Source organism: Equus quagga, chromosome 17 (assembly GCF_021613505.1).
Source record: "Equus quagga isolate Etosha38 chromosome 17, UCLA_HA_Equagga_1.0, whole genome shotgun sequence".
In the NCBI taxonomy this organism is placed as follows: Eukaryota; Metazoa; Chordata; class Mammalia; order Perissodactyla; family Equidae; genus Equus; species Equus quagga.
The window spans coordinates 22,092,758-22,381,115 of NC_060283.1; positions in this window are offsets into that span (position 1 = coordinate 22,092,758).

A 288,358-nucleotide genomic window follows, 5' to 3' on the forward strand; every position below is an offset into this window, starting at 1 on the left:
AAAGCGTCCCATTTGCAACAACATGGATAGACCTTGAGGATACTATGTTAAGTGAAATAAACCAGACAAAGAAAGACAAATACTGCATGATTTCATTCACACATGGAAGAGAAACAAACAGATGGACAAAGATAACAGATTAGTCATTATCAGAGGGAAATGTGATGGGCATAGGGGGTAGCAGCACATATATATGGTGACTAAGAATTAATAATGCACAACTGAAATTTCACAACTATTATGATCTCAATAAAATAAAAGAATTAAAAAAAAACCTCTAGTCTAACTTTAATGGAAAGTTCAGAGTCGAAGTGGTTACGTAGCTGTGAAATGTCCCTTTATTTATATACAAGAAAAACAAGAAGAATTCTAATTTGTGTTCAATTCTGCTTTTTTGTATAGAAAGATAATACATGATTAAACAATGTAAGGCACAATAAGATTAATGAAGTGATGTTTGTAGTGCTGCTTCCTTACCTGTTCATCATTATACAAACAGAATACTATTAAAAGGAGGGAAAAAGGAAAGGGTGGAGCAGGGTGTGGGGAGTAGCAAAAAAACAGAAAAAGTGTAAGGGAAAATAAGAGGGAAAAAAGGAGGAGGAAGAAAAGGAAGAGTTGTTTTTCTTTGAGTAGAGAGAAGGGTTGTTTTATAGGCTTACACACTTTGAGAGTGATTGAGATAATCCCGGCATTTAACTAATTAGGAGGTAAAACATGTAATTTTAGGCAAACACCAACTTTAACAGGCAAACAAGGCACAAACAAGTCCTGTCTGGTTTATGACGACTATGAGCACATGTTTCAGTCAAGCCTGGAGATGAGCTGAGTCTAAATTAAGCAGTGATTGATAATAGTCAATAATCAGGGGACAAGGGCTTGAATTGTCCTCCAATGTTGATATTTCTTTTTTTCTGATTTTGCTATATTTTGGTTGACATTGTATGTTTTAGAAATTAATCTTACCAGTTTAATGAAAAGATTGAACCTTTAAAGAATAATTGCGTAACAAATTTATCTGATATTTAAATTCTTAGTTATTTATATTTTTATATTTCAGAACTTCAGTGAGAGGCTTGCAAAATCAAAAATCTACAAAGAAATAAATAACAGACCAAACTCCTTAGTCAAGCTCATGACCTCTAACTCATGTCTGACACTTCAATTCATTTAGTCATTTAAGTAATCATATCATATAACTCTTCCTAAAATCCTCATCTCCATCCAGGCTGGGCTGTGGTCTAATATCTTAGATAATTCTTCATATACACCATAAGGGTTACAGAGTGTGGCAGTGAAGCGTGAAGACCTGGAAAATAGACCCTGATAGTTTTTGACTGCATAATCTTGTACAATAATCTCTCTGGGCCTGTTTCCCCAATTGAAAATTAGAGATATTAATAACCCTTATATCATGCGGCTGTTCTGAGGATTAAATTAAGCAATATACGTCAAGCGCTTTGGCTAGTATGTATAATATTATTAAAAATAATAGCTAACATTTATTGAGCAATTACAATGTCCCAAAGCCAGACAAAGACAACACAAAGAAGTGTTGGAAGAAAATCCACTTGATTTGAAAAAAGTGGAAGAAATCCCACTTGATAATGGTATGTGATTCTTTTAATGTATTGCTGTATTTGGTTTGTCAAAATTTTGTTGAGGATTTTTTGTGTCTATGTTCATCAGCGATATTGGCGTGTAATTTTCCTTCTTTGTGTTGTCTTTGTCTGGCTTTGGGACATTGTAATTGCTCAATAAATGTTAGCTATTATTTTTAATAATAATATTATACATACTTCTCCCCAGGGAACTGCACTATTTTAAGAACTGAAAATATCTAATTCTTTCTATATGTATATAAAGTATACACACATAAGTATAAATATACACACATATATACATTATGTATAATCATTCCATCATTATATTTTAAAAACCGTTAACTTTTAGAGTATACCTATAAGTGATTCATATATTTCATCATGATAGGTTCTGAACGAATATTTATCGTCAAGTGCTAAGACATAGAATCCCTTCTCTAGGAATTTAAGTATTTTACCGAAGAGAAAATGGGCGTTAAAAATTAAATAATTCTAAATATTTGATATGAATATTGTTTTATGAGTTCAGAAGAATATTCATATAAAAAACATACATACATAAAGAAATAATGAACTTCCTTTACACACATACATATCATATGACTTAATCCTCATAATAATCCAGTTTGATAAGTACTCCTGTTTCACTGATGAGAAAGTCAAGATAATTTGCCCACGACTATTCAGTTGATCTCAAGTTTGAGCTTCAGATTTGTTTAATATCCAAGACTTTAATTTGTATTTACTTATACCAGAAACAGAAAGTATCATGTCTCCCACAGTTACTGATCAAATTTTGGTATACTAAAGTATTTTGAAACTGTAAATTAACTATTAAAATAATACAGTAGGTTATAGCAGAGACACTGTTTTATAGAGGCAGCAGTCTTAGCATTATGAGGAATAGGTAGAATTTTTATAAACAGAGAATACAAGATTGCAGTTAAGTGTTATCTTACGGACATAAAAGAGAATGTTTTGCAGGACTTTTTACTTTTGAATTCATTTGGTTGATACCATATAGATATGACTTGAATAAAGAACCAGGGAAATCTCTGACCGGGAAAGAAAATACAATTTGTGGACATAGAATTAAAAAAAAAAATAATCACTTGGAGATTTTTATCACGGAGAGTAACTGAAACGTTCTCCCCTTTGAGTAAAATTATGAAAGAAAGATTCAAACTCAATGTTTTTTAATTTATAAGTTAGAAACCTAAATGCACGTCCTAATCAGAAGCTGAAAATAGAATAACAAATTAATCACAAGAGGAGAACCTTGCCCTTTGCATTTCCTTGCTCCTGGGAACTTAAATGCTGAATTTTAATGTTGCATTAACATTTGCAATAAAAGTTAAAACCCTAAAACTAAAATGCAAACTCCTTTGCAGGGTAATGTGGTAATTGTACAAAATAACTACATCTAATAACTCAGGAGGGCTAAAGGGGAGGATAAATTGCTGCCACTTGAAATTATGAAGGAATTTCCAAGGAGGTTTGATGAAGTTACTGACTTAATTAAAGTTTGCCACAATATCACAGACTAATGCTCCACATTTGTCTTGCTTTATTTAATAAACATCTTCTGAAAAGGCATATATCTCAAGCCATTGCAAATATTTCATTAGTTGCTAACATTATTATCTTGGATATATTATATTTTCATTTTGTTTTTTTTTTTACTTAAAACACTTTGATTTTCACTTACTGGATTTCTCCAGTGCCCCATAGCTAACACATTTGTGTAATCCATATGTAAAAGGCTTTAAAGAGCTAAAAGTCAAAAATAGGTGCTTCAAAATATTTTGAAAAAAGTATTAAACTTCATCTTCTGTAGCCAAAGTTACTTGTGAGGATAAGGATAGAAAACAATCATAAAGAAAAAGAACTTTTGAATAACTGGAATGACTCTTTTAGGTACCACTTAGCCTAAAAGATATTGTCTTCCTGCTGAACCCAGAACCAACTCCATGGCAGCAGGAAAACAATTTTCACACAAAGCTATTTCTAGAAAAAAATTCACAAATAGACAACATTTACAGGAACGTTTCATTTCATCAGTATTATTCCACCTGTGTAATAAATATATCCACCTTAATCAAAAGAATTTAGCAATCCAGTATGGTATGCAATACAGTGTTGATCAGTATGGAAAATAAAAACAAAATTATCAAGAAGAAAGTGGGAGCATGGCAAGACTAGGACCCCATCTCATGGTTCCCTTGAAAGAGAGATTCTAGTTGCACCATGAACTCACTATACTTGAGTGATATATATTGTGACTATTTGATATATATGACTTGTGTAATCAGTAAGATATTGTGGAAGTGACAGAGTGTAACTTCATGGCTTGCTCATAAAAGACATTCAAGCGTTCACCTTTCTCTCTCTTGGATTCATTGCTCCAAAGCCAGATGCCACGTTGTGAGGACAGTTATGTAGTCCTATGGAAAGAGCTACATGATGCAGAACTCAAGTGGCCAACAGCCAGCACCCCCTTGTGAGTAAGCCACCTTGGAAGGAGACCTTGAAGCTCCATTCAGGCATTAAGATGACTACACTCTGGCAACACCTTGACTGTAACAACGTTGAAAGACTTGAGCCAGAACCACCTGCCTAAGCCACTCCCCAATTCCTGACCATAAATTATGTGAGAAAGTAAATGTGTATTACTATTAAGTCTAAGTTTTGGGGCAGTTTCTTACACAGTAATAATATCAGAAACAAATTTAAACCTATGGTTAAATAAAATCTGTATTGTTATGTCTTAATTATCTAACAGAAGCCAACTCTGGCTCAGACCAGAAAGACCATCCAACTGAGCCCGGTCCACTTTGGCAAACCACAGAATTGGTAGCTAAATAAATGGTTGTTTAACTCAATAGTCTAGGGTTGTTAGTTACACAATAAAAGCTAAGTGATGTATATAATCTTTACTATTTTGTCTTGGGGGACCTGCCAAACTGATCCTCAAGTTTTATAGAAGAGTAGCTGATCAAAAATGACCAAACACTCCCCCAAAATAAAAAATTCATGGGTGGAGGGGCTGAGATCAATAATTATTATAAAACTATAGTGAGTAAGAAGGCGTAGTATTCAGTAGGAGAATACAACAATGTAATCATTGAACAGAATAGAGAGACCAGAAATTGACGCACCCCACACACACATATAAGCGTATATATAAGGAAACGATGTAGTATGACTGAATTGATATTTTTCAGTGGAAAAGTTAGAATTTTCAATAGAGGTTTCTGGGAAAATTATTTATTCATAAGGAAATAATGATACTCTGTCAGTATCGTACACTATAGATAAAATCAATTCCACATGGCTTAAAGATTGGCATTTAAAGGACAAACTTTAAAATGTTTAGAGGATGTTATAGGAGAATACCTTGATGACCGTGGGCAGGATAACATTTCTTAACAATACACACATGCATATACAAAGCCCAAACCATAAAAAAGAAAGTGGATAAATTCAACTATATTAAAATAATGATAATTTATTTATCAAAAACATCAAAATATAGTGAAAAGAATGAGCCACACATCGAGACAAGGAACATATATTACTCTCAAAAATTGTTTCCGAAAGGGGCTGGCCCCGTGGCCGAGTGGTTGGGTTCGCGCGCTCCGCTGCAGCGGCCCAGGGTTTCACTGGTTTGAATCCTGGGCGCGGACATGGCGCCGCTCGTCAGGCCACGTTGAGGCGGCATCCCACATGCCACAACTAGAAGGACCCACAACTAAAAATACACAACTGTGTACCGGGGGACTTTGGGGGAAGAAGGAAAAGAAAAATTGTTTCCAAAATATATAAACAGTTCTACAATTGAATATGAAATGAACTCCAAGTAGAAAAATGGGCAAAAGTATTGAATAGGCTCGTCACAGATAAGGGAAATCAAATCATCAATATGCTTAAAAAATGGTGTTCACTCATTAGTCATCAGGGAATTATCATTCATAATCTCAATAAGGTGCCATTTCAATTCAGCAGGTTGGCAAACTATTTTTTAAAAAGCCAGATGATCCCAAATACTGGCAGGCACATACATAAAGAAACAGCAGTAATTGCCACTGTGGTTGGGATGAAAAATAGTACCACCACTTTGGAAAGACATTTGATATTATCTAGAAATATTGAATGAACACCTACCACAGGACTCAGCAATTTCACTCCTAAATCCATAATCTAGAAAACTCTTCTGCATGAGCACTAGGTATCATTGACAAGAATATTCATGAGTACAATTTATAGGAGCAAGAACTGGAAATGCCACAAACCCATCAAGAGAAGAATGAAAAAATATAAAGCAGGGAAGATAAGTGAATCGAAACAGTACACACATATTTCAGAAACATTATAACGAATTAAAAAAATAAGTCCTGGAAGAAATTATATAGTATGGATCTATTTTTATAAATTGCAGAAACATGCAAAAATTTCAAACTACACCCAAATATATGCAGTGACACATTAAAAAAGAAGAAAGGGAATGAGAAACACAAAATTTAGCACAGCACGTATTTATGTGGAGGAAGGATGTGAACGGGCCCATGGACAAGGTCCCTGTGGGAATGGGTGATAGATGCATGAGCTTTTACAGGAGCATTATTCTTACACACGCTATGAATATTCTTTTATGTCTCCTTGATGTTAAAAATAATGATTAATTTAGAAAAGAAAACCTTATGTCATCAGTTTTCTTATTGGAATTGATCATCAAGGAAGCAATTTTCCATGCCAGTAATTCTTACTGCAGGTCCTATAAAAGCACTCTGCTTCACATTTGGGCCTCTGGGCAGGGGGTCATAGCAGATGTTTGCTATGAGCTGAAAGGAAGCTGGATGGATGCCAGTAGCAGTGCTTATGACATTGCTCCCACCCTGGCAGAGATATTAAAGTCAGCATATAAAGAAAAGCAGTAATGTGCTATATCCAAGAGGTCATGAATTCCTGAAAGTCTTAACACCACACTTCATAACTGCCTTAAAACCATATTGAAAAAGCATCTCTCCTCTGCTTACCTCTTCCTGAGAATTTGCCAAACCCATTGACCTTTTTATTCTAAAGAGAATGATTCCCCTATAGGTCCAGGAGCCAGGAAGGAGATCGTGACAGGTGGTGGCAGAGAGCTGATGTTTACAGAGTTGTAGAAAGTGACCAAGAGAATAAGAATGAGGATTTAAATGCTTGGCTGTGCCTACCTACAGGGAAGTAGGGACCCGCTGGAGCAACTCAATCTTGAAGCATGCTGCCAATCACACTGAAAAATGAATCATTATCTTGCCCGTTTTCTGCAGGGCTGACCCTTTTAGCAGCTTTGTTCCGACACTGGGAAGATTCCAACTCATTCAACAGCCTCTGTATTTTGGTTACAGGCATCACCACCTTCTCTGTTGTCCTCCATAAGCGTACAAGTTTATAAATTACTTGGCATTTGTGAGAATGCGATACTCAGTGGGGACAAATCCTGCTGTTTGTCTTTCTGGATTACTGACCAATTATAAAAGCAGAACCATGCATGTCTGCCATGCTTCAGAACTTATGAGTATTGTCAAATTTATGTTTTTTTCATCTTTTTCAAGAAAACTGAGGCTTTAAGAAGTTAACAATTGTTCAGATTTTTTATAACAAATAAGAATTAGAGTTAGGAGTCATTGCCAGCTCTTCTGAAGTCTTTTCAAGTCTCCGAGCTTCAAGCCTTTTCCATTGCATCCCCAAAACTCTGCGAAATATGTGCCTGATGAAGAGGTTTGAGGAGTGGGAAAATTATACCTTCTTTTGACACGGACGACACTTCATAATTTAAATGGTTGAAAGTAATGTATTTTTGAGTACAGATTAGATGCCAATTGCTGGGCTGTATACTTCCACAGAAGTTTATCCGTTTTGTCTTTTCAACCATCTCATCATCATCATCATCATCATCATCATTATTATTACTTTGCTGTTGTTATTATTACTGCCTCAGTTTTACAGATGAAACTCTGTAATAGATCTGCAACAGCTAAATAGCAGAGGAAATTTCAAACAAAATTCTGTCTAAATCCAGTACCTAATTTCTGTGAAAACACCTGGCTTCCAAGTTATGTAAGGTATGGAAATATGCACAATATTTCTGAAAATGCAAGAATCACTTAAGTATCTAGTAATACATACAAAAATCACTACACTGTTTACTGTAACTGACATGGAACAGATATTGTGATTGAAAAATCTGGATGTATATGTGCAAATGTTTGTGAGTGCCAGTGTGTGTGTGTTAAACGTACAACAGCTGGGCAACTCATATGTTCAGTTTAGACAAACGAGGATCTGTATACAGATCCATGCCTTCACAATTTCCTTTATTCTTCAGATATCACGGAAGACATGAGGATGCCTGTGCAATCGTTTCTGAAGAATTTCAAGTACATTGGTATCTATGCATGGGCTAGGGCGGTGGTTCTCACTCAGGAGTGATTTTGTTCTCAAGGGGACATTTCACAATATTTGGACACATTCTTAGTCATCACAAATGAGGGGGCTGCTACAGGCATCTTATGTGTCAGAGCCAGGGATGCTGCTAAGCATGCTACAGTGTACAAGACAGCTCTCCACAACAATGATCCATCCCAAAACGTCAATGGTGCTGAGGTTGAGAAACCCTGGGGCCCTGGGCAAATGAGATATAGAAGCAAAATGCCAGGTTTTGCCCATTAGTAAAACCATTGCAGACTTTTAACGACTGCTTGCTAGTTGACTAGTTGGATCTCCAAAGAAACTTGCTATATGCAAGGGTATAACCATTATTGAGATTAGAGGACATGTAAGTCACCTGTCAACTATGTAGTTCCAAGAGATGAGTGAATCTAAGTAAACTACAAGTAAAATAGCACCAAAAATAATATTGCTGTGTAAACTTAACGACAGTTTATTTTTATTATTTAACTTAATAAAAGGCATGTTCAGAAAGTTCTGGAAGAAGTCACCCTAGCAATGGAATGTTGTTATTTTTAAATCAGGAGGAGTTTTCTGGTGCTGGTGGTAGGTGTTCATCAACATGGCTGCAGCCATCTCTTACTTTCTTTTATTCCCATGAGGATAAGAAAACTGACTGGGTACTGAGCAGTTATTGGAGAGAGAAAAGAAATATTCGTTTCCTGCCCCCTCATTTATTTTCTTTCCCTTGCTCCAAGCTTTGCATTAATAAAGCATAGAAGGAAGAAGAAACCAGGCCTAAAGATACTGGAATGCATCCTCCTTCCCATATAAAACCTATAATTTTCCGAAATTTTCACAAATGTGTTACTTCTCTTCCCTTTTGACTGCCTCTATTGAAATTTGCAGAAACCAACAAAAGACATCATGAAGTCTCCAGCATGAATCATTTATTCGGACAAAATAGGGAGGCTATTTAAAAAAGGGTAGTAATTCCTTCTTGCTGTCAAAAGATAAAGGCTTACAGTTTCCTGCTGAAATGTGTACAATACCTTGTAAACTGTGAACATGTAATCATCTTTCGAAAAAGGAGAAAAACACCAATTGGCAACATTTTGCCACAGAAGTGAAGCATTACTGCAAACCGTAAATATTTTTAATTCTAGTCTTCTAATGGAAGAAGAGAAAGGTCAACTATTCAGTACCCGACAGTAGTTAAAATCAACTAAAAAGGTGGTTAAAGTTAGAAAAGTGACCAAATAAAACTAATCTTGTCTCAAGTAAACCTTTGCTCCCATTAGATCTTGGAGTTATACCTAACTCCATCAATGGGAGGTCTGCAATATTCCAAAGAGGCACAGAATGAGCAGTTCAATTCCATCTGTCCTGAATATTACTTAGGAAAGCAAAGATTCTTTTGGATGGAGAAAATTCTACTACTGAGAATATGCCAAGCCTGGCTGCAGTAATTACAACGAGCAAACTTATGTTTGTCCATGCAAACCGCCATGTTTTTATATGGCTCCCCATCTTCCAGACAGAATTATAAAGGAACATTTGCAGTAAGAAATTAAGTTTGTACATTGTCATTTGGGAATCATTATCACCCTTTAAACCACAATTATTGGTGTCATGGTTCAGCTTTGTGGATACTGGTGGCCTTTAAAATCTTTCCCTGTGACAATGAAGACAATCGTATTCAAACTGGCTAGTGAGAACATATTTAGATTGGAGTGGGAATCAAAATTTCTTCTTGAAAACTCCCTTCCTTTAATTAAAATGATAAACAACTTTAATCTGATTGATTTCTGGTGTTCTAAGGCAATATTGGGAAATGGGTCCTTTGCTCTTGGTGAATCCCCACCTCTCATTTCAGCCGTGCCTTTTCTACTCTCTGCCGTGCTTATCCTTCTGCTTTGATGCTTAGATTGGGACCCATACTCACACGACTCACACTTCTTTTCACCCTCTCTCATTTTCTCCCTTTCATCTCTCTCTCATTAGTTGTAGAGCTATTTTATCATTTAATGTCACAAAAGATCATATATCTAAATTATGAAATCCAGGCTCTCTTCATTATGCTCCAGACTTATAAAGATAACCTCCACTTGGTCTTTTCAAATACAGACCTGTTTCCTTTATTTCATTCTCAGGAAACCAAGTCCAACTTTCAGAAAGGATGGTGGATCCCTATGACTTGCCAGAGCTATCAAGGAGATCAAAGAACGACAAAACTAAAACAGCTCTTGTTTGATTCATACTGTATATCATCATTATCTTCTGGAAAAAATATTTGAAAAATTAATAGACTTGATTTTTGCCTTCTGGTTTCTTAGGAAACCTAAGTTCATAAAAAGTTGGTTAGCAGTATAAAAGAATGCCTAAGGGGCCAAGTGAATCACAGAGATCATGTAAACCTAAGGGTTCAGACAAGAGAGAGGGCGTAGCACTGGGAGGTCAGGGATCATTCTCTCTTTATCATCCAGGTAAGTGAAATTTGCTTATGACCTTTGTTTAGCGTAAAGGAAGTGATAATCTTATATCAATTGATCGAGATCTCGGAACAGTATAGAATTAATTAGAATCTTCCCATTTCCCCCCCCAAAGGAATAGCTTAATCATGAAGGATAAGCCTTGTGTTTAATTCATAAAATCAAATCACTGTGATTTATAGTATGATGGATAGGTGCTATTGATGAGCAAAGAAGCATAATCATATTTTCATGGGTGATATCTCAAGTGTTGCAAGCAGGATTCTTTTCAGTTTAAATGAAAGAATTTAAATCTGCAGCTCCTGCTGCTTGAAAGAAACTGTTGGCCACAGGAGATGAGACCATTAATTGTAGCATGAGAGGGATGTGACCCTCTATAAAGGGAATTCATTTCTCTCTATAGTCATATTCAGTGAAGAAGCCACAGGATGCTGTTTTCCATAGAGATCTTTAGGGTGTGATTCAGAAATGTGTAAGAACATTCACTTGGTCAGGGTTGCAAGAGGAGTTGATATTACCTGTCTCTTGCCAACCTGCTTCAATAACTTCATTTTTTCTCTTTTCATCATTAGTGCCTTGTGGCCACATAGGGAGCATGGTTGGGCAGATACCCAATAGTGGCAGACTGGGTCACTTGTGGACATCAGCAAAATAGGACCATATAAGCAAGTAAGGCAGCTTTAAACACTGATAACATCGTTGCTCAAACTGAGCTCTCAGGGGAGAATGATAGAAGAGATGAGGAAACTCTGGCTAAATTAATGTGTGTGTTTCTATATATGTTTTTACATCTACAGAAGATTCCCAGACGAATATATTTAAACATCCTGCTAACAGCAGCTATTTCTAGGGAGCATATACACGTATGTGTGGGTGGGGAAGGATTCTGAATTAGAGACTTTTGCTTTTTTATTTTGTGCCTTTGTACTATTTGGTAATCGTGTACGTATATTACTTCTGAAATAAAAAGATTAGTTTTAAAAGCATGTTCAGTTGATCCTAAAGTAAATATTCTTGACAGATTTTGGTCTAAGTAAATGTGTTTTAATGCAAACTAGCGTTTGTTGCAATATCTAATGCTGTATAAGTATTTTAGACTCATTAGGCCAAAATACAAGGACTAAGGAAGCTCTTTACCTGGCCTTCTGGTGTCAAGACAGGACTAACACGTATATGATGCATTTTATTCCTTCCTACTTTTCTGTAAAAAAAAAAAAGAGAAAGTTTCTGATGCCTCTTCTGGCCTAGTAATCATTACCTCAGCTTCAGAGTCCTGATGTTACACAAACTTTGTGTTTTCTGTTTCTGGCCTTGCCTTACCTAGCACGATGTTCCAGAATGAGCATTCCATAAAGCCTATACTCAAACAATCTGCATTCTGTCCCTCACTCACTACTTCCCTGGTCTCTGGTCAATGCTTCATTGTGCAAATTCACTGATGGTACCTCCTGGACTCTTCACAACTCACCTCCTCTGGAGGTTCTGCCTGACCCTCTCATCTCTCAGCAACTACATCTCCATTTGTGACCTTGTAGCGGGAGATAAATCCATGCTCTCAACCATCCTATGACAAATTCTTCCTGTGATGAACATGACACATTACGGAGAGGCAGGGAAGCAAGTAGAAAGGGCACCAGCTTCTGAGTCAAACCAAACAAGTTAATTTCTTGGCTTCTGTCCCTTTCCAATTGTGGAAATTTTGGACTGACTATTTAACTCCCTTGAACTCTAGCTTCCTTATCAATAAAATGGGCAAATCTATATGGCAAATTGGAAGACTGGCCCAAGCACCATAGTACAGATTTGCTTTTTGCTGTCTTCCAAAAGGGCAAGATCAGATCATTTTTCTACTTATTATCCTTCACCAAATTGCCAATGTGCTTTGAAAAAAAAAATGAAACTTTCCACAGTCTTCAAAGTCCTGTCACTGTCATTTCACTGTTTTCCAACCTCATCTTAGGCCACTCTTCCAGTCAGATCACATGCTTTAATTAATGTCTTTAGATTCCTCTATCTTTCCCTTTGCCCTTCCCATGCCTGATTCTATCTCATGCTTCAGATCTCTGTTTTAATATCACCAATCTAGTGGTTCTACCTAAATAGTTTCTTGTTGTCATTTATATAATTGTACCACTTTGTTTGTTTACATCAACAAAATTTGAATTATCAACTAACTTTTTGTTTTCCTGTTATTTTCTGTCTTCCTAATCAGACTGTAAGTAACTTCAAGGTATTTTTTTTTAGCAATATATATTCAGCATTTTGCACAATGTTTATCTTATGAACTGTTCATTAAAGACTTAGTGAGTGAATCAATGAATAATAGGAATACTTTACGTGGGGTTATCTTGCACAATTCAAGCAATATGTGGATAAGGCAACACAATGAGATGGGAAGCCCACATTATGGATAATTCAGTACAGTCATGCTCTACATAATAACAGACAATGTATATGATGATAGTCCCATAAGATTAGTACCATGTAGCCTAGGTGTGTAGTAGGCTATACCATCTAGTTTTGTGTCACTACATTCTATGATGTTTGCACAAACCGAAATTGTCTAACGACACCTTTCTCAGAAAATCCCCATCATGAAGTGATGCATAACTGTAATGATCCTTCAGTTTTCTGTGGACTTGATTGTGAAATAGAGAGAAAGAGAAGTGGCTGGTATAAAGAGATGCCAAAAATGACTTTAATCTTAGGGAATTCTGCCAACTGTAGGTCCCATAATTTCCAAAAAATAAGAAGTGTCTCTTTCACCACTTTGTTTTCTATTTACCCACCATGAAACCCCAAATATTATGCAAAAAGATAGTATCACACTATATTATTGAGAAAGAAAGAAACGATGAATATATTTCCATTGAAATATAGGTTTAGATGAATTTTGAAATAGAAGAGACTATTGGAGCGTTATAAACCAGTTCTCATCATTTTTTAGGTAATTAAACAGACCTAGAGAAAATACATAAATACTTAATACTTAAATAAATTCACCCAGAAAATTAATTAAAAAAACAGTACAAGCACCCAGGTATTTGATGTCTAGTCCAACATTTCCTTTGTGTATCCTAGCAGACTTATACAGACTTTGTTATTTGATTTCAGACTTTGTTATAATATTTAGAAAATGAAATTAATCTGACATAGACTATGAATTATCATAAGCATTTGTAATGCCTGGGGACAGCTGAGCATTGGTTTCACTTAAAAGGCCACTCTAATTCAGACTTGTCACCACCTCTACCTGAAATGAATCCAATAATTTTCTGCTTAATATTATTTTTATTTTTCACTTCCCTTACCATATTATTCTGTCTTTATCTCTTTGCCTTCTATGCATTTCTCTTTCAACTACTTTTACATGTGGAAAATATATTGGTTAAAAATTGAAAACAAGCAAACAGCAAATCTCTTCCACTGTAATGTGCTAGACACAGACGCCAGGCTTGGAAGCTCAAAATCAAAGTGTGTTATGAGGAACCACAGTGCTTGGGAAGAGAACATCTGGTTAATGGGCCACAGTTAACCAAAGTAAACAGATTTTTTTTTTTAATTGAACGAAAGGAGCTTCATTAATCCTTGAATGGATCTTTCTTCTGACAACTACAACTCAACCCTTCATATTGTTAGTTGTTTCCATTGACCTTTTATGAAGAAGTGCTTCTAAAAATCAAGCAATCAATCTTCTACCCTAGGAACACCTCCTTTCTATGGAAAGCAAAATAATAAAATATAATAAGAAACATTTAATGCTTACTTTCAATAGAAGTTCCTATAATTGGGCTTCTTTTGTTAATTTTGTGTGTGTATATGTGAGGAAAATTGGCCCTGAGCTAACATCTATTGCCAATCTTCCTCTTTTCGCTTGAGGATGATTGTTGCTGAGCTAACATCTGTGCTATTCCTCGTCTGCTTTATGTGGGAAAACTGCCAGTGGTGTGTAGGTCCACACCTGGGATCTGAACCTGTGAACCCTGGGACGCTGAAGTGGAGAGTGTGAACTTCCCAACTACACCACCGGGCTGGCCCCGCTCTGTTAAACTTTAAAAAAAGTGTTCTTACAGATAACGTCTGAGTAAAGGTCATTCAGGGTCAAAATACTAAACAGTTTACTCAACCAGTTTCAAAAGAGAAGTATGGCCTTCACACTCTGCCGGCAGAAAAGAAATGTTTTTTTCAGCTAACTCAAATTGTAGCTTTCTCAAAGAGGTAAAATATTTGGATGAAAATTCTCCTGAAGAGTAAATACTTGCCTCTGAAATGCAGGCCTCTGCCAAAAAGTCTCAATGGTGTAAGTCCTGGATTTCTTTCTGAATGATGATCTCTCTAGCTCCTCTTCTGCTATTGTCTTTTCTGATTCAGCTTCAGTCTCCCACAAGTTAAAGTGACACCAACTGCTAATTGAACCAGCTGTTATGGTGTTTGCTCCTTCTTGTGCAGAGACTAGGATCAATGGGAGATCGTACATCCACAGAAGGCATGCCAGGAGAAAGAGTTCACACATAATGAAGAATTTGGTCTGACTTCTGTCCTAAACACAATCTGAGTCCACCACCACCTTCACCATCAGTTACCGCCAGCACCTTTAGCATCACCATCACTTCCACCATGGTGACTATTGTGTTTCAAATACGAGCAGGTTACTTTTCTCTTTGAAGTTAACAATATGTAAACTTAAAATGGGCATTTAAGACACTTAACTCCCAGGGTTATTTTGAATATGCAATGAGGTCATGCAAAGTACCTACCACGTTGTCTAGTTCTAATACCACAGTTTATGGATTGTTTTAACCATTTGTTGAGCATTTATTAGGTTAAGACCTTCTTACCCAATATAACACACCAACCACCCTGGGGTAAAATTTTGGTTCCTACTTTTAAGGTGGGAACCCTAAAGGGAATATATACCTTGCCCAAAGCTCCACAGTTAGCGACCATTGGCACAAAGATTTGAACGTAGGTCTTTATGGCTCCAAAACCAGCTACGGGGACAGAATATGTTATAACCTTACATCACTCTCAAAACTATTAAAAAAACATACTTATTAAATCTGTCTGATTTTTCTATGTTAAAGTTGATTTTGGACCCAGTTGATTGAATCCACTTATCCTGCATCTCTGCCCAATGAGATATTTAGACTTGGCTTATTGAGTGTGAGTTTCCTGAATCACTCTCTCTCCTCACTTATGAAGTCAATAGTTATAGATAAGACTTATATATCTCAGGTACAGAGTATTAAAGCCCAAATTGTTTATGTCTGACTTTATAAATCTCAGTTCTAACACTAGGCATTGCCTTTGCCCATTAACCCAGTAGTAAAAAATTTTAAAGTACATCTGAATTTATACAGCTATTTAGCTATTGAGAAGTTAAGACCTAGCCCCTTCAAATGTCCATTCCCCATTGATATTGTGAACCTAAGCCCCCAAAATGTATCCAAATTCATTCAGCAAGTGGTAAAATCCACTCTTATTGGGATTTACTAGAAGGAAGAATCAAGAATTACATTAGGATCTGGAATCCTTAACAAATTTTGAAGGAAATAAGTTAATATGGGGGTTTTGGAGGAATGTTGTCACATGGGAAACAGGCACTGTTATCAGTTTAGGTCGTAAGAAGAGGCTCATACATTTCCATGCCATGGTATTCCTGAAAATATTATTAGAATGGATTTATTGCAATTGTAGGAATACTAAATCCTTTACAATAAGAAACTGCCAATGGAAAGGAAGTCAGAGAATTAGTTACACCATCATCAAAAATGATACTTTTAAAAAATATAGGAAGCTGGGTAAAATTAATGAAATTTCTGATTCTACCCTAGAACCTGAAGGATTGAAGATTCTATCATTCTTAAATCCCCTGTGAGCCAAAAAAAAAAAAAAAAAATCACTGTCACATTTGGCAGTGACAATATGCTATAGAATGCTAAAAGACATTGAGGTAGTATCATTCCTAGAATATATCACCCACATATTCTTCAAGTATTTTGCAGAGATTAAGAGGTACAGGTTAAGAGGTCAAAGCTTTTCTCTTCCTTCTTTTTCTTCCCCAATATTAATCCACAAGAGAAACAGCAATGATACACATTTACCTTCAAGGAAAGAAATATACTTTACTATCAGCTACAGGAGTTGGTAAATTCACCTGCAGAAGAGATTTCACAGAAATACCATTTCGATTGGAGAAGAGATTAAACGCTCATTGCTCCACCTAATGTCATTGTATGAGAGAATGGCACCACATGATTAAATATGACTAACAATTAGGGAGGCAAAATACTCTTGGAGTTAGAAAAAAAACTCTGCTTTTTCTACAATCCACAAATATCCCAAAGTCAATTTGATCATCCCTGAGGACAATCCTGAACAGACAGTTTGGGTCAGTCACCTTGTAGCTAAAGCTTAGCTTGGAAAGATTAAGGAAAAAGGTTCAGGAAACACTGATAGGCTATAATAGAGGCAAGGGATATGCAATCTGAAGATACAGAATCATGGAAAATTATAAGACAACTAGTAAGTGTTCTCTCCCAAAAGTCCTTAAAAAAATTAAGATAAATTTGTCTTCATAGGTAAAGAATGAATGCCACCCTGGGTGTTAAGTGGACACTAGGGGACATTTTTCTTAAGGCCATCACCATCAGCACCCTCTGTCACTAATCTTTTCACTCTAATTTAACAGCCATGTAAATGGATTTTCCTGCTGACCTTTCTAGCTGATAAAATAAAGTCAGAGCCAAGAGCTCTGATAGGTTGTCCATACAATCTTAACAGTAATAAAACAACCCAGTGCATTGAATTCCAAGCAATTAGGGGAAGGGAGAGAAGCCAAGAATGTATATTAACACATTTGGAAAGCTGAGTAGTGATGTGTCCACACAAAACCATCAATCCTTTGTCATCCTAATTGAATGAATATGCAGGGAATATGTTTGCATCCCCCACCTCATTCACACCAACTCATCAATGCTCCAGTTTGGGGTTTGATTTTTTTTAACACACCAAAACTTGAAGCCCTCTGGATTCCACAGTATTACCCTAGAAATACACTGGATAGCTGCATAGCAGCATTTTACAAGGGTCAATTATGTTACAATGCAGGACATTAGCATAAATCTAAACTGGATACAAGCCCCAACCTGCAATGGTCTTTGCGCACAGCCCGTTGAGGATGGTGGAGTAGACACATAGCTCCCCAATTTTCTTGCTTATGCAAAACCAGCAGTCGCCCTCTTATAGAGCTACTCATTAATCCATGCCTTTATATTCGGCACAGAGCAAATATTGACTTATAAACTTTGCAATATTTTATGATATGCACAGAAATAAAAATTTGGGGTGCCCCCTAACAAAGATTTTTCAAAAGGATTTTGTTAATAAAATAATATGGTTTTGTTATCTAAACACAGTTTAGAATGATCTCATTATCACCCTCTTAAAAACTCCATTGATTACCAAATCAAATAAGAAGAATCTCTGCTCTGCATTACAAACCTTGTTTTTATTAGCTTTCCTGATAGCCAAAGATAGAATTTCAGCTGGAATAAAAAAGGCTCTTCTCATCTAGGAATACGGAATCTTTGCAGTTTAGAATTCCATCTGCTTGTGTTCTTCCTAGCTGGAATCACCATATTTTATTCCTGACAATACATTTTGCTAAAACAGAAAAAGACTAAAGTCATAACGGGGCATTTTCACTTCATAAGGAAGGGATAAGCAGCAGGAGCAGATGAAATTTAAATCAGCGAAGATCCTGTTTCCATGATAATGTATCTCTCTAGCTTTGAAATCACATCAGAATAGCTACTATACTGAATGGTTTTCAAAGTTGTCTTTGAGGCATCATAGAGACTTTTTAAATAGTGTCTAGTGGAGTTAGACTGCTAAGAAAGGAGACTTTTGCATCTGAGAATAGGATTAGCTCTTGCCATTTCCAGAGGCATGAAAAACACAAGTAGGATGTCTTGAAGTATTTTTTTCTTCAAATCCATTACAATTTTCTAATTAAGGCTTGATTTCCTAAGTATGCAAGGCAGGTTCCTTTGTCAAAAGCTACCAATGGTTCTTCATTCTATCAGATTTTGCACTTGGATCTGTTAAATAATGGTTAGAGATGTAAGCTACTGTCATCAACAAGAAAGAAGAGCAAGTAGCTGGCATATCCTAATATATTGGGCAGCTTAAAGGCTCCAGAGAATCTAAGAAAACAATTATTTACCATCACATGTGCCTAATTATCTTTACAGCTGGTGGCTATAATGCTTGGAGTAAAGAGAAAGTGCAGTTGTTGATCTATTCAGGATTTTCATGTTCTAGTACTCGGGATCCGTGATTTTCTGTTCCATCCTGTGGTGGTTGTCTCTCCACTGACTAGTGCTACATTGCTGTACATATGAGGGAACATCGTTTGTTTTAATTTGGGTCTCTTTGCAATGAGGTCATATAAAAACTATCATAATTCTGAATTTTCATAATGTGTGAGTTCAGAGTAGCCTGGTCCCTTGATCAGGGCCTCCTGTATGTTGGCAGCAGGGTTGGCGGCACAAATATCACATCAGCATCGGGATGGGGGTTGCAAAATAGCTCTTAAACATTTTGTATTTTGTGCTGCTTGTCTGAATCTATAACTTGTGAAAGGTGGAAGGAGTCAAGGTCCTTAAAGCCAATTAAAGTCCATTATGTTCTTTGACTAGAACTCATAAACATTAAAATATTGTTTGAGTACAGTTTTCAGTAGAGGAAAAGGTACCTTAGGGTCAGCTCCTTGTATTCAATAAACATGTAATTCTCAGTGATATCAACAACTTTAAAAATGATGTCAACAACTAAAACAACAACAGAATTTTACATTTAAAGAATGCTTATTAGGACAAGTGCTTTATGTGTGTAATCTACACATGCTACCAAGTGCTTTATGTGTGTAATCTCATGTAATTCTTAGAACAATTACTCCTGTAAACCCCTCCGTATTAGTTCCCTATTGCTTTTGTAACAAATGATTGAAAGGTATTGGCTTAAAACAAACCAGATTTATTATCTTATAGTTCTCCATGTTAGCAGTATAAAACGGATCTTGCTGGACTAAAATCAAGGTGTCAGCAGAACTGTGTTCCTGTCTGGAGGTCCAAGAGAGAATCCATTTCCTTGCCTATTTCTGCTTCTAGAGGCCTATAGCATTCCTTGGCTTTCAGCCTCTTTCCATGTGTCCCGATATATTTACAGGTTCCAAGGATTAAGACCTGGACATCTTTGGAGCGTCATTACTGTAACTACTGCCTCCTGCAATTGCAGTGAAAGTGAAATTTTCAAATAAAAAATCTGATCACATCTTTCCCCATCAGCATCCTTTCCCTCTTTCAAACCTTTCAAGTCTCCTTGCATGGACCTGAAAACAAAATCCTCTAACATGACCTTCAAAGTCCAGCAGGTTCTAGCTCCTGTCTCTCTCATTTATCTAGGAGTCCCCTTCACTCTCTTTGCTCCAGCTACACTAGCCTTGCTCTGGACCTGTGACCTAAGGTGCACACTCCTATTTCCAGCCTTGGTAACTGCTGCCTTCTATCTGGAATGCCCATCCAACGCAGCTTTGTATAATTCACTTCTCTTTATTCTTCTGCCTCTGCCAAGCATCACTTCCTCAGGGAAGCCTGCACTAACTCCAAATTTTCCTACTGTTAATTAGTTAACTTATTTATTCATTTATTTATATTTATATATATATATATATATATATATTTTTTTTTTTTTTGCTTTTGGGCTCACCTTGTGCCAGACCCTTCTCTCAGTGCTGGAGATATCACAGGGAACAAAACAGACAAAGCCATGGCTTTTGAGAAACTTATGTTCTGATGATGGGACAGAAATGATATATAATAAACAAATAGTCGATATGTCACATGGAATAAATGCTGTGAAGAAAAATAAGGCAGGGTAAGAAGATGAGAGAAATGAGTGTGGGGGCTACTTTAGCCAGACATCAGGGAAGGCTTCTGTAATGAGGGGGCACGCGAGGAGAGAAGGCAATGAAGAGGCAATGGTGATCCCTGTGGATTTTTGAGAAAGAGCATTCAGGCAGAGGCAACAACAAGCACAAAGACCCAGAGATGGAGTGTGTTTGACACTCTGGCACCATTACTCTACTTCATTGTAATCATGGTGGTGTTAATTTTACATATCAGTGTTATCATTTGAACAATCTCTGTCTCTTCAGCCAGATTTTAAACTCCATGAGAGGAGATTTTCTTTCTGCTTTTACTTACCATAGTAACCATACTGCTTGTCACACTGTTGACCTTCATAAACATTTGTTGGATAAACAAATGAACAGCCCTTTGCCCTAAGTGTTATTCTGATCTCCAACATATTTGTGAGGAAACTGAGGATGACGTTAGTTAGTAACTTTCCAAGGTCATAGAACTAATCAATGGCAAAGCCATGCCCTAAATCCAAGACTATTTGACACCACAGTCTATGTCCTTAACCACCCTGCTCTATTATCTACTAACTTTCTTGGAGGTGCTTAATGTCAAATTTCTCTCTTAAGAGGAAAATGACAAAATAGCTAGACAAATATTGGTTACCAACTATAGTGTTCTCTTACATGAACAGAGGCATGGCTGCTCAGAGTCCTCATCTTCTCATAAAATGATGAGGTTAACAACCACTTCAATGTTTGTTTAAAGAAGTAAGACATTGCAGAAAATGGTAAACAAGAAAACAATAAGAAAATGATCATACATTTCTGTAGCCAACACCATATTGCACATGGAATAAATAAGGAGTAAAACTGCTAAGTTGTTTATGGTCCCGATGAAAGTTTAATGGCGTGACAGAGGAAGCATTATGGTGTTCATATGTATGCAAGGTAGGTTATTCTTTTTCAGCTCATCTCCCCATCAGTAAGTGACTCTTCCCTCTAAAAAGGGTGGATTATCTTTTGTTCCCATAGCACAGGTAAGAACAGAGAGATAAATAGTGGACCACCTCCCCAAAAATGGAGATTGGGTGATTTTCAGAATAGAATAAGAGAGAGGGAGAGAGGAATTCAAAGAATATTTTGGAAGGCAAATGTGCAAAGTGTACAAGTATGAGTATACTATGAATAACTTTGCTAGACGCTGTGACTTAAAGTGAACCTTAAAAGAAATTGAACACTGTTTTAAACATACTAATAAGGGCCATGACTCAAATAAAGACTGAATTAGCATGAAACAACTTCCGGTTGGAACAGACAGCAGATGGTAATTTGGACAATGTAGGCTGAAAGAATCCAGCCTAGAAGAGACAATTTCTGAATATATTTTTACTAAGAGGTTTCCACAATTCTTTACCAGGGAGGAAATTTATGTTTCCAGAAGAAATACAATGAATATCATTTATTTTTTATTGTATATAATTTTGCTTACATTAACCCCATTTAAATTATATGTGGTTCTTATTCCATTGCGTGGGTTGAGTCATTCTCAATTAAACTTACTGTTGTTCCTAGGAGGAAAGTTTAATTCAGAATATTATGAACAGTGATGCTGTTAACCAAAAGAAATGATATTTTAAAATATATTTTAGTTATACAATTTAAAAAGGCAGTATATGCCCATGGTGCAATACTTAAAATTGCAGAGTGGTGTAAAATGAAAAGTAAGTACCCTTCTGCTACCCTGAGTTATTCAGTTCACATCCCCAGAGGCAGTATTTTAGTATGTTGCTTTACAAAAGTTTATAATATATATATATTACATGTATTATTATATGTATTTTATACATATATGTATTATATGTTTTTCTATAAATATGTACATATGTATATATATTCCTGATATTTCACTTTGATTTTAAAATATTTCTCCTATTTGCTATTGTAAAATTGTACATATATATCATATTTTGTGATTTTTTGTGAATATATAAACATTTGTCTATTCCACATATTAATTTTAAATAATTCAATTCTTCAATTATCATTTGCAAGAGTTTTTCTGTTTATTTTTTTGGGATTTCCACATAACCTTATCATTTGCAAAAAGTTATTTGCATGTTTCTTTTCAATACTCTTAATTCACGTACCTTTCTCTAATTTTGTTGGTTAATATTCCAAGACTATGTTAAGCACCATTGGTGGTAAAGGGCATATCGGCTTCATCCTAGATCTAATATTTTAATGGGGATGCTTCTAGTGAGCTCTACTAAGCGTGAAACCATCCTTAATTGATACAGCAGAGCTATTTGTCTAAGAAGGAACAAGCAAATTGCTTTCCTTTAAACACACAGTCTTTATAGATACATGATAGCCAGACATACAGACAGATGCTTTAGATAAACAGCTACTAAGACACCACAGCCCAGACTAATTGTCCTCAAGGAATTACAGGCTATTTGGGTCCTTGTGCTGGGACGCAAGGCCTTTCAGGATGGGGAGAGGGTTCCAGTCAGTGAGCCGTCAAGGGGTCCAGGCTAGAGCCACAGGCCAAGAGGCCATCTGGCTTTACAAGGCTACACACTGTCAGAGGACGAGGACAAGGAGAGGCCAGGAATCAGCGCTTAAGCATCATACACCTTATAATTAACATTAATAATATCAATATATAATGACTATTCATTTATTAGCATAGAAATGAACAAAGTAGTCTCTTAGGAGTTATTCTTCAATTTCCTCTGATTTGACATTAATTTTTTCTGTTTTTATTTCTTATTTTGAGTATTTGTGTTTCACTTTCTTTTTTTCATGCCTAGGTTAGTGAATGGTTTATCATGTTCACAATTTGTCCCAAAAAGACCAGCTTTTGAATTTTATATTTGATTCATTAATATCAATGAAGCAGCACTTCTCTACATTTTTGTGGTATTATGGGTCTCCTGGTGAACATGATTAAAAATTACAGTCCTTTCTTTGGGAAAATACACATGTTCGCACATTCTTTAACAGTTGCATGCAGAGTTTAGGGAGCTTGTTTAACAGACTGACATTCATTCACTCATCTCCAATTAGAAGTCCTAGTCTCAAGTATGGTCGAATAGCATATCCATCAAGTTTGCAAGGTCAAGTTCAGCTCAGCCCTGGATCAGTGCACGTTTTAGAACTAAAGCCACTCTGTTAACCATTTTAGGATTCTGCCATTACTGCTTCCAGCACTTCTACTGGTGCTCCTACAATTAAAGACTTCCATTATGGTTATGTGCCAGGCACTGTGCAAGCTCATTATTTATTATCACAGAAATTCTAGGAGGTCAGTACTATTATCATTACCATTTTACAGACAGTAAAACTAAGACACAGAGAGGTCTTAGTTTTAGGAGAAATGTAAAACCACACAGCTAGCATTTATTAGAGCCAGAATGCAAACCTCAGCCAGTCTAGCACTAAAGGTGACAGATATTTATTATTATTAGAAGAAAAGTCCTAATAAACTCCATTCGTTCTCAACACTCATGACCAGTTTTTCATTTCTTTCGCTTTAGGGCAATGGTTCTCAGTTGGGGGAGATTTTGCACGGCAGAGAACATTTGGCAATGTTTGGAAATATTTAAGTTGTCATAATTGCTGGGGGTGCTACAAGTACCTGGTAGGTAGAGGCCAGGAATGCTGCTAAACATCTTACAATGCAGAGAAGAACTCTGGACAACAAAGAATTATCCAGCCCAAATGTCGATAGTGCGGAGGCTGAGAAATGGCTTTAGATGAACTGATCATACTAATTTCAGAACCCTTTATTTGGCAGCAATACGGAAAAACACCCCCAAAAAACAAAAAACAGAAAACAAGATTCTAGGAAGCATCTTTAAATTGCTTGTTATGGGCTGAATTGTCTCCCCTCCTCAAATTCATATATCGAAGCAATAATCCCCAATATCACAGAATGTGACTGTATTTAAAGGATCTTTAAAGAGATAATTAAGTTAAAATGAGACCCTTAGGGTGGCCCCAATTCAGTGTGACTTACAAGAAGAGGAAATTTGGACACACAGAGAGACACCAGGGGTGAGAGGGGTGCACAGAGGCACAAGCATGTGAAGACACAGCAAGAGGGTAGCCACCTGCAAGACAATGAGAGATCTTTCCCTTAATGGCCCTCAGCAGAAATCCAGCTTGCTGGCACCCTGATCTTGGAATTCCAGACTCTAGAGCTGCAACAAAGTAAATTTCTGTGGTTTAAGCCATCGAGGCTGTGGTACTTTGTTGCAGCCCTAGCAAACTAATACATCACTTAAGACTATACATTATTTTCAAGAACCTTTAGGACCACTAAAGCAGTTTTTACACTGTCTATTGCTGTGCTAATTAAAAATGACTCACCTCTTTGGTAAACCTGGGGTTTAACTTCATCTACTATGTATCACTTTGTTAGCTTAATTTCCTTTTTAGAGCAAAATCCACTTTTGCTTCCCATTTCAGGCTGCAGGGACTTCAGAGGAGTTCAAAGCTTACCTCCAATGTCCTGCTCCAGTGAGCCTGCTGTGTGGACTGGTGAAGCTGGGGCTGGGCATTTTCTTCATATGCAAAAGACTCATTAGTATTTGGATAATTTTTCAAAGCCATTGTCTTTCAAAAGTTGACAAATCACCTACCTCAAAAGTTGAACCAGTCAAATGAAACCTCCTCAAAATGCAAACTGTTGTCTTTGTTAATATGAGATATATTGAAGCACCCTTAGCAATGCATTTTCTTTTTACATTTTCTCCAACATCATTTAGAAGTTGATTTTTAAAATTAGCATTTCAGTTCTGCAGAAAGCCTCCTGCAGCAAAGAGAGGCAGTGGCACAAGGTGGAAAGAGAACGGACCCAGAAGTTAGAGCATTTGGATTCCTGTTTCTGTCTGGTTTTCCTTGTTGGCTTTGTGACTTCAAGTGACTTGAGTCTCTGCTCCTGCCTTGGGACAAGATGGATAATAATACTTACCCTGTGTGTCTCAGAGGCTTGTTTTCAAAACAAAATATTAAAAGCTCACCAAAAAAAATCAGCAATTCTCATTCCAACCATTTGAAAACCAATAGATGGATGGATCATATAAGAGGAAGGCGTGGGCTTTTCCTTTATGACCATTTCCTTCTATTAGGTTTTTTTCATGCTTTCCTAGAGGGGTTCATCTTGGTTGGGGAGCAAAAGTGCACATCCCACAAGAGCACTTCCTTATCATCCTTCTTTATAGACGTAGTAGCATCCTTTGCTTATAGGATGGAATAAACAAATTTTACACACACACACACACACACACACACACACGCACGCACACAGCATTGTTCTTGAAACTCTTCTTTCCCATGACAACCTAACAACATGACTTCTGCAAACTTTTCATTCTACTTGCTTCATGTTGAGACTGTAGGGACCTGAAATTGGCCACCCCAAGATATGCCTCTTTGGCATCAGGATTATTTGAGGCTGATTGCTTTTGATAAACTGGGACCGGGAAGGAGGCTCTGAGGAATGGAACTTGCCCTTTGTTAGGACACTTACATTTGTAAGGTAAATCTCTATCTGTAAAAGGTGCCTCCCTCTCTGTACCAGGAAGAAGAAAGGAGATGACCTTCTCTCTAGAAACTCTTAATCAATACCAAAAGCAAGGACTTAAAATCTACATTTTATTGTGCTTCTCTGGTAACCTCCTGTAGCTGACTTCCCTCCCCCTCCTAACTTTGGCATTTCTTTAAGGATTAAGCATCTTTCCTTAGGCTAGGAACTGATTGCTGCGCTCACCTGTGACCACCCAGCTCCAGACAATAGACTTGCCTCCTGCTATGCCCTCCGAGATAGCAGACCCACTACCTGCTGTGTCTGTCAAGCACTGTGCCAACAGGGCAATCTTGTGACTATTGTGGGAGGGACATTTCAATCACATGTGAAACACCCTGTTTGGGGATATATAACCACTATGTGCACCCCACTTCTTCGGCGTCCTTTCTTCCTTCGGGAAGAAAGGCCCCGGGCCATGGTTCCTCATAAAGCTTTGTTTAATTTTCTCTTGTTATTCTGTATCATGTGAATTTAATCGTTCTCCGGCCAGACGAACCCACATTTGGGAAGAGGAAATGTCTTCCTCCCCTACAAGAGTAATCATAAGACTATGAAACAGTCTAGAAATCAATCTGTGCCTTAACTCCTCTAAAGTCTATCTTCTGGCTAAGAAAAGTTTAGGAATGTGGGCGAGCAGGATGTGGGTGGCATTTCTGTGTTATCTCATACTTACTACATTTTGACACTCGCACCTGTCTCCGTGGCTTTCTCGCAGTATCCATTGCCTGAAAGTTTGTGTGTTACTAGAAAAATTATTGCATTGCTCAGAGAATCCACTGCTGTTCCTGTACTTTTTCCCCAGAAAACAAATTACATCTCATCGTTTTGGCTAGTCACATCCCCCATCCTCTATCTGCTCCCTAAGTTAGCTAACAAATCAAAGCAAGCACTTTGAGCTTAATTTTTGCTACTGCTTTCTTTACAGCCTACTGTCTTCTGCTAGAAGTTTTCCTTTGGTTCCAGGGAAATTTTTTGTTCTTTACAATGACTAGGGCAGCAAGTACTATGGGCATAATACGGCAGGGTCAAGCCATGCTAAACACCCTGCAATCTACAGAGCAGTTCCCACACAAAGAATTGTCCTGCCCCAAATGGTAATAGCACACCTGTTGAAAATCACTGACACACAGTAACGCTCCAGGTGTTACAGTCTAGGTCAAGGAGCTAGACACAGAAATATTGGCTTCCTCAAAGCCTCAAAGATAAAACATTCCTTGACAAGATACTTTTGTTATTTTGTGCCTCTGAAACCTTAAGTGTTTTACATCTAAGGCCTCTGAGAATAAGGATGCATTATGTGCTGATGATGGCACCTGGAGAATGACATTGAAAGTTGCTTCAATGCAGTGCTATTGTTGGAGGTTTATGTTGGGGAATATATCTCCCGCAAAGTGCAAGTCTGAGCCAAGAGAGCAAACATCATTCACCATTTCTTCAGCAAACATTTCTTGGGCATATTTTCTATTCTATACTACGCTAAGGCGCTCTCTAGCTGGAGATAAATTTTAAAGGATTTTTCCTCCAAGGAGCTATGTTTCATTGAGTAAGTGACTTAAAAAATTATGCCTGCTCCAATGGTTGACCTTATCAATGACTCTGAGTCTTTAGGAGTCTTTGGCTTTACATATTAATTGTATGTGGGATGACTTAGGATCACGTTCCACTGCCTTTTGGATGGCAATTAGGGCCTGGAGAAATAAGATTCCTGGTTTAGGGATTTTAGGAATTTAAATGTCCTCACTGACTGGAGAAATAGATTATATGATTTCAGATATAGGTGAATTAAGGGCCAAAGGAGCCTAGAGGAAGTTTATTTTTCTTCCAGCTTGGATCAATATATTAATAACCAGTATTCTACAGATAGGACGAGTCTCTGTGAGACACTGGAGTGAAAAGTTTTACAAATTTCTCAGTCTCTGGGAATAGTAAGAGGCAAAGGGTGTACTCATACTTGAGATGAGTGAAAAAGTTGAGACTCAGGAACATACGGTGTAATAGAAACTAGAATCAGCCTGGTTCTTCTGTACCTTTTCTGGTCTTGCTTATTTCTCATCTTCCCACTTTCATTATCTAAATCTGGAACTCAAAAGTATAGAACAAGTTCCCTTGGTCCTCTTCTGACTCCAACACTCATCCACATAATCATCCAAACCACAGATCACGTAATAAAATTCAGGATCATGAGAAGAAAGTGCAGGCTCAGTAACCACTGATAATCAACATCTCTCGTTATATGTTCAGTCTCTCCCTTTTAATTGCATCATATCACTTGTTATTTAAATATGTCCAAGTTTCACCATCAGAAATCTATCAAAGAAACTCAACTCTATCTTTACTTCACATCCTTGCCTTATCTCTTACTTCCTCTTCACAACTAAACCTCTCAAGAATTATACATTTTTTGCTAATTTATATCTGCTTCCCAATTTCCTGTATCTGGGTCTATGCCTATCATGCATCAAGATAATTTTCATTAAGGTCATCAATGACCTCCATAGCATCACTAAATCCTATGGATTTTCTTTTTTTGGTTTGTTTGGCCTTTATCTTATTTGACTTCTCAGTAGGACCACAATGCTGCTGACTACTCTCTCTTCTTGAAACATTCACTTCATTAAGCTTCCGATTAACTCTGGCTAAAACTTCTTTCTCTCTTTTCCAGGCGCATCTTCATCTTATAGGTTGTTAAATATCAGCATTTCTCAAGGTTAAGCCTCATGCTATTCCATTTTACTTATTTTTTGTTAAATATTCTCTCTGTAGGCAATCTCATTACAGCATAACAATTAATCACTTATTTGTCAATGACTCTTAAAACTGTATCTCTATACTATACCCTGAACTTATTCATGAGCTTCAAACCCATGTGTAGCCAACTACCTATCTACATTATATTTGGAAACCTAAACATCTATTTTTCTTAATATCAATGACACTTTAAATTCAACCGGTTCATAATGACTGCATGATCTGATTACCCTTTCCTACAGAAAACTCAATCTATACCTGTATTCACCATCTTGGCAAGTATATAACATCCATCCACTTTTGTAAACCATAAAGCCAGGAACCATCCTCAACATCAGCCCTTTCTTTAACCCACTACCTACCCCATCTAATTCATCTATTAATGTTCATATTTTAATATCTATATACTTAATGACTATGTCTACTGTCTTCTATATCAGTTGATAATGTCCATGTCCAAATTACCATCATCTCTTGTTTAGATTTTTATAATGAACTACTAATTGAATTCCCCATATTTGCTCTTTGTACTAGTCAGGGTTCTTCAGAGAAACAAGACTAATAGGATAGAAAAATACACATATATGAAGAGAAATATAGAGAGATACAAAGATTTATTTATTATAAGGATTTGGTTTATGCGTTTTTGGAAGCTGAGAAGTCCCAAGATCTCAGTTGGCAAGCTGGAGACCAAGGAGAGCCAGTGATGAAGTTCTAGTCACACCCAAAGGCCTCAGAACAAGGAGAGTCAATGGTCTAGGTTCCAATTCCACGGCAGGAGAAGAGCAACATCTCAGCTCAATAAGGCAGAGCAAGTTCCTGCTTACTCAACATTTTTGTTTTATTCAGGTCTTCAATTTATCGGTGGAGGGTCCCCCACATTAGGGAGGGCAATCTGCTTCACTTAGTCGATTCAAATGCTAATCTCATCTGAAAACACCCTCACAGACACATCTAGAATAATCTTTGACCCAATATCTAGGCATCCTGTGGCCCAGTCAAGCCAACATGTAAAATTAATCATCACATTCTCATATATCCCACTCTCCATGCATACCAATGACCAAAGTTATTATCCCTCCAAATGCATGAGCCTTAATAGAACTTACAAAGCTTTCCCTGATTTGGTTTCTACATACATCTTTACCCTTACCTCACCTCACTTTTCCCCTTGATCTCTACACTTAACCTCCATTGTTTGCTTTGAGTTCCTCAAACATGCCTTGCCCATGATGCTGTGTCCTGCTGAAGTAATTGCTTGCTTTCTTCTTTGCCAATCTATTCCTCTGCATCCTTCAGATCTCAGCTCAAGTGCCACTTCCACAGGGAAGACTTCAATGCATACTCAGAAGAGGTTGTATATGCCTGTTACATACTCTTACAACACCATTTACTTTCTCTTCATACATTTTACCTTTACATTTTGCTAGTCCAAGAGACAATAAGCCATGTTGAATTTTGCTCAGTATTGTACCTTCAGGGCCTAGGCCAGTTCTTGGTACACAGGAGGTAGTCAGTAAATATTTGAGTGGATGGTTTATCCCACATTGTACCTATAGTCTACCAAATCAGTAAGGAAATTAGAGTCAGATGGTCTGGAGTTCCACTTCTTGTCCTAATTATCACCTATTCTGTTTATCCACTCCTTGTTGATATCATTAACATCTTTATAGATTTCTTTCCTTTCTTTGTCAGCCAATTACCCAAAAGCAATTAGACTAGGGGGCCTTCTAATCTTCCTTGAAAATTGGAAAAAGGAAAACACACACACGCTCAGAGAAAAGAAGGAAGAAAGGCAGTTAAGTGGAACAAAGGATAAAAAAGAAACTGAAGGAAAAAGGAGCAATCATTCTTGACCAACCCTTAGCATTCATCTGAGATTAGATGGAGAGCAGATAGAACACAATTGGCAGTGCATTTGAGCAGGGTTGGCAAATTATGGCTCCTGAGTCAAATCCAGTCTGCCACCACTTTTTGTATAGCTTGTGAAGTAAGAATGCTTTTTATATTTTTACATAGTTGAAAAAATCAAAAGAAGAATTATATTTAGTGATGTGAAAATGTTGTGAAATTCAAATGTGTCTATAAATAATAAAGTTTTATTGGAAAATAGCTCCACTCATCACTTCCGTATTGTCTGTGGCTGCTGCTGTCTATGGTTGTCTATGCCTACCAAGGCAGAACTGAGAAGTTGTGACAGACAGCATATGGCTCACAAAGTCTAAAATATTTACTATCTGGTCCCTTACCAAAAAAGTTTGCTGACCACTGGAAAAACCTAAACTGTTCATTTGTGCCAAAATAAATTCTTTGCAGACTCACTTGGTTGGAGCATCACGTGCACAAGTGCTTATGTTACAGATAAAAGTGCATTTCAAGGCTAACTTATTTTTGGATAATTAATCATTTGGGATTATCCATCTCATGTACTTCCCCCTGAGGTAGCACAGATAATCAAGACATGATGGAATATTTCCTGACGTGAAACTCATCCAACTCCACAGGCCACTTAGGCAATACGTTTATGATTATGTTTAATCACAGTTTCTGCTCTGCCACTAACTAACATGAGCTATAGTGGAGGACACGTTATAGTGTTTCCAGCACATGGTGTTGGGTCTGGGTTCAGATAAACCTTGCACCGAATTTGGGCCTTGCCATTTGCTAGCTACACATCCTTGGGCAGTTTATGCCACATTTTGAAGCCTGTCTCTTTATCTTTGAAATTGGAATGGTAACGGTAACATACTTATAGAGAATGGAATGAGAAAATGGATGGGAATCATTTAGCACACTACCTACAACATGGCAAAAGCTTGTGATTAGCTGTTTCACCTTAAGCAAGATACTTAATCAGTTTCCCCATCTAATATATGAGGGGGAGGGAGGTTTGAGCTGAGTGGAGCCTCCGATGCAGAATCAGCTTTCCTGCTATTGAAGCTGGGTGTTTAAACTGATGTTTAAATTGGTTACACATGGATTTCTACAAAATACAACATGGTCTGAGATCTCTTTGTGAAGATAACAAGCTGACCACTTTTTCAAGACTGCTGAAGTTATATCACATTGTATCAGGCACTCGGCAAAACACGCTTGTTAGTTTTCACAAGAAAAACTGAGTTACACTTTCATACAGCATCAGACTAGTGAGCACTGCCAAGTACACATTTTCAAGGTACAAGAAAGGACAAGTCTTTGGTCATTGGTCATGTACCATAGTTTAAGACAAGGCATCAGGAAAAAGTGCTACTATTCTGTATTCTTTCACACTGAAGTGGTTCCGTAATGAAACAACACTCTTTCTGGGGTAAGAGTTGGGGTGATTTGTAGAGAAACTCCCATCCTTGGTATTGAAGAATGCTCTTAGAAACTGGAATGTGTTACCATTTTACTGATTTCTGGCACTTGACAACGTTGTTAAATTTTTACCAACACGGTGCTCCCAAGTGTCCAGTGATTAAACTAATTGTGATGAGTCATTGTCATTGTAGCACTTCTCTAGAGCAAATGGGGACATGTTCCAAGAGATGATTGTTCTTGGGGTTGCCTACACTTTCTGCAGTTTTGGGGAGTGGAGTAGGAGAGAACCATGGAAGTCTATCCCTCTTAGGAATTCCTGCTGACACTGGCTCATGATTTGCCCTGTGGAGAAATGTAGCCATCACCTTGCATGGCTTGGCTTGTCATGTCTTGCAGCACACACACAATGACTAAAGCAGGTAAAAAACTTCCACGAGAATCGAACTGTAGCTTAATCACTTAGTGTGAAATATTTCTTTCTTTCCATTAAGGTTTCGGGCAGAATCAATCCCTCAGTCACATTCATCTGGAAAACTAGAGAGAGTCTGACTCAAAACACTATCCAGTTTCCGACATAGTCAACAAAACTATATTGACTTAGGGCACCTTATGTGATTGCTGTGGTTCATTAAGATCTAAAAGACTGATGATGTAGACTAGGCATTTATGTAGTACAACAGAGTCAGCACTGGTTCCTTCTTCCTCTTTGTGCTCTCTTTTATGAGCAATGTAGAATTAACTAAGATGTGGTTTACATGAAAATTATACACTTTCTCCTACTCTTTCGCATCCTAGAATTGTTCTCTAGCGAAGGATAAGATTAACAGTATTAACCTATGTTTGCAGAGCAGAATGTTATCTCAAGACTGACATATTCTACGCCACTCATAATAGTCCAAGAATCATTTCCCTAGTTTGGAACAAAAAGTAATGAAAGTATGGGATTACCAAAGATGAGTCATTTCTTCTTTCTTACAGGCAAAATTATTTCAGTGGGGAAAGCAACATTTTTTTTCTTTTTTTTTCGCCTGACTTTAAATAGATTTTATATACTTTAAATCAAGTTTATTGAGGCATCATTTTAAATCATTAAAATGCGCCATGTATGTATTTTTGTGTACAGTTTGATGAGTTTTGGTAATGTATGCATCCATGTAACTGCCACCACAATCAAGATATAGCGCATGTTCTTCACTCCAAACGTTCTCTCACGTGCCTTTGCAGATAATTACCCACTCCAATCCTAGCCCCTTTTGTGTCTGGTTTCTTTCCTTCTGCATGATAATTGTGAAATGTATTCATATTGCTGCATGCAGAAACAGTTTGTTCCTTTTATTGATGAACAATATTCCATTGTAAGAATGTATAGTAATTTGTTTATCCATTTGCCTGTTGATGGATATTTGGGTTGTTCTCAGTTTAAAGCTATTAGGAAGTTGCTATGAACATTTATGTGAGTTTTTGTGTGGACATAAGGTTTCATTTTTTAAATCTAGGTTTGACATTTCTGGGTCATATGGTAAGTAGAAGTTTAACTTTACAAGAAACTGCCTTACTTTTTCCACAATAGGAGAAGCATTTTATATTTATGTTGACATTGCTACATATCCTCACGAACACTTGATATCACCAGTATTTATCTTTTAATTTTTGCAATCATATGGGGTGTGTAGCAGCATCACTTTGTGGTTTTAATTTGCATATTCCTGATGATTAATTACGCTGAGTGTCTTTTCATAGGCTTCTTGGCCATCTTCTTTAGTGAAGTGTCCATATTCTTTGCCAACTTTTTTATTGGGCTTTTTGCCACCTTCTTTTTTGGGTTGAAGAATTCTTTATAGATGGTAAATATAAGTCCATTTGAGGCTTGTTTTTAAGAGTTATTAGGGTAAATTTAGAATATTCCTTATTTTGAATTAATTTAGCCCTACAACTAAGATGCAACATTCTAATGTCTATACACCCTCTCTGGGTGGTCTTGGGTGGTCAGAATGCACAAGGCTTCTAACCCTATTTATGCTCAGGAATTCTTCAGTCTACAGCCCCTGGTCATTCTCCACCTGGTTTTATGCAGTTTCAATCTGCTCATGCTGGCTTAATATTCCGCAGCAGATGCAAGGCTACTCCACAGCAGATTTCTGGCACTCTCTCTTTGCATAGCTCCCTCCCCTCCAGTTCCATACTCTTCAAAATCAAGTCACCTCACCCTCCACAAATACCCGTCTTTGCTCAACTCAGTAAGACTAATGTGCTCTATTTATATTGCCATCTAGAAAGTGAATCCAACTTGCTCATAGGGATCTTGTTTCTCCCGTCTCATGAACCACAGTCTTGCATTTTCTGCTTTCCACTGTCTATAAACAGTTGTCTTAAAATTTCTGTCCAATTTTCCAGTTGTTTGTGGTAGGAAGATAAGTCTGTTCCAATTATTTCATAGGGTCAGATGCAGAAATCTCAGTATTCTTTTTAAAATCAGCTTAGCCACATAAATAGAATGGAGGACACGTGCATTCAACTGCACATTTCATTTGGAAATTTCAAAGTTATTTTATTTTAGGATAACACAGTTAAAGAAAAGAAGATGAAGAGGTAAATGTGTCAGTGTGAATATGTGTACATAGATATATTCTGCTCCATGTTCTGGGTCTAACAATTACTAAAATATCAAAAATATAAGAAACTAAACATGTTTGTTGAGCAATTAAGAGTTTGAACCTATGATTTCCTATAACAGAAAAGGAAAGAACATTGTAGTGTAAACTTGCTCCCTTGAACAAATGCAGCTCATGAGAATATTCTTGGTCAGTTTTGGGAATTCAGATATGGCACACCCCACTCTGGCCTGCTCCTCTGCTGTAGTATATACCCACAGGGGTGAAAACAAGCCTAACGTATTTTGAAGAAACAGGAGATATTTGTTTGAATTAGATATATAATTCAGGACTCATCAAACTTCACCAAATAGGGCATATGAGAGGTAGATTTGCTAGGGTAGCCTGGCTATCTGCTGCATACCTATAGATTAAAATATAGGTTTTTTTAGTCTGTTTAGCCTATTTCATTTTGTTGTTCTTTTTTCTCCTTACCTCCTCTCATTGCTGCATCTTCTAAACTAACCTCTTTTGAGGGTCACTCTTGATCCCCTACTAGAATCCTTCATTTTTGAGATGAGATGATGAACTTGTTTCCATGGAGAATTAAGTGCCAGGTAAGTGGTATTTAATTTCACAAATTTTTGCATATTAACAGAGCAAAAGCTTGCTCAAAAACAGGGAAAGATATTTAAGTATAGACATCTGAAAACTCTCTCTTTAAATACATATATATGTATACATGCATATATACACACATACTACATACTACCAAGTATATATATACTATTTAATAATGTATACATATAGTATATATAACATATATAGTACATATATAGTATAATATACAATATATTAATATATATGTTAATTCATATATAATTCATATACTCTATATTAATATATAATATATATTAATAATATAATATACTATATATGTACTATATAGTATACTGCACTATATACTATACTGTAGTATGCTATATATTACATATGTATATATACATAACACATATACACTAAATACTATAATGTGTATGTATATTAATTCATATATACACCATATACTATACTATAGTTTATATATACTAAGTATATATATACTATTTAGTTATATATAGTTAAAATATATGTATATACATATATACTATATACTATATTATATAATAATACATATACTACACTATTTAATAATATGTGTATGTGTATACTATGTGTACTTAGATGTTGACTTATGTTGGGTTCCTCTCAAATGCCTCTACAAGAGGTGAGAGTCCTGCTTATATTGACATCCATTCCATCTGTTCTGTGGCTCCTAGAATGAGTTGTGCAAATCATGATACATTTAGAGCCAATCTAACAAAATATATGTACAAGAACAACCATTTAGGAAATAACAATGAAAGAAAAATATCTAATTCAAAATATCCAAAAGAATACAGTTCCTAGTAAGAAATGTATATCAAAATAAATGTACAAAATCCACATGAAGAAATTATAATATCTTTTAAACTAGATAAGAGATGTCAATAAAGACTTAATTTGTAGGAAACATTATTGTTATTACTTTACTCAGGAACTCAGTAATTTACTGAAAACAGAATAATTTTTTAACTTGATAAAATGATTCAGAGTTACTTTGTAAAGATGGACAATGCAGCATGGATTTGCTCAACAATAATTCACTTGCATTATACATTTCATTTGCATTACTTGCATAGTGAATAAATTAATTAATCAAAAAGTAAATTAGAGAGAACAAAATAAAAAGTATCAATATAAAATTTGTTATTGTATTTGCTCAACTTTTAGTCTAATTACCTAGTCTTGAAAATATTTTCTTCAAGGCTATGGTGTTTAAAAGTCTGTTGCTAAATACAAGAGATTTCAAACATTTCCATTTATCTTGGTCGCATTAAAACAAAACTTCATGGAGAGAATTATGACACAGAGTTCTGGATCTAAAAAGGGAAAAACTTTTTGGAACTAAGGCTGAGTAGAGCTCAAAGCATTGAAACACTTCCTCGTACAGTTAAGCTATACTATTTTCTGGTGGCGTAAGGCACTTTTTAAAAATATCATGGATATTTACATGGAGGCAATTATAAAGGTGTGAGTGTAACGAAAGTACTCCATTGTAGAGTCGTTACCCATGGATGGCCATGGCTAAACTTGGGAGTGTCTGAAATGATAATCGTTTAGGAATCATTCCAAGCATGAATTGTACCCTTTTGAATATCATATATGAATCACGATTTTCAACTGAACATAAATTTGGGGTTACCTAATACGTATAATTTGAATTAAGGTTGCATCAAAAGAAGTCAAAGAGAGATAATATCGTACAGCAGAAGACCCAGGCAGGGGAGGCAAGGTGCATGGATTCTAGATATATCTGAGCTATTTTCTAACATTGTGACATTTGGTAAGTCACCAACATGTCTCAAAGCTTGTATCCTTTTCTCAAAAATGAAGTAGTTGGTTTTAATTATTTTCCTACGTGTTTAGGTTATGGTGAAAAGAAAATCAGGTCATATATATATACATACATGTATATACACATGTATGTATATAAATGCTATATAAGTTGAAAGTGTCATTATGATTATCATCTTTATTACTCAATTATTTCCAAAGATTCAAGCTCTTAGAACTAAAGATTCTCAAAGTTTTAAGATTGAATCAGAGGTGTCAATCAAATAGAATCCTGTGATCAAATGGAATGTATTAATCAGAAGAGAGTCAAGATGATAGAGTGGCCAACTTATAGTTAGAAAGCAAAAGGTTGTTATACTTTCTTTCTACCACCACCTCCCACCTAGCACATTAAAACTATAATGGTGTCAGTTGCTTACGTAAGACCTGACTGAGAAAATAATCCATTTTAAATTATAAATGGTTAAATGAATCTATCATAGCAATACCACAGGCATCAACAGGATGCAATGAAAACAGTATAGGCCTAAGAGTTAGGCATTCCAACATTGATCTTTATTAGCGGAGTGGCTTACTTAGTCTTTCATCTTTAAAATAAGCCTTGGATAAAAATCCCTTCCTTAGGTCTATATCCAGTTCTAAAATCCTGACTCTGAGAAAATTCAAACGATATACATCCATCAAACAAAATGTACCTTGAGTATTCTTTGGCAAGAGATGCGGTATTTGCTTACATAAAAATTATTCTCCACCTCTTGGTAACTACTCCTATAACATACTTTTTTATTATCATCCTGGAAATGTCAATGTTTTGAATGCATTTATGGCACTGAAGACTTCTTTGTGGACCCACATACGTAGGAATGAAGAGAAAATTCAGAAACGTATAATGGTAAATGGATGCCCTCATTTTACACACCATATTCCATTTTTCTCATCTAATTCCTAAGATGACAAAGCAGAAGTAGAGAAGATCTTGAGAAGGGTGAGAGATGTGATTATGTAAAGCAATTTTCTAACAGGAGAGTTTTAGATGATAAGGGCTATTTAATATGAAAAGGTGAAAATACCAAAGAAGATAATAGAGCTGCATTAATGATGAATGGCATACAGGAGGGTGTTTCTGTTTGACCTATTTTAAATATATAAAATAGATAAAAAGGGTCATCACCAAGGCCCTGTTCCTAAACACCATTATAACAAATGGCCTTGACAAATTGTTCTTTGAAATTGACCCTTATATAGAGTTCTTGTAAAGTGTAACAGGGTAAAAGAACACTCAATAAAGTTATAGTGCTAGCAAATTGAAAATTGATTAGGGGCTTGTTAAAAAAGTATATAAGGAAGGCTAACGAACATGCAGATTGCCCATAAACTTCACACAGGAAGAAAGGGTCTAGAGAGTGGAAAGGGAGGGAAGAAGGAAAAAAAGAGAGACAGTGAAAGATGCAGAGAGATTATAAAATGAAAACACACACACACACACATATATATATAAAATACAAAAGTATACACCAAATAATATCAATCAATTGCCAATTCGCTATCAAATCATTATGATGGGCTCAAGAAACACCCCAAGTCCTCACTTTAGGGCAGTCGGTTAAAGCATGACATTCTGTATTCTCTAATTCAGTTTGGGGATGTCTTCCTGGCCTTTATCAGAAGATTTAGGAAGCTTTCCAAACAGTAGGCCCTCACCTTTAACATAAAGATGCATGTCAGATTTGGTATAATATTCTTTATACTTCGAAACACAAAGGATAACGACTAATGGGTCCGAATTTCCAGCATAGCAAAATATTTTAGAACAGCTTGGTCTTTAACTGCCTCTTGCCAATATTCCCATCTATTAGCTTCATCCTTTATGTCTTTCTCCTTCGTCTATTGGACCCTAATCACCAAAGGTGAAAATCCCGTCTTGAGAAACTGTTTCTCCCTATGCCAGAATAGCTCCAGCTCCCAGTTCCCACCTAAATGTAGAGTAAACAAAGTCCAGGCTTAGTAAAGTAGAGAAAAGTGAAATGGCAGGCTTTCTATGCTGTAATTAACAAAGCCATCGCAAGGTTTACAGTGGAATACAAAATGTCATTTACAATTTGAAACAAGAGCTACTAGCTTTCTGCCCCCTCTATTTTATTATTGATCTACAATCTTTTACTTTATTTTATTCCAGCCAAAAGCCTGCATGTCTAACCATTTTTTCTTCTTCTTTAAAATGGGCATTACTGATTTTGCTTCCAAACAGCAGCCTCTCAACCCACTTTTCTTGCTGTCAGCTTCTCAATTTATTTCATTGACAATGACTTTCATTTCCCTTAATTATGTTTTTGGCATGTTTACTTGTAGACACATTTTACCACACCACAACACTTTGTCAGGTCCCCTGTTTTGAGATTGAATCACTGGGAATAGTGTCTACTGCTCTCTGACACAGCTCTGACAGTCTGTCGCTACATTTATTCTGATTTCTTCCTCAAGCTCTATCTTGGTTGCTCTCACTTGCAGATAGATGAGAATAAATATGACATGACTTCCTTCTCCTCTCTGGCCCACACTTCACCCCACCAAACCACGCACATTTTTTCTTAAATCATAGCGTCTTTACTAGCAGTGGCAAAATGACTTGAATGAGACTAAAACACCCAGGTGAATCTAAATTTACCAGCTTCAGGCTCATGCTATCTTTCTTCCCCAAGTGTGTCCTATTGCAATTACTAGGGCACAAGAATCAGTTCAGGAAGAATGAGTTTGGGAAAATAATTAAATTGATAATACCAGGTTCTATTTTTTTTTTAAAGATTGGCACTTGAGCTAACAGCTGTGGCCAATCTTCTTCTTTTTTCCCTGCTTTTTCTCCTCCAAATACCCCAGTACATAGTTGTATATTTTTTAGTTGTGGGTCCTTCTAGTTGTGGCATGTGGGACGCCACCTCACCGTGGCCTGATGAGTGGTGCCATGTCTGTGCCCAGGATCCAAACCAGTGAAATCCTGGGCTGCTGAAGCGGAGCGCGGGAACTTAACCACTCGGCCACGGGGCCAGCCCCAGTAATGCCAGTTTCTTTAGAGCCTTTTCTACTTGTATTCCTTGTGACAAAGATTGCTAATAGAATTTGTGCATCTTTTATAAACCTAGGGGGTATTATTCCTATTCATTAGATATGCTTCAAAATAGCAGATAGGATTTCAGTGTTGTCAATTATTGTAAAGACTTTATACTCACACACACACAGACATACACACCCATACATATTCATAGACACACATACGCACACACGTACATACGTATCCATGCAGCTGGTTTTGACCACCAGTTGGCTTTTACCAGGAATTATTTTTAGATATAACAGCAATTTGTTTACAAAGGTCGTTATCCTCAAATGACCTATTATTGTTTCAAAGTCATAAACAGGAGTATTGATTAATCACCACTCCTTAAAACTCCTGAGATTAAGAATTATCTTTCCTTGAAGGGCATTCAAGTTAAAATAACTGGACAAAATGCTCCAGCACAGGAACAAAGTTGCATGAATCTGTACAGAAGAAGTGAATTTCCAAGTTGCTCAATAATCATATTAGATTTCACTTTTCCCAATGAGCCCTGCCTTATTTTTCTTTTCTTAACATAATTACTTGTGGAAATTATATCCTTTCTGCAGAAATTCTACTCGCTGTAACATTTTTGGAATTCCACGTGAAAAGGAAATTCAGCATTTGATGTCAACATCTTTAATCTCATAATAAGGGAAGATTTAAGTTTGGAGAATCACCCCAACAACCTAAGGCTGATGAATAAGGAAGGTAAGCATTCAAGTTGGGGAAATTCATCTGAGTTCAGAATATGTTCCAATGTTTAAAGTAATAACATATGTCTTCATATGTCTTGCAAATCACTTATAAAGGTAATTCTGAAAGATGACTCCGAAAATTATTTTGTAAAATGAGAAAAGACCATGTTCTCAAAAGAAGTGTATTACAAGCAAGTCACTAGCATAACATTCATTGGACAGATATGTTATTTTAACAAAGCTGATTTGCATATTTTGTCAGAGGATTCATTTTGAATGATCTTTTAGTTCAAAGGAGAAACATTTATCAAGATTCTAATCAGTTAAAGATAAACCCAAACATATCTATGTTCAATAAAGCCTAATCCTATGCATTATATTCATTGAATTCTTCATTGTCTTGGATTTCTACCTCGCTCATTCACAATTTCTACCTTCACATCTTACAGAGAATTTAGAAACAGTGAAGCATCACCTTCAGATCTCATCTAAACCCTTTGAGGAGCTGGCAAGCAGCTGGCAACTGCCCAGGTGGACCCTAGTGAAGGTTGAAGAGTTGAACCTTGTTATGAAATAGGTCAAGGGACCAAGCCAACATACGTCTTCTCTAATAAAAATCTGCCCTACCTCTCATCGGATTGCTGGGGTGTTCAACCATGATAACGTATTGAGAAATAGCTTGGAAAAGCAAAAATAGAATAATCAATATGAGTTAGTGAAAAAATAACTTAGATCTCATCTTTTCTGCTATAATTAATCAAGCAGTAATAGTAACATTTATGGGCATCATTTTCAGTGTGCTTCATATAATAGCTCATTGATGTCTCACAACCACTCCCATTTTGCCTGTCCCTTGTTCTTGTTTTGATTGCTTGAAGATTACTTTTGTTACAGAAATATATGCCCTGATTTTAAACAGTGAATTAATTTGAAAAGGTCAGTCTATAATAGCGCATACTGCATTCTATGTCATGTGATAGTTATAGTGAATATTCCATAACTAATGAGGACCCTTGGACAGTGTCTAAAATATCACTGATCTTTAGGCTAAAGAGGGAATGAAAGAGTGTACAGTTTTTAAGATTCAATAAATTAGAAGAAACCAAGGAAGGGAGAGAGAGAAACAGCAAGGAAGGAACAAGAACAAAGATGGAAAGGCGGGAGGAAGGGATGAAAAAGTTTGACTGAGATGAAAAAAATGAGGGTTACCTTCAGCTTGCAGGAAAAGAACATTTTAAAAATACCTGCCAAGTTTCAAAATGGTAAGAGTCTGCCCAATAACTGCAATAATACATTTGTAGATTTAGAATTTAGTGAAATCAGCTACAATTTTATAATTATCCCACAGTTATATAATCTATGTTGTTATGCTAATTAACACATTTCTGTCTGGATAAGATAAGAGATGGTGCCCAGGAATGAATACAAGTCTATGATTCACAGGCTGAATTCTGCTAAGGTCAGACGAGATTTATGAATAATGACAAAAACTGGGTGTAAATTCAGCTTCATCATGTTCCTGTAGTTACAGCATGTCCTTCAACTTTTAAACTTCCAGTCTCATAGTTTGCAAGATCTTTTCACTAGTTTCTAACTATCATAAATTATTTAACAGTTAATTTGACTTTAAGAGAAGTGATATCATTAAAGAGTATTACTAGAGATCTTACTGGTGTCTCCAAAATGGTATCTCTTGGTACAATTTATGAGAGAAATAATCCATAATCACCATTTCCTCTTATTCATAATATGAGATTTAAAATGTTTTCTTGTAACAATTTTTTTTTGAGGAAGATTAGCCCTGAGCTAACATCCGCCAACAATCCTCCTCTTTTTTTGCTGAGGAAGATTGGTCCTGAGCTAAAATCTGTGCCCATCTTCCTCTATTTTATATGTGGGATGCCTGCCACAGCATGGCTTGATGAGCAGTGCATAGGTCTGCACGCAGGATCTGAACCAGCAAACCTCGCACCGAAGTGGAGTGCACGAACTTAACCACTACACTACAGGGCTGGCCCCTCTTGTCACAATTTCTTAAAAAATGGATTTGCACACTGGACACATGTATGATCAAGCAGTCTTCACTTGAGAGGGAAAGCAACTGCTTCTCTGGGAGCTCCAAGAATATATCCATTACCTTCTGGTGGAATGGCAGAAGGTGCTATCCTCTCAAAAGACAAGAGACAATAAAATTTCAACTATTCCTGGGAAAACAGCCTCAAATTCTACTCATATATTTGTCATTCAATTCCAATGACTTACCTGGTTCTGTCCAAAAGTGACTGGTACCTCTAGAACAATTTGCAAATTTCACCTCAACTTTTATGCAAATGCCTCCATCATGCATTACTATCCTATTCCACACTGCCCTGTATAGAGTAAATGAGAAGGGGATATTTTTGGAAAGAATGTAGTTAAGAAGAAAAGAACTTCCACTGGAAATCAGCATTGGTTTTTGTTTTGATTCTTACAGAATCCAGTCACTCTTTACCAAATTATATATAGAAGATGGTGTTCTTTCTTCTTTCTATTAATTTTTCTAAGATAGTTGTTGACGTCTGGATATAGACTTACATGAAGGATGAATGACCCAACTGATTGGTTCTGGAAGCTGGTATGGTTTCAGTTGTGAGTTTTGGTCTCGTTCTCTGTGATAAATTGAATTATTGGCCACAAATATTAATTCTCCTAGATTTATTTTACACATTTACACCCTTGTTATGGCCTCAAGATGTACAAAGTAAACTTTTCCAATCATTGACTTTGGGTTTGTCCTTGTGACGTGCTGTGGAAAATAAGATGTTGGTGGATGTGACTTGAGCAGATACTTGGAATATGCTTGTGCAGCTGGGCTTGCCACCTTTGGTTCTGTCATCATAATGAGAAGAAAATACTGCAAGTTGCCATAGTCCTTGGGCTCCATAAAGAGACTTGAAGTCCAGAGTCATCAGAGCTGATGTTCATAAACACTGAACCTGAATCAGAGATACCCATCCAATGTACAGATATGTAAGAGAGATATAAATGTATATTACATGCCTCTGAGATATTTTTGGATTGTTAGCAGCAAAAGCTGATACCTACCCCAGTAGGCTTCTGCCTTGAATAGAAGAACTGACAAAATCTCCGTGAAAGTGGAGTAAAGCGTAGTTATATGGCAGCATTTCTGTAGGTAGCAGGGATCAACAAGGGGAAATTTGGGGTTATTTTACTTCCCCTACCTTCTAACCTTCATTAACCTCTTTTTAGCCACCCCGCGTGAAGAGACAAGACAAAGCATACTTGCTATGGGGATGTAACTATAGGACAAGTTCCCAAGTCTCTATTAGCATCCCCAAAAAACCATCTGTAATAAGCTATCTATGTCAAAACTGGTGCACTCATTAAGCAAAAGTAGCTGTGACTCAAGGTTGCTTGTTTCCTCCCTTAAACTGGAATGACCCCCTTTATGTTTCTCTCATATACGAATTTTGGTATTGTCGTTGCTTGCAGGGGGCCTGGCAGGAAACATGAGGCTCTCACTTCCATGTCAAAATAAAGCAGCTTTTGCTTAGCATTGAAGGGCCTCAGAGTATTTCCCTCCATGTGACAGTCTCTCTTGGGCTTCTCTTTCGAGTGCAAGCATGAACAGTAAGAAATACACCCCAATCTCTCCAGATTTCTGAATTTCTTTAGAGAAATTAAAATATTCTCCTGAATGGTAAAATCCTTTGCTACACATTGTTCTGCCAATTGTTGAGTGGGGGCAAGGAGAAGCACAGAGGGAAAAAGGGAGCGAGGAAGAGATCTGACTAGTCTTGCTGTTGGGTGTGCAGTCCTTTTGTTAATTGCCCAAATGACTATCCTCATTGCCCACTCCTGCCCATTGTACTTGCTGACATCAAGCTGGAAGACTCTCTGCAATTGTGTGGGAAAGAACCATTCCTACCTCCATGGCAACCTCCTCCGCATCAGCAGTTTTCTCTCTTCTGGTTTAACCATCAATGTGATGGCTTCTGCTTTCCAATTTATAGAATTATTCAAAATGGCCAGACTGTTAATGGCACACCCTCTGATACTGATTACTGTTGTAGATTTATTCCTCTTTTACTGTCATGCTGTCATTTCAATGCAAACAGAAAGGATGTAAAAGCATATGCTCAACCTGCCACCTTGATCCAGAAATCAATTTGGCAGCATGCAAACATTTGATTAGAGGTACATAATTTAAACATTTACTTAAAAAAACAGAAACAAAATAATACCCTGCAACATGGTTTGGAACTAGTTGAGCATGAAATCAAAACACTTTTTTCCAAATGATCACATGATGATTTCTTTACATTTGGGATTTCAAAGAAGGGATAAGTGGAGTGAAGGCAGGGTGAGTTACAGTAACCGGCCTGATACACAAAACTCTTCCCACAAAAGGAAAGGGAAGGGTATTTTTTTTAGCATCTCATAATGTGTAAAACACTGCACCTTTACACCTGTTCTCTCATTTACTCCTCACAGTCTAGTGAGGAAGGTAATCCTACTTCCATTTTACAAATGGCACAATTAATTAGAGATGTTACATAACTTGCATAAGTTCACACAGCTATTTAATGACAGAGCTTAGTTTGAATCTGAGGTCTGTGTTCTCCACTGAGGGATTTCATCCCAGAGTTCTCAGGTTATTCCAAAAGAGTATTTCTTCATGAACATCCCTCAGAGGTGTGGAGATATACTTTTCCCCGAAATACAGTCAAAGCATCTGGATAAGCACTCAGCTTTAATCAAGCAACTGAACGTTCTTTTCTCTTCTTTTCTCCCTTATGAATTTTTTTTTGCTTCCAACTTGGTGAGTCATTGGGGTATACTTGGATGTGCTAAGATTTGCAGTCTTGTCTATCTCTGAGGTAAAAGACATCTCAATACTTGCTGTAAATGTTGAAGTTCTCAACATTCTCATGAAATAAAAACATAATCACCATCAAATATGAGCAAATCTACTCAGGATACCATACTTATTAACAGTTAGCTTAAGTACTACTGTTGTTGGAAATTGAATTAATAAGCAAACATATAATTTTTCCCTTTATTTTACTTTATGTTTTGCCCCGAATTTTGCTCCATGACTTGTAAGGCCCATTTCATTTGCCTTCAACTGGAGCTTCTGTAACAGTTTTAAAAAATACTTCGTGAACTTACAATGTTCCTCTCTTCAAATCTCCAAGAAAACCATGAATGTAAGATACCTATTTAGGAGAATGATGTCAGCATCATGGTGGAGTGAGTTGTTCTCTTTGTCTCCCCACCTAAGTTGCAACCAGTAGGTCATCCATTGACCAATGAAGGACATCCTGCACGGCACATCAGAATACTTGAGAGATCCATATGTCTATACATCTGGACCTCCAGATGACTGGACCTCCATGAGGCAGTGGAACTAGAGAAGCAGCTCTCCCCCTCCCCTGGTGGGGGTTATCCTAAATGCAGATACCCCAGGCAGTGGGAGTGGTGCCCTGACCTGAGGGTTCAAAACACGCACTGGCATCTGAGTCCAGAGGCTGCAGCAACAGCATGGGCACTCACAGCCCAGTGGTGGCAAGTGGCCAATATGACCTGATGCTTAAGGAAACACAGTGGTGCCTACAGTCCCGCCCCCTCTCCCTACCTGAGCATGATGACTGTGATGCCTGTCTTTCCAGAAGCAAGAGCTTATTCAAAATGCAGATACCTCCCACAGGGGAAGTGGTGCCCTGACCTGAAGTTTCAAAAAGTGCAGTGGAGTTAGAGACCAGAGGCTACAGGAGCAGCAGTGATGCTGACAGGTCAACTCCAGCAGTGGCAGGTGGCCTAAAGATTCAGAAGCCTTGACAGCACCTGACCCAGCCTCCAGTGACGGCACCCTCAGCAGTTGGCCCTACCAGAAGTGGGGGCTGCACACAAGATCCCAGTGCTCTGCCATCAGCAGTGACAGCCATCAACTCCACACCCCTTGCTGTGGTGCTGCTAGCACCCCCAGATAACCCAGGAGCAGCAGCATAAGTGGTGCATGGGACAGCTATTCACAAGCCTGTAGAAAGTACACAGAAAGCCAGTGGGGAAACAGCAGACCCAGACAATTCCAGAAGCGGCAGATGTGTTTGCAGGCTGGTGACCCTGGTGGTGATACCCATGATTGCAGCAAAATTGTACTCATCCAGCAATAACAATCACAGGGGCACAAGCAGCACAAGGTGGGAACTGATGATGCCTCTGACAGAGACAGTGGAAGGTGGAAAGAGCAGGCTCTCAAATACAACCAGAAGCAGCTGAGAATGAAAGCAACCAAAACCCACAAAAGAGAGAGACGGCTATTACCACAAATTCACCAGCAGAGGATCAACTCATCAAGCACCATGAAGAACTACAGTAACACTATAGAACAGAAGGAAAATGACAAATCTCCAGAAACCAAACTTGAAGTCACATAAGATTACATTCTAACTGAGAGAGAAATCAAAATAGCTGTCATGAAGAAACTGAGTAGGTTACAAGAAAACTCACAAAGACAGTTTAATGAGCTCAGGAATAAAATTAATGAACAGAAGGAGTACTTCACCAAAGAGATTGAATCACTAAAAACAAACAAACAAACAACAACAACAACAACAACCAAAAAAGAGAAATCTGGAGCTGAAGAACACAATTAATGAGATGAAAAGTAAAGTAGCAAGCACGGGAAATAGAACAGACTATATGGAAGAAAGAATTAGCTATCTTGAGGATAAAAACCTAGAAATGATTCAGGTGGAAGAAGAGAAACAACTAAGATTTTTTTTAAAAATGAAGAAATTCTACAAGAAATATCTGACTCAATTAGGAAAAGCAACATAACGATAATGGGTATCCCAGAAGGAAAAGAGAGGGAGACAGGAGCACAGAGCTTATTTGAATAAATAACAGCTGAGAACTTCCCAAACCTGGGGAAGAAATCAGTTAGGCAATTATATGACACTAATAGAACTCCTAATTCTCTCAAAACAAAAGACCCTCTCCAAGGGACATTATACTAAAACTATCCAAACTCAATAACAAAGCAAGAATTTCATGGGTGGCCACAGAGAAGAAAATACCTTACAGAGGAACCTCCATCAGGCTATCAGCAGATTTCTCCACAGAAACTGTACAGGTTGAGAGAGAGTGGAATGATATATTAAAAATATTGAAAGACAAAAACTGTATGCCAAGAATACTCTATCCAGAAGTTATTCTTCAGATATGAAGGAGATTAAAGGCTTTTCCAGACAAACAAAAGCTGAAGGAGTTCACCACTAGATTTGCCTTACAAGAAATGTTTAAAGGAGCCCTCCTATCTGAAACAAAAAAGCAAAGGTATCCCAAGCTTTTAGTAAGATGTTAAATAAACAGACAGAATCAGAAAATTGCAACTCTATATCAGAATAGGTTAGTAAATACTTAAGTATAACATAAAGGCTAAAGTGAAAGAAAGCATCAAAAATAACTCAAACCACTTAAATTTAGCAATACACTCACAATACAAACAAGGATAATTTGTGACGATAAAAACATAGAAGGGGAAGAGGAAAAGAACAGAATCTGCATTGGCTAAGGGAGATAAGATGCTATCAGCAGAAAAAGGACTATGAAAATCTATGACATCATTTATGTAAACCTCATGGTAACCATAAAATAAAAAATCAGAGCAGAGTCTCAAAACATTAAAAAAAGAGGAAACTGAGAAAAAATCACAGAAAACACCAAACTGACATGGCAAGTCAGAAATGAAAGGAAAATGAAACAATGGAAATATAGAAGAACCAGAAAACAAAAGAAAAAATGGCAATATTGACCCCTCATATATCAATAATCACTCCAAAGATAAATGGATTTACTACACCAGTCAAAAGACACAGAGTGGCTGGATGGATTAAAAAACAAGATCCTACAATATGCTACCTTCAGGAAACCCATCACAGCTGTAAAGACCAACAAAGGCTCAGGGAGAAGGGATGGAAGATGATACTCCAAGCAAATGGTAAACTAAAGAAAGCAGGTGTAGCCATAGTTATATCAGACAAAATAGACTTCAAGGCAAAAAAGATAACAAGGCAAAGATTAACCTTATATAATGATAAAAGTGACATCCCACGAAGAATACATAACATTTAATATATATGCATCTAATATAGCAGCACCAAAGTATATAAAGCATCTATTAACAGAACTAAAGGGAGAAATTGACAGCAACACAATAATAGTAGGGGACTTTAACACTCCATTTACATAAATGGATATAACATGCAGACAGAAAGTCAACAAGGAAAGATTGGTCTTAAATAAAACAATAGACCAGATGAACTTAATACAAATATAGAAAACATTCCATCCAAAAGCAGTAGCATACACATTCTTCTGAAGTGCACATGGAACAATCTCAAAGATGGACCATATATTGGAAAACAAAACAATCGTCAATAAATTTAAGATTGAAATCATATCAAGCATCTTTTCCAAGCATAATGGTATGAAATTAGAAATCAACTTCAAGAAGAAAGATGGAAAAGTCACAAATATGTGGAGACTAAACAACATGCGACTGAGCATCTATCGGATCAATGAAGAAATCAAAGAAGAAATGAAAAAATAGCTGAAGACAAGTGAAAAGGAAAACCCAACAGAGAAAACTTATGGAATGCAGCAAAAGCAGTACTAAGAGAGAATTTTATAGCACTAAAGGACTATCTTAAGAATGAAAACAACTCAAATCAACAAACTTACACTATGCCTAAAAGAACTAGAAAAAGACGAACAAAGCCAAAAGTCAGTAGGAGAGAGAAATAATAAAAATCAGGTCAGAAATAAGTGAAATAGAGACCAAAGAAAAAAATAGAAAAAAATCACTGAAACTAACAGTTGGGTTTTTGAAAAGATAACCAAAATTGACAAACCAGACTTACTAAGAGAAAGAGAGAGAAGGCTAAAATAAACAAAATCAGAAATGAAAGAGGACAAATTACAATGGACACCACAGAAATACAAAAGCTTATAAGAGAATACTGTGAAAAGCTATACACCAACAAATTGGATAACCTAGAATAAATAGATAAATTCTTCAAATCATACAACCTCCAAAAACTGAATCAAGAAGAAATAGAGAATCTGAATAGACAAATCATAAGAAAAGAGATTGAAATAGTAATCAAAAACCTCCTAAAAAATGAAAGTCCAGTACTATACGGCTTCTCCGGAGAATTCTACCAAACACTCAAAGAAGATTTAATACCTATCCTTCTCAAACTCTTGCAAAAACTAAAGAAGAGGGGATGTTCCATAACTCATTCTGTGAAGCCAACACTCTGATACCAAACCCAACAAGGACAACACAAAAAAAGGAAAATTACAGACCAATATTGTTGATGAACATAAATGCAAAAATCCTCAACAAAATATTAGTAAAAAGAATACATTAAAGGGATCATAAACCACGATCAAATGGGATTTAGTCCAGGGATGCAGGGATGGTTCAACATGTGCAAATCAATCAATATGATGCACTACACTGACAAACCGAGGGGAAAAAATCACATGATCATCTCTCTAGATGCAGAGAAAGCATTTAAAAAAACTCAACATCCATTTATGATAAAAACTCTCAATAAAATAAATATAGAAGCAAAGTACTTCAACATAATAAATGTCATATATTACACACCCACAGCTAACATCACATTCAATGGTGAAAAACTGAAAGCTATTCCTCTGAGAACAGTAACAAGGCAGGATGCCCACTTTTACCATTCCTATTCAACATAGTATTAGAAGTCCTGGCTCAAGCAATTAAGCAAGAAAAAAAACAAAAGTGATCTAGATTGGAAAGGAAGAAGTAAAACTGTCACTATTTTCAGATGGCATGATTCTATATATAGAAAACCCTAAAGAATCCACCAATAAATTATTGAAAGTAATTAACAAATATAGTAAAGCTGCGTGGTACAAAATCAACACTCAAAAGTCCGTTGCATTTCTATACTCTTACAACAAACTAGCAGAAAGAGAAATTAAGAATGCAATCTCACTTCCAATTACCACAAAAAGAATAAAATACCTAGGAATAAATTTAACCAGGGAGGTAAAAGATCTGTAAGACATTATTGAAAGAAATTGAATAAGACATAAAGAAATGGAAAATATTTTGTGCACATGGATTGGAAGAATAAACATAGTTGAACTGTCTATATTACCCAAAGCAATCTACAGATTCAATGCAATCCCAGTCAGAATCCCAATGATTTTTCTGGTGGAACTAGAACAAAGAATTCTAAAATTTAAATGGAACAACAAAAGACCCCGAATAGTCAAAGCAATCCTGAGAAAAACAACACAACTGGAGATGTCACACTCCCTGAATTCACAATATACTACAAAGCTATGGTAATCAAACAGCATGCTACTGGCACAAAAATAGAGAAACAGATCAATGGAAGAGAACTGAGAACCCAGAAATAAACCGACACATCTATGGACAGCTAATTTTAGACAAAGGTGCCAAGAACATACAATGGAGAAAAAGTCTCCTGAATAAATGGTGTTAGGAAAACTGGACAGCCACATGGAAAAGAGTGAAAGTAGACCATTGTCTTATACCATATGCAAACATTAACTCGAATGGATTAAAGACTTGCATGTAAGACCTGAAACCATAAAACTCCTAGAAGAAAATATAGGCAGGATGCTCTTCAACATTGGTCTTAGCAGTATCTTTTGTGTGTGTGTGTGTGTGTGTGTGTGTGTGTGTGTGAGGAAGACTTGTCCTGAGCTAACATCTGTTGCCAGTCTTCTTCTTTTAGCTGAGGAAGATTGGCCCTGAGCTAACATCTGTGCCAACACCCTCTGTTTTATATATGGGATGCTGTCAAAGCATGGCTTGACGAGCAGTGTGTAGGTCTGTGCCAGGGATCTGAAACTGTGAACTCCAAGCCACTGAAGTGGAGCGTGGTAACTTAATCACTACACCACTGGGTTGATCCCATCAGCAGTATCATTTTGAACATAATGTATCCTCAGGCCAGGGAAACAAACAAACAAAAATAAACAAATGGGACTACATCAAAGCAAAAACCTTCTGCAAGGCTAAGGAAACCATTAAAAAAATGAAAAGGCAATCAACAAAAGGCAGAAAATATTTGCAAATCATATATCTGATAAAGGGTTAACATCCAAAATGTTTAAAGAACTCATCCAATGCAATAACAAAAATAGGAACAACCAATCAAAAGGCAGGCAGATGGTACGAACATACATTTTTCCAAAGAAGAAATACAGATGGCCAAGAGACACATGAAAAGATGCTCACCATCACTAATTATTATGGAAATGCAAATCAAAACTACAATGAGATATCACCTCACACACTTCTCAATGGCCATAATTAAGAAGATGAGAGATAACAAGTATCAGAGAGGATGTGGAGAAAAAGGAACCCTCATACACTGCTGGTGGGAATGTAAATTGGTGAAACCACTGTGGAAAACAGTGTGGAAATTTTCAAAAAAATTAAAAAAAAAAATGCCATATGATCCAGCTATTCCATTTGCAATTATTTACCCAAATAACATGAAAAGGCTAATTCAAAAGATACATGCAGACCTATGTTCATTGCAGCATTATTCACAATAGCCAAGACTTGGAAGAAACCTAAGTGCCTGTTAATGGAAGAATGGATAAAGAAATGGCATAGGGGTAGGCCCCCTGGCCTAGTAGTTAAGTGCAGCATGCTTTGCTTCAGCCACCCAAGTTTGGTTCCCAGGCACGGACCTACACCAGTTGTCAGCAGCCATGCTGTGGCAGCGTCCCACATACAAAAAACAGATGTTAGCTCAGGATGAATCTTCCTCATAAAAAAACACAAGAAGTGGTGCATATACATATATACACACCCACAATATAATACTACTGAACCATTAAAAGATGAAAGAGTATCATTTGCAACAACATAGATGCAGCTTGAAGATATTATTCTAAGTAAGATAAGTTAGACAGAGAAAAGCAATTACCATATGACTTCACTCATATATGGAAGATAAGGAAACAAACACGTACATACTGAGAACAGATCGGTAGTTACCAGAGGGGAAGTGGGTGCAGGGAGGACAAGAGGGGTAAAGGGGTACATGTGTATGGTGATGGATGGAAACTAGACTTTTGGTGGCGAGCACAATGCAGTCTAAACAGAAGTTGAAATATAATGATGTACACCTGAAATTTACATAATGTTATAAATCAATGTGGTCTCAATAAAATACAAAAAAATAAGATACCTATTTAGGTATAAAAAGGGTCATCTGAGAGGAACTAATATTTTTTAAGCAATGCAAATTATAAGCTCATAATTTAGTCAGGTTCACGGGTAAGAAAACGAAAGAAAGCAAGTTTGCAATCTTCAACCAATCTCTTACATTATTCAACATCTCTAGCTATAAATAATTTGGGCTAGTAAGGGGACTAAAAAAAGGTAAAATTCTGTTGTAACAAATATTATGTTTATTTCAAGTGAAGTATGAGCCAGCAAAAATTAATCTCTCTTCATTGATAACTGTGCCATCCAAAATGTACATGGTCCATTACACACCAAGATCTAAAGTGCTTTGGGCTTCTCCCACTTCTAATTTGCATGCTTTCCAAGCTTGGTACAATAAAAATGCAAGGTCATAATTTAAGTTTAATAACTTCTTAAACATGTCTTTCGTCTCTCTCTCTTTTTTTTAATTGGCATACCCAGGAAGTCAATGAGATTTTTCAAATAAGGTTACTATACTCGTCTATACTTCAGATCTATTTCTGGAACATAGCTGCCACTTGTCAGTCCATGTTTCAACTCAGAAAACCCTCATCCTTTGTTGAGTCCGTGTTAAATATAAGCATAGAAACACACAATTGTTTTTGCAAGATGAAATAAAGAAGTATGCTAAGTAGTACACTGACAAGTCTTTTCATTCCACATTTATTGACTTAAGTGTTCTCGAAGGTGATGAAGTATATGGGAGAGGCATTCTCTAGATGCTGGGGATGCACAATCCATGTCCACCAAGTGTTACAATACAAAGTGATGGCCATGATAACAGAGTCACACACAAGATGCCATATTAGCGCTAACATGGGATACATTATTAACCCAAGAGGCAGCAACAGGAAAGGATGGGCCAAAAAAGATTCAAATAAGACTTATATATGTGCCTGAAGTTTTAAAATTTTTAAATATTGAGCAGGAGTTTTTCAGATTGAGAAGAACAAAGACAGGAAGATTGGAAAGCACATGGTGCGTGAGGTCCTGAAATTTTAAGAAACTTGTAAGACTGGAGCAACATCAGAAAATGTAAGGGATTAATACCATATCTATAAGCAGTAGCTAGATTACCATAGTTCTCACTACTTAGTAAAGAGTGGCTGTCATTGAAGGAGTCTGTGATGTAGAGTGACAATACTAGATTTTTACCTAGAAAGAATATTCCAGAAGTGGTCAGGAGAAGGTTAGAGGCAGAGACAAAGGTATTACATTAGAAGTTTTTGCCCAATAATTTCTCTTTTGAAGTTACTATTTAAAAATTAGGATTGTTGAAAAATATGATTTTGATTTCTTATAGTACTAGATAGACATTAACACCATGATGTCAGCTCAAATATATTAATGATCTATATGATAAGTACGTAATTCCATTCACACAAATTTGAGGTCCTCTGTCAATTTTGATTGGCTGGGGTGATCACAGAATTCCAAATACAAACACCTTGGAAACTGGACTCCAACACTTAACTGAAGAGCTAATTCCTTCCTGCTGTGTCTGCACTGGTTGCACAATTCTCTCCAAGGCAAGTGTGTAGTCCAAGTCCTCGCACGTGCTGCATTAGCCAAAAGAAGACAAGTGGAATTTCCCTTATCACTACTTCAGATAGAGCGATGACAAGAACATCTCATCAGGAGAATATACTGCATTGTACTAAAATCTCTGTAAAACACATCTTTCAGAGACTCAAGCCTATATATTCAAGTCCCACATCAACAAAGGTTTCCATTTAAATAGTCCCTGTTGGGAAAATGCATTAGTGTTTGCAATCTGTTAATTATAAATAGGCAGACTACTAATGCCTCCTGTAAGGTTTCTAAGACATCCTGTGAAAATTAATCATAATGGATTTTTGTAAATTTTTGTTTCTCTCCAATGGTTAATTATAGGTCCAATGAGTCTAATAAGACTGTGCCACAATACTTCTATTTCTAGTCCTTAAAATTGCAAGAAGCCAGAATCTCAAGTTATTTAATCAGAGGTCCTGATTTGTTTGGAAAATCACCACAATATGAGCTGTATTTTGTCACTCAGGGCCTACTTGATGGAAGGCTGTGAGCCCTTTCATTTTCCTTGTTTGAGATGAGGATTATTCAAACATTGTCCCGTACTCATTCCAGAGTTTCTTGTTGCATGAACATTCTGGTATAAGGGAATAAATGTATATGGCTACTACTTTTGGTTACTGAGGCAAAATCGCTTGGTCTGTGAGAGCATCATGTGGTGTTAGTAATAAACTACAATGATTTTACAACAATCTTCCATAGTAAGTACTTTGTTTGAGTCTTTCACATTTAAAAAATTATGAAGTTATTTTGTCGAATCAGTTAATTCCTCCCACCTGTTTCTATGTCCTGGCGTCCAAGAAGTGTTGCTTCTGAAAATGTAGGGAAAGTGATGAACACGGGATAGGGCTGCTAAAAATGGATAATCCCACACAAATGGGCTTTTCATCCACTCTAGATACAACTTGGCTGTGATTTCCATAAAGTTTTATAATCACTATCAGAAACACTTAGGAGAAGATATATTATTTCTGCAATAGTTTGTTGACCAACAGAAGGCTTATGTTCTGGCTGAAAGATTATTTAGAAAGTTTCTATCCAGGTAATTTCCCTTGTGTATATGAAGCACATCTGAATTTCATGAAGATCATCTGCTAATTCATTGAGATCCAGAGGTGAGGAGTGGAAGAGGGGAAAAAAAGCTGCCTCGTGAAGAGAGATATCCTTTTTTTTTTTTTTTTAAAGATTGGCACCTGAGCTAACAACGCTTGCCAATCTTTTTTTTTTTTTCTTGCTTTATCTCCCCAAACCCCCCTGAACATTGTTGTATATCTTAGTTGCAGGTCCTTCTAGTTGTGGAATGTGGGACGACGCCTCAACGTGACCTGACAAGGGGTGCCATGTCCACGCCCAGGATCCGAACCCTGGGCCGCCGCAGCAGAGCGCACGGACTTAACCACTTGGCCACGGGGCTGGCCCCGGAGAGATGATCTTTTCATGCTAGACTCCCTTCTCTTCTTTTTGGGACAGAAGATTCAGTAAGGTCTCTTGGATATCCCATGTTTGCTATAATATTCAAGTGAAATGCGATGGTTCCATTCATGGAGATAAGTCTATATATCCTTATGAGTTTTGTTCTATGTGGTGGAAAGGCACTGGCTCTTTTTCCCTTTGGTGGTTTTGGTGAACTAATTTTTTTCCCTTACTCCACCAAGCAGCTCTAAAGCTCAAAACATGTTAGATTTTGCACTTAAGCAGCTATAAGAATCAAGCATTCAGCAATAAATTGCAAATTTTTGTTTCTTCTCCAACATGTGGCCAAAGATAATCCAGCCTTAGCCCTACTCTGGCATTTGTTGATTTGATTATTGAAAAAAATGTGACCTGTATTATTATTTTTATTCTTTCTTTCTTTCTTTATTTTTTGATGAGGAAGATTGTTGCTGAGCTAACATCCATACCAGTCTCACTCTATTTTGTGTGTGTGATGCCACCACAGCATGGCTTGATGAGCAGTGTGTAGGTCTGTGCCTGGGATCTGAACCGGCAAGCCCTGGGCCACCAAAGAGGAGTGAGCGAACTTAACCATTATACCACAGGGCCGGCCATTATTTTTATCCATTTAAACAATTATAAAATCAGTGATGCTTCCGAGAAGAAATCAAAGAATGAACATAATAAGACTTTCCTTTATTGTTGAAGTTTATTTCTCAACAATGATATTAGGTTTGTAAGGCAAGCAGATGTGGGCTGATGGGAAAAGACGTTTAATGGTTAAAGAAATAAATAAGCTATTTTGTTTTTTAAGTCTAAAAGAGAAGGTTTAAGGATATTTGAATTATTAGATATCTTACCTCACTCAAATTCGAATGCATCAACCAAATATGCCCAAGAGCAATGTATTTCTCAAAAACACCTAAGAAATAATGTACTTGTTATTGTTATTTAAAAGTTTGAGGGGCTCAAAAAAGCAATCAGGAAATATCCTCAACAAACTTCGTTAGTTTCTACCAATAAAACTACTCAGTTAAAAAATGGACTACAAGTTGTTAAAAGTAGTTTATTTAGGCAATTGGAAGAAAAATAGCACAGAATTTTCAAATCCATTAATCTATTATGTAGCAACATCATCATTATCAACAACAAACTACATTAACGTAACCAGTCATGATTTGAAAAGCTGAATGTACTAACAAATTTAATCCTTACAAGAAGCCAAACAAGTAGGTCAGTATTACTACTGAATTTATTTTACAAACAAGGAAACTGAGACACAGAGTGGTTAAGTAGATTGCTCAAAGTTATTCTTAGGGAGTGGGATAGCTGCAATTTGAACCCAGACTGACTGGAAACAGAGTCCATGATCTTAATGAGGATGTGTGGTGTATATTTAAAAGGGTATATACCAAAATGTTATAGTATTGGATATATTTGAATGGTGGGAATATAGGTCATTTTCAACTTCTTTGTGCTTTTATATACTTTTCACATTGTCTATTATGAACACAAATAATTCTGTAATTAGGAATAAAGTATCTTGACTATACTTTTAAGGTACTCTTACTAGCTACCATCCTTCTCTCTTAATTTCATATATCACACATGGGTGGCAACGCTTCTTTTCCTAAATGAGATCACTAATGTGAAAAAAACAATCTTTTAAAATTAAACTCTTTCCAGATATGCATCCTTTCTGTATTAGTTCCCTGTGTTATTAAACCAAGAGAGCCTTGGAATAGCCTTTATCAGGGAAACGGGTCACAAGACAGTCCCCTATAAACAGCATAATTATGATTCAGAAGTCTTGTAGAGTTGAATGCAGAAAAAAAGGAACCAATACATTTCAAGAACCTCAATGAACAAATTAGAGTCTTCAGTGAATAAACATGAAGAAAGACAAGGAAATATATTCAACACACATAAAGTACAAAGACACTTTTGAAGTTAAAAGCTAGAGAGATTCTCAGAAAAGCCAGCAGGGAAAGTGGCCAACAGGGACCAGGGGATGAAAGAATGGTCAGGCACATCTTATTTGTCCAGAGGGACTTACTAGTCATCACATCTCTGGTTCTCCATCAGAGAGCTCACAACTCTGTAGCAGCTTTGCCTATAAGAAAAGTCCTTCCTTTGCAAAGAATGGAAGGAAGAGACTAGAAACTGCAGCAGTCTGTTCAATAGGGAATTTCAAATAAGTAGGCTTCTATACTACAAGTGTTACAAGTACTAATTTCCAAGGGCTCTTGGGAAGTGTTAGGCAAATTTGTGACACCTGTTCCTATGAGTAATGCCGTTAGAACCTCCAAGTGAGTTCTATTAGGACATTAGAGGAACTGGTCAAATAATCCAGGGAGGCCAGAGCTATAGGAAAACCAGATCCTGACCCAAAGTCTGTAACCATGGTTTAAGGCTAAGGTCACCATAGATCCTGATATTAGTAAATAAGATTTGGTATCTGTCCTGGGACCAAATACTGGGCAAGTGACACAAGAACAACATGCTCAGTGCTTCTAATTCATTTTCTCTCAAAATGACTCCCATTTGTTTCCTCCTACTTCCTCAATCCTTGAGTAAATATAATATCTTTCACTACAGAGAATTTCTCCACCCCAACCGTTACCACTTCATTTCAGATTGTCGTTATTCATCTGTGTTTTTCATAATGGTTTCACACCCTCTGAAACATATACATATATAAAAGAACATTGCAACAGATAATGAAAAATACAGCATAAATTGCCAAGCACAGAATCTTTACTTCTCCATACCCATATCTTTACCATCAGAAAGGTAAGAAAAAGTAGAAATAGTAATTATGCAAAAGTCCCAGCAGAGTTTTTGTGTCAGGTGGAAATTTTGACATAAACAGTTTAAAAAATAAATCCATCTGTCCAATTATAAAACATGCATGTTTATTTTGGAGGAGTATTTATAAAATACCCTTAATCTTCAAAAGAGAGATAATGAAATTGTCAAAATATCTCAAAAGAGAGGTAATAACTTTCTTCTTGGGTTATGAAAGACCAACTTCTATATATAATATAAATTACAGAAAAATATTTAAAATCTTCCAATTAGTCCCAGAGTACTTTAAGAAATAATTGTGCCACTTTCATTTAGGAGGAAGGTAAGAGAGTAAAAGAAGTATAAATTGCCAAAGAGAATTCATAGTTGAAAGAAAAATGTATTTTTTGTTGTATATTCATAAAATAATAGTATGCCAATATATTATCTTTAAAATTTAATATGATCATAGGATGAGATTATGTAGCTCCCAAAAATGATGTTTTTCTTCAAATATTTATGGAACTGGAGAATAAGGGTCCTTTGGTATTATACTCAGGCTTTGGGGAGCTATTTTATAGAAAATGTGTAAATTCCTCTAGTCACTCTGCATGCCCTGGGTAAGGGGTTATGCAAGGGTGGGGGAAAAAAACATTACAATAGAAAACAGTAAAGAGAATCACAACGGATAGCACAGAAATACAAAAGATTATAAGAGAATACTATGAAAAACTATACACCAACAAATTGGACAACCTAGAAGAAACGGATAAATTCTTAGACTCCTGCAACCTCCCAACACTGAAGCAGGAAGAAATAGAAAATCAGAATAGACCAATCACAAGTAAAGAAATTGAAACAGTAATCAACCCCCCCCCCACCCCCCAAAATAAAAGTCCAGGACCAGACAGCTTCTCTGGAGAATTCTATGAAACATTCAAAGGAGATTTAATACTTATCCTTCTCAAACTATTCCAGAAAACTGAGGAATATGGAGCACTTCCTAACACATTCTATGAAGGCAACATCACCCTAATCCCCAAATCAGACAAGCACAACACAAAGAGGGAAAACTACAGGCCAATATCACTGATGAAAATAGATGCAAAAATCCTCAACAAAATTCTGGCAAACCCAATGCACCAATACATGAAAAAGATCACACATCATGATCAAGTGGGATTTATACCAGGGACACAGAGATGGTTAAAGATCTGCAAGTCAATCAATGTGATACACTACATTAACAAAATGAGAAACAAAAACCACATGATCATCTCAATAGATGCAGAGAAAGCTTTTGACAAAATCCAACATCCATTTATGATAAAAACTCTCAATAAAATGAGTACAGAAGGAAAGTACCTCAACATAATAAAGGCCACATATGACAAACCCACAGCCAACATCATACTCAATGAGCAAAAACTGAAATCCATCCCTCTGAGAACAGGAAGAAGACAAGAGTGTCCACTCTAACCACGCTTATTCAACATAGTACTGGAGGTTTTGGCCAGAGCAAGTAGGCAGGAAAAAGAAATAAAAGGAATCCAAATAGGCAACAAAGAAGTGAAACTCTGGCTGTTTGCAGACAACACGGTCTTATATATAGAAAACACCAAAGAATCCATTGGAAAAGTATTAGAAATAATCAACAGCTATAGCAAAGTTGCAGGGTATAAAATCAACCTACATAAATCAGTGGCATTTCTATACTCTAACAACGAACTAACAGAAAAAGAACTCAAGAACACAATCCCATTCACAATCGCAACAAAAAGAATAAAATACCTTGGGGTAAATTTAACGAAGGAAGTGAAAGACCTATACAACGAAAACTGCGAGACATCCCTGAAAGAAACTGATGACGATATAAAGAGATGGAAAGACATTCCATGCACATAGATTGGAAGAATAAACATAGTTAAAATTTCCATACTACCTAAAGCAATCTACAAAGTCAACGCAATCCCAATCACAATCCCAATGACATTCCTTACAAAAGTAGAAAAAAAATCCTAAAATTCATATGGGGCAACAAAAGACCCCAAATCACTAAAGCAATCCTGAGAAAAAAGAACAAAGCTGAAGGCATCACAATCCCTGACTTCAAAACATACTACAAAGCTACAGTAATAAAAAAAAAAGCATGGTCCTGGTACAAGAATAGGTGCACAGATCAATGGAACAGAATTGAAAGCCCAGAAATAAAACCACACATATATGGACAGCTAATCTTTGATGAAGGAGCTGAGGACATACAATTGAGAAAGTAAAGCCTCTTCAACAAATGATGCTGGGAAAACTGGACAGCCACATGTAAAAGAATGAAAATTGACTGTTCTTTTACACCATTCACAAAAATTAACTCAAAATGGATCAAAGACCTAAAGAAACCATAAGGCTTCTAGAAGAAAATATAGGCAGTACACTCTTCGACATCAGTATCTAAAGGATCTTTTTGGACACTATGTCTTCTCAGACAAGGGAAACAATAGAAAGAATAAACAAATGGGACTTCATCAGACTAAAGAGCTTCTTCAGGGCAAGGGAAAACAGGATTGAAACAAAAAGCAACCCCCCAATTGGGAAAAAATATTTGCAAGTCATATATCCAACAAAGGGTTAATCTCTATACTATATAAAGAATTCACACAATTCAACAACAAAAAATCAAACAACCTGATGAAAAAATATGCAGGGGACATGAACAGACATTTCTCCAAAGAAGATATACAGATGGCCAATAGACACATGAAAAGATGCTCATCATCACTAATCATCAGGGAAATGCAAATCAAAACTACAGTAAGATATCACCTTACACCCGTTAGAAGGGAACAAATAAACAAAAAACGAAAAGTGACAAATGTTGGAGAGGTTGTGGAGAAAAAGGAACCCTCATACACTGTTGGTGGGAATGCAAACTGGTGCAGCCACTATGGAAAACAGTATGGAGATTTCTCAAAAACTTAAAAACAGAAATACTGTATGACCCAGCCATCCCACTATGGGCTATCTATCCAAAGAACTTGAAATCAGCCATTCCAAAAGTCCCATGCACTCCTATGTTCATTGCAGCATTATTTACAATAGGCAAGACATGGAAGCAACCTAAGTGCCCATTAACTGATGACTGGATAAAGAAGATATGGTGTGTGTATATATACATACACACACACACACACACACACACACACACACACACACGCACACAATGGAATATTACTCAGACATAAAGAAGGATAAAATTGTCCCATACACAACAACATGGATGGACCTTGAGGGTAGTATGTTATGTGAAATAAGCCAGATAGAGAAAGACAATCTCCATATGACTCCACTCATAAGTGGAAGTTAAACATGTAGACAAGGAGAAGAGATTAGTGGTTACCAGGGGAAAGAGGGGGCAGAGGGTGGGCACAAAGGGTGAAAGGGTGCACCTACAACATGACTGACAAACAATAATGTACAACTGAAATTTCACAAGGTTGTAAACTATCATAATATTAATTTAAAAAAAGAAAACAGTAAAGAGATAGAAGAATGACTATCTCATCATCAAAGGAGCTTAGAGTTGAGAAGACAGCTGAACCAGATGTTCAAATTAGCAGAGCCATGCATTTTGTTAAGTTACATGTCAATGTATACAGTGCACACTACATTCTTAAGTTCATGCAAGTTTACCTAAGGACATGCCGATGTTAGAATAATGAGTGGGTATGGGATGAAAAGTAAAAACAATATGTTAAGGTAAAAGAGATCACTGTAGTCATGTTTTGAAAGAGATAAAACATTTGATCCATGGGATCAATGAGTTTGGCTAGTCAAACAGTGAGATTCATGAGTGCAAAAGCCCAGGGCCTTTAGAAAACTTATATTAACAAATAACTTATATTTTTGGAGTTGGCATAAAAGGGAGTAATGAGAATTAAATGTGATAGCTGGCTTTGAGAAAGCAGAGGAGGAATAAGGATGAATTTGGATGGACCACCATAGATATCACATGCTGTTGGACTTGGGCGTTTTCTTTGGGCAGGATGGATCAATGGGGTGGACAGTGGAGAATAATTCGGATATAGTGATTCCAGGTTTCTTTTAAGAAAATGAGAATTTAAATAATGGTAACAACCATGGAAGGAAATCTTAAGAGAGATAATTAGCAGATCTTGGAGAAAACCAAAAATTATAGAGAAAATCTGGTGAAAAATGACTCCAAAACTCTAAATTAAGAAAGAAAAAGGTATCTCTGATTGAGATATGGAAATGGAAATGCAGAGGATGAGGTGGGCTAGGGTATGCAATGAGCTGAAATGAGTTTCGTTTTGAAAAAGCTATGTTTCTGATTACTACGAGACATCTGAGAGAGATATTCTATGGAAAATTAGTCTGGAGAGATGGTGGGAAATGTAGAGTGCAAATCATAGGGATTGTTGGCCATAAATGAAATCATTAAAGTAAAGAGATACATAGAACAGATCTGTGAGTCTTAGAGATTATCCACAGTTAGCAGGTTAGGAAAAAAGGAACAAAAAGAGACTATCTTGTTATAAACACTAAAATGATAACTTTGATGTGGAAGCAAAATATATTTCCAATTTTCCAGTACTCACCCATAAAAGATAAGTAAAGGGGGAAAAGAGGATGAAAAATTACCTCATACCACTCTAAGAGGCTATTATGTATTTTTTTCAGGATATTGAGACTTTCTCCTCATCCTTTAGCTAATATTAACCTTACCTGTAAATACAATTTTGGAGCTTGGTTGCCATTTAGCTTGACCATAAAGAATAATGTGTTTGGATGATGATAAGCTTCTTAGGGACAGAGGCTCAGTATTTGCCAGCCACAGACAAAGTATTATACACCACCATACTCAATCCAAATGACAAACAACAAATTAGAACATTACCATTTATATTTAGCTAAATCCCTTCAAGTGTGTAGGAGTCAAGCTCGGACTTAGAAATAGTATTATTGATTACAATGTCTTTTTCCAAAAATCGCAACTTAAGGCTGACCAATCGGATGCCTATTGGGTCTATAATCTGTACTGATAGCTCTGCACCCCAACACACGCAGTTTTCAAGTTCCGTATTTAAAAGGATCTTTGTCCTTTAAACAAAGGGCTGGATCATAGGTCTGCCAGTACAAGACTCTGACTTTCAATACACATCAACTGCAAAAGTTTAATGAGTCCTTTTCTTGCCTGCCCTTGACCTTGCCAAGAATGCTATGTGTGTGGGAATCAAAAAACCTGTGAGGCCATATGCTGTGGGCCAGACTTTGACCAGTTTCCCGCATCCAGCTGTCACTCTGAAAGTAACATTGCATGCACGTGCATTTTTTATACACATTCAGTTGCCCTGAATTTTGGCCACAGGGGAACCTTGTTGAGAAACAATGTATTGGAATTGTTCAAAGCAAGTTAGTTTTCTGGTTTTAAACATGGAATTTGGAAGCTGTGAGTGATCTTAAACGTTATCTTTCTTGATTTATATCATCTAATTTTAATCCTTAAAAATTATAAGTAATATCATGCATGTAATAAAATCAATAAAAAGACAATAGATGCACAATAAAAATAAAACTCTCTTTCTTCATCCCTAGATGTTACCAGTATTCGCAGTTTCTTAAACATCCTTCCAGAATTTTTTTATGCTTATAAACAAATACAGTACTATATCATTTCTGTAACAGAAAATCACATTGTTCGCATTATTCAGCTTTAGTTATAGTTAGCAATGAATCCTAGAAATCTTTGCCTGTCAACATATATGTCTTTACTTCACTGTTTTTAAGGGCTATGTAGTATTTTACATTATAGAATTACTAGAATTCATCATTCCCCTATTAATGGACATTTTTAATTATGTTCTTTTCTGATTATTTTCTCTTATCACAAGCAGTTCCGTAACAGTTAGTTTTGCACACCGGGACATCGTTTTGTGATTATAAATGTGGATTAAAATACTAGTGAGGGAAGTCTTATATTATCCATTGTGCTAAATATAAGCAGCAGCATGGTAGACTTAAAAGATGATTGACTTCATAGTGAGACTGACCTAGATTTCAATCCTACTGTAGCCACTTCTCTGAGCGTCTTTGGGCAAAACACTTAACTCCTCTGAGTTTCAGAGTTCCTCTTTGTAAAATGACAACTCCTGTATAATTAACATTTTGAGGCAACCTTCCCTATAAGTAAGAATTCCAAAACTTGCTGGTAAGAGAGGAGATAAGAGGAGGAAAATGAACAAAGTCGAAGGGAATTTTAAGTCAGAACTGGACTAAGTATCAAGTTCTCTAGATTCCTAGATGAGTGTTTTTCCAATTAATTGCACTGAAATTTTCTAGGCCCCATTTCTCCATCTCTCTTTGCCCATTGACTGTGGGAGTGTCTTTACCTTGTCTTTCCCACATGGTGTAATGACTGAGAAACTGTTAGCAAAGTCCATATAAACAACCAAGAGAAGTCTCAGCAGAGAATGACTGTTCTGTTGCTCTGCCTGTGGTCCCCTCCTATTGCACAAGTTTTGGGGACAATATTCAGCCATGACAGCATTTATGCCTTGAGGGAGAGATTCAACTGTGGCCATAGATGACACAGCTTTGATCAATACCCATACTCTGCGAACCTGGGTGGTGACTGGCTCTTTACTTAGAGACATTCACTCCAATGGCATTCATCCTTGTCTAAATTCACTTCTTTAAACTGCCACCTCACAATCAGGCTTTCACATTTGTCTGAGACAGATGATCATCGTTATCTCATATGTATTCTTCACAATGGCCTTGTTAAACAGACAAACTCGGGAATCATTAACTCACTTCTTTGGGGTTTGAAGAAATTAAGCTTTAGAGGCATTAATCAAATTGCCCATACCTTATAAGTCCAAGTTCACTTTTCTTTACACTATGTCATACTGAATGCCATTTTATTATAATACAAGAAAAGAATGATTTGGCCAATATGTCTTCCTCTAGTTCTGTGTCTTGGCTCTTTCAGGAAAAAGTAAACTTCTTTCAGATATTTTCAGTGATCCACTGAGTATAACACAAACTGCTGTACACAGCTATCAAACCTCTCCTTTATTTAGCCCTGTGTTTGTGAACAGCCTCATCTTGGTCATCTATGAGCTCCAGGCCCATCAGGCCATGATCTTGTCTCTTAAGTACACCATGCTCGTCTTTACTGCTAGGCCTTCTCTATTGGTTTTCCTTAAACTTGGAGATCTTTTCCTCCTTTATCCACCTATGTAAGTTTTATTCTTCTTTATAAGCAGGCCATATGAAGCCTTGGCTGCGAAGCCCTTCCTGATTTCTGCAGTCACAATGAATTATTCCTCTTGCACAGAGAAAAACAAATGTGTGTATACTTACAGTCAACTCACATATTCTTCTTCCTTGTATTAAAATTAATTGTTATATTTTGCCTCCCTGACCAATTGGAAGCAATCTATGTGCAAGATCGCTATGTTCATAACTGTGTTCACAAGAATTGAACACCTACCTAAGTACATTAACAGTTCCCTCTAACTAGTGTGCCCTTCCTCACTAAATCTTACCCAATATTTAAGGACCAGCTTAATACCAACTTCTCCATAAAATCTCTTTTGAATTACTTTAGAAGGACTCATCATTCTCTTTTGAGTACCAATACCACTTTATTGCAATAATCTCTTTCTTGTACTACAGTAGTTCAAGTATATTTTAATTTTCCAAAAGATTTGAACCTCCATGTAGGCATGGATTTCACTTATTTTGTTTACCACTGTATCCTCAGAGACCAAGGCATAGTAGGCACTCAACAGAGATTTGTTATATATGTGGAAAAACATATCACCTCCTTGTTTATACCATATATTCTTATGCCTAATAAATTTTTAATCTATCAGTTACTTTTAGCTAGAAATCAAAAAGTTTTATTTTGAATCATATGAAATGACCATTCCTTATGTCACAAACAGTTGAGTATATGCAATTTCATTTGGTTCAATCTAAAAGCTATGGAATGAATGGAATGATGGCTAGATAAATGAATGGAAACTCACCACAGTTGTAAATCATGGCATGCCTGCATTAAACACACGCGTAAATATTTCATTTGATGGAAAGTCATTGGGAAGTCAAGAAGGGGGAACCTGCATTAAAATGTTTCACTCCCCCACGTGGAGGAAAATGCATTTCAAATACATCATTAGCCACAGGGAGGACTCGTACAGACTATACATCCACTAGGCATTTTTACCACCACATTCATTTTCCTGTGTGCTCACTGAAATAAAAAATCTCTGTACCTGAGTTAAACAACAAACTTGCATCTTCTTTTGTCCTTCCCTGCTGAGAATTCCAGCTAGGAGGAGTCATCTTGCTACATTCTATTGTCAGAGATGTGCTGGTAAAGCCAGGGACATCATACAAGCTTGGAAATCAGGCCAAATGCACACACCAGGAGCCTTTGCTATGGGACATGTACACAGCAGTTGCTCAAAGGATGCGCATTGCCCAAACTTCCTAGCTGGCATTAGCTTACCATGTCTCAAATAACCACCAATGATCTGGGTTTCCCTCTGCAGTACTGTCAGCCCTTTCTGGAATTCATTTTGGTGTCTTAGCAGTATTGTGTAGAAATTAAGGCATGGGTTTTAGAGGCTGAAATACCAGGGTTCAAATCTCATTTTGTAATTTTTGCTAAATTTTGCAATCTCCCTGGAACTCTATGTCATTATGTGTAAAATTATATAGGATTAAAATTGTCTTATAAGGCTATTGTGACTATCTCAGTGCTTCAGAGGAAGCCAATATAACAGACTGTTATCAGTGGGTCATTAATAAATGATAGTTTAAAAAAGAACTGTGTGGTTCACTTCTAGGTTGTTTATTATTTTCTTGGACTGAGAACAGAGGTTCACATATACTAGATGTAGAGAGAAGCTACTGAAACCACAGGATTTAATCAAAAATCCAGAAACTGAACATATTGCTTGGGAGGCAGTAATAATAAAATAGAAGGAAAGAAGAAAGAAGAGAGGGAAAAGGAAAAAGAGGAAGAGAAAGAAAAAGAAGAGGAGAATGAAGAGGAGAAATCCTCTTTCATTAGCACTTAATTTATACGGAATTCTCTAAGTCCCTTGCATGTATTAAGGATCATATAATAAAGTTGAATAAACAATTCAGAATAGAGAGTAAATAGAAAAGACATAGCAAACGGGAGAGGAAAGATGAGAAATTTAAGAAGCAGTCCTGGAAGATTAATATTCAAATAATAGAAGTTGCAGGTAGAGCTCATCAAGATGGCAGCATAGGCACACTCTGAACTCACCTCCTCCTGCAAACACAACCAGGTTACAACTATTCTGGGAAAAATTACCCTGGAGAGAAAACAGAAAACTGGATAAAGAGAACCCCTACAACAAGGGACAGTCCTGACTGAGGTGGAACAAGCAGAAATTCCTTCTGGAAAGAAAGAAAGCCACCTTCACGAGTGGCAGAGCTTCACAGCTGGCCAGGTGGGAGCCACCCTAAGGTACACAGCCTTCTCTGGAGAAGTGGAGATGTTAGTAGGGGCCCATTACCGCTATCAGCATCCTTTAGACTCAGCACAACTGAGATGAGTGTCTTACTATTGGGCTTCATTGGCTATTAACTGCAGAGGGGATACCCCCAGAAAAGCTATAGGAGGAAAGCCTAAAAAGCCCAAGTCTTAAAGGGCCCATGCACAAATTCAACCATCTCACATAGCAACCTAAAATCACCAGAAAGAGAGTTGTACAGTCCTTAAGTGAAAAGAGACTCACCTGGTAGGCGCTGGGTGAATCTTGGTGAGAGGTTAGACCTCTCCAGAGACTGAGACATTGGTGGCAACCATTGTTGTGACCTAGTACAGGTATGCTGACACAGACTCTGGCTTATTCCACTGAAGTTCTTCCCCTAGCCTGATAGCCCAGGGGTCCACCACATCCACTAGAGTGCAGATTTAATCCAGTGTAGCCAGGGCAGGCAGCCCACCCTAGGGACAAGCCCCACCCAACAGAAAGCCCTCGGGTTACTTGTTGGCCTGCATAGACTGGGTGCCTTGATCCTCCACAGGCAGGCAAGTGTGTCTACTCTGTGGGGCAGAGCCTGTGTGAGGACCAGGTGAACTGTAGGGGGCATTGGTGGAGAGGAAGGGGCTTCTGCAGTGGGGCAACAGGGTACACTGCAAGAGGTCAGGAAGTGTGCACAGACCAGGGCTGTGTCGTGTGTTGATAGTGTGTGTGGACCTGTGTGGGGTGGCGCTTATCAGTTGCAGAAGATCTGTGCTTCACAAACAGCCATAAAGAGGATTGGCCTCACCTTCCAAAGCCTGAAAGAATTGGGTGCACCCAAGCCTAGTGCCAGCCCCACTCAGCTGCAATCCTAAGAGAGCTGACAACAGCCATGCAGGCCTGAGGACTACAGCAATTGTAAGCCCCTGACCCTAGCAACCAGCTACACTGAGTACCTACCCAATTATCAGGGAAACTGGGTAGCAGTGTGCTATTAGATCTTGTAGCCAATGGTGGTGGGCCTCCTCAAACCTGACATATAAACAGCCTACCAGGGAAGGGAAAGACTAGACTCCCTGGTTACCTGCAGTAAGAGCAACCCTGCCACAGCATAAGGACACAAGTAGCACACAGAAGGGTCACTCTTGGATCATTTGGAATGGTGACAAGAGGGAAGCACACTGCTGGGCCTCAAAAGGCATCTCTTACATAAGGCCATTTCTCTAAGATCAGGAGACACAGCTGACTCACCAAATACAGAGATATAAGCACAGAGAAAAAGCCATAATGAGGAGGCAAAGGAATACATTCCAAACAAGGGAACAGGACAAAATCAAAGAAAAAGAACTAAATGAAACAGAAATAAGCAACCTACCTGACAAAGAGTTCAAAAAAGAACTCATAAGGATGCTCACTGATATTTGGAGAAGACTGGATGAGCACAGTAAGAATGCCAACAAAGAACTGGAAAATATAAAAAAGAACCAATCAGAAATAAAGATTACAATACTGGAAATGAAAAATTCACTAATGGGACACAATAGCAGAATAGATGATACAGAAGAACGGATCAGAGAGCTGGAAGAAAGTCTAGAGGAAATCACCTAAGCTGAACAGATAAAATAAAAAAGAATCACACAGAAGGAGAACAGTCTAAGGGAAATCCAGGACAATATCAAGTGCACTAACGTTCGTACTATAGGTGTCCCAGAAGGAGAAGAGAGAGACAAAAGGGCAGAGAATCTATTTGAAGAAATAATAGCTGAAAACTTTCCTAACCTAAGGAAGGAAACAGACATCCAAGTACAGGAACATGGAGAGCACCAAACAAGATGAACACCAACAGGCCCACACAGAGACACACTATAATTAAAATGCCCAAAGTTAAAGATAAAGAGAGAATCCTAAAAGGGGCAAGAGAAAGACAATAAGTGACATACAAAGGAGAGCCCATAAGGCTATCAGTGGACTTCTCAGCTGAAACTGTACAGGCTAGAAGAGAGTGGCATGACATATTTCAACTGCTGAAAGGAAAAAAACCTACAGCCAAGGATACTTTATCCAGTAAGGTTATCATTCAAAATAGAAGGAGAGGTAAAGAGCTTCCCACACGAGAAAAAATTAAAGGAGTTTATCACCAAGAAACCAGTTCTACAAGAAATGCTGAAAGGAATTATTTAAGAGGGAAAGAGAAGACCACAAATAGGGATAAGAAAATTATATATAAAAAAAGTGCCACCAGGCAATAAAATCACTGGTAAAGGCAAAAATACAGTAACGGTAACAGATTAACCACCTATGAAGGTAATATTTTGGTTAAAAGACAAAAGTACTAAAATTACCTATTTTAATGATAAGAGGGTAATGGATAGACACACAAAAAAACAAGAGATTAGTTATGATTTCAGAAACATAAAATATGGGAGGAAGGGAGTAAAAGAGTAGAGCTTTTAGAAAGAAGTTAAGCTAGAGAGACTATCAACTCAATATAGATTGCTATATATGTAAAATATCATATAGTAACCTCATGGTAATCACAAACCAGAAACCTATAATAAGTAAACAAATAAGTATGAGGAAAGAAATCAAACATATTACTAAAGAAAGCCATCAAACCACAAAGGAAGAGAGCAAGAGGGGAAGGGAGGTAGAGAGAAGAACTAATGAAACACCCAGAAAAAAACCCTAACAAAATGGCAATAAATACATTTTTATCAATATCTACTTTAAATGTCAGTGGACTAAATGCTCCAATCAAAAGACATAGGGTGGCCAATTGGATAAAAATAAAAGCAAGACCCATATATATGCTGCATACAAGACACACACTTCAGACCTAAAGACACTCACAAAATAAAAGTGAAAGGATGGAAAAAGATACTCCATGCAAATGACAAAGAAAAGAATGCAGAAGTAGCAACACTTATATCAGACAAAGTGGACTTTAAAACAAAAACTGTAGTAAGAGACAAAGAAGGGCACTACATAACGATAAAGGGAAAAATTCAACAAGAGCATATAACACTTGTAACTATCTATGCACAAAACATACGATCACCTAAATATACGAAACAATTATTAGCAGACATAAGAGGAGAAATAGACAGTAACACAATAATAGTAGGGGACTTTAACACTCCGCTTACACCAATGAATAGATCATGCAAACAGAAGATCAATAAGGAAACATTGCCCTTAAATGACACATTAGATCAGATGTACTTAGTAGGTATATAAAGAACACTCCATCCAAAAAACCACAGAATACCCATTCTTTTCAAATGCACATGGAACATTCTCCAGAATTGATCATACATTAGGTCAGAAAACAAGTCCCAATAAATTTAAGAAGATTGAAATAATACCAAGAATCTTTTCTGACCACAAAGATATGAAACTAGAAATCAACTACAGGAAGAAAATCAGAAAAGCCACGAAAATGCGGAGATTAAACAAAATGCTACTGAACAACAATTGGGTCAATGAAGAAATCAAAGGAGAAATCAAAACATACCTGGAGACAAATAAAAATGAAAATATGACATGCCAAAATCTATGGAATATGGCAAAAGCAGTTCTAAAAGGGAATTTTATAGCAATTCTGGCCTACCTCAACAAACAAGAAAAATCCCAAATAAACAATCTAACAGTGCCCCTAAAGGAACTGGAAAAGAAGAACAAACAAGCCCAAAATCAACAGAAGGAAAGAATCAAAATCAAAGCAGAAATAAATGAAATAGAGGTTAAAAAAATTAAAAAATTAATGAAACCAAGAGCTGGTTCTTTGAAATGATAAACAAAATCAACAAACCTTTAGTTAGACTCACCAAGAAAAAAAGAGAGAAGGCTGAAATATATAAAATCATAAATGAAAGAGGAGAAATTACAAAGGACACCTGAGAAATGCAAAAGATAATAAGAGAATACTATGAAAAGCTATATTCCAACAAATTAGATAATATAGAAGAAATGAATAAATTCTTAGAATCATGCAACTTTCCAAAACTGGATCAAGAAGAAATAGAGAAGATGAATAGACCAAACACCAGTAAGGAGATAGAAACAGCAATCAAAAACCTCCCAAAAAATAAAAGTTCATGACAAGGTGGCTTTCCTGGTGAATTTTACAAAACATTCAAAGAGGACTTAACACCTATCCTTCTCAAACTCTTCCAAAAAATGGAAGTGGAGGGGAGGCTTCCTAACTCATTCTACCAAGCCAACATTATCTTGATACCAAAACCAGACAAGAAAATTACAGGCCAATATCACTTATAAACATTGATGCCAAAATCCTCAACAAAACACTAGCAAATTTAATACAACAATGCGTTAAAAAGATCATATATCATGATCAAGTGGGTCTTATTCCAGGGATGCAAAGGTGGTTAAACATATACAAATTCATCAACGTGGTACACCACATTAACAAAATGAAGAATAAAAATCACAATCATCTCAATAGACACAGAGAAAGCATTTGACAAGATACAATATCCATTTATGATAAAAACTCTAAATAAAATGTGTATGGAAGGAAAATACCTCAACATAATAAAGGCCATATATGGCAAACCAACAGCTAATATCATTCTCAATGGAGAAAAACTGAAAGCTATCCCTGTAAGAACAGGAACCAGACAAGGATGCCACTTTCACCACTCTTATTTAACAGAGTATTGGAAGTCCTAGAGCAAGGACAAGAGCAAACAGGCAAGAAAAAGAAATAAAAGGGATCCAAATTGGAAGAGAAGAAGTGAAACTCTTACTATTTGCAGATGACATAATTTTATATATGGAAAACCCTAAAGAATCCACTAAAAATCTTTTAGATATAATGAATGAGTACAGTCAAGTCATAGGATATAAAATCAACATAAAAAATTGGTTGCATTTCTGTACAATAATAACGTAGTAGCAGAAAGAGAAATTAAGAATACAATCCCATTTACAATTGCAACAAAAAGAATAAAATACCTAGGAATAAACTTAACCAAAGGGGTGAAAGTTCTGTACGCCAGAATCTACAAAACATTTTTGAAAGAAATTGAGGAGGACAAAGAAATGGAAAGATATTCCATGCTCTTGGATTGGAAGAATTAGCATTGTTACAATGTCCATACTTCCTAAAACAATCTATAGACTCAATGCAATCCCAATCAAAGTTCCAACAACATTTTTCACAGAAATAGAACAAAGAATCCTAAAATTTATATAGAACAACAAAAGACCTCCAATAGCCAAAGCAATCCAAAGGAAAAAGAACAAAGCTGGAGGCATCACACTCCCTGATTTCAAAATACACTACACAGCTATGGTAACCAAAACAGCATGGTACTGGCAGAAAACCAGACACACATATCAATGGAACAGAAGAGAGAGCCCAGAAATAAATGCACACACACGGACAGCTAATTTTTGACAAGGGATCCAAGAGCATACAATGGAGAAAGGAGAGTCATTTCAATAAATGGTGTCGGGAAAACTCGACAGCCACATGTAAAGGAATGAAAGTAGACCATTATCTTATACCATGCACAAAAATAAACTCAAAATGGGTTAAAGACTTGGATATAAGACCTGAAACCATGAAACTTCTAGAGGAAAACACAGGCAGCACTTTGACATCGGTCTTAGCAGCATATTTTCAAGTAACATGTCTGACCACACAAGGGAAACAAAAGAAAAAATGAATAAATGGGACTACATCAAACTAAAAAGCTTCTGTACAGTAAAGGAAACCATCCACAAAATGAAAAGACACCTTAACAATTGGGAGAATTTATTTGCAAACCATATATCGGATAAGGGGTTAATATCCAAAATATACAAAGAACTCATACGTCTCAAAAACAACAAAAAACAACAACTCAACTAAAAAATGGTCAAAACATCTGAACAGGTATTTCTCCAAAGAAGATATATAGATGACCAACAGTCACATGAAAATATGTTCAACATCATTAACAGGGAAATTCAAATCAAAACTACCATAAGATATCACCACACTCCTGTCAGAATGGCTGTAATTAACAAGACAGGAAACAATAAGTGTTGGAGAGGATGTTGAAAGAAGGGAACCCTCGTACACTGCTGGTGGGAGTGTAAACTGATGCAGCCACCATGGGAAACAGCATGGAGTTTTCTCAGAAAATTAAGAATAGATCTACCATATGATCCAGCTATTCCACTGCTGGGTATTTATCCACAGAACTTGAAAACGCAAATGCATAAAGATACATGCACCCCTATGTTCATCACAGCCTGATTCACAATAGCCAAGACTTGGAAGCAACCTAGATGCCCATCGAGGGATGAATCAATAAAGAAGATGTGGTATATATACACAATGGAATACTACTCAGTCATAAGAAATGATGAAATCCAGCCATTTATGACAACATGGATGGACCTTGATGCTATTATGCTAAGCGAAATAAGTCAGTGGAAGAAAGCCAAATACCATATGATCTCACTCATATGTGGAAGATAAAAATGACAATGAACATAGCAACAGAGATTGTATTGGTGCTTACCAGAGGGGAAGGAGGCAGGGGGAACAGCAAAAGGGGTGATTAGGCACACACGTGTGGTGATGGATTATAATTACTCTTTGGGTGGTGAACACGACGTAATCTACACAGAATTTGAAATATATTATGATGCATATCTGAAAGTTCTATATTGTTATAATCCAATGTTACTGAAATAAAAATAAATAAATACATTTTTATAGGAATGGCTAAGTAGTTAGCGCAGTATAGTTGTTAGTCCTTGGAAGAATGCAGATTTTACCACTAGAACATTAGGTAAATAAATGAGATTTCTCCAAAGAAGAAATACAGATGGCCAACAGGCATATGAAAAGAAGCTGAACATCATTAGCTATCAGGGAAATGCAAATCAAAACTACAATGAGGTATCACCTCACTCCGGTCAGAATGGCTATAATTAACAAGACAGGAAACAACAAATGTTGGAGAGGGTGTGGAGAGAAGGGAACCCTTGTTCACTGCTGGTGGCAGTGCAAATTGGTGCAGCCACTATGGAAAGCAGTTTGGAGTATCCTCAGAAAATTAAGGATGGATCTACCATATGATCCAGCTATTCCACTGCTGGGTATTTATCCAAAGAACTTGAAAACACAAAGGCATAAAGATGCTTGCACCCCTATGTTCATTGCGGCATTGTACACAATAGCCAAGACTTGGTAGCAACCTAGGCACCCATCAAGGGACGAATGGATAAAGAAGATGTGGTATTCAGACACGATGGACTACTACTCAGCCATAAGAAATGAGGAAATCCAGCCATTTGTGACAACAGGGATGGACCTTGAGGGTATTATGCTGAGTGAAATAAGTCAGTGGGAGAAAATCAAATACCATATGATCTCATTCATAAGTAGAAGATAAAAACGACAAAAAAAACCACACACACATAGCATTGGAGTTTGAACTGGTGGTTACCATTGGGGAAAGGGGGAGGGGAGAGGGCAAAAGGGGTGATTAGGGTCACATGTGAGGGGATGCACTATAATTAGCGTTCGGGTGGTGAACATGACGTAATGTATCCAGAATTTGAAATATGATGTACATCTGAAAAAAATAAAAATTAAAAAAAATGTGATTTATCTATACAATGAAATATGCAGTCATTAAAATGATGTCACAGAAGACCATTAAGTAATGGAAAGATGATATTTATGAAATAGCGTTACAGCAAGTTAGAAAACAATAAAAAAAAGAAGTTACAGAAAGTATGAATAAGCATTGAGGGAAGAAATTATCAAAGTAATAATACAATTTCTCAAAACTAAAGCATATTACTTTCCCAATTCAATGGACTCTCACAGTGCCCATTACAATGGTTGAAGAAAGGCTCACAACAAGGGACATCTTTGTGAATTTCAAAATATTGAGGGGAAAAGAGAAAACTCTTTAAAATCTTTGAAAGAGAAAAGGTAATGGACTCGAAAAGGATTCAGAATTATAATAGCATGGGAATTAAATAAAACACTAAAATCTAGGTTAAAAATGGATCACTGTCTCCAAAATTCTGAAGAAAGAGGAAGATGATTTCCAACCTAAAATTCTTTAACCAGCCAAACCATACTTAAGTATCTAATATTTCTGTGATATTTACTATATGGCAGGCACTGTTGAAAACTCACCATATATATGAACACATTTAATTCTTCAACAATCCTAAAGATAGATACTGTTGTTATCCTCATTCTACATATGAGGAAACGGAGTCACAGAAACCTTTAAATAACGTGTCCTTCAGTCACACTACTGTTATAAGGAGGACCAGGATTTAAAACCCACCATCTTGTTCCAAACATGACATCTTCTCTCTTAACCAAAAAGAAAGAAAAATCACTACCTTGATCAGGTGTGGTTTTATCGTGCTAGATATAAAACCTTTTCATAATTAAAAGCAAGGGACTGTCTCCCTATCTCTAAATATTTACTTTTGAAATAATTATAGATTGCTTCTATGGTTGTCCTTATTATTTTTTTGCTGCTACCTAAAAACATCAGGTAATAAATCAAAACAATTTTAATTATTATGTGGACTTCCTTCTATTTCCCCTCTCCTCTGGTCCTTTTCTTAATTTTACTAAAAATATTAACCTTATAGCTCCATTTGCTGTAAATCTGATAAACGTGTCTATACACTGAGCTCACCTTTACCCTCAATGAAAACAAAAACATATTCATAGAATAAGAAATATGTCAGTAGACTAAGAATATTTCTAAAGCTTTGGCTTAAAGACATGATTCCATGAAATTTGACTTTTCCAGTGACCCAAATATCCTTTAAGTGCCTCACTTTCCGGGGATATGCCCCACCTAATTGAAGCAGTTTCATTGTCACCCTTGTTCTTCACATGTTCAATGAGACAATTCAAAGTAGCACATCAGTCATGTGGTTAATAAACATTCCCTGAAGCCCACGGAAATGGAAGGCAATGCTCCCTTTATTCTTCCCCTGTGTGTTCTGTTCCCCAAGAATGTATTATTATTATTCTTATTATCCAGTGAACTAGTCTAATTTGCAGTCAGATAAATCATAAGCCCATTGATTCTCAAGCCTATCGCTTTACTTCATGCAAAGGGAACACTGGGGCGATTCCAGATAATTCAAAGTTATTTTTCTCTCTCTCTCTAAAGGCTATAAAATTACAAAAACTCTTATGCAGTGGAAAACTCCCATACATAATTGGCACTGCATTGCACTGGTCAAAAAAAAATACTTCAAGTAATCCATGAAAATATAAATTTAACTTACTAGATAGTGCTACTTTTTCTAGATATTAGAATAGTCTGGTTCTAAATGGCTTTTGGAGGTAGACGTTTCTAGGTTTGGCCACCCAGGATCCAACTCCGCTTCTTAGAACAATAATACCCTAATGGAGTGGGGAGTATGGAATCTATCCTCAGTTCAGACAATGCTGCAGGGAACACTTCCCTCATTTCATATCCAAGGTTAGGGCCTGAGCTAAACTAATCTTTAATCCCATTACTCTGCTCCCAGAAATGTTTTAGTAAAATGTGCATCCTCTACCCTGATGTAGCAAAAACAAGAGCTTTTGTTTCATGCTTGGGAGAGGAGAATGACTAGGAATCATGCAGATTTAAGATTCTCTGGTAGCCATCTCAGGACAGCTGAGGGAAAATTCTGCTGAGAATAAAAGCAAACCCACAGACTAAAACCCAGAAGGAAAGAGAGGGAGAGGAAAACCAGGTCTGCTAACATCATCTGAGCTACTGAATCAATGATCACTTATAGTCGGATCACCTTCTGGAATTTTCAGTTGCGAGAGCCATTCATTTTTTAAACCAGGTTGACTTGGTTTTTCAGTTTTTGTAAATAAAAATATCTTAAATAATACTCTACTTGTGTTTAATTCTGAGACTATGTAAATATTTGAGTAAAAGATGTGTCCATACATGAAACTATTAATCCTGGGTGTGCTAAATACTAGTTTTCAGGAGCATGAAGATATAAGGCTTTATTTCTACCCTCAACCTACAGGCCCGTTCTCTTCCCAGGCTCCTTGTTGATACATGAGCTAAATAATCTTGCTCTTCACTTCCTCATAGCAGCTCCATAAAAAGCATGGATAATGGTTGTCATGATTCTAATTCTCAGGCAAACAGTATTTAATTTCAGTTTAGTAACACTACTGCTCAGTCAGTACAGAGATGTGAAATGTACGGGGTTCATCGATTGTCAGATTCATTCTCTTTACTTAGAGATGGATCTTTCAACAAACGCATGGAGTTTCATGATGTTCACCAGGAAAGAGCATGGTCCTAGGAGTCAGCAGATTTCTGGTTGTTCTATCCTTTCTTCTTGACTATGATAACTGAACTGCTGGGCAAGTCCGCACCCCACAAAGCCCCTAACGTCCTACCACTCACCTTCAGTACTGTATAGTGATAATTTCTAAATGCATAGAGTTCCTCTTACTTTTATTGATGATAGATAAAAATGTTTACCACTGTTCTTGTTATCTAGTGCTGTGTAACAAGCCACCCTAAAGTTTAGTAGTCTAAAAAAAAAAACGCTTATTTTGCTCATGAGGCGGCCTTTTAAGAAGGGCTCCTTTGTTCCACTTGGTATCATTTGGGGCGGCTCAAAGACTGGAGTTGGAATCATCTGAAGAGTCACATGCTTGTATGTCTGAAACCTAGGATGGGAAGATTCAAAGAGCAGAGGGTGCAAAACAGGGTTCCTTGGGCCTCTCTCTCTCCTTCTCCATTTCCATCTCTGTTTCTATCTGCATCTCTCTCCATTTATCTAGCTCTATCAGCTAGCTCTATCATCTCTATCATTGATCTCTCTTGCATGTCAGCCTAGGGCTCTCATGTCACATGTCCCAAGAGAGAGATAAGCAGAAGCTATATCACCTTTTTTGACTTAGTTTCAGAAATTACACTGGATTTCACTGCAATCTACATATTGAGGCAGTCACAAAGACCTGCTCCTTTTCAAGGATGGTGAACATACCAACTGTCTCTTGATGGAAGAGTTACAAGGTTCTGGAAAAGCAAATGAGATCATGAATGTTGCAGCTATTTTTTAAAATTTACCAAAATCACAATATGTTCTTATGCGTGAGTCATATATCTGCGTGTATTTTGACATGTCATTCTACTTCATTTCAGTCCAAGAAATGTGTGCATCTGATTGCAATCTTTAACACTGGAATTGATCATCATGTCTCAAAAACACTGCTCTATACAGGTAGGGAAAAAGGCATATTCCAGATGTGTGCTGGGAGACAGTCTGAAGCCAGCCTTAAACTGAAAATTTCCTTCAGTAGTCTACATTACTGAAAATTAAGAAGAGAGAGCTTGTGTGTTTGTTTGAATTGGGTAGGATAAAAAACTTCTCTGCTTTTTTTTTTTCTTGAGTTCATCAAAGATAGCTATATTTTATATTACATTTTTAATGACCCAAGTGTATGCTTTCTTTTGATTTTCTTTACACCCCTTTAGGAAAACTGGATGTGGGTTGTTATCAAAATATCCAGTTAACTTTCTGGGCACCTCCCTCAACTTTGTTCAAATACTCCCCATCCCCACACCAGACTTTCTCCAGTACACTGATGCCATTGTCAATAATTACAAGAGTCAATTTCACAGGCTGTCAGAGATACACTTCAACAGGTCTCGAAGACAACAGGACATTTCATTTTCACACTGTGCCCTGCTGCTGCTATTTGCCCCATGACAGACCACAAGGGCTGACTCTCACCTCCCGGTTTTTATCATTGCCCCAGACCCTGCAATCATGTCTATCTGTTAAGACAGAGGGACACAAACAAACTTCGAACACACCATTTGTTTCTTTATTTCAGCTTCTCTGATCCCTCTCTTGGTATTGATGGGACTGACTGAGAGAGAACTCCACCATTGACTTTGTTGTGTAAGGCACAAATAAGCTGTATACTCCCAACCTCTCTCTGACAGGACAGAAGCCTTGAAGACTATGCCATCTCTTTCTGCGACGCAATTAAAATCTCTGCTCAGAAGAGCAAACACAGCTGTCTTCTGAAGTTGTGAGTACTATCAACCTAGTCAGAATTGCAGGCCTCTGCCCTGAGTTTTATTCCTCCTTTGGAATCTCTAGTTTTCAGATACAATATCACATGTTCACGGTAATTCAACATTCAAATCTCAACTTTGAAGAACACGCATATGGCAAGAAATACAAAATATCATTCTGTTTGTATAGGACCTTAAGGGAAAGCTGTAATTCAGGTATTATCATATTATTGGATATCACATTCAAAGGTACCGATAAAAACCTTTGCTCTTGATTCTGGCCTGGTGCAAGCAGCTTCTAACACCACACCTTGTAGCATTGTTTCTGATTATCTGGAAGAACATGGGCGTCAGACACATCTGGGTCTGAATTCTGTTTCTGCTAATTACTAGCTCTATTATCATGGGCAAGTGACAATAGCCTGTGTCTTGGTTTCCTTATTTCTAAAGGGGGAAAATAAAAATAGCTGCCATGCAAAATTGTTTGTGAGAATGAGAGGTGTTAGCTAATAAAAACAAATCACACACTAAGTAATAACAGTTGAAATAAGGATACTAAAAGTAATAAAAATTATAAATTATATTGCATATCATATCATTATAATGTAAAATAAAATTTTAATTTTAAAATACTAAAATTTTGCATTATAATATTATATATGTCATTATTATTACTATTTCCACACTACTAAAGATTCTACTATCTATCTTGGTTTTGATAAAGCTGATGAGATGATTAATCTATCAGCATTTTCAGGAAAATATGTTCCCTATCCTTGCTTAATTATTAATGTTTCAAGCATTGCTTTCTACGTGTAATCTTCCCTCACCCATTACCCGAGTCAGCCAGATTTCTTGCTCCCACATCTGAACACCCACTGCATCTAGTAATTTGATTGCAGCACTAAGTACATTTTCTGTAATGTTTGTTTTACCGTTTATACTTTCTTTTCCTCTGTCTCCTGCACTATTTTGAAGAAAGGATACTCTCTGTCCCCCCTTCCCCTTCCCCTGCACAACTGAGTAGAGCTGGAAAAATTCCTAGAACCTCCCTGACTTCTGCCACTTAAAATGCATGACCACCAACCTCAAGGGGACCCAGTGCTCCCTGGCAGTCCTGTATTTCTTGTCCTTTCACTTTTCAGATGATGGTTTCTTCTTCATACCTTCTCTTCTCTTATCAAAGTTCCCAAATCTCCTTCACCCACTCAGTTGATAACTTGCTTTCTCTTTCATTAAACAAGATCAAGCAGAAAGAACTTCCCCAAGCTCCCACCACATACCCACAGGCATCTGAGCCCCCACACACTACCTTTCTTCCTATGGCTGTGCTTGACCTGCCTTTGTCTCTACCACCAAACCTGGTATCACCAATTTTATATCACTTCCCAGTCCCGCTCGCCTCCTCAGGGCCATTGCTTTAGCAATTCTCTTTCCTCCGCATCAATTCTACTCTTTCTGCTGGATAATGCCCATCAGTACGCAAACATATTGTTATGGATCTATCTTTAAAAAATCCCTCTCTGCACCCCTTTGCCCTCCAGCTACAATCCCACTTCTCTGCTTCCCTTTACAGGAAAACTCCTGAAAAGAATTTTCTGTATCCTCTATTTCCAATTAATTCCCTCTCCTTCTTTCTTGTACTCACTCCAACCAGGCCTTCTTGTCCATCACACCACTGAAGCACTCTTGTCAAAATCAAGAATGACCTCACACCACACAGCTAACCTACTGGAAGAGTCTGACACAGTTTCTCTCTCCCTCATCCTTGAAATACTTTCTAAACATGATCTAGAAAGATCCTACCTCAAGGCCTTTGGACTCACAGTTTCCTCTGCTGGTTCTAATTTTCACACAATATCTGAGTTTCTTAATATTGCTTCTCCTTCATATTTTTGTTCAAATGTTATTTTCTTAGTGTGGTTTTCTGCTCAATACTTTTGAAAATCTCTTCATCTTCCCATCATCTATTTCTGCTTATATTCCTCCCATGCTGTATTTTTCTCCATAGCACTTTTTGATGTAAACTATATATTTTACTCATTTATTTGTTTGCTATCTCTCTCCCTGCTCCCCATTAGAATAATAGCACTATAATGAAAGGCATATTTTCTATTTGTTTGTTTGTTTCCCTGTTGAAACTCCAGCACCTAGGATAGAACGTGACATATGGTAGATGCTTATTAAGCATACTTTGAAATAATGAATGCATTTATCTCCATATCCCCAAATCTTGACATCACACCATGCAAAGTGTAGACCCTCAGTAAATGGTGGCTGTTATTAAATTTGTTCAGATTTGTTCATACCATACTCCCTAAAATAGAAAGACCACACATTTCCTTCCATGTTTTTCAAACTTATATCACTTTTAGTATTGTGAGAGATTAAAATGCAAAAAAGTAATCATTTGAGGGTGTAAGACCGCTCACAATGAAGATTTAAACAGCTCCTCCTTTAATCTACCTCCTTTGTAGCTTCATGTCATTTCCCTTCACAGAAAACTTCTTTGAAAACGTTGTCACTATTCATTACTTCCATTTCCTTACTTCCTGTTTATTCTGTATGAGACTCAGCATTGATTTCCATTTCAACTAGTCCATTAAAATCGCTGTTGTCCAGATTGCTAGTGACCATTACGTGGACAAGCCCAATGTTCACTTATCTGCCTTCATCTTACTTGACCTTTCAGCAGCAATTAACATAGGTGAATACTCTCTCCTTTTGGAAATATCATCTTCTCTTGGTTTCTGTGTCCTGTGAGTTTCCCGTCTATTTCAACAGCAGTCTCTCAGTCTCCTTTGTTAGCACCTTCTCTATTTGAGCTATGAATGTGGGAGCATTCCAGGATTGGTTCTCATCAGTTCTTTATCTACACTCTCTCCCTATACGATCTCATTTTGTCCCGTGGTTTTAAATAATATCTGTATGCTAATGATTCTCAAATTTCTATCTCCAGCCCTGATCTCTCTCTTGAGATTACTCATTTATTAAACACAATATCTTCTATTAATATCTAACAAGCATTTCAAAATAAGTACATGCCAAATTGAACTCCTGCTTCTCACCTCCCATTTCTGCAATCTGCTGCTTCCCTTGCCTCCTTCATCTCAGTAAATGGCACCAACATCTATCTGGTGGCTGACACCAAACACTTATAAGTAATTCTTCATTCTTCCACTTCCCTTATCCCCACACCCAATCAAACAGCATGTCTTTTTAGTTATGTGTCCAAAAGATATCCACCCAGCTCTCTTCAATTTCATTGTAACCACTCTAGTTCAAGTCACCATCATGCTTTGTTTGGATTGCTGACATGGCCACCTAAATGATGTCTCTGTATCCATACACATGTCCTTATAATCCAGAGTAATTTTTCTAAAAATTTATATCAGATAATAATATTTTCTTGCTTAAATCCTCCAATGTCTTCCAATTCCCCTAGAATGAAATCCAAACTCTATAAGAGGCCTTTCCCAACTCCATTGTCTAAAGAAGAAAACCATCTTTTTCCTTCAGGTACCCTAGCTCTAGTTACTATTATAAGTACTTACTTCATTTCCATCATAACTGCCAAGATTATCTGCAATAGTCATTCTGATTATATCTCAAGCTTATTATATTCAGTAACTGCTAAACTGTCCTCTCCTATAGGAATGTAAGTTCCTTGAGGACAGAAGCCTTGACTATCTTGTTCTCAGCTTTTTCCTCAGAGCCCAGAACAGTACATGTCATATGGAAGTTATCAAATATATTTCAAATTAATACACTAATGGCCATCTGCTTTGAGCAGGCTGCATCACCCTTGGATTTCAATGTCCTTGTGTGTAAGATGAGGAGGATAATACTCACTTTACTAGGATGCCAAGAAGATCAAACATATAGCAGCCATTTTAAATGCTATGGCCCCTTCAGAATATAGAAACACTTATTAATGACTTAGTTTAATTCCAACCTTCGTGTACCTTTTCACTTTTGTTTCACTTATCATCCATCTCTCTTGCTATCGCATTTGTAAGTATTGCCCAGTTTAACATATAATTGTTTGTATTTCTTGTTAGCTTATGTTACAATCTCCTAAAGATTATTAAATTCAATAAATGTCAAATGTAGTGGAAAAAGAGATGCTCATTTCTATTATTAATACCAATTTGTAGCAATAAAATGTAGTGGGGAGTGCATGGGTTTTTAAATCACATATAACCATGTTTCTGTTCTGGTTTTGCAAACTTTACTAGTTATATGACTTAGGTCTCTGACGTAAACTCTGACTCATTTATAGAATGGAGAAGTTGTTTACATTTTTAAATACATCAATAGATGATGTATAGATAATCTACTACTTAATAAATACTATTGCTTAATAAATAGCAGCAGCAGTGTTAATAATAATAATGTGTATCATAATAATAAAATAATAATAATGTCTTATGAGTGAGGCTTCAGCAAAGAAACTTAGCCTTCAAAGTTCCTTTTGGTTCTGTATGTTAAAGCGTTATACGATTCTGAGGCCATCCCCAGAGCCGAGTGGTTAAGTTTATGCGCTCTGCTTCTGCGGCCCAGGGTTTCACTGGTTCAGATTCTGGGCGCGGAGATGGCACCACTCATCAGGCCATGCTGAGGCAGTGTCTCACATAGCACAACCAGAGTCACTCACGACTAGAATATACAACTATACCCTGGGGGGCTTTGGAGAGAAGAAGAAGAAGAAGAAAGAGAAGGAGAATGAGAAGAAAAACGAAGATTGTCAACAGATGTTAGCTCAGGTGCCAATCTTTAAGAAAAAAAGAAAAGTGCTGTCAGATTCTTAGTGCTTTCAGAAGGCTGGTTCGAGAGCGTCCAAACAGAAAAAGAAAATAAATACATTTGCTCTATGATCTAAGTCACAAAAATATGTAGGTGATAAAGTATTGTATAGGAAGAATAAGACTCTAGAGGCAAACATCCCAGCACGCAATTTAATTTTCACTCATCATAAAAGCAGCTTCTCTGGATAACAGGAATCTGTAATTGCCAACATTAGAATAATCGAAGATTAAGGCGCCAAAGAGCAAGAGAAGCTTTCAATTACCAATTTGTTTGCAACACATTTGTGGAGGCTGTTCTCTACAAAATGTTTGGGTTGAAAAAAGAGAAGGAAATGAAGTGGGAAAGGAAATAAAGTGAGAAGAAGCTCCCAAATTCTACAGAGAGAGATGATATATATTGCATTATACATAATCTATAATAAAGTTTATATTATAGATTATTACACATGTATATTGCATTTCTTTATGCAAACTTCTTGAAATACATTATTTGAATTTAAAAATTCCATAAAATTTCCCAAAGATATCATCATTTCATTCAGGGTTAAGTTTGGTCAACTCGGATGGGTAGAAGACCATGTCAGGATATGATCTAACTGGCTGGGTCACCTCATTCAATTTTAGAATCCATAGCATAACTCCTTTATTTTGTTTCTATTATTCTACGTACCCTTCACTCAGACCCTATTTCCCTAATCACATTTGATAGATACTCAGTTCTGATTGTCTTTGGGGGTCAATAATTCATGTCCTTGCAGTTCTCCGATGTTGTTCTGGAAAAGCCCTGATTTCTCTCCATGGACAACCACTTTATTCTGTCCTCCATAATACTTTTATTTCCTTTGAGGCTTCCTTTTTGCCTCTTATTCCCAGAGCTGATAATTTATGGCCCATGTCCTTCCCAAGGAGTGCCAGTCTCATTAAAATTGACTCCTGTTGCTACTGTTCTGTCAACTTCTGTGGGAATGCCATCAGCTCTGTGCACTGGTTGACCTGAATCTTCCTCTTTAACTCCAGTCCAACTGTTTGTCAGATAAACATCAAGAAAAGGAGCTTGTTATAAAAGCAAGACTTTTATCAGCGCTATTTGATTATGTCTTCTAATAGAGAAATGACCTACATTTCTACTTCCCAGCTGTGAAACTAATAATTAAATATATTCGTTATTAGAATATAGCCTGCTTTCCACACAAGTAGTCAAACCTATTTAATCCAATTTCACAGTGAAAGTGAAAACCTAAGAAAACAAAACCCTTTTTGACCTCCTATTACAAAGAGAAAAAAGTCGCCCACTTGGACTAGATGAGAGACTTGTGTCCATCTGGTGAAGAAATAAGTAAAGCTTGAAGAGATCAAAGTTGAGGCTTGCTTTCACTTTAAAAGTTTTACACATTTTGACTGTCATTTGCTTCTTTTTGGAATGCAAATGGTAGGTCCCTCTCTCTAGGCTACTAGGGGCAACGAGGATAAACTGGAATGTAAAAGCAGGAATATTACAGTCCCTCTGCATCTGTGTGCCAACAGATTGCCTGGGTTTTGCTCTCAGCGCTTCATTGAGATCAGAGAGCAGCAAACACAGTAGAAGTTACCCAAAGGCAAATGTGAAATCCAAAACCAGATGTCCTATTCTGTCACAGATCCACAACAGATAACAGGAGGCTCTTTACAAACTACTCTGTCTGAAGTTTTTGCCTTTTTTTTTTTCTCATTTGAGGGGTGGCTATCATGTTGCATGCTAGGCAAGAGTTCAGAATGGTTGCCATTGGATCCACATCCTGATTCATTTGTAAGGCATGTTAATTAAATTGTTACTATGTTTTTCAGCCACATTTGTAGATAGTCACCATTATTAGCATCACATTCATGGAGTTAAAGGGGCTATCTGGACAATATCCATTGATGGAAAATTTCCATTGTGAAGGCAAGTTCTATAAGACTAATTGCAAAGAGCTGGGAGATTTCTAGGCTTAGAAAACAACTTTGAAATGACTTTAAAGTTGAAAAGTCCATCAGAGTTAGTTTCCATAGGGAAATTTGATGTTTTTTCATCGTGAAACTTCTTGCAAAATATATTATATCCAGAGTTGATTGTAAAGGTCTTTAAACATCTCTCTATATGTAGGTGGAAGACTCATGGTTCCTTCATGATAACATCTGCGAGGAAAAGCCAGGGAATACTGGATGGTCTACACTGCAGAAGCTGATAGACTGCTGTTTCTTTTTTCCTTTGAGCCTTATCTACAACAGTTAGCTTAATCCATGACTAGCATAACGACAGCTGCCTCTGTTCTAGGCTAGACTGTAGCGGTATAATAAATGACAATCCAGAGCTAGAAGAGCCCACCTGATCAAGCCTTTGCCTCATTCAGAAAATTTGCCTGCCAGTGTGTCTGTACTAGGCAGAAAACTGACACAATATTTATCTAGCTGAAGGGAAATCCAGGTGGCAGCTCTCTGAAATATCCCTCCCTTCAATTACTCTTTTTTACAGTAATGAAAGAAAAAAATAAATGACTTTCTGAGACCATGATTCCCCAAGGACTGGTTCTTTATATAAGGAAAGCTGACAGTAATTTTTCAGATCCTTCCAACTCCTGAGGCTACCTGGATCTCAATGACCCTGATAGATAGATGCACTGCTTCTTTAGGGTTATTTTGGGAGGACCCAATCTCCTTGTCTTAGTAGAATTATACTGTGACATGAGAATTGCATGTTTAGTGAGGCTTTTAGTATTTTATTGAGGAGATCCAGTTTCTGGTCCCTGATATCACCCTACCCCTACCCAAATTCTCCTCCTTCTACTGAACCCTTTTATGCAGTGAATGACAAGCATCATCCACTAATTTGCCTAAGTCAGAAATTTGGGAATCCTTGTTGATTCTTTACCTTATATTGCAAATTCAGTTTAACTCTCCAATTTTTACTAATGCTAACTCTAAAATGCTATATTATTCTCTCTATTCCCACCACCAGTGTCTTAGGTGAGGCCTTTAATTTTTCTCATTTATTATAACAATATTCATAATATCCTTATTATTGGATCTAGTCTTTACTTCTATGCCCTTCTCACAGCATACTGCACGTTGTTTTCTGTAACACACGTACACATATACGATCATGTCAGGAACTCATTCAAGTTAATTATGCCACATGGGCCTCAGGATTTGGTTTATTCCTTTTTCCTTAAGACTATGAAAATGCCTACATGAAGTATCTTCATCAATGCCTAACTTACAGGAAATACAAAATAGATGTTACTTTTCTCATTTCACTTATTTCACCCATCTTACCTATGTGGGTTATATCCTGGCACCATCTTCCTTAAGAAGCCAAGGTTAAGATGATCCCCCTTTGCTATATCTGTAGTATGTGTGAAAACCTCTCTCATGGTCTTCAACTCACTGAGATGTAATTTAGTGTTTGATTCTCCCCAAGGATTATAACTTCCTGGATACTAAGGGTTTTTCCTTCCATCTTTATACACACGATGCTTGGCTCAATGTGTGAGTAGTTGCTTAATAAATCATACTTGATATATTGTATCTTACTATACTAAATTACTGAATATATAAAGTAAGCTCAGGTATATAAAAGTTAGTTCAATTTTTTTAACTGTCAGATGCTTAATAGTGTAAAAAACTACTGTCATTATCACCACTATTATTAAGAAGAATTAGCTTAACTCCCTTTTTCTATTTTTGTTCAAGTTCTATGAGAAGAAAAAAAACAACAGAGAATTTACTTTCTAGAAAAAAATGCAAGGGAATTGTTTAAATTAACTTTTTAGTATTAATATTCTATACCTTCTTCCTTTTTTCTTCATTATTTTATATTGCAATTTCATATTTGAAATGATTACCTAAAATTTTATAACAGTTATCAGTTACCAAAGTTAGACTTGAATCAATAGGTTGCAGACTAGATTAGGAAGGCAGATTCACAATTTCTAAAGGAGCTCAAATCACCTGTCCTTGATCAATCCCAAGTTAATTAAAAAATACAGCTTCACCCATTTCCACAGCATTTCAGTTCATTGAAGTCTAACTCTACAGGAATAATTGTCTCAGTTTTATACTGTGAAAGATCATAAAATAGAGTAGGTAGATAAAATACATACAGATGATGCCCATATATATCTTGAACAAATGCATGGAAATATCCAATTTTAAGAAAGACTGATGATTCATTTCCCATGAAACTTTCAAAGAAAATCTAAAATGAAGGGGATATCCAATGCTCCAGTGCGGTCAGACAAAATAAGTAAATAAAAGACATCCATACTGGAAAGGAAGAAATACAATCACTTTTTTTGTAGGAAAAAAATAACCTTGTATGTAGAAAATCCCAAGAAACCTAGCAACAAAATCCATTAGAACCATCAAACAATTAAGCAACTTCACAAAATATACGATCAATAAATAAAAACAATTTGTATTTCTACACACTAGCAACAAAAAACTTCTAAAATGGAATAAGAAAATAATATTTCACAATATCTTTTAAAATAATAAAACAGTTGTGAACAACTCTAACAAAAGAAACGCCAGAACTTGTACAATGAAAACTAAAAAATATCACTGAGAGAAATAAAAAAGATCTTAAATAAATGGAGAAATATTCCATGTTCATAAATTGGAGTAATCAATAATTTAAAAAATGGCAATTCTCTCCAGATTTATCCATAAATGTAATAAAATACCTATCAAAACACTAAATTTTTTTTTCAGAGAAACTGACATACAGCTCTCAAAATTTATATGGAAATACAAAGGACCTAGACTAGTTTAACAATTTTGAAAAAGAAAAAAGTTGGAGGACTTACAGTATCAGATTTCAAAGCTTAACGTGTAAAACCATGACAATCGAGGGAGGGATGTCGCCAAGATAGGCATAAAAATCAATCATTACAGAATTGAGCATTCAGAAATAAACTCTTATTTTTATGGTGAATTAATTTTTGAGAAAAGTACCAGGACCATTGAATGGAGAAATATTAGTCTTTTCTTGATGAGGAAGATTCATCCTGAGCTAACATCTGTGCCAATCTTCCTCTATTTTGTTTGTGGGTCACTGCCACAGCATGGCCACTGATGAGAGGTAGAAATACGCACCCAGGAATTGAACCCAGGCCACTGAAGCAGAGCATGCTGAATTTAACAACTAGGCCATGGGGCTGTCCCCAAAATCTTAGTCTTTTTGAGAGAGAATTCTGTGATAATTGCATGTCCACATGACAAACATAAACTTAGACCATTATCTCACTATATACAGAAATCAACATAAATATATCACAGACCTAAATATAAGAACTAAAACTATTAAAATTTTCTCGAAGAAAATTTATGAGGAAATCTTCATCACCTTGGGTTGGGCAAGTCTTAGACACAAAACCAAAAACCCAATCAATAAGAGAAACAAAAATGACAAATGGATTTCATCAAAATTTAAAACTTTTGCACTTCAAAAGACATCAATCAGAAAACACAAAGGCAAGTAATAACATAGGAGAACATATTTTCATAATAATGTATCTGATAAAAGAATTTGGATAAAGAACCCTTAGAACTCAATAATAAGACGATGAACAAACAATTTAAAAATTAGCAAGGGATTTGAATAGAAATTTTACTAAATAAGATATATGAATAGCTAACAGGGATATAAAATAAAGATGTTCAACATCTTTAGTCATTAGAGAAATATGAATTAAAACCACAAGGACATATCACAGTACACCTTGTAATAAGACAGATAATGCCAAGTGTTGATAAGCATAGGGAGAAACTGGAAAGCTCATAGATCGCTGGTAGGAATGTAGCATGGTACAGCTACTTTAGAAAACAGTTTGTCAGTTACATTGTTAAGTATAAACTCACACCATGTGACCTAGCATCTCCATTCTTCAGAATCCAAAACAAATGAAAATGTGTTCATACAAAGATATGTACCCAATACGCATAGCAGCATCATTCAAAATAGCCCAAACCAGAGACAATCCAAAGCCCTTGCTGAAAAATTGATAAATAAAATGTGATATGATCATAAAATTAAAGGATATTCAGCAATAAAAATGAATGGACTACTGATCCGTGCTACAACTGGGATGGACTTCAAAAATATTAAACTAAGTGAAAGAAGCCAGGTGCAAAAGATTACCTATTGTATGATTCCATCCATATGAAATGGACAGAAAGGCAAACTTATTGACACAAAATAGATGAGTGTTTACTCAGGGTTCTGGGTGGGGAATGGGGAATAAATGCAAAAGGCATGAAGGAAATTTTGGGGGTGACTGAAATCTTTTAAAACTGGACTGTAGTAATGGTTGTATAACTCTATAAATTTATTTAAAATCATAGAATTGTATAGTTCCAATTTGTGAATTTTATGGCATGATACCTCACTAAAACTGTTAAAAATGTGTTATGTTTTTGTACAAAATTAAAAATAAAGTTGATTATCACATCAACAGATGAATGGATAAAGGTGCACTGTGTATATGCATTGCATGTACATAAATACATATACATATGCAGACACACGATGGAATACTACTCAGCCATGAAAAGATGAAATCTTGCAATTTGCAACCGATGGACCTTGAGGATATTTTGCTAAGTGAAATAGGTCAGATGGAGAGAGGAAAGTACAGTATGATTTAACTCATATGTGGAAGATAAAAACAACATCAACAACAAATAAACACATAGATACAGAGAAGAGAATGATAGTTACCAGAGGGGAAGGGGGCTGGGGGGAGGTTGAAAGGGGTAAAGGGGCACATATGTACAGTGATAGATCACAGCTAGACTTTTGGTGGTGAATACAACGTAGGCTATACAGAAGATGAAATATAATGATGTACACTTGAAATTTACATAATGTAATAAACCAAGGTCACCTCGGTAAAAAAGCAGATTAAAATGAAAAATAAAATAATTAAATATGAAAATTAAAAATTAAATACAGAGTAGAAAGACCCCTTGACTACTTCCTACATGGAGTTTGCTTCATAGAGAAAATAGGTAGCAAAATAAGGCAGCTTACAAAAATCCATCATCCCAAGTCTTTGGATTCACAATTCCACTACTAAAAATCTCCAGGTTACATATTCACTCTGACGAGGCTTTGTTTTTCTAACCATTCTACTAGCACACATCTAAATTCATGAATCTCTGAGACATTATTCATCATGCTAATAGTCTTCTTAATCGAAGTATCTAATACATATTTCCAAGCAGGCCTGAAAGTCAAAGGGCTACATTATTAGAAATGACAACATGTCTCCATAGGTGGAGACCCAGAGTAAACTGCTACCAGTCAGAACGTGAACTGTATTTACCGTTTCTTGCAAATGCTATCTGTCGACTCATTTGCCCATTGTATTGCACTCTAGGACACATAGAAAACTAATAAAGACAAGCATGCCCTTTCACAACTTATGGACTAATATAAATACCACCTCCACTTCTGCCACACTGCTTCTGTCAGGTCACTGCCCTTTTACGGTCTGCTGGGCCTTGTTTTCAGTGGCTATTACAGAGATGACAATGGCATTTAAGGCTGAAAGAGAGGGAGACACACTTATCGGCCACCTGCTAAGGACTAGATATTATGTAGATGCTTCTACATACATTAGCTCACTTAATCTTAATAAGGTTCAAATGTCCTTTTTATACCTGGAAAAAATGATACTCAGAGAAGTTAACTGAATTATTCAAGTTTGCCCAGTAGTTTGTTGGAGAGCTCAGGTGGAAATCTCGGTTTATAAAAACAAAGGCTTTCACCATGCAAAGCCATGAAGATAGGGATGATCAATATATGATCAAAAAGAATCTCCATCACCTCATCTCTGAAAGGAGATTGTCCAAACTCATGCTTTTTTAGAATTACCCACTGAGTCTGTGGTAGGCCAAGAATAAAATAAAATGAAATACTATTCAGCAATAAAAGGGAATGGCTCTCGCTAGGCCAAACTAAGATAGGAGTGATTAATATATTCCCATTTCCCTCTGCCTTTCAAATTACATTCTGCCATCTCAAATTGACATCTACACTCACTCCTTCCTCTCTGAAACAGAATAAATTGGCTTTCACAGCAAGAACTCCATCATATACTGGCTATAACAATAAGGCAAAAGTTGCTTTAAATAATTAAGTGCTATTCAGTGTAATGTATAATTATCTTGGAGTGCACAAAAGCTGAAGCATATGTCACAACACCGGGCCTTCATTTTTCCCACCTCTATTTCCTTTAAAGAATAGTAGAGTAGTTCAGGGGAGTGTTTCCTTTCCTCTCCTGACAAAAGACACGCCATGTCCCCATTAAAGAGTCTGCCAGAGTCCACTTAGTGATGACACATGTTGAATGGATGCCATGGAGCCAGGAAAGGCTAAAAGGTTCCTGGAAGGAAAGAAGTCAGTTGTATATTGTTTTTGCAAGAAAAAATTTAAAACAGCACCTTTTTCTCTTCGACCTCATGTATCTCCTTCATATTATCTTACATTCTTTGGGCCTCACATATATTCAGTGTGTACAGGAGGATGAAATAAGTTAATTTCTGGTTTTTTAAATTTTTTTTTGAGGAAGATTAGCCCTGAGCTAACATCTGTTCCTAATCCTCTTCTTTCTGCTGAGGAAGACTGTCCCTGAGCTAACATCCGTGCCCATCTTCCTCTACTTTATATGTGGGACCCTACCACAGCATGGCTTTTTGCCAAGCAGTGCCATGTCCACACCCGGGATCCGAACCGGGAAACGCCGCCGAAGTGAACCATGCGACCTTAACCACTGCACCACCGGGCCAGCCCCAGGAAATGTCTGGCTTTTTGAGGATTCCTTTTTGTGTGGCACACCCTTACCTACTCCACAACGTACAAAACCAGACGCAGATTTATAAAGGGGAGAGGGACAGTTATTTTCCCTTCCAGGTAGAACTAACTGCTTGTTAAAGAGCAAATCATTCCTTTCTATTTAGCCAGATTGCTCTCTCTCAATTACTTACTAAATCATGAAAATTGAGCTTTCTTCTTGCAGAGACAGTTTTTCCTTGCAGTCAATACGTAGTCAATACATGCTAATATAGTCAAACCATTCCTTCCTCCTCCCTCTCTACCCAAAGTCCCATTAATAAAGGCAATAACAGCAAGATTTGACATTTATACAGCCTGGAGGATTCCAAAAGGATTTCACCAATTACTGTGAATAGAGCTCTGATGAGCTGCCATTACTTTTGAGGCTGAAGGGGAATAAGCCACACCACGACGTCACAATGAGAGAGGTTCTGCCCGACGTTATGTGCCAGGCGCCCCCTCTTTTAAAAAATTCCAAAATATTGCTCACGCTCACACAGAAATCTCAGGCTTTTTACTTTTAAAACCTCTAAAATGTGTCATTGGAAGTGAAATGATATTGAGCTGGCCAACTAAAATGAAACTTTGATGTCCACATCAGGCTAATTTCCAGTGGATTACATTTTTGAGATAATTACTAGCCACCTGAACGATTTTCATACCAAACTGGAAGAATGGATATATGGCAGGAAACTCCAGTTTTGCTGATATTTTAAAATTTCCCATGTATTCTCAGATTCTGTAAGGGACTGGCTAGGATTCTGGAAAATATTTGAACTTGGAGGATTTCAATTCAGTAACTAAAATGTTCTCCTGTGGGCAGAGAGCAAGAGTTTCAAGAAGATTTAAATACCTACTTTTTAATCATCTTTTATAGGAAACATAACGATAATACTAACGGTAGAAACAAAAACTTTTATTAGATCTGAGAAATGACACTTTCTTTAGAAGACCCTAAAAACTGTATTATATTAAAAATTTGTGTACCATCTTTAGATAACCAGATCATTCAGGGATAATTCACTAATAACACAATATGCAACGAAGGTCATATCTCTTGATTAACTTAAAAGCAATATCGTAAAAGCGTGGACTCACCCAAACCAAGCCCCACCAAAAACTCAATTCTGTTATAACGAAAGTATTTAAAGGCTGCTGAAATTTGAATATCCAATTGAGTATGTCTAGGAGACTGGTTGCTGAATCTACTTGCTTAAATCCATTCTACACTAATGGATGAATTTTTTCTTCTTCTTGGATTGCAAAACTGTGGGCCTCAGTGATTTCTACTCCCTAAGGAAGCCAGAGGCCTTCACTGCTGAGGGAATATCACATACAGAGTTCCCAGACAGGTACTGTTGTCCATTATTACACACATCTGTGAAAATCAGACAAGGTATGTCCGTTAAATAGGGCAGAAGACGATAAGGGCAAGATAAGAAGAAAAATTCTTCTTGAGCCTGAAGCAAAGACAAAAATCTTTGTAATCATCTTCCAGATAGACATACATCGACTCTTTAAAGTTAACTAAAATCTAATAATACCAAAATCTGCATAACAGTCATAAATATGAATCTACGTGTAATACACATATATTAGTATTGCATAATTTTCTTGATTTGACTATTTCAATTGTACCATTTAAATTATCTTTCCCCAGTGTAGTGAAAATAAGTGAATTTACATTAGGATTATGCAACTATAATGGAAAACACTATCTTAAATATTTTACTGATTTCTATAAAGAATATGTTATAATTTGTTAATATCAGGAATATTCTTAAGTCTCCAGGGTAATGAAAATGTGCAATGACATGTTATAGGAACAAATTCTTTATATATATTTAAGCAATGTAAAGTTTTGAGCTGTGCTTTAATTTCAGATTTATAGTTTCCACCTTTATACTGAATGGAAACATTCAGGCTTTTAGCATTAAATGGTGTGTATATGGAAAAAATTTATGCAGCTACACATTGCCATATTTTTAACTCAGAAAACAGATAGGAAAAAATGCCCTAAAATCCTTAGTTCTTGTTCTGGCTCTGCCACTACCTACTTGTCTAGCCTACAGTAAAGTTATCTATACCCTGCAGGGTTTCATTTTTTCATTTGAAAAATGGATGGTTTGGACTAGACAATTGTCTTCACACTATGCTTCTGAAATATTACTAAATATCTTAGGATGACAAAGCCTCCATTCTTCCTATTTTCCAATGCTGTCTACCATAAAAACTACCTAAGCTATAGATCGAAATATTTATGAAACTATACTAAATATTAAAATTATTTATTTTTTTAGCTTGTCAGCAATTTTTTACTCAACACATTTGCTGAATTTTTCTATCCTTATTCTGGTTTCTAAATATAAGAATGCACAAACAAAAATCTTGGTCGGAATTCAACACTCTCTGCCGTTATTTCTCCTACCTGAAGTCTCAGTTCTGTCTCCATCATAATTGGTTTCTATGGAAATGATTATTTCACCATAAACAAGATATCTGCATTCTGCTTTGATGCAAATATCATTTGATTGGGAAATGAAAAGTAGGATAAAAAATAGAGCATATTTAGGCATGATATTGGGGCAGCAAAAAGAAATAAGATAGTTTTGAAAACTCCTTCAGATCATCAAGTTATACAAATACTTAAGCAGTATGGACAGATGCCCATAAAGCAATCTGAAACTTTGGATGAATTTTTATTCTTGCCTCAGAGATGTAAAGATTTGAAACCCCTGGAACTGTAGAGGAGAAACACTCTGGAATGCTTGCACAGAGTAACATATGGTTACAGAGATGCCTAGGAATATTAGTAGTTTCTTTGGCAATACAGTAACTCAAAGACTATTGCTACAGATTCATTCGTGAATATAGCGAAAAGCTGCTCAAATTATTTTATTGGATGATATTTAACACCAAGCATTTTAGAATATTTGGAAAATTATGTAACAATTTTGAAGAATATTCATTTTGCCAAAACTAAGGCCATTTGAACAATATTGTCCAAATTAAGATCTGTGCTATAGAAAGAGAAAAACAAAAGACTCTATTCTATCCATTGATGCTATTCATTCATCAGATCATTAATCATTCGCCAAATAATCAAGGAAACATATATTGATACTAAGCCCAAGATCTATCAACCACTGACCACTGTGCCAGATGCTGGAGGTATAAATATAAAAATAACGTAGTCTCTACGCTCAGGATATTACTTTAGATTGCAAGGAGACATACAAACTAATAAACCAGACACAGTGAGATACTTTCAGAGGTGCTCTGAAATCAAATATTATTGCCTCTGGAAAGGTGTGGGGTCAAATCTAGTTCAAAGAAGATTAACAGAAGAGGTAAGAGTTAAGCAGGGTCTTGAGGGATGAATAGGTGTTTGCCAGCAAGACAAGCAGCAGAATAAATTGCACATGTAGGGACATTAAGGGATGAGAACAAGCATGGGCTGTTCAGAACTACGGTGTTACTGGAACATTAAGAGGGAAACTGGCATAGATGCTTTTGTTAAGTCTGAAAGTGGCTTTTCATGGAAAGTTAAGTATAAGAATTTGTTCAATAACAGAGTTGAACGTGGATGAATACTCCCTAATAAAATATGGGATAATGCGTCAAAAATGTTAAGGACAGTTACGTAGAGTGCTTTCCAACTTTTCGTTGCTTTGTTGATACATGTAATGCCAACAGGTATCTCACTGTGTCTTCATACCTGCTTTAGATGCTCCACAAATCTGCAGTGGAAGCAATTAACCCCAACTCTCCCTGATGTTCAAAGTCCAGCCAATGGCAGACTTCTCTCCTGTCACTGTTCCAAGATTTCTTGAAAGATAAATTGCACACACTGAACCAAGAATGAGCGGCGAGGCCAATTTTGAATGGCAGCACTCTAGAGCTATACAGATTATATACTGAGCACTTTACTAAAAAACACAAAGAAAACAAATCAAATTGGTATAAAATAAAAAGGAGATTATGAGAGCCCATGTCAGAAGGAGATCTTACTCAAGCAGGGTTCAGAAGTGATTGATGTAGGAGTCTTCCTCCACTCTTCATGGTGATATTCACAATATTAGGCTTGCTGTGGACTGAATCGTGTTTCCTTGAAATTCGTATATTGAAACCTAAACCTCTATGTGACAGTATTTGGAAATGAGCCCTTTCGGAAGTAATTAGGTTTAGAGAAGGTCATGAGGGCAGTCCCTCTTGATGAGATTAGTGTCCTCATAAGAAGAGACACCAGATCTTGCTCCTGCTTCCTCCCTGCCTCGTAAGGACATAGGTAGAAGGTAGTGATCTGCGACCCAAGAAGAGAGCTCTTCCCAGAAATCAACCGTGCTGGCACCTTGATTCTGGACTTCCAGCCTCCTGCATTGTGAGAAAACAAAGTTCTGTTGTTGAACCCACTCAGTCTATGGCATTTTACTATGGCAGCCCGAGCTAAGACAACACTGAATGGTTTTGGTTTGTAAGCTGGTCACCAACAGCAATTTGATCCATATTTTTCTTAGTTAAATGAGTAACTTTACATGGATCCCAAGAACAAGATGTTTCTTTCCCTGAACCTCTGAACCAGTCTATGGCAAAGAGGATGAAATCATCATGGTTGAGTCAATTTATCTGCTGCAGTGAAATGCCTGTTGAGAAATGATTGCAGTGTTCAGTCTGAACACCAGACGAAAGTTATTGGAAGCACCAATATGGACACAGTGTCTCCATGTCACTCTATTAGCAGAGCCTCAAACACTGCTTCTCTTTCCTGGCTGCTCTCCAGGGGTCAGATATGAGATCCTAGGCAACCGGCAGCAGTGACAGAAATGCATGACTCAGCAAGCTTGCATCTGGAACCTTGCATCTCACTCACAGAGACTCTTTGCTGTTTTCTAACAATTTCTAATCATAAGATGAATATAACTTTACTTTTGCTTTTTGATAAATGCCTAAAGGCTAAAATTGAATCTCACAATCCTCTGGTAGGAAAGAAAAAGGATTCAAATATTTGTATTCTGACCTAATCTCTTAATAACCAGGTAGGAATTAGATGAAATTTTGAAATAAACCCACTCAAAGGTGTCCAGGCAGACACATATGGGGCTGCGATCTTGCTGCTCCCTCATCCACAGGTCACAGAGGTTGAAGCAGTTCTTCGTTATTAAAATAAAATAAAAATAAGTAGTTAGATTTTAAATTCACATTTAAAAATTAAATGAATAGTAAAATTATAAATAGTATATAACTAAAATTAAAAATATATAGTCATAAGATATATAAAGATTTTCAAATTATTAAAAATATAATTTTAAAATATGAAAAATAACAGGTTAGTCATCTAGAATTGATGCAGTATACCTGCTTTGGCATTATAACTAAGCAAATTTAAAAACTCTTTTTAATATGTCAGACTCTGTTCTAGGCTGGAAACATAACGTTACTACTACAAATGAAAAAGAACATAGAACCAGGGCTGGCCCCACGATGTAGTGGTTAAGTCTGATGCTCCATTTCAGCAGCCCAGGTTGCCAGGTTCTGATCCTGGGTGCAGACGTATACTACTCATCCGCCATGCTGTGGCAGCAACCCGGAGATAAAGTGGAGGAAAATTGGTACAGATGTTAGCTCAGAGCTAATCTTCCTCAGGAAAAAAAATAAAAGAACATAGAACCATCTTGTTTCATTAAGAAATCCTACAGCTGGGATCTCAAAATACTAGATGGAATTGGGAGGGCCTTGAAGACACCTACTCCAATCTCACTTAATGATGCAGGGCACTCTCAAATCAAAAGGCAAGTTAGTAAAAACTAAGGTTGGAATCTGGTTCTTCTGTTTCCCTATTAATTATTTTTCACTTCTGGCACAACATATTGAAAGAAAAAGATTTTTTGATTAGGCACATTTATCATTTATAAAATATTCATAAAGCTTTACCCCCAATATTGAAAATATCCAAACAGAAACTTAAATTTGATTTAAATACGACTTCCAAAGGACGTAGAATGATGCAGCACATTAGGAAGTAGAACAACTTGTCACACTGAAAAAAGCTAATAATGTCCATAATTATTAAGATGATGCAAATTCATTTATTTTGAGCATTTTTCAAGGCAGTCTATTTTGGCTATGATTGTGATAAGACATGATTCAATATGAGCATGTGACAGTTTCACAAAAGTGTGGCATATTTTGTATCCTTGTAAAATGTTAATATATAACATTCATCTTTAAAATTTTATTGACCTTTTTTCTTCAAGTAAAGATGTTTAAAACTCACTTCACGGGTGCTGTTGTAATGTAGGATGATATTGAGAAAGGCATAGTGGATCATGGCTTGACACTCAGCTAAAATTCACTGTGAAGGAAAGTTCCCAATCTCAGACTCAGAATTTTTCTCTGACTTAACTTGTCTTCTCAGATAAAGTCTCTCCTGGGCATTATTAGTAGAATGGGAATTATTTACACATACTGGGGAGAAACATAGGTTCCAGATCAGTGCTATCCAATGAAAATTTAAAGAGATACGGACGAATTTTAAATTTTCTGGTAGTAACACTGAAGAAAATAGAAAGAAACAGGTGAAACTAATTCTAATCATATATTTTATTTAGACAGATATAGCCAAAATATTATCAACATGAAAACCAGTATAAAAAGTATCAAAGAGATAGTCTACATTATTTTTTCGTATTAGAACTTGGATCTCTGGAGTACATTCTATCTTTACAACATATCCCAAATTGGACAACCTCATTTTAATCACTCAATGGCCATATATAAGTAGTGGCTTCCGTATTGATTGGCAAAATAATAAACTGTATATATCCTTTATAGTTCCTGAAAATAGAACAATTTTTAAATGAGGATTTTTCTTCCAAATAATAAGAATGTTTAAAAGAATTTTTAACCTCAAGATTTGTGATCCTGCACTTGAAAACTTGAGTTGAAAAATAAATGTATATATATATAAAAAATTTCTAGAAAAAATTATTGAACTGTGCATGAATGGTTTTTTGTGTGTGTATGTATGTGTGTGTGTGTGTGTGTGTGTGTGTGTCTGTGTCTGTGTCTGAGAGACTACTAATAATCAAGAAAGGTAAGAAATAACATAGGTTATTTTACATAGACTACAGTATAAATGACCTTATGCAAATCATTTCATTTCTGTAAGTACTTGATTTTTTTTATCTGTCACATAAGGGAGTTGATCCAGTTAAAACTGTAAGATCACTCTTTAACATACAGCCTTTTATTAAAAATCTGCTTGTTATATATGTACACATCAAACCTGTGTGTCTTTCTGTCAGTGCATGTGCTTGAGATTTAACTAGCAGGCCATAACTGCAATGTTGAGACAGATTGGTCCATCACAGTAATTTGTGAAATGAAATATAATCTATTACAAAATTATGAAATAATATATTTTAAAATAATAATTGACAAACTATAAATATCTAAAGCTAGGAAATGATGTATTTAAAACTAATCTAAAATGTAATATATTTTATATCCTCTTGAAATCCAATATACTTCCTGGAGTAGAAGAGAAGGAAGGGGAGTTATAACCAGCACACTAGAAATTAGGTACACTGTAGGGTCCATCCATAGGCATCCATGGGCAAATGTCTCATGTGTGAATGTCATTTATCACAAATGCCACGTATTCAAAGGATAAATGGAAGTGGTTACATATATGCTTCTTTGTTACTACGACAGCTTAATAATGGATGCAGGCTAACCACTATGTGACGCTGTCACTCCTGATCTGTCCTTCACATCCCCTGGGGATCATTCAAATGAACAAGGTTCCTGGAAATAAGAATCAAGTGAACTTAGGCATTTAGTGAACCCAATACTATAAATTTAAATTTGGCGCTGAAGATGTGACTATCTTAATATTGATATGCCATCTTGAGTGTTGTGGACTTTGGATCAGACTGAGAACAAGGTTCAACGAAACACATGCAAAGAAAACTAAAAAAAAAATACAGAAAAATGTAAAGCGGAGCAACACAGTCTAGGATTCTGGAATCTGAATATGTATAACGCCCTTTCTAACTCTATCCTCAAAACTTTCATTACTTGATTAGAATGCCATGGAGAGTATCTCAAAATGATAGAACTATCATTTCCAGTAGGAATATTCATGTACACAAAATATTGAAACTTAAAGGAAGCATAACATAGAATTCATCTAACTCAACGACCATCTCAATACTTCTCAAACCATGAAAGCCAATTAATTTTTCCCATTATTGCCGACTGACACTGTAACAAAATATTAGAAAAATGAATTACTAAAAGGATAAGACAAAAATCCAACACATACACATTTTAAGACCACATGTGTTATTATTAGATTCAAAAGACATGATTGTTCTATCAAATTACTATAAAATTTCAAACCACCTGCACTCAATTTTTATACTTATGTTTTTAAGGACTGATGTTAACTTCACAGACCATCAATGGTCTGTGGTCTGTACTTCTTTGACTAACACATATCTAGACTATTTCTCTAAATATATACTGTGTTTTTACTGCCATACATGACCCTTACAAAGACGGGGTACTTACTAAGGACAAAGAACACTTGACATTAGAAGTCTGCTTGTTAGAAAACAAATCAGATTATCATTGTATTATCTCTATACTTTATCATTGCCTGGAAGTTCCAGGCAATGCAAAATACGACATGAAACATAAATGAAATTTGTAGATATCATAAAGGAAGACATAAAAATATTAGTACTTGGAGATTATCCTGTTGTATGTTGATAAAACACCAAAGAATTCACTAAAAAGTTTAGAATTAGGAGAAATACCAGTATGTTGGCCAGATTAAATCATAAAAACGTCAATAGCTTTCCCTTATAGCATCAATATGAGGTAAAAATATAATGGCAATTTAATTTACCAGTGTGCATTCTTATTACAGTTCATCTTGTCAGATTTGGTCCGTTACTCTCTTTGGTGAAGACATTTTTGGATCTTAAATTTGTCATCCAATGTATTTCATATTCGTAACACACCATTTGCAACATTAGTAAGTAAGTCTCTACAACTTAATCTAAGTCATTGTACATTCAAAAAGAAAAATGGAACAATCTAAAAAGGAAGCATTATTTACCACAAAAATAGCACATTTAGAAACCTAGAGTCATATGACTAGCTGGCTGGTCTTTAATGATTACTACTCCCAGCCTGACCAAACTTCTCTCAAATGGAGGTCTCCTACTACATGAGGGTATATGAATCCATGCCATCATGGCTTTATCACTAAGAAAAAGGATTCAATCTCATGCCCCACGAAGGGCAAACCTTTGCATGAAAGAGCTGGTGGTCCATTTTTATAGTATAGATTGTATTTATCCTAAGGACTAACTCATTATAGGAGAGGAGGTTACGCACTCATAGAGAGGTATTAGGTACATCATATGCTCTGAAGTTATTTTATATGCCAATAATAAAATAAGTATGGGAAGAAAGTTCTAGAATTGATTCTTTGCACTACTTGGGGTGGGACATCAAAGATTTTTAACATACTATTTCATGTTTTCCTCTGTAGGCCAATTTTTCCTAATACAATAGAAATCCATTTCAGGTTTCTAGGAAACCTTATTTTATAATACAACCCTCAAGTAAGACAAGGATATGGCTCATAGAGGTTAAAAATAATAATAAAAATTTTTTTAAAGAGCATTGACTTTGGATTTAGACAAAAATTTGACTCTCAAATCCAATATTTACTAGGGACATTTCCTAGAACAAATTAGTTATTTTCTCTGAGCTTTACCTCCCTCTGTTCTAAAATAGGTAGAAAGATACTTACCTTATACGATAGTTCTAAGAATTAAATGAGATAAACTATTGAAAGAGCTCCATAAATGGCCATTATTGTTACTATTATCTCATCCACCAACATTACTTGACCATCATGCCGTCTACAGCTTGGTATTTATACTTTTAGTATAAGAGTGAGATCCCCTGTTTAACTGTCATCGTATATTTAGTCATACTTAATCGATACACTTCACCTGTGCACTTAGGTATTCACAGTCCTCTTTTTCAATGACTACTCACCTGTCTAGGCAGGTGCAACCTGAAGTTTGACAACCTCTGTACTAGTTATTTCAAAGACTTATTTCAGGTCCCAAATTTTGATCTCATAGTTTTATAAAATCAATCTTTGCTATATTAAATAAGAAAAAACTTTGTTTATGATGTTCATGAAATTCTATAATGCTTAGTTACTACTGATTATATTTTATATCTAGTATAAATCATAGTGGAATTGCTCCTTCTATAGACACAGTAATAATTCATTTCCTATTCTAGGAAGGATAACAGCCAAAACTGAAGAAAAATTTTTACCGATTTGATAGACAAACAGACTGGCATATTGTGAAGATAATCAAAACTAATGAAATTCTTTACATTTAAAAGGGGAAAATGACCAATCATTGTTAAACATCAAATTTACATCTGTTGACCCATACACACACTCACATGCACACAGCTGCTCTTTTGCTGTTTTGGAAAGAATATATTTGTAAACAAAAAAATGATAATACTAAAAATGACACATTTAGTTAAACACATCTATTAGTGCCAAAATACCCTCAAACATTGGCTGCTTTTAGGATTTCTTGTGAGAAGGATACTACAGCAATAGATATCCCTGCTGGCATTTTCTATATCATATTTCTGAGGCTTCCAAATGAACTAGGAACTCTACCTCCTTTTGACATTCAAATCTTTCTCAATAAGTAGTAGTTCTAGAATTCTAAAATGGAATCAAGAAAGAGGAGTATTTCCACATGTTTTTACTTTCTCGTCTTCAAAAAGGTTTTCAGATGGCTTTGGCTAATTGAAACAACTGTTGAAAATTTACTTGGCATTTTTAATTCTTCTTCAATATTTTCAACTCTGATGAAAATGTGTTGTCTCTCAGCATATCTCCTTCTGGGATCTGGTCACTCAACTCATGAAAAAAGTATACGCAAAATTTCATCTGCACTATTCATCCATCTAGGTCGTTACCACCTGGACTCTGCTAATCCAAACATTCCCAGTGTTCCCATTTTTTTCCTTTCTGTAAACTAGCTTGCCAATGAACATGAATTGCTTTTGTAGAATTTCTATTCATATAAAGTCTGCTTTGTTTGTCCATGAGGTTTGTTTGTTTATATAAGATAAATACACAGTTGGAGACATAAGAGTAACAGTAACTGACCCAAACACTTACAGGATCTTTCGTTTTTGTTTTGGTAATTTCCCATTTCAAGTGCTTGACTCTGGGCATATAGTAAGAATGTAATGTGAGTGAAAACTCTCAGAAGTCATTCATGTTTATAAATCTTTTATTATACTTATTACAAATGAATAAGTTCCTCTTCCTTAATTCAATCAACTTCATTCTTACATGATGATCAGAAGAAATTCTATCTTTCTTCAATATTTTGAAAGAGGAAATAGCAATGAAGATTAATTGTAAAAGTTGACTTAAATATTCCCCCAAAAATATATTCCTAGGAAAGGACAAATGAGTAGGAGGGACCATCAACTTTGCTACATTTGCTACATTAATAGAACTTTTCCATTTTCTTTGTCAAATATACAAATGCAGCATTGCCTCTAAGCTTTGCCATGTTTTTCACATATTTTCCACCGAAGTTTCCCTATTGTGCGTTCAACTTCCAGTTATAAGATATTATTTTCTATAACCATTCATCACCTATTTCAAACTTCTCTCAGCCTAGAGTTAAGAAATGGCATCATTTAAGATGAAGTGAATTGGCTGAGAGGCAGAAAGCAACTGAATTTCCCAAGAAGGGTATTCAATATTCTTGACTCTCTTATGGCTATTAGTTATCTAGAGGCAGGAAGGATCCTTGTTGTTAACTGATCTCCAAAACTGACAAAGGCTAAAGCAGTGCCTTATTCAGAGAGTTACTGCCTTACCAAGTGGAATAAGAGAAGCATGGGCATATATCTACTGCTGAAGAGGAAGAAATTCTGTTGATGGTATCTATTCTCTAATCCTCTTAAAAATGATTTCAGTCCAGAATGAAAAAGTTTGGAACATCTAGAAAAAAAACCATGACTGCTTCTGACACAGTTGATGGACTAGGTAGACAAATATCCTATATGCTGTTGTTAGTGCTGCCCAGTCGATTCTGACTCTTAGCAATCCTTTGTACAGCAGAGTGAAACTCTGGCTGTTCTTTTTGTGCCATCCTCTCACCTTCTGGCACTGTATCAGACAATGCTCCACTGCTATTCATAGAGTTTTCATGGCCAATATTTTTGGAAGTGGGTAGCCAGGTCCTTCTTCCTAGTCTGCATTAGTCTAGAAGCTCTGCTGAAACCTGTCCACCATGGGTGATCCTGCTGGTATCTCAAATCCTGGTGGCATAGCTTTCAGCATCACAGCAACACGCAGCCACCAGAGGATGACAACCTGCAGATAATGGTGTGGTCCCCTGATTGGGAAATGAACCCAGGTCTTGGAAGTGAGAATGCCAATTCTTAATCACTAGACCACCAGGGAGGCTTATCCTAGGATATCTGAAGCCAATTTAGTATGATTCATTTATCTCTCTGCCAAACTGATAGTCTCCATTTCAATAAATGGCAAGTTTATTCTCTCAAGGAGCTTAGGCAAAACAAAAACAACAAACAACAATCAGAAAAGCTTTTCTTCTCCTTCTTTTACATTCCATGTCAATTCCATGAGCAAATCCAATCATCTCTATATTCAAAGCATATTGAGAGACGTATTGAAATATAACAATTCCATACTGATTTCAAACAACTGAAAATGAATTAGTATTTAAGCTAAAGATAGCTAAAAAGTGATATAAAATTGTTAAAACTTACTATTTAGTATAAGTCACTGGTAGCCACAAAAGCCAATTTGACATTTTTCTGTAATAGGCATAAAACAAGAATGAAAAGTCACTGACTACAGGGAAAAAATAAAAAAGAAAAATATAAAACAACTAACACAGAAACTAAATTCAGTTTCCAAAGAATGCCGAAAACCTAAAACATATGTACCCGTATCACCTCTATCAACATTTAAAGTGAAGAAAGGGTCTCTAACACTCCATGATAGAACTCCAGATTTAATATTGCAGTGGCAACAATCAACACAATAGTATTAAGACAGCAAGCTCTCTTGTAAGAGCAAAACAAATTCAAACATATGTCAAAAGTTAGATGCACAGTGATATTGTGTTTCCATTTACTACTCAGCATATATCCCAAACCTCCAGCCTTCATCCTACCAACGTTATTTCTATTTCTTTATTTTACTACCAGGCATTTGATTATATAATCTACTCCAACACCCCCTCCTTGAAGTACAAAACTGACTTTTCAGCACTCTTGTAAGTCTGCATTGAAAGGAATAGAATATAAAAAGCAGATTTTAGAGTTGTGCCGAAAGAATTTTTGCAATAAATGAAAGAGTTGGAAATCCAAATAACATAAAAATTGCAAATAACATTGAGTTGAAAATAGTAAACACCATTAGAGGTAACACTAATCCATTTACCATCTGGTGATATATCACTGCTTCTGATTTCCTTGAACTGGTGAATACATTTTGATCGGTTGCTATTTCTCTTTGTAGTCAAATCAAATTTCTATTTATTTGAGCTCTGACTTAAAAAAAGATTTTAGAAAGTTTTAGAAAAGAATTCACTTTCAAGTTCCAAGGATTTATAAATAAAAAGCAATGAAGGAAGGGGCTGGCCCCGTGGCCGAGTGGTTAAGTTTGCGCGCTCCGCTGCAGGCGGCCCAGTGTTTCATCGGTTCGAATCCTGGGCGCGGACATGGCACTGCTCGTCAGACCACGCTGAGGCAGCGTCCCACATGCCACAACTAGAGGAACCCACAACGAAGAATACACAACTATGTACCGGGGGGCTTTGGGGAGAAAAAGGAAAAAATAAAATCTTTAAAAAAAAAAAAAAAAAAAAAAGCAATGAAGGAAAAGGAAAAAAATGAGATACTATGTCTCGCTGAGATTTCTTAACATTGGTGACTTTGTTTTACATTCATGCTCTGGGAAGCAAATATTCTTTTTCATCTCTTCTCTTTATTTACCATTTGTCAATCAAATTCTCTCTTTATTATTAGAATTATTGGACATAAAAAAGCCACAAACAACATTCCCAACTTCTCAGAAACAGATAAACATTTTGTTCATTTCCACTGAATACATATGAGAGTTATGAGAACTTAGAAAATATGACAAGACATATTCATGATCAAGATGGTTTTAAAATAAGTAGCCATTGTATCTACATCACCCTATATATTTAAAATATCATTACTAAATTTTTAAAAGTTCTTTTGTTGAATTTCGAACTGAGTGTGACTGATTTAAGAGAAAGAAATAGAGTGATCTGCCTAATCTCTAAGTCAAAATCGGTATACTTCATTGCTAAAAATAAGGATTTGCATTATGGTTTATATTGTTTTTAGCCTTGATCCTAGTTCTCATGTGACAAGACTTTTCTTATGTTGATCCATGGTCTGTGTTACGGACTGAATGTTTGTGTCAAAATTGACGTTGAATCCCTAACCCCTAGCATGGTTACATTTGGAGATAGGGCCTCTAAGGAAGTAACTAAAGTTAAATGAGGTCAGAAAGGTAGGACCCTGATTCAATAGTATTAACGTCCTTATAAGAAGAGACACCAGAAAGCTTGCTTTCTCTCTTTCCCCACTGGCACCAAAGAGGAGTTCATGTGAGCAAACAGCAAGATGGCAGCCAAGAGAAGAGACCTCAAAAGGAAACCAACCATACTAGCACCTTGATCTTAGACTGCCAGCCTCCAAGAACCATAAGAAATAAATGTCTGTTGGTTAAGCCATCCAGTCTGTGGTATTTTGTTAGGGGGGCCCAAGCAGAGAGCAGGCTGATATAATCTAGGAAGCCATAAAACACTGGAGATAATAAAGTTCTCAGAAAACATGCTTTTCTCTCTCAGTATAAGCCAACCAAGATTGCTAAACAGAGGGCACTTTTGTAGTAAACACTGATTTAGCCATATTAGAGGATAGCTGTGGACAATTCAGTCAGTCCTCCAGCACCTACACTCTAGCATCTCATTTCTTGTTTGCACAGTGTAAGATACAAGCATATCATCTTCTCATACTGGTGCATGTCTTTTCCTGCTCCATTTCCCCTGTCTGGCATTGCACATACATTGTTGTCAAGTGAGTAGCCATATCTTTTGTACTTGTTCAGACTTGTTTTGTAAATCACTACCCCTTCTTGCGCTTCACCATGTAAGATTATTATGTGGTTGGACTACAATGCCTGATGTTGTTACTTTGTTATCAGTTATCATTCTTTGTCTCTGGGGACATTGAAGATCATTCCATGCTGAACTTCGAACACTACAACTCTGTCCCAGTTAGCTCAGCCCGGTGCATCTTTGGCCTCCCACATCTGAATGTGGATGTCCTCATGTCCCAGAACTGCCCTTAATATTCTGTAGAATGTTCTTGTAGATAGCAATAAAGTCCCAACTATCTTCAGCTCTTGCATCACTGATTTGTTTAGATCAAAATTTTTGATCATGCAACCCCACAGCCAGCCAAGTGGTAGAGTGGTTCTCAATCAGAAACATTGGAATCACCACAGAACTTGTTAGAAACTTACATTCTTGGGGCCCACGCAGACCTTCTGAGTCTGTACCTCTATGGGTGGGGCCCAGTAGCCAGTTTTAACATGCCTTACTGGTGATTCTAATCTACACTGAAGTTTGAAAACAACTTACCTAGGGCACACTGACCCCTGGGCAGTGCAGGAAGAATACTTCCAATATTTACCCTCATTAAGAGGACAACTGGACTTTCTGGCCTACATTATTCTGCTCAGTTTCCTTGGAAGTGTGGACTTTCTCTTCGCCCTTTGATCTCAAGAACTAAGAAGAAACCAATCCTATACCCCAGATAGGAGTCCTAAGATCCCCTTCTTTGGAATAATTCTTCTTCTTCCTATAATATTTGCCCCCCAAGAGGTTGACATTCTCTAATAGCATCCTATTTTCACCTGACTGTAGGCATCCTTATTTATCAACAATTTTCAAAATATTCAAGCTAATTAATAAATTCTAGAGTTTGGATTCTTCCTGGCTGAATTGCGATCTTTCTAATCAATTAAAGGTCAGAGAGCTTTTTTCTATTATCTACCTTGAACTACTTTAAGTAGTAAACCTGAGGAATCTGTTATCTTGACATTGGTAAGGCTACAAGCAATGGTTCAAAACAAGTTTATGCAAAATCTTAAACCGCTCACTCCATAAGAGTTGTTTGCCAAGCGCTACAATAAAAAATTTGGAAGTATTTATGTCATTTAAACATTGGTGCTCCCATAGTAGCTGCTTGAAATTACTGTATTTGCAAGTTCAGTGTGGTGAAATAGTGTCAATTACACATGGTTCAATCTAAATACCATTTTTATGTCCCTTTGACAGCTGAGACAACTGAATGTTTAGAGAATATGAGGGAGTTTAAATAAGTAGTAGAAGTGAATAACAGAGCAAAGCATAATAATTTTTGGAGCCATAAATTTGTAAGACACAAGATAAATACTGAGACTTATCATTGGCACTCAAGACTTTTTGGTTTTTTTTTTTTTTTTTTTGGCCAATAAGTGAACGGCACTGGAGTCTGCAGAGATGAAAATGGCCCTTGTAAAATCTATACGGGGCATGGAGAAAGCTGTGTCTTTGCAAACGTAGTAGTTGATTCTGCAATGTTTATTTGTTTAAACCTTAAATGCTTGCTCTAAAGCAAACATAATAATCTAATTTCTATTTCAATGATTGGTAGAGGAATAGAAATGTGACCTATTTTGCTAATGAGGCAAGCGGGATTATCTGTTAGGGATCTTTCACATTCCTAAAAAAGGAGTCACAAAAAGAAATGGTCCTTCTCCTTTCCATTGGACATTGGTAGCTCTGTAGGTGTTGCAGCCATCTTCCTACTGATCTGAGTATAAAAGGCAACCAGAAGAAAAACAGATCAGACAGATAGAAGGAATTCTGGATCTTGATATTATTGAACCATTGGATCAACCAAACCTAATGCCATGTAATTCTACACCTAGAATTTCAGTTACTAATCAGAAGTGCTCTGTCACCTGCTTCTGCAAACAGACTGGTACAAAAGAGAGATTCATTTTATCTATTAGTATTTCTTAGGAAACTTCCCATTTCTAAATGGTACTTAAATAACATGACTGAGTATTAGATGTCACACAACCTGAGGACCCTAGAGAGTTGAAACTGAATATTCTACGGTCTGTTCTTATTGATTTGTTCTTTGGAGAAAGTCAGGTCTCAATTCCAAACCACTCCCTTTGTATACCGGTTTTGTGACATTGGGCACACCATTTAAAATTCCTTAAGCCATCAGTTATTTATCTGCAAACAGGGATAACAATGACTCCACAAATGTTTAAAGTGAAAGTTAGATGAGATGATATATGACACATTAATATCTTTAGCATTATGACTGGCATAAAATAGAAATGCAATAAATGTGATTTCCTTCATGTTCCTTTTCTTTGTTTTATTTTTCATGGTATGTGTCAACACTTTGAGATTTAGATATGATCTAAATGAAGAGAGGATTCAGAAGGGTAGAGAAAAGAATTTGACTTAAAAAGAATAAAAATACTTTATCAGAAAAATCAAAGGATAGACATCTTCCTGAGCCATCAATCAGGAGCATCAACATAATAGCATAATTAACAAGAGTAAAACTGCTCCACATTCTCAAACATCATCTTTCACCTTGCATCCTCAATTAAAGATAGTGAAATCAGAATGCAAATGTTTTGATACAAATTGAGAGCTCAGGTCATAGTGAATGGAAAGTATTTAGAAAAATATGTTCAATATATTTCTATTTTGGATAGTTTAAAGAGATATACGTGTCTTAAATGTGATGGATTTTGAATAAGAGCTGGCATAAACTAATATATCAAGTATACAAATATACTATACACCCTTATGTTGATCAAAAGGGATGGAGAAGTGGACAATTCATTCAAAGGCCCGTTTCATAACATTTCTTTCTGCCTCAGTCATAGATCAGTATCCACTCTGTCCTATTTCCTCCTGGAAACAGTATCCTAAAATTCAAACCATATCTATATGCCTTAGTTTTAAAAACATCTCCATGATGGAGCTGATTTAGCAGTCGGTTTTAATATTTAGTCCTAATTAAAGGAAAAAGTGAGTGGGTACACATAGATACATTTCTTTGCCTCAATCACTCAACTGCACACACACACACACATACCCCACTATAAACTGAGGTGACAGCTTCTGACGATTCATTAGTGGTTGCCTAGAAGGCCGAGTTGGAAAGGATTCTAAAGCCTCTCGTTTGAATTCAGAGAGAATGAGTGGTGAGCTGAATAAAGGAAATCTGACATGGGATTGTAAGGGTATGACAGTTGCATATGTACCAAGTTTTTGCAATCTTTGCTTTAGACAGATTGAGCAATTACCATGTTCTTTGACTTGAACTGTAGAAAAAAAGAAAGGCAAAAATAAACCTTAGTCCACCCCTAAATTTCCCCCCAAAGATTTACTGTCATTTAAATGTATCTAGAAAGTTCCAAATGTCAAGAACAAGAAAAACAAATGCAAGGATAGTTTGGATTGCCTCCTGACCTATTTTAAATTATGAACACCCATGGGATCATTAAGCAATTAGGAAGTGGATAACATTCAAAATTCATGTAGAATTAGTTGATTAAACCAGCTTCGTGCTCTTAGCAATGATCAGCGGATTGAGCAGGGTGAGTTGTGATATGGAGGAAAGGAAAGCTAACTGTAGAGCACCGAATGGAGTCAGTTGTCACGATAGAAAGTTTAAGGGCACCACATCAGCCGTATATAGGAGATAGGTGATAGCTGGGTAGGAAAAGACAAGTGGTGAGAGGGTATGAAAGAGCATTTTATTGATTTGACTGTTATGGCCAAGGCTGGTTAGTTCAGTGCATGCCTGCAACCGCCAGCCCAACATTAACCGGAGGAGAGACAATCAAGAAGAGAAAAAATTAAGCAAAACCAGTTAAGGTGATTTTGTGCAGCAATAAGATGTACCTTCCTCTTTGTTGCTAATTGTCCCCTGCTCGTCACTCTGCTGTTTTTCTCATTTCTCAGGAGCAATCTCCTGACTCAGTGTCTCAAAATACCATCTCCCACCACCAAACTACTCTGTTTCTCAAACTATACCCTCTGGGAACCCGCTGGCTTAAAAGAAAGAAGAATGTGCCCAGGCAGTAGCAGCTTTTATCCTCTCATCAGTATCAAATTACAGGACAGCCCATTGTTATAATTCTTTTTTTGCTGGAGCCCAGAAGCACCAGCATTTTGAAATCACTACACTAATGCTTCACCTCAGCTCACTGACAAGGAAGGGCTGTAGAATGGATTCCAACAGGAGTGGGAGTTTTGTTTCCCCATCACTCCATATTCTTACAACATTTTGCCAAAAATAGCCACATTTCAATGTGGCAGTGTCAGGGCTGCTGCACTGGTTGAAAAGAGAAGGGCCACGTGTGCAGACCAGAGCTGCATTTCTATATTCTCATGGGGGGACCCACTATTGATCTAATTACTGAGCCCAGCTGGATAAGTAAGTTTGACTCAGGTCTTCAGTGAGTCTTAATCCATGTTATTCATAATAATGGAGAATTGTGTGTATATAAAATATATCACTGTCCATATTCCATTCCCATTAGCTGTGGACAATTTTAGTAGGAAATAGTTGTAATACTCTTTTCACATAATGTTGTTTTTCCAGTGTAGCTTTGCTGCTAAACTTGGCAAGCCTGTAAAATTGTAAATATTTTTGTGTGACCAAACATAGAACCAGTTAATGAAAAAGTATGATCAACTGGAAATTGTTTGTATATTTTCTAGGTTTTTAGGTTGACTGGTCAGTCACATGACTTTATCAGCCTTGCTAAAAACAACGAGCGATCACTTTCACATTTGAAGGCAAGAGCTGAATTGGCCGAACGGAAAAGAGACACATCCTAAGACAAATATTTAGAAAATGATTTTTCCCTATTGATATACTAACTAAAGTTAATGTTGCAATTGCAATTTTGGAGTTAATTTCCTTTTAATAGCTGATACTTCCATTTCTCTGTTCAAAATGATTGTCAGAATGAAACTCATCATCCAAAATGTCTGGAAATAAAGACAATTTTCTGTGTCCTCCAACTGTATTATGAAAGTAAAGTGTTTCTTTTTTTCCTTGTGCTCAGATTTCAAAAAAGAGATTAGCGCACAATGAATTATAAAGTACCTAAACTGTTCCAACAATCACATCTCCATTCTAGCAAATTTAGTAAATGCACTTTATCTCTCCACTGAGATATCTTACTATAATGAAAAACCCAATGAAATGGTTCTTTATTACATCTATTATTCATCCCTTATGTCTTCCCTACCTTTAAAATAGTAACCAAAAGGGCACAGTGAAGATCCAGTTTTTGTTTTTCATTATAAAATAGTGTTAATTAACTCACCATCCAGATGTGACGGGTCGCAGAGGCCTGGCACACTTATTATGCGTAGTCTTGCTTGAGGCCTTTCCGGGATGTGTGTTTTCAGGATTATTTCACAGTATTAAACCCACCAATGAGAAAGAAGTAAGGTTTCAAAATCTCCATGGGACCGTAATTAACCCAACCTTTTTTTTTATGTATTTTGGCATGGAATGGCACCATGGAAAATAATGTCAGCCTGTATGTTTTTCAAAAAGCCTTTTACAATGAACTGTCTATTTTTGAAACTGAGGCTGTGAATTTGGTGTGGCTACTATAGTAATGCCTTCCTGCTCTGGCTGCAGAACTCTTGGAATGAATTGATTTTTTTTTTTTTTTAAATTTAACTTATGGGTAAAGAAAGTAAATTGATGACAGAATCTATAACTATGACTCTCATTTCACAAATGTAAGCACTCAGGCTCAGGATAGTTTTACGTGACTTATCTTGGTTTTATAATACTATGTTATTATAGACTATTTTACGTTATAGTAATATTGTATTTTATATTATTATTTATTTACTTTTTTTTCTTAGGTGGGCAAAGGTGCAGAAACAAAGACAGTTTTCTCTTTATTTTTTCACTTTTTCTTTCTCTGGTAAATATTCCAGTCACATAGAATTTCATGTCTCCACTTTATACTGAAACCGCTATTCTAAAATATCTGGGAGCCATCCATTTCTGAATATTACAACTTGGTTTAAAAGGAACTTCATAAAGTCTGTAGGGTATGAATTCTTAACATTCTGTGAAAATGCAAGTATCCTAGAAATCAATCTGTTTCTGAAAGAGTGTGGATATACAGTTACATGAAAGAAAGCTCTTTTGTAGAAATTATTCTGTTAACTAGACACAGTTTTGTTGTCCCTCTCAAAGCCTTACCTTCGACTTCATGAAGGAAATCTAACATGTTGTGCAGGTCTTGGGTGTGTTGTAATATGCATTGTTGAGCAAGAGAGAGAGTTGGCTACATTTCCTTTGTCCAGAAGAAACATTTCTAAAATACATTTTATCCTGTGCTTCCGGAATTGGCATAGATTGTTTAATACATTTATATATTTTAATACTTAATTCTCTCTATGGAAGACATTCTGCTTACAGCCTTGCTTAAACATGTGTCTCCTAACAGAATTAAAATGCATAAGATGGAATATTCCTGGCATTGACATAACAAAAGCAACATATTTTCTGCTTTTGATTATGGGAGTAAACAAAACAAAACACAAACAATTTTTCCTAATTGATTCAGATGTTTCAAATGAAACTGTTTCATACTACAATATTCAGCATACTATGTGATCAAGACAAACTTATCTCCCTTTATTCAGCAGAGGAACTGAGTGCAGAGAACATCTGTCCCATTAACCAAAGCTGAGAGCCACATTCTAGTGTTTGTGTTGTCCCAGAAAGACCATAGATTTAAGGAATGGGAGTTTCCTAGGATGAGGATCAAAGGTGTACATCATATGATGACTGTAAAGGAGACAAAAAAGAAAAAAATGTTGCTCAAATTGGAGAGGTCTAATTAAGTAACCAAATGAAACCAAACACACGAGGCTTGAAAAGAAGGGTTGAAAGAATGTTTTTCCTGCAAATCACAGCTAAAACTCAGGTTTCCCATTATTCAAGTTATCCATCAAATTTATGTATTTGTTCAAATGTTACAAGACACAGAGGCTTACAATGTAATGAAAAATTTTATGTTAGTATTATTTGTTTAGAATAACACATTTTTACCTAAATGCAGGTTATGGCACCACGCTGAAGGAAAGCGGAAGACCTAAGATGTTACTATCCATAAAACCAAGATATGGATGTTATTTTAGGAGTACACAAAGTTAACTATTAAGGGAGCTTGAAGAGGCCAGCTTACAAAAACAAATGAGTCTTAGTAGGAATGGGAAAATTCTAAAGATTTTAAACATTGTCCAATATGATAGCTATTAGCCAAATGTGGCTATTTAAATTTACATTAAGTTAAATTAAATTAAATTAAAAATTTAGTTCCTCAGTTACATTAGCCACATTCCAACTGCTCAATAGTCACATGTGGCTAATAGATACTATATTAGATAGTGCAAAATTAAACAACATTCCCATCATTTCAGAAAATTCTATTGGATAGAATTTGTCTAAAGCATGTGGTACTGGAGAAGGGTTTGTCCACTAGGGATAGTCTTGAAAATAGGAGCAATAAAAACCTTGGTTGCCTTTTTAGAAATAGTATGATTTTGTCTTAACCCGCTAATATAATTGTATTCTATTTCATAGGATCAATAACATAAATAGTTTGGGATGGCATATATTCTTTGTGAAAAAACATGCTTTAATGGACCAAACCGATGGCCTTACTAGTACCAAACTTTAACCAAGAAGCTATTATCCTGGGATAAGAATAATGTAATCAAACAAAGTAAATAGGACAGATCCATTTCCATTGAAAAAGTTCAAGCCACATAGATGAGAACTATTAAATCTTTTAAATTCTTCTAGGGAGCAATGAGGCAAGACACCTAAGAATCCACAAGCCCCCTGACCCAGTAATTTCATTGTTCATAATTTATCCAAAGAGGCCAAAAGATCTAGAGCAGCAAAACGAATTCCAAAAGAGCCTAGTCCCTGCAGTGACACAGAATGTAGCAAACCACCAGAAACAAGTTAGGTAGGGAATTGTTTATTAAGCCATGATGCATCAACAAGGTGGGGGTGCAAAGTGTGGGGCAGTAGGCAAGAGCACAGGATCAAGAGCCCGAGACAGAAGCTTTCTAGTTCTGCCACTGAGTAGTTGAGAATCCTAGATCAGTTAGTGTATACTTTCTAACCCTCAGAATGTATCTGTCAAATGGAGATAAGAATAGTGACTGATTTATAGAACTGCTACAATGATAAAATGAGATTGATGTCTGAAAAGCTCCTAGTTTTATATATAGCATATCTAGCATAAAGTAGAAACTCAATAAGTATTAGTTATTCATTATTTTATGGATATTTAATAAAATTATGGAAAAAATTCTCATGAAGGCAATGTAAACGAAGTGTGAAAACTTTTTATAAAATAAGGTTAAAAGAAAGTTACAAATAAAATACTGTGCATCCCCAGAATGATGAGCATAAAATTACCATATGACTCAGCAGTTTCTTTCCTAGATGTGTACTTCAAATAATTGAAAATAGGTACTGAAAAACAAAAACTATACACAAATATTCACAAAAGAACTATTCACAATAGCCAAAAGATGGGAACAATCCAAATATCCATCAGTAGCTGAATGAAGAAACAAATCGTGATATTGCAATATATCCATACAGTGGAATATTATAAGCCATAAAAAGAATGAAGTGCTGATACATGTACAATGTGAATGAACCTCAAATCATTTTGCTAAGTGAAAGAAGTCAGATACATAGGGTTACATATTGTATATTTCCTTTCACATGAAATATCCAGAATAGACATACCCATATAGACAGAAAGAAGATTGGTGGTCGCCAGGGGATGGGAGCAGGGAAGAAAATGAGTGTATTAGTTGCTTAGGGCTGCCGTAATAAAAGAGCACAAACTGGGTGACTGAAAACAACAAAAATTTATTGCCTCACAATTTTAAAGTTGAGAATTCTGAAATCAAGTTGTCGGTGGGGCCACCGCATTCCCTCTGAAACCTTTCTTCCTTTGTCTTAGCCTCTGCTGGTTTGCCCACCATCTTTAGCGTTCCTTGGCTAGCAGCAACATAATTGAACTCTCTGTCTCTGTAGTCACAGGGCATTCTCCAGTGTGTCTCTAACTTCACATGGCTGTCTTCTTATAACTCCAGTCATACTGGATTAGAAACCTTGCCCACTCCAGTATGACCTCTCATCTTAACTCATCACATCTACTAAAACTCTATATAGTACGAGATGTGTGGCGTTTATTATTCCTCTCTTTATTATGCAAAACTCCAATGTTCAGTTAAACTCTGCTATAGAAACCTGCATTGTGACAGAGGTTTAAGGAAAATCTGAGAATAGGACCAGGAACAAAGAAGAGAGGAGGCCCAAGGGAGAAAGATCCGGGAGTGTGGTCAAGAGCTCAGCATGAATATGGAAAAGCAAGAAGAGAAGCCTTGAGAAACCATGTCCCTAAGAAGGCAGGACAGTCTTGGGAAGTGCTATGTACTTCCCAAAGGACATGGGATGGTGGCATAAGGTAGTACTATTTTCTTACACAAGTCCATGGCTTCAAGTCTCATGTAAGTTACATAGGAATGCTGTCAAATATAAACAGAAAATGGTTTTTAAGTTATTTATTCACACTTTTCTATATCACATTACTAAGTTATATTTACTATAAGAAAAATAAGAAAGAAGTAGGGCTATGAATTTCCTTTTGTAAGTAAAACAAAGTGATTAAAGAAGGTTTAGGCTCTTATTTTAAAAAAATGGGATTTCACAAATACGTGAAGTCTGAATGTCATGGACCCTGCTATTTGTAAGATGCAAAGAGTCATTTATTCAGGATATTTTCAGGAAAATAGAAACCCGTTGGTAAATGAACAAATTTAAATATAAATTTCTTTTTGTTGTTTCTAAAATCTCTGATTATGTTAAACATTAACCTTTATATATTTTCTTCTGAGAGAGAGCTCCCCACACCGTAAACCGCATGGGAATAGAAGGATATCATAGAAGATTAATAATGATCTTGAACATTGATATCATGATGCTGTCACCTAGAAAATAGTTCATGTCTCCTGTGGGTCGAGTGCTGCTTCTGGAGAAGCATGCAGAGAAAAGCCACAGAAACCCCCTTAGCACTTCCATTTTGAGCCAACGTTTTCATCCAAAAATGCAGTACGTTGCTAACGGGCAGTTATTAAGCAGCCGTTCAGCTTCACACATAGAGGAAATTGTAATTTGGCTACGGAACAAGTGATTTCTTTTGAGATAAGGTCATTCATGCTTTGGGGTCCTTCAAAAAAGAACACTATCTTGGATTATCATTGTTACTTTCAATAGATTCTGAGATGCAGGCACTGAAGGTTATCATCACAGTGCAGGGAAGAAGATGGAATTTTTATGTAGCTTAAACAGAGCACAAAAAGGCAAGCAGAGCTAATAGGATCCTTTGCATTCAATTCCACTGTCCTCACTTGAGTATCCTTTCAGCCTAAGGCTCATCAGCCCAAGAACAAAGCACAGACTAATTAATTTCCACCCATGGTCTGCTTACCAGGAATGTCACATGATGTTTCCAAACTCTCAGAAGCCTGCTGCCTTAGAAGTACCCAACTGTCATGAAGTTTTCCAAGAAAATGGTGAGGTTAATTTGCTGTGCCAAATAGGAATTTAAAAGACTAGAAATTCTCTCTCTAAGCTGTAAATAAAACATGTGTTTCTTACTCAAACGCATCTTCCTGTGCGAAACCTCTTTCCTGAGAACCTGTCTTGTAACCTCACGGACTGTCCAGATGCAACCATTTGTATAACTCTGCAACCTGTCCTTACTATCTGACTCAAGGTTGTTCCCCAAACTACACCATCACAGTCCTTTTCTCAGACCCACCTCTGTCAGTTGATCTGTCCATGGATAGGTATTTGATCCAAGAGTTTTTTTCCCGGAACTTAGAGTCAAGGAAGAGTCAATCTTTCCCTGAGGCTGAAACTATAAATTCAGACTTTGGGCAGCCATATTTCTCTTCAAGTGGATTAGAGATAAGAAAGAAATTAGCCTGGCAAATAAGAGAATACAAGCAGAGATTAAAGATGGTGTAGGGTGATGTGGATTAAGGCTGCCCCAGCTAGAGAAGCCCAAGGTGACCTGGCCTACATGTCAAACTATACGACCCAGTGGACGTTTTTTATGGTATGAATTAGGACCGCCCCAGGGAGAGAAGCCCAGGGCATCCTCACCTACATGCCGATCTATATGGCCAGATTCGTATCTAAAGTTATATGACCGCACAATAACCAGACCCCATCTGCACTGAAATCATTTAATGACTTTTTACATCATCTTTTCTTTTCTCCAGTAAAAATAAGTCACATACCCAAGCCTTATAAAATGAGCCCTAACCCTCAACTCAGGGCAGCAGCAGGAGCTCTGACTGCCCGTGGGTCCTGTCCCCACGCACCAGCTCTGCCTGCCCATGGGTCCTGTCCCCATGCCAGCGGGGGCAGCAGCAGCTGCTCTGCCTGCCCATGGGCCCTGTCCCCATGCCAGCGGGGGCAGCAGAAGCTCTGACTGCCCATGGGCCCTGTCCCCATGCTATTCCACACTATTCTCTAAATAAAAGAGCACTACTGCCAGATCTTGAGAGTCTAAGAAATCTTTCTTTTGACTCCTCGGCTCACTGACCCCGCATCATAGGGGAGCAAAATTTGCCACCAGAAAATTTGTCTCTTTGGCATGAGGATTATTTAGGCTGATTATTTTTAAGAAACAGAAGACTCAAGAAGTTTCTTTTTACCTCCCCCTTGACTGCCTAAAAGAATTTAGACAGAGGTCCTGTTCCGAGAAGAGAGTAATCACCAGAGATAACTATAAAGAATATGAGCTCAGTGCATAGACTGGGGGGAACTTAGAAAGGCTGCTTATTCAATGTCCTCTCTGCAGGGCAGGGCAGACATTTGTTCACCAAACATTTGTTCTTCCTGTCTTCTTATAAATTGTCTTCCTCCCCTTTGAAGTTGTAGGGGAGGAAGACATTTCCTCTACCTAAATGTGGGTTCGTCTGGCCGGAGAACAAATTAAATTCACATGAGACAGAATAGCAAGAGAAAAATTAAACAAAGCTTTATGAGCAACCACGGCCCGGGGCCTCTCTTCCTGAAGGAAGAAAGGGCACCGAAGAAGTGGGGTGCACAGAATGGTTATATACCCCCAAACAGGATATTGCACATATGATTGAAATGTCCCTCCCACAATAGTCACAAGATTGCCCTGCGGGCACAGCGCTCAATGGACACAGCAGATAGTGGGTCTGCTATCTCAGTGGGCATAGCAGGAGGCAATTCTATTGTCTCCAGCTGGGTGGTCACAGGTGAGCACAGAAATCAGTTCCTAGCCTAAGGAAAGATGCTTAATCCTTAAGGGAATGCCAAAGTTGGGAGGGGGAGGGAAGTCAGTTACAGGAGGTTACCAGACTAGCACAATAAACAAATGCAGATTTAAGTCCTTGCCTTCCCCATTGATTAAGAGTTTCTAGAGATATCTTTACAGATAGAGAGTTCCTTTACAATGTAAATGTCTCTTACAAAGGATAAGTAAATTCTACTTTTCAGTTTCTTTCCTGTCTGCAAAGTAACTAGCCTCAAATAATCATCATGCCAAAGAGACATATCTTGGGGTGGCCAATTCCAGTCCCCACAAAGTTCTACTCGCTTCTCCTTAGCTCAGGATGGCATATAAGCCAGGATTGCCTGACTGTCAGGGAGCCTCATGTCTTTGTGGAGCTCCTGTACATATGTAATTGAATTTGTTTTTCTCCTGCTAATCTATCTTGTGTCAAGTTAAGTATTAGATCAACTAAAATAACTTCGAAGGGTAGAACTAAACCTTTTTCCTCTTCTACAATGGAAATGAGTCCAATTGCTATTTATGAAATCTCTGGTTAAAATTAGTCATAAAGTCCAGATATAACTTTTAATTTTTCAAAACACATTATGATATCATGATAGTTTTTCCTCTTTGCTTAGCTTATTTGAGTTCTGCTCAAGTCACATGTAACCAAAAGATTTTCTACCAATACAGCCTCATGTTTCGCATGTCCTCATTCTCCTATCAAAAATGGAATTTATACTTGACTTAGATTATGTAGAAATGCAAAATTATTCAATTTAAGAAAAAATAATTATAATAATGAGAAAAAATACGAAAACAATGAATGTGACAGGTACTAACTTATACCATTATATGTAATAGTGCTGCCCAATTCACTTATCTAAATATGCACAAATGAGAAAAGCACACCTTTTATCAACTCTCTTTTCTCCAGGTGATGCAGAGACAGACAAGATTGCCACCAAATATCTGATGAGGAAAATAGTCTCATGTTCTCAGAAATCATGACATGCATTTCATGTAAATGAAGTCATATGATATACCATTCAAACCAGGGGTCAGCAAATTACATATAGCCTATGGGCAAAATCTGGACTGCCACCTATTTTTGTAAGTAAAATTTTATCAGAACACAGAATGCTTGTTTGCTTGTGTATTGTATTTGGCTGCTCTGGCACTACAATGGCAGAGCTGAGTAGTTTGCACAGAGACTGTATGGCCTACACACCTAAAATATTTACTATCTCGTCCTTTATAGAAAAAACTTGCTGATCCTCAATTCAGACTAACCTCATGCAGCTAATGCAAGATTGAAGAACGTGGCTCACCTTGTCCTATTTTGTGCCCAAGACAGCTATTCTTAATGGTTCATGATATTCTTACAACAGAAGCAAAGACATGGCTAAAAACTCTAGAAGCTAGTATTCTAGCAAAATACTAATAATTAATCACTACTGTAAAGGATATATGTTTATTCTCCCTGGAATAAGATATTTCACAGATTCATATTTCCAGATTCTTGGCTTTTCAACAAGACTGCCATAATCTCTACGCTCAGCGTAGGTCCTTTTTCATGTATAAAAGATACTTTATACAGTTTTATACAAGAAGACAGGTGATATATAGCTATTTAAACCACCATCTGGTTCAAACAACGTTTTAAGGTAAAAAAATAATTAAAACTAAAAGTCATTCCTAAAACCCCAATAGGTAGGCTACCTTTGAGAAAAGTGAAGCCAGGTACCTAAGGGTTCCTATAAATATTCAATAAGAACATGATTGCTCTTTGACCTCGTTCCCAACACAGACACAGATGAAAAGAAGTTAATCTTGTCAATTTTCTGTTTTCTTGTTTAACCAGAAGGGTGACTCAAGGGTCAGGAGAATTTATCAGCTGGTTTTACAGAAGAAAAAGAACACCTTTAAGGAAGTTATGACTACCAGATAACCAGCCCCTAGCTGCCATGGATGCACAAAGGCTGATTACCCAAGGGCTTATCTGGAGTGAAAGGGTCAGGGACTTCCCCTTTGTTTCTCCAAAACACCACCTTCCAAGCCCCTTACCTCTATAAAAACCCCAGATTTGAGAGAATCTATTTTCCTACTTTCTCATTTTGATCAATTTGAATAGACTTTTCTCCATCTTCAAGCATTGATGTCTCAGTGATTAGCTTACTTTTCATTGGCACAGAAACTTGAGATTAAGAGTTTCAGTATGGAGCCAGCCCTGGTGGCCTAGTGGTTAAAATTCGGCACCCTTGACTTCAGTGGCACAGGCTCTCAGATTCACTGGCCAGTGGTTCCCAGGCATGGAACCACATCACTTGTCTGTCATTAGCCATGCTGTGGTGGTGGCTCACATAGAAAAACTAGAAAGACTTGCAACTACAATATACAACTATGTACTCAGGCTTTGGGGAGGAAAGTAAAAAGAGGGAGATTGGCAACAGATGTTAGCTCAGGTTGAATATCTTTCCTGGCAAAAAAAAAGATCCTTGTGCTTATTAAAAAGGCTAGTTCCTGAATTAAAAAAAAGAGATTTGGGATCAAAAGCACATATGTTGGTTCTAATCAAAAGAAATAGAACTCAAAGGATATCAAAATGGCAATATAAAAAAATTTCACCTTTGGGTTAAGGTATATATTTTTTCTATATAAAATACAAAGTGTAAATAAAAGATTAAAATGCAAGATAATAGGAAGGAAAATTAAGAAAGTAATTGTAATTTTGTGATTTATAATAAGAAATATATATTTGGTCTTGAAGGGGAGCATAATTTGCCACCCAAAAATATGACTCTTTGTTATAAGGATTATTGCGCTGGTTATTTTCAAGAAATGGCAGACACAGGAAAAGGTCTGAAAACCAAGTAGAAGTTAACCTTTTGTAAGAGAAATTTACATTTATAAGATAAGTCTCCATTTGTAGGGTGTCTCCCTCACTGTAGCAAGAGGAGCATGAATCTAAATCTCTAGAAACTCTTACCAATGGAGAAGGCAACAACTGAAACTGGCATCACCACCTTACTCTGTTTAAATCTGCATTACAACCTATTTATTGTGCTTTTCCTGTTAATCTCCCATAACTGACTTTCTTCACAATCCTCAACATCTTTTTTTTGTCTTTACCTGGAGATGATATTTAAGATGATGGCTTGGGCCATTTTGGGGAGTTACTCAGTTTTCCTGTGTCTCTAGAATGTATATAGGACATATACATGCTACTAAAGCTTCTGTTTACTTTTCTTCTGTTAATCTGTATTTTATTAAAGGGGATGGCTCATCCAAGAACTTAGAAGGTGTAGACGAAAATAATCCATAACCAATCTATAAATGAAAATTTGGGTGAGTTTATTCTGAGCTGAAATCTGAGGACCATGGCCCAGGGCCTTTCTTCCCAAAGGAAGAAAGGTCACCAGAGAAGTGAGGTATACAGAATGGTTATATACCCCCATACAGGACGTTTCACATATGATTGAAATGTCCCTCCCACAATAGTCAGGAGACTGCTCTGTTGGCACAGCACTTGATGGACACAGCAGGTAGTGGGTCTGCTATCTCAGAGGGCATAGCAGGAGGCAAGCCTATTGTCTGGAGCTGGGTGGTCACAGGTGAGTGCAGCAATCAATTCCTAGCCTAAGGAAAGATGCTTAATCCTTAAGGGAATGCCAACTTTTGGAGGGGGAGGGAAGTTGCACCTTTATCTCAAGGGCCTTTGTTCTTGCCATGGGGAATATCTAAAGCAGATATACAATGCATGCTCAACAGCCATGGTCAGGCCCTTTCAGAAAGACAAGGTCAGGCAGAATTAGGTTTACACCAAATGGCTTCCTCATTTTCTCCAATATATCCTATTACTTGCCATTTTTATTTGTCAATGGGTAGAGGAAAAATTATTTTCTCTCCCCTACCATCTTCCTCCCCTTTACTGGCAGAGAGATCCTAAACCACTTGGGAAATCCCAAGGGAAGAGAGTAATAAAGACGTCTTTTGTTATGTTAATGAGGCAACTTTTGGACCGCCCCTAGGAAAGCGGAGGATAGGTGCTGGTTGCCTTGGGAGCCAACCATGTGATTAGACGTTTGGAACTTTCAGTCTAACCCCTAACCTCCTGGGAGAGGAGAGGGGCTGGAGATTGAGTTCAATCACCAGTGGCCAATGATTTAATCAATCATTCTTATGTAATGAAGCCTTCATAGAAACCTGAAAGGACAGAGTTAGGAGAGCTTCCAGGTTGGTGAACACCTAGAGATTTGGACAGAGTGGACCTTGGAGAGGACATGGAAGCTCCAGGCCCTTTGCCCATACCTTGCCCTATGCATCTCTTCCATCTGGCTATTCCTGAGTTATATCCTTTTATAATAAACCAGTGGTCTAGTAAGTAAAATCTTTCTGAGTTCTGTGAGCCATTCTAGCAAATCAACCAAACCCAAAGAAGCAGTTGTTGGAACTTCAGATCTATAGCTGTTTGGTCAGAAGCCCAGGTGACAATCTGGGCTTGCTTGCGATTGGCATGTGAAGTCGGGGTAGGGGGGCAGTTTTGTGGGACTGAGCCTTGACTTGTGGAATCTGATGCTATCTCCAGGTTGATAGGGTCAGAATTGAGTTGAATTGTAAGACACCCAGCAGGTGTCCAGTAATTTCTTGGTGGTGTGAGGAAACGACCCTTCCACACATAGACAGACACAGACACAAACACACATATTGTAACTGCTTCCAAAATCTGAGTAATTCATAGGGTTAATTTAAAATACATGATTAGGGGCAGAACTGCTTTTCCAGAGAAGTGAAACCTATCTAGAGAGATCATAAGATAATTACATTATGTTAAATATGGGTTTGGAAAATCTAGGTTTTTTTAATCTATTGAATGAAATATGGAGATTTATTCTACTAAATGATCCGTGTGAGACTGCTGCAGTAAGCAATAAATAAAAGTATGCAAGGCAAAGAATATAAATGAAACCTTGCCAATTTGGACAGATGCATAAGGTCTGATCCTTATATAGAACAGACAGATCAATAACAGCGCAGCCCAAAGTGTCTGGTTGAAAGCTCAGGATCATTCTACTTTAAAAGAAAAAAATATAGTAAGAAATGCGGTCTTTATCTTTTTCCCCTTCATTTTTTTCTATAAATAATAATACAGTTGGCTTTCTTTCCCTCTAACAGAAGAAAAGGAATAGAGAAGATATTTCCTTTTAACAGCCCAAAAAGGTCAGCAAAATATAAAATGTCAAATCTACAAAGTTGGATAAATGTGAGTAAAGCATTAAATGTTAATGATGTCCTTGGCTGCAAAGTTTCACAGAAATCATGTATGTTTTCAATTATGTTATAATTAAGACTGCACGCTCCCACTTGTTATCACAAAATGAATTGACTCGACATGTGGTCAGGGTCATCTTTCACATTGGCAGTAAAGACTAAGCAGGAAGATAAGTTGACTCCCTGTCCCCATCCACTGGTGTAGCTAAGTGAAAAGTTATGTGAATAGTGTGGGGTACCATCATAACCAAGGGCTTTGGAGTCAAGCCAATAGGGCTTTGGCTACCTTAGTTCTATGAGCCCGAGCTTCTCTATTGGTAAGATGGTGTGATGATATCTAACTTGTAGGATTGTTGTAAAGGTCAGAATAATAATTATTATTATTTTTAGCACAGCATTTAGCACAATGATAGTCTTATAAAGAACTCTACAATATGACCCTTACTTCTCTCTAAAGCTTTATATCCTGGCAACATCTTCATCCTGTAGCCTCACAGGCCATCTTTCACTTTCTTTAGTAACCTGTGTGTTTTTTTTAATCCTGATTCTTTGCCATTCCTTTTGCTCAGACGCCCTCCCTTCCCACCTCATGTCCCCTTCCCCAATTTTGCCCGGATTCTACTATTCAACTTTCAGTCTTGACTGTACAAATTCCCTCACAGAACATGTGCGATTCTTCTGCTCGATGATGCCACAGTACCCTATTCTTTCTCTTTCAAAACTTAAATGGAACTTTAATCACTTGTTTTGGTTTACGTGCAGTTGGACTACAAGGCAGCTGAGGCCGGAGATTGCATTTTTCTTGTTCACCAACACAACTTTGTTTTTGAGATGCTATAAATATCAAATAAATTACAGCCATTTTAATCACTGTACTCCGTATATGTCTGAAATGTAAAACAGATGGATGTGGTTTTGGAGTTAGAAAGATGAGAGTTCAGATCCTTGACCTCCTGCTCACTAGCCTTGAAACTTTGGCCAAGTTACTCAAGCCAGACCAGGTCTCATTTCCTTATCTATGAACTTGCTATAATATTGCCTCTGGGTGTGACCATGAGGGTTGAATGAGAAATTTATAAGAACCATTATCTTTTATTGTTATTAGTATCAATACTACTGTCCTATGAGTTAAAGGACAAGTTCAATTTTCTGATTAGTAGTATGGACTACTCAAAGGTTCAAATAAACCAATTTTGAAAGAGCAGAGGCAAGATCTATTGCTAAGGCCATGCATTTAGTGTATGGTTCATTTTGCCCTACCAAAGTTTCTTCCAAGCATTATGCTAACAGAAAATTTTCTGGGACTAAAATTTTACTCAGGGCCTTCTGTCAGAATGCATATGACTCGAAGACAGAAATGACAACAGCTGAATTTAAATTGGAGGCTAATCCAAAATGAAGGGCATATCCAATTTGCAAGGCGGACTTGAAAGCCAGTCTTTCAGAGGTCTGCATCTGTGCCAAGCACACCTGATGCACACCTCAGCGTGCTTCACCCTTCAAGCATGCTCATTAGCTAATGTCACTCTGGCAATGCACCAGGGAAATGGTTTGGGAAAACCCACATGACTTCAGCATTTGCATGATCTGGGGAGAGAAACTCATGCTAGCTCATGAAATGCACATCCTTTGGACTGTTTTTCAACCTCCAGAGAGAAGCGATCTAGGGAAGGCTCCAGAATTTTGGTATAGGAAGCACTTGGGAATAGTCATCTGGTTTTAAGGAAGCCTATGAGGCTTGTCTCAAGAGCATTTGCATTGGAAGTACATTGCTTTTACTTAAGTTGTGTGTGCGTTGGGGTGGCTGTGGATGTTTTATGAGAATTATGGGGTAGGGGGAGAAGAGTAGATAGAGTCCCACTAAGCTACTCCTTAGCACAATAACTCTGGAAAAAGAACAGTGAAGCTGGTTTCAATCACTGTGATTACTGGGCTCAGGCTTCAACTGTTAAAAAAGGCATATTTAAAATTTCACTATGACCAACTTGTTGGGAGAGGCAAATCAGAGCATCAAAACTTTACCTTCAGAGGAAGCATGTGGAGAGCCCTTTTTATCCTGGTCCTATGGCAGAAACTCCTGCAATGCACACACTGTTAACACACTATTTTAAGACGAGTCACCATGAAAACTCTGATGGGAATTATCATTATAAACTTTAGAAGATTTAGCTCTGCAGCCTTAAATCCAAATCTGCACTGCAGAGGAGAATTTCTTCTCATTTCTTCATATTTTCCAACCTCTAAGGACCACCCACAAGCACCAAATTTCAAGGAGAACAGTACTGCCTACTTCCCAGGCCGAGTCAGCACTTGAAATATTAACTGCTTGATCATCTCTTGAGAGATGTGTTTCCTTATGTATAATCAAAGCTGCAATTAAAAAGGCTAGAAATGATTTCTTTTATAGCTTTTTAAAGACAAAAATCAAAACTGTGTTTCATAATCCTAATAATGACGTTTCACAGACTATGTTTTTCTGGGCCATCCTGTCCCCTTCTCCCTGTACAGAATTATGTAAGTGATACAGAATAACGTTTTGTTATTCTCTAAGAAAGTATTCTGGTCTCAGAGCATGACATCTGTTTTGTCTCTTATATTACTTTAGCTTACGGAGGGTCAATAAAAATATTTGAACAGAATCTTGAGAGCTTAAGACCACTTTCAAACACATTATTTCATTCAGCCATGAAGACAAATCTGTATGGGGTAGACTATCTCCATTTTAGAATTAAGGAAACTGAGATGGAAAGAAGTTAGACTTACCTCTGAGCACACACTGAGACAACCTGAAGCAAACACAACCCAATGTTTTCCAGGAAATAAAAAGGTAAGATAAATTGATTACAGATTCACAAATTGTGCATTGAAATCTCTATCAGTTTTCAACAACAATAATGACATTTACTACTGTTATCATTGAACACCTGTCATGTACCAGGCACTGTTATAATGAAAAACAAGATGAGGCCCCATCCTCAATGAGCTCTTATCCTCAAATATGCATAAGGCCAAATAAAGAAAACAGTAAGGCATGTAGAGAAGGTTAATGTTGTACAAAAATATAATTAATAGCCCTTTAATTGCAAAGTGTTTTATAGCTTTCAAAATAATTCCAAATCTAATCTCTCATTTGGTTCTCACTACAAGTTGGCAATTAACAATCTTAACCAGACATAGTCACCATTTTGAGGGTGCTATGTGGTAAGTGGATTGGTGGCATGGGGGTATTATGGTACAGGATGGGGTGTCTCTGGCATATGCACCATTAGCTGAAAATTACAAAAGCCCAGAATTTTTTTTCTTGCTTATCTAAGAATCTAGAGTATATATTCTAGCACAAACAATTTAATTCCATGATTGGAAGAAAATTTTGCAAGCTCATTATTGGTCCACTTATAAAGTCAAAGCAAATTTTTGAATGATGGCAGGAAGTTCCTACTATTCCCCCTTCTTTTTTTTTTTTGAGATTCTACTACATTCCAGACATTTTTCTACAATTTCCTTTTGTAATGGGAGTAATTTTGGACCTCTGCTATTAAAATGGCTCTTCTTATGGACTATCACTTCAATATTTTAGTGTATACTCATACCTATACCAGATCCGGGAAATCCTATACTTTTATTTACTCCAAAATAAATACTGAAACTACACAAAATGCCAGCTACTCTATCAGCTTTGAAGACAGAGCGGGGATTGAGAGAGGCCTATATACTCTCTCATAAAGTTTATACTCTAGTTGTCTATATGGACACATAAAAAGGCAAAACACATTTTCTGTATGCTCCAGGAAAAAAAATATATATATATTTGGCTAAAATATCTCACTTTGATTTCACTGCGCATCTCACTTTGAGAGTCAGAATCACATTTTTCATTATTTTCTTCAGTCTACTAGACATTCAAAACCAGAATTGAATCCCTAAATTTAAAACAGAAATTTATCTTCAGGTTTACTATTTGCTATAGGTTAAACTTTTGATTTGTGATAATGATGCATATGAGAAGAAAAACATCTCTGTGTGATTCTCCAGAAAATATAGCGTTAAGAATAAAAGTGAATGAGAGTTTCGGAGCCTAGTGAAATCCTCCTGTTCAGGTTTAGAAAGACCTGTATTCAAATTCTACCCCCTATTAGCAGTGTCTTTGGGCAAGTTGCTTACTCCAAATAACTCTCAGTTTCTACAACTGCAAAATGGCTATAATAACAATAAATAATTACCATAACCTGGTATTGGGCTAATTACATGAAATAAGGCATGCAACCTACCAGGGCAGTACCTCCGTGATGGCCAGCACTCTATACACTAGCTTGGAAGAATAGTGTGAAATCTGGATGTTCAGACTTTCTAGATCCAAAATTGCCATCCCACCAGATGGAGTCTCTCACGTGGTAGCTTTAGAAGCTTTAAGATGGTTCTGTGTTACAGAACAGAATAGCTGTGCCTACAATTTGCAAATAAACTCCGTTTCCCTCCTCATTATTGCACACAAGAGAGAACCAGTTACTGCTAGGAATAAAGCATCTGGTATACCTGGGGAAATGAGAGCCACCAAGCATAGCCGCTTTCTGAAAAAGAAAACTTTTTTCAGAATAAAACAAACAGGTATTTTAAAAAGATACTACGTTCTACACCCAAATTTCTGGGGTTGTCTTTCCTACTTTCTAGCACATTGATTCATTCTTGGTCTGCTACACAGCATGAACCAGACAATGAAGATACCATTATCGGTTCAAGTTTCTAGCGAACTTTCTTTTTCTCCTCTCTCTGCCTCGTATATTTCCCGTACAGCTGTAAGGAGAATTTAAATCTCAATCCTTTCACCATTTTTGCATTCATTGAAGTCTCATTTAGAGTTATGCACTTGAATAAACATATTTCATGCTTCATGTTTCTTATGGTAAGAATCCAAGAGCATAGATTTCCCATCACTGAATAGAATATTTGTGAAAATCATATATTAATAACCAGTTTTGCACCAATGACATGACAGGGCAGAATGCGATGTACATAATGTGATGTATATTTAGTGGACTATTTAAATTACCTCCGGAAGGAACAACACTAGTTATGGGACAGGCCAGTTGGCCATTACTGAAGACCAGGAAGTAAAAGGATAGAGAAAATGCACAATATAAGAACATGTGTCTTCTCGGGGAATTAAAAGTGTCTCCTGACAGCTCTGTGCAAGTTGATGAACATTTACTTACTGTGCTGGGGTTTTCTGCTCATGCCCCCACACTTAAAAAACAAAATGAATCTCATGGCTTAGAATCAAGCTACACAGGCCTTCTTCGGAAGATCGTTTGCCACAGCTTCATGAAACGAACATGTAAGATTTTCATGCAGTTTTCCAATAACACTCCACATCCCACCATTCATTAGTTTAGGTGAGGAAAGATTATTCTCTGCCTAGCTGGTCCAGGCACTGTGAGCTGTGCTGTCTGGATGGCTTGTGAAGAATGAGAACACACATTCCCTACTCTGGGAAGAATAAAGCTCAGGGATTATTTCCTCAGCTTCGACATCTCATCAGGCCTCCCATAACTTGGTTTTGTTTTTTTTTTTTTTTTGGAGGAAGATTAGCCCTCAGCTAACTACTGCCAGTCCTCCTCTTTTTGCTGAGGAAGCCTGGCTCTGAGCTAACATCCGTGCCCATCTTCCTCTAGTTTATACGTGGGACGCCTACCACAGCATGGCTGCCAAGCAGTGCCATGTCCGCACCCGGGATCCGAACCAGCGAACCCCGGGCCGTCAAGAAGCGGAACGTGCGAACTTAACTGCTGCGCCACCGGGCCGGCCCCAGGCCTCCTGTAATTTGGGAAATGATGTCCTTCATGTTATTTTTACTTTCCTCATCAGAAGATCACCTACCCCAAATGCTGCAATTGTGTATAAAGTGCTAAAACTCCAAAATAAGAGCCTGTGCATGCTTTCCAGGGTTCTCTGACCCAGCTGCACATTAGAATCACTTGGGAAGCTTTTGAAAGTATAAAGGCACAGATCTCATCTCTAGACATTCAGGTTCACTGGGTTTGTGGTAGGGACAGGGTATCCGTTTCCTCCAGGAACTTGGCTCTATATCTGGTGAAAGGATTGGGGCATGGACTGCTAGTGGAGACTGGAGGGAGAAACTGCTGTCATTCTCTAAGTGGGCAGTCAGTGAATAAAGATGCAGAGAGTAAAACCATGGTTCAGTTTACCCTCAGAACTAATTTATTTATTAAGTAAATAACGAGAAGTCAATTGAATCATATTTCTACAAAAGGTAATCAGCTTAGAAGTCCTTTTACATCCCAATAAATAACACAACAAAGATAGTCTTGTTAGTACAAAGTGATAGAATTTATACAAAGCTTATGCTTTTGTTAGTTCACAAAAATACAATTAAGTGATAAAGAAATCTACTCAAAAATTTATCAGAACCAGGAAAAATATTTACACAAAATAAATATTTTCAAGATCACATCTTTTATTCAAAAATATTTCCACCCCTACCAGTTTAATTCTAAAAAGACAAAGTCAATACATCATTTCTTACTCAAGCTTATGAACGAGGTCACTTTGGTATCTGAAATTCACATTTCTGATCTGTAGGGAGCATTGGGTCAAGGCTCAAAAGTTCCCAAATAATGGAGCAAAATGCACATTGTGATCAGCTTTTCAGCCAAAATGATCACTGCTTGTAAAAGCCCTCATTTGGTGAATTAAATAAGAGGGACTACATACACTGACATTTTCTCTGGGATAGTCGTGCAGTACATCTAGGTTTCATGAATAATATGTTGTTTGTTTAAGCCAAACCTTTCTTTCCAAACTGACCTTTTCTGCCAGTTTTGTGACCATGTCTTTCTCAGTTGGGAGGTGCATCGTGGGTTCCATCTAACCATAGATGCTTGTTGCATTTCAATTCCTAATAGGCGAACTTATAAAATAGCTTACCTCTACCTGAGTCTCTTCATGATGGAGGTCCCTTTTTGGTTCTTGTTAGTAACATAGCAAATGCTATGAATTTCCTGGTTTTTACTTTATCAATGGGTCAGCCCACCTTTTTTGCTATGTATTTAAAAAATAGCTTCTGTAATGTCCAGAGTTTCATATTTCATGTGAGTCTCGAAGATTATACAATTTTTCCCTTTTAACATTAACGTGAACGAGTCTGATTCTCTCCAAGGTCAATTCTTCCTGCTTCACCAGGATTTGAAATGAATCTCTCATGAACTTTATGGTCTCTTCTAACATGTCCTTTGATGCTCTGTCAGAAAGCCACACATCCTAAGTACTTGTGTCTTAAAATAATTGCACATAATCGATCACTTAACCCATGGCTCAACATTTTCATGTCCTTTATCCAAGCACCTTGATCTCTTTTAGAGAAATCATGTTCCCAGGTTTTTGGTCATGTTGTGCGGTGCCTCTAGCTTTGGTTTTGAGGTGAGGATGATGTTATTCATATAGAGTCTGTAAGAATCGGTGTTGCCATTTGGTTACGTTAAGCTAGGGTTGTCTCCTTGAAGTCATTTTTCAGCTGTGAATGGAAAGAACCAGCCAAAGGAGCTGTTGCTACGCCATGACTGTGAGCCTCACATCTTTTCATACAGTGGATATTGACTCTTTTGATGGCAGCTGACTCATTCTAATAGGCAGCCATAGAACGAATTTGAAAGAGCAGTTGTTCACTCCACAAACATTAGTTGAGTATTAGTGAGTAACCAATAACTTTCGTGTGGATATAAAGAGGGAAAATCTCTGACCTTGTCCTCAAAGAATTCAAAATCAAGTAAGAGGAAAGACCTGTAAACAAATAAGTACTAGAATTTGTTAAATAAACTCACAAATAAAGGAAAGTTTAAGGTAAAATAATAGTACACACACATACTCCCGTTCAAAGAAATTAACTATGTCTGTATGTTGGGGGGTGGTATTCAGGAAAGGTTTGCATTGGAATTTGTGCTTTACTTTGGATTTGAGGGAAAAACAAGAGTATAAGATTAAAGAAATAATGCAAAGGTGTTTAGAGCAGAAGTTACATTATTGAAAGACTCAGAAGCATGGAAAATCTTGGAACATTATGGTGTATTGTCTTTTTCAAAGAAGGCCACCCAAATATATCCTATACCACTTATAATGTGGCATTACCACTCCTCTTACTGAGAGTTGACGTCTATGTCATCTCTCCTTATATCTGGCCAAGGCTGTGACTATGGAGGAAGTGATGCTATGTGACTTCTGAGGCTAGGTCCTAAAAGGCAATATGGCTTCTGTCTGGACCTCTTGGGATGCTCACTCTTAGAACCAGCTACTATACTTTGAGAAAGCCAAACAGCCACTTGCAGGTGTAACTGCCAACAAGCCCAGTTTAGGTCCTAGCCAGCTGCCTGTGTCAACTGTCTGACCTGAGAACGGGGAAGCCTTTGAGATGAATGCAACTCCAGCCAACATTTGGATTCAACAAGATGACAGATCCCGTGTAATTACCACCTAGCTGAATCCCAGTGAAACCCTAGATTCATGAGAAAGAAGAATAAAATTATTGCTGTTGTTTTAAGCTATTAAAATCTGAGGTGATTCATTATGTAGCAACAGCCAACTGAACAGATATTACGGACCCTAAGCACAGTTTGATTTTTTATGCTACTGTTTTCTTTGGAAATCTGGTGACACCTATGAGCCCCTTCTCAGATTAATGTATTTAAATTAAAAAGTCCAATACGTAGCATTACAGAGAAAATAAATTATATTGCTATACCATTATCAATACGTCAATTTTTTGTTATGAGAATATGTGTGCATCTTTATTATTCCATTAAATGGCATCTAGTAGTAATTCTAATAACTATAATAATTTCAAAGTAGTGATGAGTATAAATGATATTTTGCGGTATTTGACACAACTCTAACATGATATGAAAACTGCTTTTTTTTTTATGAAAAAGTGACAGGAACTGGTAATGCGACTATGGTCTGTTGCCTACATTCATAATCGACAGAAATGATAATTTTACTTAGGCATTAGTACAAATAAAGTATATATATTTTTCCTATTTCAAGATCAGGGATTTTAGAATCCCTGAATTCTAAAAGTATTAAGGAAAAGAGGAAGAAGAAGGATATTGAGAGAATCTTGTTCAAGGGCCAAAAAATCAGCAACATTCTTGCATTATGAAAACCGGAGTTCATGCACTTGCTCCAGTTAGGTGGATTTAGAAAAATCATACCATCCTCTGAGACTCAGTCTTCTTATCTGTAAATAACATTGTAACCTCTTGATACAAAGAATCTTATCCGGTAAATGTTATATCACAGTTGTTTTTTTTTTTTTAAGATTGGCACCTGTGCTAACATCTGTTGCCAAACTTTTTTTTTCTTCTTCTTCTCCCCAAAGCATCCTCGTACATAGTTATATATTCCAGTTGTTAGTGCCTCTTGTTGTGCTATGTGGGATGCTGCCTCAGCATGGCCTGATGAGCGATGCCATGTCCATGCGCAGGATCTGATCCTGTGAAACCCTGGGACCCTGAAGCAGAGTGCATGAACTTAACCACTCAGCCACAGGGCCGGCCCCTAGCACATGGTTTGATAGAATCAAAAATAAAATTCTATCTCAGTGCTTTATAATAGGTACAGGGTTCTTACAAATGTAAGGGAATACTGTTCTTTCTCTCATTTTATAATATTACAAAATTCAGTCCAACAGAATACATCTCTTGTCAATTATTGTGTATCCTAGATAAGTAAAATCTAGGATACACACCTCACTCAATTCTGAGGTCATTAGAAACTCATACACAAATACATTTTCTTTGAAGGTTATTTAAGAGCAAGACATATGGGGTTTTGGTGCTTTGGGTTAGAGCAACAAAAACAAATGAAAATTGGCACATCTTCTTTCTTCCCCCAAAAAATGTTAGGGTGGGGTTGTTATTTACTGTCCCTGTGATTTATGTTATTGGGCCATTTCAGTCTGAACTGTTTATACTCATTTTGTGTGACCTTCTATGTAATTAGTTTCACACCTGAGGTTTATTATTTTGAATTTTTTAACAGTAGCTGTAGTCTTTTTACTGGCCAGGACATTTGGAACAGAAAGATCTCAAAATAAATTCCTATTATGTTCTAGATGTAAGAGTTTAAGCACTTACATAAAGTTTTGCTAAGGCTTCCAGTAGAACACCTCTGTCCATATGAAGAAGAATGTCTCATAACAAAATGTCACTATGCAAATGTTTGTATTTTTAAAAACCTACTACTTGTTACCAAAATTCAAATAGTTCTGGAGATGAAAAGGGGAAATATTCATATTAAACAGAGACGTTATCCTTCAATAAACCCGGCTGCTCCTGGCCTTACTTCCTTCATCTTTGCTATAGACCAGGGGTCAGAAGACTTTGTAAAAAGGCAGATAGTAAATATTTTCAGCTTTGCAGACCACATGATCTCTATCACAACCATTCAACTCTCTCTTTGAGGCATGAAAAAAGCCATAGAGAATGAGTAAAAGTGGGGAATGACTGTGTTTCAACAGAACTTTACTTACAAAAACAGTCCACAAGCTGGATTTGACTAACCTGGAGCTTAACTGGCTGCTCTACACAATTCCAAGAGTGACAGTCGAAATAAAGATTTACTTATGCTGTTTTTCACCAAAAATCCTTTAGTAGCTCCCTACAGGTATAGTGACCAAATACTATATTGCCTAAATGGTGACACTCTTGAAAATGAAAAAAAGTGATGCTGTTAATAATTATGCCAAGGTGGTCATTATAAATTAAAACAGTTCCCGACAAACTGGGACATATGAGCACATTACCTCTGGCCTGTGAAATAAAATCCAAGTACATTAGGCTAGAATTCAAGGTCTTTCCATTCTAATATTATTCTCTCTACATTCTGATGTTGTTCCCTCTTTCCAGCCTTATGTCCCCATATGCATCCCAATTTCCTGTCCATTTCCGTATCTTTTTTCGTGCTATTCCCTCTATTCTTGGAACCTCCTACTCCTCTTTCTCTGCCTAGTGATGTCCTACTTATCTAAGAATTTTCAGATTCCATCTTTCCTGTGAAGTGCATCCCAATGTCCCAAACTCTGTCCTTGCTTATAAAATTTAACATGTACTGTTCTTCCTGTACTTAACACAGTGTAATACAATGATTTATTATCCATACTGACCTCTACTTCCTTTTCCTCCTCTTCTCCCTCCTTCTTCTATAAACAGGATGGAGTTGGAGTGAGAGTGGGAGCTACTCTTTTTCTCTGAATTCTTAGCCTAGAATCTAGTAGGTATGCAATATTTAATGAATATACAGTTCTGAGAAAATACTCTTTTGGTTGCATATTATGGAACGCCTCCAAAACTTGCCTAATGAAATGGAGATTATTATATGAGAGGTATTTCCTTATCTGTAAGCCATGCCTCTGAGGTATAAGAAAGGACTTGAAAGCCTTTGGAACTAAGGAGGTACTTTCTTAATCTCAGTCTCACTGTGTGTGTCATCTTGGTTTCTTTTGGGGGTCACTTTCATTCCCATATCCTCTCATTAGCTGTCTGTTCTGCCTTGGACATTGCTAATGATAAATCAGATTTACTGTTTTTTTCTTTTAGCACTTTTCAGTTCAACTACTTAGAAGTGGTTAATAAAAGTCACTGTGATGCAACTATAAATTTTCAAAAGAGAAATGTAACTTTCTAGTCGTAAATCAATGTATGTCATCCTCTAATCAATTGTGACAAGGGGAGGGGCAGTGTTTTATAGAATGAACGTGATTTCAGTGGCTCACACCTATATGTAGCTGGTCAAGATCATATTGAGAAAAATGTGGATGCAAACTGGACTGACATCCTAAAAGATTTCTATCATCATATATCTATAAATCTTTCTAATCTCACTTAGAAGCAAAATTATTATAGACAATTTGATAGAGAACGATTCTAAATTCATGAATGCGTTGCCATTCCAATCCAAAACCAGCTTATTAACTCAAATGACCTCACCCCGGTCAATGGAGAAGATTTATATTCTGAGTTACAAGCATATACAAGCATATCAACATAACATTACATAACAACATCAATATAGAGATATATATTATACGCTTTTATATATATATTATACTTTTTTTAGATATTTCTTTCTTTCTTTCTTTTTTTAAATACTCTTAAAAAAATGTCTCTTTCCTGGTAGGAAATAGTGCAAGAACACGTGGTAGTCATGGAATTATTAACTCATATTAGCTGCTAGAGGATCTCTATAGAAACTGGCTCTGTTATGCTATTCAAACTATTGCCCGTAAAAATTATGTTTGTTTCTAAAATAATGAGACTGATATTTATATATAGACCATAAACTAGCCCCATGAAAGAAATGTTGTAAAATGGAGCAGTGGAGAGTGTGTTAGAAATAGTTATTATTATATAGATAATTTTATACCTTTGGACGTGTTGAGTTCTGAAAGGCATTTTGCAATTCTGTTTGGAGGCACAATTTTATTCTGAGACTATGTATGTGGAAAATGTATACACTACTATGCAATTTTTAGTTTCATGGAAATAACTGTAGATGTTGATTGAATTACTTCCGAATTTTTAGATTTAAGAAACCCCGTTAAAATATATCCCAAAGTATTTGTATCTTGGCTTACTCTTATGTCATAAATAAATTTATTGCCAGACACTACTTTAAACACACAAATGCACTGTTGAGCAGTGAATAATGTAATTGCTAAGTTTAAAATTACTGCACAGCACTTATTTAGCTAAAATATGGACAGTGACGCTTTTTAGGATTTCTAGTCTTCTTCTTAGAGAAAGTAAATCTGGGCTTGACAAAAAGCAAGGAGTGAAAGATCTAAGTTACAAGATGTGGGTGGCTTATGGAGGCATTGTTGCATGCCCACCAGGGCATGCCCAGTGTGATAAGTAGCAGCCCTCTGTCTATTATCCAAAGCCAAGCTGAGCATCAGAGGCCAAGGATCCCGTGGCTTATATTTGGGATATGTATAAAAGATGCCTTATCTATTTGCACCCACTGATGTATGAGGTTTATAATGATTTTAGAACTACATTAAAGTGGAATTGTAAACAATTTCACTACCAAACAGGCAGCATCATCAGAAAGCACTCCAGATTTTATATTATTATCTGGTATCTTGCTGAAGAGAAAGATCCCTCAAATGCTGAAAGGTAGATTCTTGAAGTATATGCAGTCCCCAAAAGGTGAGTAATTCTAAAAGACTGACTCTACTTGGTCAGAGCGCATATTATTCAACAATACATTCATTCAACAAATATGTTTTAGCATCTACCATGTACTAGCTGCCATGTTAAGTACTTTATCAAAGTTCTTATTGACTTCCCATCAACTTGAAATTCCCCAAGGGTATCACTGCTCTCAGAATGACTCTATATTTTGGATGGCTGCACAATGCAGAATGCATAGGCCTTTGGCTAGGAAGAAGTCCTCACACATACCTATTACTGAAGGATTGATGATGTCTGGATCTAAACTGTGCTACCCAAGAATGTGGGCAGAAAATGAAAGAAATTGTGAATGGCACATTGCTCTCTCTACAAACTTGAAGACTGTCTCAGGAGGCATAGTCATTAATAAATCAACAATAAATATTGTACTTACATTTATTTATCTAAATTATATCAATTATTGAGACATGAAATAAATGAGGTACATATTGGTTTTACTTCATTTGCAATCCAAAATGCTGCCAGAGAGTTCAGTGGTGAACTTCATGTTTGCAATATGTCTTAGCCCTAGAATAATCCTGTTGAGGTAGATTTGGCTACACTCAGAAACCCACAACCATAATTTTTAATACACTCATTAGCATGTTCACATTTCTTTGTTGTCCCAGAAGACCAGAGAGCAGGGAAGTTCCTTAAAAAATTAAGGAGCAAAGATATAGTGATTTCTTGGACACACCCTGCTTATTAAATAATGCAAAGAGTCTTAACATCTGTCTGCCTCTCACCACTCCCATCTTTGAAGCCAGCAACTAAATCCATATATTTACTTCCTTTACTCAGTTTTATCACTCACACCTGACTCGACTGCAAAGTGGAGGAGTGATTTCATTAAACATTTGATGTGGTAAATAAACAGGTGACCAAATTCCATTTGAATGCCCACATCTCAATTCTAGAGAAATGTTTAAATAGAGCTATGAAAGATAACTGCTAGAAAGATCCACTTTTATGCATAATGTTAGCTTTCATTATCCCTTTGGCGGCTATACTGTGGAGGTAAATGATAGATACAATGATGGTATGTAGAAACTGACAAGCAAATGTTAGAGACATAAAAACAATTTGCAAAGCACCCCTATATCTTTGTGTTAGGCTGATAAGTATGGCCTTTGTTTTGAAAAGAGATTGCTTTGGTTTAAAAGCAACATGCTATGTGACAGGTGGTGGCTGGGATTGTTATTTCTGATTCTTGCAAACCTATAAAGACGAATGTTAATTCACATAAAGGAGATGGAGCGGATCAAATGTGGAAACCAGTTTAATTTTGCAAGCCTCATAATTTATTATACATTAATTTTTAAACATATTGAAATAACACCTACAGAGTCCTATAGACTCTCCAGAGAGCACAATCTTGAAAACCCTATCAGCTTCTAGAACTTCTGTACATCTGTTCTGTGGATTTATAGAAGGCAGATTCTGAAATAAATATACATTTTAAATGTAAATTTGATTTGATAGTAATAAATAGATTAGAAATATGGCTTATTCATATATTATTTTTATTCATTGACCTATAAAAATATGCCTTTCTAGCTTATCCTCAATTGCTAATTTTGTAAATGTGTTCTGACTCAAGTTAATTACCAAAGGTGCTCGGCATCTTTTGTCATCAAATTTATGTCAATACAAATCGCTCCTTAAATATGTACAGAAAACTTCTGAAAGTTAGAAAGAAATCAAGAATATTAGAGTGCCATAAACTCTACACTAAGCAAAGACGTGATCAACAATAACACAAAATCTACATAAATAGATTTATCCATGCACTTTATTCTTCTTTTCTCTCTCCTCTGACTCTCCTGTCCAAAGTACACATATAGAAACAAAAAAAAGTTATTACGTTTCGAGGTAACAAGTACACAAAGTCTTTACTCTGAAAACCGTCAATAAAAGGGATGGAATTAAGGAACCATCCTTCCTTGACTTGTATGAACTGACTCTTTTGTTAAAGCTCTAGCTAAGTTAACACCTCCATCACCTCATGTAATTACCCATTTTGTGTGTGGGTGGTGAGAACATTTAAGATCCACTCTCTAGCAAGTTTCAAGTACATAGTATGGTATTGCTACGTATAGTCACCAGGCCATACATTAGATCCCCAGAACTTATTTATCTTATAGCTGGACATTTGTACCCTTTGATCAACACCTTCCTATTTCCCCCTCTCCCCAGCCTCTGGCAACCACCATTCCACTCTCTGTTTCCAAGAATTGGCTTTTTTATATTCCGCATGTAAGTGAAATCATACAGTATTTGTCCTTCTCTGACGTATTTCACTTAGCATAATGCCTTCATGGTCCACCCATGTTGTTGCAAATGACACAATTTCCTTCTTTCTCATAGCTGGATAATATTCCATTGTATATGTATGTCTGTGTGTATATATATCACATCTTCTTTATCAGTTCATACATACATATATCAAGCCATCACATTGTATACCTTAAACTTACATAATGTTATATGTCACTTATACCTCAATAAAGCAGGAGAAAAAAAGAGCCCTACTTCTTGAGAAGTCTTTCTTTACAAAAGTCTTCCAGCCAATAAATACAGAAAAACAGAATTAGAAAATTTACCATCTTGCAAACTACAATGAGATAATTGATTCAGACAAGAGTAATCAGTAGATTCTAGAACCATTTGGAAAAATAAAATGTTAGACTTTCCATTGACCCTGCTGATCAAACTTAGCTCAACCTAAAGTAAGATGATCAGGTGTGCTTCCTGAATTGCTGAAATATGAATTATACGGCATCATCTACAACATGTTTTTGCTAAGCTTCAAACCTGAATATAATCAAGTCTTTAGATCTAACTTCCAGTTTATGAGAATTAATGAGTATTTGAACAAGGCATGGAGCAGAGACCTTAATGACCCATTTTCAACTGTAGCAGGAAGGAAAAATAAATTTAGTTTTGTTAAAAACACTTGGATATTGGAATTGCTTATTATCCAAAGATTAACCCAGCCTAGAGTGACTAAAAGATGGCTAAGCTTATAGAGTTTGGTTCTTAGTTGAAACAGGCATTAAAATGTAGGTCTGTTGCCTCCTTAGAGTATGCTTTAACATAATATCCATTTTCTACATGAAAGCATTATCAGAGTACAGGCAAAGTTTGAATCAATAGTGGCACCTTTACCAGTTCTCTGGGAACGTAAATGAACTTGTGTCCATTTTTATAGCTTTGTTTGGATCCTATTTCCTTGTGATTCTTTATTAAAATGCTGCCTAGAAAACTGATTATCAATATAATGAAAATTATTCATTATACTTGCTTTCCCATGTTTCTCCTTCACTATAACATTTTAAACACCAAACATGTAAAATTTGGATGTTATCATCAAAGGAAATATACCTTTTCACAAAGAATTAGACCTTGGTACTAGTAATCAGAACTTACTTCAACGAGTCTCCACTGGATTTCAAACCAATATAAATGTCATTTCTAGTTTTTGCTAGTAAACTAACTAAAAGGACTGACATTTCATGAAAATTCCATAGTTCTGAAACATTACAAATACATGTATTTGCGTACTCTGAAAATAGATGTGATCATGAGTTTTAAGGTTTGTTTTCTCACACACAGATACATACATACATGAAGGGTATCAAATCTACAATAAAACTTATACTTTATGTTGGATTGTATGGTCTTCACTAATTTTTGTTTTATCTTCTAAATACTTGTTTATTTGTTTTCCTAAGTAGAAAGTGTATTTATTTAAAGTATCTAAATTTTACATCTAAAGGGCAATATTCAATCTATTGCATGTGGGTGTCCATAGATTACCCATGAAAATATATTTTTTCCACACTTGCGTTTAATGTAAGATCAAAGCAGAATGTTAAATCAGTTTTAATCAACTTTGAAGTAGTTTTTTGCTGAAAAACAATTCTCATTTATTTGGAAATGTTGCTCCCTCAAGGAGACTAAATGGTGCCTCCACAATGTCAACTTTCTCATGAAGAGAATTGAAAAGTGCTCTTTTATTTTGTGATGATAAAAACCATATGCTAATTTCTTCATTAAAATATGGAAATTTCTCTGATTAACCAAATTTCAACTTTTAGGTCATGCTATGATGAATGTTTATAACGAAATATCTTCTTCAGATACTTGAAGGCTCTTGTGTGTACATTTATGACTTTTGAGGTAAATGTTTATCAAGTAGCAACGGTCTCATAGGGCACGTGCAATTTTTAACACCAAAATGCTTATCTGCCTTTACTTTTTCTCCTTCAGGAATGTTGGACTAAATTAACATGTTAAATATCTTTATTTAAGACAATGAGCCATTATTAATAAAACTACAAAATATCCTCTTATATAATCAGGACTGCCTCACTGGAGGGCAATTTGGTAATACCTATCAAAAGCTGTAAAATTTAGTGTACCACATAACCCAGCTACGCTACTTGTAGGAACTTATGCTAGTGAAATAATTTAGAAGGTGCACAAAGATTTCATTAAAAGCATGTTCATTCCAGCATTAAATGTAAATGCTCAAGAAAATGGTAAATACGTTCCAGATCATCCATACACATACCACACGGTCATTAAAACAAAAGCTCAGTTTTGTGAAAGCAAATTTCTTGGCAAGGAAAGATTCTCATGATATATTGTTTAATGTGAATGAAATGTTGCAAAACAGCATTATGGTATGCTTCTATTTTTGTGAATAACAAATCTATTTGTGTGTGCATCTGTGTGCAAGTATTTATCTGCAAGTGTATACAGAAAAATAAGAACAATCATTTCCTTTGTTGGGTGAGTTTATGTGACTTTGTGCTTTTTGTTTGTTTTGTTTATACATATTTTTAATACCATTAAATGTACTGTTATGAAAATCAGCTTCAAAAGAACAAAATCCAGAGCACTTTATGATTTAAGAAAAATGGACACAAACAAAATACATTGTTTTGAATCATACGTTTTTTGAAGAAGAAAAATTGCTACATAGTGCACAGCGACTATTTGTACTTAAAGCTAATAAAATTAAAAATCTATCTATTATCTTTTTTGGGTGTTCTGCATTCAGGCATTCCCATAATAATATTCCAGAAGCAACACTGGGTCAGAGAATCTGCGATTTGACATCACCACTTTCTATCTGTTTACCCTTACACGAGTTACTATGGCTCTCGATGTCAGCAAATTAGTTTGTTCACAAAAAGAGAATAATAATAATATGTATTTCAGAGAGCTGTTGCACACATTAAATGAGAAAATAAATACAGCGTTTACATAGTATCTCGCTTATAATTAGTGTATATTAAAAAGTCTAGGGGCTGCCCCCATGGTGTAGTGGTTAAGTTTGCATGCTCTGCTTCAGCAGCCCAAGGTTTGCAGGTTGGATCCTGGGCACAGACCTAGCACTGCTCGTCAAGCCACACTGTGGTGGCATCCCACATAAAATAGAGGAGGGTTAGGACAGATGTTAGATCAGTAACAAGCTTCCTCAAGCAAAGAGAGGAAGATTGGCAACAGCTGTGAGCTCAGGGCCAATCTTCCTTACAAAAAGAAAAAAAAAAAGTAAAACATCTAGTAGAGCCTAGTAAATGCTGTGTGCCCCATAATTCCTCAATTTATGACCAGTAGAAAGTTCACATATTATTCTAAAGATCACAGAACAAACAATCCTTGCACTGTTAAGTAATCAAAATCACAGCTCTCCTAAGGATTTAGATTTCAAGAAAGCACTGAACAAAGAACTTAATACGAAGTATTGAAATTTGTGTCAAAATGAAATAAGAAAAATAAAACACACACACAGCTGCATATATTCTTTGAGCAATTAATTTGTTCTGGTAACTTTGCTCAGAAATTTAGAATGGTGCCTCCACTGGAAAGGAGCCCATCTGCCTAATGAAGTGGGATAGCATGGCAAGAAGAGGAAACACAGAATGGAATGTCCAACACCTGCCAAGCTCTTAAGTATCAAGGATTGCAAGCTAGACTCTTTTCTTATTACCACATTCTTAATCCTCAAAATTACCCAGAAAATCAGGTATCTTAGTCTCAATTTTTTAAAAAAAGGACAAGAAGGTTCAGAAACATACTCAAGGTGAAAAAGCTACAAGGAGGGGAGGGATCAGGATTTGAACCTACGTCAGTCCAAATCTACAGCAAGCTTTCTTCTTAAGGTCTCAAGTTGCCAAAACAAAAAGGAATAAAGTGGGAGGAAATTTAAGGGAACATTTCAGTAGAATCCTGGCGGCATTACTCTCATTACTTAAAGAGATATTTTCCTGAAGTTAACTAGATTAGTTATTCTCAGGGGCACAATTAGGGGTTAATAATACCCCTAATTTTACACAGTCTTTCAGCTGAGTCCTCATAAAGTTTACCAACTTACAGCCAAGGAACTGAGACAGCGTTCAAAGACTATAATCTGCATGATTTCAGATTTGAAGGTACTGCCTTGATTCTGAAAGAACGACCAAAAGAATGTATTTTAGTTAAATATTGTAACACATACACACATACATACACAGAGGCGTATGATTTTTCTGCCTACCGACTTGAATATTTCTAAGCTACCCTGACTCTTGATAATAACATCAAAACATTCACAGCGAATTTTTCAGGGAATATACATGTGGTTTGGTGTCTAACCACAAGATCACAAATTTGCACATTATCTGAATCATTAATATCCATGAAATCATTTGTAAATTATAGCTCATTAATTCATTAATTGAATTCAAAGATTCTTGCCAAATCAATGTTTTCCTTACCAATTTCTCTAGTGGTAAAATTGTTAGAGATGTTCTATTCAAAATCCACAATTTCATCTCAAGCTCACTTTATAGTCTTTCTGTCCCAAGATGGAAAACTTTATGATAAATATGGAAATTTGGAAATCAATATTTCCACAACTCTTTGATAACTAATGAATTGACCTAATCAAATTATAAATGGCCTCTCAAATCAGTAGCTTATTGTTACAGATTCAGCAATTAAAAAGAGACAGCTAAGTAAACACTCCGTTTCCCCAGTTTCTGAGGGACCTTATGGTCTAGGTCTTAAGAGTCTCATTAGAACTGAGCTGTTTACACTCTGGATAAATAAATCTATTACAGATGCTACACGATCATTTTCCAGAGATATTAGTGGCCATGTCTTATTTGCTCTTCCTGAATAGAGAAAAGAAGAAATAAACATAAAATATTAACAAATACTTTGATTATGGGATTTTGTTATAAACTTTCTAGTGTCCAGCTCTAATCCAGGCACTTCCTACATCCCAGAATTTTAGTATTTTCCAACAATAGAACTATGTGAACACTCTTTACCTTACTGCCATTCAAGCCCTCCACCCAACCAATAGAGCAAATATGTTCACTTCCTTTCCAATTTCTGCCAATGGCTATTTCTTTTTCTTTTTTTCCTGGGAAAGATTCCCCCTGAGCTAACATCTGTTGCCAACCTTCCTCTCTTTTTCTCTCCCCTCCCCAAAGCCCCAGTATATAGCTGTACATTCTAGTCATTAGTCCTTCTGATTCTTCTATGTGAGCTGCCACCACAGCATGGCAACTGACAGATGGGTGGTGTGGTTCCACCCCCAGGAACCAAACCCAGGCCTCTGAAGCAGAGTGTGCCAAACGTTAACCACTAGGCCATCAGGGCTGTCTCCAATGGCTATTTCTTGAAACTCTATCCCCTCTCTGACCACATCTTCAGCCCACCCATATTTCATGATCCAGCACCCCTTTACAACTTTTCTGTGTACTTCCATTGAGATAAGATATGATCCTCTTTTGACCTTTGTAACTCTGGCATGTATTATACTCTGCCTTGCATAATCATCACTTCTGTTATTATCTGAGACATTTATTAGAAAATAAGCTTCATCAGAGTAAGGATCTTGTCCATCTTGTTCCCATGGTCTCTCTACGTCATATTAGCTTCTTTTGCAGTGTGAACCTGAATTAATATTTGTTGACTGACCAGATGATGGTTTCTAATATTCTTGGTGCAGGATTTGTGTCTTGATCGCCTTCCTCCCTCCTGAAGCACTTAGTAGAGTTTTTAGTGGAAAGGAAATAATTATTCAAGAAAAAAATGTTGAATTTAAAACTTGAGAGTGAGAATTGCTAAAACTATTTTTAATTAAACAATAAAATGTAACTCTAAGAATAATTACACCTTAGAATTGGGTATGTTAGTCAGCATCTCTAACCAAATTTGAGTAATGAAGACATCCATAATTCACATATTTTAATGCAATATAATAGATTAAAAAACTCACCCTCCCTCAATTTTGTGAAGACTATGTAAAATACAAAAAAACAAAGAAAACAACAAAAGATTTACGTTTAATTGATCATCACAGAGATGTCATGATAATAATGAGTATTAATCATCCTCATTCATATATGAATACCATCCTAGGAGAACCTGAAAACTAGTGCTTGCAGCAGACCAAGTGCTTCCGAATGCCAGGGACACCATCTCCTGTGATTTGCGAAGTCAATGCTTGATTTTCCTGTTTTTTTTAAAGATATTTAGAAATGAAAATACACAAAACACACAGTTCTGCCTAACTTTTTTTGTGAACCCCCAAACCACTAAAAACCATGTTTTTCATCTCTTTTATTCTTTTCTATGTTCTGTAAAAGTGAAATTCATCAGGCCATTGGATACCCTCTGTAGCCTTCTCTGTTATAATTACACATAACTGAGTTTATAGCTTACAAAATTATTTTTACATATTGCTATCCACTAATAATTAGGTCCAAATAGTCCTGTAGACTTTGAAGTGGTCCTGACATCTGAACCCTCCTCTCCAATCCTAGAGGCTGTGTCTGCAATTTCAATCATATTTCCCTTGGTGCTTTTGAACCAGCAAACTGCTCTCTCGGCTCATTTGACCTGACTAAAATGAGAAAAGGCATTAATCTCCCAAGAAGGTGTGTCCTAACAAGATTTCAGACCCAATTCCAGCCACCAAGGGGGTTGAGATAAGGCTTAGATACACAGTTCATCCTTTGGATTCTTTCATCCAACTCCAACCTTGGAACCTTTTGTGATTCCTTCACCTCTATTCACTTCACAGGATTGGGTCCATCACTAATCATAATATAGGATTTTGCTTAGAAGTTTGATCAGCTTTAAAGTTTGCTCTAACTCAGCACAGACCATACCCTTAGCTCTATAGGATGACAGGATAAAGGGATTCTTTGCCCTGCACACTCTAGGAATTAATTGAATCAACTATAAATAGCCACTCTAAGCAAAAAAGAAACACTCATGGCATTACTGTGAAATACATCATTTCAAGATTTCTTTGAGTTCTTTTTGAGGGAGAAAAAATCACATCTTCTCACGCATGAATCTTAGTTCCAATTAGAATAAATTAACCTCAAATCCAGTGGACTATACATTAACATTTTTAAGGTCTTTTACAAATTTCAGGTAACTTGAGTCTATGACAAATGATAGGAGGTAGAGTTTGTATGAATAATTAGAAAATACCCATACTTTTTAAAATTGTATTTTAAAACACACTGGAACCTAAACAGACCTGATGTCTGGGGACTCTAAATCATGGTATTTTTTTCCCCCTTCATTCACATATACATAGAGCAAATTTATATGTGTATGTGTGTATATGTGTGTATATAATATGTACATATCCAGATAGTAAAACAAGAAAGTATATGTAGTGAAAGAAGAAAATATTATTTTAAAGTATCAAAAAATTATCAATAGCATACTTAAGGAGGTTTTACATGTGTATGCTCATCCACTTACAGTGAATAAGACATTGTGCTAGGACCTGTGAGGGAGATGTGTATAAAGCACACCGTGACTTCATTGACGTCACAGAGATGGAACAGATGCATCTAATCACAAAGAGAAATTCTTAAGGGTATAATGAAGGAAAAGCCAACATATAAAATCCTAAGAGAGTTACAAAGAAGAGAAATCATGATTATGGACTCAGAAAGTTAAGAGGAAATTTTTAATATGGAAAATTTTTAACAGTCTGAAATATGTGTATTAACGATAAAAGAAGAATTTGTGGAGACTATCGAGTGCTCAGATTTAAAAATGCATTTAAAATTTTGTTCAATCAATATTTCCCCTCCACCTAGGCTTTTCAGAAGGATGTTGAGGAATAATGCTCAGTATTCTGACAAGAGTGTTTGAGTTCAGAAGAAAAAAATAAAGTAATGCTATGGGCCATGTATATTTTTATTTATAAACTTGTTTAAAAACAGGAAGAGCAAACATTTGACTTTGTCAAGCACAGTGAATGTTTGCCCTGGAATTCAGAAGCTCTGGGCAAAATCTAGGAGCAGTAATTGAACCACGAATTGAAGAATGCAAGCTATGACGTGCATAATAATGGCTCAGCCCAATAATTAATTTATCCTGAGTTATTAGCTCTAACATAAACCAAATAATAGCAGCGATTCAGTGATTAAACAGTAAATGTCCCAATCTACCACTGCAGGGAGAAAATTTAAAATTAACAGAAAGTGCCAAGGAATTGTACAAACGAAGGATTTATTTCTATATTTTTCTAAGAAGTGATTTTTCCAATCCAATAGGACTGAAATGTCAGTTCAGAGATTATCCCATGTTCAGAGATTACACAATAAAGCTTACCTTTGAGCGAGAACACTTCTAGAGATGAAAAGATAGCAGTATGCAGATATGACTGCTGGTAAAGAGCCAAAGTACATGAATTACAACCTAAGCTCTCTTAAGTGACCTGCATTTAACTGACTGATCAAAGTTCCCTGATTTCTCTGTAAAACATACTCATTGATGTCCACAGCGCGGTGACCGGTCGTGGCTAACAGGCACGTCTAGGGCATTCGTTGCACTTCTATTCCCACAGTTGAGTTGCATGTTGAGCAATAATACGTTTTGCCTGCTTCCAAAACCTTTTATGCAGTTTTGTTTTTATTATTGTAATTAAAGAATTTAATTAAATATTTCATAAGCTTATCAAATATGTCTGCAAAGAGAAAGAGTTGTCATTTATGATATATGAGTTGTTTTCTTTGGAAATTTTCAATAAAGAAGAATTAGTAAAATTTTTTGCTGAAGATTAGTTGTGTGTGATACTAATAAAGATGGGAAAAATCATACGAATATAAAAGGAATCTAATTTCAGATTGCATATCAAGTGGCTCTGAGTTCGTGCTTCACACAAAAAAGCAAAAACAAAGTAGAAACTATAGATACATTTTGAGGTCTGGTTTATACATGATGGAAAATTTAGAATTCCATTAGGCAGATCTTGGCCATAGGCTGAAGAATCAGCAAGATAATGTTTATTAGTGTGTTCAAAATCAACATAAAATGCTTAAGATATGAATTTTATCAGTTTTAATACTTCTGTTCATTTGATTTTTAAAAAAATATTTGACCAACTATTGATCCTAATTGCACCAGATTTTTTTTAATCAATAATAAGGGCCCTTAAACAAATTATGATTTTTTTTCATATATGAACTATAGTTCATATATGAGCTATGCAGCTATGAAATTTGGCCATCATAAGCACAGATCTGTCCTTGCTGCATAAGAGCCATGTAGCACTCACAGGAGAGATTTCAGAACCAGTGTATTCTGTTTCCTTAAATTTATGTATTAAGAATCAGATCTTTTTAAGACGTTCCTGAAGATGCAAACTAGAACACACTGTATTCTCTATGGTTTATTGTGTTTTACTACATAAAATCAAATATATAGAATTCTCATTACAGAATATCAATGTAGTCATTTCAAAAGCCAAAACAATCTTTCTTCTTTTATTTTGTGAAAAATTCATTCCACATATTGTCACATATAGAAGCCTGGATTGGAGCTGTGTGCCATATTTCAGAGACGGTTACATGTGCCCTCCAGTCAGTTCTCTTTGTCGTTGGCTGCACACTTACCTTACATTTGTCAGCCACCCTTACACTAGAAATGGCCACATGACTAAGTTTTCTCCAATGGAATGCAAGTTAGAATGAGGCCTGGGCCATGAAAACCTTCATACCATGATCCTTGATGCCCTTCTTCACGATACCAGCTAAAAGTAGATGCAATCACATCCCTAGGAGTTCTCAGCATAAGTATCTATGATAGACTGTTTCTTGAGAGAGAAGTAAACTTGTGTCTTGTTGAGCCATGAAATTTGGATCTATTTTTTAAAACAGCTAGCATGATTCTAATTCAGACCCCTTCTGATTATCAGACAAAACTGAGCTCTTCCCAACATAGACTTGTGTTCTTCATAAAACTGTGTCTTAATGAAGAGTATTTCTGAGTAAGAGAGCTATATGTAACAGAGGCACGAGAAGACTGCACAGTGATTGCACACATGGCAGTTTTGTAGAGAGGCTCAAATGATTAATTAGTGAAGTCTTATTCTCGGAAATAAACATACGGCTATAGGAAAAAGATGCAAACAAAATTTAGGATGAGAAATTAGTAGAATAAAGAAGATGTCTGCTTGTCACATTACTGGTGATGTTTGATTAATTGGTTGAAGTAATGGTTCCTAGATTTTTTCTATTTTAAAGATTTTTCCCTTTATAGACAAAAATTAAATTGCATGTGTGTGGAGTGAATACTTAGAGACTGTGTGAATATCCTGTACCCCAATAGTCCCTGGTTTTTTTGTCCATTAATGATTCTTGCCTGAATTATTACTATTGTGGATGTGAAATGTTGACTTTCTATTTTTTTCATTTCTTTCTATTTCACATTTTGTCTATAAAGTTTCAGTTGCCATTCTTCTCTTAATGGCAGCTTTCCCCTTTTCATACTTAAAAAAATTTATGATCCAAATAGACTCATGGATTCTTCATTAAATTATTGTACAAGATTTTATTATTCGTTGTGAAGTATAAATTGTCCTAAATCTGGCCCGTAGGAACACCCTCAGGTCAGTTTGCGTGTTGTTTTGAAATGTGCCTATCAGTTTTGAGCACTACTTCGTGGATCAAGATTTCTGGGCTCAACTTGTAGTTTCCCAATTAAACCAGAAAATGAAACATTTCTCTGAAGACCAACGGTTCCTTCTAGTGGGAAGCAGTATTGAGAAACCAAGATCCTGGTGCTAAATGTGCTTATTGCTACTGGGTATCATTGATTTTAAGATTTATACACAGATGAAGTTAAGGAAAAAACTAAATGGATAGATGAAAGATTGATATTTTAAATCACGAGCTCATGCCAATTCTGGTATTTCTTCTCTATCTTACCTCATTTATATTTCTACTTTTTTTTTCCTAAAAATAATATCACAACTATTTACCAATCCTACAATATACACAAAATATTTTGGAATAGCTACTCCAGGATCAAGAACAAGCCTGCTAAATAAAGTGCATTTGTTTTTATCCTTAGAGTATAATCCCATTGGAAGTTTATAACAGAATACTGTAATCAGAATTTATTTAGACTAAATCTTTTGCTATACAATTTGACTTTAAAAAGTTAGACTTTGGTTCTTTGGTTTTTACTTGTTCAGTTTTAACATTTTTTTTTTACCCCATTATTGTTTATTTATTTTTTTGAATGTGGAATGTATTATTACACAGCAGCCAGCCCAATCACGTAGTGGTTAAGTTTGTGCACTCTGCTTCAGTGGCCTGGGGTTTGCTGATTCAGGTGGGGATCCCAGGTGTGGACCTACACACTGCTCATCAAGCCATGCTGTGGTGGTATCCTATGTACAAAATAGAGGAAGACTGGCCCAGATGTGAGCTCAGTGACAATCCTCCTCAAGCAAAAAGAGGAAGATTGGCAACAGATGTTAGCTCAGGGCCAATCTTCCCCACACACACACACACACAAAAGAACTACACAGCAAAATGCAAAATTATATAAAAAGATATAATCAGAGAAGTCTTATCTTCTTCTCTAACGCCTGTACCTCATAAAAACCTATGCAAATACAAATGAATATTCTTATTTTTTACACAAAGATTATGCATGCACATATATATAAAGACAGTGTACTATATAGGTATGTGTGTATATATGCGTTATATATAAATACATATGATTATATATGTGTGTGTACAAAGCATGATGCCTTTTATATATAAGCTCTTGAACTTTGCTTTGTCACTTAACAAGATATACCAGAAATTGCTATTTATCACTTTATAGAGGTTTATCCATACTTTTGGAGAGGCAGAGATCAGGTAAACAGGACTCCACTGAATGTGCATTTATGTTGTTTCAATATTTTGCTATTGTACAAGATATTTCAATAAATAAACTCATGCATATATTTTCTCACATTTTGAGTTATATATTCTGGGTAAATTCCTAGAAGTAGGACTGCTGGGTCAAATACTAACTAAATACACAGTGTGGTAAGTTTGGCAAATCTTTCCTGTATGGATATTATTATCTTAGATTCTCACTAGAAATATACGAATGCCTTATTTTATCACAACCATACTAGAGAGTGTGTTGTCAAGCTTTCAAATTTTTGCCTATCAGAGAGGTAAGAAATATACTTCAGTATATTTTTAATTTACATTTCTCTTATCATGAATGAAGTTGACTATTTTTTCACCCAAGAGCCTTTTGTATATTTTTTATTGTGTCAAAGGACTATATCCTTTGCCTATTTATGAGCTTTCAGTCTTCCTCATTTCTTAAAAAAAGTCATCAAAATTAGAGATTTTCGCTCTTTATTTGTGATATAATTTGCAAATAGCTTCTTCGTGTTCATCATTGGTCCTTTAACTGTGATTCGTTAATATTTGTCATGCAAAATTTCTTTATACTAGGCAGTCAAATTAATTTAAAATATTTTGGGTCTAAGTCCTACGCATCCCAATGTTCATTGCAGCATTATTTACAACAGCCAAGACGTGGAAGCAACCTAAGTGTCCAGCAACAGACGAATGGATAAAGAAGATGTGGGACATATATACAATGGAATACTACTCAGCTGCAAAACAGAACAAAATCATTCCATTTGCAATAACATGGATGGACCTTGAGAGAATTATGTTAAGTGAAATAAGCCAGCGAGAGAAGGACAATCTGTGTATGACTCCACTCATATGAGGAATTTAAAATTATGGACTAAGAACAGTTTAGTGGATACCAGGGGAAAGGTGGGGTGGGGGGTGGGCACAAAGGGTGAAATGGTGCACCTACAACATGACTGACAAACATTAACGTACAACTGAAATTTCACAAGATTGTAACCTATCAATAACTCAATAAAAAAAAAGAAAAAAAAAGAAAAAAAATATTTTGAGTCTAGATTTTGAATCAGAATTAAAAAGTCTTTCTCTGCAGCCAAATGACAAATGAATTCAAATATCTTTGCTGCTAGCAATTGTGTGATAGATTTTTAAAAAATTAGTACATCATATCAGAAACATTTGATGTTAATCCTTTTTTTTTTTTTTCCTGCAGGGGAAGATTTGCCCCAAACTAACATCTGTTGCAATCTTCCTCCTTTTTTCTTCCTTTCTCCCCCACCAAAGCCCTGCTACATTGTTTGATATACTTGCAAGTTCTTCCATGTTAGCCACCACCACAGCAAGGCTACTGACAGACAAGTGATTTGGTGACATACGTGGGAACCGAACCTGGGAAGCTGAAAATGGGCATGCTGTACTTTAACTGCTGGGTCATCAGGGCTGCCTCTGATGTTAATTTTCATGCACAAGAAAGGGTATAAATCCAAATTTATCTTTTAATTTAAATTTCCCCCTCAGAGATCTGAGATGCCAATTTACCTATAAAAAAATCAAATCAAATTTATTACATCTATTTCTGTTTTTTTTCTATTGTGTCTTCCAAGTCTATTCACGTTGCCGTAATCTCTCTTCTTTTCTAATTTTTTGTGAGTTACGTGTGCATATTTATTTTTCTATGTGAGATTTAGCACCAATTCATCTGGCACCAGTAAAATAATTGTTGGTATTTTTATTGAGATCAGCTAATTTATACATTAACTTAGGGAGAACAGACGTCCTTGTGATGTTGAGAAATCCTATCCAATGATAATAGATGTCTGTTTATTTGCTCAAGTCTACTTGTTTTTTGGATGGTTTCTTATGCAGCAATAGCCAATTGATACAGAAAGCTATTGACTTTGTACATTAATTTTTTATCTTTCTATCTAATTATTATATTATTTGAATTGTTTTTAACATTTATTCTCCAGGATTTTCTAGATATACTATTATTCTCATGTGCCACGTAATGACATTTTGTTCAACAATAAACTGGATATATGACAGTGGTCCGTAAGATAAGACCATATCGCCTGAGTGTGTAGTAGGCTATACCATCTAGGTTTGTCTAAGTATTGCAGGGAAGGAAGAAATTTTGCTCTGCCCTTCTAGGTTCTTCTGATTTGTCTAAGAATTAAATTGACATGAGACAAATTAACAAGAGAAAAACAAACAAAAGTTTAATAACAAGTACACATGGGAGAAATCCAGGAAAATCAAGTAACTTGTTAAACCGGTTGAAGCTTTTGCCTTAAATACTGTCCTCAACTAAAGACAAAGGAAGATGTTGGGGGTGGAGAGAGTCAGGGACTTCAAAGAGAAGAAGGCAATTCACAGGTAGATGAAAAGGAGCAAACAGTTTGGAAAACAACTGTTCAGACACATAGAAACAAAAGAGACAGAGGGGAGCCCAACAAACAGCTTTTCTAGGTTCCTCCCTGTCTACCACCTAGTTCATGTTATACTAAGGGAGAGCTTGCTTCCTGAGAAAGAATTGTTCATCTGAATTCCTATAGGCTGTTAAGAAGGATGTAAGAAGGAAAACTTTCTGAGTTTTTTGTTTTTTAAAAATAATCAGTCTAAAATAATCCTCATGTTGGTGCCAGCCTGGTGGCACAGCAGTTGTTTACACGTTCCACTTTGGTGCCCCGGAATTCGCTGCTTTGGATGCTGAGGGTGGAGCTACCTACTGCTTGTCAAGCCATGCTGTGGCTGGTGTCCCACATATAAAAAAGTAGAGGAAAATGGGCATAGATGTTAGCTAAGGGCCAGTCTTCCACAGGAAATAAAGGAGGATTGGCAGCAGACGTTAGCTCAGGGCTAATCTTCTTCAAAAAATCCTGATGTTAAAGAGACACATTTTGGGGTGGCAAATTTTGCACCCCTCCGGTACACTCTATGATGTTCTCACAATGAAGAAATCACCTAATGACACATTTCTCAGAACGTATCCCTATCACTGTGTCCCATGACTATATATCACTTGCAAGCAGTGTTACTCCTTTCTCCACTCTACAGTTTTACTTGTGTTATCTTAATTCCAATGGCTAATACCTCCTATAAAGTGTCAAATAGCTGTGGAGATAGCAGGAATCTCTGCCTAATTCCTGAGTGTAGTGGGAATGCCTCTAGAATTTTCCCAGTCAGTAAGTTGATGGCTTTAGGATTGAGTTATTCATATCTCATTGAAATATGAAAGTATCCATCTATTATTTTATTAGTGTGTTTGTGAGAAATAGGTGTTAAATTTTGTTGGAGAATTTTTTGATATTTATGGAAATATTCATGTGAGTTTTTCCTTAGATCCAATAATGTGGTGAATTATGTTAATAGATGTTCTGAGATTGAACACCTTATATTCCTGCAATAAATCCTAGTAGGTCATTTTGTACAATTATCTTAATATGGTATTGAATTCTGTTGCTAGTATTTAGGATTTTTACATAAATATTTGTAAGTGAGGTTAATTTGCAGTTATTTTTTCTATTTTTATCAGGCTTTAGTATCAATGTTACTGTTGCATCATAAAAAGAAAGTTAGGAAGTTCTGCATTTTCTATATTCTGTAAAAAGTTTGTAGCCTTGGTATGGTACGGTATTTGAAGATTCTGTGAAATTCGCCTGTGAAACTATCTGAGCTTGTTGTTTTGTGTGGGGTAGTTCTTTGATGACATTTTCTATTTCTTTTATGAAAGATGGTCTCTTTAAGCAAAACATCTTCTCCAAGACATTGAAATACAGTACAAATTTCACAAACTGCCTAAATCTTTCCTTCTCATGAGAACAGTCTGATGACACCTTTATACGAATAAGACACAAATAGTGTAAATGCACTAATGACAATGAGACGCACACTTGTCTAATTCATACTCTTGAGTATGTTTAATTGTGAATATAAGCTATGCAATAAAGTACACTTAAAGTGTAATGGAATCCACAGAACAAACTATAACTCCAAAGGCCAACAGTAAAATATCAGGGCCATGCAGCCTGTGTGTTGGCAAAAACAAATTGGCACTCCAGCTTTCCATCCTCTTTAGGAAGCGTGAACTTTCAAATGTGATATTTCTAAACATCCATGAAGGTCGTACAAGAATGTTTTGATACACTGAAAGTAAAATTGTGCAATTACTTGATACGGCATTTTTCAAAAGATTTTGCTATAGTTGTAGCACACTTCTACCCGTTTTTTCAAACCTGAAAATTACTACCTGATGGGCACTCTAAGTAAATTCTCTAAGTGAATCCTAAATGTGAGGAGGAGAAGGAGGAAAAGAGATACTTGATCACCATCAGAACAAAGGGATGGGGTGAGCGGAGAGGAAAATGGATAGGAAGCAATGCTGTTCTGACTCCCCCAGGTCTCTATAGGGTGTACCCTCCATAATACTGAGCTATCCTGAAATATCTTAACTGCATTGACTCCAATAACTGATTTCTCCTTTTTGGAGGGGAGGAGATGGGATTATAGTGTTAATTAAAAACTATATAAAATTTACAATATAATCTGTTATAATACTCTCACTGAAATAGGAGCAATTTGCTAGCAAGTGGAAATAATGACTGCCTTTTCATAGGCTAATATATAAGATAATGCAATCTGTGTGTGTATTTTAAAATTCATGTATATATAAAACATATGATCATACGTACATATATTCTATTTATGCTCTAAGTGTGTGTATGTGTCTGTATAGACACTTGCATGTGTCTGAGTGTTCTGTATGTATATATTATTCACACACAGAGGAAGGAAGGATAATGGGTAAAAATCATTAATACTTGCTTTCAGGGCCCTTACAATTGTTTAGGAGTGACAGATATGTTAATATATGATATAAGGCAGAATAGAGGCTAAATTCAGTTACAAACGTATTGTGACAACACTAGCGAAAGGAGAGATTAATTTTGACATATGGAATGAGTAGAAGAACGAAGAAAACAAAAACTGCCCCACTAAAATAGCCTCTGATCTGAGCCTGGAGCAATAGGATTTCAATATATAAAAGTTGAAGCTGAATGGATAGCAATGGTGGTGGTGGTGCCCGAGTGTGTATATGTGTTGTCAGGAGGGGGAGGGCTTGTTTCCAGGCTGATTAATATGAATGCAAATATATCAGTTACTTCTACCCTACCAACCTAGATATCCTTTTAGAATTAAATGGAATCTTCTATCAGACAGTTCAAAGTCTTTGGCTGAAACGATAGCCACTGATAGAGTGAGATGCTGTAGAATTTCTTTCATTTTCTTCCAGCCGAAATAACTAGCACCTGTAGTGTGGAGTGACTTTCCCCTCTAGCTGGACATGTAGGAGCAGATCGTCTTCAGATGGAGTCTCTGCTCACCAGGCTGCAATAAGGGAAGTTACTGAGAGGGTGTCCTCAGCATTTTTCCCTTTAAGAAATTTGCCAAAGTCAGGGAACAAAATGAGGCAATCACTGTTTAAGAGAGTGTCAAAATCATTCAGAAATTAAAACAAGCTATTGGAGTTCACAGGTTCTTCAATATGCACAGCTACCATCTTCCTTTTAGCTTAATAAGGGGTTGCGCATCCTTACAATTAAAGATAATTGCAGAGTGTAAAAACTGCATTGTGATTATAGAAACACAAAATGAAGCTTGGGGACTATAAGACAAAGACTTCATCAACCGAACACCTTGGAACTCTGTAGCCTTTAAAATATAACTCCTCTTCTCTAGAGCTTTTTCTTTTTATACTGAGTCCCCTTCTTTCCTTATTCTCAAAAGAAATATATTATTCAATATCTTGACTGATTGGAAACCGAGCCGTGGGTTTTCATTAAAAATTTTCAAGCTCATAAGTATCAATGATGCTTCTCTAAATCATTTAGAAGTTGAATTTGTTTTAAAATCAGGATTCACTGCCTCATTGTTTTGTTGTTTCTTGGGAAACCCTGTCAAAAATATCTTGTTAAATCTCATCTTGTTAAATAATTCCAATATCTTTCACTCGAAATTACTTGAAAAGATAGTGGAAGCTGGGATTAGATGCTGTGAAATATGAAACATAGGTATTGTTTTTACCTGATCAGGCACGCAACTTCAATTTAGGGGGGCTGCATTTGAAAAAGCAAGGTGGTTTTTTGTTTGTTTGCATACTGAATAGGCACTATAACGCGATAAATATTGTGTTGGATGTTTCTCTCTGAGACTTTATATAAAGGTTTGTAGAATTTACTTACCTGAGAAAAAGAATGGGAAGGAAGTTGGAGAAAATTGTGAAGAAACCAGTTTAATTTCTCTTTAAATTGGCAAATAAAGAGGACAATTCATATCATAAATTTATATGAGCTTCTCAAGGCAAAAGTTACATGTAATCTCAATGCCATGAGCCAAGAGCGTGTTCTCTTTCTTGAATGAGGAATGACTATCAAATAAAATGACTTGGCAAAGAGGTAACTGTTTAAACTGCTTCAGCTACTTGTCATCATTTACTCACAAGGCCTGATCAGCTTTACTTATTGGAGAAGCATCCAGCAGTGTCTGTCAAACTAAGCACATTAAGTCCACAAAGCAACAGGACTCAAAAAGTGGTGAATGAGTAACCATACATAAAACTCTCCAAAGACATTTCATCTGGAAAAAATATTAATTGGTAAACAAACAAATTTCCGGGCAGTATTCTGAAAAACTGTCAATTCCCAAATGAATAAGGTCATCTTGGTGTCTTATCCAACTTGTTTGTCCGTGGCAACACTTCAAACTATTCAAGTGAATTTGTGGAAATGCATATAAATTAGACACTGGTTTAGGCTTAATTTGTTCGTTTTCTGAATAGTATTCACATTTGTGTAAACAGAGTCGAGTAAGATTTACAGGCTGTAAACTCTGCAATCTGACAATTTACATGTTAATGTGGTAAATCAATTCAATAAACATTTACTGAACTCCTGGTGAAGTTCTGTGCCGGGTATTCTGGGAGCATTATCCATGCCATTTAGAGAACATGCAACTAGGAACTGAGATAGGCAGAATCAAGTATATTTTCACTCCTGACATCATGACCATATTAGTTAATGCAAAATGAAATAATATATGGAGCAACTAACACTTTGTAGGTGTCTCTTTCTTCATATTATATATACTAGTCATTTAATCTGGGCATTCTTATAATGTCACCATTGAACCTTTGGGGGTAGGAGGTGGAAATGAGAAAATTTTCTCTGCTTGAGTCAGCTACACATTATCCATTTTTGAATTAATCATTCTTCATGTAAAATTGTACTTGTTTTTTATTTTAGGGTGTGGTTTTAAGCACTGAGTTGATGACCTATAGTGTGCTTTCACTGAATTGACCTTGGTATAGACTTCAACAGACAATATTTGAAGTTGACATAGAATTATAATGATCATATGGACTACATTTAAAAAGACGAAAAATAACGAAAGGAGAAGGCTATTCAAAAACAAACTAAAGCATAGCAACCAAGCAATTAACACAATGAAAACTTTCTAATGCATGCTCTTTCCTAATCCATGCACTTAGGTTCACAGAAATTTCAAACACAGCACGATTTTTTTTCCTATTAATGAAGTATATAGACTAGCCCCATGTATCCTATTTCAATGAACTACTATCTTTTTTTTTTTGTCAATTATGCAAATTCAGCAAAGTGAGAGAAAACCTGGGAACTCATGACTTTTGACCTTCTTTCTTTGGGAGGCATCTTTTATAGTCCTTTTATAGGGCCGTTTATTTAATTCTCAGAACCATTTTGCACGGCAGATATATTTATTATAATATTTGTTCAAAGAAGACAACTGAAACTCAAAAAGGTTAATGATTTGCCCAAATTCACAAAGGTATTGAAAGACAAGCCAATTTTTTAGCATCTCAGAAAACATCCTCTTTCCCAGCTCCGTGGTTGTCTTGATTAAGATCAGAAGATGTAATAGACAGCTGTCAATCTCTTATTTTAAATAACCATGGGGAATTTTCTTCATTCCTTATTTCTTTTCTTTTATAATTATACTTTAAAATTCAGGAATCAGATTATCTTTTAGTCACACAACATTAAGGGTCAAAATAAGACCTTCTTTAAAAAAGTGTTTTTATGAAAAGTGATAGGAATATTGATGCAATTCTGCTGAGGTAAGATTCTTACACATGGGTTTAGGACATATCTATCATTGATCAACACAAATTTATTGTGTTCCTTCTGTATGATCTAGATTGCCCTGGGTGCTATAGGAGATAGAATAACATGATGCAATTCACCAAATATATATTAAGCATATATAGTATTCTATGCATTACTAAAGAGAAAGAGGGGAGGCAAAGGAAGCAGAAAGAATTTCAACAGAAGAAAAAAAAGATGGAAAAGATACAGCTCTATTATTTAAGAAATTTATAATCTCGTTACGGAAACACAACACATACAACACAATCCAAGGGAAATGTAGTCAATGCCATTTGATGTAAAGTCTAAAAATCAAAGCAATCCTTTGAGGCAAGGGTGAGTCTAAGTCTTAATAATTCAGAATTCAGAAAGAATTCATTAAAATTCAGAAAAAATATTTTAAAAAAGTAAAACAATGACTTTTTGAGATATTTAATCAACCTTAATTTGAAGGTGGGAAACTGGTTGATATTCATGGATTTACATGTGGTTTTAAGAGCTACATGAAATCTGTATATCAAGTCAATCTTAGATGAATTTAGGTAATGGCAGCAGATGAAATTCCATTAAGCCATTTCTTACAGGCAAGCTAAATGCAACACAGTATTTTCCAATATTTTCTTGAACTGTATCATATGGTTTACTTCATAGACTTGAGATAGAGAAAATGTATACCTATTTAATCACAGAGTTACCAACCCACCATGGTACATGCCTTGAGATCTTTTCCAGGAGTGATAATGAGTTTACTCAGATAACATTTGTCCAGCTTGTTTGCACAAAGCAGAATACTTGCAGCCAGGTTGGCTGGAGTACAAAGGTAGGGAAAGGAGCAGCAGGTAGGCAAAAATATGGCGTGAAATAAAATGACACACCTACCTCAAAGAAGAAACAAAGCTTATGGACTTGTTGAGCTGGTGCTCTTTATCTTTCTGCTAAATAACTACATTAACCTTCTAGTAGCACGTATTCTTTATTTTTTTATTTATTTTTTGAAGAAGAAGATTAGCTCTAAGCTAACATCTGCCGCCAACCCTCCTCTTTTTGCTGAGGAAGACTGGCCCTGAGCTAACATCCGTGCCCATCTTCCTCTACTTTATATGTGGGACGCCTACCACAGCATAGCTTGCCATGTGGTGCCAGGTCCGCACCCGGGATCCGAACCGGTGAACCCTGGGCCACAGAAGTGGAATGTGCACACTTAACCGCTGCGCCACTGGGTGGCCCCCGTATTCTTTATTTAATCTGTATTTAAATAAAGGTGATTTTTCCTTGCAGAATTATCATCAGCACCAACTCTTCTTATTTTTTGAGATATCCCGGTTTCTCCCCATTAAGTATTAAACATTAAAAAGAAACTCAGAATTAATGAACTATCTTGAGTATACTCAAAGACGTAAACTGTGTGGGTGGGCAAATCTGAGAATGTTAGTACAGCACAACTAGTACTGTGTACTCCATTTCCTATTCTAGAACATAACAAATTGTGATTCATGACATCGAAATCTACTTTAAATTTTTCATATCTTAGTGCCTTTTAACATCTACCCATCTACCTTGCCGATCTTTGTCATCCCCAAATACATATTTACATCAACTTTGACTGTGGTCACATAAAAATTTCTTTCCTTGTGCTAGAAAAAGCAATGAGAATTGATGAGTTTAATGGCTCAGACCAAAAAAAAAATCAGTCTTGATATATGTCTGTCTTTATCAAATGTATTAGAAGGTGAATTTTTATTTGTTAAATTCTAAAATTTTGAGGTGACAGCTCTAATCCTATCATCAGTTTTGTTTTTCTTATTTCTGCAATCTGGCTGGAAAAAATACAGAAATACATATTTGTGACTGAGATAAATTACTCCTGAGAGATTTCCTGGGTAGCCCTCTACAAGGAGAAGGTTAAGAAAATATTCTACATTGCTACTCAACTAGTAAATGTTCATCTTTTAAAAAGTCGCTGAATCTCCAGTTGGTGCATATATCTAGAGCCGAGAACTGTTGAAGGCATTATTTTTCCCGTAAGATAAACGGTATAAATAGCCTCTAATACATGATTTCCACTTACAAAAGAAACTTAGGATGCTTAAATTGTGAATTCTGTGTCATTTGATAATATTATAACAATAGATTTTATGGAGGAATAAAATTATTGAGGCTTTAGCATCATTCAGACCCAAATCTCAACCCAGCTCTGCCATTTAAGTTACATAATTTTAGTATTTTTGAGGTTTACTGTTCTCATCTTAGAAAAAGGGATAAGAAAAACCACTCATTTGATTTTTGTGATAATTAAGCAAGATAAATGAGAACCATCACACTCCTAAATTCAAGGAGCTACCATTTGCATAAATACAAGATAAGCAGAGCCTCTTAGCATCATGAAATACGGTAGGCTTGAGTAGCGTGTACAAAGCTCTCACCTCACAGTTACATAGAATGAAGACCCCCAGTGCTTGCATTATTCAATACCATTGCAATAACAAAAACAGTGTGAGCTGACATAGTTTACATATCAAAACTCTGTTTATCGAGCATAGCCATAATGTCTTATTCTACATGCCCAGGACAATGCCTGACTCATAGAAATAACTCAATATCAGTTTGTTGAATACATAAGATCACATGAATCTTGTATGATTGGTAGATCAGGAGCCCTTTGAGAAGCTGTATCCTTCAGTAAGAATTGTCAATGAGCTTATGCATAAGGATAAGTGAGACCTGAGACACAACTCTTTAGTTCCCTAAAGCAAAACAAAATTCTGTGAATTTTTATGATGAGGATATATGTGTTAATGCTATACACATAGCATTCTCAACCTCAAAGTAATGCTATTGTGTGTATGTATGTATGTATGTATGTGTGTGTGTGTGTGTGTGTGTGTTCTGCATTTAAAAAGAGAGTGGGATGTTTTCCAAATAAATATATGATGCTGGCATTAAGGCATAGACAGATTTACAGAATTGTCAGCAAACATTAAAAAAATTGGGGAAGTTAACAGTTTGGCCTATTTTCTACTTTGGGGGGGATTTGCCCAGTGATATTTTCCAGAACTGTCTATATCAACCTTGCTGATTCACTTATTTGCTGGGTATCTACTAGACGTATTATGTTCCCTTTAAGCAGCCCTCTCTGAAGAGGGCATTCTTCCCTAGAGATCCATTTCTGCACGAGTCTTGACTCTTAAACTCACATCTGCTGTTTCCATTAACTTTTTAAATATGAAGAAGAAATCGGCTTTAACAGATTTGTCACTAACACCACCAGAAAATCTTTGAGCATGATAGGGAAACCAAGTTTCAGAGAAACGAAGTGGCTTCCCCAAATATTACACGGTGACAGAGGTGGCTGGGACTACTGCTCACATCTCTTCCTCATCCAGAATCGCCCCCTCACATAACACCACCCTCAATGATGAGTTAAACCCCAGAGAAGAAATTGCCTGTCTTCAGCATTTATATTCCTCCCCACTGCCTAAATTACTTTTATTAAACCAATGCACTTATAATACTCAGCAATGTTAAAGCGACATCAAAGAAAACTGAGAAGTTGTTTGTCTTTCAGAATATCTGCGTGTCCCCCACAATCCACGTCCAAAATAAAAATTATAAGCAGCTCCATCTTCTTTAGGGTATATTTCTGAATTACGGTATCCTAACTCCTTCATTAAAGTGTAGCATTCTTGAAGTTAGCAGTTAATCTACTAGTCCACAGAGGGAAGAGACTGGACCTGTGTGTTGACTCTGTCCAAGTCATACTAGTCAGTTTCAGTAACAGAAATGCACAGTCAGATGGGACCAAGAAGGCTAACGGTCATGAATTCCAGCTCAATCAGGTTTCGGGATCTTACAGGTTCAGTTCCCAATCCAAGCTTTACCACTTCCTAGCCATAAAACATGTGTAGGTAAATCTTTGCTAAGCCTCAATTTCTTCCTCTATGAAATTAAAACAACAATAGTTCTTAACTCATAGGGTTACTGAAAGGATTAATAACTCATAAGTTTACATAAAAGAGCTGGCCCTTTCTTACACTTCAAGTTCAGCTTAAATGTCAGCCCCTCTGAAAGTTCTTCCCTGATTACCTTATTTAAATTGGCCTCCCTGTTAGTATTTTTAACCCATCATCCTGCTTATCTTCTTTATAACATAATCTGTGATTATTGATTTTGTTGATTTGCTCATTAGTTTACTGTCTGTCTCCCCCACAAACCCACAAGCTCTGTGAGATCTGAATGTGTCTGTATCCTCATAGCCAAGCACAATGGAGGGATAATGCTTCACATGAAACAAATATTAACAAATGCATAGTCTGTAGTAATCAATGAATAAACACTTATAATAATAATTATTATTATTATATAGGAATATACACATTTCATGTACCTATTCTTTACAATTATGGCACTTTGGTCATTTCCAACAACTTGAGATTTAATTTTTACATTTTTGCAAGACATAAAAAGCTAGAAAAAAATGGTGTCAGACTAAGAATTGGAAAATTTGATTAGGAAAACAGGGTCACATTCCCAAAACTTGTATGTAATCTATCCCTCTAGTGCTTGAAATGCATCCATAATATCCCTACTAAGGGCTCATCTACCATTGCTTGTTGACTCTAGTGACAGGAAGGTTAAGTTCTTATGATGTAGTACCATCCATTTTCAGACTGCTCAGACTTCTAGAAAATCTTTCCTTATGTTGAACAGAAATCAATATCCTGGAAGCAAGCAAGCATTCACTGTGGCCACTTCAGTCCCCAAGAATATACAGAACATTTCTAATTATCATTCTCATATTAGCCCCTTATCAGAATAAAGACACCTTTCAAATACTCCTTGATTTTTCTCTTCTCCAAGTTAATTAACGCTGCTTCAGTCAAGTTTAATCACACATCCATATTTGCATTCATCTTTGTAGGACATTTTCAGCAGATATGGTTGCACACTCAGAATTATAACACGGTGAAGATATTAAAGGAAAATACTTTATTTTTATAACTATTTATAGGCCCACAAAGCACCTTCATATTACTAAACTAATGAGATAGCATCTTAGTTGCATGTTCCTTTATGCATCAGTTTATGAGGCCTCAGCCAGGAATAGTTCTGAGCTAAAGATGATAAATTTTCTATACTTTTGTAGAGATGAGGGCATACATTCTTTCCCCTGTGCTGATAGGGTAAACCACATTTAGGTTTTTCTGAATCCATGAGCGTCTGGTCTCCTGTTTACATCTAATAAGAAATTACGATGATTTCATTCACTCATTTATCTCAGAAAAGCACACCCATGGATATCACACTGGGACCTTTGTGGTAGGCAGAATAATAGCCCCCTCCCCAAAATGTCCATGTCTTAATTTCCAGAACCTGTGAATATGTTACATTACATGGCAAAAGATATTTTGCAGATAGGATTAAAGTTAAGAACCTTGAGATGAGGAAATTACTCTGGATTATCCAAATAGGCCCAATCTAGGCACATGAATACTTAAAAGTGGAAGAGAAAGGCAGAATTTTGGGTTGTAGAAAGTGCAAGTATGAGAAGGACACAGGCTGTTGTTGCTGGCTTTGACAATGAAGGAGGCTGTGAACCAAGTAATGTAAATGGCTTCTAGAAGCTGAGAATGACCCTCATCTGACAGCCAGCAAGGAAACAGGAATCTCAGTTCTATAACTGCAAGGAACTGAAGTTTAGTTTGCAAAGAAATGGGTCCTCCCCAGAGACTCCAGAAAGAAATGCAGCCCTCCTGACATCTTGATTTTAGCCCAGTGAGACTTGTGTCAGACTTCCATCATACAGAATTGTAGTATGTCGTCCTAGTTGTTCTAAGCCACTAAATTTGTGTTAATTTGCTACATCAGTAATAAAAAACTAATATAACCCGGATCCCTATAAATTAGTACCAGTGCTGTAAGGGGGACATAATTCAACACGTTGTGGGTTCCTTATAAACCAGAACTGCATTTTTGGAATCCACATTCTGTGCTGCTCCATACAAATATACTTAACCTTGCTCGTTCATGCTTCTTAAATACAAATGGCACAACGTCTCAATGGGTACAACAAATTCAAAGTTTGGGAATACTCTTAGTTATCGGATATTTTGCAGAGTAGTTTTGTATATTGCAAAGCAATTTTATTCTTGGTTTAGGGGTAAAAAGGTAGATATTTGTGCTTCAACACTTGAGAACAATAAAAACTTCTTCTGTTTCTCTTTCGCTCTCCTTTCTTTCTTCATTTCTCCCTGCTTCCTTCCCACACAGCACGCCCGCCACACCCAACACCACACCATACCAGATCTCAAATTTTTGGAGTAGAGATAATGAGTACCGTTTTAATGAAAATTTATTGCACTGCTTAAGGAGAATATATTTGTCCCAAAGAAAATGGTTGACTTTTCTCCTCACCTGTCCTCACACTGAATAAGCTGTTTCTTCAATCACAGCTATTATCTCTGCAGAGTTGTGCAATCAATATTTATGACTTATCTGAAGATGTTTGCAGCAGAGGAAGGATAAGGTTACTATTGGCTAACTAAAGCCCTGAACTCGATACGTCTTCATCACTATTGCCTTAGGACACTTCCTGGCAGTTCATTAATTTTCTTGTCAAGATCATTTAAAATATGTTTCTGGTAAAGGGTGTGATTCATCATCAAAAGTATACCCCAATGTCAGAACTCCCCTTACCGCTTGTTTTCTGTCCGTGCTAATTTAAAATACCTCCACTTTGTCAATAATTTATTCTTTTCTTTGGAAAGTTGGCCATCACTTAAAATTTCCATGGAATAGAGAAAGAAAATATCCAAGAGAAAAAGCAATATAAATTTTTCAATCTAATGCAAATGCACTGATATCTCAAAAATTGTATTGGATGATATGGGTGAAGTGAACCCTACAACTCTGAAATATCATGCATGTTTTTATCACTACTAAGAAAATATTGTTATGGGGCCAGCCCAGTGGCATAGTGGCTAAGTTGGAATGTTCAACTTCAGCAGCCCAGGGTTCACAGGCTCAGATCCCAGGAGTAGACCTACACACCACTCATCAGGCCATGCTGTGTGCAACACCCCACATACAAAGATACAGAGGAAGATTGGCACAGATGTTAGCTCAGGGCCAATCTTCCTCACCAAAAAAAGGAAAAAAAAAAAAAGGAAAATAGTGCTACATCCATTTAATTAAAGATGTTTATTGAATACCAATGATTTATATGCATTGATCCAAAGATATATTGATCAACAAGAGAAAAATGAAAAAAGAAAATATCCTTCTTGGAGATTAGAGTCTGGCACTCTTCTCAAAAATAAAGTATTGGTAAGTACAAGAATGTGGCAGTTATTAGTGTTGTTCACTCAATATTTCTAGTTTTCGTTCCAGGAATATACTAGGATCACACTTTCCTAGCCCCTTGAAGTTAAATGTGGCCATATGTATTGCTTTGTCCAATTACACATGAGGAGAAGTTACACATGCCACTTCGGGGTGGAAGATTTAATAGTTAGTGCGTGATTTTCACATTCTAGCGTATCTCCCTAAGCAACCATGTAAGCATAAAGATGAAACCTTCCTCAGTTTACAGTTCTGAATAAGAATGACACAGAACAGAGCTTATCTACAATGGACATACAGTGTAAGTAAAAAATAACCCTGTGTAATTTTAAGCCACTGACATGTTGGAGTTGTTTTTACTAAAATAGTCTAGTTGGATTCATAAAGAAATTGATATTTAAAAGAAGAATGCTGTCATATCAAGACCTAAAATGTAAGGGCTTGGCTTAATGAACACAGATAGTGAGGAAATTGTGATAGGGGACAAAAAAGATAGTAACCTGTCTTACATAATAGCAAAGCATTTGGTGAAATTGTCACTTCCTATAAGTTGGCAATCATCCCATAGAACTAATTAACTTGTATCTTCAGGGAAATATTAGAATATAGAATGTTAATTCTCTGTGTTGTCTATGTTTAGCAAAGGGCTAGGAAAAAAATGAGATGAGCTCAGAAAATAATTAGCTAGCTTATAATTAGTAATTAAAGAGAATAAAGACAGTCCATGGATTAAGGGACTTGCAGCAAAAAATATGAAACAAAAAGACCTTTGGGGGCAAAGTCCATGAAAACTCAGACAATTGTAAAGATCCAATCAAAAGTGTGACCATCACACGCACTGCTACAAGCCCTGAAGGGGTCAAGGTGTCTCAGAGTAAGACTCCAGCTGCCTAGTAAATCGTTCAAATTAGACACATTGGCTATGGAACAAGATACAAAGAGTGTGGTTCTCCCTCTGTGATCTAATGGGCCCTCGGTGCCCATAATTTAGCCCAAAGAGAGAATGAAGCAATTAGAATAGGAAACCAAAGAAATGTAGTAAAAGTTAAGAAGTATATCTTAAAAAGTGTTACAAAAGTGGCTAACAGTATGTGGAGTCTACCAGAGTCATATAGATAAGGAGACAACCAAGATTTTGAGAAAAAGACTCTGAATGCTTAAAATTTTAAAAACACTCTTGGGCAGAAAGTGAGTTGAAAAAGTCACTGTCCCTTCTAGGACAGCATATTCTCCAGGGTGCGTTTCAGATACAACCAAAGAGTATGATGAAAAAAGAATCTCCCAAAAGGATAAACAAAAGAATATGGATTGGGGATCCATGAACAAAGGAACTCCTCCAATAGAGCAGAACTATGCCTAATCAAAGATTATATCCAATCTTCAGGAAGCATTCATTCCCATCAGTTTCATCTTTACCTATCAGCTGTGGCGCACATAATTTGCCCTGTGATTCATGGATCTCCAGGCCAAGAAGGGGCATTGCCGGACTGACGAGGAGACAACAGGGCCTCTTTTAGAGTCTAAGATTCTGAGCTGAACACAGCAACGGGTGCTCCTTCTGGATTGTCTCTTCCAGGGAGGGAAGAAATGTGCTCTACATGGAAATGAGAGCCAAATTTTATCCCTCCTAGTAACCTCAGCACTCTGCCTGAGGATTGCACTGCCTCTTAGAAGTTAGATGACTGCCTATAGATATCATCTTTTACCTCTTCAAAAATGATCTCTCTTAATGAAGAACTTGCTCCACTGTGTGTGTGTGTGTGTATACACACACATATATACACACACACACACATAGAGTCTACTGTCTCTCTCCATATATATAGATACAGATACAGATATAGATATATAGAGAGATGTCTATAGATCTCTCTCTCTATATATATAGATATGCATACATGCATACATATATACATATTTGCATGTATGTATATATGTATACATATCTAGAGAGAGAGAGAGAGAGAGAATAGTCTCACACATTTATGGAGACTTGGCAAGTCCAAAGTCTGTTGAGGTAGGCTGGTAGGCTAGAGATTCAAGAAGAGTTGCAGTTGGAGTCTGAAGACAGACTGCAGATAGAATCCCTTCCTCAGGAGAGGTCAGCCTTTGTCCTGTTAAGGCCTTCAACTGATTGGATGAGACCCACTTACATCATGAAAGGTAATCTACTTTACTCAAAGTCCACCAATCCAAAAGTAATCTCATCCCAAACAATGCCTTCACAGAAACATCTAGAATGATGTTGGACCAAATATGTGAGTGTCATTGCTCAGTCAAGTTGACCCATAAAATTAACCATCACAAGGTCATTTGAGTATTTGGTGACTAGAGGGAGGTGCTGTCCATCAATATTTTATTCCTTCTTTTTTTTTTTCCTACGCTCTATCTTCGCAACTCCTTCTCTGACTCTGCTTGTCCTGCCATCCTCTTTCACTTACCTTGGGCCCACCCAATTTCACCTTCCCACCCTCACGACCCCATGAAGTTTCACAGCACTTGTGAAATTAGGTGACTTGCTTTGACCAGTGAGATGTGAGCAGATATATCATGTGTCACTTCTGCCTGGAGCTTTAACAAGCCAGAACGAGAGGCAGCGAATCTTTGTTCCTTAGTCTTAGTAACTATAAATGGTCCAAGGAGTATTTGTTACCTCATCCTAGATCCTAGATGGGGAGAAGACAGAGGGGAGCAGAGTCTTCAGCTAACCAGCAATTGTTACACAGTACGCAAGAGAGGAAACCCTTGCTGTTTTAAACCACTGAGAGAGTTGTGTTATTTGTTCCACAGCATAATCTAGCCTTTCTTGTCATAAAGAATGTATAACAAGAGGAAAATTGTCTTAGGAAGAAATATCATATGAAGTATTTAGAACATAGAATTTGGATTTGTACAACTTGAGACTATCCCTTTTTCGCTGTGTGACCATTGTAAAAATTACTCAACCTCTCTGATCATTGGTTTTCATTATCCATAAACTGGAGAGAATTATGCATTCATTGAACTTCCATCATATGCCAGGCATTATTCCAGTCACAGTGAAAAGAAAGATGGATAAAGTGGATCCTGAAACAAAAATTACAAATGCATTGACAAAAAAGAATATAACCTTACTAAATTCTTAGTCCACTACCCCAAACACTGTAGATAGCCAACAAATATTTCTGATTTCCTTCGAGTGCTTTAACGTAGAAAGATCCTAACCTTTACTGTTAATGGTGCTAATACCACCTGCTAACAGGTGGTTAAAAAAAGGAATTCAAGTGTAAGTTGTTTTCCCATTAATCAACAGAAATGCCAAGAACCAGTCAGACTGGAGTTTTGCTAAATTGCATGTTCGCTTTGCCATTCAGTACAAATGCCAAATTCATCACAAGTCTCCAGGGGGAGAGATTACTTTCCAGCAGGCAGTGATGCTTACTGGGGAGAATGCCTTCTTTCCTTCTTCCCTATGACCTCCATATTGTACTTATGATCTCTTTGTTCTCAGGAAACGCGACCCAGAGAAGGACATAAATGGGCAAAGAACAAAAGGAAAAATAAAAATAGACAATAAATGTATGAAAAATATTAATGCTCATTAATGATGAAGAAAAATCAAAATAATAATAGAGAGGCACTTCATCTGCTATAGACTGAATGTCTGTGTCTCCCAAAATTCATATATTAAAACCTAATCCACAAGGTGATGTTATTAGGAGGTGAGGTCTTTGGGAGGTGCTTAGGTCATAAGGTTGGAGCCCTTGGGATTAGTGCCCTTATAAAAGAGATGCCAGAGAGCTTCCTTGTACCTTCCATCATGTAAGGAGGCAGGGAGGACAAGAGGGCTGTCTGTGGACCAGGAAGTAGGCAATCACCAGACACCAAATCTTCTGGTACCTTGATCTTGAACTTGCCAGCCTCTAAAACTGTGAGAAATAAATGTTCACTCTTTAAACCACCCAGTCTATGGTATTTTTTTATAGCAGCCCAAATAGACTGAGACAGAATCCATCAGATTAGCAAATATTAAAAAAAATACCGAATCACTCTCCTACGTTGCTGGAAAAGAACTTTCTATAGTAGGGATATAAAACAGGCAAATTATGTGTCTCTTATTCCAATATTTTATTTTGGGGAATTGAGTCTTCCCCAAATACTTTACTAAAATAGTAAGGAATATCCACAAAAAGTTATGAATATGTTCATCTCAGCACTTGCTAACAATATAAATACAACATACTTTTAACACTAGAGTATCAATTAAATAATTGTTAGAAGTCTACAAAGAAATATCATACAAACTCTTACAAATGTTACATACAAACCTATTAAAAAAGAAAAAAATAGGGGCTGGCCCTGTTGCCTAGTGGTTCAGTTCAGTGTGCTCCGTTTTGGCAGCTGCGGTTTGTGGGTGCGGATCTCGGGCACAGACATACACAACTCGTTAGCATGCTGTGGAGGCAACCCACATACAAAATAGAGGAAGATTGGCACAGATGTTAGCTCAGGGACAATCTTCCTCACCAAAAAGAGGAAGATTGGCAATAGATGTTAGCTCAGGGCGAATCTTCCTCAGCAAAAAAAAAGAAAAATATTTACAATAAATTGATAAATTGTTGAATAAAAAACTGAAATATGGGCATAGAGAAAACATCTGAAAGAATGTGCCACAGTGATAATGAAGGTTATGTTCGACAAAGGAGTATCCCAGGTGTTTAGGTTCTTAAGGGTTTTCTATGTTTTCCCTGATATTTCTAAAATAAGTATGCATTGCTATTTTGTAAAATAAAATTAGTCAAAAAAATAAGCACATTTAGGTACAAGTAAGACCTAGCAGTAATTGACCGTTAAAGAATATCATCAAACATCTAGTTCTTACTAGAGGCAAGAAGATGTGTATCTGCTGATGGCTGATCAAATTGGTGTCACCACTAAAAACCACAGATGAGTTTTTTTACGTTTACAAGAAAGATATCTTGAGTACACAAAGAAACTCTAAGTTCTTTCAAGAATAGCAAGACTGCAAAATACATATGTCAATTCTGTACATGCTGAATTAGAAATGAAAGGATTCCAGCTCTTTTCTCTTTGGAATTACTAGTTAGATGGATGATTTTCCTAACGTGTTATTAAAGCCTCTTCAGGCAGTCAAAAATGGATTAATAGCAAAGGGCATATTGATTAAAATGTAATTTCTATTATTATAACTAAATGATGATTTTGCCTGCAAGTGGGAAGTACTCAGAGGCATCCTTTTGACATATTATAGCTCACTTTGGTCTCCACACAGAACTCGATTTCTGCTGAATTACTGGGCGGAGAGGTATGTATGTCAGACCACTATGCAATCACTTTTAAAAAGAAGATGTTGTCTCAGAGAGAGGGAACACTTTTCATTTATTTTTAAGACTTTTTCCTAAGGAATAAACATAAATAGTTTTCTCTTTGTAAGGAGACCCAAAACATACTTGACTTCAAACCTTATTTAGAGGTTTAAAAGGAAAATTTACTAAAAGAACATTTTAACGCTATCGCTCAAGCAGTGAAATTAACCACTTTCTTTTTGTTCTATATCTAAATTTTATGAGTTTTTGTAGCAATTTTCATGGCTTAAAATAGAAAGTACTTTTGGACAGCATGTAAATGATGAGGAATAATCTTTCAGAATCTACTGTCACATTCATACACAGACAGATACACACATGTAGTCTTCAATGTCTGGTGATCTAATCTCAGAAATTAAATATTATGATACCACAGCCTCTCTGCTATTTTATGCTTCACATAAAAGAAAAACACACTGAAAGTAACTATTTTGCACTGTTATAAGATGTGCTTCACTTTTAGAGCTGGAAAATTTTGGAAAAAATGTGCATCTTAGAATTGATGAAATTTTCTAATTCATAACATAGAAGCAGGTGCATATCAAAGCTTTTAAAAACTGCCTTAAGTATTTGTTTCATTAAATAATAGCTAACATTTATTGAACATTTACATTGTGGTAAGCAGTTTTCTTAAAGATATCTAAAATTAATTATTATAAAACAATGTAGGAATTTGGGAAAAACTTTGGCCTACAAATGCAAATATTGTTCGTGTACCAGGATTAAAACTATATACGAAAATTGAGGTAAATGTACCAAATTTATAAGAGTTCTAGGTTAGAGTTATAAACATTTTTTCCTCAGTTTCTCAAACTTTCCATAATAGGTCTATAATTTCTTTTGTAATTTCAAAGGAGCAACTACATTTCAAACACTCAAATCCTGTGGAATCTTTTTGGACATGGATGCATTTTGGGGGTGATTATATACAGTATTCACTTTAATACCAAGAACTGCTTCTTTCACTTAACACTGGCATTAAAAAAATGTCCAGAGGCTAATTAGTGTAATTGAATTAAAAACATATTTTTCCTTTGACTTCTTCTTGATGGGAGAGATCCAATTCTGTTGCTTTTAGACATCTCCTCTTTAAAAATACAAAAAAAATAAGCTAATCATTAAAATAAATCTCTTTGACTTGTTGAACGCCAACAACACCAATATAGCCAAACTTCTCTTTTGACGTATACGGCCACCCACACCAAACTTATCCCTTTATCAAGGTCTGGAAGAGCTCAGCTGCCAGCCGCATCAATTACTTCTAACACTTTATAAAATAAAAAATTAAATGGGCAAAAGTCTGATTTGTATATCCTGGTAGATTCAGTACAGTATCAGTGCTGTCCATCCATAGAAAAAAAGGAAAACTACGGAGGAAATTGTACCACCTTCTAGTAATTCAATTCCTGAAATTTGGGTCAATCTAAACTCATAGAAGCAAACGATAAACATTGCTAATGCAATATTCTCTCAAATTTTCCCAAGACTTCTTTCTGTATTGACATATAGCGCATGCCCATTATCTAAATACTTACATTTAATTTGTGGCTCACCACTATTAGTGATCATTTTCAAAGTTGTAGTCAACATGATGCTAATTAAGGAATCTCAGAGAGACGTTATACCAGAGTTCTGATAAGAAATAGTTGGGACACTCAGATTAAGATAATTCAAAGATGGTATTCAAAAAGGGGCTGTTTACAAAAAGGTAACCCATTTGTAGAGAAACTAGGGCGCAGGACTCTGAGCTAGTAAGAACAAAGGAGTTATTAAAACCTCTAGGTCACACGTTGGTGGGTGAGGAAGCTGTTTGTGTAGACAGCATCACTTGCTTCGTGCACAGAAGGTGGCTTTGAAAGAAACAGACCCACGGCTGAGGAGTCTAGTCAGCTCGAGATGAATTTGCAGAGAGGGAGCCTTGGGAATGGAGACACTCATCTCACTTACCCTTTCCTATTATCTCTTGCTGGGGAACCCCATTGGCTGAAAAGGGGACTAGAGCCCTTTGATAGTCTTTACAGGTCAGCTTCCAGGACAGAAGGCAGCATCGAGGGAGCAAATAAAGGATATGCAACTGAACAATTACACGGAGCTCACAGAATGAATGTAATCGAATTTGGGATCCTTCCAGGTTAGTGTCTCTGACACATCACACACATACAGGGTTGCGGAGATTGGCCCAATGTATACGCCAAATAATTACGGAAGAGGCATGGACTATAGCCATCCAAGTTGCTGAACTAGAAATGAGAGGCCTCCCAAATTAAGTGATTATTAATAAGCCTTTCTGGCTCTCCCAGAATTGTTACTGATTCTAGATTTTTAAAATGTTATTGTTCTGGCAATTATTTGGGTTTTGCAGATGCCCCTGTCATAGACAGTGATCGTACGAGCGAGCATCAGACAAGCAATAGAATTCAAATTTTAAGTCTGCACGTGGGTAACATTCCAGACTTTTTGCTGGAGGAAAAAAGAAACAAATTAAATCCACCATACTTTTCTTAAATAAATTATTTCTCCTTACATGAAGTTACAACTAACAGGAAAAGAGAAAAGTTAATTAAACAATAAATTATTTGGTGCGCAAGTCACCCAACCATCGCTTTGGATTTGCCTGATCTCTTCCTGTAAGTGATTGTAAGTTCTCCTAAAGGCCCAGGCAAGGTGCATGCAGCGGGGTACTTTACTCCTTGGGTCTCAGGACATGCAGCCCATAGGTAATACTGGAAATAGTGTCCCAGAGGACTCTTAGGGGATCAGAACTGGGGCAAATACACCGAACTCAGGCTGATGATCCATATGAGTTAAATGAAGAAGAGAATCAAGCAGAGTGAGAAACAAGAATCTGTTTTGGAAAGGCAAAAATGAAGACAGAGAGAAGACAAGTGTGGAGTAATTCTTAAGTCTCTGTTCAGGTTCTGAAAACAGTTTCTGAGGGATTTTCTATCTTCCCTTGTGTGCATTATTAGGTGCATTTAAAGGATCTGGAAGATAATTTTATTTCCTTAGAAATAATTCAATCAGTGGTTATTCTTTGATGAAGCAGTTACAACCAATTTTTCTATGTGTGTAGGTGTGTGTACATGTGTGTATGACATACATATGGGTAGATATTTCTAATTATTTAAATGAAAAGATCATAAATAAAAAGCACCAATATCATTATTCAATCAGTATAGGGTTTTTAAGATTCTTTAACTATTTGAAATGATTTATAAAATGTTATCCCGTTATATTTTCACGTTTTTATTTCAGGGACAAAATATTTTGTCAAAGATGATATTAATGTGGTCAGAGTAATGTTAGAGGATCCTTAAGTACTTAAAGGTATTAGTTTAACGCATTAGTAATTACTGACTAGTAAGTCCTTTGTGAAGAGTTGTGAGGGCTAAAGAAATAACCAAGTTAATTGTCCTGACCTCCAGGGGCTGAGACTCTGATGAAGTAAGAGGCATATACACAGTTCACAGTAATTAGGACAGATTATAATATGGGATATAAGAGAAGCCTTTGAAATGTGGCTATGGATTGAACAGCAGAGAAGGGAGCTATAGTGGTTAGTTATCTTGGTGAGAGTAATTTTAGCACTGCTTGAAGCAAAATTTTAACACTCAGGTAGAGAGTGGGAAGTGAAAGGGTAGCTAAAATTAACTCATTTAATCATCGAGCCCCTAGCATTTTAGACATTGTGCTAGGTACCGGAAATACACGTTACAAAATGAAAATAGCCCCTCCTCTTGTGGAAATTACCATGAATTGGCGAAGAACATTAATGGTTCTATGGAGACATTTAAATGGGTAAAAGGAGGCTAAGTTGGGGGGAAAATCAAGAGAATAGTGAGATGAAGGAGACTTGTTTTGTTTTGATTTTCGTTGGTTGCATTTCTCCAGGATTAGGGAAACATATGCATGCTGGGTTTTTGTCTGTGTGGAAAACCCCAGGAAAACAGAGAAATGCAAATCAAGGTGGAATAGCTGATTTAATAAGGTTTATAAATAAATGGAAAGTGTTAGGATTAAAATCTAATATAAGGGGTTATTTTGAGAAACAAGAAATAGACTATAGATAAATACAGAGACGTTTTAAGGTCTAAAGAAGAAAAATTCAGTGTTGTTCACATAAGATAGTCTCATCTTTTCTAGAAAGCAGGAGGCTGTTTCATCGGAAACTGAGAAAGTCTGGGGAAGATTTGAGTCCAAGAAGAATAGAGATTTTGAACAACCATGAAAGGGCTGGAACCTTTTAAGTGGCCAAATTCCACTCAGGACCAGGCACTGTCAGGCAGTGTGGAAATGTTGAATGTCTATGATACGTCAGCAAACTGGCATAGTCCTTGTCTTCATGGAGCGTTTCATCTAATGAAAGATGCATACAATAGCCAAGTAATTACACAAATAAATATTAACTTGGCTATTGGCAAGGTCAGTGTGACAGGGGATAAAGTTGATAGAGAACAAGAGAGTCAGAGAGAACCCAGTATAATTGGCTTTCTTTGGATTCAAGGAAGCAAATAAAACTAAATGCGTCATCTGGTGTACCAGAATGATAGAGAAATACAAAAGGAGGGTAAATAATGGGTTCAGTAGGAGTCAGGAAGTGGACTAAGAGGGGCTATATGCAGCTGTGGTCAGAAAGCAGGCTTTCAAAGTTTGATTGGGAGCAGAGCAGTGATGAGAGACAAAGCGGTTCCAGGCAAAAATGCAATGTGTATACTTAGAGAAGAAGTCAAGTTCCCTCCAGACACACGCACTAACCTCACCCTCACTGCTGAGAGCTTGCTCATGCCAAGGATCCAGCAATTAAACAAATTAATTCACAAACAGTCTGCTCCAAGGCACTTTAAATCACATACGAGACAATTTTTCTTTCCCGTTTTTTTAAAGCTGTTAATACTGTACTCACATTCATTCAATGTGTCAGATGTTCCAGCTTACTGGGCCCCACTCTCACTGGGTGACCTTGCAGCCTCGCAACACGGAGAACCATTTCTAGGAAAGAGATAAAATTAAAACACAACATTACACTTAAGGAAGTTAGAAAGTAGCCCAAAGCAAAATTATTTGAAATTAAAATCTACCTAATGGAGTAAGCTACAGGGAACAATTTACATTTCTATATATTTTTCCAGTGTATATTCATTTTAAAATATGTCATGCTTCAGGCTTTTCTCAGAATATAAAAGGCTTTTTAAAAAATGATAGTCATCATAATATTTGGTTCTGGATAAATATCTCACTTTATCAAATTTTTCTTTCTGCTGGACCGTTGAACAAGATTTTCCATAAAAGAGAAAAGGTGTATCTACTGCTATTTTAGCCCCATCTTTCTTTGCACACTCTAGTTGAGTCAAATGAATATATTCCTCTTTCCTGAACATTATCTACTTTTTCCTGTCTCTATGAAATTATGAAATTGCTCATGCTGTCTTATCCCCTTGAAATGTCAGTATTCTTTTGTCCATTCCTATTTCCGACCCAACAAACTCATAGACATTCTTTGATACCCAGCTCAGATATGACCTTCTTTCCCCTGAAGCCACATACCAAAATTAATCTCTACCTCATCTATGTTCCCACAGGCTGTTGCTTGTCAATTATTACGAGACTTACAACCAGTGTTTCTAATTCTATTCCCCTGCCTTTGAGCTTTAAAGGCAGGAAGAATATTTTATGTGTGAGAGGTTTTTCTCCCTTTAATCACCATCTGTCCAGTGCACATAATGGACAATCAAATATAATGGATAATTTCTCCTCACTCTATCTTGTGGCAAATCAGGCATTTAGTAATGCCATAGTCAGGTCTCTACACTATATCACTCTAAAATTTCTTTTCAATTAAAACACCTTTTTTACTTGGCTTCCAGAGTATCATTTTCTCCAGTTTTCTTTTCCCAATTGGTGACAATTTCTTAGTTTCCTCTGAAGTTTTCTCCTCATTTTCCCAGCCTTGTAATAATACAATGCACCATGGCTCATATCTTGAACATCTCCTATTTTCTGTTAAACTAACTCCCTTTGAGATCTTATCTAGGCCTCTAATTTTATTTTAGCCTTGAGCTCTGCATGAGTACCAGACTTAAAGCCAACTGTTTACTCGATAGACACACTCAGGGTGCTAATACGCAATTTAAAATTAGTATCTCCAAAATTGAGCTCCCTGTCACCACCAATTTCCTCCTCTTACAATTTCTTCTCAGGTCAGGGCAATTTCACCCTACCATTTTCTCATTCCAAAACACTTGAAGTCACATATCTCTCATACCTCATACCGAGTATGTTAACAAATCCCATTGGTGCTAACTTCAAAATATATCAAAAATGAGTCTAAAATATGATCACTTTTCTCCTTCTCCACTTCTAAAATATAGATCCAAACCACTGTAAGATCTGTTAAGTTTTATGGCAACGGAGTCTACTTTATCCTTTCCTTCCGTGTATTCTCAAAATAAAACCCAGAATGATTCTATTAAAGGTAAATCAGATTATGCCTCTTCTCTGCTCTAAACCTTCCAGTAGCTTCCATCTCATTCGAATAACAGCCAAAGCTGCTAAAAGTGTTGGTGAAATCCCACATGATCCGGTCCCATTTTAGCTCTCAGATCTCTCTTCCTTGTTCACTCTGCTCCATCACAATGGTCTCCTGGCTGTTCCTCAAAAATTTCAGGCATATTTTACCCTCTGCACTTTGCTTCTGCTGTTCCCTCTCCCTGAAATGCTCTTCTGCTGATCCAGGTGAATCTCTTGCACATCTCCCCTGGGTACTTGTGGAAATTCATTCATTTTCTCCATGAGGGCTTCCCTGTCTGCCCTATTTAAAAGTGCAACACCCTACACCCGGCACTGCCTATTCCCATTCTTTCCTGAAATTTCCTTCAAATCACTTATTCTTTATAGTATACTATGTATAGTATACTATAAAAATCTAATATAGATTTTTATAAATTGTTCTCTTCCCATCAAACAAGTAAACTCCATGAGGACAGGCATTCTCATTGATTTTGTGCACTGCTGCAATTCCAGTGGCTTGAATTACGGCAGGGATATGGTAGGGGTTAAATATATTTTGTTGAAGGAGTTTATCCCTTTGAAATGAGAAAACCTAGGTTCCAGTTCCTGTACCACCACGTTTTGTTTATGTAACCTCATTCTAACCGAGTCTCAGATCCTTACTTATAAAACTAGCATAATAACATCTTCTCAGTCACTTTACCACGGGAGCTGAGTAAATAAAATGGGGCAATCAGTAAAAATGTTACTTGAGTATCAAAAGGTACTAAATAAGACATGACAACTTGAATATACAATGTAGTTGAGCCTAACCTTGATCCTGACACAAATTGTGTATTGTATTACAATTTACACCTACAGCTCTGCGTCAGTGGTTTTCAGAGATCTGACTTAGTTCATAAAGTTAACTTGTGTGAACTCTGTACTAAAGTTGGGTCTTTCGATTCTAAAGTAGGCCATTTTCTAGCATAATAACTACTATTAATGCTGAAAAATAGGCAAATTATATTTGCCTGATTTATAGAGCTTGAAAAGTATGTCACATTGTAATAATAAAATTAATAATGACAACACAATATCTAACAGTTTTGAGCACTCCCGATATATCAGGTTCTGCTCTAAGTGACTACCTGTATTGTTTCATTTAATTCTCAGATAACTTTGTGTGGCTGTGACTATAATCGTTTCCAATTAAAAATGGAAAAAGGCGTAGAGAGATTAAGTACTTTGCACAAGGACACACAGCTAGTAAGTGGTGAAACTGAGATGCCAACCCGGGCAGCTTTGTGACACAAAACTAATTTTAGTTAAAAATTATCTTTGCCCCCAGTTTTATTAGATATAATTGACATATAACACTGTATGAGTTTAAAGTGTACAACATAATGATTTGATACATGTATACATAGCCACAGTATATATGATTACTGCAATAAGTTAACACCCATTACCTCACATTGTTAAAATTTTTTTCGTTATGATGAGAACTTTTAAAATTTACTCTTTCAGCAGTTTTCAACTATACGATACCGTATGGTTAACTATAGTCATCATATAGTTCATTACATACCCAGAACATGTCATTTGGAGTCAATACAGCAGAGTTCCAAAAAGTCGTTCACTCTTACACCTAACTGAGGAAGTTTAGGGATATTTGAAAGCCTAATAATGAGTTAAAAAAAAACAACAACAAAAAATAGAGTAACTGATACTGCAGTAACATTCTTTAGGATCTGTTTACTTTATGGTAACTAGTTACTTGAGAAGCACTCAGTTGCCTCAGTAATTCCCTCTTCTTTGCAATTGCTCCTGTGAAATGATTCATTGTAATGTTGGAGAGTAATAACAGTAATTCACTCTGTGATTACTAAGAACCAATAAAATAGTTAGGACAAATATCAATCTAATTGGAAGTGTCACTGCTTGAGTCACTTGAAAAGAATCACTTGCGAATGTTCTATCGGTAGTGATCATGCATTGGCAGAAGGGGGTGAAGATGAATGAACAGGCACGGGTCCTCCTCCAGTTCTGACAGTTTGTTTCCTTCTGATAAACAGCTATTCTGTCAGGAAAAAAAACTTAATCTCCCTGTGACCTTTCTTCATTTGGATGAGAGCACTACAATGATTCTGAACTGTCAGATGAAAGTTCCAAGAGAAGAGTGAGGAAATTCTATAGATAATTCACTCTACTTGACAACAAACAAGAGAACAGCTTTAGAATATGGCATTACATGAAAAAGAGGGACTTTGCACAAATTATCTTCATTATAATCATAATCCCAGCAGTAGGTAGCATATGTGGAACATATATGATGTGCTTGATATTATGGTAAGCACATTGAATGATTTATTTTGATTCTGTGTTGTATAGATTAGTTTGGAAATGCCATTGGTTACTTTGAGCTGGATAAGGTGTCTTAGGTAGATAAACATGTCATCCCTAAAAATATAATCTAAGTGACTCTGACTTGAGAAAACTGAGGCATGGAGGAATTAAGTGATGATATCAGATCATACGATTACTATCAGAACTGAAGAATTTCCACCTGGCACTTTACCATTCTTCTCAACAAGCTACTCTCCCTCCCACAGCTCGCTCATTTCTGTGTCTTTATGCTTAAATGCAGAGAATTATTTAATTGTATGAATTTCAAGCTCTTATCCAACTAGAAAATGCTACAATATAATGCTTCTGTTTTGCAAATGCAGTTCTTTAGACACAATCCGGAACCGATAGAATTCTACAACTCTCCTGAAGGTGAATGGGTGTGTAGCCATATACGACTGGGGCAAGAAGAGAAAATATCATCTAGATATTAAAATAAGCATATAATTGCATAGTGTTATATAAACATGCTTATGACATAATATCAAGAGAAAAAAGAAAATTTCAAAATAGCATATATTCTGTAATTATGTATATCCTATACATGTGTCTATGGACAAGGATGATATGGAAGAACATAGGACAATTTTCTCATGATTTGTTGGGCATAGTGTAATACTGAGTCTATTTATACTGAGTCTTTTCACAAAATTGTTTATAATATGATTTTGAAAGTGATATTTAATTTAAAAAATACATGGCATAACAACACTTTTGAAATTCAAAGAGGTGCTGTGGTTTTGGTGATCACAGAAATGATCTTCTCAGTGCTTGGTGTACATGACTTTTAAGAACCACTTTCAAATCGTTGTATCTTCTATGCACAACCATAAATCCTAGCGCACAAGCCAGTTAGTAATTAATTCTTAAATACTCCATTCTTCCCTCAGAAATCATCTTAATCTATGTACTGACTGAATAGCGTAAAAAATGAAAAATGTCTTTATTTATTCATTCACTCATCCATTAATTCCACACACATTAGTTAAGTGCTTACTGCTTTAGGCACTATTTTAAGAGATAATGATTTAACAGAAAATATGAAGCTAGTTTGTAGCAAGCTTTGGACCTCCAACAGTTTAAAGTTAACTCTGTGAAAAGGAAAAGAGCTCAAGAAAGGATTTGAAACAAATTTCTTCCCCTAGTTCTCATTGAAAATGCAGTAAAGTGGAGAAAGGGTGCAGTCTTGTTCCTGGGAAGCTTCCTGAGTAAACGTATCCAGGAAAAAAAAAAAAAAACATGTTGTGGAAAATAATTTAGAAATAGTTTTCCAACTTGGCTTCCTTCACTCATCACCTATTCATCAGAACATCCGTTCCAGCAGAAGAAAAAGGTCATGAAGGCGGAGGCTTGTTTAGTTCACCACTGTATCCCCAGCACCAAGGACAGTACCTGTGCTGGGTCCATGAGGATCCAAAATAACAGTTCAGTTCATACCAAGATTGCCCTGTTAGAAAACTGAATCAAATTTGGTTTTGTCTCTCAAGGACATTAGTCCAGGTGGCTGATTAGAGTATTTGTAAAACAGCTACTATGTACTAGGCATATAATACCTGCTATTACTTTAATCTTATGTTACCATAGCTCCATCTCTTTGACAGGAGATTTTTGCATATTGAGGTATAAGGGGTACCTATTCTGGTTCAAAACTGTTTCAGCTTGAACTGAAGAAGCCTGACTTATGGCCTGTCAAACACGTTGTACATCTGTTTTAACCATTCAAGCAAAGAATGCACTCTCTTAAGATAATACACTCCCTCCTACGTCCTATTGGTAACACCTACATGTACTTTACATATATGATAATATGCTATTATTTGTAGCTCATGGTAACACTTTGAAGTAGATTTTATTGTCTCCATTTTACAGAGGAGGAAACAGATGCATCTGGCTAAGCAATTTGACCAAAGGCCCATAGTTCATACATTGCTGAGCCACCAAGTTTAGCAATGTTTTTGCAATCTTCTCCTCCTGTCCATATCCTTTCCTACATTCTTAGATCAGACCCTAATCAATTCCTGCTTAGACTTTGTCAGCAACCAACTTCTAGGTCTCTCTTTTTCTGGTTTTATCTATCATCCTTTACACTTTCACACTGTCTACTTGTGATCTGTTTTTTTAAGCACATATTTTGCTATATTTTGATTACATTATTTTCCTCTGTCTTAAAACCCAGATGGCTCTCTATTGTCTCCAGAATAAACTACAGGCTTCTTAGAAGAGCTTTACATGCTTTTAACTTAACATTAAAATATTGATAGTCTTCTCTAATGCTCAAACTTTATAGTCAAAACTATAGATAATTGAACTAAGATTAGATAGTTCAAAAATCAGCAGATCTGCATTCAAGTCACTGGTGATCCAGTTATTAGTTACCAGTTGTGTGATAGCCTCCAAGTTATTTTACTTCTTTGATCCTTAGCATCTCATTTAGAAAATGGGGATAATAACATTTAGCATGTAATTTTTGGTGCATATAATAGACACTCAGTAAATGATATTTATTATTATCTGTATCCATGGTGTAATATAGCCCATATTAAGGAAATCATACATGAAAAAATTCTAACAGAGATCCTAAGTATGAAAAATGGAATAAAAAAATAATAGAATTGGCTGGAGCCAAGCAATGATATAGGATTTCAGAGTTAGGTTGCCAAATCAGTGTAATTTTGTGTGAAGAAAAAATTCAATTATGAATAGACTTTTCAATTATTTTTTCTTTTATAGCAAAATAAAAGTATAAGTAAGGCCCGATTTGACAGAGGAAAAAACAAGTTATTTTATTGTATGGATCAGAACAGGTTTGCACTGGATTTACCAGTAATAAACAGAAATATTCTATACTCTACTCCTCACTTGAAATATTAAGAAGAATTACTATCCAATTCTATAGCTCTCCAAGAATATGCTTTCCTACTAATGAATGCTCACATATAGATTTTACACATGTTTATGACAAATATAGGTTAACTGACAGAATATTTAGAAATGCTCAGAGTGATTAATCAAGGCTGCTTCATTTAGTCATGAGAGATATTTAGCGAGATTTCAAGTTTAGTTAAATTAAGTTTGTAAGCAGGAAAACTCATTTGAACTCAAGAAAATATTCTGGGCACATAGAAACTCAATGGTAATGCTCTGAAACACAAGCCTAGCATTAGTGACCCTAAGCTAACTTCCAGGTATCTTCACATTGATTGGCAATGTTAGCTGAGAAGTAAACACACGGTTTTGCTTGTTTTCACCTAAATAAACTCACATTAGATAAAATCACCCTTTCAGCACTCATTTATCCAAATGCTCGTTAAATAACACTAAGTACCGAGCAGTATGCCAAATGCTAAAAATAAAAGAAGTAATACAATGCTTTTTCTGATTTTACTGGCCTCTTAATCTAATTAGGAGAGAGAAACACATAAAATAATAAATAGGATATTTTATTTGTGATGGTATGTGTACAAGATGGAGAAGAGAGCCCATATGTCTAGATTTGATCAGGTCCGTCAAGAAGCAGACATCAAGATGGGAATAGACATGCAAGAAATTTATTGGAGGAAATGCCCATGAAGGATAAAGGGAGAGTGATCAAGAGAAAGAAAGGAGCGCTTTTAGACTACAGTAAAAGCCCGACATTTGAAAGAGAATGGAAAGACAGAAGGTAGGATGGAAAGAGTCTAGAACTGCAGCATAATTCCAAGAACAGTTCAGTCACGCCACTGGGAATTCCGTCCTTGAGCTTCAGTTCCCCATTAGAACAGTTCTGTGCTTCACAAGAATAGGCCTGAGCTAGTAGCACTCACTGGCTGGGAACAGACCAATGGAAACACAGCCGAGCAACAAAAGCCCTGATGGCTACCGAAAGCAGCAGTTATGGCTGTCAATCAATTTTGCTCCCAGCTGCAAGCCCAGTAGCATACTCTGATGGTCATCACCGCGGGAATGGTCAATTTTACGTGTCCATAAAGCCTTCAGAAAGGATTTTGAAAGAGGAAGAGAGAGTCTCCAAGTGGACAAGATGGGTAAGTTCATTCCAGGCATGAACCAGTCCAGAGAGACACAGAACAACATGGCAAGTTTGGGGGAGTTAGAAGTAGTGCATTACGCTGAAGTCTGCACCCAAGGGCACTGCAGGCAGTGCATCAAGAGGAAAGGCTAGAGAGAGAGGCAGGATTCTGATCAGGTAGAGCCAGGAAAATTCTACAAAGATGTTTGACTTTACTCTGTAGGTAACGTAGAGTCACTGAAAGGATTGATGCTGGGCAAAGTGTGGGATGTGCATTGTAGAAAGAGATCTGGGGTACAGAGCGTATTCAGATGGAGAATTCAAGGAGGTAAAGGAGAGGGCAACATTAGTAATGAAGACAAGGTAACACCACAAATCCTGGTTTCAATCTTGGCTCCACCCTTATCAACCATGTGACCGTAAGCAAGTCATTTAACTCTCCAGAGCCTCTACTACTAATTACACACCTACTTACTTCACAGTGATGTGAGGATCACAGGTGTGAAACAGGAAGGAGCATGCCTAGGATCTCAGGTGTCCAAAGCAGACAGCAACCTACCTTCACATCCTGGCCTAAGTGTGTGACTACAGTCATGTTTTACATAAACTTCTGTAAACCTTAGTTTTCTTAAATGTAAAATGGCAACACAGTCACAATGCAGTTGTTTTCTATGAGGTGATACCTGTGAAGTCTTAGCTCACTCTTTGCGCGCAGGAAATGCTCAGTAAGTAAAGGCTGGTTGCTGTGCTGGGGCCTTGCACACTTGAATTGTTCTGTCTCACAACATCTCTGCAGGCAGGTTGTTTTCTCCCCCTGAGTTTAGAGGAGCAAATTAACACTTGAAGAGTTTAAGTAAGTGGCTCACTATCACATAAATCATCTTCTGGGTTGTCCTTCTCAGTTGCCTGACTTCAAACCCCATGTATTCAACCACTGTTCTATATTACCCTCCATTCCAGCACTAAGCAAAACCATCTACCTGCCAAAGAAAATGAAAATTCTAACAACTCACTTGTTGGCTACTGTTGGGTTTCCTTCTATTATTACGGGGCTTTCAAGCAGAATTAGGGACCATTTAAACAAAACTTCCTGGTTGGACCCATGGGAGGCTTTATCCAGTTTATTTAAATGGAACATTACAGGGGCCAGCCCGATGGTGCAGTGGTTAAGCGCGCACATTCTGCTTCTCAGTGGCCCTGGGTTCACTGGTTCGGATTCCGGGTGTGGACATGGCACCACTTGGCACACCATGCTGTGGTAGGCGTCCCTCATATAAAGTAGAGGAAGATGGGCATGGATGTGAGCTCAGGGCCAGTCTTCCTCAGCTAAAAGAGGAGGATTGGCAGCAGTTAGCTCAGGGCTAATCTTCCTAAAAAAATAAATAATAAATAAATAAAAAATAAATGGGACATTACAGACATTGCACAGATTCTGATATAAGCTGTGTTCCACCATTTGAAATTGGCTTCAATTGGAAGGGGAGGGGTAGTGTGTAAAATGACGAAGACTGTTGTTTTCACAACTCTGTCCCCATCTGGAGAGGTCTTTGGAATGTTCATGTACATTAGTCTCTTCATTCTAATGAGAAATATATTTCACTCCCAACTAACAGCAGCCTTGATACAGATAAGCAAAACCCCTGAAAGTCCTACAGAGATTAGGCACAAGGCTCTGATGCATGCAGCCTTCCCTCTTCCTCATCTCTACTTCCAGAGAAAAAGAGTGACCTGATTTTAATCCGGGTTCTGGCATATTTCTTATTAGGTGAAATACTTAACTTCACCAAGCTTCAGTTTACTTAGCAGAAACAGCATTATCTTAAAGTCGCCTTAAGTACCAAATGTGAACACCAGGACCATGTCTAGCACAAGTTGGTTCCCCACAGAGGTTAGTTCCTCTTGAGTGGGTGGTAAAGAATGAGTCTCAAAACCAACAGATTATCAGAAGATAATTCTATCCGTAAACAAAGGGAATCTCCTATTAGTAGCTTGGGAAGAGTTTAAGCTTTCATCTTATGTTAATAGTAGCACATACATTTGCATGTACAATAACATTTGTATGTACAATACCATTAAAATCGTAGATACATAATGTGTACGATAACATTAATATTTGTATGTACATGCATATGTGCATTCCTATGTACAATAACATTCATATTAATGTAATGTTGGCATTCATAAAATAAAATGTTAATGTTCGTATTAAAAGAAAACAAGAAACTTTCACTATTCACAGATGCCTCAGCAATAGATTTGGACCACAGCTTGAGGAGAAAATATTGTAACCTCATTGATCAATTGTAGGATATTCATTTTCAAGAATAATTTCGTTGACCTCTCCTAGGAGAGTGTTCACCTTCAATACAGAAACTTATAAATCTGCAAGACTTGCAAAACACAGATATATATTTTTTTCCAGCTTCACTGGAAAGGAGGCAAAGAAATTCCCTTTGGCATTAAGAAACTCACAGGCTGAAATAACTTGAAGTTTGCTGACTCAATTCACAAAAGCCTACTCTGGACAATTTACCTAGGATCTCTGTCCCAAAGCTCTCTGCCGGAGAAGCGGCGCGGGTTCCTGAGGTGGCTGCCCTTCTCCTGCAGCCCTGGAAAGCTTAGCAATGCAGGCGGAGACACACAGCAGTCGGCTCTCAGGCCCTGGATGATTCTGCAAACACTTGATAGGTTTGATCCAATTGCTTGATTATTATTTCTCTGAAATTATGCTCCAGAAAAGACCATTTTAGATAGTTTTGGAGCATAAGTCAAGGCTATTTCTCTCTTCTTGGTAATCTTGGCCCATATATTAACATGTAAGAAGAGAACACTTGATTTTTGGCTCATGCTTATCAATAAAAAGAGATGGCCAATTTTAAAAATATAGACTTCTGCATCTTTCCCATTCATCTCAGGTTGTGCACTCTTAGTGTCACCATGCAAGTTGAATAGTGCACTAATGCTTATTTTGTCTGTTGTGGTAGCCATGCTCTCCTCAGGGGCGTTCACCTTTGCTGTCTCTCTCCTCTACTGGCCACTCTCAACCAACTTGGCCAATGAATCTCCATTTTTTTCTTATTTTGGGACCAATTTATTCTTGCTAACTTACCACAAGAATTAACGGAAGATAACCTTTAAATAGACTATATAAACCCATGACAATTATGAGCAGTCAACACAATCCCAAGTCTTAATAGAGAGTGACATTAGAGTTCCTATGACCCTAATTTTAAAGCTCATGAAACAGGTACCAATTACAGGCATGAAGATGAATATAAATTCTTTTAGAAGTCCTTTCAAGACAAATGTTTGCTGTAAAAATGGAATCAGCAGTAGCATCTAGAACTTCACCGTCTTCAAGGGAGGGAGGAAAAATGGATATATTAGACGATTCCCCCTACATGGGGAAAGGAGTGTCGCTCTTGTATATTCCTGACAGGTGCAATACTTAAAGGACAGATTTATCAAACAGACAAAATCACATCATTCGTACATGCAAGTAAGCCCCAAGGAGGAGTTCAGACCATGCTGGGTGGTGCCCAAAGATTCAACAATCAATATATATGGGCCGGATTCCAAAAATTCAGCCCTAACATTTTTCATCAGAGCAAGCTCTTTATCAATTAATTATTTTGGGAACAGAGGCAAACAGTGTAACTTTTTTTTTCATTAGGGAAATTATGAAATTGGGGTCATAGAAACTACATCTAAATCATGTATAACTATTTTTATGTAAATTTTTAAATTTCTAATTTTGCTTATCAAAATATTTAATTTTTAATTATAAAATGCACAAATTGTCAATATAATCTTTATGATACAAATCGAGAAATGAGAGCTACTTAGAAAATTAGAATAAACCCTAATTTTTTGTTCTGGGGTGCAACGAAGTTTCTTAGAGATAATTTAATCCTTTTGAAGTTTGTTTTTAATTTCTGTTTCTTGGTAACAGAGGAGTGTCTAATTTAGGGCTAATTTTGTCCCTACTGAGGCAAATCCCTTCTCCACCCAGTACTTCATGAATTATGCGGTTTTCTATTCCGGCTGGTGGGAATAGGAGGTATTCCTAACCAGAGGTGAGCGCAGGCATCATACCTTCCCTTCTTTAGGATGCCTCCCCCGTAACCACAGTGCTTCTTTACACACGTTCACTGGGCAGCTGAAAAGTTGAAGAGGAACCTCTGCAGATCCCCATAATCTTCTCTCATTTTCTCTCTCTGCTTCTCTGGCTCTTTCTGTCTCTCTCTGTGGCTCTTTCCCCTCTGATATCCTGCCCCTTCAAACTCCAGCCCCGTTGACTTCCCCGCCCTTTGCATCAGTTCCCCCTCTTCACACCAGACCCTGGAAACTCACAGCAGGCAGTAAGCTGGGACAATTGTAGGATTCACATTTGGTTCCCTCGGGTGTCTCTCATTGTCTCTCACTAGTCACTATCCTTCGTTGGTTAACATTCATTGTCTTGAAGATTGTTCTGTCATATATTTTGTACTTTTCTTCGTTGTTTTAGGCAGGAGGTTAGATCTGGTCTCTTTTACCTCATTTTGGTAAAAAGCAGAAGTCATCCCTTCCCCCCACTCCTGAAGCACTGAGATGGGTATCCTTTTCACTATTCTTACCTTCTTACATGGTAAGTCTCTGAGGTAAAGCCTGGACTTTTTCTTATGATTCCCCAGTATAAGTCATGGATTATTCTTCCTGAAAACACCTCATATTTAAACACACTTCAAGCCTGACTCCTTTGGGCAAACTTGCTGTTTTGCCTGGGTGCATATTCATTGAAGAAACACTATTAAGAACTCCTAAAAACTCAGAAATTCTGGGTTCGAGTACTAAATGTACCACTAGCTATCTCTATACCAGAGGAAAGATTTCACTCATCTTAAAATGTTCTTCATTGTTAAAATAAGGGTGGAACTAGATCACTAACTTTTTAGTAATAAAATTAGATGAAATAAAAGCTTTGGGGCAGAACTGTGATGACATACACTAGGTCCCACCCATAACAGGGCACCATGCTGGAATCATGCCATTCTTTTGAAGAATATTAGGCAGGAAATGATATAATCTCTATATCACCCCCAGCTCTAAATTTATATGACCAGGTAACTATTCCAATATACTTCATATCTCCTTTTCTGTTTCCTATAGTCCACATTTATTGAGCATCTATCACATTCTAGGCACTGGCAACAGAAAGGAGAAAAGACATACATTCCTTCAAGCTAAACAACTCTGCTTACTAAAATCCTCTTTCCCAACCAGATGTCACTTATATATTTTTACTTCCCTGATATGCACAATGAGATGTACTTTTCTCCTAATCTCAAATATATGGACACTTCTATTAGGCAACTGATTACAGTACTCTTTGTGTTGTAATTATTATTTTCATTTGTCTTATCCCATCTTTAGATTATAATATCACCAAATTCAGAAATGTTCCATTTGTCTTTGTGTACTCATGGAATCCTATAATCATAGGTATGATATAAATTGTTTATTTCTAACTACTATAGTAATATGGCAATACTAAACAATACAAAACTGCACAATACAAAAGTGTATAAATAACAAAGAATGCTTCTTCTTGTCCCTCACTACCATCGTACCCAAGTAAGTTTCTTTCTCAGAGGTAGGTAACTGATGTGAATATTTTGGAATACATCCTTCCAGAGTTTTTCTAGAGACACAAATACACATGGAATCATTTTATTTTCTTTCTTTTCTTTTTGAAAAACATAAAAATCAGATCCTAGTAAACACATTGTTTTTCAACTTGCCTTTTTTTTTGCTTAACACATCTTGAGTATCTTTTCATGTCAGAAAGTATAGATCTACCACCTTCTTTTGAAATACTGCGTGATATTTCAAATGAATAAATGCATGAATCAGTGTAGGATGAGCCCAGATAAACCTTGTACCCAATATCCTTCCAGTAAGGTAAAATATTAGCTGGAAAATAGGGAAAGTACTGGAAATACAGCATTGCTCTTCATAGAATTAAGGCCATTGTAATATATAATAAAATCTGGAAGGCAGAGACAGGCAGGTAAACTGTACATTGATTTTCTACAAATTTTGACAGTGAATTGTTTCATGTTATTTCTGCTAAGCTCTCAAATAAAAAGCTACCAAATGAAGGAAAGCTCATTTTCCAAAACTCTTCCCAGATCAGGAAATGGATACAACACAGAGACATATTGCCTAGGATGAGACGATTCGATTCAATCCTGAGACATATATCATGTGAGATGAACTGCAAGCTAGTATGCTTGTTGGTTCCGTCTGGCAGGGAGGAGGAAACTAGGGGAGAGATAAAAAAGAAAAGATTTTTCCAGATTCCAAAAGATAGTGCAGATTTGAAAATTGAGACAATCTTGGAGGAAAGTAGGTCAGCAGAATGTGTTCACACAAATTTTCTTACATACATAAATTGTGCATATATCCATTGTGTTGCCTAGGGTTATAGAAAAATTAATATGTGGGCGTTTAACTTGGATCTTAAATCTCTGGAGAATTTGAACAGTATCCATAATTGTGTGCAATAAGTCCCACTATGAGAGAATCCCTGATACACAAATAATCACTAAAAGGTGATAATCCCAACAGAAGGTACCAAATCAAAGATTTTTTTAAAAGGTACAATTATGAGGATCAAACACAACAATACCCCAGTAGGAGAAGAAGATTAGACTAGTAATAACACTACTGATAGTCACTATTTACCGAGTAGAGTGGAGTGCCTGGGAGGTTTCTCTCTGCACACAGACTACCTCAGTTTGAATTCTGGTTCAGTTACTTCCTGTTTCTATAACCCTAAGAAAGATACTTAATTTCTCCATGTCTCAATTTCCTAATCTGTGAAATGGGTATGAAAGTAATCACTTCAAGATTTTCTCTAATGGTTAAATGAGTTCATACAGGTAAAGTGTTCGTTTATTTTTGATCCAAAATTGCTTAAAAAGGTTAACTATCATTAATTTAATTCATATGTGGGATGTATATACTGTCTAGGACATCTTACATGCTATTCTCTTCATCTTTTTAATACAATTATAAAGTGAGCATTATTATTCTTATTTTAAGAATGGCTAAATTAGCAATCCGAGAGACAGAGTAACACACACACACACACACAACAGCTAGGAAGACACAAAATAAGCATTGGATCCAAGCCTTTGTAGCTCCAAAGACCAGTCTCTTTAGATCACAAGACTTCCTTTACCGAGAAAACATTTTCAGGATTTATTTTCGGAACTTGGGAAGCATGTAGGCTGGCTTTGGAGATTGGTTTTGAAACTCAGTTTTCTCTCCCCCTTTATATGCCATATTAATATTTCCTATGAAGTAGACTCTGACTTAGAGGTTTTAATACCTTTGCTCTTTTGGACAAGCGTGCTCTTTTTCAGAGCTCTGTTACCTTTTAATCTTGTTGTCTTCTCTTTGTCTAGAATTAAGATGTTGCTGTATTTAAGGCGTACCCCTTCAGTAATGCAAATGTAAATTTTGTAAGTAATTTTCTGAGATTGCCTGAACATGAAGCCCACTGGATGCATATAAGATTAGGGTATTTTTGGGTGGTGAACATGATGCAATCTACGCAGAATTTGAAATATATTATGATGTGCATCCGAAAATAAACAAATAAATGAAAAAATAAAAAAGATTAGGGTGAAGCACAGCAGGTGGGAGAGGTCCAAGAAGCTTCAAGAGGGACGCTCCTCGCCCATGATCCTAAGCACCCATGAATGCTGTTAGAGAAGTAGGTCATAACTAATTGTTAAATTTGTTCTTGTTCTTGTATGTTGATGGTTTACTTATGTCATCTCTGCATAACTCTGTCTGTCCCAGACATATACCCCTTTCTTTCTATTCTCAATGCACGCACACACACACACACACACACACACACACATGCAGGCACACATGCACACATGCATGCCTTTCCCTTGCCCAGGTTTGTATCTCTCAGATGCTCTTGCACATACACAGTTGCAAAACCAGATCCTTAAAGGCAGCGTAAAAATAGTGCTCTGCATACAACACTGCGAATAAGCATGCAAAGGTATTAATAAGGAGGTCTTTATGAAATAAATTTTTTCTAAGATGTTTCTTCTTTAAAGCATTATGATTTTGGTTTTACATTTGAGACAGTATCCTAGTCTCATAACAGAGTTCATTAAAAAAAGCCCTTGAGAGTGGGATGCTATTTAGAAAATATAAACTCTTATGGAAATAAAGGAGAGTATGAAAAAACAAATTATTTGGTCTGTATATCCTAAAGGCCAATAACTGTGTACTAATAGTTTTACAATTTATTACCAAGGTTTTCACTTTTCCTGACTTTTACTGGATGGGCAGTGACAAAGGTAAGTACCACCTACTCCTCAGGTCCAAACTCAAATCCATCTCTTTAAGAAAGGCCTCCGTGATCCTTCTAACTCACAACAATCCTCGCCTTCTCCAAACCTCTGGATAGATCCCACTATCATTTGTCTGGTCACCTTAATAAAATGTAAAGCTGTGTGTAATTTCATAGGCATATTTCCCCATAGATTTTACACTTCTGAAAGACATCACTAGAACTCATACATCGATCTTCAGGCTTTCAACATCCTGGCCGTGCTACTGGATACAGTAAATAATTAACTGATGTCTGTTAGATCCAAAGGAGCCAGTGGCTACACCTGAAAGGAGTTTATTTTCCTGGCCAGTTTGTGATATGTGGTATAAAGAGGAAGAGCGTAGCAAGGAACCTTCCGAAAGGTCCAGGTGCAGTCGACAATTTTTGAGCATTCTTAGTCCTTTCAATACCATTCTTCCCCGTTCTACAGTATTAGTCAAGGCTAACCCTAGGATAACATATAGTTTTAATAATTTTAAACAAACTTTCTTATTTTTTTATCTTATTTAATCATATGATAGGGAAAGCTTCATGATAGTGTACCTTACAAAATTCTTAACTCCAATGTGATCAAGAATGTTAAGAATTCATCCTATGGAAAAATCAGAGATCTATACAAAGATAGCTAGGTATTCATTATAAGGAGCCTCATAATGCAGGTGGGAAACTAGCAAACTCTCCTGCTTTCTGTCCATACAACAGCAGGACAATACGGTAGGACAGCTCTTCAGTCTACCCACTGCAAAGGGCTTGCTTTCTTCTTGCTTTTGTTCCAGTAATTGTTTAAAAACTTTTCCACTATGCATAGGATCCCAGTGGCACCAACAATACCAATATGTAAATTTAGGTAAAGTATTCATCTTTAAAAAACAAGAACAACTAAGGGATTGTTTTAGAAACCTTGGAATAAAACAACTGTGCCAGACAAGATGCGATCAAGGAACCTCTCCTTATAAACAATTTTGTGGCATAATTTTGGAAATTAGTGTAATTTCCATAAATTTGGAAATTACAAGGACTTTTAAAGTTATAATTATTTTCATGTTTATAATACCGTTTTGAAACTCTCTATAAATCGGGCTTGGGGAAGTTGCATGATACCAATCATATGGGCCAACTTCTGTGGCCATTTGCCTCCCTAAGTATCTGGAGAGCACTTTTATTTTACTAGCACCATGACCTTGGATTACAGGATTCTAGGTTATAGGATGACCTCTAAGGAGGTTAATAGTATAGCATCAATTTTTTAAAGCCCAATTTCTGATTAAATTGAGGCTATTTCAAGTATGGTAAACCCCACTTCAACATAATAAAATAGCCCAAATAATTTAATCATGTGAAATATGGGGTTAGCATGTGGTTGATGCAATAATAGAACGATCCTAAAGAGCTGGGAGATGAATAGGTCTGGATTTACCCTCCTGGATTCAAGTATTGGCTGTGGCTTGGCACCACCATTTGCAATTTCTTCTCCAGCTTACATATCACTGGAGATGCTTTTGGGTCTTGACAGGCTGTTTCTTGGACAACAGCAGTAATTCCAGAAATCCTGTTTTGTTTGTGGCCATTTCCTTCACTTGATCCCCTGAGACTGGGCTCAGAGAACCCTGGGAATAACACAGGGATCACATTGTTGTCCATCTTTCAAGTCTCCCTCCTCCTGAAAGGTGAGATTTTTAGGCCACACCTCTTTCAAAAAAGGACTGTGTGGAAGATGTGAAACAATTGAAAATGAAGATATATCAAGAGTTACGTTGCCATGAAGTTTTAATTTATGTTATGTCCATATTAAAAAAATAATGTGAAGTCATGTTTTTGAAGACTTTCCATTGATATAGAAACTGGCTCATGAGAGAGAAAATTTTAAAAAGCAGGGAACAAACTTCCACATATACTATGGTGTATGTGAATGCATGTGGTGAGATAGAACAAGAGACTAGAAGAGAATACTTTAAAATCAAATGCTGCTTTTCCTAGGAGGAAACATAAGACATTATAAGAGACGATTTTCATTTCCTTCTTCACAGTTTTCTTTCTCCAAAATGTTCTACGGTGATGTTGTATTGTTTCTGTCATCACAGAGGGGAAAAATAAGCTCTTTAGAAGACATAAAATGGAAATAAATAAGTGTGTTTTCTCTTAATTATACTATCTTTGACCATAATTATAATCTAAAACTAGTGCAGAGAGTCAAGAATCTGGCTTGATCGGCCAAGATCCTGTTTTGAAATACATGGAGTCTGCTTAAATCTATGGAATATTCTTTCCACATCCAAAAAGTTACTTAAAGCACATTGGAAACTGGCAGCTATAATTTAGCAAAGACTCTCCTTTGCTTTGGCAAATCCTAGCAGGTATTCACAGGTACAGGAAAGAGCTTGAAAACCCAGAAAGCTCTTCATTTTATTGTGAGTCTCCTTACAAAATCTTGGTTACCACTTTTGCTTCACTATAGAAAAACCCATATGTTCCACACACATGGGAGACAAATTGCTTTGTTCAAGTGAATTGAATTCCATATGAACGCTGTGCAATTCTCACTCAATGGTCCGATGCTGTCTTCTCCAAATTAGAATTCGAGATTATATTGACACAGCCCTGAAGCTAACTGGCCTTTTTGGCTTTCATTATATCCCTGTGTGCTTCCCTCACAAAGGGCCAGATTGTTGATGGGAAAGTGGAGCTGAGAGCTCTTGAACTGAGAGCCATGGAGCATTCCATATCCAAGGGTAGCACAGGAGACTGGGACGCCTGGAACAAATAACTCTGCTGATCCACTGTGAAAATTCAGCAAACTCAATAGCCCTCTTAATTCCTCTTTTCATTCCTGGAAACTAAAATAGGTTCTTGTACTTATTTGCTGACTAACACTCTGTCCAGAGTCTTCTAAGAAAGAATTCTTATAAATTATCAGAAAATGTTCTGCCTGAGTTTCAATGCTTTAGATAGTCGGCATTGCAGTTTGCTGGTAGACACTGCCTGTAATAGAGAATATTAACTTTTGGTGGTTTCTGTTCAATATTCATAAAAACTGGGCACAGTTTAATATGAGATCTGCTGCGTATTTACCAAGGGACCTGAAATAAGATGACTAACAAATGGATAAAAATTCCTCATCTGTATAAGGGGGATAATATTACCTTTCCATGCCTATCTCATGGAGTTTTGCTGGAGAAATAAGAAGAAATTGCAATAACTTGAAAAGATGAGAAACATAACATTACGTCACACTTAGCTTCCATACAAGTCCATATATGTCGACCTGAAAATTAGCAAAGTTCCTGGTTTTTCTTTTCTCTGTATTACTATTTCTGTACTCTTATAACAAGTCATTTTGCACTGGCAACTACTTTCTGTCTCCCATTAGTATAAACTCTCTCTACTCCCACCCCATTCTCACCCTGACCCCAAAGGAAATTTTTAAAATCTCTTCATGTTCACAGAAGACCTTTCTGCTGTGACTGGAGTAGGAATATAGAAGTTTAATTGGAAGAAAGAGTCAGATACTGCCAGATAACTTGGCTGAGTTTTTGGTTCCCAACGGAGGAAGGGAATTCTGAGGCAAAATCTTATGGAAGCAATCTGCAGTAAAAATACGAAAATTATTGGCACATGTAGAGCTGACTCTGTCCCAGGAGACAAAGAATGTCACAGAATCAGGAAGAAGGCCCTTCCTACATCTGAATAGAACCCAACGCTATGCTGACACTCGACATTTTTGGTAAATCTAAAGACAGAAACTGTGGCATGCATGTTGACTTTTTTTCTAGGCATACAGTGGCAGTAAAGTTCTTTTTCTAAAAGGAGTTACAAAAAGCAAATGTAGAAGCTGGAAAAAGACAGGGATAAGAGGATGCGAGTTGTATCGCAATTATAGATAACAGGTGCGCCAGTACCACAGAGGAAACATAACTAGGGGACTCTTAGTTTCCTGGGAGCACTTAGGAGAGGGCGTTGAGATCCAGCTCTCACTGAGTTTATCCAATTAGGACACATTAGACTATCTCTTTTACAGCTAGATCCCTTGCCTCTCTTCCCCTCTCCCATTCTCTCCCTCTTTCTTATTCTCTTTTTCACGGTTCATCACGGTCAGCTGTATTTTCTGAGCTATTTCCAGATTCACTTAAAATTCTGTTTTCTCATCTGCTAAATGAGCAATCAGCGCTCTATCAATACAAGAGTCCTTCCACAATAAACAAACTGTGCTTTTCTGAATGTAATGACAGAGGAGACTGGACTAGAAAGTGCACTGCATAGGTGCCCAAGTCTGGGTTTAAATCCCCTACTCCCACTTACCAGGGAGAATCTTTAAATCTGGTGGAGGAGAATACTGTACATGCATCATGCGCTACATAATGATGTTTCAATCAACAATGGACCTCATATATGACAGGGGTCCCATGAGACTAGTACCATATGGCCTAGGTGTGTAGTAGGCTATACCATCTAGATTTGTGTAAATATACTCTGTAACGTTTGCCCAATGATAATGGCCTAATGATGCATTCCTCAGAACATATCCCTGTTGTCAAGAGATGCATGACTGTAATTACATTTCCTTTCCCTATGTAAAGGTATAGCGTGGGTTCCAGTGCATATTTCCGTCAACTTCCATTCTGACAGGAGGTGGTATAAAGGAATGATTAAGGGCATGGACCTCAAGATTGCCTCTGTTTAAAATCTAGTCCTCTCAGTTACTAGCTTTGTGGCCTTGGCAATTTAATTAGCTTATTTATGTTCCCACTTTCCTCAACTGTAAAACGGGGATGATGACAATATTCCCTAAGTCATAGTTTGTAACAAGTAGTAAACAAACTTATCCAAGTGTTTAGAAAAGTGTTTGGTACATAACTTATACTCCGTGAAAATTTGATAATAATCAAGAGCTAGTCTGACGAGTAGAGCATTTATCACATGGAAATCATTGCCTGATTATATTTTTAATATTTCCTATAAGTGCATCCCATGAAAGCTGGACCAAATAACATATGATAATAAATATCTGATGAATGTTGATAAATACAGTCGCGCATCACTTAATGATGGGGATACATTCTGAGAAATGCGTCGTTAGCCAATTTCATCATTGTGCAAACATAGAGTGTACTTACACAAACCTACATGGTACAGCCTGCTATAGACCTAAGGGATTTGTACTAATCTTATGTGATCACTGTTGTATATGCCATCCGTTGTTGACTAAAATGTCATTATGTGGCGCATGACAGTAAATAAACTCCTTGGATTACGACTCTCATTTCTTTGGTAAAGGAAAATAGGAGAAGAACAAATTCTTGGATTCGACAAATAAACTGAATACTGTGTGTGTGGCACCAAGAGTTGTAGACCTAAACAAGTCACAATCCTTGTTCTCTAGAAACATTCAGTCTATTTATTTTAATCCTTGAAATCTCAAATCTTGAATTCTCAGTTTTAGAACAGTTTACAGAATTCACGTTTCCTATCAACATACAGGATTGCTACACGGAGAAGAGCTAGAGAAGAGCAGAGTAGCAGGCTTTATATAGAAAATCAGAGCTACATTTACCTACTACAGGGCAAGGTCATGCAGATGTCACCATAGGGTTAGGTCTAGTCATCCCTAGGCAAGGCTTATTTCTTCACTCTGCTGTTGATTTCCCTGCTAAGTAGAGCCAGGCTGAGCCTTATGGTGTGGACTGGCATTCAGAGGAGCCCAGGAGCAGTTGTTCTCAGCTCTGCTACACATTAGAATCACCTGGGAGCTTTTAAAATGTATTGACTCTAATATAATGGGTCTTGGGTGGACCTGAGCATCAATACTGTTAAAATTCTCTTGAGATAATTATAAAGCATAGCCAGAACTGAAACCCAATGGATTAGGTGAGCTTGTTGCAGTTAATTATAGCCTTATTAAGGACACAGAACTCAGCACAGTGGTATATAAAACGATTTTTTATCGAACTACATGGTTCAGTGGTATAACTAGGGTGACTAATTTGTCCTGGTTTGCCTAGAACTTCCAAGGTTTATCACTGAAATTCCCATGTCCCTAAAACACTTCCCACCCCTCTACCCCACAGCCGTCTCAGGCAAACCAAGATGGTTTGTCATCCTAAGTATGATCAAAAACTGACAAAAAATCTATTTTATATATAGTATTCAGTATTAAAATGTATTGCCAATCAATGGACATCATCAATTATATTTAATGCAAAATTTTTAACACAATGGAAACCACCAATATATTAACTTTGTGTTAAGTTTGTTTGAGTGTACGAGTCAGACTTTACAATAAATTGACTCCTGTCATTTTGGTGCCTATATTTAAAAATTTTTTAAAGGTGTTTCCAATTTGCAAGATTGTTAGTCTGCACTTTTCTTGATTTTTAAATTCATTCCTGAGCAAATCTGTTCACAGAAAATTATGAGTGAGCACAGTCCTCTACCAAAAATGTGTCACGTTCAATCAAAGGCTGAGAAAGTTTAAGCACATCTGTTCCATGATTGCTCTTTTAGTGGCATCAGAGTCTGCTATGCAAGAATAAACAAACACACAACAATCCACAGTGGTATCAGATTATAGATAATTTAGACTTCATTTGAAGTTTCAGGTGCCTTTTTCTGAATTTCATTTTTAATAAGGAGCACAAGTAATTGTAAAATTACTTATAAAATTAGGCGATGATAATTCTACTTTGAATTACTAACCAGGGTTGGTGCACAGTAGGCAATCAATAAGGATATGTTAAACAAAAGAAAGGTAAGAGAAAGAAGCCAGGAAGGCAGGAAAGAAGGAAGGAAGGAAAGAAGAAAGATTATAAAAGAAGGACAAAAAGAAAGACAGAAAAAAGAAAAAAGAGAGAGGGATGGAGGAAGACAGATTGATTTTTCTACTATTCTTATTGAAATCTCTTCTAGATTATAGTGTTTATGAAGAAGTATCTTAAAATTGCACTTTAGAATCTTTTAAAAAGGTTCATTACCGAACTTTAATCTATATGAATTTGGATTTCCTTTTTGACATACAGCCAAGATAAAGCAGAAATAATTGGCTGTCAATGGTGATTTTTTTTGTTCTCTAATAGAATTATACGTTTGAACTTAAAAAGTGCATTATTCTGTAATTATTATTTTTATTTCATAGTCTCTTGCCTTTTCCAGCTAAAGTGACATTGAACTAGAGAAGCTGTGAAATGAAGTTTCAGTGATTACTGTTTAATCCTTCCGGAACAATTCTGTGGGGAGACTGTAGGATTATTTCATGGATTGAGAACACAATTTGGCCTCTAGATACATGAGATGATTGTTCCTCCATTATCTGTTCCTGGAAATTAATTCTATACTTCTCTTTCATATATCTGCCTGATGGGGCATGTTCTAGCACACAGGAAAGCTAAAGATATTGGTCACCCAAGCCAGAGAATTTGTACATATTCACTGGGCTCCAAGTAGATTTTAGTTGCCTGCAAACTGCAGAGAGTTAGAGTGTCTTTCAAATTAGATTATGAAACTTGGCCGTTTACCCAAAATAAGCACAGGTTTTAAAAGAGAAAGAGATGGGGAGTTTCCTACTGGGTGTTAGAGGGTGCTGCTGTGATGAAAAACAGCTTCGGGGATTCAAGGGAAAAGCAGATACTACTCCTTTCCACTGGGACAGTTCCTCAAAGTGCTCAGATGACATGCATGTTCTTTGCTCACTGCTTCCTATCTTTCTGTCCAAATCCAATTGAAGCTGCCTGCTCTGATATATCTGATATCTTGTGTTTTGGTCACACTGGAGCTCTAGCACATAGTGGTACTTGATGAAATTATGTTGAATAAACCTACCTTTTCACAAGGCCATCCTCTACACCCAGATGGAAAGGTGGAAAGGTTAAGATGAACAGGAAATTTGGAAAAGGTTGAGCTGTATAAGTTATTACAAGTCTTCTGATAATAGAGCAGGTATTAAATTCATGAGACACTGAAAATTGAATTGCTGAGACAAGAGCTATTGTGACTAGAATAGCAAATGTCAGTTCATGAATCTCTTCACATGGCAAGGATCAAAAGATGATTAGCACAGGTGACAGAATTGTTCTATTCTGCTTGAAATGTTAAGGCTCCATTTTGTTACCAGGAGGCAAGTAAACGGGCTGCAAACATTTCTTACCTGGTGCATATGCTCTGTGTTCCAAATTCTTTTAAGTTTCAGAGTTTGGGAGATAAAAGGATAGCAAACTGTTAATATCAATTCCATGATTTCTTCCTACCTATATCTTTCATCGCATTAGAAAAATGCACAGCTGGTTTTATATCAATAGATATTAATATTCTCAAAATATCCTTACATTATAGAGCATAAAAAGGAAGTCAATAGTGATTCTCTGGGTTCCATTTGCATAGATTCCTCTACACAGGGTCTACAGAAAGAGGAAAGACTACAGCATGAAAGTTAGTCTCATATTGAGGTCAGAATTTCGGAACTGTGAAGAGATTGAGTGGGAAAAATTCCTGTTCTATGAGTTTTCCTTAGAACACCCAGAAATCTGTAAGGATATCCTCTAAACCATTATTTGTTTGTCTATCTATCTATTTACATATCAAAACATTATAGGAATTACCTTTTAGGAACATCCATACAAGACATAGCGTGTTTGGGGCAGTGGCTGTCAAACCATAGGCCACGGGCCAAATCCTGACAGTTGCTTCTTTTTGTAAATAAAGTTTTATTGGAACACAGCCATGCCCATTCATTTACAAATTATCTGTGGCTGAGTTGAGCAGTTGCCTAAAATATTTACCATCTGGTCTATGGTAAGTAGAAAAATGTCCCCTCAAAAACATCCATGTCCCAATCTCCAGAACCTGTGAATATATTACCTTACATGGTAAAAGGGACTTTGCAGACGTGATTAAGTTAAGGATAACAAGGGTCCTTATAAGAGGATCAGAGTCAGAGAGAGAAGCTGTCAATGGAAGCGTATGTCAGAAAGGAAAAAGATGCTACACTGCTAGCTTTGAAGATGGAAGAAGGGACCATGAGCTAAGGAAGATAGGCAGCCCCTAGAAGCTAGAAAATGGACTCTCCAGTAGAGCCTCCTGAGGGAGAGCAGGCCTGTCATAGCTTGATTTTAGCCCCGTGAAACTGATTTCCAACTTAAGACCTCCAGAACTTGAGGATACTGAATTAGTGTTGCCTGAAGTCCCTAAGTTTGTGAGTCACTGCAGCAATAGGAAACTAATACACGGCCCTTTCCTGAAGATGTTTGCTGAGCCCTGGTGTAGGATTTAGTGGATTCCAAATAATAATCTGTTGTCATAAACAAAAACCTTCAGCCAGGACAAGGAATTCAGATATTGCTAAGGTCAATAAAGCTGCTTTTCTGTGTGGTCTTGGGCAAATAACTTACCCAAGTAAACCCTTGTGAAAGCGTTTAAGACAAGCCAGGCAGGCTGGATAAGTAGAGGGACTTGAATTCTGCAAATATATAGGGTGTTGTTCCTATCCGCAACTGATAGAAAGATCTACCTCTGCTCTCATCTGTCCCCACAGGGGACAGCTCACTTGGCTGAATTCTAAAAAGGGACCATGCACTTTAGAGCAGGTTAATTTTACCTCTAATTAACTCGTGGTTTCTGAGACGGAAGCTGGGAGGAGTCTCATAGTTCTGCAAGAACATTATTTTAGATAAACAGACCAGGAAGCAAAAAAAAAAAAAATTGCCTTATTAGCAAATTGAATAGCAAAGCAAACTTACTAAGACTTAATTCTGAATTTAGACCATGTGGACTTATTCCAGGATACAGAGGCTGATGTGCCTTTAGTCATGTGATAAGAAATAACTACCTAGACACTTCTTACCAGTGCAAAAGATTAATATTTCAGTTGTCTGGAATAATCAGCAGTGCTATTTTTAGACAAAGGAAGATTGATTTCTCAAGTGCACAATTACTATTTTTACTTCAACCCATTTTAAGTGATGTACAAAAAAAATTCCAAAATTTCCTGCCATGGTAACATAGGTGTGATAATTTAATATACTTTTTCAAATTATGCAATGTTATCAAAATGAACATGTTAGGTCTCTCAATTTTACACTATTCTGCAAGTGGTGTGAGGTCACGGACTGATGTGACGTTACTGATCTTAGGTTGCACACACGAACTCCCTTCCTCAAATAAGTCTGATCAATGATACCAAACTCAAAAAGGAATAAATCGTGCAGACATGAGTGTGCGTATCCTATTGAGTCACACAGAAATTCAACAATTTCTCCGTGTCACATAGTAAGCGGAAGAGATGACCTCTGAACCCCCGTGATAACTCTTCCTCTGACTAACTCACAATATAGCTCAAGAATCACAGAAGAGGGGCTGACCGAGTGGCGCAGAAGTTAAGTTTGCACACTGCGCTTCAGCAGCCCTGGGTTTGCCAGTTTGGATCCCGGGTGCGGACCTATGCACCGCTTATCAAGCCATGCTGTGGTGGGCATCCCACAGGTAAAGTAGAGGAAGATGGGCATGGATGTTAGCTGAGGGTCAATCTTCCTCAGCAAAAAAAGAAGAGGATCAGTGGCAGATGTTAGCTTAGGGCTAATTTTCCTCAAAAAAACAAAAAAGAAAGAATCACAGAAGATGACATACAATTAAAGGGCTTTGCAAACTGTAAATAATTATTTGGTTGAGGGCGTATTACTAATATATAATCAGAAATTTATCCCTTAGCACTGAGTCTTAGTTTAAAACAGTACTGCTCTCCTCCCAAAAAGCACTCAAGATTCAATAAAATAAAATGTCTTGAAAACATCGTTTGTCTTTTCAGAAACTATTGGGAGAGAGATGGGAATCTTTAAGAGAGAACCACACACACAAATAACTCTTGAAGTGTTCAATCTTACTTAGGCATAGGCAAGGATAGCAGGACTACCTGTAAAGAATTTGACTGGCAATGTTTTCTCAGCCTTGTTATCATAAAATACAGAAATGCCAATATCTGGGAAATCTCACAGATCCATGAAAGAGGAACATCTGGTTTTGAATCTGAGCTTCCTTACTAACTGTGTGGTTTTGGCCCATTATTCGATCTCTTGATGCCTTAGTTTTCTCATCTGTTAATGAGAATTTCTACAAACATTTATTTCTATTCTTCAATGCCTATCGGTTCCTTCATCTGTAAAATCTGCATAACAATAGTATCAGCTTCACAGGGAAGCTGTGAGGATGAAAAGCCATCCTAAAGGCAGGACACTTACAACAGAGCCTGTTGCATGGCAAAGAAGCCTAACTTGGTAGGTATTATTTTTATTATTGCTTATACCAGACACCCCAGACACTGTACTGAGAAGCTGCAAGTGGTAGAAACAAATCAAAATGAAACAAATCAAACTAACAACAGAGACAAAAAAGGAACCAGAAACAAACACTGAATTTGTCTTTCAAGAGCCAATCTATGACTTTGGAGTCTAATAGGAGTATTTGTGAGTACAAAGGATCTAGCGTGGATGGGATGCCATTAGTGTGTTCTAGGCTTATTCTTAACCAAAAGCAAAAGAGGACACTTCATTAAAGAACTTTCTGTAGACTCTACCTATCTTTATGTTTGCAATTACATATAGATATATATTATTTTTAAATAGAGAATTAGAAAGTCCTTGAGTTTGCAGACAGGCACTGAAGAAAGATAGTGATTTTAGACTTGGAGAGGCCCAAATTCGGCTCCAGCTCACCTGGATTCTGTTCCTGCTGGGGAAGGGAGGGAAAACAGAGAAAGCGTTTTCAGATGAGGCTGAGTTAGACCAGGACATATAGTTTGTCTGTGACAGAAGAAGGCTTCAGGCTTGGGTCTATCTCTGCTTCAGGCAGCATTAAGCTCCTCCCAAAATGCATTTAATATGACAATGTTTGCTTTTAGGGTCTTCACAATTCCTTTCTGTTCTTTATCTCTTTTAACCCCCTATCCTGGAGTAGGTGTGCACTCTATTTTCATCTGTCTCGCTGCTCATGCACGCTCCATGGAGCATGCTGGACTACCTGCTATGTCTTGCTGTCCTGCCTCCCTCACTAAAATGGTACGCTTCCTTCCTCATCACTGCTTTTTCTCCTCACTGATGTTGCATCCTCCAAACCACAGCTTCTTTTCCCAGTCACATGTCCTACTGTCATTATTCTGCCTTTTCCTCCACCTTCCCCACACCACTTGAAAAAGGAGTCTGAAGTTATAGTTGGCCTTGTCTTCAATGAGTAAAAAATCTCCTGGATAACAGTTCCGTTGACGGTAACTTGTTGAGTCATACTTGTCACTACCTTCCAGATGCTCACAATATAGTTTTCATGAAAGAAATTATATTCTTGTTTTAAGAGCCCCATGAGGGTAAAGACAGATCTGTGCCAATTCAGTAGAGATGTCACTTATGGTTCAGGTGATCTGGGAGGGCTTCACAGAGGAGATGGCATTTGGGCAGAGAAATGAGGATATTTAGCATTCACTTTATCACCTAGATTTAGTTAGCTAATCCGATTTTGGCCTTAATAATTGGGGAAATATTAAAAAGAAGAAAAGCCAGAGAAAGGGAAGACAATAGGAAGCAAGAATAAAAAGTAGGCTCAGAAAACGAGGACTATAGCCCTGAAAAACTTGCTTTTTGACATGTAAGTTTCTGGAAAGAGCATAGGCCTAAGAGTGAGAAGCTGGCTTGGAATCCTGCCTCTGCAACTTCATAGCCTAGTGATATTAGATAAATTACTTACATTTTCTGTCTCAATTTCAGTATCAGTTCAATGCAGATAAAAATAATAGAAACTTCCTCCGTAAGTTATTGAGAGTATTAAATGAGATAGTGTGTGGTCAATATTTAGGTACTAGCTGGCACACACACAAAAAAAGCCAGTTACCCTGAGATATTTTTTATGGGAGTAGGGAACCAAATAGATACATTGTAAATCATCCATCTTCAGACAAGGCAATAGAACAGTCGGCACCCAGATGAAGGTCTTCACTCTGACGCTGGCTTCTTCTTAACCGGTCATGGAAGAAATTTAAGCAAAGACATTCCACATAAAAGCTCTTGGAATGGTGCCTTTCATACAAAACTGTTGCAGTTCAAGAGTTCTCAGGAAAATGACTGCTGCTTCTGCAGAAGTATGTGCTAAAGAAAATATTTTTCTTAAAGACTTTCTCTTCAGGAAGTGTCCAATAAATTAAAATGGAAATGCCAAGTACAGGAGTATAAGACTCAAATAGCTAAGCATCGCTTCTTCTCCAGAGACATGAGTATCCTTGTCTCTTATATTTTTGTTTACTGTGTATCTGTTAAATGCACTGTTCGACTGAATAAGCATTGTGCCCTTCAATTTGCTGAAGCTGTGTTAGCCTATAAAGGTCCATGTCTTTCCAGCTATGCCAAGAAAACCCTGAGAATATCAGTTATGCTCTGTGAGCCTGGCACTAACGAAGCTTAGTAAGTATTTGTATACTCGCTGTGTGACCTTGGATAAATTACTTTCACTTTCTCAGCCCTTCTCCTGTATGCCTTTCATAAGCTCCCTCCTGGTTTCTGCCCTCCTGTGGTCCTTCCAGTGTGTTCTTCCAGCACAGTGTCTCTGAACTGAAAGATGCTTGGATGCCCTTTCTTTAGCATGGTGTCCTTACCTTAACCCTGGCCATTTTCAATTCAAGGAAGCAAGCAGGCTGAGGGATGTGAACTCAGGATTATTCGAATCCCTTGTCTACTACATACTAAACAACTTACTTTTTGAATTGCACTTCCTTCATTTATGAAATGATGATGTAATGTCCAACTTCAAGACTGTGGTGAGTATAATAAGAAAGAAGGCGCTAAACCTAGAATTTGGCACAATAGGCTTTGTTACTGCTTTGTTGTTGTTCTTATTTTCAGCTCTCCCAGGGATCTACGGATCAAAGGAAAAGCACTTTTGGCTCAAAATTTTATAGATTGTATACTAAGTATATCAGAAACTAATTTAGTAGTTTGTACGTGAACTTAAAAAGCCCACCCACTGTGCTCAATGCTACTAGATTCCTGGTCCTGTCTGTACCTGATGGTGGGTTTTCTTTCTGCTGAGGTTTCCACCTTTCACAGCCTGCTGCAAAGATGCTTCTGCTGTCCTGGCACGTGCTAGTCTTTCTAGATGCCCATCTGTTTTGCTTAATACATGGATCTCTGCTTAATCTGTGGCTCTCAGGTCTGTGTCCATTCACATATTTTAGCTTAGACTTCAGTGTCTGGCATTTAGTTGTGCGCCTCTATCCTGTGTACCTTTTACAACCCCTCTTCTGCCCATCCACAGACCTCCCTGTGTGCACTTTGCATCCATTCGTCAGACTCAATTTCCTATGACCCTCTCACAAGGCAGCGATGCTCCAGTGGGACTGTTGTTTAAGTGTTGGCGCGAGTGCTACTTCTGCTGTTTCTACTGCATGCTGACTTTTTTCTCTTTTAGGGGAAACTTACTTGATGCCAGACAATGTGCTACCTAATATACATATATACACATATTTAATTTTCAAGTATTTTCTTATATTCGTTTTATAAATGGAAAGAAATAGGGTCAGGGTGTGGTTAAATAATCTATATAACTAGTATATTGGGGACCAAAGGCATCTGCCTCCAATATTTTAACCAATAAATGTTGATTTAGAAATAAATGAATAAATAAATGTCAAAATAGATTCATTCATTTAGTCCATAACTTTGGAGGTCTTAGTCTGAGCAGATCCTCTCTGAGCAGATGCATCAGGAGACAAACGTGAAACTATTTTATACATGTCATATAATATATATAGCATATACATACATATATGTATATATGCATATATATGTGTGTGTGCATATATATATAGTCGTATGTCACTTAATGATAGGAATACGTTCTAAGAAATTCATCGTTAGGTGATTTCATCATTGTGCAAACATCATAGAGTGTACTTACACAAACCTAGATGGTATAGCCTACTACACATCCAGGCTACATGGTATAGCCTGCTGCTCCTAGGCTACAAACCTGTACACCATGTTATTGTACTGAATACTGTAGGCAATTGCCACACAACGGTAAATATTTGCGTGTCTAAATATATCTAAATGTAGATAAGGTACAGCAAAACTACAGTATAAAAGATAAAAAATTATGCACCTGTATAGGGCACTTTCCATGAATGGAGCTTGCAGGACTGGAAGTTGCTCTGTGTGAGTTGGTGAGAGAGTGGTGAGTGAATGCGAAGACCAGGACATCACTATACAATACTGTAGACGTCACAAACACTGTACACTTAGGGTACACAAAATTTATTAAAAAATTTTATTTTTCTTTCCTCAATAATAAATTAATCTTGGCTTATTTAACATTTTGACTTTACAAAATTTACAATTTTTTTTAACTTTTTGACTCTTTTGTATGACACAGCTTAAAATACAAAGACCTGGTACAACTAAAATATATGTTATTTCTTTATATCCTTCTATACAAACTTTTTCTGTTTTTAAATTTTTTTTTTTTTTTTTTTTTTTTTTTTCTATTTTTTTTTTTTTTTTAAATTTTTTTTTTTTTTTTTTTTTTTTTTACTTTTTAGGCTATTTTATTAAAAACTAAGACACAAACACATTAGTCTAGGCCTACTCAGGGTCAGCATCATCAATATCACAATCTTCCACCTCCACACCTTGTCCCACTGGAAGGTCTTCATGGGCAATTACATGCATGGAGCTGTCCTCTCCTATGATAACAACGCCGCCTTCTGGAAAACCTCCTGAAGGACCTGCTTGTGGCTCTTCTTAAGGAGGTCTCACTCTTTTCAGAAACATGTCCATGGTGGTTTTCTTGATTTGTTTATTTTTTATTATTATCATGGATTTGCTTGTAAGCAGAAAACGCACCGTGAACATACCTTTCCATTAATGAAAACTTTTTGGTGTTGGGGGTCCATGTTTTCAAATTTTTTAGGGAGCTTGCTGAGGTCAGCCAAAGTTCTGCTAAATCCTTCACTGTGAATTTTCCTGGGGTTCTTCTTTTTCTTCTCCTGCAGTTTCCTTTTCTTTTGCCTTTTCATCAGCTAGGTGTTCCTGTCCCAGTTTCAACGACTCCTCTTTCGTTCATTCCTCAGGAAGCACCTCTGAAAGCTCCTCAATGTCATTCTCATCTACACCCAGTTAAAGTTGTTTGCCATCTCAACCACAGCCCTGTTGATTTTTGCAACCTCCTTATCTCTGGCAAATCCTTTGAAGTCATGGACAAGGCTCTTGAGTGTCTTCTTCCAGATGCCATTCATATACCCTTGGGGACATCACCCCAAGCCCAAGCAAGGTTTCTGACACAGTCATAGGTGTTGTAATTCTTCCAGAATTGCATCAGTATCTTCTCAGTGTCTTCCTCAGTTGCAGCGATAGCCTGAACAAAGGTCCTCCTCAGGTAGTAGGCCTTAAAAGCTAATATGACTCCTTGATCCATTGGTTGGGTTAAAGAGATGGTGTTTGGAGGGAGAAACACCACTTTGATATTGAGACAAAGATCACCAATAAAAGGAAGATATCTGAGAGCATTATCAACAATAAGTAAACTCTTAAAATCTGTGTTACTCCCTAAACAGTATTTCTCCATTTTTCTGGCACAGCAATTTAGGAGAGTGTCTTGGAAGAAGAGCTGGGTCATCCGTGACTTCTTATTGTTCCTGTAGTACACTGGGAGTGTGTGCTTACTGATGTGTGTGAAGACCCTGGGGTTCTCACTGAGCCAGATCACAGAGGGTTTCAATTTGTAGCCTGCAACATTGCCCCCCAAGCAAGACTGTTATCTTATCCTTAGAAGCCTTGAAACCTGGCACTGACTCGGCCTCCTTGTGGATGAAAGTCCTTTCAGGCATATGTTTCCAGAATAGGGAGTCTTCATCCAAATTGAATGTTTGCTCTGGCAAGGAATTTTCCTCTACAGTTAACTTATCTAAAGCTTCCAAAAATTCTTCAGCTGCCTTCACGTCAGCACTTGCAGACTCACCACTCACTTTCACATCATGTAATGAATAACAATTCTTGAATTGTTTAAACAACCCAGAGTTAGCAGGACAATCAACATCATAGTCTGATCTAGGTTTTTCTTTCAACCACACAACAAACTTTTTGCTTTGTACATGTGGTCATGGTACTGAGAGGGATGTGCTTGTGTGTCTGGTTTTCAATCCAATTCATTAGAAGTTTTTCCATGTCTTACAGAGGCCTTCTCAATGTTTTGTTAGTTTTGTTGCCTTCAATGAAGCAGATCTTTTAACAGCTTCCATCACGTTGTTTTTGTTCTTTAAGATCATAGCTATGGTGGAATGAGATATGCCTGACCGGCAAGCAAAAACCATCACTGATTTTTCACCTCCATATCCTTAATCAATTTTAATTTCATTTCCAGGTAAGTCACACAATGTGGCCTCTTACTGGCAACATTACCAGTGGATTTTGTATCCCAAGAGGCTGTGATGAACACAACAACATGATATTAAGTCAAGCACAACAGAAAATGATGCAATCAAGAGACCCAATAAACATGAGCTATATGAGGCTGCTGTTGGTATAACATGGCATGTTGTTTTAGAGTAAAGTTTTTTTGTAAGCAGAAAGAGTACACTCTAAAATAACAATGAAAAGTATAGTATAGTAAATACATAAACCAGTAACACAGTCGCTTAGTACCATTATCAAGTATTATGTTCTGTATGTAATTGTATGTGCTATACTTTTATATGAATGGTAGCCCAGTAGGTTTGTTACACCAGAATCACCTCAGACATGTGAGTAATGCGTTGTGCTACCATGTTACGATGGCTACGACGCCACTAAGTGATAGGACTTTTTCAACTCCGTTCTAATCTTATGGGACCACCATTGTATATGTGGTTCATTGCTGAACATACATATACATATTTGCTTTGCTATATGTTACAGAACAAAATTCTCTAAATTCAAGATGCCTTAACCATCTCAAAGTCACACAGGAGAGCCTAAAAATTAAACTACCTATAAAGCATCTCCCAACAGTGTTACGAAAACAGCACAGCCTCATATCACTCTTGTAAAAGTGGTCAAATACAAAGGAGAGAAGAATTCAGTGGCTTAATTTAACTTGACTCAGAACCTGATTACATCATCTTTGGAAAGTGCTGGAGCATAAGAGAGTCACTGACTATTCAATGTTCCTTTAATCATTATGTGTGGAGAGTTGGAATGTCAGGTTATTTGCTGTTGCTGCATCAATATCTAGCAATACATTACTGTAAATGCAAAGGTTAAATGAAGCAGACAGAAGATTTGATTTCTACTCCATGGCTGATGTCAAAATTGCATGAGAGAAAGTAATAAGATTTTCCCCATTTTCCCCAGCATCCTCCTACAGACACACATGCATTTATATACTGTATATAATCCTGAGAGACACTCAAACTACCCCCTGGTGTTCTTCATAAAAGCATTGGGTAGACAGTATAAAAGGCTTGTTTCTGTGCCCCTCCCTTGGCTCTGTAATTTTGCTTACCTACTGTATGTGTGGTGACCTGTCTATACTCTGACTGGGGTTGGCCAAGAGACTTACTTTGATCACCAGAATAAGGTAAAAATGATAGTCTGTCAGTTCCAAGCCCAGGCCTCAGGCATTTCTCTGGCTCTCTGTGCCATGAGAACATGCCTGGGTTCAGGTGTTGGAGAATGAGACAGAAGGAGCAGAGACTCAAGTTTCTGGGTTCCCCTAGCTAAAGCTACCCTATATCAGCTGACATTCAGCTGACACCACGTATGTGAATGAGGCCAGTCCACATCAGCAGAGCCTTCCAGCTGATCCCAAACCACTACATGCTAATTGTTGCATGCCTTCGTTGAGGTTTGGTGGTTGTCTGCTTGACAGGACAAGCTGATACAGGACACATTTTAGCCATGGAGGTAATTGATGAGGGGAAGAGAAGATGGATTACCACTTAGATGCAGAAAATAAATGGAAAAAAACAAAAGAGGAAGCAAAACAGAGCCTTGTATAGAGGACAGTTTTCCTTGACAAAAATCCCAAGACGATTTATAGGAAGTCAGCTAGAGCCGGCTCTCGGGCTCCAGCAGAAGGTTTAAGATCACCTGGAACAGGAAAGATAAAGAGGGAGAAAAGCCATTTGGGTTGACCAAAGGAAAGATTTGGAAAATGTAATATGGTCAAATAAGTGAAAATTATAGAAGCCCTGGTTTATTATTTAAAAAAATAAGTATGAATTTGCATAATGGGAAACAATCAACGTTTAGAATTATGGCTAGCTCTGGAGGAATTGATGAACTTCTGGAACTGAGATGAAAACTAGAACTAGCGTTTTAAAATTGGAAGAGATTTGGAAATGATTCAATTCAGCTGTTAGTTTTTAAAACCTTTTTGCTTTTACCTCTTTTCTTTAAGAAACTATCTAGGTGGGATCCTCATAAGTAATAGATAGAAGAGTCTATGGCTGAGTTCAGGATGGAGTAGACAGCACGGAACCCTTTTCTCCGGTCTCTCTGGTGCTCTCTGAGTCACTGCTGTAGAACTTTCAGGGCTCCACAAGGCCATGTATGCAAACCAGCCACAGTGGCAAGGTTGGGCCTTAAAAACCCCTGGTGAAGGCCTTTATTACACAAGTGAGGTGCTCTAAATGGTCTAAAAATACTCCTATATTTGTGAATATTATGATGCTCACATTTTTCTTTTCCACCCAACAGAGGAAACATTGAAGGCTGATTTGGGTATCTTTTCTTTGGAGAAATGTAATTTCAAGGAATATTCACCTACTTAATTATTGGTATTTGACATGAATTCTAGTCTTTCAGGAGGACCTTTCCTTATGAATCATCACTCTATTTCTTGATTTTTGGTCTCTGCCAGATGAATATTTCTTTGGCTTCCTGGCTCATAGTTCAGTGCCTTTCTATTTCTAGCATTATATTATGTTTCAGTGGCCAATGAATCTTAACATTCAGTGCTCCACTGAGGATGATAGAGGAAAGCTCCCTCACACCACCACTAAAACAATCCTAAGTGATACAGCATCTGGTTAAAGTGAATATTGGATTAATAAACAAGGCCAAGATACATTATAATTTCTAGGTTAGAACAATTACAAATTGCAGTCTTATCCTTTCACCATAAAGTTCAAGCTCTTCAATTTGGTAAGAGTGATCCTTCATTACATAAACTCTGCCTTATGGACCAGCTCATAAGGACCAGCCCTGGTAGTCTAGTGGTTAAGATTCCGCACTCTCACCACGATGGCACTGGTTAATTTCCCAGTTAGAGAACTCCACCATCTTCTATCAGTTATCATATCTTGTTGGCTGCATGTTGCTGTGATGCTGAAAGCTGTGCCACCAGTATTTCAAATACCAGCAGGGTCACCATGGTAGACAGGTTTCAGCGGAGCTTCCAGACTAAGAAAGATTAGGAAGAAGGACATGGCCACCCATTTCCAAAACAACTGGGCCAAGAAAACCCTGTCAATAGCAGCAGAGCATTGTCTGACATAGTGCCAGAAGATGAGAGGATGGCGCAAAAGGACCAGGCAGGGTTGCACTCTGCTGTACACAGAGTCACTCGGAGTCAGAATTGACTCAACAGCACTAACAATGAATGTGGTATTGCTTCTCAATCTACAGCTTTGAAATTATGTTCAAAGTGTTTGTAGTTCCTCAGATGCCGTGATGCCTGATTTATTACGTCTTTGCAAATGCTATTCCTGTCCCTGAGACATTTTCTCTCACTAGTTGTCCACATGGTAAGTTTCTCTTCAGCCTTTAAAACACTACTTCAGCATCAGTTTCCACAATGGAGTTGAGAGCCTCATTACTGTTTACCACGTACCTTCTTCTACCAGTGCACTGTATTAAAACTATGTATGTGTTCTGCCTCTAGGCACAAACAACAAGTGCAAAGTCCAATATAGCACTTTCTGTCTGGCAGATATTCTTCACACTAATGGACTCATTTAATCTTCACAACTTTATGGAGTAGGGTTATTATTCTCATCGTCTCCATTTTACAGATGAGGAAACTGAGGCACAAAGAGTTACATATTTAGTTGGGATTTGAATCTAGGCAGACAGATTCCAGAGGCTATAAATACTGTGTTGTCTCTCAACATTGTAAGCTCCCTGAAAGCACAGAGACTGTCTCAATGCTTCAATATTTGCTGATCTGAACGAAAGTTAAAATGGCACATGCAATTTCTCCTACTGCTACTAAGAGGTGTAGAGGTGTCTCATCTGGGATATTCTTGGATTCCAAAATGATACTGATATTCTAGGGACTGTAAAGGCCCCCATGAACTTGAATGGCAACAGTGAAAACAATCACAGTGCATTCACTTAGAAGGAAGATCACATGGGACCGGTCCCACAGCCAAGTGGTTAGGTTCACACACTCTGATTCGGTGGCCCGGGGTTCGCCAGTTCAGATCATGGGTGTAGGCCTACACACCGCTCATCAAGCCATGCTATGGTGGCATCCAAAGTAGGAGGACTAGAATGATTTCCAACTAGGATATACAACTATGTACTTGGGCTTCAGAGAGAAAAACAAAAAGAAAAAAGAAGGAAGATCACAGCCATCCAGCTAATTATATGCTCCTTGGCTCGGATCATATTTCTTCACGGACCTTTTATCACATGAGATGTCATATGCATTTGTTTAAGGAAGGTGATGCGATCTCCTCTCACATGGCTTTGCCACAGTTCTGCAGCTAAAGCAGATTGGGGAAAAGTGTTTTCTTTGATGCCAGGAGGTGAACTGACTTGACTTGTCCATGTTACATCTTACTTTCTGATTTCACTTTGGCTGTTGGAGGAGTTGTGTCTGGACAGATTTTCTATTCTAATCACTAAGAAAACAGCTCTGGGATCCTTGCATATTAACAACCAACGGTCCTAAAACAAGACCCTGGCTTGAGGACATTTTCAGTGATTTGACAGGTCAGCAAGGCATTCATGCTGTGCACACCAGTCTCAGGATGTCCGTTATCAGCATGATGTGCTGGTGATCAAAAGCAGTGCACAGCAAAAATAAAATGGAGAAAAGCTTTAGAATGTAGACAAAGGCAATAACTAAAGTAGTGATACTGAAGATGGTTTTGCAAAATCCATTTGGTAGGGAGTTCAACATGTAATGAAATGTAAGTTTCTTTTGGGTGACAACAACTTACTATAGTGTTTTTATTTCTCCAATTATGAAATTAAAGCTCATAATAGAATAGGGAGTAGAAAAGAAGGATTCTAGAAACAAGGACTGGATAACTGTAAGGGAAGGCATCCCTGATAAATATATGTCCTAGAGCATCCAATAATCAAGATGGCACTTGATTTCTGATACTCAAGCCTGGGGTTTGCATACACTACTAGTTTTGTTGTCAAATACCTACCCTTGAATTTGTGCTTTCCCAGTATATCTGTAGAGTGTCCAGGAAAAGATTTTTCTCTATTCTCTTTCTATCAAGTGATTTCTACATAGTGTGTAACTCCTTTTCCAAGAGGACACAGTGACTGTAATGCATTTGGGACTGTAAAAGTTCTTCCATTGTCAATTAATTAAGGGCCAATGAGCAAGGGCTTCTGTTCTTATATTGCCAATCTGGACCCCTCTTATAAACTCCATCCCTGTATTATCCTATCACTGCTCTTTATCTCCATTTGGTCATCTCACAGGCCCCTCAAAATTTATTGCATCCCAAATGCAATTCAATTATTGCTCTCCCAACAAAAACAATTATTTGTTTTTAAATTCTAGTGCTTATTATTTCAATAATGCTAATATTTCTACCTACTGCCAGAGTTGGAAACATGAGTGGATGTAGAAAGCATACAGAAAGGACTGTGGGAAAGCATAAGGCAGAAGACAGCTTGTGGAAGATGCATAAGAGAAAGGCGCATAAATAAAAGACAAACATTGGAATTTGACATAAAATATGGGAATGGGCACCTAATTCCTTCCTATCCCAATGCCCACATTGCATCTACCACTAAAGGCAGCCTTCATTATCCCTGAGAGAGCCCTCCAACCTCTCCATTTCCCTCTCCTCATCTCTCTAGTCCAAGCCATTATCATTCCTTCCATTTATCACTGCATTAGTCTCTCCACTGATCTCCCAAATCCTGTCTTATCTTTCTACATTTCACAGGCTCGCGTTTGTAATCAGAGTGATTTTTTTTCAGTGCAAATCTTATCATAGCACTCTCCAACTTGAAACCCTTCATGTTGTCCATTGCCCAAAACATAAACCTTTATATTCCTAGCAAGGCTTTGAAAATTCCAATAAGGACCAGGCTTTGATTCTTCCTTGACCTAATCCTCTGGTTCTTAATTGGGTGTAGATTTTGCACCCTGCGGGACATTGACAATATTTGAAGAAATGTTTGTTTTTTTTTGTCAATGAAGATTAGCCCTGAGCTAACATCTGCTGCCAACCCTCCTTTTTTTGCTGAGGAAGACTGGCCCTGAGCTAACATCCATGCCCATCTTCCTCTACTTTATATGTGGGACACCTACCACAGCATGGCTTGCCAAGCGGTGCCATGTCTGCACCTGGGACACAAACTGGTGAACCCTGGGCAGCTGAAGCAGAATGTGCAAATTTAACTGCTGTGTCACCAGGCCAGCCCCTATTTGAAGAAATTTTTTGATTGCCATAAATGGTCAAGAGTAAGCTACTGGCTTCTAGTATGTAGAGGCCCCGGATACTGTGGAACATTCTACGTTACATGGGACAGCTTTCTCACAAGAAGGATTACTTGGCCCAATATGTCAATAGTGCTCAAGATGATAAACCTTGCTATAACTTTATCTCTGCATCTCTTTCCTTTCATTTCCTGGATTTCAGCCATTCTCTACTTCTTTCACTTCCATAAATTCACTATAGTTAATCATATCTGTAATCCTTTAACATGATATTTCTTCCTCCTGAAGTAATCCTCACATTCCCCCCTTGACCCTTAACCCTTGACTTGACTAACTCCCCCTCATCCTTAGGTCTCAGCTTAGTTACTTACTCAGGAGAGCTTTTCCTGAACGATCATACTAGATTTGTTTGCTTTGCCATATGTCCTCAGAGCACTCAGTATCTTCCCTCGTAATTACGCCTTTATTGTCAGCCTTTCCTACAATACTGTAAATTCCTCAAGGGTAGGCCAGATCTGTCTCATTCATTTGAATACTGGGGCCTAATATATTATAATACACTGCCCTTAATAGTCTCTCAATATATAAATACTTAAATGAATGATTAACTGAATGCATGAAATAATAAATAAATAAATAAATAAATTAGAATTTCTTTTATTAAAATGACAGAATTTTGGCAAACCGGATCTTAGCTTAAGTTACAGTTGGCCTATATTGTAGACATTTGGTCTATAACTCCCATTGCTATAATTCCTTTTCCAGTGTAGGGCACAGGCTAACTAATGACATCGATGAACATTTTGTGGCTTTCTAAAATTTGGAAGTATGATTTCAAGTATCCTAACTACGAAAAGAAGTTTAAGAAGTCTGCACCTATCCTTAACACCTTTTAATAACCATAAAAGTCTCTGACAATCCATAACCAAGTATGATGTGAAATCAACGAAAGATGAAAAGTTTCTCTCTTGGAATCACAATAAATGGTTTTGCCATTTTCTGTGTTTCATTCAGAAAAATATATTCCTTACCTAGATCCACATATAATTGGATTTTTAAATATCCATTCCTACCATCATCTATGTAAAACAGCAGAATTGGACTTTCTTGGCTTTCCTTGATATGAATGTTCTGGTTATATTTTATATTTATCAACATCCTCTCTTTGGAGAAAAATAACATCTTCCAATTGCAAAGGGATCAATGAGGACTTTTATACAATTTCATAGAGAAAGGAGAACTTTGTTGTTTCCACAAGCCACTACTTTCCTCAAAATTCAAGATTAGAGTAGGAGGCATTGAATATCTTGACCACAAAGGAAAGTCCCAACTGTTGAAATGAAAGGGAAGTGGTGGTCCCGTAGCTTTCACAGACATAAATTCAGCTCATGAAGCCATTTATTCAAACTGCAGACAATAATACAACAATATGTTTTTGGATGTATTCCATAGTGATTGAAACAATCTACAAATCTCTTAATATTGGAAACAAAGATATCAAGGTGGGAATGACACCAGTTTCTTTTGCCAAGGGGATATTTAATGGAGCCACACAGGAAATGTCATGACTTATCCAAATGTGAAGGAGAAATGTTCTCCCAGGCAGGAAGAGCATGTTCCTGTCAAAGGGGTATTTATAATCTCCTCTTGCTGCAGAGAGAAAGAAAACTTGTAGAGAAGATAAAAAAGGTGTCTATAATGAATTCAGGTTAGAGAAGTTTCAGAATCAGTCATAGTAACTGGGCATTCTAGAGCAGAAAGGAAGCTGAGCATCCCTAGCATGGACTGCACTATACACTTGGCAGCCATTTCTGGGGTGTACAAACAAGAACTCAGAATTTAGGCAAGAGCTTACATAAACATCAAAGAAACAAACGAAGACTTGGCAAATAGATTTGGATCAAGACTGATGAAGAACTGAGACTTCCTTTCCTCAGAATAGTTATGGGTTATGGCCATTTCCTCACATGAGGAGGAAACAGATTGAGAGCCTAATCTTTTGCAGGTTGTGGCAGTTTATGACAGATCCCTAACTATTGAACTATAGAGGGCAGTTTGTAGTCTTCTTTATAGAATAAGGGGTTATTCATATTTTATAGCTTCTTTCGACATATTCAAAAGGTGCTGAGTTAAAGAATCTCTTCAGGTTTACGTAAATTCCTAGACCAGGCACACTCTCTTTGTATGTGAGCTTTGTGTTCAGAGTGGAGGCAGCCCAAATAAAAAACAGTAACACTTATGTCTTTCAGGCACTAGGCATCTAATTCATATTAAATTATTTAATCTTATAACAATCCTACAAGAAAGGTACAATTATTATGTTAATTTTACATCTGAGGAAATAGAGACTGAAAGAGGTTAAATGACATGCCTGAGGTCACACAGCTAGTGATCAACAGAGCTAAGATTCAAACTATCTTAACTGTTTGTGGTTTAATAAAGCTCATTTGTGACAAGCATCTACATTCATTCTTTGCTTCCTGCAGGAGAGTTTTATTGTTTGTGCCTGTCTACTCTATAGTCTCACCACCACATATCTAGCTCTCAACTCTCCAGCTCAGGCTGGGACAAGGATTGTTACTGCACAAAACTTAGGTTCTCTGCCCAATGAGCATAAAAAGCCAATTATTATGACATCAGCTTTTGAAACAAGAAAAAAGTTTTATTGCAAGTTTGACCCACAAGGAGACAGGAGGCAAAAGCTCTCAAATCTGCCTCCTGGATGCAGGGCTTGGGGCAAAATGTATGGGATAAAAGGGCAAGGCGGTCTTAAGTGTGGAGATATATGACTGGAGGTAAGGAGAAGTGAGGTAATTGATGATCTGTGCAAGCATAGTCAACCTTCATGGCTCTTCATGTTCACAAAATGGTAATATTAGTGTGATCTGAGAGTGGAGTTTTCAGCCCCCGACGTCAAAGGGGTCACTTATTTGGCATTTTCATACTTGCAGTTGATGGTTGGTGGTCTCAACCAGCCTGAAATGTACAAAGGGTCAACTCTCAGTTCCTGAAAAACAATTCTTAATTACTCTGTTCATAAGATGGGGTGAGTTGAACTGTTCCTAGTGGGCCTACAGTTACAGGATAATATCCAGACAGAAGTTTTTGCTAGGGCAGACCAGAGGTTACACACGCATTCATGCTCACATGCACATGCATTCAGAATACCTTTTGGAGACCTTTCCTTGAAATATAGGAAATGGGCTATCCCCTTGAAACTCTAATGATGACACAGATAAACTCGATATACCCATCCAAGCGAAAGGAGATGGATCAAGTAGTATGAAAGCAAAGACTGATTTTTAAAAAAATCTGTAAGCTACAATATTCCATTAACCAAGGTGATAATATCAATACAGATAAGTATTAAAGATTTTCCACCTAACAATCTTTACCTCAGGACAGGTCTTTCAGCTTAGCAAAGTATTTACCCAACAAAGCATTTAAGATTAATATCTATAATATTTTCGAAGAAAGGGAAAATTTCCCTGACATGTCTTCTGTCCCTCAAGGTCCCAGAAGAGGGAGAAAATGATATACCCTGCACTACTCTATTCAATCAAACTTAAATTCCCTGTGACTAACTTCCCACCAATATTACTGGATAAATCATTCAGTGTTTCTCTTGAGGCACCTAGAAGCATCACTGACTGTCACCCCTAGAAGCAACAGCTAAGCAATGGCAGATAGAGACTATGAAGACATGCTAATATATTTTGATGAATAAGGTACCCTGAAACAGTGGCTGAAAAATGTAAAGTACTTCATTCAATCATATATCAACTACATATTTTGCATAGCCTAATCCTTCACTTATTCTCCCTAAAAAAATACAGTGATGTTGAAAGGGAAAGAAGAACACTAGGTAGAAATTGGTGTTTCTAATCTAAAACTTAATCACTGGACTCTGAGGGCTTTTTTTTTTCTTGTACATAAAATGAAGGAGGGTATTTTCATTCATTTGCTTATTCATTCAAAAAACACTTACTGCATGCTATGATTATTAACTGGACCAGGGCTTTACACACTTCAATGTGCATATAAATGGCCTTGTAATATTGTAAATTGCAGAATGAGTTTGGGGTGAAGTCCAAGATTCTGCTTTTCTAGGAGAAGCAGATGCTGCTGGCCTGTAAACCAACCTCTGAGTAGCAAAAGTCTATATTATAATTATCCAACTGAAATTTCTGTAATGATGAAAATATTCTGTATTAACTCTGCCCGATATGGTAAAAAGCAGGCACACATGACTATTGAGTATGCAAAACGTAGCTAGAGTGACTGTTAAAACTGTAATTTAATTTAATTATATAAATTCAAATTTAAACAGCCACACATGGCTAGTGGCTACATTATTGGAGAGTGCATTCTCATAAAGAAGAGCAAGCTCACTCTCTAATGCAGAAGATATTTAATCAGATTATTGAAATGTATTATGTTCAGTTCTATGCTGATACTATTAACAAAATGACATGGTAAGAGAGGAATAAATGAAGGGACATAATGTATGAGCAGGTTCCAGTTGAATAAGTTGGTCTTCAATTCTCCTCTGAGCTCAAATGCAATAGACCTGTAGCTTTGTATATGGTCCGAACAATGAAAGCAAAGTGAATGGGAGAAGATGATGGCATGTTGAATTTTATCTTGTCTGGATTAGCCTTGGAGACCCCTCCAAATATGGGGAAACTGAGTTGCTGTATTGATGCAATTTTATACCTTTAGTAAGAAGCACTAGATCAAGAAAGCATCTCTGTATCGATTAGCTTATGATAAAATTCTATGGGAGAACAGATGGAATCATCAACTCTCTTAGACAAAGCTGGTTGATATCCACTACTCCCTAACTTCAAGGAAGAAATAACTTGGTGTGATAGTTATAGGAAATGTCTGACTTAAAGAACCACATCAAATTGTCATGACAACTGATGGGCTGTAGTCTGGAAATAACCAGTTGATCTCACTGATACTCATTCATGGAACTCCAGCAGTGCCAACTTTTGAAGGAGAGAGGAGCAAGACAGGGAGGTGAAGAAACGCAAGGGCTCTCAGTAGATTGTTAATAGTTCTCAGGATTCTTTTTTTCCTAATGGTCTTGGTTTGGCACGAAAGCAATAATATTCTGTGTCATCACCATTGTCTTTTGAAATTTACGCGTTTTTCCCCCTTGTACAGATTTCAGAAAGAACGAGCCAGTCATTAAAATTTACACAGTTCTGAGTCTATTGCTTTTCCTTCTCTTAAGTTATTGCTGATTCGAAGAAGATAAATTTATCTCCATTTTTGTTTTTGTTGTTTTGTTTTTCAGTTAATGGGGAAAAGAGTACTTGTCGTAACTATGGTAACAAAGATGCACTTTTCTTTTTCCTTCCTTTTCCTGTAGTTTGTCAGATATTCAGCTTTGGGATGTGGAAAACCTTAAAAGGCTTAATGAATTTATTCTTAAAAATAAAACCCCAAACCATATTCTTCTCAAGTCTTAATAGCTAGGAAACATCCATTAGAAGAATAACACTACAGCCATGTATATGAACTTCGGAATGTTGATTTAATATATGGTATAGTGCAATAGATCATTTTTGTTGGGTTTTATCTTTTACGAAATAGGAATGGGTTACATACTTCCTAGAAGATAGATCTATCTCCATTTAGTTAAACCACAACTCTCATCAAATAGACCCCTATTTCTAAATTTTCAATAACTTGGTATGATAGCTTAGTCTTAATCCCATGAGAGAACCCTAGAACCTACAACAATACCTAAGAGGACTCACCCGTACCCCTACCTGGCTTATGTTCCTGCTTTTTACTGATTGTAGCTTGATTTTCATCTTCATCTCATTCTCACTTCCTCCTCTACACTTCCTTTCTCTCTCTCTCTAGTCCCTTAATTCTAGTTCAAATACCAATGCATGTACTCTTCTTGGGTCTCCCCACTATCCTTCTACCTAATTCCAACAACACACTTTGGGGTATCCTCATGTATGTTGCACTATCAAACCTCATTAATATAACATTCTCAACTTATCCCTCTACATGTTTTTGTCCACTCAACTTCCTATTTTCTGATATACATCTAAGAGAGAGAAAAAGAGGACTAAAAAGCTGCGACTATTCACAAATGTTCTTGATGGTTCCGTATGGGATCCCAAGGGTCTCCTGTGGTATTGAGTTTGTGTGTGTGTGGTTTTGGTTGTGTGGATGCTGCTGTTGTTTTCGTAAATGTCTGTCAAATCTGTTCAAATAAATTCTTGTTCCAAATTTCCTTGTTCATCCAGTTCATTCATTTATTTATTCATTCATGATGAACATATAGTAAGTACATTCTATGTATCATTTACCATGCGAAGTGATGAAAAAAGTACAATACAAAATACACAATAATCCTGCCCTCAAAATGCTTAAGTCTAATGGAGAAGACCAAAAAGTAAACAATTAAAAATCAATATGAGAGACAAATGCAATATCTGTTCATGATCCTGGACTGTATTCATAACAGAGTTAAAAAAAAAAAAAGCCATAAGTGACATTTGTGGAACAACTGAACAAGAGTATCACTGTAGATTAGATAACGTTATTGTGTCAGTAGTAAATATCCCGAACTCGATAACTGTGGTGTAGCTAAGAGTCAAGGGGTGAAAGCATGATGAATGTAACTTACTTTCAACTGATTAAAAAACATATATATACAATTTTTGTTAAAATTATTGACATATATATATATATATACACACATACAGACTATAAAACAAATGTAACAAAATGAAGAAAATTGGTGAATTTGGTTAAATGGTATATGGAAGTTCTTCAAATTATACTTGCAACTTTTCTGTAAATTTGAAATTGTTTCAAAATAAAAAGAAAACCAATATGGTGTAGCATAAAAAAGGTTTGGTTCAGAAATGCTCTGGACATGGTGAAAAGCAAGAGCCTAGTTATGCTGGGTAGGGTTGGGGAAAAAATTGGTAAAGAAATGCTTGACCCGTGACTTTAAAAGGTGACAAGTTCAAGTCAAATAGAAATAGAATTGGGTCTGTAGGCAGGATTGACAAGACTATAAGGATACCATTGTGTAACTCGTGAAAACAAAAAAACCAGTTCTCCATTTTTACTGCCTCACCACAATAAAACAAGAACAAGGGTTAGAGTTAAAGTTTAGTTATTATCTGTCCCATTAGCTTTAAAAGCGGGAGTATTACATATATAATATAATATATATACACATATATTTATATTTATATAATTTATAGAGAAATATTTAGTATTTCTTTTGAAGAGTCTTAACCATAAAACACAAAAATGATCAGAATACAAAATATAAAAATACAAGAATGAAAAAGTTGTCAATTTCTCAAAAATACTCATGATGCAAACTCGAGACCAGTCGTTGCCTTCAGCTTCCTAAGTAGATAATTAATAACAACATAAGCAATATTGATGGAATGCTGGTTCTCTTTTCAGAACTCTGCAAGCACTTTTTCACAATACTTTATTTAGTCCTCACAAAACCCTCTGACATAGGATATATTTTTATACTAAGTTATATCTGAGCAAACAGATGTATGAAAAAATGCAGTACCCTCTCCCAGGTCAAGAGGTGGGATTCCAACCCTACTAGGCTGATGAAAAAAGCCTCTGAACTTGACTGTGTCCATGTAAGGAGAGAGGAGCTTAGTCTCGAGAAATATCTCCAAGTTGCCATACTCTTGATACAATTTGAATATTTAATTATAAACCCGTGAAGTAGGAGTAGTCTGATTTTTTACGAGAGAACAGAATCTCAGAGAGTTTAATAACTCGCCTAAAACAAGAAAAGTCTGAATTTTGATTTACACTTTTGTCTGCCTGGCTTCAAATCTCATCATAATTTTTGCTCTGCCTGTTTTCCAATCACTTGTCAGAAATTCCTGCTTTCCAGCTGGCATCCTTCATTCATGATCCCAATTTCTCCCAGGGGTTTCCAAATTGAATTTGATATCTGAGCATAGAACTGTGGTGTCGCTTAATTGGTCACCTGCTGCTGAGAGAAGGTCTCAGCAGGTACAGATGGGTAATGGGTATTTCTTATATAATTTTTCTTGGTTTCTGGCTTAAAAAGGATTGCGGGCTCTTTTACAGAAGCTTATTCAGAAGCAAGAAAATATAATTCTGCCCGTCACTTACCACCCCTTGGAACACAGTGATAGCTCAAAGACAGGCTCGACAAATGGTGTCATGCTGGTCTCCCTTCTTTTAATGATGTCTCGATTGAATTTTCTCCGTGAGCAAATTAAAAGAGGATTTGCTAAGTGCCAATGCCTCTGACTCCTCGTGGGATTAAAAAACCCAGTTGAACTCTCCCTGCCTCTGTGAGGATCAATGCTTAGGAGATTTTGCAATGGTGACTGACCTCATAAGGCTTTTGATGAGTTGCAGGACAGGATCGAGTCCAGCTGGTTCTTCCGTAGATATATTGGTTCCTGCAGTGTCTGCTCACAGGAATAAAGCAGTTTTTTTCTTTTTTTGAATGAAGTTAGCGGTGATGACTCAAAAGCTCCCCAGCTACAGTTATGCTGAGCAAGGTGGTGATATTTTCTCATCCTCATTTTCAGTTATGGTTCTTCTTTCTCACTCCCATGGTCCCAGCTCCACAATGAAGAGCTACTTGGGCTCTGAGTTATAAAGGTTAGTTGCAAGGGGAGTATGTTCTCTGTCTTTGGTGATAATATAGGCTGGTTCTTAAAGGTACTCCACGTGTTCAAGTTCATAAGCTAGAAATAGAACTCCTGTGCTCAATCTCCTGAACTCCTTCACTTTAGTCTGAAAATTATTCCCTTCCTAGTATTGAGAGGGAATAAAACAAACTGATCAGCAGCCAGTAAAATCATACTTACCATTCCTTTTGGAATGAGCTGATATGCATGAGTACAGCTATACGGAGCCCACAGAAAATAATATGACCATTCTCTTCGGTGGACCCCTGTGATCCAGCAAATGAGGTGTTAATGCCTGCTGAGAATTTAGGTCCCTGCTCCAGTTCAGAACCATTATCTGTTTTCTCGATCAGTACTCATGGCTTACTGGCTGTTAAATATTTTACTTCAATCACCTTTTTCTCTTCCGTACATGACATGTAGTTACATAATCTATGCTCACTGACAATTCATCTAAATCCACCTTTACCTTTTGACTTTAAAAGCCTCAAAGGACATATAATGAGTTCATTTATCTTTGAAATCCCAAGCTTAGGACAGTTCCACAAAAACGTGAAATATATACACTGCTGCATGTTAAAGCTGGTCAGGAATAGTACCTTGTCTGACAAAGGAAATTGAGACTGTTTGTTGAAAGCCTATTCTGTACTAGGCATTGTTCTAGGCACTATACAAATATGAATCTTCATAACTGAAATAGGTGCAAACGTTATCCTCATTTTTAAGACAAGGAAACTGAAGTTCAGAGTGGTTAAGGAAAATGCCCATAGCCACACTGCTAGGAAGAGGGTAAGCTGGGGTTCAAACCCAGGCATTCACAGCCATCACTAACCTCTGTGCCACACTGCAAAATGTTAGAAACAAGGCAAGGTATGTACTAGAGTTGTATACAGAAGGGATTTATACACAGCGCTCTGGTTGGAAAGGGTAGGTTTGAAGTTGATCTTACATTCACGCTTAATATTCTTACTCAATTGGTGTGTTTATTTGGGTTGACTCTGTTCGGAGGTGGGAGAGATTTAACCTCCTCCCCCAAATGTATCTCTTGTAGCTGCATCATAATTTGTGGGGGTGGTGGTAGTAGTTTTCACAAGTCAAAAATAATCAGAGATTCTCAGCATTGAATGTATTTTAAAGTTAATTTATTCTAACTTCTAACTTAACTTCTTAACTTGATTAATGGGTGATATATAAATAAATGTGCTTTTTTTGATATATTGGATATTAAAGTTTGTCAATATTTAGAAGATGTGTATAACTCAGTGAATCTGTTGTTTTTAAATGACTAAGGCATGAAGTTACAAAATCAGGCATAGATAAAAAATCAAAGTGCAAGGTAGACCAATGCCTTGTAATGTAACAGATAGGAAAAGCTCATTGGTATGGTTTCAGATTCTACACTGCGATTAACCTTTAAAAAACTTGGACTTGTTGACTTTTCACATACCTACTTATCCACGATTATCTGAAAAGGTGATTAAAATACCACCACCACCATTCCTTTCAACTACATATCCATGTGAAGACATATTCTTTTCAATACCTCAAATAAAACCACATATCTCAACAGGCTGAATGTGAAGCAGATATGAGAACATAGCTCTCTTCTATTAAACCAAAGAGATCTAAAATAAGGCCGCTCTTCACACTAAATTTTACTGAGAGATATTTTCATAAAACTATGTCATTTATGTTAACATATAACAAGTTTACTATTGTTATTTTTAAATGAATTACTGTTTTAAAAATTTCAAAGATTCATTGTATTGATAGATATAATGCACATAAACAAAAGCTTTTATGGGTCCTCAGTAATGGGATAACTTAAAGGGGTAATGCAACGTAATATAATGGGGTATAATGTAAAGTAATGTAAGTAAGGCAAGAGATGTAAAGTAATGACACCAAATATTCTGAGAACTGTAGTACTAGATTATCCCAAACTCTGTCATGTGTGGGTTTTTATCTCTTTGGTTGCATACTTCCAGCGATGGCAATTTCACTACCTCTTATGAAACTCCATTATATTTTAAAACCAATCAAATTATTTCTTTGAATTCTACCCATTTGTCCTGGTCCCATGCTCTGAAATCACACACAGGAAAACTAATCCCTCTTTTTTAAGACAGACCTTAAAAACTGTAAGACTGTTACAACATTAATTTAAAAATAAACTATGGATTTACCAATCAGTGCTCTCAGCTAACATTTATTTCTCTATCTTCCTCATGAGCATATTGACAGATTTTATCAAATGTCTTTCTGAAATGAAGACATACCTTGGAAACAATTTTCTCCTATCTGCCACTGAAGGAATCCTAGAGAAGAGACTATGAAGTAAGTGTGCCACCATATCTTCTCAGAGAAGTCATGTTGGCACATGGAAATCACAACTTCCTGCCTTAACTGCTCACAAACTATCCATGCCTGAAGCTTGAAAAAGATCTGACGCACTTATTAGAAGACTATAACCAAAACAAAAAAAATCGTTTTAGTTGACTAAGTGTTTATAAATCCAAGTTACATTTTGCTTACGTAAAGAAGTTATACTGAAGCACCACCTCTAATTGAGTTGTTGGGGGAAATATTAGCCTTGGCAAGTAGGCCTCTGACGCTGCCTTCATTGAGCTTGGAAATATTGCGCACAACGTACAATTTTTTCCTGGCTTTTCCTTTTCTGAATTATCAATTGAAAAGCTTGAATTAGATGATCTTAGATGTCCCTATTAGTCCTTATACTTGACCCTGGCTAAACATTATCTATAATCTATCCATAATAATATAGGGATTAAGAAAAGTTCCAGATGAGTTATTGCCTGTTTGATATCTTTGAAGCACCCGTTCAAGTCATCTGCTTATGACAAAAAAATAATTTACGAAATATTTAACCTTTCTTAATGAAAAGGCTACAGAATTAAAACTGAAACTTTTCTGTTGATTGCCTTTTTCTTCTCCCTTTGTCAAAAAGGGAGTCAAAAAGTCACAGTTAAGAATTTCAGGTTTGAATGTTTCCTTTTCACCTTCAGAGACCTTCACAGCATCATTCATATCTTTTCTTTTCTTGTTGACATCTAATATTTCTATTGCAAATCTAAAACAGAAAAACACAGCGTTACGCAAGTCACTGGAGGCAAAAAGGCGGAAAGTAATGACTCTATATTTTGGTTCATTTAACTGTGAATCCCAAGTCAAGAATCTGACACTAGAAACAGAGAGAGCAGCAGTGAGAGAACATAACGCATCAGGTGAACACAACAATTCAAGGATGATAGGAAGTCTGTGCCGAAGCTGGAGAATAGAGCTCAAAGTGATCCCAATAGCCGGAAACACTGGCCCTCGGCATTTATAGAAGCTATTATTATCCCCTGCCGCAGATAACAGCATCTGGATGAGGTGCGTTGCTATTGCTTTTGGCTCCTTTTTCCTCGGAAATATTGGAACTATTAGAAAGTAATTGTTTTTTAAAAAAATTCAATGTGTAGTGGAGTGTTACTCAATTTTTCTGAAAAACTATTGATTTGCCAACTGCACACTTTGGCATAATTAGTGCATTTCAGAGTTAAGACATCTTACCAATGTCTAGGTAAGGTTCTTCTTCCATAGAAGTCATGAATGCAGCATAGTCATGAATGAGCTATGTAATACTCATAGAGAAAGCACTCTCCCCTCAGCATTTTTATTAACTAACAGTGAGGTGCAATTTGACATCACCGGCCAGTTGGCAACCCAGGCACTCCCTTGGCACAAAGTTGGCAACATTCTACCCAGAAGCGTAAACACTAGCTGCACTGTAGCATTGGGGTATGTTGAAGAAGTGGGGGCTTCCCTCTTCTAGAGATACTCTAATTTGCAATTAACATAGAATGAAGGAGGGCCTTTCATAATTTCTGGCTTGGCGGTCCACCATTTAGACTTGGGCATTTCTCCTATCCATAGTTGAAATCCCTGGCAATGTATATTACGTAATTTCCCTGGCTGTCAAAAATTCCTCCAAACTGAGCTTTGTTTTTGTTCCCCCTGACATCTACAGCTTTCCAAGTCCTCATCCCTTAGGAAGCAATAATTCCATTTCATAGCAACTAAAATTTCCACCAAATAAGTATAAAGTAATCTTTCCTTCTCTCTCTTTTTACCTTATCTCTCTGTATTACACTTCCTTTCATAATTCATCAGCCATTGTTCTCCAGGGACCTTTAACTCTTAAGCATCTTGTCTTTCCCCTTTCCCTCCACCCTAATTGCCCTAACATTACCAACAGGACCAAAAACCTGGCTCACCAGAAAATATGTCTTCCTTACCAAGACATGTACTCAAAATAATCAGAGGTGAAGTTTGGAAAGGACTGACATCGAACATACCTGTGATCTGGGAATCTCAGTTGATGCCATTCTAATATCTCTCCAAAACATTCTAGAAATACAACTTAAAGTATACCCCCAAGGACTGGTTGTTTCCTTTTCTCTTAATTGACTGCCAAAGTTGTACAAGTAGGTAGAGTAGCCAGATGTCACTTTGCAGTGTGTGCCAGCAAGAAGTTTCCTGAAACATAACCCATGCTGCATTGTCAAGTTTTAGGTCTCTGTATCTGCAGAGCTATGTCAGACCAGAGGAAACACCCTGTTCCTACTCATATAAGAGTAGCTAAATAGGCTAGAGTGCTCCTCCTGTAAAATATAACAACTAATATCACTTCAGATCCATATGCACAAGGGCTTCCTTCACTTAGCCATCTAATAGCCATCTCCAACTTAACACGGCTAAACCAGAACTCATGATAGCTCTCCAAGTTCTGTTTCTTCTCCAGTCTTTCCCATTCAGAAAATTCGTACTGTTATCTACCCACTTGCTCAAGCAAAGAACCTAGGAATCATCTTTGATCCTTTCTAATCCCATCCAATCCATTAAAAGACTTGGTAATGCTAACTTCAAAATATATTTCCAAATTTTTAATTTCTCTCTTTGTCTATTACTACCTAATTTTAGATATTGTCATATGTCGATTCTTGGTTTTTTGCTTGTTTTTGCTTATACCAAAACACAATTCACACAGCTGATAGAATCATATTATGATCCAGCTTAAAAAAATGCTTAGGAAGCTTCTCATTGCATTTGGAATAAATGCCAAACCATTGCTTGGTCTACAGGGTCTTTCCATCAACCTGACACAGCCTGTATATCCAAATTCTGGTAGTAAACTCTCTTCTCCCTCACTATGATATGTGTAGAATACTGTATTTCCTATCCAAAGCACACTGCTTTAATCAAAACACGGTCAAATTTTATATGAGTATGAGTTTTCTTTATAATAGGATATGAGGAAGTCTGACGAAACTTTACTTTCCAAATTAATTAATTACCTAATTCTAAAGTCCTTGAAAATCCCAGAGTAGGAATAACGTTCTTTGTGTATATGACTCTGAAGCATTCTTTTAAAAATGCAGACAATGTTGTTTGTTACAGAAAAATAAAATAATTTGTGGGTGGCAAATAAAATTTGTATTCCTTATACCAGTTGGCATCAGAAGCATCCTGGGGATATAAAAGGGAATTTCCAAGTTACGAGGCTGGATAACAACCATCACCTACTCTACACATTTGCTGACAATGGACCTTAATCTTCTCTGCTCTTGCACCAGGTATGGGCCTAGTCTAGCAATTCTTTGTGATTCCAGCTATCTGCCGATTTCACAGTGCGTTTTTTGAAACTAATGAGAAAAAAAGTGTCAGAGCTTTAGAAATACTCACTGATGCTTCTCAGCCGTGTGTGAATACCAAACGGGTAAAATCAATAAAAATGCGACAGGGTTCATGAAGGAGAGGAAAGAATGAAGTCTGACAAACAGAATATGACTGATGGTGCCATTCCATGGATAGACAGAAAACATAGGAGAAGGGGTTGGCCAAGAGTGGGATCAGATTAGTGTTGGACCCTCTGAGTTGCAGAGGCTTGAAGTATACACAAGTGGAGCTATGCAACATACATTTGGTGTTAAGATTTCTCTCTGCAAAGATATCTGTGTGGGAGACAGAGAATTGTGAATTACCAGAATATTAAGGATAGTTGAAGAACTGGATGTTGATAAATTCGATAAATAAGACTATATACTGTGAGAAGAGAAAAAGAGACAACAAATGAGGATAAATACAGAATCACAGGGATCACCATGACTTGTAAGGCAAGTGAAGAGAAAGGAAACTACAAGAGACAGTAAAGAGCACAGCAGTAGAAGAATGAAGAGAGGTGCGTCAGAGGCCAAGGAACAGAAGCTAGAAAGTAGGCAAGGAGACGAATGCCACAAGGTGCAGAGAGGTCAAATGAGATAAGGACTCAAAAGCTCCTTGGAGTCCCTCAGCAATCTTTGTCAGAGCTATTTCAGAATAGAGTCATGACAGAAGCCAGCTATCAACAGGTTAAGGTGTTAACAGGGATATGTATAATTGTTTCAGAAAACTTAGTCATGAAGGAAAGGTCATAGTTTGGGTTATATCTGGGGATGGGCAAAAGACAAAGAAGATTTTATTTTTTTGGAAGCTATAAAAGGGTAAGATTCCTAGAAGGAGCAAGGAATGATGTGCAGATCTGAGGTAGAGAAAGCATTCTAAGCGAAAATAGGGCAGGCTGTTCCGATGGGGCCAGTGGTTTTAAAGATTTATTGAGACACCGTAATTGTGAAATATATGGTAATATACAAACTTGGAGGTATTCACCTTCAAGAAGCCTTCACTAAGGTTTCCCATACTCGCCTCACCCCAACCCAGGCTGGTACAGATGACTTTGAGCTCCCCAAATACCCTGAGTAAAGATTACCTTTTTTTTTCCTGCTAAACTGTGATAAATGTTTTTAGAACGTTATTCCTAGCATCGCACCTGGGTATACGTTATGCTGGCTCAAATATCTGATAAATTAATGATCAAGTACATTATAGAAAAGAGAAGTCAGAAACTAGATTTGGGAAGTAAATAAGGACTTTAGAATCTATTGTTCTTATGAGAAGCTAATCATGAATTTAGTATTTAATGATAAAAGAAATTATAAGCAAATACAACTTATAAATATCTTTTAAAATTGAAATTAATATCCCAAACTGACTGTACGTTACAGGTCAATAGGATTTTTTTTTCTCCATAAGATACAAGGGTTCTCCCTCTTGAAGACAGGAAAATGGATTTCATAACCTTTCAAGTCCTTCTTACACCAAAGACTTTATGATCTACTGACATGTCCTAATTCAACCTGCCCCATGAATATACCCACTCACAAACTAGACATGTATTAAAGCTCTATCAGCTTTCCGTATCTCTTTCTTGGATGGCAGCTTTGCTCGATCGACCAGTTCCCTTGGTCAAGATCCATTACCTGCTGCAATAGAGGATTTCAGTAAAAAAGGATTGCAGAAATTTTGTAATAGCTGCCACATACAATACACTTTGGGCAGGTTTCATATCCTTTGGCTTTCTGAGGTTTTGCAATTTTCCTCAGCAACCCACCCAAAATAATTTGATGAAATATTGTGGTGACTCCTATTCCCCACTCTGCTGGCAGGAGCTGCATCAATAAAACCACTCAAGACAGTCAGAACTATGTGGAGTTTTCCATGGGAGACTGCAGATCAATGAACACACGGAACATGTCCTTGTCACCCTGCTGCGGTGCCTTCTCTTCTTAGCCTGGTGACACATCAATAAAGTTGTCTGAGTCCCTGGCTACAGTTACAGACTGTAAATGTCTCCGGGTATTAGTCGTGCTGAACAGAATTCCCTGCCCACCTCCCTCTCACATCGTCTAGCCTTGCCTCTGTAGAGGTTTCTAGCTCCTAGGCAGGGTATACTTAAATTGAGACTGAAATTTCAACACAGAGATGGACATTTAAAAAAATTATAGCATTACCATGGGTACTCTGTAATTTGCAACATTTCCAAAACCATGCGTGTCTCAAGCGATGGCAGAATTTTTAAAAATGATTTATAAAATAAATTCTTTGCTTTAGCATTGTCAAATATTAATGTGCAAAATCACAGTTTAAAAACTTCTGCTCTGCAAATTACATACCTAATGGATCAGTTCTGATTCATTCTTTTTTGCCTAATGGAACACCCTCCTACAGGCGGATGAAATGAGAACTTAGTTAAGAACAAAGCAAATTTTCGCTACTCTCTGTTCAGATCAACATATTCATTTTTTTTAATCACATCAAATGTTTAGTAGAAACCTGCCATGCACTGAACACTATCTGCTATGCAGTGAATGTTTGTGTCCCCCAAATCCATATATTGAAGTTCTAATCCCCATTGTGATGATATTTGGAGATGGCACCAATGGAAAGTAAATAGGCCATGGGAGTGGAGCCTACATGAATCTAATTGGTGTCCTTATAAGAAGAGAAGACATGAGAGACATGATTTCTCTCTCGGCCATATGAGGATACACTGAGAAGATGGCCATCTTCAAACCAGGAAGCCAGGCTTCAATAGACACTGAATCTGTTGGCACCTTGATCGTGGACTTCCAAGCCTCCAGAACTGTGAGAAATAAATGCTCGTTGTTTAAGTCAACCAACAGCTAGTATCTGTTATAGCAGCTCAAGCTGAGTAAGACAATGTGTTACTGAGAAGACATATACAGGAATAAACAATGAAAATTCATCATGGCAAGTATCATTCATTCAGGTAAGTCCAAAGTGTTTTGGAAATGCAAAAGAAGGAAGTCCCAAGTTTTCCTAGCAGAACACAGAAGGCAGTAGAGAAGACGTAACATTGCAACTGGTGCTCGAAAGATGAATAAGGGTTTTCTGTGAGAGAAAGTAGAAGGGTGACAAAGTAGCCTTTATAGGCAGACGTACCACAGGATGAAAATGATGACACCTTCATGGAAATGCAAGCAGCATGGTGTGGCTGGAGAGTGAGGGGAAGAAAGTATTAAGCTATGAAATAACAAAGATGAGGTTGTGAAGGACCTTGTATGCTAAAAGAATTATCTTTCATTGTCTATATCCATAATCCCATGCCTGGCTCATCATCAGAATCATCTGGGAAACCATTTTAAAACTACAGATTATTTTGCTACATTTCTAGAGATTCTCCTTAGTAGGTGGGGTTGAGTTCTAGAAACTTACATTTTTAGGAATTCCAGAGGTGGTTTTGATGCTCACCATACCTGAACTCCATCTAATGCAGAAAAGGAAGAGACTCTGAAAGACTTAGAGGAAGGGAGATGATCTGATCTAATCTGGGTTTCAGAATCAACAATCCTGTAGGTAGAAATGTGAGCAAAATACCTATTAGAATAAAGGTTACAAACACATGACACATCGATTTGTTTTACTAGGTGTGAACAGAATTGCTATACTCCTGTGTGTGTGTGTGTCTGTGTGTGTGTGTTTATTAATTAGTTGCCTATACTTCAAAATCTGGAAATTTCACAAATAAACTGGATTTCTCACTTCCCTTGCAAAGTTAGGAGATGTGGCAGCACTGGGCCCATTTATCAACATGTTGACAATTGGCTGGAACTCTCTACAGACTTGACATGGATCCTCCTGCCTGTACAACCCCCACCACTGCCTCTTTTCTTTTCCTGCAATTTGATTCACTCATTCACCTCCATGCTTGGCCACTATAGGCATTTGAGCTGTTGACCGTGGGTAGAGGATGCTATATTTGAAATGGATAGAACTAATCTTGTCTGTTGTTTAATAAGTCTACATTTGGCAGAGAAAGGTTAAGTCAAAATGTGCCAAAGGCCCACTAGGTTGCCTTAAGAATTTTATTCATGAATTTTCAAAACATAGTATATTGGAGAAATAGGAGTAAGATGAACATTTATTGAGTACTTACTCTGTACCAAGCACTATGCTATAAGATTTAAATACATGCTCTCACTTAATCAGCTTAATAATCCTGAAAGTATTAGAAGATAAACTCTGTGAGGAGCAGAGTTCTTTTATTGCTGAATTTACAGTAGTTGGAATAATGCCTGGTACGAAGGAGGTGCCCAATAAGTATTTTTGATTAATTAAATAAAAGGTAAGTTACAATTAGTAAAATTGACATTCAGAGGCTCTGACCAAGGTCACACAGGTAATAAATTTTTGAGCTCGAGGTAAGCTCAATCCATTGGCCTTCAGAACCTAGGGGTTTCCACTGCTCAATATTGGCTTCTCCTTTTCACTAAAGTAAATCCTCAGCCGCATGGCTCATTTCTTGACATAGAACAGAAAGAAAATCCATTGCCATATGTCAATTCAATTTCTAACCAAATCTGTTTAAGCATTATCTTGTTTTCCTTTCTCACTCTACTTAGATAAACCTCGTAACTTCTTAAGACATGCAAGTAACTGTGTTTGTGATAAGTGAAATTCATAGAGAAACATAATAGTTTCAGACTAGCAGGAGCCTTGTAAGATCACAACTGAAAGTCACCCGACATGGCATCCCCTTCCTGGCCTGCATTAAACCTGGTCTAGCATTTTGTCTGACAAGCTAAGAGGACTTTACATAATTAAAAAATGCATCCACAATGCAAATATCTTCTGAATTTTAATGCAACCCTTACTTGACCCAAGATATTAATCAAATGGAATTAGATTTCTGGAAAAGACCTTGATTATTGATGAGATGATTTGGCATAGCTTAGCCTGGCTACTTTCCACCTCTCACACATATTAGGCAATGCCGTATTTGAATTTTACTCTGACCTTTCTCAGCTTCGCACATCTTCCTCATGGTAGATAAGTTCAGCTCTCTTCTATGGTCCATGGCATCTTTTTGAACATCCAGCATTCTTGGAGACTATAGATATTTGTGAGCCTGACATAAAGCTGCCTTCTATTTAACATGTGCTTACATTAAACAGAGGAGTCAGACAATTGCCTAGATTTAACAAGAGAATCTTCTCTCTTCTTTTTAGTTTTTCCATAATCAAGCAGCAGTTTTGCAAATTCTTCCAAGGGCAAGAGAGATTTATCCTAATTCTGCTTCGAACTACTTTCCTCTGTATGCTTTAGTTAAATGTTACAAACAAAGAAGTTAATAATTGTTACTGAGTAAACTACTTCAATTTAAGTAACAGAACCTGTGAATAGACAGAGTCCTATGGGGTAAGGAGAAATATGCACGTAAGTTACACATAGACCCACATGTAGATGTGACTGATTTGGTTGGCCCTACCTTGCTGGTGGTTCTTTATTCTAATAAATACAAGGTCACTGTGTCAACATAAGGTTCCCCCAGGTCTCTCCATGTGTTGCTCTGATTCCCCATTATTCATGTTGTCGCCAGATCTGCCTGCCTTTGTTAAGCCCTAGCAGAGCAGCTTCTATTAAAATTGGAACTAACCTCAAGGGCAGCCAGGTTCTGAACACCACGCTGTAAGTCTCGGCAGTCATCAGATAGTGTCATGAGTCACAGACTTGTGTCTCTATTTCTGTTGCCAACTTCATCAAGAGCTCCTCATTACATGGTAGGTAGAGAGGAGGAGCTACAAATCACCAAATTAAGGCGAGAATTGCAAACAATAGTCTTTCATTTTATTCATGCTAAACAATTTAGTCAAGTAGTTTTGAATAATAGCATACCTTAATATTTCAATGTATGGATAAGAAGCCACAGTGATTTATGCTTAAAATAAACCTTAAGACCATTTACCATTCTAGAATAGGAGTAAAAATTGAACATTCAGTGTTTAGGATGACTACATAATAGCATGGGGAAATGCTCGGGATATGTATTAAGTCAAAAACACTGGAGAAAATCAATATGATATTTACGGTTACAATTTTTAAAATATGCATAGGAAAACAAATGCAAGAGAATAGTTCAAAATGTTAATTTGAGATGTTATATTAAGGTTATGAAGTTGAGTGATTTATTCATTTATGTCTCTTTTTGTAAAGTCTTATTATACAAATATATTACTTCTATAGTGAAAAAATTGAAAAGTGACAAAAACAAAATAACCTGCAAAAGATGATCTTTTGTCAATGAAGTTGTCTAATTTTTAACATGAGAAGAGTTAACTGAATAAACACAGGCATCATTACATCAGTTTAAAGATAGGTTATAGTTTCTTAAAATATTTTATTAATATTCCATATTCTAATAATTGAAAAATAACCTTTTTCAAAGAGAATAATCACTATTCAATTTAATAAAAACAAAAAAGTAAGTCTATATGTAAAATAAGACATGTTCTTGGTTGAAGGAATAAAAACAAAATATAGAACTGGCATGTAGGCAGGTATGACTCTATTTCAAACAACATGTTAAATGCTGTCAAGATGATATTCATATAACGAAGGAAAAGTAAAGGACATCCAGAATCTTAGAGTTTGACTTTGACTTGTTTGGAAATGCTACATTCACAGACACCTTGGGGAATAAGGCACGGAGGCTTTAAGAAGGTTATTTGAGATCCATTTGAGACTATGTCAACCAACAGAGCTGAGGGATTGACAAGATAAAAAGGCAAGATTTTTTCGTGTATCCAATTCTTTGGATATGCTTCACTAAACACATAAAAACAGAGACAAAACACAAAAGGAAATTGTTTATACATTTTCAGGTTTGTGAATCGTTTCAAGGGAGGGAAGGGGCATCATGAGGTCATCTGGTACGCTTTCATAAATACATTAAAATATTATTCATTGCGCACAATTTTCAGTGGACCTGGCAATCAAAATATACTTCCTTTCTTTTGCTGAAGACCAAGTAGAACTTGCTGGCTCTGAGGGACACTTTACATCAGGGCATTTTCTGTGTGAGGATCCTAAGTAGAAAGTGCCAAGAGCATGAATCTGAACCAAGTCCTTGGAAGAGTGACAACTTAAGAGACCACATTTCAAAGCCTAGCGAATAGAGACAATAGTATACTTATGGGCAGGAAATGGAGTCAAGGAAAAAGATAAGATGAAATGGACACGCAGATGGCAAACGGAAAGTTGTCTAGGAGAGACTATGGTTATAAAGAGCCATGGAACACTTATTGCTCACCTCTACAGTCAATAGGTCTGTGGAAGTTGACACATCAGACTAGCCAAAAGATACATAGGGCAGGGACTCTTCATATTTAGCAACGTCGTCTTTTCAGTGTCCTCAACACTTAGTCTCAGGGGCTTCCAAATCCATAGCCAAAATCGTTACTAACAAGTTTAACAGCCCCTATATCGGCTGTTAGTTCTCATGATGCTATGCCTTCCTCCATCTTCCCTGAACTTCTGCTGTAATGAGACTGTCTGTCTTTTGGTGTTTGGTAAGAAGCATCTGAGCATTATCAGCAAAATGCTCATTTTACATTCTTCCCACTCACATGCCAGAGAAATATGTGGAAAGGTGAAGACTCTTATTAATCTCCATTGATTCTTGAAATAGGCTAAAACAGTGAAAAAGCCACCAAGAGCCAATACATTAGATCGATCACTTCAAATGTGAAAAATTACGTATTTCTCTCTCTCTTTTTTTTAACACATTCATTTAGAGAAGGGACCATGCCTTATTCATTCTCATATCACCATGACCTACAAAGCACAGGAGCTGACATATTGCAGGTAAACAATGATGAGTAAATGAATACAAAACATCAGTATCCAATCCTGTAAATAACCTAGAGTATTTCACGACAAAATTAAGCAGACAATCAGGTGTATGAATTTTGAGGCCTGGCAGTTGCCTATCACCAATGGCTCTCACTAAAATTGCGTGCAGTTTTAACCGTACAATCCTAACTATTATGAATGCTAAAAGAGGTTAGAAAACATTGGAAAATGTTAGGAAAATCATTTTGCTCTTAATTTTTTATAAAACTTTTTTTGTTCTCTGCAGAATTATGGATCATTGAGTGAAATAAAAAAAAAAAAAAAACATTCAAAATGAGTGCCAGGAATCTGGTTGACACTTTTCATCCCCTGATGTGATGTTTGGATTTAATAGTTTAACGGAAGCATCATATGGATACATTGCCTGGTGAGAGGCAAGAGAGAAAACAATTCTAATGATACTTCCTGGTCCCCTTTGGTACAGCAGAGGGACTGGACTGTGAAATCTTTCTCTCTCTTCTCTCTTTCCTTCTTTCCTTCCACTCTTCCCTCCTTCTTTCCTTTCTTCCTTCATTTTTCTTTCTTTCTAAGAGCTACTTTTAGTAAACTGGTCACAGAATTTAATGTCTCAGAGAGAAATTAAGAAAACAATTCAGATTAAGCATTCTCAAAATGTTTCACAAAGATGCTTTAAGGGTTCTGCAAACTTGGTGGTGTTGCCTTATTTTGTCTTCATGGATGATGAGGCTATGACTGAGTCTGCCATCCATAATCTTAAATTTGAATTTTATTTGTTGCTCATTAAAACAGGCACATTCTTCCAATTGACTGTTTTAAAGTAAAAGTTGTACCTTTTAATTTATAAGATGATGTAGTTATAAATCACTACTGTAAAGACAGTTAGTAAGAGACTGAGCTGGTTCTCAGATCTGCAGCCTCTCAGGCCAGTGCTCTTTCACTACATAATTTGACCACTTCACAGAGAGCTGTGAATACATCCTTCTAGTCCTCTGTATCGGTGACTCCCCAGTTACCGAGCCTAATTCGTCAGCATGTTTAACTATCAAGCAGATGTCATGAAAAAGATACAGAGGACGGAGCTTCGAGTGGCACCAAGTATTTACTTCTTTTATAATTGTACAAATTTTTCCAGATTGGCGTGTACTGCAATTCTCCACCAGAAAAAAGGCAACCAGAAATACTGTCACATGTAACAAAGAAAGAAAGGAGAAGGAGAAAGAAGAAAAGACAGGGACAAAAAGAAGGAGAAGAACAAAGATAAAGAGGAGAAAGACTAGGAAAAAAGAAACTTTAAAGATTGCATGATACTCTGGAAATTTTTAGTATTTTGCAATGTTGTGTATTCCATATGTTATTGAATCTACCTAGCATGCATAAACTCATATGTTGAGAGTATTTAAAATCCAAAAGAGAGTTATTGTATTTATTCATAGATTTCTTCTTAAATAAGTTCTTGAAGGTAAGGCAGAGATGGTGATTTCCATTTTACAAGGAACAAACTAAGAGGCACATGATGAAACGATTGTCCCACTGTACCCAGCAAATGTGCCACAGAAAGAGAATTGTAATATATTAACTCCTATCACTTTCCTAATTTCATCTCTGGTGTTGTCATTCTGAATATATGGCTATGATCACTTAAGTCATAAACTTGTATTATAAAACAAACGTTTCAAAAATCCTGCTGCCAAAAAATGCCAAAGTTGAAAGACAAGTAAAAATCTGGAAAATATGTGTACTATGTACAACAGATAAAGGAAAAAAATTTCAGAAAAAAACAACAGCATCTCAATGGAAAAATAGGCAAATGATGAAACAGGCGGTTCAGTTCATAGAAAAAGAGATTTGAATAGCTTAAAACCATATGCATAGATGCTCAACCTCACTAATTATTCTGCAAAATGCAAATTAAATAACAAAAATACTTTTTTTAACCTGTCAGATTGGCAATGATTATGAAATTTGGCAAGGTATGAGGAAACAGACATTCTTATATACTGTTGTCGGGAGTACTTGGCAATATCTATCAAAATTTTAAATGCACATATGTTTGAATGCAGCAATCCCACTTCTAGGAATTTCTCCTATGGATAAATGCCAACACGTGTGCAAAGGTATATGTGCAAAGATGGCCACTGCAGCCCATTCAACGCCCATCAGTCCAATACAATGTAGATCCATTGTGTCATTAAGCAGATGACGTATAATAAAGATATTGCTATGGAAAGCTTTCCAAGTTGATTGTTTTTAAAAAACAAAATGTAGAACATTATTTAACCAGGTCTCTATTTTGTGTGAAAATAACTTATCTACTCACGTATATGCCGATGATGTGAAATTTAGGGACATCGTCTTGATCTCGTCCCTGAATTCTAGATTTGTATCCAATTTAACAAGACCATTACAGAACACTTGATTCCTCCCCTTCCCAAAACCTAATCCCATGACTTCTCCTCTTAATAATTAGCAGTACTATCCATCAAGTTCCTTAGGCCCGAGTCTCCATCTTATCCATCTCCCATATTCCATTTCCAATCAATCAGCAATTTCTACGCCCATATCTCCAAAACACATCTAAACTAGGAGACTTTGGCCTCTTCCCATTGATGATACTCCAATCCTAGCCATCAGCCTCTTTCTGAGATGTTTGTTGCGTATGCCTTTCTTCCATTCTGCCTTCCCTATCATCTATATGACACACAGTGGGTAGAGTGATGTTTTAAATATACATCACTCCTTGTCTAAAATCTTTTAATGTTGTCCCATCACATTTGGAATAATCCTAATTCTTTAACTGGCCTACAAAGCCCTTCATTATTTGGCCCCTGCTTGTCTCTCTGACCTCAATTCCTTCCTTACAAGTGCACAGAAACCTTACCACAAATACACTGCAATCTGGTAACAGACTGATACTAAGGAGAGCTACTTGGATTGGTTGAATTTTCAGAATTACAGCCCAGACTGTTTCCATCCTTGTCCCTGCAATCACTCACATGTGGATCTTGCAGAGCTGCCTCTCAGTTTCAGCTGCTGTCCTCAGATTGGCTCAGCACATTTCCAAGGACCACCCCTTGACTGATTTCAGGTGGTTTTCCTGTTCTCAGGACCATTAGAAGATGCTATGAGCACCTTTTCCTTCCTCCTATACCAAGGAGAACACCACAGGGGTTTTGTAGCTGTCAATGGTTTGCCCTCCTCCATTTGTGTTTGGTATTTAGAGACCACCTTGTCACCAAGTTAGGTCATAAATTTTCTTATTAAGTGTTGGAATTTTCTGCTCAGCTTTTTCTTAATGGAAGTTTATAAGAGATTCATAAACTAATTTACAGCTTCCCTCATCTCTCCCAAATCTTCTTCACAGTAAGCACAGTATATTCTGGGCATTATTTGCCCTTTTTATATTTTACCTGATGCACTTGTTTCTTTGATCACATTATTTTTATAAAGGAGAAAATCTCAACAGAAAGTACAATTGAAAACTTTATATGCAGGACGATCCCAAATTCAAAAAGACAGAAAGAGAAATGATACATCAAAATAGCAAAAAAAAAAAAAATTGCTTGATTCAGGTAGATATCTGGAAAGTTAAATAGCTTCTTTGTTTTGATTGTATATATGGCAATTATATATGTAATCCAAAAAATACTTATAATTTAGCAAAATTAGGGAAATCGAAGGAAGATTTCTCTAAACAGATAGGACTTGATGTAACTGAATGAAAAAAAGTGGGAATTGATAAGAGACTACTGTTTTGTCTAAAGAAAACAAAATTGGGAGCAGGAGGTTGTGAGCCTTGCTCTCCTGTTAGCAGTTGCGTGGCCACAGGTGAATTCCATGGTCCATTGGGACCACAGTTCTCGCACAAAATTGACTGATTAAGACAAGCAGAGAGTTTGGGGCTTGGAGAAGACTCAGTCAGACCTTAAGACATGCTTACTTTAGTTATCACAAAGCAAGGTAAATAGCTTGCAGATATTTTCCTTAAAATATTCAGATTTCCAGTTTCTCTGTAAAAATATGGCTTGAAATGAGAGCAATAGGCTGGGGCTGGGTAAATGCCACCCTTTTAGAGAAGGTACATGCTCTCCAGTTCATCCCTGTTATGGGTTGAATCATGTCCCCCAAAAAAAAGACATGTTAAATTCCTAGTCTCCAGTACCTCCAAATGTGGCTTTATTTGTAAATAAGCTCTTACAAAGTTAATAAAGTTAAAATGAAGTCATTAGGGTGGGCCCTAATACAAGATAAAAACAGCAAAATTTCGGGGAGATCTCGTCAAGATGGTGGTGTGAGCAGATGTTGAACTCGTCTCCCCTCATGAACACAACCAGGTTACAACAATTTTTGGAAGAATTACCCTGGATTGAAAACTGAAAACTGGGTAAGAAGAACCCCCACAACAAGGGACAGTCCTGACTAAGGCAGAAGAGGCTGTAATTACTGCTATAGAGGGAAAAAGCCACCTTTGGGAGCAGTGGAGCTTCTCAGCTGGCCAGGCGGGAGCCCCTCTAAGGTACGCAGCCCTCCCAGGAGGAGTGAGTTCCAAAGTGGGGGCGATACTGCTATAAGCATCCTTCCGACTCGGCCCAGCTGAGACGGGGGTCTTACCTTTTGACTCTGCTGGCTGTTGACTGCAGCAGGGACACCCCTAGAAAAGCTATCAGCTGAAAGCCGAAAAGACGTGGGTCTTAAAGTGCCCATGCACAAACTCACTCATTGCAGCAACCTAAAATCACCAGAGAGAAGGCTGACAGTCCTTTGGTGAAACAAGACTCACCAGTGGGCTCTGGGGGCATCTCGGTGAGAGGAGGGACCTCTCTGGAGACTGAGACATTGGTGGAGGCCATTGTTCTGAACTGGTACAGACGTGCTGATACAGACACAGGTGGGGTCCATTGAGGTTCATCCCCTGGGCTGTTAGCCCAGGGGTCTGCCACGCCCACTAGAGCACTGATTTAATCAAGTTCAGCCAGGGCAGGCAACCCGCCCTAGGGACTGGCCCCACCTAACAGCATGCCCTCAGGCTACTTTTCAACCTGCGTTGACTGGGTGCCTTGATCCTCTACAGGCAGGCAAGGCTATCTGCCTCTGTGGGGCAGGGCCTGTGTGAGGACCAGGTGAACTGTGGCAGGTATTGGTGGAGAGGTGGGGGCCTCTGCAGTGTGGCATCAGGGTACGCTCCAGGCGGTGGAGAGGAGTGCACAGACCAGGACCATGTTGACAGTGTATGTGGTCCTGTGGGGGGTGAGGCTTATCAGCAGCAGAAGACTTGAGCTTCACAAATAGCCATAAAAAGGATCAGCCCCACTCAAACAATTGAGTGCCCCCATGCCAAGGGCCAGCCCCACTCAGCTGCATGCCTAAGAGAACTGACAGCAGCCTTGTTGGCCTGAGGCCTATCACAACTGTATGCCCCTGAGCCTAGCAACCAGCTACACTGGTACCAACCCAATTAAGAGGACAACTGCAATAAGAGAGTGCTGATAGACTTTGTAGCCAACAGTGCTGAGGCTCCCCAAACTGGATTTACAACCAGCTGGCCAGGGAAGGAAAGATCAGACTCCCTGGGTACCTAGAGTGGGAGCAACCCTGCCACAGCAGAAGGACACAAGTAGCCCACAAAGGGGTCACTCCTGGTTCTTATGGACTGGTGATGAGAGGGAAGCACACTGCTGGGCCTCATAAGGCATCTCATACAGAAGGCCACTTCTCCAAGATCAGGAGACATAGCTGACTCACCTAGTACAAAGAAAATAGCACAGAGAAAGAGGCATAATGAGGAGGCAAAAGAATAGTTTCCAAGCAAGGGAACAGTACATAACCCCAGACAAAGGACTAAGTGAAAGAGAAACTAGCAACCTACTTGACAAAGAGTTCAAACAAAATATCATGAGGATGCTCACGGATATGTGGAAAAGAATGGATGAACACAGTGAGCACATCAGCAAATAACTGGAAGATATAAAAAAAAATCAGAAATGAAGAATACAATACTGGAAATGAGAAATCCACTAGAGGGACTCGATAGCAGAGTAGAGGAAGCAGAAGAACGGATCAGCGAGCTAGAAGAAAGACTAGAAGAAAGCACCGAAGAAGAACAGAAAAGAGAAAAAAGAATTAGACAGAATGAGAATAGTGTAAGGGAACTCTGGGACAGTATCAAGCGTGCTAACATTTGGATTATAGGGGTCCCAGTAGGAGAAGAGAGAGACAATGGGGCAGAAAATTTATTTGTAGAAATAATAAAGGAGAATTTTCCTAACCTGAGGAAGGAAACAGATATCCAAGTTCAGGAAGCACAGAGAGCGCCAAACAAGATAAGTGCAAAGAGGCCCAAACCAAGACATATTATAATAAAAATGTCCAAAATTAAAGACAAAGAGAGAATACTAAAAGCAGCAAGAGAAAGGCCACAAGTGACATATAAAGGGAAGCCCATCAGGCTATCAGCAGACTTCTCAGTCAAGACCCTACAGGTGAGAAGAGAACTGCACGACATATTTAAAGTGCTAAAAGGAAAAAACCTACAGCCAAGAATACTCTATCCAACAAGGTTGTCATTCGGAATGGAAGGAGAGATAAAGAGCTTCCCAGACAAGCAAAAATTAAAGGAGTTTGTCACCAAGGAACCAGTTCTGCAAGAAATGCTGAAGGGACTTATTTAAGTGGGAAAGCAATGACCATACATAGAGATGAAAAAAAATTATGAAAAAAACCCCCAAAACAACAGCAACAGAAAACCAGACAATAACATCATTTGTAAGGTAAAAATATAGTAAAGGCAGCAGATCAACTACCCGTGAAGATAACATGAAGGTTAAAAGACAAATGTACTAAAACCACCTATTTCAATGATAAGAGGGTAATGAATAGACACACACTAAACAAGAGACTATATATGATGTGGAAAACATATAATGTGGGAGGAGGGGAGTGCAAGTAGAGCTTTTAGAAAGAGGTCAAGCTAAAGAGTCTATCTACTCAATATAGACTGTTACATGCACAGTATATTAAATAGGATCCTCATGGTAACCACAAATCAGAAACCTATAACAAGCAGGAAAAAAGTAAGACAAAAGAAATCAAACATATTACTAAAGATAGCCATCAAACCACAAGGGCAGAGAGCAAGAGAAAAAGAAAGGAACTGAGAAGAACTACCAAAACACCCAGAAAAAAAAAGTGACAAAATGGCAATAAATACATATTTATCAATAGCTACTTTAAATGTCAATGAACTAAATGTTCCAATCAAATGCCATAGGGTGGCCAATTGGATAAAAAAAACAAGACCTGTGTATATGCTGCACACAAGAGACACACTTCAGACCTACAGACACTCACAAACTGAAAGTGAAAGGATGGAAAAAGATATTCCACGCAAACGGCAAAGAAAAGAAAGTGGGGGTAGCAATACTTATATCAGACAAAATAGACTTTAAAAATAGAACAGTAATAAGAGACAAAGATGGGCACTACATAATGATAAAAGGAACAATCCAATAAGAAAATATAACACTTGTAAATATCTACCCCCCCAACATAGGAGCACGTACAAAATAAAGCAATTATTAACAGACATAAGAGAAGAAATAGACAGTAACACAATAATAGTATGGAATTTTAACACTCCACTTACACCAATGGATAGATCATCCAAACAGAAGATCAATAAGGAAACACTGGCCTTAAAGGACACATTAGACCAGATGGACTTAGTAGATATATACAGAACATTCCATCCAAAAACCACAGAACATACAGTCTTTTCAAATGCCCATGGAACATTCTCCAGGATTGATCACATATTAGGCCACAAAACAAGTCTCAATAAATTTAAGAAGACCGAAATAATACCATGCATTTTTTCTGACCACAAAGGTATGAAACTGGAAATCAACTACAGAAAGAAAACCAGAAAAGCCACAAAAATGTGGAGATTGAACAAAAACGATTGGGTCAATGAAGAAATTAAAACATTCCTGGAGACAAATGAAAATGAAAACACGACGTGCCAAAATCTGTGGGATACAGCAAAAGCGGTTCTACAAGGGAAGTTTATAGCAATTCAGGCCTACCTCAACAAAGAAGAAAAATCCCAAATAGACAATCTAAAAGTGCACCTAAAGTTACTAGAAAAAGAACAACAAACAAAGCCCAAAATCAGCAGAAGGAAGGAAATAATAAAAATCAGAGCAGAAACAAACAAAATAGAGACTAAAAAAACAACAGAAAAAATTAATGAAACCAAGAGCTGGTTCTTCAAAAAGATAAACAAAATTGACAAACCCTTAGCTAGACTCACCAAGAAAAAAAGAGAGAAGGCTCAAATAAACAAAATCAGAAATGAAAGAGGAGAGATTACAACGGACACCTCAGAAATACAAAAGATAATAAGAGAATACTGTGATAAGCTATACACCAACAAATTGGATAATCTAGAAGAAATGGATAAATTCTTAGAAACATACAACCTTCCAAAACTGGACCAAGAAGATGTAGAAAATTTGAATAGACGGATCACCAATAAGGAGGTCGAAACAGCAATCAAACACCTCCCAAAAAATAAAAGTCCAGGACCAGATGGCTTCCCTGGTGAACTCTACCAAATGTTCAAAGAAGACTTAATACCTATCCTTCTCAAACTCTTACCAAAAACTGAAGAGGAGGGGAGGCTTCCTAACTCCTTCTACGAAGCCAACATCATCCTGATACCAAAACCAGATAAAGACAACACAAAAAAAGAAAATTACAGGCCAATATCACTGATGAACATCAATACAAAAATCCTCAACAAAATACTAGCAAATCGAATACAACAATACATTAAAAACATCATACATCATGATCAAGTGGGTTTCATTCTAGGGATGCAGAGATGGTTCAACATCCCCAAATCTATCAGTGTGATACACCACATTAACAAAATGAAGAATAAAACTCACATGATCATCTCAGTAGATGCAGAGAAAGCATTTGACAAGATACAGCATCCATTTATGATAAAAACTCTAAATAAAATGGATATAGAAGGAAAATACCTCAACATGATAAAGGCCATATATGACAAACCCACAGCAAATATCATTCTCAATGGAGAAAAACCAAAAGCTGTCTCTCTAAGAACAGGAACCAGACAAGGATGCCCACTGTCACCACTCTTATTTAACATAGTATTGGAAGTCCTAGCCAGAGCAATCAGGCAAGAAAAAGAAATAAAAGGGATCCACATTGGAAAGAAGAAGTGAAACTGTCACTCTTGCAGACGACATAATTTTATATGTAGAAAACCCTAAAGATTCCACTAAAAAACTTTTAGAAATAATAAAAGAATACAGTCAAGTTGTGGGATACAAAATCAATGTTCAAAAATAGGTTGAATTTCTATACACTAACACGAAGTAGCAGAAAGAGAAATTAAGAATATAATCCCATTTACAATCGCAACAAAAAGAATAAAATACCCAGGAATAAACTTAACCAAAGAGGTGAAAGATCTGTACACCGAAAACGATGAAACATTGTTGAAAGAAATCGAAGAAGATACAAAGAAATGGAAAGATATTCCATGCTCTTGGATTGGAAGAATTAACATCGTTAAAATGTCCATGCTTCCTAAAGCAATCTATACATTCAACGCAATCCCTATCAAAGTTCCAACAACATTTTTTACAGAAATAGAACAAAGAATCCTAAAATTGATATGGAACAACAAAAGACCCCGAATAGCCAAAGGATTCCTGAGAAAAAAGAACACAGCTGGAGGTATCACACTCCCTGATTTCAAATTATACTACAAAGCCATAGTAACCAAAACAGCATGGTATTGGCACAAAAACAGACACACAGATCAGTGGAACAGAATTGAGAGCCCAGAAGTAAACCCACACATTTATGGACAGCTAATATTCGACAAGGGAGCCAAGAGCATACGATGGAGAAAGAAGAGTCTCTTTAATAAATGGTGTTGGGAAAACTGGACAGCCACATGCAAAAGAATGAAAGTAGACCATTCCCTTACACCAAGCACAAAAATCAACTCAAACTGGATTAAAGACTTGAATGTAAGACCCGAAACCATGAGACTTCTAGAAGAAAAGATTAGGCAGTACACTCTTTGGCATCGGTCTCAGCAGCATACTTTCAAGTCCCATGTCTGACTGGGCAAGGGAAACAAAAGAAAAAATGAACAAATGGGACTACATCAAACTAAAAAGCTTCTGCACAGCAAAGGAAACCATCAACAAAACGAAAAGACAACCTGACAATTGAGAGAAGATATTTGCAAACCATATATCAGATAAGGGGTTAATATCCAAAATACACAAAGAACTCATACAGCTCAACAACCAAAAAACCAACAATCCAATTAGAAAATGGGCAAAAGATCTGAACAGCGATTTCTCTAAAGAAGATATCCGGATGGCCAACAGGCACACGAAAAGATGCTCAACATCATTAGCTATCAGGGAAATGCAAATCAAAACTACAAGGAGGTATCACCTCACTCCAGTCAGAATGGCTATAATTAGCAAGACAGGAAACAGCAAATGTTGGAGAGGATGTGGAGAGAAGGGAACCCTTGTTCACTGCTGGTGGGAGTGCAAACTGGTGCAACCTCTATGGAAAGCAGTATGGAGTATCCTCAGAAAATTAAGGATGGATCTACCATATGATCCAGCTATTCCACTGCTGTGTATTTATCCAAAGAACTTGAAAACACAAAGGCATAAAGATGCTTGCACCCCTATGTTCACTGGAGCATTATACACAATAGCCAAGACATGGAAGCAAACTAGGTGCCCATCAAGGGACGAGTAGATAAAGAAGATGTGGTATTTATACACGATGGACGACTACTCAGCCATAAGAAATGACAAAATCCGGCCATTTGTGACAACATGGATGGACCTTGAGAATATTATGCTGAGTGGAATAAGTCAGAGGGAGAAAGTCAGATGCCATATGATCTCACTCATAAGTAGAAGATAAAAACAGCTACAAACAAACACATAGTATTGGAGATTGGATTGATGGTTACCATAGGGGAAGGGGGGAGGGAGGAGGGAAAAAGGGGTGATTAGGCTCACATCAGAGGGGATGCACTATAATTAGTTTTCGGGTGGTGAACGTGATGTAATGTACACAGAATTCGAGATATGATTTACATCCGAAAATTAAAAAAAGAAAAAAAGAAAAAAAAACAGCAAAATTTCAACACAGAGACAGACATGCAAAGAGAGAAGAGAATCTGAAGACCCACAGGGAGAAGACAGCCATGTAATGGGAGTGGTGTATCTACAAGCCAAGGAATGCTAAGGGTTGTCAGGCCACACCAGAGCTAGAAGAGGCAGAGCTGCCAGCGAGAGCATGGCCCTGCTGATACCTTGAATTTGGGCTTCTCAGCTCCAAACCCGAGAAATAATACATATCTGTTATTTTAAGCCACGTGGTATTTGGCACGTTGTTACAGCAGCCCTAGAAAACTAATAAAATCCTAATAGTCACTTGATATCCTTTGTCATCTGTGTTGCCTTTATAGGTCCTGTGGCCTTTTGAGTATTTTGTCCTTTAGACTAGACGAATTTCATTCCTTCTTTTTGCTTTCATGATCTGTGTTTCTCACTATTTAGATTAGAAAAATCATTTTAAAAAATAGCACCTTAAAATAAGCAGTGAAAATGCACCAGGCATTCAAATGCTTGACTCAGAATGCTTTTACGCAGGCAAAGCCCTTGGATAATTTTGTGTAAATAGAGCAAGAAAGTGGAGTTGGTTTGGCTACAAAGGATATAGCCAGAAGGGAACTTGCTGGAAATAACGCTTTGCCTAGAAGTTCTCCAAAAGAGCCTTAACAACTGGTTATAAGGTACTCTATTGGCCAGATTCCTGTTAAGACTGTGTGTTAGAGAAGGCATGTGAAATTACATTATTGACAGGGGCCAGAAAGGAGACAGAGTGGTCACTTTGTTAAGAGTTTCCTCCTCCACCAAGAATGATGCCCCTCCTTCCCAGTGCTGTCAACCCATGGCTATGGCTGTGGATGCACCTTGTAGAGAGCCAATGAACATATTGCAAGTACAGTAACAGGTTGACTCTTGGGAACAAAAGAGAAAGTTGCCAAATGAGACTTGGATGCTCCTACTTCATCAGATGGAAGGACTGAAAAATACTGGAGCCAGAACGGAAGTATGGTATTACAGAACTAGCATGAAAGAGATAGAAGGCCAGAGTTTCAATCTCCTCTCTGGATGTTACTGGCTTTAGCAAGTGATCTGGCCTCTCTGGGGTATAGAAACTTTACTTGTATAAACTACAAATAGAATGCCCATCCTTTCTATTTTGTAGGTATCTGAACAAAGAAAATATTTGAAAAGAGTGTTTCCCTACATAATATGTTGTACGACATATTTATTATTGTTGTTATTATCATCATCATCGCTATCAACATCATCATCATTATCATGACTATTACTTCTTAGAAATTTACCTGAGGGGAGTTAAAAACTTTACTCACTGGAATGTTAATTTTTAGTTTATTGGAAACTCTCAGATTAGGCTTTCTTCAGAGTTGAATAAAAACCAAACAAATAAGGGCCAGCCCCCTGGCTGAGTGGTTAAGTTCATGTGCTCCACTTCAGTGGCCCAAGGTTTCGCTGGTTCAGATGCTGGGCACGGACCTAGGACAACTCACCAAGCCACGTTGAGGCAGTGTCCTACATAGCAGAACTACAAGGACATACAACTAGAATATACAACTACGTACTGGGGGGCTTTGGGGAGAAGAAGAGAGAAACAAACAAACAAATATATAGTATATCTTTTTTATTTTTTTTTGAGGAAGATCAGCCCTGAGCTAATATCCACCGCCAAGCCTCCTCTTTTTGCTGAGGAAGACTGGCCCTGAGCTAACATCCGTGCCCATCTTCCTCTACCCTATACGCAGGACGCCTACCACAGCATGGCCTAACAAGCGGTGCCATGTCTGTACCGGGTATCCAAACCGGCGAACCACAGGCCACTGAAGCAGAATGCACGAACTTAACCACTGCGCCCTCGGGTGGGCCCCTATAGTACATCTTTTGATAATGGTCAGCTAAATACAAACACTAATCGTCCTAGCATTCTGTGGTTGGTTGGGTCCTTCAGTCCAGTATAAGTTATTAAGCTGATTCTACAAACTTGATCTCATTTTATTTTCTATTTTTGCGATTTGCGCCAGTTGTTAAACAGATGTAAAATGTGCTATTTTAAGAAAGAGAAAGCACTAGTTGCTGCTAACCTGCACTTCAGGACAGGGGAGTCTGGTTATTATCAAAATATTGTACAGCATGAGTATATTTCTAGAATGCCAGAGAAACGGGGCATGCGCTGCAAATTGACTACAATGCCCCCTGAGACATAGTGGGCCAAGCACTAGTTATGGAGACACAAAGCCTGGATTGCAATCTAGACTCCATCATTTGTAAGCTAAGTCACCTTGGGGGGTCATTAATCTCTGAAAGCCTCAATTTTGCCCTTGAAAGAATGCAAAACTCACAGGATTGTTTTGAGATCAAATAAGGCAGTGCAAGTGAAAGTGTTTTGTAGGTAAAGGGTCCCACAGCTCCTTTGGGGAACAGAAACTCTTGTAAGACTGTTCAGAGGAATTCAACTGAGACAGCAAGCAAACCACTCAGTGACTAGCAATTGAACTATTGAACTATCTCTTAACTGAACCCTTGGATTCATTTTAATCATCTAGTCACTCATTGTATCCACTCCAATTCTTTCAACACGGATCCTAACTTAGCTTTGAAAATGTGACTGTTTTCAATATCCAGCAATTATTTCTCTTCTTTTCGGTATCTTGACCTGGGCTGCAAGTTTCATTGCTTAACTCCTATGAACGTTGGTTACTGGCTTATTGTTCTGCCAATTATTAATAATAACAATAATAGATATCTTTTTGATAAAACTAATCTATGAGGCTAGTACTGTGCTAAGCACTTATAGACATTGGCTTATGTAATCTTTAAAAATCCCTGAATTTCACAAATAGGATACTAAGATTTATAAAGTTTAAGTAAATTTCTCAAAGTTATGCAACTTTGAAATGAGGAAACAAAAATTGCGGTGTGGGTCTAGCTGTCTCCAAGGCATCTCAACCTCCAGAGGGAGAATAAACTACTTTAATTTGATTTTTCTCTACTTTTTATAATGGCTAACATAGAATAAACATGCCAGGAGACCATCAGTTCAAAGAGAAATAAAAATATTCATTTTCCTTTACTATTACACTATAATAAATAATTTTACCTGAAGTCAATAAAAGTGATGTTGTAATAATAACTTGTTGCTAAAAGACATTTTTATACAACCTTTAGGTATTTACATCAATGAAGGTATGCAGGTGTATTTTAGGAGAGTGGTCTGAAACATTGATATTTAAATTTAAGAAAAAATATCAAAGGTGTCAAAGTGGGGAGTAAAGTTGTAGGGCAGATCCTATTGCAAATTTAAAAACAATAGTGTAATAAATAGATTAGGGAAATTGGCCACTGAAATAGTCAATTAGGAAGGTACTAAATCCTCAGGGCAGCCATATTTGTATTTCAACACTAGGGCAATTCAGAGAATTGAAGGCAACAAGAAAAAAAAAAAAAGCCCACACACTCTTCCTTCTCCTGGCACAGCCTCTTACAGTGGTTCCAATCAAATGGGACTAGGGACATGAGTCTCTTTCCCTTTAAAAAATTCAAGAATCCATAGCTGGAGTGTAAACACAATCTACATTTTCAAAGAGGGGGAAAAAGCAGTAGAAGAAAAAGCACTTACATAAAAAGGAAAGAGATCTAAAAAAATCACACACATATGTCTTAGGACAGAAAAACAGAAACTATTTATTCATACCATTCACCTCAGGACAGTTTCTCCTAAAGAAAAATTCTACAAGGACTTCACATGTTCTGTATCTCAAATCACTTTAGGCAAGAGTGAAGATGATGTTTTCTGGAAAACTGTCTCGATGACTCAGAAGTGGCTCTACTGAGGAAAAAAGCCCTGGCAGCAGGAGTGCTTATGAGAATGAGAAAAACATGTATTTCTAAATTAGCATATCTTATGTACTGTGTAACTAGTAGGAAAGAAAAGAAAAAGAACAAAGGGGAGCAGAACTGGACTCAATTAGTTTCCCAACCACAAATGAAAACTATTCCTGTGAATAGAGGTCTCTCCATTTGTGATCTTGTTATGAATGGGTATTTAGTCCTTTGACATTGTCCTTTTCATAATACGATACTCAGGGGGAATTATTAGAGCGTTGATCCAGTGGTGAATCCTAGGGGATGTAAGCCAGCTCATCCTTGAAGATGTTGAGGCCATGGTCTGTCTCTTCACTCAAATAATGATGAAATATTCTGATAGTGATGAATGGACACAGAGAGGTTTTCGGCTTGGAGAATCAGAGGGTTAAATCCATAGCTTCCCTTTACCAGTTCACTCAGTTCTTTCAAGGATGTGAGAATTACCAGAGGTACATGTGTTGTCCCTCGGATTGACTTTCTTCCAAAAGAGACCCCTGGTCTAAAATTCTCCAGCAAAGCATCATTAGGTGCTGTGTGATTAAACATGCCAATAAAACATGGCCATGTTGGAAGGAACAAGAAGGATTTTCAGCGATGCCAAATTCACACAACTCGGAGAATTTTTTAGATCAGATCAATCAAAGGAATGAATGAATAAAGCTATCTATTTTTCGCTCCAGGGACAGGATCAGTTGCTATCTGAGCCAGAATTCAAAATCAAGAGAGCCTTTCACTCTGCCTTATACTGAGAACACTTGCTTCTTATGGTAAACAAGAGCAAAAATAAAGTTCTTTCGCATGTTGCCATTCCATTATTCATGAATATCTCTATATTTTAGAGGGCCAGGCCATGTCCACAGTAAAGTCGCTGAACAAACATTTGGGCCAGGATGCTCTCCTAGGCCTTGCTTCCTCTTCCCAGGTACTGATACTCAGGATTTCTGTTATTTTCACCTGATTGGGCAAGGACAAGAGTTTTCATCCAATTTCAGGTTGTGAAGACTTTATTTTCAGTTCTACATAAGGCAAAGGCTTTGATTGCCTCCAAAGACAGCTAGAAAATCATGCTGCTGAGAAACTTCACACCTCGTTAACTTACATACCCCTGACCAAAGGAAGAGGACAGTGTTATTACTAGTAATCGTTTGCTCATTTGTTCACCAATTGAACAATTATTTATTGTCACCTACCAGGCACTGATCTAGGCACTGAGTTTCCATCAGAAAATAAAACAAACTCTTCCTCTCACTATTCTTACATTCTATCGTGGAGGGACAGAAAACAAGTGAGCTATAACATATGCTATATAATAAGTGCTATGAAGAAAAGTAAAGACAAGTAAGGATTAATTAAGTGAAAAAAATGGCAGACATTAAGTGTTCTACATAGAATAATTTCAATACCCAAACCTATTAAGAGATAATAATTGTATATATTACTTATGATACATCACAGAGGGGGATATCTGATCTAAAAGAGTTATACTATCTTTTATAAGGTCATGTAACTATTAATTTTAAGGGCTGGAATTAAACTCTGGATTTTTGTTATGCCTAGGCCAAGAGTTAGTGTGACTTTTAATGTCCCTTTAGTATCTTTTCTTTTAATAGAAATAGCCTAGAAAATGATATTCCATTCCATGGGTCCAACATTGTCTCCACTATGATTTGTTAGAATCTAGACGCTTCCTTGGACCAATGGCTGGAAAATACATTAACTGATTATTTCTACCCCTAACAGGACTGCAAATAGAAAAAAGCACAAAAAAAATAATATTTTTTATTTAACAAAAATAAGTTAGAAAATATTTCTTTGCTCCAAATAAAATACACCAATAACACAAGTGACCGTGATAAGAAAAAAAAAAAAAAATGCATACATTCACTGTTTACAGAGCACCTTGTTTTTGCAAATTTCTTATCTCTTATTGGCAATTAAACACTGCTAGATCAGCATCAAAGTCTTCGAGAATTTAAATGGCAAAGGACAGCTTCTAGAGAGCTGCTTCCTGCAGCTACTACTTGACAACCTCTTAGGGGAGGAGGAAAGTTCATCCCTACTCCCTATGGTCTCCAGTTTCTCTTCAATACATCCCAACAGATTAACCTTCAGCTCACATAGGACAGTGAAACACTTCATTCAGCTCTCTACTTTCCTTCTAAGGCATCTTTGTTTTCTTTTTCCTTAGTTATTCTGAGCATAACAACCCTTGGGAAAGCTGTGCAACTCCTGCCTTCTCTTCTGTTGATGCTGAGGCCCCCCGACCTCCACACAGGTCCCTCTGGCAGGTGGCCCAGGTTCTGAACCTCTCCCTTTTTGCAACCGAAAGCTATTTTCAGCAAGCCGCTGCAGTGGGAAAAAACTGACAAATTAATACCGTATTCCAAAGGCTGACTCTGCAGGGCAGGGCAGTGGAGGGTCAGGAGCATATCACCACCCTAATCTAAGCAACAACCTTGTCTCAACTAGAGTAAGAGTCCAGTCTGAGTCCATTCTCGTTGTTTGATACTGAGGCATCATTTACACACAGGAAAATTTTCCCTTTTCAGATGTATATACACTTATCCATTTCTATCACAATCAAAATATAGAATATTTGCATCCATCCCTCAAATTGTCTGTGTCCCTTTGTAGTTGATCTGCAACCGTTTCCCCTTAACCCCTGGCAACTACTGGACTGATTTTTGCCCCTAAAACCGCCCTTTCTAAAATGTCATATAAATGGAACTATGCAGTATAAAATAAGTCAGATCGTGCTAGTCCCCTGCTTAAACCACTCTAATGGCTTCCCATTGAATAAAACAATAAGTCCTCAGCAGAGCTTACAGACTCTGCTGGTGCAGATTGAATTGTGTCCCCAGAAAGATATATTGAAGCACTAACCCCTGGGACCTGTATATGTAATCTTATCTGGGAACAGGGTCTTTGCATACGTAATTAAGATGTAAAGTAAAATGAGGTCATACTGAAGTAGGGTGGGTCCTTAATCCAATGTGACTGGTGTCCTTAGAAGAGAAGAGATACAGAGACGGACAGACAGTTACAGAGGGGAAAAAGCCATGTGAAGACCAAGACACACAGAAGGAAGACAGAGGCAGAGACTAGAGTGATGCAGCTGCAAATCAGGGAATGTCACAGATTGTCAGCAACCACTGGAAGCTGATGGGGAGAGCCCCCTCCTGCCAACATATTAATTTCAGACTTCTAGCCTCCAGAAATACGAGAGAATGAGTTTTTATTGTTTTACGCCAGTCAGTTTGTAGGACTTTGTCAATGACAGCCCCAGGAAACTAACACACATGCCGATCTGCCTAACCCTATCTCATGGGGCTCTTCCCTTACTTGCTGACTCCCTGGAGGCATGAGCTCCCTTCAGCTATTTAAATGCCCCGCATCTTTCCCACCCCAGATCCTTCACACAGTTGTTTCCTCAATGGGAACATTCTTTCCTCTATCCTCTGCCTGGTTAAAATCCCACTCATCTGTAAGGCTCAAGTGAAATGCCATTTTCTCTGAGAAGAATTCCTTGATCCTCTAAAATAAATCGGGCTGATTTGCATCGCTCTCTGACCTTTCTCTTTTTAGCATTAATTTCAATTTATAATTAAATATCTGTTGACTTATTTATTACCATTTGTCCTCACAATTAGTTGTAAGTGGGGAGGACCAGACCCATTTTGTTTTGTTCCTTATCGTGTGTGTGTGTGTGTGTGTGTGTGTTTCTGATTGTCAATTAAATTTATTTAATCTCCAGCTTTTATTCCTGGAAAGAAAATCTCCACAAAATGAGGAAAGCCTGAGTGTTGAGGTTCTCTTACTTCAATTACCACTGCCAGCTCCATTCTGGTTCTAGAATGCTCTTTTTCTCTACGGTTATAGTGTAATCAAAAAGAAAAACAAACAAAACTCTATCCTAGACTCCCTTAATGTTGCTGAGTCAGAGTGGACTATTTCAAAGACATTATCAAATCCTAAAGGAATATAAGATTTTAACACTTTTTCTCTTTTGAGGAAGATTAGCCCCGAGCTAACATCTGCTTGCAATCCTCCTCTTTTTGCTGAGGAAGACTGGCTCTGAGCTAACATCTGTGCCCATCCTCCTCTACTCTATATGTGGGACTTGCCGCAGCATGGCTTGACAAGTGGTGCGTAGGTCTGCACCCGGGATCTGAACCGGCGAACCCAAGATCACCGAAGCAGAATGTGAGTACTTAACTGCTGTGCCACTGGGCCGGCCCCCAAGATTTTAATACTTTTTGATGGTTGGTTGATAAGAGGTCAATACATAAAATCTCAAATCTCTATCCTATAACTCAAATATATCCTATAACTACCATTCCAGATAGTCTAATGCTATCTGAAGATCCACCCTGCAGGAACTCCTCTTTAGACACAATAGTAACATCGTGGTTCAGATAAGGAAACTAAGATTTGCAAATTGTACATAACACGGGCTATTTCCTTAAAGTCCTTGCTTTCTGCCTAAGAAACAGAATTTGTTTCTAGGTGAGTGACCTCAGGAATGAGTATTCTTTCTGGAAAGATCCCCTCCCCACACACTTCTACACACATGAGGTCCCATGCCACCTCTCCCCTCTATGTAATGAATTATATGACAAAATGATAATGACATCATAAACATGTAATCTTTTATATAAAAGTTTCATATGTTCACTCATAAAGCCTTGGTTGTGCCAATACTTTCCATTGAAAAGCCTGAAAGAAAATCAACTATTTCTTTTTTATATCTCCATGGTGTTAGTACAGTGCTGGATACACGGTATATGGATAGACAATCCCTGTTGGCTGAATCAGTATTCACCATATGCTATCTTATCTCTGCACGGGAATGCCTTCCTGAGCACTTGGGCTAATTTTTATTTTACGAGCTTAGAATTTTGTTAGTATATACATAACTGAAGTGAAAGCAATTCACCTTTCTGAATATACATAAAGTATTTAATGTATATGTAATTAGCATATATAGAATGGACTACTGAGATGAACGCTGTTTGACATTAGGTACTGTGAGTCTTAGGTTGATATCCTTACAGCAAAGTGAACTTTTAATCTGAGGAAAATTATGGTGTCCTGGCAGTACGAGGGTCACAGGAAGCAAGGACAACTGTCATTTGGACAGAACTCTGAGCTAGCAAGATTACGTGTTCCAAGGGCTGTGAAGAGGTCCACGATGCTCCATGGGCTCTATTTCAAAGCATTTGTCAGGTCATAGATAATACATCATTACATAACTTAGACCCACATCAGGTCATTAGGCCATTTGCTAGTATCAATAAAAAAGATGCCAGGTGTAATAGTACCCATCCTCTTTCTATCACAGGACAAAAGTGTTCTGTACGCAGATATAACCTGTCAATGGTCACAATGATCTGACTTTAGTCTAAAATAATGGACATTTCAAAGGTTGTGAGGCGATGGCATTACTTTCTATTGTGACTTTAAAAGCAGAACTGCAACTTTTTCCCCATCAACAACTTGATGACCTAGGAAAATACATTTTAGAAGCTATAAATGCCTCAAAATGAGTACATGACTCTTTTGCCAGAGTGGACAGAAACTACAGAAGGTACAGGTAACTCTGAATTCTCTTTGGGTCAAGGGCTAGCAACTGTGCACTTTTCTCAGGAATTTACTGAGACTCAACTGTCTATATGTAAAAATCCAGATGAGGAAATTGATGAATCCAAAGTCATATATCCTCACTCTACAGTCTAACTCTGTAAAGTTTAAAATACATTTTGATTTATTGACAGATAAAATAAATGGAAGAAAAAGAGAGCATCTCTCTGATCTATAGGAGAAACGTCAAATCCCCATTCTGCTTTTTACTGACTCTGCAAATGGAAATTTAAAAATTGACAGCTATAAGACTAAACACATCAATCATATCAATAAATTTAAATAGGGGCGCACTCTCTTATCATAAGACAAAGAATATCGTATTGGTCAAACAAATTCCAACTAAATACAGTTTATGTGACACCCCAAAGTAATATATTAAAATCAAGAATAGAAAGATAAGGGAAGATCTGAAGGAAAATGTACAAAAAGAAGGAAGGGCCTTAATATGACAAAAAATCCTGTCCGAGGTAAAAACTCAAAGTGGGATAAAGAATGTCATTTTTAAAGTATAAAAATTGAAAAGGTAAATGAAGATATAACAATGAAATGGTAAATGCTGGAAAAACATCCCTACAGGTATTTTATCAACTCAACAGAATAACATTCTAAACAGAGAACTCCAGAATTTCTAGACATAGGGAGCTTAGAAACAGTGACGAGGTTGGAGAAGAGCGACAGGGGAATATTTCAAAACTGTGTTTTCATAGCAAGCTGACTGAATTCAGATTGCATATTACAAATAAAATACTGAAGTTTTCTAAAAACACTTTGTCACACTTAACACAGAATTGAGAGACTATATAATTGTCCATATTGAAAAATATTATACTTATTTTTAGGGTTGCATGTGGGGAGAGGAGATAGGTAGCCTGAACAGCAGAAAGAAAAACTCAAATTAAAAAAAAAAAAAAAAAACAAAGAGCTAGTCCTGATGGTTACTGGTTAAAATCCAGCACACACACTGCTTCGGTCTCCTGGGTTTGTTTCCCATTCTTGGAAACACACCACCTATCTGTCAGTGGCCACACTGCGGTGGCAGCTCACATAGAACTAGAAGGAATTACAACTAGGATATGCAATCATGCACTGAGGGGCTTTGGGGAGAAAAATTTAAAAAAGGAAGATTGGCAACAGATGTTAGCTCAGGGTGAATCCTTTCCTGCAAAAAAAAAAAAAAGTAAAATAAAATAAATAATAATAATAATAATTTTCAGCTAAACAAAAATTGAAGAATAGCTTATTGTGTTGCCCCCAAAGCAGATCTGAAGTTCAGGTCAAACCGATTGGCCATTTATCAGTTATCCCCCATATTCTACAAAGCACTTGGCTTCAATTGACATCATCAAAACTGGACAAACAATTAACGTTTGTCCAGTTAGGTTTGGAGCAATTCTTTAATACTTCAGTATTCTGTTTGTGACTATCTTCCTCATTAATCACCTTTGGCAAAATAGATAGTCCTTGTTGAAGGCCAAACTATCCCCTAATTTATTTAATAGCTAAGCCTGGATACTGGGATATTGGTTTCCTTAAAGCTTTGTGTAAAGATATACCATAATATTAGCCAGCAGGCAAGCACCAGTATATGAACGAGAGAAGAATTTCCACATCCTGGTGCGAGAGTAACTAAGCAGCTCAAATCAGCAAGAATGACCTTGATCACATTTTCAGGACTGAGAGAAGCATGTTTACTTTTGAACAGCAACCCAAATTTTGCCATGAAACCTTGTTCTTCATCCTATGGGCATCACGCTGGCCTAATCTTGTGTTCATTGTCAAAATAATAAAATATATTACTGAAATGTCCCAGAGATGGTTCTAAACTCTTTACAAATAGGAAATCCCTTCATCCTCACAATGGTTTTCTGAGACACATCCCTTAATCGCCATGATAGCAACGAGGAAACTGAAGCACAGAGCGATCACATAGCAAGTAGATGACAACCCTGGTATTCACACCTCAGCAGCCTCCTGCCAGAGTCTAAACACCTAGCCACTGCACTACACTGCCCTTCTTTCTAGGATCCATTTGTAGATGTGTCTTCCATTCATTTATACTCCACTTTGGTGGGTGTAGGGGCAGTTTTCTGTTTAGTCTATAAAATAAGAAAAATGATTGCTCTTTACCTTTGATAATTAGAACTAGTATCTTGCTTGTTGCCAGCCTAGAGTTTGCAACATACAAGGCTTGCAGTAAGTATTTCCTAAAAAGATGTCAGTCATGTCAAATATCTCTCCCTTGTTCACAAGCAGCCCAGCATTGATCCAACAAGTTCAATCTTAACTAAGGTAGCCACTGCCTCCTCTCATCTGGCCTAACCTTTATTATAGGCAATATTCCACTTTTTCCCACTTCTTTATTGTAAATGACCAACGCCCCTTTTTTCTTAATAAACCAAAGACTCAGGAAGGAAGAAGGAAGAAAAATCTGCTACTCTCAAAGATGCCAGCCCCGCATTGTCGTATCCTGTGTCAGAGAGCACAAAGCAATGCATTAGTACTACCTACAGGAAGGAAGGTACTTGACCTTGGGAAAACTTAGCATTGACTGGTACCAAAGGGATTAGCAAATGCTCCATTTTCCGACTCTCTCTTCAATTACTTTGATGAGCAATTAAAATGCTAATTAAAAAACAATCCAAAACTTAGCACTCAGAAGGTTATGAAATAATGCGCTCACATGTTCCACCACACAGACAACTAATAAGGTCACCAGACAAAGAATTGTTAGAAACAAGAGTTGAATAATCACAATAAGTTTAATGTTAAGTTCTTTTTATGTCTTCACAATGCCCACACACACCATCATTTTCCAATAATTAATATGAATTAGCTTATTTATTTACTATAACTTGCTCGTAGGAAAACAACTATTCTACTAAAATAAACACTTACAGGAAGCTTCTAAGCATTTTCCTAAGGATAGGATAAGATTAAAATCAGCCAAACTAAGTATGATTAATTAAAATATTGATAACTTAATTTGCATCACATTGGGAGCCACGAGATTTTCACATTTGCTCTTTTAATAATCTGGACTTTGGTCTTTTTATTATTCATTCACAATCACTCTTGAGAGTGAGTTGAAATAGCTTTGAATTATTTACTTTTGCTTGCTGCTGCCCTCGCCTTCAAGGACCACTGCACTGATATTCCTTATATACGGTATAAAATTAAAACATTAATTTAAAACCTGAGAAAGCATGTTAGAAGTTAATGCGAAAATCCTTATCTAAGAAGTAGGCTGGGGCCCGGCCTGGTGGTGCAGCGGTTAAGTTCACATGCCCCGATTGGAAGCCCAGAGTTTGCCAGTTCAGATCCTGGGCGTGGACCTACACACCAGTTATCAAGCCATGCTGTGGCAGGCATCCCACATATGAAATAGAGGAAGATGGGCACAGAGGTTAACTCAAGGCCGACTTTCCTCAGCAAAAAGAGGAGGATTAGTGGCGGATGTTAGCTCAGGGCTGGTCTTCACAGAAAAAAATAAACAAAAAAATATAAAGGAGGCTGTATGAGGGACGGAAACTTTCCTAACCACAACCGTCTGCCTAAGGCCTAGAACTGTACCGCCCACAAAGGAGATGTTATTTGTTAATGAGACTAATTCACATAATTTTAACCAAATTTAATTCCTCTTAGCAATACTAGTCTTTAAAATGAGAAAATCATCTATTTTGTTAAATGAACTGGATTTTGTGATGGAAATATAAATATTTAAATGTTTTCTCACCAAACTGGCAGTTAACTTCAGTATATACAAATAACCAAATATCACTTTAATTACCTTTAAAAAAACAACTCTAGGGGCTGACCCAGTGCTGTAGCGGTTAAGTTTGCACACTCTGCTTCGGCAGCTCAGGGTTTGCAGGTCAGATCCCAGGCGCAGACCTACGCATCACTTGTCAAGCCACGCTGTGGCAGCATCCCACATACAAAATAGTGGAAGACTGGCACAGATGTTAGCTCAGGGCCACTCTTCCTCACACACAAAAAATAATTAATAAAATATAAGAAAATAAAATACAAAAGTTAAAAAACAATTCTACAAATATTTGTGGGGAGATGGGGCCAACCATTGAAAAGTTTTCTCTCAAAATAAACTTTTGAAAACAATACTTTACATCTGCATTTCCTCCCATTTTATCTGCAAACGAATAGTCTCTCAAATTCAGTCTATTTGCTCTTCTTCTACTGACAACCTCCTTCTCCCCCAGTATTACTGTAATTCCTTTCACTTGTCTCCTTAACTTTGGTCTCGTCCCACTTTCCTTTATTCTCCACAATGTGGTCACTTCCCTTTCTAAAGTGGAAATGATTTTTAGTATTTAAAGCACATACTCAGAAGGCTATGCAACAGAACCAAGTCCAAATTCTTTACCGTATCATTCGAAGACTTTTTAATAGGACCTCAACACCTCCAGCTCTTTCAAAATCCTAGTTACTAAGAGGCCAAATCATTTCACCCTTCCGAATCTTTCTTCATGCAGTCCCTTCTGCTTGGAATGCCTTTTTCTTCTTCCATGTGTACCTATATGTTATTTATCTTTTGAACTGAAACAAGATATTTTCTTATAATTGATTTATTTCATGAGATTAAAAATATCCTTTGCCTATATGAGTAGAGACCATTTGGAGTTGACAAAAGATTATGAGGGACACTTATAATGCATGAAGTTATGAGAATCAGCATCACACATATATATGTACATGCATTCATGTACATGTGTTTGTGTGCATGGATGTCCTTATGGTATATTTTACCACTGAACTGTCTCTTTCATCCTACAGAGATATTAGCTGGGAAATGATTGGTAAAATTGGCACAAAATCCTATCGTTGGTAGTACGATGTTGCCCAAATCAATAAATTACATCATAGTTGAAAAGATGCGCTGACAAAGCAGCAGATTTTATATGTGGAAACATTTTGGTAAACCATATGTAGAGGTCACAAACTCAAGTACCTGTGGGAAGTACACATTTAGCATACGCAGTCTGTAAGGCAGTTGACGGTAAGCCGTTTGTATGCTTATGTAAGCATAACACCTGCCTACTTTTATGTCCTTTAAAGCACTGTGTGGGCCTATCAAACAATCAAGTAAAATATATTCTGAGGAGTATATTCCTCAACAACTGCAGGTTTGAGACCCCTGAGTTTAGCATTTTCATTTAGGTTGTTACTGTTTTTAGCTTTAGTTTTCTGTGGTAAGTATGCTCCCTAGCCAGAAAAAGCACAGAGGACAATTGTGAATAGAACTATATTTACAAATCATGATGATCAAATGATTTAATAGTAACACACAGTACGTTGGCTCATTTACCCTCGTAATTAGATTAGCTTTGGTAAGACTACCCCACAGCTTCTATCAGTGAAAATCAAATATGATCTCTGCATTTAAGATGCTTATAAAACAATGGGGGAGACTCCTGTAAACAGGTGATTTCAGTATAGAATATTCTAGGTCATTGAAACATTCAATGTACGTTGGTGGAAAGAATACGTAAGTGAACAGACAAAAGCACAAATGATGTAAGTGTGGATGGGATGCTCTGGGAACAGAAAAGAGGGTCATATAACCCAAGTTGGTAGGAAGAAAGGGATGAAATAGCTTCCTGAGAAAAATGATTATTGAGGACAAGTAGGAATTTACCAAGCTAAGAAACTTGGGGTACAGGAAGGGAAAAAAGAGGACATAAAGGAGACATCAAGAATTAGAACTTGGTGTGTATTTTTTGCAACTCAGTGTTCGTAAGTCTTTTAATATTGCCATATATCACAAAGGCTGTAAAAACATGCATAATTAATTTTGGCAATAAATAGTTGTTAACATTATTAACTTAAAATATGAAAAGCACAGCAGTGAAAAAAGCAGAGCTGTGCAGAAAACAATAGGATACACTTTCTACAAATTTTCATTCATCATTTTTGCATGCTGAGCTGTGTGAGGCATAGCTATTCCTCAAGAGAATTGAGTTAAAATATTGAACCTAAGGGAGAAAATAGGAGAGTCATTCAGGGCAAGCAGCCTCAAAAGGAATCCTCTAGGCTTCTGAAATGTTGCATTTGATCACATTCAGGCCTGTATCATAACCCTCAATGATACCCTTAGGGACTGACCTTCTTTCACTGTATCAAAAGCCTTGACAGAATTGCAGGAGGGAGCTATCTATGATACCAAAGATGCTGTGTAAATCTCCCAGCCAAAAGTCATAGAACATGCTAAAGTGACAATCACAGCCTCTTTCTCGCCATCAAACACCAAGAAGTCATGGATTGTGTAGCTAAGCCATTAGCCCCTTGGGGAAGCTTTTCAAATAGGAGACCTTGTTTTCTATCATCCTTTGTGATTTCAAGATAAATTTCTTGTTTAAATTGTGTTTGCCTAAGACTGACACCAGAACATAAGAGAAAGACATTGTATGTGTGTGTGTGTGTATACACATTTCTGGGGCAATGCATATATGTGTAAATATATAAATATATATATCTAAAACTCTCATTATATATGAGGCTAGCTTTTAGGTTTCAACACAGTTAAAAATACATTTGCATTCCTAAAATTTTTCTGGTTTTGAAACCCTATACTGTTCTCTTGCTTTTTTCTTATCTCACTTTAATTAGGCCTGTTAAAGAAAATGTGAGACACCATGGTATAAATTACCAGTGCAGAAATTTGTCCAAGATGCTGCTTACACAAAGTAGCTCTTAAGAATAACCATGTTATTACTCTATACAAGATTCCTTAGAGCTGAAGGATTCTCTACCTAAAGTTGATGCTATTGAAAATGATTAATAGGTGTTCGTGTAGCTAAAGAGGCCAAAGGTCAAGCAATGGCTTACAGTTATAGAGAAGCCACTACTGCTGTTATTGCTAACAACACTGCCACGTTTCTGCTTTCCCTCTGGACTACAAAATCTTTGGTCATGTCACTTTCTTTCCTTACCGCAGTGTAGTGCCTACACTATTGTGGGCATCAACTATATCTTTGCTGAGAAACAAGGAAAATATTGAATGCTTTAGAGATTACAAAGGGCTACTTATGCATGTTACTTCATTTAATCTATAAAACAAACTTTCTAGGGATTATTATACAAACATGAGGAAAAAGTGGCTCGGAGTTTAAATAACTTGACAAGTTTATATAGCTAACAAATCATAGATCTAACATTATAACTCAGGCCCTCTGGATGTATTATCCTGCCCACCATAGCGGCTTGCCACAAAATAAACCATATTGGCTCCATCTTAATAACCTAAGTGAGCTTAGTAATGGGACATGCTGGGTTCTCACTAAGTCTAGTGGAAGAGGAAGGAAAGGTAAGACCAGGCAAAATTGGGATTCAGATAGTTTAATTGGCTATAAAAATACGCACTTCAATTTGGAAGATCAGTAGTCCAAGAAGTTAAGTTCCAAAGGGATAGCATAAGTTGAGTTGTTATCTATATCTAAGGGGACTGCTTTGGTTATGGAAACATGCCAGATGCCATCTCTGGGCAAAAGTCATACTGGTAGGTTGGACCATCACCACTGTGGCTAGAAAAGTACATCAGAGTGAAAGACAAAACCCATGATTGCAGAAATTCTCTGTGTGTGCAAAATGATTCAAGGGTCAGGTAGGTTATCAGTGCCCTAGTTAAGCTGTGGTTTAAGGAAGGTCTGTAGTTCCAGCAGCGAATGAGGGGCTAAGCACAAGAAAAAATAACCTAGGCATATGAGCCACACAATAGGTGCTTTGGAGAAAGCTGCAGCTTGATGGTCTTGTAAGTACCTATGAGTTCACTCTAGACTCAATAATCCCAAGCCTTCTACAAGAAATTAATTCCAGAACCTCTGCTGGGGTAGCATGGGATGAAATGTCAGGCTTGATTCTTATTAAGTCAAGACTCTGTGGAGCTGGATCTTCAGGTTGAATAAATGTACATCATAATTCTGGGAAGCAACTAAATCTGTTAGACTTCTTTTTCTACTATGCAATTAATACCCACCCGCCTACATGATCCTTAAAACAGACTTGAAAATCTTGCTCCCAACTGAAGGTTCATTGGAAACCCTAAGAGAGAAGAGTTTGATGGAAATCTTCAACTACAGTTGGTTCTAAGTCAATTGTTTTAACATTTCCATTACGACAAAAATTGTGTCATGAAATTTGCACTATTGTCTGCTATTAATAGAATCCTTGAACGGCTTCATTATAATTTTCCAAAACAGTTTATCAATAAGTCTTACAGATCCAATGCCACTTTATAGTACAAATATTAAAGAATTAAAAATATCTAGCACATGACGTAAACCAAATTCTTTTCATTCAATACATATTATAGATGTCACTAACTATTTAGTAATGGAAAAAATGAAAAAAATGTAATAATACATTGTAATAAGTTTCACATCTGAGTTATAATTTAAATTAGTTATGGTTAACGCATTTGCTGTACTCATTTTAATTAAGTACTTAAGAAGATAATTCCATTTTGTTCATCAAAGTAGACCATTAAGTTATTACCATTCAGTCATAATCAACATACGGGTAAGCATCATTTTCCATAAACATTCACATTTTATAAAACCTATTCCCTGTCCTCTGGACTAGAAAAATATGCACATACTTACTTGATAACATGAAATGTTACAAGCAAACTTTTTAGAACAGAAGGATCTATTTTTGACATAAGTAATTCTTGGTCTCTGTGCCCAATCAAATCTACATTCTTATGATTGTCCTGCCTGGTCTCTGTCCCCAATCAAAGCTGCATTCTTAGGATTTTCCAGTCAACCTAGGGCTAGTTGACGGATGAGAGCAAGACTCAGCTTAATTGCTATGCTTGTTTGGCTTCCTCATGGGAAAGATGAGGGAAAAAAGAATTCTGGCACCATTTCAGAGGTTAGTGACAGTGAAATTTATCTGAAAAACTAGAACATGGAAAAAGGAAACAAACTTCATGCCTGAAGATGAAACGGTGAGCTACATTAACTGGAGTCTCAGGTAAGTTTAAGCACTGAGCAGAGAAAGTATAGAAGCCAAGTAACAAACTAGCACATGGAGGCAGGTGTCAGAGCACAGACAGTCATGACGTTACAGATGGGTAAGGGAAAGGATTGAGCTGGAATACATCTCAACACAGTCACTATGCTTTCCCATGATGATGTTCCTGGGATTTATGCATAGGGTGACCATTTCATCCCACTTTACTTGAGACTTTCCTGATTTAGCACTGAAAATGCTAAACGTTATCCAGGGTGTCGCTCACATTTATTTTTCTACCATTTTGGTGTTTAGACAATACACTCCAGAGCTCAATTATTTTTCAATTTCACCCTTTTGTCCATGACGAAAGCATGGCCAGCTCTGAAAATCATATCTGGCTACCACAGGTGAACTATACAGAAAAGTAATTGTTTCTAATATGATGCCTATATCCACTAGAAGATCTAAAAAGGTTGAGAAGGATGTCAATCCTCCCTCTCCCCTTGGATCCCAGTTGGTCACTATTAATAACAATACAAATTACAACATAGCAATCAGGTAGGCAAGCTTACTTACACGTCAGCCTCTGGCCATAAGTGGCACTCTAAGTAAAAAGAGCAAATACAAGCTCCATGAACAATTTGTAATGACTGGTCCAGTGCTTTCAAGTCAGAAGTAGCAGCAAAACAAGACACACACACACACACACACACACACACACACATCCAGAACAAAACCAGCTTTAATTCTGTCGAGAGGAAGCAGATCCCAAAGGTTTTCAGTGATCTTCTCTTTATTTTTATATAAATCCCTGTAAGCCAGTTAATCCTCTTAATTTCCCTAACCTCATTTACATCTCAAATGCTAATTTCCCACCAGGTTCTAAAATCCCTGGGTGAGGTTCTTTCTTAGTCTCTTTTCTCTTTTATTTGCCTCCTCAATACTTCTAATTTCAGCTAGAAGTTTTCCTGCTGCCTGTTCATAAGTCTGACACTCTCGTGTCCTGTACAAGGTGAGAGGTGGTTTCTTCTAATGAGAGGGAATCAGAAAGAAGAGATAATAAAGAGTGTTGAAGGCTACTTCTGGCCACATGAACATCTGGAGATTGCTCTGGGGACTTTATGTAAGTTCAAGTTAATAAGCTCAGGAAAACAAGGAAAGAAATGTACATTTACTCATATGAACTGGCAACACACACACGTATAAATATATTTATTCTGCATGAAGAAATCTCATTCATAAACACTTGTTTTAATTATAACGTGCAGGGCAGGCACTACAGAGTTGCATTTAAACATACTGTGTCAGTTTCAAAATATGAATGAATTGGATGCTTTCATGTGTGGATTGTTCTGTGTATGCACTACCATAATTGTGGAGAGTCTGGCTGGAGGGGAACCTCTCTATTTGCAACTGCTGTGGGACCATCGCAGCATGGAGCAGTTAAAGCAAAGAATGAGGATTGAAGACAATTTCCTTTTTGTCCCGTCAAGTTTCTCTCTACAGAGCTTTACATTTCTGCAAGAGCTTATATCCTTCCTCAATTCCACCACCAAATCAATAACAGTCTAAGTAGACTTCAGACAAAGAGAGAGTAATCGTGGACTTTACGGGAGGTATAATCCTGCAAGCCAGGTCAAGTTGGTTAACATGGTACAAATTCAGCAAAACATCAGAGCATGCGGGACATGGCTTTTTCCATATCACTAAGTGTTATCTCCACATAAGCACCTGCACGACCTTTTTTGCCTATTATGTATTAAGATCCCTGTATTAAGTTCAGAGATATCAAATATTCTTGTATTCATCTTTGTGCCTTTTACAGAGCTTGACTCAGTGTTTTGAATATAATAAAGCTCAATGAATATTTGTAATACAAATGGAACAATCTGAATATATACAAAGTATAGTATCTGAAAGAGAGATAACTTTTGGCCTACAGCCAGATATAGGCTGTTAGGATAGTCTATTTGGCCAGTCCAATATTTTTTAAATAACTAGAATTAGTTATCACTATTTAAAATTAAGAAATTTTACATTCAAACAAATACTTTTTAGACTTAACTTGACATACCAGGAAATCTGACGGCCCTGGGCCTGCTTTCCTACCTGTCAACAATTCCTGGAGTGGCGTTAAGAACCCCTGTAGAAGGGTTATGCATTCATCAGCTGGCCACAGAGCTCGCCAGGCCCTATTCTTCCATGCCAGGCCTCCTTTACTCGCTTGCCTTCTTGGCCTCAGTTTCTGCTCGTGTGATGAAGGAAGTCAACTGGTATATTTGGGGGTTCAGTAATCTCTGCATATCCACAAAAGGCTTTACCTGATCCTTAATTTCATGGGCATTTTATATAAAACTGTGTATACATTCATATGTGTCTTTTCTCAGGAATAGTGTCAAGAAATTTTCAAAGGAATGGATATATCAAAAAAAAAAAATCAAGAACCATGGGACTAGTCAGACACCCAATAAGCAAGTATTTACTGACTATTTACTATATGCAGAGTTCTGAGATTTCTCAGGTGCTTCAAACCCTGAGTACCTTAAATTATGTATGTAAGTATACATATGTGCACACACACACACACACACACACACACACACACACTGACTTTAACAAAGATTTTACATACAGCAAAAGATTAATCAAAGGTTCAGAGGAACACTGACTTCATTCAGCATTGTGCTTAAAACTGAATGGCACTTTCTCAATATCAGTTCTCAACCGAAACACACATTTCACTGAAGAAGTTCCCTTGGACTCTGATCTCTGATCGGACCCCTCAGCCTCCATACTTCAGCCAAGAAAAAGGAGCCTGAACACAGGGAAAGTCTTCATGTGTGTGATGAAAGATTCCCCAATTTGAAACTAAAAGTACAAACATTGCTTGCCACTTTCCTTCTAAATACCTCCAATTTATATAAAGTGTGACATTTCAAAAAATCAGAGGCTTTAATATTGACTCAACTCCATTCGAAGTATTCCGTCTGATTAAATAAACAAGAACCCTCTTTGGTATTTAATGACCCTTGAAGCTACATGAAATCTCCTGAGAAGCTAGAGCCTCTCCCTTGTTTAAAAATTTTTCTTATTGGTTTTGATTCTTGAAAGTGAGCCACCCCTGCCCCACAACAGCTCTATCTGCGTCTGCGCAGATCTGCTCACACCACCTGGGTTCGAAAAGATACATTAAAGCCAGGGGAATTTTTTATCCCACTAAAAGGGTTGGTATTAAAAGAAATTTGTTTCAGAATTGTTGAAAACAAGACACTAGGCCCAAATGGAGTCACTTATGCTAATCCTCATGTCACCAAACCAAGACAATTACATTTTCAGCTCTCCCAGAAATACAATCTTAAACGAATGAATCAGGTATGGCTTGATGAGCCCTAGTTACACCATCTGCCTGACAGACGCCCGCCACCCTCTAAAGGAAACTGACCTTGCGTTAACCAACACCCTTTTTTGCCAGTGTAACTTCCTTGTTCCCACTCCCTTCTGCTTACCAAAGTCTTTCATTTTCCACAGCTCCTCGGAGCTCCTTTCTATCTGCTAGATTGGCTACTGCTCTGCTCGAATCACCGTTTGCTCAAATAAACCCTTACAATTTTTAATATGCCTCAGTTTATCTTTTAACACAATTCAAGTCGCCTACAAAAGGAGGTGCTTTCCTGGAATATTATATTAAATAAGTTTTGAGAAATGAGAACCATCCTTTTGAAAAACCTTCATATATGCAGAAGCAACTCTCGTTCCACGTTTCTGCACAGAGAGCAGTATCTTATTCCAAAACTGCAAAACGTTAATAGGAAATTCTTAGCAAGAATGGCTAAAGTTATTGGTACCAAGTTGTTGGGGGTGGGATGGGATAAAAAATAGGCAAAGGAGCTTTTATTAATGGTATTATAGATACTATTTCAAAATTATTGGGAAAGGAAAGCTTGTGAGTTAGGAATAACAGAAAGGATATAAAGTTCCATTTCAGATATATGTATATATTCAGAAATATATATATATATATAAACTTTGTAGCCTGGATTTGCTGACCACATATAGACATTTAGACAGTATGGTGATTGACTTGCAGTACCGTTCCATTCTTTTTTCACTTGTTTAATTATTTTATTGAAGTCACTTTGGTTTATAACATTATATAAATTTCAAGAGTGCATTATTATATTTCAGTTTCTGTATAGACTGCATCATGTTGACCATCAAAAGTCTAGTTTTTATCTGCCACCCCACATATGGGCCCTTTTACCCTTTTCACCCTCCCCTTGCGCCCTTCCCCTCTGGTAACCAGCAATCTGTTCTCCTTATCCATGTGTTTGTTTATCTTCCACATATGAGTGAAATCATATGGTATTTGTTTTTCTCTGACTTATTTTGCTTGGAATAATACCCTCCAAGTCCATCTATGTTGTCAAATGGCATGATTTTGTCTTCTTTACAGCTGAGTAGTATTTCATTGTTTATATACACCACGTCTTATTTATCCATTCATCCATTGATGGACACTTTGATTGCTTCTAAGTCTTGGCTATTGTGAATAATGCAGCGATGAACATAGGGGTGCATATATCTTTTCAAATTAGTGTTTTGATGTTTTTTGGATAAATACCCAGAAGTGGAGTAGCTGGATGATACAGAATTTCCATTGTTAATTTTTTCAAAAATCTTCTTAAAGCATTAAAATTGTGTGTTTATGTATTTAATGCTTTTAAATTGTTTTACCCGCATTCATATACACACTCACAAATCCACACACCTCACATATACTCGAGTGTGTACACACACATTCTCACACAATTGCACATTTACATTCAATATTCACACATGTTCACCATTATTTTTAGGTATATACTCAAAAATACGGTCACACATACAATATACTTACACATATGTACACTCCTGAAGTTTGTATTGGTCTGATTTGCTGGTCTTCTATAACTGTACTATGTTAAAGATGAATTTCGCAAATCAAAAGATGCTGACAATATTTTACCCACTCACATTCACTAGACATATCCCTAGATTGAAGGAAAGAAGAGGGAAAAAGCGAGTTGCAATCCCTTTCCAACTAAAAAGGTTTACAATTCTAAGAGTTTATTTTGAAGCCCTTTTGTGTCTTGAATGTCTCTTCTTTGATAAAGGACAGGGTACTTGCTCCATCATGATAAATCTTTGTCAAGATAGCAAACCTGTTGAGTTTCTGAAATAGCCAGATCCTGAATTGCAGTTACGACTCTTGTAAACAGAGGCGAAGACTTTCAATGAGAATAAGAAGCAGGTGAGGCACCCTAGAGAGCAAGCATTAGCTTAGTCGGTCTGCTGATTATCATGAAGAAGCACCCAAATCTGACCTTTGAGTCCCTTTATAGGCATCTAACTTCTATGTCCCTTCACAAAACAAAATTCTCTCCAATTTACAATTTTAAGTTACTTAAAAGTCAGAGCAAAAGTGAACCACATGGAGAGACCATAAGGAGTGTAGGTGGAAAGATTAAAATTGAAGCATAATTCACTGTCTAATGCACATTTCTTTGCCGCAGCTCTGCTCGCTCCACCTCGCTAAAGCTCACTTCTCCATCACCTTCTCTGTAATATTTCTCTGTGGTTCACCCACGTCATTTTTCTCTTAGATCTTCAGGGAGCTGCGCTGGGTAATGAAATCTCCAGTTTGCTAATGGGCAACAGAGTAATAGTCAAAGTTGCATGTTGACCCATATTTCATATGTTAATTTGTGTCGGTCATAGGAATACCTTCCTTTTTTGCTAAATGGTTTTACCCTGGGTGAAATAATAGATGAAAACCCTCAGACAAATTATGGACACAAACCACTAGTAGTAAATGAGCAGCTGTCTTTCAGTTCTTACCACATGGAAAGACATTTATCTTGCTCTAATTGGCATGGATGGTAATTGTGAGCTGTGAGACAATTACTAGATAAAAGGACTCCCTGGTTTGTACCTTTGCATTCCAACGAACCATTGCCACCTGTTTTTGCTTCTTTGTTTGATGCAAGTCTCATAGAAACCCAACAAGATGATACAGAATAGAACCTTTTGACATGATGAGAAGGGATAAAGGGAAGGGATTTAATTCAGAGTATTTGATTTGATGGTGTTGAACTGTTCTTTCTCATGATTCAGCGGTGCCTGGGATGGATGTGGGAGGACCTGATTATCTGAGGTTGACTTGGATCCCAAAATAGGCAGAGAGCCTCAAATCCTCTTGGTTCTTGCACTTTATGGCCTTAGACCAAACCATCAACATGCCTAGAAAGAATATGTTATTGAATTACAAGCAGCTTTTGCCCGTCCCCCTAAGATGTTGGATGTGACTACTGCATTTTATTAATTGAAAATATTAGTAAATGTCACTCCTATTCTTCAAACGCGCTGTACAAGGAAGTTTGTATTAGGCTTACTCCTTCCACTTACTTTCAAAGTCAATGATAATACCTAATGTTTCAGCCCTTACTCTGTGTCAGGCTAACTGCTTTGCATGCATTATCTCAGTTAAACCTCCAGAATACCTAGTCAATTTTTTTTCCCTTGGTTGCTGTTTACTGACCAAGACTGTACACTGATCGTCACTTAATTTCATAAATTTTATATTAAGACAAAGGATATTTATCCTTAATTACTCACCTACAGAATTTAGAGTTAGAAGAGATCTTACAAGTTTTCTACCTGATTACTTTCCTTTTCTTCAGTGAGGAAAACGAGGCACCTTACATGGTTAAATGGCAAACCCATGTAGCAGAGTTGATGATTGGCATCAGAAGAGACCCACTCTTTCCTTTTATATTTCTAAAAGCTGTTTCACTCCTGTGAGAATATTTATAACCTCCTGGCATTTGAAAGGAAGTTAGTAGAAAGATCATTACTATTCAACATTTGCTACTGAATGGATAGAGTAATCCAGACCCTGAAGACAAAAGGACCAGCTCGTGCTGTGTCCAAATGTTCCTCTTTCTCTGGGAACTTCTTCTGAGTTCAAATAAAGGTATGTGCTTCCTCGGTGTCAGGTGAGAAAAGGACAACGATGAGTTCACATAGCTTTCGTGGGAACAACCAAACATCCCATGATGTGAGGGGTTCAAGGATTCCCTATCCAGACTGGATTAGCAATCTCCAGGTAATGCAGAGAAGACCCAGCTAGGGTACGGTGTTGACTTCCATCTAGAAAGCAGTTTCCTGAGAAGTGAGCCTTTGATGAGGGTGAGTCAAAGAGCAGTCTGTGGATGTCTTCCACTCCAGGGAATGACGTAACCTTCCAGGTGGCAAATTTTAAATGTATACAAAACTCACAGCACCCTTCTCAATCTGTGGCCATTGCTTCTACTGGAAGGAAGCAAGACACACAAGACTTACATAACTATATATGTCTTTTACTTTTCATCCTGACTCCTAGGATCTAAAGACCAGAGATCTAGTCCATAGAAGGAAAAAGTACAGAGAAATTATCTCTGCTTTACTAGGATGAATATTTGAACTGACTATATTTTTAGTTAATGTTTTCAGGTTCAGAGTGTTTTAATGGTTAATTTTTTCTTGAAAATGTCAATAAAATAACAACTATCTATTATCCTTATAACAATATGATTGTAACATTAGCTAATTTGTTTTGAGTGCCAGGTATTGGGTTAGATGCTTTTTCATCGTGGTTCATTTCCTTTCCTCTTGACAACCACTCCACAAGGAAAGTATCTTTTCCTTTTTTTACAGTCAAGGGCACAGACTTGGTGAGACTAAGTAACCTAAATCAAACAGCTAATAAGTGTGGAGGGACCATTTATTATGCCTTTCTGACTCTAATTCTTGGGCCCTAGAGGGAGTAGGAAAACAGAACACTTGCTCAGAGACTATGTATGTGTTGTGCGGCCAACTCTACAGACATCAAACAGTGTCTGACTGTAGGGCAGACAGGAGAGGAGATTAAAGAAATCACTCTTGTTAAAAGAGTGATAGCAATTGGGGATAGAATGGTCATAGTTTGGAGTGTTCTGGGGCAACTCTGTAGATCCCCAGTTTGTAGTTATTTCTAATTTTGTTTCAACAAGAATTTAAATTGTGTGCATCTTGAGGCTGACCACTGTGCAACAATGAACTGGTTTGCTGGGAGCCACAGTAGCCAAACCCCCAGCATCTGCATTTCAGTGCAGTTTGTTATTCTCTGCTGGTCACTGCTATGATCAGTAACTGTCATGAAATGACAAACTTTGTTTCATGGTGGAAATTGGCTTAAAAACAAAGTCACTTACCCATCCTCTTTATCATACTATGGAGAATGCTAAATAGTCTAGGAATATGACAGTTCCTGGCTATACAAGAAAACAAAATAAAATCCTTTATAAATCACACTTCCATCTTGCAGCTCTTAAGGGATCAGTTATAGCCTATGATTTACAGGGACTACCACAGGAATAATAATATTTGCAAATTGAGGATATAACCCTTGTGAATATCAAGAATACTCAGGTTTTAGAAATCCACATGCAAAATAATGAATTTGGACCCCTAATTCAAACCATATACAAAAAAAAACTCAAAATGGATAAAAGACCAAAATGTAAGAACTAATACTGTAAATAAAACTCTTAAAATAAAACGTAGGTGTGAATCTTAGTGATCCTAGATTAGGCAACGGCTCTTTAGATATGACACCAAAAGCAAAAGCTTACCACACGAAAAAATAAATAAGTTGGACTTCTCTGAAATTTAAAACTTTTTTGCATCAAAGGACACTATGAAGAAAATGAGGAGGCAGCTCACAGAATAGGAGAAAATATTAGCAAATCGCATACCTGATAAGAGTCTTATATTCAGAATATAAAAATGCTTACCACTCAACAATAAAAAGATAAATAACCAAACTTAAAAATTGGCAAAGCCTTTGCCAAAGACATTTTCCCAAAGAAGATATGCAAAAGGCAAATAACACATGCAAAGATGTTCAACATCGAGAGTCACTAGAAAAATCTCAATCAAACTCACGAGACACTACTTAATACCACTAGTGATTACAATTTTCAAAAAAGAGAAAACAAAAAGATGGACAGTAACAGCTGTTGGCAAGGATGTGGAGAAATTGTCACTCTCCAGCATTGCTGGTGGTAACACAAAACGTGAGAGGGGAACTTTGAGAGTTCCTCAAAAAACTAAACATAGAATTACCATATTACTTGGCAACTCTACTATGTAATCAAGAATCTGACTTAATTTTTCGATGTTTACTGACAGCTTTTAAGTTTCACCCCTCTCTCTTCCCCTTTTCCCCGTAACTGGGCAAACTGATAAGAAAGCGTGGGTATTCCCTCTTTTAGCACTGCTAGGAGATTCAAACTACTAACCCGCCTTCACTTGTGTGGGAACCATCATCCCAGCTTCACTCCCTAACCAAAATAAAAAACTCCAAACGAATATTCTATTCTTTCTCTCTTAAGAAAATTTTGGACCACCTTAGGAAGCCTGCCCTACTCTCCCTAGAAAGCCTCATTATAATAAAACTTGTTATACCCGCTTGGTATGTGTGTGCCATCATCAGTCTTGATATGCAAACCAAATTTAGCTAGGGGCCCATCCTGTTTCTACATAATGACCACTGCAGACTCTTAGGATATGCCCAAGAGAATTGAGAGCATAAGTTCATACAGAAGTTATACATGGATGTTCACAGCTGTACTATTCATAAGGTCCAAAAAGTGGAAAAAAGCAAATGTCCATCAACTGAGTAATAAGTAATTAAAATGTAGTACATCCATAAAATGGAGTATTAGCCATGAGAAGGAATGACTCCCCAGGTTTGTCTCCTTCAAGCAGAGCTTTTGTAACTTCATTCCTTGCTCAAAAAATGCTAATGACTCATTAATCACAGAATTAAAATCCAGTCCACTGTAATGTTTATCAGGACTGTGTATAATCAAACTCAGTCCTCATCTGTTTATGTTTTTCATTATCCCCGTTCAACCCTTATGTTCTGGAAAAACCAAACTTGCCCAGACTTCCTTCCTTCTCATAGTGTCCCTGTACTTGGGTATATTTATCTTAGCTTTGTTTTGTTGTTTTTTGTGAGGATGATTAGCCCTGAGCCATCTTCCTCTACTTTGTATGTGGGATGCCTCCACAGCATGGCTGATGAGTGGAGTAGGTCCACACCCAGGATCCAAACCTGCAAACTCTGGGCTACAGAAGTAGAATGTGAGGAACTTTAACCACTCAGCTGTGGGGCTGGCCCCGCCTTAGCTTTCTGAGTTCTTTATCTTTGAGGCCAAAGTATAAGCTACCCCCATCTCCTCTCTAGCATCTTTTCTCCCCTTCCTGATATCCCAAAACATTCTCCTCCCAATTTTGTACTTAGACTTATTTTGTCCCTGTTGTAACTTTTCTATTTCATTCTAAAATCCTTGGCAGCAGAATAAATACTTTTTTTAACCTTTTCTTTTTAAGATGTAGATACTAAAAACAAATGTACTCATGAAAAGGTAAGCGACTGAACAGGTGAGTAAATTACAATTTGAATAACCTAGCAAAGTGTGCTGCGAATGCATAAAAGAGGAAATACTGGGCCTAAGAAGTTTAGTTTTTTAATTCCTCTTTCATTTATTTTTTTTTCACCTTGAAATAGTACTTTTTGAAAGTTTCTAGCATTCCTTGTGTAATGGTTAATAAGTAACCCGGAGGCATTTTGCATTTTCATTCATCTCAGAAAGCTCTACGGTATCATTTTGTGATGAGTACAGATTTATAATAATCATGTAAAGTCTTGAACTTTTATTGCTTCGTATTGTACATATTAATCGACTTCCTTCTGTCTCTTAGACATTGTACTAGGTTCCATGGATACTGTAGTGAACTCTGCATGGGGAGGGTAGACCCTGCTGGGGGAAGAATAGCCTGGGGAGGGGAAATAAATCCAAGGCCCTGAGAACAGGAAAGGGCTTGACTTGCTGGGTTATAAATAAAGAAGCCAAAGTGACTGAGGCATTGTGACTGAGCCATGGTGACAGTAATGTGTAATGAATTTGAAGAGTTAGATGCTAGATTACACAGGGCTCGGCATGTCATTGTCAGGAGAATAAGTTTTATGCTAACAACAATGACAATCCACAGACAGGATTGAAGTAGCAACACACTCAGAGTAAACGTAAGCTTGGAAAAGTTAATTCAGTTAATTTAGTATGCTGCTATGTTGAAAATGGATTGAACAGAAGCAAAAGTGGAACCAGAGAGAATGATTGGTGGGATCTTATTGTATTAATTCGAGTGAGAGATAAGGGAGCCTTAGACCAAGTAAAAGTGAAGCCAAGAAGAAGTGTACAGATTTAAGAAGAATTTTGTATCTAGAAATAACAGAATTTCATTTACTCAGATGGGGAATCCCTTCTGGGCATTGGCATAATGCTTATGTAGCTTTGAGTATCCCAGGCTCTAAGACTGACAATCCAGTGAACTGGATGGTGGATTTCAAGGACAGAGTGGCTAGAAGAACATTATGGAAGGTTCTAGAAGGCATGGGCTTTATCTTGCTGGTCTGTCCAGTATCTATAACAGTGTTTAATACATAGTTGAGACTCAATGAACCTTTGTCTAATGAATAAAATAGAATTTACCAATGACTCATAAGAGCATGATTAACTCATCGGATGGGATATGGAGGAAAACTCTATTGATTTGGGGGTAAATGGTCCTATATAGGTTTACTTTTACCATCTCCTCTGACAGTAATTCCAAATGCACTCATATTAGCAGTTAGTATCAGGGAGGCATTCTAGGAGATGTCACAGTTCGGAGGAGGATACAGTGTTTGGAATGAGAACTAATTATGAATCACAATTTCATGACTTTATAGCTCTGTTGGCCATGAAAACTTTACTTAACCTCCCCCAGCTTGAGTGTACTCATCTGTAAATTGGACATAGTATTATATTCCTTGAATAGTTGTAGTGAGGTCCAATTACATGTAAATACATGAAAAATACCAGGAATAGTGGCACTCAATAAGTGGTAGTTCTTAAAATGAACTCTAGAGTCCTTGGTTACCAAGAGGACTGAAATTAAAGAATTATCTCCAGACTAATTTAAGGCTATTCTTCCTCTAAGACAATGTCTCTCAGAATGTGATCCTTTGACTACTCCCATTAGACATACCCTGGAAGTTTGGAATAAACTTATATTCTAGAGCTTTCCCCAGCTGAATGAATTGGAATCTCTGGGACTCTCCTTTTTATAAATAAGATCTCTAACCTCCCACAAAATATCATGCATCCTGAAGTCTGAGACCATGGTTTCATGAGCTCTTGATAAAACTCTGTGTCCTCAGTTCCAAAAGCTCTCTCTTGTTCTACTGCAGAAGGATCTCTTGGGACACTTAACATGTAAATGTTGATCGAGATCACCATTACTGATTGAGATAGCAGTTCATTAGTTAGTTGCACTTCCTTAGGTGTTTGAACTGCAAAGACATGAATGATGAATACAATATCAAGCCCTTTATACCCTTTTTATTTGTCTTACCAAATCTGATTTCCACTTATTTAGAAATGGAAAAAGATAATTCCACTTTTCATCTAACTTCTAAACTGCTGTAGCAATTGTATGCGTTACTCAACTATTTCTATCATGAAGATTTCAGCTTATCGAAGGGCACATCTCGGACTCAGTCCCTTCAAGAGGCTCAGGGCAGAAAAAAATCAATTACATTTTAATGGCCTATTTTGCTTTCTGTTTATTTTTTTAAGTGACTCCTGTAACACCTTTCCAAACCATGCTCTTCAGAGACTGAATTCCATTCTCCCGTTATTTCTTTCCTGGTGACTGGATTTGAGGTGCTGGGATTCTGTGATTTTTCTCTCTGCTTTTTCCACAGGAGAGCTTTTCTGGTTGTATTTCTCTTGCCTGCCTCTTTGTTAAGTTCCACCTTGTCTTGTTCACTCTAAACCATTGGCCTCTCTATTACTGAATCCTTCCCCTCCTTCTTCCACTTAGGCCAATAGCACAGTATGCTCTAGCATCCAATGTGAAAGATTAAGAGCAGAGAAAGAAGGATGACTTAGCCTTTAAAAGATTCGCATATGTTAATTATACTTCAATACAGGTACAATTTCCTTTCATCTTCCTGTCTCCTGCCCTTTTATTTATACCCTCTAGGTTCTGTCTTGTATTGGGTAAGATCATCAGAAACCACATATACTGGGATAAAAACTCAGATCGTATCTCGGTATCTACCCAGCCTTCTCCCTGGTATCCACCCTACCTACTGAGTAATACAATGATTATAGTAATTAAAAGGGAATAAAGAAAGACAAGGGAGAAGTCTGAAGAATTAGTATTCCTTGTAAATATTAAAAACTCTCCATTTAAAAGACATCACTCAAAATTCTGGAAAACTGTAAGGAAGATGAGTCTTTCACAGAAGAGCTCCTAGGCTAAACTCTGATTGAGTTCAAGTGCAAGTCCAAGTAAAAGGAGTAATCTGTCCTCAGAGGCACACATTCTCTTATCTAAACTTGTCATCTACATAAGGAAACTTCATGGCCAAAGACCTTAGAGCCAAATCCGGTGCCCTACTTTCTACTCATTTCTTTTTGGCATCTGGTATCATCTATTCCATCTGCTCCCTTTAATGGTCTCTGTTCACTACCATATTTAAAAGTTTCATTTTGCTCTATATTTAAGTTGTAAATCTACTTAATTTCTTTAGGAGATAAGTATATAATATTTCTTAAATTATTAAAGAAAAAAAAATCTCATTTCTATGCCACAGTAGTTCCCAAATGCCAGTCTGAGAAACAGTGAGGGGCCACGAGTAACTTCTCACTCCTCTGTAGTAAAAGAAAAGAAAACAGAAATCTAGAATTTTTAAATAAAAATATATTAATTTAATAAAAAGAAACATTCTTTATTCTGACATTTTTGTCCTTGCTTTTTTTTTTTGGTATTTAATCCTTCTGTATTTTTAAAAAATTATAATTACATTAGCTTTCAAGGTTTTTTAGTGTATTTTTGGTAAAATAAAATTAACAACCCTATATTCTCCATTTTCCTTTTTTTCTCTCTTCTCAACCAAATTTTACCAATCCATGAAATCTAATTCTAGAAATACACATTTTGATTGGAAAATTGTCCCTCTAAAAATCAAGCAGCATGTTTCTTGGCTCTATCAGTTCAGAACCATAAATAAAGCAAGAGCCACTGATTCTCATTTCATGAACAGATGTGGCAAAGACTGGAAGGTGAGTCCCAATTATCCTGCCTCCTAGTACTCATGCCTTTGTGTCACCCCTCCCCTTGAGTGTAGGCAGGGTTTGTGAGTTGCTCCAAATTGATTTATTATGGCAAAGGTGCAGGGACGGCACTTGCCTGATTTTGTTAGAGAAGATTCAATGCCCCTCTTGCTGTGAGACTCTCCCTTGCTGACTTTGATAGAGCAAGTAGCCCATCAAAGAGAGGCCCATTTGCAAGGAACTGAGGGCAGGCTCCGGCTGTTGACCAGCAAGAAACTGAGACCCTCAGCCCTTTAGGCTGTCAATAACCATGGGAGCTTGGAAGAAGATCCTTTTCCGGTCAAAGCCAGATGAAACTCCAGACCTGGCTGATGCCTTCACTTGCATCCTTGTGAAACCCTGAAGCAGAAGATGCAGCTAAACCGCACCTGTAGTCTTGACCCAGAGAAATAGTGAGATAATAAATGTGTGTTTTTCAAACTGTTCAGTTTGTAGTAATATTGTTACGTGCAGTAGATAACTAATAAAAATAGGAATTGAATAAACTATATTCAATTGGAGAGCTCTGAAGAAGTTCTAGATTGGGAAGTGTTGGGTTATTCAACTCAGTAAAATTCTATGTTAATATATCTCCTTTCATGTTTTTTTGCATTTAAAATGTTAAAAGTCTTTGCAGTCTTAATGATTTGAACTCAAAAGAATATTTAGTGTGCTTTAACTGAAATGATTTTAGCACAATAATTTCCACTTGTCTCCAGTAATGGGAAATGCTTTAGTAACCCCACTGCTGGGGGTTACAGAACATAATTGTCATGTGAAGTCATTTGCACTGTTCATTGAGTCATATATTAGCATGACTGGAAATATGCATTAGTTAAGATCAGAAGAGTCATCAGACAAAAATGTGTGATAACAAGTAGGAGTTGCTAATCCAGTTTTGAATCATACATCCGAATCAAATCTTTTCCTATGCATTTTCTGATCCTCATTCGCTTTGGGATCCCTATGCACAAAACTGATCATTCACTCCCATTACACATTCTCTCGTATTGACTTTTGACTGGAACGCAAAAGAAACCTAATTATTTCTTATATTTTTGAGCTGAATAATATGACAATTCTCTGCAGAAAAAGACATTCAATTCAACCTGATAAGCATTTACCCAGTAACTTACAAGTGCAGGGGAGGGAAGGTATGAAATTGAACAGAGAGCATAAAACTTTCTCCCTATCAGATAGTAGATATTCGGAGAAGGGAGTTCTCAGAGAATGTGATTTTTTACCTTTTTTTAGGAAATAAGTCAAAGGTTTTGGAAACTGTTAAACATCCAGTAGGGTTGCTGGAGGACACTCAAAAGTAACTATTTCCCAAAGCTCTGCACTAGCCTAAAATGCCAAGGTTGCTGATTAAAATACGATGTAGAGAAACTGTCATTTCCAGTCCAAAGACCTGAGGAACCTGTAGTTTTAACTTGCAACCAATCATCAACTATCAAATCATCAACTAAAGTGAATTGATTGAATGCCTCTTTACCAACAGATAATTTTTACCCTCCATTGTTAATTTTTTTAATTTATTGTTTTAATCAAGGCCACTATCTAATCTATAAAATGAAGGAGTTGAACTAAAAGGCTTCTCAGAGATATGAAGAACATGATGCAGGGTGACTTTATCTGTCAAGATGAGTAGAGAACAGCAACATCAAACATTTTGGAAAAGACAGAAAAACTCGGTTAAAGAACCACTTTTAGTGAATTTGGAGCTGGTGGTTTT